The sequence below is a fragment of the Dermacentor silvarum genome, chromosome 7 (genome assembly GCF_013339745.2).
Source record: "Dermacentor silvarum isolate Dsil-2018 chromosome 7, BIME_Dsil_1.4, whole genome shotgun sequence".
Lineage (NCBI taxonomy): Eukaryota > Metazoa > Arthropoda > Arachnida > Ixodida > Ixodidae > Dermacentor > Dermacentor silvarum.
Genome location: NC_051160.1, coordinates 61,291,438 through 61,512,241, shown reverse-complemented (window position 1 = coordinate 61,512,241; position 220,804 = coordinate 61,291,438). Strand labels below are relative to the sequence as shown.

Below are 220,804 nucleotides of genomic sequence, written 5' to 3'. Positions count from 1 at the left end.
CCAGAGATAAACCGCGACGTCTACTAGAACTGTTCTATACGGTGTTCAAAATTAAGTTTTACGGAATGTTTACAAATCGCCTGTGGAGGTACCATAATTATTATCGTTGAGCTGGGCTATTCGATGAGCGCACATTAGTAACACGATAAATCGAAACACATATTCAACTAATGAACAAAAAAATCACTAATTACCTTCTTAGTTGATTACTTTACGACACATATTGCAGTTTACGAATTGTAGCCGGTGAGCTTGTCAAGCGTATCCCCTTGGAATGAATTTCCAGAAAACGACACAGTTTGGAGATATGCGCCATCAAATCGCCGTAAAAAAGCGCTGTTGTTCCACTTACTTTTTACCAAAATGCCGTTTTATACATTGAAGCACAAAAGTAACTGGAACGCCCATGTATTTCGTCCTACACTTTGGGAATAATGTCTCGAAACTGGTGTCATCCTGAAAATCCATTTCAGTGGATGCGTCTTGCACACTCACCGCTTACAATTCGTAAATTGCAATGTTTGTCGTAAAGAAATTAACTAAGAAGTTCATTAGCCAATTTTCGTTATTATTTGAATATGTGTTTCGATTTCTCGTGCTACTAATGTCCGCCTCTTTGAATAACCCAGCTCAACGCTGAGAATTATGCTACCTGCCACAGGCGATTTTAAAAACTTCGGTAAAACTAAAATGAACACCCTGTATATAGAGTCTGTTATAGTTTCTCTGCGCTGCAAGACTATTTAGAAAACACTGATGTCCTGGCCACACAGTATTACAACGTAAAATTTTCGCAGGCGGGGCTTTCGACTGTGTGTACGAAAAGCCTAAACACATCGTATTCATCCTTTCGAGTATAGCGCACGCTGAATTGTAAATAATTCACGGTGGATTTCCTTAAAAAAAAAGACAGAACAAAATTCGACACGTCAACCTGTGCCAATCTCTTTTTCGCTTTCTACACCTATTTCGAGCGCATTGTATGCACGTGTTCTGCGCCGTTACGCTCGCCAATTTAACTAAGTTGGAGCAGTAAGACAGGAACAGCGAGACGGGAGCTAAGTGGGAACTCATAAGCAGAAAGAGAGCAGATATGGAGAATCTCGAGGCGTCGCATTAGCCTGATGAGGACGCTCTTCGTGGCTCCGTTTCAGGTAAAATTGACTGAAATTAGTGATAATGTGGCCACTTAGCTCAGAACTTTCTCCAGCTCAGTCACGCCTTCGTGGGAGAAACGTTTCTTCCCAAGTAACGGCTCTTGTGACGGGCGGTGTCGGTTTTTCTCCTATCGGCAATGCTTCGTAACGATAGCACGGTGATTTTCTGATTTTCCGAAGAGTAAAGCAAAAGGCTGTAGTTGTCCGCCATATTTCTCATCGAAGGCTGGCCGTATTTTTGTAGTTTATGCGCCCGCGCTGCAGTGAGGTCTTTTCCGCCACGCGCCACGTATGCCGTATTATATTGGTGCTCGTAGCAGACCATGAAATCTGCGGCTCATCGTTTTTTACTCGGCGAGTTTTGCGTTTTTCTACTGCGTGCAATCGTTAACCGAGAGCAGCATTATAGCAATATTTGATGATAAAATCGTGACACGGATGTCATGCACTGCAGATGCGTTTCTGTCACGTTGCCACGCCAAAACTCATATCTTTGAACCATGCAGTTCCTTCTTGCTGCATATTTACCTGGTAGCCCTCCTGAACTTCTGGGGATACAGTTCTGATAGGCAGACAATTCTGATTTTCGTCATTTCTTAAAAACTTTTACTGAGCTAGTTAATACAGGGCCACGATGTAAAAATAGCGTTCAGGACTAATGCAACGTACAATTATTGACAAGCTTACAACACATTGCACAAAAGTACGTCGCTATATTCTTTTTCTTTAACTACAGCAACGTAAATGAAAACAATATGGTTTAGAGACACGTCCCCTGCTCTTTTCTACGTGTCTTGTCCCTTGTTATAGGCTGTGCGCTTTGCTTATTTCGCCACGGTTATGACTCGCTCTCTTCAAGTATGCTTCTCCCCAATCACGAGCGCAATTTAGGAAGCATGCTTTACAGGTAGCATGCATGCTAACGCGCCAGTGTTGGTAACTTAACAAGAGAGTCACTAAAGTTAGAGAGTCTTAATGCGATTATCATTCTTAGGAATCTTCACGCACTTTCCGGGACGTTTGTATGTTTGTTACTGTGTCTCTGACAGTTCTCCCGCCAACTTAGGTCACTATAGGTCACTGGGTAGTCTATGGTCTAATGGTTAAAGCATCGGGCTGCTTTGCTGAGGGAACCGTATTCGAAACCAACCGCTGGGCCAGATTGGCTCACTGAGTATATCTCTCTGGGTATCCCGCTCTTCCATGGCAAAAAAAAAGATCCTTCAAAATTTCTCCGGTGCTGGACGGAACCAAACCCGCGTCATATGCATTCAGACACGCGCCACGCGCGGGCATCACGGATTCACCGGTATACGGCACAGCGTGTACAGGGGGGCGAGAGGAGAGAGGAGCCCTGATACATACACGCCTAACACATGACGCGTTTCAGCGGTGGTAATACGGTGCCCCCCCCCCCCCTCTCCTAAAAAGACCGTTACCAACCCTACCTGCTTCTACTTATTCTGCTTCGATTTTTTAAATGACTACTTCACTTATTTCATCTATGCTAACAAAAATGCGCGCTTTACAGCACATGTCAATTCTGATTGTTTGACAGAAACACTGTAAAGCGTGCTTTATGGTTTGCACAACAGCTATTAGGTGAAGCCTTCTTCCAAAAGAAATGACCAAAAAGTAAATAAAAGTCCACTGAAAGCGCACGTTTAAGCACATCATTTCGATGAATTATTTATGTTTCTTCTTGAAATATAAATTTTCACTCCTCGTGTCTCAGTACTGTTTTAGGCCTCCTGCCCATCGAATTATTGTTGCCATAGTGAACGGTGCGATAAGAAACGTTTGTGTTAGTGGACTGGTTGTATAATGAGTATATAGACCATCTTATGTCCACATTTTGAGTTTTTTTTTCTTTCTATTATGCCCAAGCCTGTGCATGTTTGATAAATATCGTTGTTACCGCTTGTTGTGTTATTGTGGGGGTAGCTGCCCCATCAAGCTGCTCACGATAGCAGTTTTCTGTGGCCCCATCTGTCCTTGTATTTTTCAAGAAAAAAAAAGATCGATGATTGAGTCATGATGATGATCGCCTAAATACCCGAGACATTATACGCATATTGCCTCTACATTAGATAATATTAAACGAAAGGTATTCAATCAGTGCATTCTACGAGTACTAACCTATGGAGCTGAATGTCAAAGATAACAATGAGGCTTGAGAACAAGCTCATAGGCATTGCGTTCAGATGGAGGAAGCCGGCGCTATACGTTGAAAAACGAAATGATGGCTGTGTGATGAAGAAGATCGGCACCCCCTTTGCAGCTGCATAATTGCGTAATTATATAACAGTGTTTACATGATTACAGACTAATAGGAAGAAGTGGAGTTGAACATGTGATATAAAGCGCTGAGCAGATGACCAGTGTTCTAATACAGTAACAGAACTGGCGGCGCCAAAGGAAGGTAAACACAGTCGAGGACGGCAAACGATTAAATTGGGTGACGAGATCAGGATATTTTCAGCTATAAGCTAAAGTTAGCCGACTCAAGGTGGGCATAATAGTAAATCGCAGAGAGAAGCCTTCGTGCTGCAGTGGACATAAGGCAGGTTGATTATTATTATTATTATTATTATTATTATTATTATTATTATTATTATTATTATTATTATTATTATTATTATTATTATTATTATTATTATTATTATTATTATTATTATTATTATTATTATTATTATAAAGCCTAAATTTCACGCTTCACCAACCAACACCACCTACATAACAGCACCAAAACATAATAAAAGGCCCCGCGCTATTTCTGGGACGCCATCTTGGAAGACCAACGCACCCACTGAAGCCCACGCTTCTGAACAAAATATTGCCGTGTTAAGTGACGCCCTTGTCTATGAAGAGATGTTGCGCAGACATTTTCCAGCCTCGGGGAGCTGACGTTTATTGTGTAGTCAAGTACTGTATCTGAAGTTATTAGTTTGACTTAGCGAAAAATAAAACGCCGGAGCGTTTCGAAACTTTTGTGTTTCTTCATACTAAAAACAGTGACATCTCGCCATGGACAAAAAAAAACAACCGCTGAAGGGACTAGAATGGTTCTCATAACGTCCCACTCTATTGTTATCGTTGCCGCTCCGACAAGGCGGTATCTGCGCATGCGCGGCGTCACTGTGCACGCAGTTAGCGCCTGGCATGAGCGATAACGATAGTGGTAACGCTGTGCTGAAACTCTCTAATAAGAAAGAGAACTCTCTTTGGGCCTTAGGTGGCTTCCTTTCTTAGCATGTTAACTCTAGCCGAGTATCTCCAGTGTCCTTTTGTTAATTTCGCCATCTTACCGAGTTGAAAAGCCGCGTGGTCTCGGAATATATTTTTTTTCCTCTCCTTGGGACTTTAGCTTACCCTCGGTAGTTGTTCGCGAGACTAAATTGCGGAGAAAACGTTGAAACGGGAAGCTTTTTTATAAGTTGAACGCAAATACATTTTTGTGAAGTCAGAAGGTAACAGTGAGGCGAAATGTTGTAAGTCAATTTCCTGGCACGGTGATGCGAAGAAGGCAGGCTTGCAATCTACATTGTCAAGTTTCCATACTCTGGGTTTCTAAGAGCAACAGGCTGCATAAGCCAGCTAATCCGTAAAATGAAAGGTGAGCAGAAATGTATATAAGATTACGTGTTTAATCCAGGCTCTGGAAGTAATGCGCAAATGGAGCATGGAATCTTTCGCGATGTTTCATAAACTTTTGAACTGTGCCAAAGCTGACTGATTGCCTGTTTTTATTTGAAAGCCGATAACTGCGTATGCATCGAGTGGTCTTAGAATTAAGATATGTCTTCTGACAACGTATCGCAAATAATGTTATATATATATATAAGGATGTTTATTGGACGGCACTTGAAGCAGCGCACGGGCGACAGACCAAAAAGCGCAGCACGGACTCTCAGCACGAGCGGCGCTCGAGAGCCGAAGAAAACGACCCACTAGAAGGTACTGGAGAAGGCGACCCACTTCAAGCCGCTGGAGCGGAGGACTCACTTCAGAGTTCCAACGCTTTGCTACAATATATATATATATATATATATATATATATATATATATATATATATATATATATATATAGTTGATTTTGACTTAGTCCGTTTGTAATGATATATTGGATTTTCTGTGGTGTGTTAAAACTTGTGCTTGCATTTCGTAGTCGTCGCTCAACAAGTGAGTACCTGCATTGGTCCAGGTAAACTGCTGCGGTGGGCCTTCACATGGCTGTCCGACTTCGATTTTGTATTTCTGTTCATCGTTTTCTGCCAAGTAATACTGTTAATCAGAATAACTGTGATGAATTTTTTTTAATTGTATATGCTACATAAACCGATATACGGTTATCGGGGGCAAACAAAAACAAATGGTGGAATAAGAAGCTAGCAAACAACGGTAGAAACGAGAAAACAAAACTGACGCTATACTGTTGTTCCACGTGTCTCCTTGTCTTAGTGCTCGATCACGTTGTGGTAACTATGACTCGGCCTGACTAAACCGCCATGGCCGTCAGTGGCGCTGGCTAACACTTCCAGAGCTTGATCTATAGTACGCATGCGCAAGTACCCTAGAAAGCGGACGGGGGAGACATCCGCCGCCGTAGCTCACTTGGTAGGGCATCGCACGCAGGTAACGCGCAAGAAGCGGGTCCAACTCCCACCGGTGACAAGGTGTCTTTTCATCCACTTTCATTTCCGTGTTTCGTGTTATTTCTGCCCTTCTATTAAAAGAACATCTAGTTCGCCCGTGCTTTCGCTGGCTTGAATCTCTGTCGGCTGGACGAAAATTCGAGCACCTAGGTGGCGCTCGGTTCTTCTCGCTCGACCTTATTAAGGTCTGATAGAGGCCGTCAAATAAATTTTGATATATAAACCTCCCGTAGTGCTTGACAACATCATCGCAGTCAGCAGAGGCTATTTCACTGCCCTGCGTGCTTCGAAAGTGCGTTTGTGACACGACACCCTAGTAATTCATCTCGACGGCCCAAGAAGTCGAGCTCACTCAGCACTATGCAGCGTTGCGCTGCTGAGCTCGAGGTAGCGGGTTCAATCCTGGCCGCGCTGGCCGCATTCCGATGGCGGTGGAATGGAAAAAAACGCACGTGTACTGTGCTTTAGGTGCGTGTTTTAATGAAGAATTCCAGGTCGTCAAAATTAATCCGGAGACATCCACCACGGCATGCCTCATAATCAGATCGCGGTTCTGGCACGTAAAATCCCTGAATTTGTTTTTTATGTTAGCCGAGATACACACACACATATATATATATATATATATATATATATATATATATATATATATAGAGAGAGAGAGAGAGAGAGAGAGAGAGAGAGAGAGAGAGAATGCTAAATGAAAGGCAGGGAGTCTAACCAGGACTGAGCCTGGTTGTCTACCCTGCACTGGGGGAAGGGATAAGGGGAGAGAAAGATTAGGAGATGAAGAGAAAGTCTCCTGTGGATATCATTGACGAGGTAATAGTTTTCTGCTTTATATCACTGACAGAGACACGGTCCTGATCACAGACGGTCACTCAATCCGGTAGTGTTAAAAAATCGCAGCAGCGCTTTTGTGGCCTTTTGTAGCTGCGATATGCGAGGCCGTGGTCCCAAGAACTTGTTCAAGGTGAACGGTTTTTTATCCAACTGATTTAGAGCTGTGCAGAGGTCATGTCTTTCGTTTTCCAAAGATGGACAGTAGGTGTTCTATAGTCTCATCGACACCGCAGGCATTGCGCTCGGCGCTATCAGCCATTGCAAGCAAACACGGTATATGCATTGGTGAATGCAACGCCCAAGCGTAAGCGGCACAGCATTGTTTCCTCACTTCATGGAAGCCCAGGTAACAGCCGCAGTTGCATAGATGGGTCGAGAGAATGCAATCGATGCTGGGTAAATTTAGGTGTGTGTGCTACTTCTCCAAAGTCATACGCATGCGCTAGCTTGCTTAAGTGTTGGGCTGCGTCAGTCCTCGATGAAGGTACAGGAACAAGGTTTACTCCATTGTGGGCTTTCCTAGCAGCTTCGTCGGCGAGGTCATTGGCGGGGATACCGCAAGCCAGTTTATATAAATACATTATAACCGTTGCAGTATTTGCTGTGTTGGTGAAAAGTGAAGCGCAAGTATAATGTAAACGGCAGTCGCACATCGATGACGCCTCAAAAATGTAACGTCACTGTAGTGACATTTCCTAGAAAGCAAATATCGTTTGACTGTGCAACTTCGTGCCCAATATAGTGGTGCATCAAGTCCAATCTGAAATTTTCAGCAAAATATTTTACCATTATCTGTCGTAGGAAGCGCGAACATGTAATTGTCACCTTCCTCTTCCTTTATACGCTTGTTCGCCTTACGTGCACCATGGAGCGAAAATTATCAAGCCTAATATAAAGAAAAGGTTGGCGCTGTAAAGCGACTTCCTCAATATGAGTTCAAAATCTGTGTTGTTTACGTTCAGGGAACTCTAAGATAATCTCCACACCTAGACGCATCTATGGCGGCAGTACATCTTCGCACGTCTCTGCAGATAAACACAAAAATATTATCACATTATCGATTCCCTACGAGGTTAATAAATATCTAAGCATAAACTGAAGAAAAAAACGAAAACTTCGAAACAGTCCCTCAGGACCTCAATAAAAGTTCATTGTCTGTCTGTCTGTCGAAACATACTTCATTGCGATTGATTATACGCACAACCGGGAACCGCGTAATGCTTCGTGCGCCAAGTTGACATTTTATTTATAACACTTATCAGAAGTTGATCAAGATGTGTGTTTGTTTCATTTGGAGCTTCAGAAAGCGCTGTGCCACTGAAATACAATTGTATATAAGCAAATACTTGAGCATTTCTTTGTTTAGGCGCGTATCTCTATATATTCCCCTTTTTTAACTGAGATGAAAACATTGTTTTTCACTGAAAACAGCATTTCCCGCCTGCTTATAAGGCCAGGTATCGCATTTCTGAATGAGGGCGAGTTGTGAGCTACACGCGTGGCAGTCTCATCACTTACCTTCAACTGAACTGAGATATATTGCCATTAAACTGCAATGTGTCGAGCAAGGGCATGAAGGCCACATGCTCTACAGAGAACACAAATCGTAATGCTTAAGACGTGATTCTCGCCCCGGCGTGTAAATTAAAACCTCGCATGCACTCCTTGACACGTTATATTTTCAGTTCGAACGCTTCTGAATGTAAAATAAGAGAGGCAGGACTGAATATACAGTAAAGCTCACCTAGCGCCTTCAGAGAATGTATCAGTCGGGTTCACCGAGACGTTAACTAAGCAGAACCACTTAGTTTACGCCTCAGTGTCTAACCAATATATTTCCAATGCAGCAGATGTGTGAAGTAGCGTGCTGCGGCTCACCTGTCTGAGGGAAGGGGTGAACGCTCCGAGTTTGTCAAAACTCGTTCGCTAGCGCCGTGGCCGCCTCTGGTCGATGGCTTCGCAGAGTGCAGAAGACGGCGGGAGCACGCGACAGTACGTTGCACGCGGTGCAAAGACGATTCACCGGCGGTGAGGAACGGAGAAGTCCTTGGCCGAGCCGGCGATGTCGACTCGTGGCGAGTCGCGGTCAGACGGCACCGCGCTACGGATTAGCGAAGCTGTGTCTTACGCCGCACGCGCTCTGGCTACCACCACTGTGCCGGGACTAGCTGCAACACCTTTTTTCGAATTCCAGCTCGCACGCCGAACACATGAGCGCAGCACATGAGCGGCGAGCAGTGAAATGAACTCTACACGCTCTCCTTGTCGGTTAGGGAAGCTCGTTCGACTGATGTCTCTGATGCCAAGTTCGAGCTTGCATACGTGGCAGTGAGTGACGAGGCAGCAGCGTCCATGGTCGCTGCGCGTCTTCAACAAAAGCGCGATGCCGACTGGCCGCCGCTTCCATTGCTGGCTACCGGCGCGCGCGCGCGCGCGCCCATCGAAAAAAAAAAAAGGAGGGGAAGAACGAAGTCCTTTCCCCTCGACACTTCCCTTTCCCGCTTCCCCATTCCCCTCGTTCATCTGCTCGTCGCTCATCCGCTCCCGTCCGACGTGCTTCCCTCCCTCGCCGCCAGCTCGCGGAGGCGCGCCACTTAAGATTCCAGATTTCTGATCCCGCTCTTCCCTGCGCACCCTCGGCTTTCCCACCGCGCACTCCTCTACATCCCTCAAATTCGCTCGTTCCCGCCGGCGCTCGGGAAGAACGGGAAGCAGAGCGCGACGGCCGCCGTCGAACGCGGAGGATGAAGGAGGGCGTCCTGTGAACTGATGGGAGTGTGCGCGGCGACGTCACTTCCGCCTCTCCTCTACAGCTGGCGAGGCTGGCCGATTGGTCGATCCCGAGTCCCGGAGGGCGTTACTGCCTCGCATCGATCGGCGACCGGCGAGAGGCGTGTCAGCCGGCCGCCGCCAGCAGCGGCAGCAGCAGCACCACCGGCAGTTCATCGCAGTCGGCGTGCATCTCTCACACGGGTTCTTATACCATCCGCTTGGCTCTGAGGGCCGGCAGTCGCCTGACGTCAAGTGAAGTGAACACAGCAGTGGCCTACTACTGTCGGGCAGTATTGTAGCGACTTCCACAAACACAATAAACTTTTCTTTTGGTGTTCTGTAAGTTATTTCTTTTATCTATAATGTTTTAATTATTTTCTTCGTGTGTTTTCTTGCTCGTAAATCAACTTGGAACAGTCATCACTGCGCATACGCATTTATGCTAGTACTTGCACTAAATGCCGTAGATAAATCGCCGTTAGTTTCGACAGGAAGCAGCAGAAGTAGCGCCTCGCCGCGGGACCACTTGTAACTCTGGGACGTTTGGCCGGCTTGCTGGTTTCGCCAGCGATGAGGTGTCCCGTTTTCAACAACGTTGAATCGCAACCATGTTTGTTTTTGTTTTTTTGAGAAAAACTGGAAAGGACGGGCTGAACCCAAAACAGAATCACAGAGAAATCAAACTAAGGAAACGCGCACTATAATCTGAGCCACCAGAGGCGCGATATGTGCGAAGAACAAGGCGCACACGAGTACAAACATGCGTTCGGTAGTGGAACAATCGCTGTCTCTATAACAAGCTTCTGCGGCATCAAAAACGAATGACTAGACAAAATAGAGAGGGCGAAATTGAGGTTAAACCCGAAAGCGGGCACCGCGTGTGCGCCGACGGAGAGCGGCGGTCGCTGTTCCCTTATTATCGAGTCGCCGGCGCCTTATTATGCCGCCTGGCCTGCCTCTCTCTCCCTCGCTCTCGGAGCGCGCCTGGTGTCACGCGCCCTCCGCCGGAGCGCCAGATCCGCGTTGGTTTGGCAGCGCACGGCGCGGCCTTTCCGGATCGGAACTGCCGGCGGCGATATCTCGTTAATTCGCTTGCCTCGGACTGCAAATAATTAATTGCGGAGCGCCTCGGGGCTTCCGGAAAAAGAAAGTAGAGACTGAACAAAGAGAGGGAAGGCGGGAAAAGAGAGCCATGTTCCGGGTTCACGCGCGAAAGGTTGGCGCCCAGGGCGGCCAATTGGGACCAATCCCGGTAACGAACTCTGTGCCCGTATATCCAGAGAAGAAGAGGGCATGGGGGGGGGGGGGGGGGGGGGAGTCAACCACCCCCCCCCCCTTTCACCATCTCCCTGCAGGCCAGCAAGGATACGGCACGAGGTCGCTTGCTTTCTTGGGCGCAGACACAACTTTTCCGGCGTCATTTCAGACGTCCGCGTAGCGCTGCGTGATTATGGCGCCGCGTGGCGGGCACCGGAGCTATCGCATCGGTGAGAACGACGCCTATGTTTAAAGCTATGTTTAAAGTGACACTAAAGAGTAATATTAATTTAAGCTTGTGGGTTGGTAAATTATGCCGAATTTAAAATTCTGGAATACCAAAAATGTCAGTCTTAGTGCGAGCAGCGGCTCGGCAAGCGAGAAAACTCGCAAGAAAGACAGTTAACGACACCACCTTGGAGTTACCGCACTAGCTCCTTGTGGCGTCATAGATTAGTTTAGAGTATTGTAAAGACCCCTTCACCAGTGCAAAGTGATTCGAAAAGCGAAACTATTTGTCTAATCGAATAAGCATACTTAAAAAGCATCTTTCGAATATTGAATCAACTACCGAATATTTCCAATTTCTAAGCAAATGGAAGTATAACGATTGCATGGAATCCCTTTGGCAAAGAAAAAAATATAGACTTATTTACGTTGGTACATCTAATTGGGTGTTAACAACTGGCCATATCAAGTCAACTGAGAAGCTTGTAAATGAGATATAGCATAAATGCGATCGTACTTGGTTCCCCATAACATTGTCAGTAACAAAATGCATAAAGATACTGCAAGTCACCAAATGCACGGAGACTGTCGTGCTCGTTTATTGAGATAAGTTTAATACTGCAGCCCCGCAAGTCGTCCTAAAGGAATCCAAATGTAGCTGTACACTGGCCAAATAATATAACGTCTTGTATAAATCGAGACAGCTAATTCGTAGGCTGCTTAATAAGTGACATGATTATTTAAAGACTTGAAGCCATTGTGCAGAAGTGATCTCCTCCATCCGTTCACTCAGGAACTAATACGTCTGCGCAACAACCGCGGTTCTCACGCAGTAGTACAGAACAGTCTCCGCTAGCATCGGTCTTTCTCACTGTAGACTGCAAATGTAGACTTTTTTTTTTCTCACTGTAGACTAGAGAGAGAAAAAAGACACTGAGCGCTTGTTCTAGCGTATCTATACGTGTACGCGTATATAGAAACGTGAAGTTACGGCGCGTTTCTAACACCTACATTGAAAGTTTCATTTCTCTGGCATAGAGCGAATACAGACAACACGTTGCGTTTGTACCGACCTCGTTTTCAACGCTGCGGTCATTGCGCTGGTGCTTGTATAATGAAGCGAGCACGCCTTAAACAAAATACAGACAAGCACGAGCACGACCTCGTTACTGAAGACCAAATTCTTACAAACAAATTTTTTATACAGCTGAATGCACAGATAAACAGACGCACGATGCCTAGTATCAGTGCTATAGTGTAGGTGTAACGTTGAAAAACAAGAGCCATATTTTGTAACGATTCTTTCTATTTCCCATACTATTTAGAGCACAGCTCTTAGGCGCCCGTTCCTGCGGCGAGCGTCGGCGTCGTCAGTGTCCCTCGTAACCGAGCGAACGAGCACAGCGAAGGATGAAAGAGCGAACGCGGAGCGCGGATGAAAGATGGCGATAGCGAAGAGAGTGCGAGAAGAAAAGCGGAGGAGGAGGGTATGGCGAAAGCGTGACAATAAAAGCGGAGTGCCGCGCAAGATGGGGCGACGCTGGCTATGAGATGGCGCCAGAGTAGCGCGCGTCGTCTGTTCACCGATGACGCCACCGATTTCATATATGTAAACAAAGCGCAGAGCGCTGCATGAGTTGAGGTCTGTCTGCGGCGGCTGATGTGAATCGCGCCCACGCGTCACCCATGCGCTGCCTCTCGCGATCTCCCGATTATCGAGGCAGTCGCCCCACACTTCGCTCCGTTTGCAACGTGCCGCACGAGACAGATAGTCCGCGCCAGCCATTATATCGCTAACTCAAAACACGTACACAGCTGCGCTCAAATTTCGCGTTAGGGAATATCGTAATCGTCGCTGAATTTTTTACCTTTCGTCAATGGCTGGCAGACCGCCAAACTATATGTTATCGTTGATATCAGCCACTCGTTGCGATTGGTAATAAGACAAGAATAGAATCAGTGAAAAAGAATTTGATGCGGGCGTCTATCTTTAGGTGTGTTGGCTCCTATAACAATTAACTGGCCGCACAGTTTGAATCTGCACTTTTCCGCAACATATCGAGAATACTTGCTTTCACAAACATTAAAACAACTGCCTACCATCCTGCGTCTAACGGCATGATCGAACGTTTTCATTAACAGTTAAATGCCACCTTCACGTTTTCTTACAAGAGGATTCTGTGGACAGAGCGGCTTACTCTCGTTCTCCTGGGCCTCCGGAGTGCCCTGAAGAGCGACTTGCAGGGATCCGCGGCTGAGCTTGTTTTCGGGAGAACACTCCGGGCACCTTGTGAGTTCTTCGGAGCGAATTGATCACAAGATCCATTGACTTCGCCGACTATGCGCAAGTCGGCTTCGAGCAATGATGGACGCCACCGTTCAGCCACCTGTTTGCTCAATTCGTCGGACAACATTTGTCAGCCCACACCTAATAGTGACTGCACACACGTTTTCTTACTCCGCGAAGCTGTTCCGAAGCAGTTCCGCTACAACCGTCTTAAAACGGCCCCTTAAAGGTCCTAAGCCGCACACCAAACACTTCACCATTCTGATCAACGGGCAGGAGGACACCATGTACATTGACCGTCTTAAACCGGCTCCTCCGGACAACGATCCGCGAAACACACACATGATCGTCAACGCCTTCAAACGTGTGCCTCGGTATCCTCAGGGTTTCCTCGTTAGGGGGGCACCCTGTAGTGAGCGCCTATACAAGTTTTATTTACGGATTTAGAGTTAGTTTAGGACATAGTTTCGCGCGGCGCGATTTTGCGTCAAGACACGTACGCGCTTGTAAAATTGTGTCACAATGCCACTTCAAGATAACACTGACACGCAGGCTGGTCCCTTCTATGCTTATAGGGGGCTTCATGCTCGCGATAACAGCAGCGAGCGCGCCGCCCCCAAGAAACTTCCGGTCACGTGCCTTATCAGTCTTCTACGTTTTAATGCATGGTTGCTTCTTTTCCAGTTCGACTTCGCAGCTACGTCAGAGGGCAAAACCGGAAGCCGTGCAGGGCCTATGTTTGTAAACAGTGAAAGGGTCTATAGTGATGGCCCGTTGATAAGCCGCTATGAGTTGTGGCTGACGTCCTCTAGGAAAGCTGCGCACTTTTAGCCGGAAGCGCATCGAAAACCATGAACCATGCTTTAAAGTGATGATCGTGCTAACATCAGGAGGTGGAAACTCTGTATGCCTAGTATTAGCCGTGTCCAATACGTCAAGCTAGAATTGCTTCATAAGCTCCCTTTATAGGGAGCCAGAGTTGCGCCACCGCTTTCCGCGCGCCACTCGCGCCACCTCCAACGATTCTAGCGCCGCTATTTGCCGAGCGCCATCACGTGGTCAAAACTGGCTTCACTGCGTTGCGGAGAAGCCAGCATTTCGCATGCGACGCCAACACTCCGCAGGAACTGGCCGACCAAGCGCAATTGACAACAGCATTGTTATTATTCTTGTTGCTGCTACTCGATGCTGCTCGGCGAAAGATATGTGTTACACTCATACATTGCAAACAATGTACGAAATCATGCAATCCCCTCGCGTCATTTACCTAGATCGTATTTACTTTCGCGCTTTACACACACGGAATGTGGGAAGTGACAGAAACTGTTTTTGGAATATGCGCATCCACGTCTTTCAGATGTCGCGAGCCGTGATCACATGCATGCCTAATAAAAGTTTTAGCGAATCTAGCATAAATCATAGCATTATATTTGACGCTTTGCGTTTAAATTGGAAAGGTTCACAGACGTTGCCACCATGCGCCGCTGTAAGCGTTCATCAGCGTGCGTTGTTCTGAGTGCGAGCGTTCCTACGCGCTGGAAGAAACGCGGTTTAAATCAGCACGCGAAGCGAATGGTGCAGATTTTATCTGTAGGACGTGTGTGCTAGGGTCGCGGCTAGACCGCCTAGAGCAAGACAAGGATAAGTTAGCTAAGCGGGTTGGAAAGCTAGAAAAGGAACTTCAAATCGAGCAGAAGCAGAGGAAGGAGGCAGAAGAAAAGCTAGCTAACGCAGAAATCCAGCTGAGCGCCACCATTCTGCAAAGCAATGATGAACGCATCGAGGCGAGCACCGCGAACGGAGCTGGCTCCGATGCGAGTGCAGAGACAGCCGAACCCGCCACGCCGGTAAGCAGTCGCGCAAACGTCAGTGATAGGCACGAAGGGGATACCACTGACGCGGCCGGGGAAGAAAACAAAGCCAAGGGCAAGAATAAGAAAGGAGGGGAGGGCATTGTGACTTCGGGGGCAGCTTTCGGCGGTGAGGGGGAAGGAAAGCGTCGAGTTGTCTTTGTTGGGGATTCCAACATGCGTAAAGTAGAACCGGCGATAGCAGAGAGGGTAGGGGCAGACGAACGAGTCCAGGTTAGCGCGCTTCCGGGAAAGCCGATTAGAGAGGTGATCGCGAAGGTCAAGGAACGCATGTGGTGATGATGATGATGATGATGATGATTTATTGGCATCCCCTTTGAAACGGGGCGGCGACAAATAGTCACCTAGCCTGCTTGATTTAATCAGGTATACTATACATGTTCTTTATCTAGCATTTTTGTATACCTATCATTATTTTTCTTTTTCAAAAATTTTCCTTGTACCGCTGCCTATGATTTTAAGAGATCAGGTCGCATCCATCTTTTCCCTACTTTTTTTCCACCAGTACTCTAATCGTCTCTTGCTGATCTCTACGGCTGATCTGTTTATGTTTCCTTCCACTTTAAACCCAAGCGCTTCTGGGAGTTGCACGTTACCTACGGTTCTCGCTGGGTGGATCCCGTCGCATTCCATCAGGATGTGCTGAGTGGTTTCTGGATCTTTACTGCAGCATACACATGTCTCATCTAGTTCCGAATATTTGTTCCGATATGTTTTCGTCCTTAGGCAACCGGCTCGAGCCTCAAATAGCAAGGCACTGCCCTTTGTGTTATCGTACAGATTTTCCCTTCTAATTTCTTTCTTCTCATTCTTGTAAATCTCCATTGTCCTTTTCGTTTCCATTCTTTGCATCCAATTCACGGTCTCTATTTCTCTCACTTTCTTTCTGATGACCCCTGGTTGTCTATTTACAGTTTCGATTATCCTGTATTTGGTTGCCAACTTCCTTGACCTCTTCCTCCATTCTGTGTCCACGCTTTTCATGTAGAGATACTTGTGCACTTTAGCCGCCCATTTATTTTCATCCATGTTCCTGAGCCTTTCTTCAAAACTAATTTTGCTTTGTGCTTCTCTGACTTCAAAAGAGGCCCAACCCATGTCTCCATGCACTGCCTCATTTGTCGTATTACCGTGTGCTCCCAAAGCCAACCGGCCTACTGATCTTTGGTTAACTTCCAAACCCGCCAATATATCCGATTTTAAGCATATAATGGCATTTGCGAATGTTAGCGCTGGCACCATTACTCCTTTCCAGATTCCACGCACCACCTCATACTTATTGTGGCCCCACAGTGCTCTGTGTTTCATTAATGCTGCATTCCGCTTCCCCTTTATTTTCAGATTATCTTGGTGGTTGCTTGAGTAATTCTTTCCTTCGTTTATGTGTACGCCGAGGTACTTATATTGCTTCACTATGGGTATTACTTGCTGTTGAATTGACACCACGAAGTTACTCGTGTGCTCATTAAAGATCATAATCCCTGATTTCTCTGTGCTAAACTTAAGGCCTAGATTTGTCGCTGCGTTCCCACAGATATTCGCAAGTATCTGTAAATCTTTTTTATTGTCCGCTAGTAGCACAATGTCGTCTGCGTACATCAGTCCAGGGATCTTCTGTTGCACCATTTGTCCATTACGCATGTAGGATAAATCAAAACCTAATTCGCTGTGGGACACAATGGAGGAGAGACACCTAGTGGTGATAATGGGCGGAGTGATTGACGTACTGAACGGACGAGGAGCAGGAATCACAAAGCAAATAGCCAAAGGGGTCACCGACCTGCGGAATGTTTCAAAAGAAGTACAAATCGCGGTGTGCACGGTGCCAGAGGTTGAAAGGCAGGGTTATAAAATTGAAAGGGCAGTTCTTGCAGTAAACAGGGAAATTTGGACTCTTGCTAAAGCAATGAATTTTACGGTCATTGACATCAACCGTGAAGTGCGCCGAGCAGGCCGCGAAGGCGCTTTTGTGCGTGACGGGATACATTTTAGTGAAAGTGTAGCAACACCGGTCGGAAATCGATTCGCGGCACGAGCTGTAGCTTTTTTAGGCGGGCCCCAGGCAATCAGGAAGCAGGATTAAGTATTGAACATAGCGAAACACCACTAAGGGGCAGAATTAGGCGACCAGGAGTCAGGAAAAGACGCAGAAAGGATAAGAATAGAGAAGGTAAAATTTGCTACATTAACATGCAGGGTGGTCGTAAGCAGGAAAAATGGCTGGAAATTCAAACGCAACTGAATGATGAAGCGATTAGTGTGTACGCCTTGACCGAAACGCATCTACGAGATTTGGAGCAGCCGCCTGTTATTGACAACTTTGTATGGGAAGGGTGCAACAGAATGACCGGGTCAAGGAAATGCGGAGGCGTAGGCGTACTAATTAGGCGAGGTCTGAAGTGGCGAAGGGTAAACGAGACATGTAAAGAGCATTTATGGATTAGTGGTACATGGCAAGGTAAAAAGACGTGGCTGGGAGTAGCTTACCTGTGGACAGGTAGTGATAGCAGGGAAAAAAATAAGGAATTGGTCGATTGCATTAGAAGCGATATTAATGAGTTCAGTAACTCGGGCCAGGTGATATTAGTGGGAGATATGAACGCGCACGTGGACGATTTAGACGGATATACTGATTACAACGGCTCTCTAGTGCTGGATTTGTGTGATGAACAGAACCTTATAGTAGTTAACAGGGAGAATAAGTGTCATGGACAGGTAACGTGGCAATGCGGAAACAGGCAGTCATGTATCGACTACGCCTTAGTCTCAGAAATGGTCTACGAACAACTGGACCAAATGATAATAGACGAAAATGGAAAAAATAGCCTGGGAAGCGATCATAGACGTTTAGCATTAAAGTTTGGGAGAGATACCAGCGCAGAACATGAACCAATAGCCTCAGAGTTTTTAAAAATGAATGACGAGCAAATAACAGAGATCGCAAACAACATAGAGAAGAAAATTGAGGCTTTTCCTACAGCAGTCTGGGAATATAAAGAACTGGTGGAGGTTATGCAGCATGAAATAAGGCGGACACGGCAATACAATTGTTGGATTGGAAAGAGGAAACCACGTAAGTGGTGGAACAAGGAAATTAAACAAGCTATAGAAGAGCGTAAAGAGGCATCTAGGGTTCATCGAGAAGCCAAAAAGTTGGGATTACAAGAAGAAGAGGTGCTCCTTAGATGGAATACATACCGAGAAAAGAAAAGGGTCGCGAGTGAGCTCGTGCAAGAGAAAATTAAATGCGCAAGTGAACGTTGGGTGCATAACATTCACAAAAGAGACAAAGGCGCCCCAAAAAGATTCTGGAACCATATAAAAGCACTCGGAGCTCCAACTAGAAACTCGCAAACGGCTATAAGGGATGAAGACGGTAACATCTATGAAGGCGATGATGCGCTGCGGTATATCAAAGACGTTATCAGGCATAACTTCGGTACGAGAAAAAGCGTAGTTCAGACAACAGATCCAGCAACAACAGAGAGGCCTGAGAGATCAAAATTCAGCATAGAAAGCTTTTATTGGAAAAAGGCAGCAGAAAATGTCCCTAACAACACGGCAGCAGGACCCGATGAAATCCCAATACAGCTAATCAAAAACCTCGGTCCAAAAAGCAAGGCACTGCTGACTAATGCCATAGAGCAAGTGATTAGAACAAAGAATATTCCCGTTGGATGGCGTGAAAGCAAGATGAATCTTATCTACAAAGGCAAAGGAGATAAGGATAAGACGAGCTCGTACAGGCCAGTTACAGTAACGTCGGTGATATATAGAATGGCAATGCAAGCCATAAAATTAGAACTGTCGAAGTGGGTGGAGGAAAACGGTGTATTGGGGGAACTACAGAATGGGTTCAGGCCAGGCAGACGCTTAGAAGACAATATGTTTGTACTAACTCAGTGCATAGAGATTTCAGTAGCTCAGAAAAGACCTTTATGGATAGCATTTCTAGATATTAAAGGAGCTTATGACAACGTAGACAGGGAATTGTTGTGGGATATTCTTCAATACGAAGGCATAGATGACGATTTCGTGGAGCTGCTGAGGGAGATATATCGAGACAACCAAGTACAAGTGGCATGGGAAGGCCGAAAAGGAAATGAAATGGTGGGAATTCACCAAGGATTGAAGCAAGGATGCCCTCTGTCACCATTGTTGTTCACGCTTTACGTCAAGGGCATAGAAAGACGACTGGAAAACAGCGAATTAGGTTTTGATTTATCCTACATGCGTAATGGACAAATGGTGCAACAGAAGATCCCTGGACTGATGTACGCAGACGACATTGTGCTACTAGCGGACAATAAAAAAGATTTACAGATACTTGCGAATATCTGTGGGAACGCAGCGACAAATCTAGGCCTTAAGTTTAGCACAGAGAAATCAGGGATTATGATCTTTAATGAGCACACGAGTAACTTCGTGGTGTCAATTCAACAGCAAGTAATACCCATAGTGAAGCAATATAAGTACCTCGGCGTACACATAAACGAAGGAAAGAATTACTCAAGCAATCACCAAGATAATCTGAAAATAAAGGGGAAGCGGAATGCAGCATTAATGAAACACAGAGCACTGTGGGGCCACAATAAGTATGAGGTGGTGCGTGGAATCTGGAAAGGAGTAATGGTGCCAGCGCTAACATTCGCAAATGCCATTATATGCTTAAAATCGGATATATTGGCGGGTTTGGAAGTTAACCAAAGATCAGTAGGCCGGCTGGTTTTGGGAGCACACGGTAATACGACAAATGAGGCAGTGCATGGAGACATGGGTTGGGCCTCTTTTGAAGTCAGAGAAGCACAAAGCAAAATTAGTTTTGAAGAAAGGCTCAGGAACATGGATGAAAATAAATGGGCGGCTAAAGTGCACAAGTATCTCTACATGAAAAGCGTGGACACAGAATGGAGGAAGAGGTCAAGGAAGTTGGCAACCAAGTACAGGATAATCGAAACTGTAAATAGACAACCAGGGGTCATCAGAAAGAAAGTGAGAGAAATAGAGACCGTGAATTGGATGCAAAGAATGGAAACGAAAAGGACAATGGAGATTTACAAGAATGAGAAGAAAGAAATTAGAAGGGAAAATCTGTACGATAACACAAAGGGCAGTGCCTTGCTATTTGAGGCTCGAGCCGGTTGCCTAAGGACGAAAACATATCGGAACAAATATTCGGAATTAGATGAGACATGTGTATGCTGCAGTAAAGATCCAGAGACCACTCAGCACATCCTAATGGAATGCGACGGGATCCACCCAGCGAGAACCGTAGGTAACGTGCAACTCCCAGAAGCGCTTGGGTTTAAAGTGGAAGGAAACATAAACAGATCAGCCGTAGAGATCAGCAAGAGACGATTAGAGTACTGGTGGAAAAAAAGTAGGGAAAAGATGGATGCGACCTGATCTCTTAAAATCATAGGCAGCGGTACAAGGTAAATTTTCGAAAAAAAAATAATGATAGGTATACAAAAATGCAAGATAAAGAACATGTATAGTATACCTGATTAAATCAAGCAGGCTAGGTGACTATTTGTCGCCGCCCCGTTTCAAAGGGGATGCCAATAAATCATCATCATCATCATCATCACATGCTGCACTTTCAGTAAACATTAGATAATAAGGCGCGCAAGCGTAATATCCAGGTTCGTAATCATGAGTTGAGTGATCGACTTGTACTCGCAAAATAATAAATAATGAAAACAAAGGGAAAAAAGAAAGCACGGCTCATACTCGTACGGGGCATAGCTTCATTCTTTTAGTAACGTTTTGAACACTGACGAACCACCTAACACATGCCGCGCCTTGAAGCAGGACCTGGATTTCCAAGATCTTGTGCATCTATTGTTTCACTAATGACTTCAACGTCTGCAGGGCAGCCCTCTTGCTCATCTTTGGGTGGGTTTTTTTTTTTTTTTTTTTTTGCTTTTTGTGAAGAACTAAATTTTAGAAAAAAACAAACAAACAACAATGCAAGGCTGGCAGCATGTGCGTTAATTCGTGGCGATAGAGAATCATTGCAGCTCACTGCATTGTCTTGAGACACAGCAATGAATTAACGCAAGCATCAGCTCGTTTCTCAACAAACATCAGCGTAGGTGGGCAAAAAATATTATTGAAACACTAAGCAAGAATAAAGTGAAGGCAAGCTCATCGACCTTACTGTACGTTAAACTAAAATTTCACCAAGCAGAGGCAAAAAGCTGCTCCAGTTCGTTTATGGTTTCCGCGACTACGCTTACCTGTCGTCCTTGAGGAATCGAATGAACCTATAGCGTACATCACAGAGCCGCACAAGTGTTGTAATTCCCCGACATGGCCATCTGGTCATCTGATTCGAGCACGTCTGCCTCAGTCGTTTCTTCACACCTCGCAAATTTCCGAAGTTTCCCATGGTCGGTCTTTCAGTGAAAGTGGAAATTGTCGGCAAAGCCAAGGAAAACAGCCAAGCAAAAAAAAATTATTTAAGAAAAACAGTCGTGGCAGTGCGCAGGACTTTCCACCGATGATTGATGGCGGGCTACCACTGTTTATTAAAATATTGTCGTTGGCTTCAGGGGCTCTGAACGGCTGTGGCGCTTTACTGCAGTGCATGGTGCCGCAGGTACAATTCTCGGTCATAGTGGACGTACTCCTACGGGTGCATGTTTAAGAACACCGGACGGCTAAAAATAATCCGTAACCTTCCATTACAGCACCCTTCACAGCCCTCAGCTTGACACGTTAAACATCGACAATCATTATCCAATGTAGCCATTTAATGATGGAAAAGCAAACATGTTGATCCGCACCAGCCACGGCTCAAAACGGCCGTTTTCCATCCTGGCGATTAACGATGCATTTGTGCATATGTCCCTGGTCAGCGGACGCAGGAAGGAAATTCCGGTAATTATCCGTGGTTGTTCATCATGCTATTGTCGTGACATTTGACGAAACACGTCAGCCATTGCAGAATCACCGAGCACGCGCGGTTAAGTCCCTAAACAAAGTCGCTGTCGGATAGCAGAAGCGAAAGTCGTTTCACCGGAACCGGAAATGGGCACACCGCTTCCTGTCGCTCTCGGCTCTTAGTGACGGACGTAGTTGAGTGCATTACGTACGCATAAAGAACGTGCTCCAACGATCCTCGCGTGTCAAAAAACTATTGAATGAGCGGGTCTCCAAAGCAGATCTTGCTCCTGAAAGCACACACGGGGTCCCCGCTTCTTGCTACGGATGTAAGTGCCCCAATGATGCAGCACTGTCACGTAACGAACGTAGCCACGCAAACAGTGCTCCACTGAGGCCACGTAATGCCATTGCGATATCGACGAAAGTCTGCTCCGCAAAATGGACAGGTAACGTAAGCGGCGCAGGTCCCCGGAAGGTGGCATGGTTCATGAACAAAATTCGATACTTATTCTTGAAAGCGTTTCCTTTCAGCCGCTCTCGTATAGTTTCAAATGTCGTAGTCCGAAACGACCCTCCGCCAAGATGGAGTTATCGTGAGTGTGCATGCGTGCGTGCCTTCTTCCATGCACCCCATCGAAAAGACCATCGCGGCCGGAAATCAAATCCGCGACGTCGGGAACACCTCATTAGTAATTAGGTCAGTATAACTTCCGAATTCCTTCTACAATATGCGGGAAATTTGCCCTATCCACTGGCTATACAGGGTGTCCCAACTATCATGCACCAAGATTTAGAAATATGCAAATGCCACGTAGCTGAACAGAATCAAGGTAATGTTGTTTGCCGTCGCTTGGAGATACTCAGATTATTTTTGTATTCTGCATAATTCCATAATTAGTCTGAATTAATTATCAACTTCTCAAATATTATATTTAGCTTAAACTTGTCAATGGGGAACTTGTAGAGCAACATGAGAAACTCCCGATATTTCTTTCTGTTGCTCAATGCGTGCTGCGTAAAAGTCTTTTTTTGGGAGCGTGAAAGAAGCCCGCGAATACACGCAAAGTGCCTCGAGCGGCCAGTAGAGCGGAAATTTTGCATGTATAACACAAAAAATACGAAATACAAAAAGTGCCGCACTGCTAGTTGCGCGGCATTTTTTGTAATGGCATGTATGTATGTATGTATGTATGTATGTATGTATGTATGTATGCATGCATGCATGTATGTATGTGTGTATGTATGTATGTATGTATGTATGTATGTATGTATGTATGTATGTATGTATGTATGTATGTATGTATATACGGGTCTCAGTAACATTGCTGTTATTGCAAGATAGAGAACTGAGAGACATAGTATTCGTACGTACTTGGAAACACAGGACGGATGAGAGGAATGGACACAGAGGTAAGCTGGAGATGAGAGCCCAGTGTACTGAAAACGCGCCGTAACAAGATAAAGTGCTCGGCATAAGAGGGAAAAATTTGGAGGACGCTTAAGCTTCGCCTTTAAGAGTGGTACGCGATAGCATTCAAAGATCCCTGGCTGCTTATTAGGCTTCCCGGCAACTGCAGTTTTCTTTTTTCTCCAACTGGCGGCTGCCGGGGAGGCGAGCGCCATCTGGATAATAATTCTGCAAGGAGTAAACCGTGGCGCGCCGTTGTATCAGTGGCAGAAATGCTGGGAAAGTGGCTTGTGTTTGAGTTTTCGCGTAAGAGAATTACGTTTTCTCGTATATTCAAATTTCAATCCGACGCTATCATATCTGTGGGTTGTGGTTACGTCGTACGTTGCAATTTTTCTGACGCATTTTGCTTTGAAAATTTTGATTAGTACTCCATCGCCTCTGCGCCACGCGGAGAGTCTGCGTGGTCGGGATGGATCGGGATGATTTTAACACGAACGTGTTTTCTGCCGGGGTCCACCAAGACTTCACTGACGTATTTCCGTCACGGAAATACGTCAGCTTACAATGTACACGAACATAATACAAAGAAAGAAACCAGAAGAAAAAGTTCCACAAACATGGAAAATTTGGAAATCGAACCCACGACCTCTCGGTCCGCGACGATAGATCGCCAAGCGTTTAACCCATTGCGCCACAAACGCATTTGCAGAGAGCTACACAGACGCGCCTTATATATCTAACACTCCTCCGTGTACCCGCGCTCTTGCTCGGGGCGGTGCCGCCGCCTACGAGCAGAAAAGAGAAGTACTGCACTATGACACTAACGCGCACCGACAGTGAGCGCTTCGGTGGTCTCAGCACTACGACGCCTCGATGCCAGCATTCGAAGGGACGCTGGCATCAAGAAGCACTACCAACGCCACCTAGGTGGCGTTCACCGTACTCAGCACAGCGGAGCGTGGCCTCCGCAATTAGCTCTGAAAATGTTTCTGAAGTTGATCGCGGAGGCTGCAATTACGACGCGCTGTACGCGCTGATTTGACTCGGTGACGATTCAGTTACGTGCTTTGTCTTGCGCGTTGTATTAGTGTGTCAGTTACGTGCTTCGTCTTTCGCGTTGTGCTAGCGTGTGCAGCGTAGTGCAGCTTCCATATGCACGACGGTTGCTCATGGTCATCGACGTTGGTAGTCGTGATGGAGGAGACGTGCCACCAGGCGTCAGCGTGGGTGCATCAACGCCTAAGGGCGCTTTAGCCACAAAACACCAATAGACATTATATATCAATGTGCAATAAACATTACACTACTTCTGTGAAGACACGTTTCACTTTCGTGTTCTATACCGATTCCTATATAAGAGGGATCAACCACATTTTTTCCGCCACGGACGCCGGTGCTTACGCCGACAATGACACCAACGCCGGATTTTCTGCGACACGGGGCCCATAACGCTGTCCCGTTAGAACTCCGTGAAACTATACAGGCCTTTCCCTCTGGTGTGTAGCACTTATGAGCTAGCAATCAAGCTATTCCTGCAACGGCACGCTCTAAATTCTTAGAAAGGGACACAAAATAAAAAAAGTTCTCGTCATTAGTTGTGTCCGAACAGGAAACCCCTTTGCTACCCCCATATCCCACCGCTGGTACTACGCTGCTACCATCGCCGCGGGCACAGGAACGCCTTTCATTGTCTTTTCTTTCGTAGTTCACTTTCATTGCATAATCTTACTTTCGTAGTTTACAAAATTGGTTTAACGGGCCACATTATATATGTAACGTCTCCAAATATGAAGTTCCTTATTTTTTGTCTTTGCAAATTAAACTTGAAAAGTTCCCAAGGACCAGCCAATTAACCACAGAACATTCTGCACCGTCTTATTTTCCTCTCCAGTCCCCGAGGGCTCACGATCGTATGATTGCCAGATCGGAGGGTAAGATGAAGAAATACGCACCGCATACCCACGTCAACGGGGTGCCCAGTGGGCAACGGTTGCCCCCGTCACCAAGTTCCCTGCCGTCGTGTAATCCCCGTGTATGTGTTGTCGAGGTGAGGGTTTGATCCGGACTGATGCATCTGACGGGTCGGATAACTACAAATTTGATCGTGTTACCGATCAAATTGTGCGTGTGTGTGTGTGTGTGTGTGTGTGTGTGTGTGTGCGTGCGTGCGTGCGTGCGTGCGCGTGTGTGTGTGTGTGTGTGTGTGTGTGTGTGTGTGTGTGTGTGTGTGTGTGTGTGTGTGTGTGTGTGTGTGCGTGCGTGCGTGCGTGCGTGCGTGCGTGCGTGCGTGCGTGCGTGCGTGCGTGCGTGCGTGCGTGCGTGCGTGCGTGCGTGCGTGCGAGATAAGCTCATATCCAAATCTGCAATTTCCTGCTTCTCTACCCTTCAGTAATGCTCTGTTACCATCAATGCAAGTAAAAAAATGATGAAAGTCAAAGACAATGTCTTCCTGAGTAAGTTGGGGTGAGATTGGGGCGCAGTCACTGCGCACGGCACTCTATCGCGTCACCCCCTCGCGTGAGGAGCGTCGGACTGCTTGAACTATTTTACTGTGCTGTCTTCGGGATCGGCCCGCACTTTTAGACTGCACAGATACACGGGAACGAGCCACATTTTTTAGACTAAATGTGCTACCTTCGGCATATGCCCACGTTTTTAGACTGCACCATGTCCGCGATCGGCCTACAAAAGAGGCTAGAAACACACGCAGTTACTTACACAAAATTGTAAGTAACTCGATAAGAAGGACATTGGCTTTACCGAATAGCACTGTGAAGTGACACGGAGCTTACACTAATACACACTTTTAAACCCTAGCTGGGGAACCTCGATAGATCGGTTTTTTCTAAGCTCGTTACGGAAAACGTTTTATACAATCACCCGATAAGGTACCGCGTTAAAATCAGAGAAAGGTCACATATAAAGGCATTATAAGCGGACGCGTGGAACGCGCAGCAAAGAAAAGAATACGCGATAGAAACACCAGCGCATACGGTCTGTTTCATGTTTGCAACAGCTCGCGGTCACGTATGCACGAACACGAACGCATCGCGCAACCGAAGCTCGCCGTAGGCGCGCGGCGGCGCGCTCTCCCTATTGAGATTTTAATGAGGCGAAAGAGAGCAAATCTATGCGCGATCATACGGATTTTCGCGCGGGTCCTTTCGGGGCCGCCAGCGACGTGCCACAGCACGCCGCATCATTGAGCTCGCATTTCCATCTTCACTAATGCTGCTTACGCAGTGCCCTCAACACCCCCCCCCCCCTCCCCCAACCAACCCCGCCAAACACTCCTATCCCCCCCTCAAATACCCCTCTCTTCCATAGCGCTCAGTTCACCCACTGGAACCGGCGCAGGGATGATTGCCGCAGCATTCCGCCCGAGTGTTATGGGAAAAATAACGGCGCGGACGCATTCGATCAACCTTTGTGTAGACGCAGCGGGAACCGCAGAGAAGAGGCGGGGGGGGGGGGGGGGGGGGGCGTGCACAAGAAGGTTCACGCGGCACCGAGGGGTGCGTGCGGGAGGTCGGAGGGAATACAGGGGATATGAATGTAAGTGCTAACGAGCGACACGCCGAGCTCGCGCACGATTTGCATCGAATACATGGAGAGGAGGGGAACGCTGTGGGCGGCCGGCGTGTGATGTCAGAGGAAAACGAGCACGCGGCAAGTAGCCAGGAACGCTGCAACCTCCCTATTTGCGTTTCGTTTCCCTTCCTTTTTTTTTTCATTGCGTTCAGGCATCAGGCTCAGGCCTCTATGTAAATGAGCGCGCGAACGAGAAGCGAGTTATGTGCGTGTTGTTTCAATACTACGATCTTATAGTTGGCGAGCAACAACGAGCTCGACCGCGACGTATATATGTGTACGTAAATTGGTAATATAATACGGAGGCGCCGGAGTTCGAATAATAGAAGATAACGCAAGTTTACCGAGCTTTCTGTGTAAACCCTACGGTGAGAAAACTGTGAAGCACGACAAATTCCACAAGTTTAAAAAATAATTATCCTTCCATCATTGTTCTGCATTGGCAGTATGCCAGCCCTTTGCTAATTTTTATAGCGCTTACACTCCTGACAGTCGTGTTTCTTTTTATTGCGATAGCAATTATATGCACACTCCAAGCGGATTTCTGCCATCGGCGTCGCCGCCGTCGTCGCCATGAGGTTTCGTATAATGTCCAAGGGCGATAACATCGTCGCCGTGCACCGTATGCTGTATATGCGCGAGTGAAAGCGTGCAAGGGACGCGTGCTTTCACGGAGAGCGAACGTACGGCGGAGAGCAAACGCGATGTCTTCCGTCGTGCGAAAGGCCGTGGGGGGATGGGAGGGAGGGAGGGGAGGCGACGTTTAGCTGCGGCACCAAATGCGTATCTTGCGACCGGGCCACGGTGTAAAGCCCCAACCACAGGCATGCGTCGGCACGCTGCCGCGCGCGCCGACAAGCGAACGCGCCGCTTCGCGTCGGCTGGAGGAAAAGGGCGCGCAACCACAGGATACTAGCTCTGACGCGTGCCGGCGCTCGCTTCTCGGCTGCGGTGCACTGTTGCTTGACCATTTTGTCTTCAACCGTCCAAGTGCGGCCTAAAACAGCCTTCTGTAAACTGAGCTTGAAACAATAAGTCAGTGATCTGTATGCTATTTTAGATATAAAAAAAACACGTTTGATGAATGAATGTACGCCGGCCACAACGGTTTCCTTGAACATAACTGCACAAGCTATCGACATCAGCGATTGCGTTCGCGTTGTCGTCTGCAAGATCACTTTGCAAACACCTGCACGAGCATGGCATGTCACATCAATAGCTCTCGTACGATCTCTCTTTTTTTTTTTTTTTGTAGTTCGTTGCACAGCCAACTATGTAAGAATTACCTAAGAACTACGTAGGAACTACGCAAAGTATCAGTGAAAAATCTGTATTATAAATATAATTGTGCTTGTTGGTGCATGAATGAAACGCGTAAGTGGGTTCTGAGAAAATTAGCAAAAAAAAATAAATAAATAATTGAAACACTTGTGGCACTCACAAAGAGACATTTCGAACAGCCAAAATTTACCAGTTTCGTAGCTTGTCTCCTGATTCTTGTTTGTCTAATCTTTCCCATGGAACCTTTAATTTTTCTAGATTGTTTTGAAGCATCAACACCGCATCGGGAGGCCTTGCAGCACTTATTCGTACTCTTGAAGCACTTATTCAAATGTATGGGCAGCTCATTTGCATAATATGAAAAAAATATATGTAAACAGGTTATTTTTAAAATTTATACACTTCAAGTCCCCACAAAAAAAAAAAAACGGAAAGAAATACCAGTTTGTTTATTGTTTTCAGCCTACAATGATGTTTCGAATGAGAGACATTCAATTTGTTATGTGAGGCATGTAACAATTGCTGTGCCATATATTGCACAATACTGGACATGGCAGCCAACCATTATTAAACCCCAGAAGAAATTAATGGCACAATGCATATGATCAAGCAAACAGCGTTTTATTACACTTAATGGATGCTTTAAAAAACTGTCACACTATAATAATATTGCACAAAAGCTACTGAACTAAACTAATATACTAATACATATTTAAAGATCAATTTCATATTACAGTAACAATAACCAATCAATCAAATGTTTATTATAGGGCCCTGAAACAGCTAGAGGGCCTCTGACTGGTGCACTTAAAAAGCAATATGCGAGACAAAATGTACAGAGAACACAAATGTGGAAGACAAAACAATGCGAGATAGAGAAACATATAAGGGAAAAGAAAACAAGGAAGCGTAAACTGCAGTTAATCATACAACATGATTATCTACATATATACAATACATAGGAAATGAACTCTGAAATATGTCAATGCAGGCACAATTCTTATTATGTTTTTTGGAGTCGAGCCATATATAGGACAGTCTTTATTGGAACAAGGCCAGGCAGAGAATGAGGAATGTTACCTGGTATACTGTTGCAGCACGACAAATTGTGCAGCTTTGGGAAAGTATAATGCCACGGACCACCTTATACAGGAACGAAAAGGCATGATTTAATAAGTCTTGGATGAGTGACTAACAACTTCATTAATCGAAGGGGTGAGGTGTAAGGGAGTCTATAGGTGTGAGTTGAGGTACATTTGAGAGTGCTGGACTATGGTTGCCAGAATGGCAAAAGTGGTGTTGGAAGACAGATATCAATTTATTCTGGATGCATGCAGTGATGTCAGAATTAGATTTGCATGTTGTACCTCAATCTACAGAGACATACTCTAGTAGTGGAAGGCACACAGCAGCATACGATTTCAGAAACAGAACAGGTGAGTGGTCATCATGCAATATACGACACACAATTCCAAGAGAGTGAAGGGCACTTTGTGCATATTTAATGTGTGAACAGAAGCTTAGTGTTTTGTCGAAGTACACACCAAGATCTTTGATTTCATCGACACTGGACAGTGGAGCATCCCGAAGGGCGTATGAAAATTGTACATGGTATGTTTTGCGCGTGTAACTTAATGCCATAGTTTTGGAAGCATTTAAGAGTACATACCATTATTGTTTCTGCACCAGCTTGAGAGTGAGAAAATGTCTTTTTGGAGGTCAATTCAGTCGTGAACACTGTTGACAGTCTTAAATATCCTTAAGTCGTCTGCATACAAAGCCATGCTGTCCATGTTCAAAGCCATGCTGTCCAAAGCAGGGAATGCAATACTGATTCAAACACTTTTGACTCAATGCAGCAGATAGATATAGGCTGGTAGTTAGTAACTGCACTCGCAGCACCCGATTTGTGCACGGGCAATATCCATGCTACCTACCCAAGTGCTAAAAAATATGCTAGACTTTAGGGAACTATGGAAGATGCTTGCGACAACAGGGACGCTTCTATACGTCTTAAGCAATGTGGGAGGAATACCATCAACACCACAAGAAAGGGAAGGTTTGAGGCACTTCATACACTTGAAAACAAGGTCTTCATTGACTGATAGCATAAACACTGTGCCAGGCTGAGAAGGAAGGTTACTTGAAGCATCCTTTACACAATAGACACAACAGAAATGTTCTGCAAAGGCATCACCAGTGTTCCAAGACATCACCATTTTCATCAAGAAGACACCTCTTTGGTGCTCTCTTTAGAAGAATGACAGCGCACGAAGCTCCAAAAATATTTTGAATTATGTGTCATGCTGGCTTCAACACCATCAATGTGGTTGTAGGGATCATTATAACTATAATAATAACAACACAATAATAATAATAATAATAACCTTAGCAGTACCATGGCACTCTAGACAGCTCGCAAGGCTTTTTTTAAAAAGTAAGGCTCATGCCTGCACGCTAGAGCGTGATAGTCAGCCATCTAGAGCAGGAATTTGCTCTAGATGACGCGCTCGCTCACACACACACACACACACACACACACACACACACACACACACACACACACACACAACACGCTTGCTCACTTGCAGAACACATCACACGCACATACAAGCCAATAACTGGGAAGTCGACGGTGCACAATGCACAGGAGTGCCGTTTCACTACGGTCGCAAGGAATGGGAGTCCTAATGGAGAGAAAGCTCTGTATAAGAATGGAGTTGCGGCGTTGGACTGTACAGGTGTGATGGGGCTCAGGCTGTCCTGACGGCTTGTTCAGACGGACAGAACAAGAAATATAAGTGTTTCCAGAGAGCCACACAGCGCCCTGCAGAATAGACGGACAAGTGCAATTTTGCGCTGGTATTGCAGGGTGCGCCACTTAAGGGCTTAAAGGGCTTTGAGGTGATCCTTGTAGGCTGGCATGAGCTTGCGACGATCGAAAAGATGGGAGTAGAGGGTGTGCATTGCCCGGCGCTGAACAAGCTCAAGTTTGTCAGCGAGATGAGTTTGGTAAGGGGACTAAACTGATGAGCAGTACTCAAGCTGTGGTGGTACGAGAGAAGTGTAGAGTGCTCTGAAAACCTCAGGTCCCCAGGGAAGGGAGAGACAGGTCACAAATCCCAGAATGCGACGAGCCTAGTGACTTGTGCGGAAAAGTCGAGAGAAGGGCTGAATATTACACCCAGGGTGGGAAGGGTCCGAACGGTCTTCATGGGGGTGCCACTGAGGAAGTAGGTTGGGTGCACAGAGGTTGTGGTGTGGCTGATATGCATGGCAGCACTTATTTCAGTGCTAACACAAAGTTTGTTATTGTAGGCCCAGTCGTCCACCTTTACAAAATGTATTTATTTCAAGCGCATATGCTGCACTGCGTATTGGCATAATGTTGCAGTGCAAGTGTTAACTAGTGAATTAAACACATTCTGCGAAGATGCATTAGGAACTTGGTTTTGAGTTAATCTTTTTCCCGACTACAGTTTATAGTATCACAGCGAGATGCATTTTAGTGCAAGCTGAAGAGATTTGGGCAGCTTAAGCATACAGACTGCGAAATGCACTGATGACACCTTTACCCCTTCCCTGCAATGCATGCACTCACACCACCTGCTCTTTCCATAAACAAAACAAAGATATATCAAAAGCCAATTGCAGTTTCACTGACTCAGTACGTGCTGCTTGTCAATCAGGCATCGAAGCAATCCTGGTATACGCAGCAGCATGCATAAGGTCCTCCTTATGACGCAGGTCCTCCTATGCATTGCACACGGTGCACATAGTGCAAACAGATTTTTTTTTTTTCCAAGTGCTCAATTACAAGAACACATGACAGTGTTGTATCACGTTTCCTACAGTGTGTCAGCGTTCTTGAGCGCTGCACGAGCGATTTATCGCCAACTAGCCCATAAGACACCTGCACTTGAAAGAAGTGAGTGAAGGAGTACTGTGAACTTGTACTGAACTAGATTTCACACGCCGAATCGAAGAGTGCACTTTCAACTAAACGAATGGCATGGCTGAAGATGTACGCGTATTTCCCATTGCTCGGCTACTAGTGTCTTTCGCTTTAGCAAGTTATCTTTGCCGCTGGAAACAGCGCCGAGCTCGCCCGTTAAACCAGAGTCCCGAGACCACATAATTCACACACGAAACACGCCGCGGTTCACCACCTGAAGTTCCACACGGTTCATTTACACCACACCACACACAGCACGAAGTCAGGAGAGCCATATTTCAAATCACAGCAGCGCAAAACGTAACTGAAATTTCATTTCCTTCGGCAGAGTTTCTCAGCTGGGCTCGTTCACCGCCGGTCGAACTCGACGGACGCGCTAGGCCTACGCGTAATGTAAACAACATCGGCGGTAGACGAGTGCTGATTATCCAGACTTCGCACTTCGAAAGCAAGTTTCCATTCGTTTCGAGCACAAGAAAATATACATACAACAAGCACAGGCGTTGCCGCAATCGTCTGCAATCGTGATTAGGTTGGATGTTTTAGCAGACGATCGCACTGAGATCGGCGGAATCCAGCGGGCCGGCAGGTTGGGTTCGGCGGCGTCGTTCGAACGCGATACAAGTTCTCGTCGCACTTCCACCACCCACGGTCGTGGGTCGTGTCGGCCTAGTATCACAACACTGTCTTTCAGAAACACTGTCGCGCGCGTCGTGCGTCCGAAGCACTCGGACGATCGTTGGTGTCGGCGCCTTCGCATCGGCGGCCATCATCAGGCGTAGCAGCCAGAGGCTTCGCGGACTCTGATTGGTGGACGCCGGCGACGGTTTGCAGGCTCTGATTGGTGGACGCCGGCGTCGCGTCGGCTCGCGCCGCTGGTTTTCTGGCATCGGCAGCTGGCAAAATCTCCGCGCGCCGGCACGCGTCTCCCCGTTCGCGACTGACGCTTTTGACGCATTTGACGCATTTGCGCGTGCCGGCGCGTGGCGAAGCGTGCCTGTGGTTGGGCCTTTACGCGCTCGCTCCCAACTCCACGACGCGCACGATGAAGTATATACTGCATTACGGACGGTCGCGGATTTATCTGGGTCGAAATCTCGGCGGCGCGTCCAGCCAGCCATCAAGGAGTAGAAATTAGGCAGAAATGCGCGGGCCCGCGTGGGAAGACAGAAGGCAACTGCGCCAGAGTACAGAAGTACCACGCATGCGAAAGGGTTTTTTTTAAACGAGCGATGACCGCGGCTTTGCACACGAGCGAAACGTGAGGAACATAAAAGAGGACACTAAATTACGCTGAGGTGGAGGAAAGGGGGGGGGGGGGGGGGAGGGGACTACGGGTTTAATTTGACCGTCTGAGGCTCCTTAATGGGCACCCAACGCTTCGGTACACTGCCTTTATTAATTTTTTTTTTTTTTCATTCCGCCTTGTCGGAATGCGGCTACCGCAGACAGGAATCGAAACCACGACGATCGGCGGCAGAAGGCCGTATAGCACAACTGAACCACCGCGGGTGGTATATTCGCTGTTGTTATTATTATTATTATTATTATTATTATTATTATTATTATTATTAGTTAATTAGCGCAACCAAGCACCCAAGGCTGTATGTATACGGTGCGCGAGGGACATAACCTATATGGCTACAAGGGTTACAGGTTCGAAAGAATGAAAAGTTCGAATGGTGAAATTTCCGAATCGAATACGAATTTTCGGGATAGAATATATAACCTCCGACAACGAATATTTCCTCATTATGAAGCAAAGTGTATGTAAAATTAGTGCGGGGCGAAACAATGTGAAATGTAACATTAGTGCGGGGTCTGTCCCGTAAAAAAACGTCAGGCTTATTTAGATTATTTGATACACGCGTATACCACGCTATAGCTGTCTGCAATTGGACTGGACGTATACACTGTCAACTGAGGAGCCTGTACATAATAACTGTTTCCCGTTATCCGGCGCACCACGAAGCAGTGCCAATAATGAAACACGGGAATCGCATGTCGCCGGATGCGTGTATATAGATTGTGTACGTCGAAGGAGCGAAAGCCGCATCAGCGCAAATTCTTCGAAAGAAAGGCAAACACGGCGAGATTGTACAAACAGTAAATTGCTTTGTTCGAACTGCGAGAAAACGAACTCGGAAGCTGCCCTATAAGGCGACGCATCCTCACTGAATGACTGGAAATTATTGAGCAGGAGTTGGCCATTCCGTGCGCTTGCTCAGAAACTGCAGGCGCCCGAGTCGATTCGTCCCGGATATAGACACCCGCTCGTAACCGTCTTTCTCTCCCCGTAGACTCCAAAAAGTCTTATATCCCTTACATTCGAACGGGAACGTACGAATATTCGACAACTTGGAACAGCGCGATTCCAATACGAATTGAACAGCAACGACTATATTCGGTTCGTATTCGAAATTTTGATTATTCTTACGCCCCTAAAAGGAAACAACTAGGCGGATCAGTGTAGGCTAACTCACGAGCACGACGACACGTACACTGTAAAATAATTTACACCTTTAAAAGTTAATAAGGGTGTAACTTGGTGTAAGGGTGAGAGTTATGGACACATTTACACCCTTATCCACTCTCAAGGGTGTAAAAGTGTAAATTCAGACATTTGCACCGTTTTCAATTTTAAGTGTGAGTTACACATTTGCATCCTTATTCACTCCTAAGGGTGTTCAATTATTTTACAGAAACCCGGTCCACTCATTTCACGGGTGTGAGACGGAGCGCGCTATGGCGAGTGACACGCGTATAATGTAGTATATAACGTGGACGTGACAATAATGAACAGGAGTGAGCGACGGTTAACGCGAGGACGAACGCAAGTCAGTGACTGGCGATTTCGAAGTGGACGTATCACATCAACCTTAGTATGAACACAGGCGAGTGGACGCGATACACATGTATGCGAGCGAGTGCCAGTTAGCGACAATGACAGCGAGCATTAAGAATGCGAGTTGAGTGTTATTGGTGCGGGAAGGCGCGACGACTGGAAGAGATGCGCGTAAAGAAGCTGCAAGAGAAGAAGAGCGTGCGCATTATGAGTGCGCAGGTACAGTATGTGCGCCGAGACAAGACAGGGCCGCGGCAACCGGTCGCCGAAAGAGGCTGTAGTATAATGGAACCGACCATGGGAAGGTTCCGTTCTTGGACGCTTATTACATACACACTATCGCGGAGCAAGTACGTCTCACGATAAACATGCGCATATTTCGCGTTCTATTTCTTCTTTACTTCTTGGCGCGCCCGCGTTAAGCTTCAGACTCTCACGGGACAAGCAGCGCATTATAGACCCCCCTCTTCATCGAGCTCAATGTCGAAACGCTTCCGCGAAGTCAGGATATATGCGCCGCACGCCGAAAGTATATATACCTCCCCGTTTCCTGGGTATATATACATAATCGCGGCGACGCTGTGCGACATGTCGTGCACATGTACATACCTCCACGACGGTATTAGCTTTTCCCATATACACGCCTGGCAAGGCTTCAGGTAGGTAGAGGTAGTTTGCGTATATACCATGTAACGCGTTGCGCAGACCGTTCCAGGGCGACACTGTTCGCTTAGTCTATAGTGCGAGATAAGAGTTTGGTTTGGTTTAAACCAATGTAAGCGAACAGCCGAATCAACGCTTCGAGAAAGCTACTCGCTCTATGAAAGGAATGACACGCTTGACGGCGTATATTTGTTGCAGCGAAAATATTTAGGTACAGCGTTTGCTGTCTCATTGCGTAATTCCGTAAAGAACAGAGCCGTTAACCTGCCCATCTGCGCTGGTAGTAAAAGTATAGATAGCACGTGGCGCCTCAAAAAGCGATATTATATAGTTGGCGTTTTTCCTTTTTTTTTTTTTTGCAGACCAACCCTCTTGTCGGTTGCGCGAACGCACCCGTTCTTTTTTGTCGGCGTTAAACGTAAAACTCCCGACCACCAACCACGAAAAAGCCCGGACTGATGAGATGCTTAGATTCGAAGAAACGCGGTAAACACGCCGCCGCGCGGTGAATCCGATCGTGCGAAAAGGGCGAACGCCTTTTCCATTCTAATGCGTTTTCCACCTACAAAACGGCACTGGCGACCGGCACAGCTGCGGGACGTCTCTGAACCGACAGGACGCCTTCCGAACGCAAATTACTTCTTCGACCTTCGCCGCAGGAAACGTCAGGGCTTTTTCCGATGCAACCGTTTGCTATAGCAGCAAAAGTTCGGGGAATATGGTGACTGAATAGAGTCGAATCCGGATACGTCGAATCTGAAGGGGATCACAAAAAAAGTTCGATATATCGGTAATTCGATACATGAAATAAAATTTTGATAAAACATTTTTTTCAGGGGCATTTCACTGCTGTTCGTTATACACAATAATTCGTCATGTGTGGATTCGATATATCCGGCTTCGACTGTAGTTCACTGCAAGCATACCACTTAGAGAAGAAAACTGGGGAAAATGACAAAAGAAACAGCCCTGTCTACTACCCCCCCCCCCCCCCCCCCCCAAAAAAAAAAAAGACAAAGAAAATCTACACTCAATCTACATTAATATTTGACGAAGGTTTGCCATATGACAATGTGTTACAAAATCTTTCTCTTAGATTATGTCTGTGTTGTAAGACCTGTGCTGCATAAGAACTTAAGGAGTGTTCTTTCTTTTTTGCGGTCTGTTGTGTACCCAGTTGTCACACGGCTACAGAGACGTGGTACTGAAGAGGCCAGCTGGCACACGGAGGCGGGAGCGTTATATGGTAAGTCTATATATACGGACAAAGTGTGCATATTGAGCGGCCTGCATCTACTTCCGTCTCTGGAGAGGACCAGTTATGGGGCACGTTGCATCCGCCGGCACATTTCACACGCATACGCACAGGTGGAGTCGGCACGGGAACTTTCAAACAGCTTGCAATATTTTTTTATGTTTTACTTTTATTATTTTATGTTCTTTTTATTCTTACCTAGCTGTACCAAAATTTAAAAAAAGATAACCTGTGGCAGGTACCACGATTGAAACCCTTGAACCAGGTTACTCGACGAGAAATCAAAATGCATAATGGACTAATTAACAAAATTAAATAATTAACTTCTTAATCAATTACTCTTACGGCACGTATTGCAATTTACGAATACTACAGCCGGTAAATTCGCAAAGTTTCGAGATATTAATTGTCAAAGTGTGCGACGAAATATACATTGGCGCCCCAGTCGGAGCGGAGCACTTTTGTGCTCCGACGCATAAAACGGCGCTTCCTATGAAGAAGTGGCACAACTGTGCATCTTTAACGGAAGTTTGACGGCGCGTATCTTAAAACAGGTGCCATCCTCAGAATTCGTTCTAAGTAGATATGCCTTGCACGTTTACTAGCTAGAATTCGTAAAACCTTAATCAGTGAAAATGAGTTACTCAATTGTGCAGTTGATGTGGAAGTAATGTCCAGTTCACATCTCGAGTAATTTAGTTCAAAGGAGGGAATTCTGCTATCTGCCACAGGTGATTTTCTTTTTTTTTTTTAGTTAGGTGAAACTACAAAACAAAAGAGCACCTTTTTTTTTTTGTATGCCCCGATGAAGAACGGCCCACCGGTCGGAACTTGAAATTAATTATTACTCTGTTTACCTAGTAGCAACGCTCAAGTTCCTTATATATATATATATATATATATATATATATATATATATATATATTGAAAAATGCGCAATTGAAAATCGGTTGTGTGTGCATCGATCGTTTTATTGGGTTGTAACTGCAAGACGGTATATAAACAAGGGCACACACTTCGTTGTATTCTTTCATTTCCATTGTTTAATTCCCCACCACCGGAATAGCCCCGTTATGATAAAGTGAATGAATGAATGCAGCAATCCATCATTTACGCAACATTATGCATGCCGGTGGTCCGCATACAAAAAAAAAAAAAAAAAAGCAAAGGTTCAAAACTGGTGCCACCAGGTGGTTCTCGCAGGCACCAGCTGCATGCATGATTTTGGAAAAAGATTCGGAGAAAGGGCTGAGACGCACACAGCACACCCCGGCAAAAACAAATAACCGCGACGGCATATCAAAGGTAAATCACCGAGAAATTCCACACAAGATGCCATGTTGTTAATCAAACATAAATTGCTTTTAGCCAGTCCAAAGCACACTAGAGCTCTCTTGGGGTTGGATGTCGAAAAAGCTTTTGACAAAATTAAGCATAGAGCAATACTTCAGGTCATTTCTGAACTGGGATTAGGCAGAAAACTATATGAAGTGGTTAAAGCCTTTCTTGGCCATCGCTCAGCACACCTTAGATTCGGGGACATTAAATCAAAGAAGATAGATCTCGGTGACAGAGGTACGCCACAAGGGTCGGTCTTGTCACCTATGCTTTTCAACCTGGCGATGTCAAAAGTGGCAAAGGGATTGAAAGGGATAGAGGGCATTAACTTTACCATTTACGCAGACGATGTGACAATATGGAACGCTGCAGGAAGTATAGGACAGGCGGAAAGCAGACTTCAGGAGAGCATTTATGAGGTAGAGTCCATTTTAGAAGACATGGGACTGAAATGCTCTGCTGAGAAGTCTGAACTCCTAGTACTCAGTAACAGGAAAAGGGGTAGAAAACCGAGGGGATATGTTCCCGAGGAAGAACCCAGGTTAGTACTAACCACGAAGGCAGGCAAAACTATTAAGCAAGTCGAATCCATTAGAGTCTTAGGGTTATTCCTGGAGGCAAACGGGGCAAACGGAAAAACAATACAAAACATCACAAGCAAGACTGAGGAGGTAATAAGACTGCTAAGGAGAATCACTAACAGACACAGAGGGTTGGGAGAGGAGAGCACCATGAGGCTGGTCCATGCTTTCGCCTTGTGTCACTTCTCATATGTAGCAGGAATGCTTAGATGGACGCAGACAGAACTAAAGAAGTTGAACAGATTAATTAAAAGGCTTGTCAAAACAACAGTGGGATTGCCGGTTAGCACACCGGATGATAAATTAATAAAACTAGGGCTCCACAACACAATAGCCGAAATAATTGAAGCTCAGCAAATTGCCCACAGAGAGAGGCTTTCCGAAACAAGGTCAGGTAGAGCAATACTCGAAGAGCTAAGGTGGTACCCAAGCGAATCAGAAAATTCGGAAGACACAGTAGAACTAAAATATAGCGTAAGAGAGATCATCAAGACGACTCCTTTTCCCAGAAATATGCACCCGGTGCACAACCTGGAAAGAAGAAAGGCAAGGGCCAAAGCTCTCCTGCAGGAGATAGAACAGGACAGAGAACATGCGGCTTTTGTAGATGCTGCATGGGTCAGAGGAAAGAAAGCCTTTACGGCAGTAGTAGTAGATGCAGATGGACTCACTCGGGATGCTATTACAATCATGACTAAAGAAGCGACAGTGGCAGAACAAGTAGCGATAGCATTGGCTTTAAGGAATAATAAGTGGACGCGAATTTACAGTGACTCTAAGATGGCTATTAGACATTTTACCAAAGGCTTTGTAACCAAAAGGGCTGCCCAGCTGATCGGTGAGATGGACAGCCAAGGGATCGAAATCCGCTGGTTTCCTGCACACATGGGGTCTGTCGATCCATCTCGGAGGAATTTGAACGAGGTGGCTAACGCAGCTGCACGAGGACTTACTATCCGTGCACTACGCGACCAGGACCCCAATAATATGCTGGAGGAGAACAGGGACCGATTACTTACATATAATGAAGTCACGAAGCATTATTACATGAACAGAAGGGAATTCCCAGTGCCACATGCTAAGCTCAATAGAGCTCAAGCGGTGACTCTGAGATTGTTACAGACAAGAACTTACCCTAGTCCAAACTTTATTAACAAGTTATATCCAGAAAGAGAGGTACCAATCAATTGCGAGAAGTGTAATGGCATCATTACTCTGGATCATATGCTTTGGCAATGTCCTGTGGCTTTCACAGACTGCGACAAGGAAAGAGACTGGTGGCGGCGAGTGCTTCACAGTGGAGTGCTTTTAGATCAAGTACAGGCCGTCCAGAAGGCCCACGACACGGCGGTAAGGTTAAACCTTACTGTCCCGACGTGGGAGCCGCCTGCGTCATCCTAAGGGTTGATCTTCAGGACCCGAATAAAGTTTATCATACCATACCATACCGAGAAATTCACGGCCACAAGTTAAAAAAGAAAAAAACGAACAAAGTTCTCATTTTGCTCGATTCGGAATGGCGTTTCGAACATTCTGTATACACACATGGATGACCTCGCATCAGATCCGCTTCGGAAGGCGGTCATCCGCGGCAGGTCCAGAAATGCCGTTTTGTTAAGAATTGACATTTCTTAACAAAGCGTCGTTTTATGCATTGGAGCACAAAATTAACTGGAACGCATATGCATTTCTCCGCAATGTTCGGCAAAGGTCATCTCGAAACTGGTGTCAGCCCGAGAATTCGACCCAAGTGGGTCCGACCGCCTCGCGAACTCCACGGCCCCAATTTGTAAATTGCACTATGAGCCATAACGTAATTGGTTAAAAACTTATTTAGTGCATTTTCGTTAATTAATCAATTATGCATTTCAATTTCTTGTGCAAGTAACGTGCGCCTCTTCGAGTAGACCGACTTACGAACTTGAATTGCCGCTATCTGCCACTGGCAACCTTTCAATTTTTTTTTTAAGCGTTCACTGAAACATCCCATATAAGAACGCGTCACAAAGATGCCGAGCCCCATCCCCACGGGCGACGCTTTCGAGTGAGAAGTCCGCAAACGCGATCAACGTTGGCAAAGACGGTCACGTACAGCGTGTTATACATACGAACGGAACACATATGCTCGAGCTTACGTTCGGGGACAACGCCCTTACCCCTTCGAGGCGGTAACACACACGACTTCCGCGCGGTACTGAGACACACACTACACGGAGAAGGCAATGCATGCCTCGCCCGGCCTGCGCGGAACACAAATTACCGTTTCCCACGCGCGCGAGACACGTACTTACGCACACGCGTAAGACACACGGACTGGCATATCGTTGACCCAGCTCGGAGCAGCGCATGCACGGGCGCCGTGTGTGCGTGTGTATATACTTACGCGTAATTAGGCTTGCCCCGAGAGCGGCGCGGTTTATACCGAGTCCTCTTTGCTGTGGGTCAAGCGAGGAGCGGTGTGTACATGCAGACCAAGTCGCGCGTACACACACGTAGGCGAATACGCGGCGCGATGCGAAGTTCACGCGTTCCTTGTGACGGGGTCATTCGTTCGACGCGCGGCTTCTTTATGCGAGAACTGTTATGTTTGTTTGTTTTTTAATTGCGTCGACCACCCGGCAGGAAAGAAAAACAAAAGTACCGTTAGGACCCGGATAAGAGTCATGCTAATTATTATTATTATTATATTATTATTATTATTATTATTATTATTATTATTATTATTATTATTCGGTTTGAAAAACATATACAGTCGAACCCGGATATATCGAACCTACAAACAACGAGTTATTGTGTATAACGAACAGCAGTAAATACCCTCCTTGAAAACGCTCCCTCCCTGATAGATTATATTTGGATCATCAAAACAGTGATGCGTTCATTTAGGAATACCATCGATCCCTTAACAGCAGCCACAGTTGTGCCTGTAGTCACCACCAGCCCAGCGCGTTCTCCATTCGCCGGCGGGAAGCCAGCGACGCACAGGGGCAGACCTTTTCAGAGAGAGAGAGAGAAAAAAAAAAGAAGGAAAAAAAAAGAAAATGGTGATACGTCATCGAGGCGAGGCCCCGCCCCTGCACGGATTTGTTGCGAAAACAGTCGCGTACCCGTGATAACCTGGAGTATAGAAGGGGAGAGCTCGCGTCGCCGCAGCCATAGTTGAGGCCGCAGTATGGATGGTGAGAAGTCGGCCGGCCTGAAGGAGGCCAGGGATCGCCGTAGAAATGAAGTGAAGAGGAGACAGGCGCTGAAGAGACTCAAGAGGAGCGTGCCGAACGGTTTGGCCAAACGCCGTGAAGCGTATGCCGCCAGACGGGCTCGCTTAGTCTAGTGGGAAACCACTAAGTTAATAAATAACACCATGTCTGACTACAAGCGAAGCCCTAAGTGCAGCCGGGGGTCTGTAGCTATGTCGCTATCTCGACTATAGGTTTAACCAGAGCTAAACCACGGCCAATTTTATTGTAAATTTCCAAGCAATCATACTTTTCTAAACATAGGCGATGAGTCTCCGCGCACAATGCATAATCGTCGCGCATTGTTGCAACGGCGATAGTGGTTTTGGCAAGCCGCAAATGTTCTTAATTGGTATCGGAATGTTTTGTTGGAAATGATCAACCTGAACAGTCAGAAAGCCGCCTGAAGCCAGGAGGACTATCCATGTGCTAACCACTGCTATAGTGTACTAGAATATTCCACTGCTCCCATGCCAGCACGTGTTCTTGCGGCTCCCGCAGATATATAGATATCAACGAACTTCTCTTTAGCACTTTTGTAGAAAAAATATGAGTAGAGGGGCTCATGACTTTATCTTGATGGCCTGACAATCTTTTTCACACGCGCATTCCGTTTTTTTTGTGACCGCAGATGGAAAAGTTATTTTTTTTTCCCTCTCTTTAGTTCTTCCTACTCGAAATGAACGCGCTGAGGTCGGGAATCACCCCCTCGACCTCGTGTTCAACCAGCAGTGCATCACGTCTGCATTGAGCAACAGCGGCGGATGTAGAATATATCGATAAGGCTTACGTAATCAACAAGCTACGAGAGCCATTCACGGTCCCGTCGATCGCCACCGCTTCCTGTCATTAACGCTCATCTCCACCCGATCTGTGCATCGATACATGAATTTAGGGGTGAGCGAATATTCGGTCTTCGAATCGAATACCTTTCGAATACTTCGAAATGTGAACTGCACCCAATTAAACATAAAACTGTAGAAAGAAGTACGGTAAATTTTCACCCCCGCAGGCATAGCGCAGACATAAAACATGAGAACTTGCGTAGTGGAGCAGGCTATACGTCGCTTAGGTATAGCCATCCTTTACAGTGTATACAGCAATATTATTCGCACTGTCTGAAGGGTCATGTGCATGCGAAGAAACTTCTTGTTTGCTCCTATTTCTCCATTTGTGCTTTTAATAAACAACGCTTGATAACGTACTATGCAAATGACAGAAACTCGTTTTAACTTCAAGAATACTAGGTTGTGAACATCGTTTTATAATAAATGTGACGATCGATGATCGCTCATTATTGGAAAACTATGCTATATTCGATTCGATTCGCTTCTTGCACCACTCGATTCGGTCTCAAAAATCACTATTCGCACACCCCTAGTAACATAATGCCCGCTCAGACATTAGCCCCTCGCCTCCACCACAAGGTAAACCCTCACCCAAACAATTTCTTTTAAAAAGCGCGCGCCTCTCTGACTGCTTTTTAGTTTAGTACTTTTTCCTCTTAAACAGATTCTTAGAAGTTCTTACATGCGACCCAACACCGCGGTTTCTTCTTTTGTTAGCGACAAGAAAACAAAATAATATTAAGAGCAGCACTGTCCATCTAGAACAAGTAGTAACAAGTGGACACATTTTCACGAGAAATTACGGCTCTGTCCATAGAAGTCACGCTACAAACTTAGCAGGGCAGATAAAGGGATTTGTCCCCACTGATTTAAAACACGCCAGGGAGAAAAGTATAGTGTCTATACCAGGCATTTTATTCCACCAACTTTCCATCATGCCACAATGTGGCTTGATCTGGAGTAAAGTGGATAATCATCGCTGACGCATTCCCCAGGCACAGTAAAAACTGAAGCAGCACTAAAGAGAAACCCTAAATCAGCCAATAATGGTGAAGTGCGAACAGCTGATTTCGCGTTAGCGGTTGACTATTGCCAGGACCGAACGTGAAGGCAATGGAACTTCCATTTCTTTGTTGAATTTGGCGCCGAAACCTAGGTGCGACGTCATAAACTTAAGTATATACCTCGGTTCCTTTAAGCTTTGTGGCGGCAGTAAAAAGTTCTCAAGACTCGCCAAGTCCAGTCATTGGCTCGTTTTACGGAGTTGAAGTAAGGACGTGAGTTAAAGACCGATGTACACTCTATGTTCGCGTTTAAGGGTGCAAATTATTTTACAGTAGGGTCCATCTTTACTGACGAAAAAAAAAAAAGTTAGCTAGGTCAGAACCGACGGCGCCAAAGTCTGACGTCACGGCTGGCTAGTGCGGGAACTTCACGTTGGAGTCGCCACCATGTAAGTATTTCTCGCTTGCGTATTTTTCTGGCTTATTATCACCAAGCCTTCCCTCTTCCGGTGTGAGTGGCTTTATTTGGTATTGTAGATGGGCGGTTAACTAATACAGCTCCATACTTATTTTCTGTTGAGCATATCCCATAAAAGCGGAGGCCTCCGCAGGACGAGAAAGAAAGAATAAGCAAATAGAAAGAAAAGACAAAGCAACGCGTATACGGGGTGTTTTATGTTATCGTGAACAAAATTTTTATAAGTCACCCATGGTATGTAGCCCAATTCTACTTCTCGAACGAGATCATGCACTCCGAGGCAAACAATATTTGCACGAATTATCAAAATAAACATTTCACTAATTCACAAGTTGCAGTTAATTAACATTTAAACTAATTACTTTAATGCCCATACTGAAATTTACGAATTGTAGCTGGTGACATCTGAAGTCGTATCCACTTAGAACGAAGTACGTGCAGGACACGAGGTTTTAGATGTGCGTTCGCAAACGCCGTTTGCAAAACGGCGTTTTGGTTAACAAATAAGTAAATGAAACACTGCATTTTTACCCCACGTTTAACTGCGCTATATATATATATATATATATATATATATATATATATATATATATATATGTGTGTGTGTGTGTGTGTGTGTGTGTGTGTGTGTGTGTGTGTGTGTGTGTGTGTGTGTGTGTGTGTGTGTGTGTGTGTGTGTCAGCATTGAGGAGGAAAGCCGCAGCCCTTGGCTAACGCATGTGCGCCGCAGTTCGCGCGTGGACTGTGAACACATATATAGATATGTATACCGACAAGGCCGCGCGCGCTGTACTTTGCCTTCCGCAAGGTCCATTCCATTCGCCTGGACTTTACGACATACAATCCAGGAGGTGCATTACACTTCGCTATAAGCTACGAAGTGCGCGACGGACGGGGTGCACAGAAGGGGAACGAAAGACCGAACACTTTGAACTCGAGAAATGTATCCAGTATAGCGCACGACGAAACACAAGGACAATGTACACAATCAAAAGACATAGCGCTCTGCGCCGTGTGGATCCCACAGACAAAGACGTCATCAGGGGCCGCGTCTCCATCCCAACTGCGGCCACCAGACTCGCTCAACTGGATTCACGAACCACATTTCCGTTTTTTTTTTTTTAATTTATGCGAAAAAAAAAAACATTAAGCCGAAGGAAGAACTAACGTTTAAAAAATGTACTCCAGGGAGAAGCTCTGGTGCAGGAAGTCCCGGCCATTTTCCGCACGACAGCGGAACTATACACAACGAGGAACTGGCGCAACGCGAGTCACAAAGATGCAACGAGAATCGAATGCACTCGCAAACACATCCGCGGCTGCGCTTTACGGTCGCTTCGACGCACGCAGCCAACAACCTGGAATAGTAATAATAAAAAGAAACTAGGTCAACACGCCCAAAGCCAGCGAGCCTCGCATACTTGCACCCGCGTTTCCGTAGCGCGCATTCTATAGCGAACATACTTCCTTTCGTGGAGCGATAAACGCCCCGACCCGACACCGGCCGGGACTCGAAGGTCGCGATAAGCCCCGGTCGCGGTATCTAGCTGCGAGCTTCTCGGGACAAAGGAAGGCACGTTCAGCTACACGACTGCGCACGGAAGCACGTGTGCCGCCAGAGAAAGTGACAAGTGTGTCACTCGGCCAAGATAACACCGCTGACCGTTTAGCTAGTATACGGCAACTAAACGAAACAAGATACAGTCGAACCCGGGTATACCGAACCCACATATAACGAATCACTCTGTATAACGAACAGCAGTAAAACCCCCTTTGAAACTTCTTGTATAACATTGTTACGTTTTATATATATCCAAATAACTACATATCGAACTTTTTTTGTGTTCCCCGTCAGATTCGATATGTCCGTGTTCGACTGTAGTGAACCTGCAGCAACGACCCCACAGGGGGTGGGGGAGGGGAGAAGGCTGCCACTTGTATTTCGTTGGCTCTCAGCTTTCGCCGTTCCTATCAGCGTCATATCGTGTTCCCGTTGATGCGCTTCCGGAGTATACCTGTTGCTTCGCTATTATACTGTTGCAGCAGCTTTTGGCAAGACGGGCCAGCCCACCGGGGTATCGATCAGAAAGATGATAGTACGCGAGCCACGACGGTCGTCACGACAATCGCGATCAACCTGAGAGCTACAGGTGGCGTGTGAACCGGCGCCGGATGTTATAGCCACGCGGTTATCCAACACCACCTATAGGCACAGCACAAAGCCTGTTCACTCCGATCCATTACGTCATGGGGATGTTCCCGAGTATAAGCAGCGGCGATTTCGACGTCACCGCTGTCGTCACACGCCAGGCTTGGCAACGGAAATGTCGGCCCAGGCAGCATGACGTCAAGGATCGGAGTGAACAGGCCTTGTGGTATGTTGAGCTATCCGATTCGACAAAGACGAATGACCGCGCCGCAGAGCGCAGGGGCCCGTGCACTCTGCCATTATGACGTCATATAGGCCCGAAATTTCCACTGCCTAATAAGCCGGGCGTGACGAAAGCGGTGACGTCGAAATCACGCGGGTAGAAGCCGCACTGGGCCAGGTAGCATGACGTCACTGATCGGAACGCACAGCCCTTGTGCCATCAGGTGGCGCTGGCTGCAGCCGCTGTGGCTCCTGCAGGTTTTTTTTTTTTTTTTTTTTTTTTCGCGCAAGCCCGGCTTTTCAAGTGCGTCGTCGCTGCTGGTATATATACATTGTCGCCGTCACGTGAAAGTCGGGAGTTCTAGCACACCATCAATACAGTACCACAATTAACCGACCCCGCAACAACAAGAACCCGGGTCATGCGAAGCGTCGTTGGTGCAGCGTGATCTAGGGTTCAGCGTTGTCGGGAGAAAAAAAAAAAATAGAAAAATGGCGGGGGGGGGGGGGGGGTATAGATTAAGCGGAAAGTATAGTTCCAGTTTTTCCCGTAGTGTGTATTGCTTAGAGTTTAACACGCCTTAGTGATGAACCCACTAGCCCAATTTAATTCCATTCGGGCGTTTTCCTCACTATTTCTGCAGCGTGTTCAACGCTGGGTTCTTCCCATGGCATCCGATGTTCGGTGGCGGACGCCATGTCTCTCCAAATGAAGTTTCACGCTATATCTAACCACCAGAAGGCAAATATAGCGCTGCAGTCGTTTTGCAACCATGGGGAATCGTGGTACTAGATGGAGTTTTTTTTTTTTTTTTTCGCGAGATGTGACATGGATTAATTCGTTGAGAGAAGCACACTGCATAAAGCGTATCTTGAAGCGCTGTGAAAAGACCAGTCAAAGGCTGCGACACTGGTATACGAAGTTTTCTGCCGGCTATACACATCAGCGGTATAGCGGACAACAAGATCGGATGTTTTGCATTTGGGGTCTACCGAGCTTGACCGCTGAAAAAGAGTAACGCCGCGTTATGCCAGACCGCTATAGCCTCTGGCAAGTAGCCTCTCGAGTAATAAGCTCATCGCCCCGTTATTCGCACCGCGCAGCCTACCCATCATACAAACGACCGGCCTATTCCAAGAATGTATCACAAGGACACCCCCAGTATATGTCCCGAAAATACTCGCGCGCTAGTGAGAAAAAGTTTGGTCGTAACTGGAGAGGTAGCCGAGCGAAACGACTGGCATGACACTGCAGGTTAAATATTCGATAAGGTATGAAATGAAGTAGAAGAATAAAACCACGCACTCACACAGAAAGAAAGAAAGAAACAAACTCGGAACTGTAGGCAACAGTGAGTACGTGAAACGAACAACAAAGTGGAAAGTGGAGTGGCACCTGATAAAGAAAAAAAAAAAATTCATCCCTGTCCTCCTGACAGCAGTATAGTGCACATCCAATTTGACAATATCAAATACATAAAGAAAATAGTTCATTAATTTTTAAAAATGCATCAAGTGATAGCTTAGAAACTAACCTAATTAACTTTTCACGTGAAAAACTACACGTTCACTATACAGAGTAAACGCGACACCGGCAAAAAAAATCGAGCACAGCCGCGTGGCGCAGCCCGTACACCGCCGACCGACAAGCAACGCGCGCCGCATATCCGCCGCGCTTCCTTATCGCCGGGACCTGGGTGCGAACGACTACGACGGGGGTAGGGGGAAGAACTAACTGCATGAGGACCGGGGGACGTCTCGGCAAAAAGAAAAAAAGAAAAGGAAGGCCAAGCGCGCGAGAGGAAAACGTAACGGAGAGATAAAAAACGGACCCTCTCTCTCCGCGCAAGCACAGCAGCTCGTCTCACCAGATCGCGCAACTGCGAGCTGACTTTCTACCACATAGGTTCCTACGCCCGCGGCCTTATGGCTTGTAAACAGCGGACGTATTATACGCGTGCCGACGGAGGAAGCCATCGGAGGAGAAAAGGGCGGCCGGGGCGCGGCTAACAGCACAACCCCACCCCGGCCCCAACCCTGTGTTCCGTCCGCCTTGCTCTCTCGGGAAGTACACTTCAGAAGAACTGTTGGGGCTACAGGTGGTGGTCGGACATGTGGACTGGAAGAAAACTGTATCATAGCGAGAATACATTTTTATTCGCGCTAAGTTTTCCTGTCAACTAAGGGGGAGGTATCTGTTTATTTTACAGTATACTTCGACGATTGCCACCCTTTGGACATGCTTGTAAAGTGAGGGGTAGGGGGCGAGAGTGCGTAAAGAGGAAGCTGGCGAAAATTGATCACAAAATGTAACGTTGGTGGGCGCGAGGAACCGCTCAAACAGAATCGTCAAAGAGGCAGAAGTTAGAGCACAAAGCCAGATAAAAAAAAAAAAAAAGGGGGGGGGGGGGGGACAAACTACAGCAAGAAGGAAACGCGAGGATTGTTTTTTTTTTTTTTTTGCCACTACAAACCTTGCAAATAAAACCAAATCAAGGCGGTCAACTGCGAAAGCAGGTAAACATTTTTTTTTTTTTTTTAATGGCGGAGGAGGGCCAATGGCACCGACAAATTCGCGCGGTTAGCCGTCCCAAGAACAACAACACGGATAAAACGAGAGATGCCGCCGCATACATTTTGAACGGCTCTGCAGCATGTGATAGCGCGCATCCGAAAAACGGTATATATTGCATTTTCTGCATTGCAGCCCACTTGAAAGGCGAGCGTCAAGGCCGGGAGACAAACCCGCGACCTCGTTGTCGGCACCATGCAGAACGCCCTGCCTAAACAAACACGCTCACCTATACAGACTGCAAAGTAAGCATCGACAGAAACTGCATGCGCTCGAAGAACAAAACCAAATAAATAAATTAAAAAAAGGACCGCGGAGGCAGCGCAATGATCATCGGGATGAGTCTGCGAAGAGAATTAACATACACTAAGACAACTATACGTTTATTACGCCCATCAGATTAGTTACGCGGTTAAGGTGAACGTGAAACACTCGAGCACCGAAAAGCGCGCCTTCCCACGCTATCGCCCCGATCTATTATTATTATTTTTTTTTTCGTCTTTTCCCAGAGCTTCTTGCGAGCGGGTCGCGGAAGACCTCCACGGGAGACGATCGCTTTTTACGCGGCTATACCTTGGAGACGCGCTGGTTCGTTTCTCGCGGCCTCCCAGCGACCAATGCAGATTCCTCTCGCGAACGCACGCACGTGCCTCCTGCAGAGTGAGACCGCTCGAACGAGATATATAGACGACACGCAAGAGACAAGAAAAAAGGGAGGGAGGACGTCGAACGCAGTATGTCGCCGCCGCCTGGGCAAGAAGCCAGGGACAAGGTAACGAAAAAGAAAAGAAATAAAAACGGCAATCATAATAAGAAGACGACACGCAACAAGAAGGGGGGGGGGGGGGGGGGACTAATAGAACGGCACGCCAGCCAACGGCGTTACGCAAAACGATGGTCAATGCTATACAGACAGCGCGGCTGACCTGAAGGGTTCTGCGGCGTATAATGTAGGAGGCTGTGCGAATAGAGTCGGACTCGGACATATATCGAATCTGAAGGGATCCACAAGAAAGTTCGATATAATAGGTAATTCTATATATAAAATTTAAAAAAAATGTACAGAAATGTTCCGAGGGCATCTTACGGCTGTTCCATATACACACTAATTCGTTATAGTATGTGGGTTCGATATATCCGGGTTCGACTGCGTACATACATACCGTCGCGGGAAACAATGCGACACGGTGCCGGTCGAATTAGCGCGCAGAGGGCCAACGGTCGGGTCTCGTATACATTCCACGTCCATTCCTTGCGCATTAAAGGGGGGGGGAGGGGTGGGAGGGAGTAAACATTCGCCCTGCCGCCCACAGACAAAGCTCTTTCGGTACAGGCGCTCGAGGAATTTCGCCCTCGAGACCGCGCAGTTTCAAACATGCAGGCCGATCGATACACGTTCTGCTCTTGTATATATATATATATATATATATATATATATATATATATATATACAGCTGCGTATATCTGATGCGCGGATTCAAGTGACGTCACGCCGGAGGAAGCAACCTCGCGACCTTGTTATGTAACAATCGTTTTGCTACCGCCGAGAGGTCTGATCGCACGCAAACCATATATGCAACGCCGCAATTAAAACGACCAAACGTGAAGAAGCCAACTATATACAGAGCGCTCCCCTTACAGGCTTAATTACGCTTAAAACATGAGCTCATAACGAGTCTCCGCAGTCGCGGCAAGTCTATACGGATACACACACCGACCAATGATGAAAGCATGCTGAGCACGAGATCGCGGGATCAAATCCCGGTCGCGGCGGCCGCATTTGGATGGAGGCGAAATGCAAAAACGCCCGTGTGCTTGCGTTGTAGTGCACGTTAAAGAACCCCAGGTGGGCAAAATTAATCCGGAGCCCTCCACTACGGCGTGCCCCATAATCAGAGGTGGTCTTGGCACATAAAACCCCAGAAAGAAGAAGAATTAAGAACCAATGATGAAAGGGACTTCGCGTCCTATACAATAATGACTGTAATGACGGTGTGACAGGCCCGGACATGTAATATGTGCCACCGTCCCCATATACATGCATCATGGAAGGCAACGGGCTGGCCGAGAGGGGGCGTACACGGTCCGGCCTGGTTACGACACAGCACGATCTCGTCGCTCCCGCAGAGCGAGCCACGCGAGGCGATCAATGATGACGACGCGGTGTAAAGCATGACGGTGATTAGCGGCGAAGGGGTGTCGATGGTGGGTGTACATTATATTATATCGCTGCGGACCACAGCTTCAGAAACGCCGATATGTCCCCCGTATATATATGCAATCATCGTCATCGTGATGGTATATTTTATATCCGCTGCGGGTCGAGGGCCTCTTCCAATCTCCAATTACAGCTGCCTCGCGTGCGACTCGTTCGAATGACAGCGAATTTCTCACCGCAACACAGAATAATCATCCGCCACCAGCGAGTAGAGCATTTCACCTGCCTTTGCACGCGTTCTAGTATATACGCTAGTCTATTAGACCGCCGGTTATCTGTTCCAACACCCATCACGTGACTATATACTGAACTGCTTTTCTTCCTTTACATACTAAACATTTTAACGTCCTTATGGGTGTATAAATGACACTGGATTTCTCCCATGGCTACAGCACCCTTACCCTAAAGATATATAGGACGTACTGAATCACTGATAGACACAAAAATAACGTTTTATTATTTTTTTATTTTTTGTCGACATTTTGTCACAATTGTATAAAGACGATGATAGCTGCCACAGGCGACGCGAAAACTGCATGAAATAAGCTTTCATATCTGTGGCTATCACACGCTTGTGTCCACATTGTGTCGGTGCGATCCAACTTGTCATTATTATTAGTCCTTCGTGTGCGTGTGCGCGCGCGTGTGTGCGTATGTGTAAGGTATTATACGCAGTTTTCAAAACTACGACTGCACTACAATCGCGGGTACAGTTTGAGCTCGCTGTCGTGTACAATATAAAAATGTTGATAGCCCTAAAGGTAAGGGTGAGAGCCACGGGACAAACTGGCCACCTTTAAGGGTGTAAAACCTCGCCCCTCGGCAAACCGCTATCTCGTTGTTTGACGGACCACCGATTGGTTATACCCGTTCTACGCATATCACGCGACCTGCTGCCCAAAAACCCGTTTCTTGACCTCAACTACATACGCGTTTACGAATACCATATACCACGATCAATACATACATATGCGTATATACCTTTCGCGGGAGCTCTCAGCAGGCTTGAACGCGCCGAGCACGAACCGCCGGAGCGCGCTGCCGGTCCTTCGGTGAGGCACGACGGAGGCGTAGGCCACCTCTCCGTACTCGGACTCGTCCTCATCCAGACAATACGGCCGCCGTTCGCGCCGACGATCTTGTCGCATCTTCGCGCTCACACTTCCCGCATGACAAACCACGAACAAAAAACAACAACCAAAAAGACGCAGCTTTGATTACACGAAATCACCACCATCCACAGGAGACGCGACCATTCGCAGAGAGAAACGTGTAAGGACTGAAAAAACAGAAACCATCGCCGGGTATGCGGTTTCGAGCGCAATACACGAACAGATCGTTGCCCAGAGTGTCGCTGTCAGACAAGAAAAAAAAATAATAATAATAGATAAACAGATATGGACATATTAACGAAAGACGGACGAGGTGGCGGAAACGAAGCAGGTATAATTACGGCGGCTCGGCGTGGAAAAAAAAAGAAAAAAAAAAGCGACGAGTGATTACGTGCGACCGGAAAAAAAAAACAATAACAAGAAACTGAATGAACAAAGCAAAACAAAAATGCACGGTGCGATACGTAAAAGCATGTAATAACGGCTGCGCGTCGCATTCTGCGCGAGAACACGGGGTATACGAGACGCCACTAAGGTTAACGCGGATGATAAGCGGTATAACGCGCGGATGATAAGAAACAATATCTACACGCACAGGGGGCGCATATATAATTATCACAAGCTCTGTTTAATGAAAACTATATATATATATATATATATATAGTGAAAAAATAGTAAGAAGGTGCCGGCCGAGAAGGTGCACCGCTTATAAGAAATGTTCCAAGCGCTACATCGCCTGAACAGCGTGACACACTGGTACACATTGCACGTCCACTTAGCCGCCGCAGACGATGTGAGCGTCTGTTCCTTTTTTCTTATTTCGCACATGCGCACGTGCGCATCTGCCCGACACCACGGATGAGTTAACAACTGCAATAACGCCAGTGCGTATGTTAACACGTGATACGACTCATCGACTTCCTCAAAGCCGCCGCGTTAAAATCACATACGCACTGATCTGCGCAGCTGACGTCATCGGCTGCGCGCTCAAGTTGTGCTCTGCACGACCTTCGAAATCGTGCGGTGCAGACGGAACCGTACGAAGAACGCCAACGAGCGCGCCCTTTAATTACAGGCTTGTGTCGACAACCTTTACGACCTTTATCGCCGGCAGAGGCTACAATCGCGCGGCCTGTGCCCCTCCCCCCCTTTCCCTCACAGCCCGAGCTGCCTGCGTCGCTGTCTCGCCTATCCCTTTCCCTCAAGAACCACTTATCTCGCGTTGCAACGCCGGTCACCTGTGTGTCACTGGGAAGCCCCCAATGCAAGTCGGCGAGAGAGAGAGACTGCTCAAAAAATACAACGTAAAGAGAAATACTAAAATCCGTTCACGTCGGTAAAGTATTCCTTCGAAACTCTTATTTTCGTTTCTCGAGCTCGGTAAAACGCCGATTACTAGGAGAGAAAATATGAAGTTCGAAGTTCATTTTTTTTTTAACTTCGAGCCGAGACCCTAACACCATTATACACACACACACAAATATAGTGTTATATTATAAACTGACCATCGTGGCTAAGTAAAAAGTTATCAAACTTAGTTATAGTTCCGTCACTGGTTCGTTTGCCGCGCGACTGGCCCCTCGAGGCACTTTGCGTGTATTCGCGGACTTGCACGCTCTGAAAAAACACTTATATGTAGCACGTATTGAGCAACAGAAAGCTGTACGGGGAGCTTTTCATGTTGCTCTACAATTTCCTCATTGACACTTTCCATCTCCATATTTGATAAGTTGATTAATTAATTAAGACTAATTATCTACTTAGGCGGATTGCAAATAAAATAATCTGAGTATCTCCAAGCGGCGGCAAATATTACCTTGGTTCTGTCCAGCTACATGGCATTTGCACATTTTGAGATCTTGGAGCATGATAGCTGGGACACTAACATAAATATATAAGGACCATCACGGCGACGCCAGATATTCTCCGGCAATGTCCATATAATTGCTACTCCAATAAAGGAATATTACCTAGGCCAGTCAAACTTTATTGACGTTCGCGGCAAGATGGTACAGGAACTTTAAGGCGGTGTAGCCATCCGCAATTCGTTGATGCGTATTTTCTGGTTTACCAACCCTCCTGTTGCAATAACAGTGACGTTTAAGTATTGTAGAAACGTAACTCACCGTAATACATCTCGACATATTTTTTTCTCTTTAGTGTCCCGTTAACTTTGACCACCTGGAGTCTGATTAAAACCCGTGACCTGTGCTCGACACCAGGCCTACTGCCACTTCCTTTTACAAATCGAAAAAGAGGAGGAGATGGGGGAGGCGGTTTGACACAGTATAATAATTTTGCAAGCAAGGATCCGACAAAACATTACGGCATACGCTAGTTACAAAAAGCATTTGCGAAAAAAGCCCGGCGATCATTTATCCACGGGCGTCCATTCAAACATCACCGCGCATACGCTTGACGAAGGTCGTCGCTTTCGCTACGTCCGTCATTTCGCCGCTTCTCCCTTCGCTAAAGCGGGTGACTTTATTGCGCACGCGCCAACAAAGGCGGAAGGGGGGGCACGATATGTCGTGCCGCGTCGTATAATCGCTCAAAGCCCCCCCACACACACACTACGCTGGGAGCGCGCACACACAAAACACTCTCGACTCACGCCATGTCAGTCACAAGTGAGTGCGCGTGCCTAAAGAAAACAAACATTCGAGGAAGAAAAAAAAAAAAAACACCCTCGCGAAGTCACGCCCCAGATACACCTGCTCAGTGGCCTATTTAAAAAAGAATGAGTCGGCTTTGGGGAAAAAAAATCGCAGGCGGATGTGAAAGTGAAAAGATCGCGTGCTCTCAGCTTAACGACAAATGGTCAAATCTCTTAAAAAAAAAAAAAAAAAAAAAGTGCAACAAAGAAGGCCAACGTTACCATCGGGACACGAACGAAATGACGAATGAAATTAAGAAATCCACGCAAGGAGCTGGCGAGAAAATGCTTCGCCGAAGAAAACTAATCGATGAAACGGGGTGAAAGTTAAAAAGAAACAGTCGGCACTTTCGAGGGGTGGAAAGATGGGCGGGGTCGCGGTAATAATGCCAGCTGGTGATTGCGGCTACTAGAACTTTTTTTCCTTTTTCTTTTCTCTCTCTCTCTCTCTCTCTCAAGAAAGATCGGTCTCTCTCGTTTTGCCGGACTGCTCTGGACACGCCGATGAGTCGACTCACCCTACCGCATCCTGGATTAGTCAATCGACTTCGCCGGCCCGAATGACGTCACGCCTGAGCTAGACGTCACACGAATGATCGAACGAGACCAACAAAACATGTTAAAAGGTATCGCACGTGGGCGCCCTCTCTGCTGGTTTCAAGCCCCCCGGGTAGCGCTGCTCTTTTTCAAGGAAAGCAACGGTGCTTTCTAAAAGCAACCAAAGGCAAGGAACTGAAACTTTCCCAAGTCACTGTAACAGCTCAGCGGAAGAAACTCGTTCAGTGCACGCAAAAACATTTCTTTATGGATCACGAGTGCCTGAGAAGTAGCTGTCATGAGACAAGAATCACCGCACACGATTGATAGCTGAAGCATGTATTCATTCATTAGTTAGTCCTCCATTTCTCTAACAAAGGATGAGTGCACACACTTGAATCATATGTAACTACACGTGTATGATGCTCTTGTAGTGAGTCTTGTTTGCTTTTGAACGTAATCCAACTCGCTCAACTCTCTCTCTCTCTTCTAAGGAGCGGTTGTTGCGTCTACCTTCACGAGATTTTCGCGTCGCAAATGCGCTTGCGCGGTGACACTTAGCTTAAGCTAAATTAACCTACGCGAACACTACAACGCTACGACTTGCAGACGTATACACCGCAACGAAAACCAACCGCTTCCATTCAAACCAACAGTTCAAAGTTGCGTCGTTTCGAAGGGCATGGCGCTCCGTGTTACGTAAACCGTTCGAGCCGGACAATGACTACCAAAACACAGCTCAAGCCAGACCAACGCCAATGCGAGAAGGCGGGTTTGCCAAGCCGTAGCTGGAAAACAATAGACGGAGCACAGGGAGCAACGGAGGATGGCCTGTCAGCTAGGTCAAACGAGGGCTTTGGAAACTGCAAGCGGGTCCGGCGTTACTACGGGGGCAACCCGCTTGCTAGCGAGCTGTCAAAAAAGACGCAGCTAAACAACTCCCGTTGCCGAGCGTGGCAGTTCAATAACCCGCTACCTCGAGATGTAAAAGAAAGCAGCAGTCCGGCGTCCTTCGGATTCAACCGTTGCTCCGGCGTTCGGACTGCTCACCAGTAGGAAAAAAAAAAAAAAAAAAAAAAAAAAAAAAAAAAAAAAAAACATTGGACGAAATTTTTTCGAACGTCCGCGACAAGTCGAGAAAATGTTCCCGTAAGACGTCTGTTTCATAATTCGGGTGTGCACTGGAAGGTTTGCGAGACGCTTTCTTCGGTCGCGCACAAAAACGGCACGCGAGCTAGCCGCATTTTTAAAGTCGCGCGTCGACGGTGAATGACCACACGCGCGAGTTGTCGGAGCATCATCCTTGCCTGTGTTCGAACTTCGAACTCTCCGGACATGACAGAAACAGCCACGGCAGCAGCGTTTGCCGTGAAAACCGGCGACTCGGGCGTTTAGAGAAAAGCCGCACGGACGACGTCGGCGTCGCACGAAAGCGCGTGAAAGCGACGACAACACGGCGTGCAAGCCGGGGGTCGACGGCTTCACAGACCGTGATGCGAAGCGGAAACCGCCTGGGCGACTGAAAGCGAGAGAACACTAGAGGAGCGGCGTCCTCCGAACCGCGTTAACACACAACATACAAAATGTTTACCTCATGTTTCCGTTTTCTCCGTTCCGTGCGGCCGCACTGGCGTCGCCGATGGGTCATTTAAGCGTCCAGCGTCCTGCCGGGGGGTAAATCCGAACGGTCACTTCTCGGCGGGTCACTCCGGTACGCGCACAAATTTTTTTTCTTCCCGAATCCTTCGGCGGATCGCCGCTCACCGCTCGCACAAAACTTCAAGAGTCGCTCGCCGCCATGTTGATAACAACAACTGAGGCACGCCGGGTAATCTTGCTATCTGTTACTTTTCTTTTGTTACCTTTTTATCACGGCGAAGACCTTTTAACGTCTCTGTTACCTAACTCCCTGTACAAACACTCCAACATAATGGTACAATACATAACCTAAAATTAATCTTCTTACAAGCGATTGCGTTACCTATGAGCAGAAACATAAATAACTTATTGCATTATTTTAAATAACGTTATACTGTCTTTGTTTATTTTCTTGCTACTAGATGGCGCGTGCATTTGTAAATGCCAAAAATGTTGTGCGTAAAACGGTGGTTATTTGAAGCTGAGTTGTGCAACTAACAGCTTTGCAGACTTAGGTTGGTGACACACGGGAAAACACTCGCTGATCGAACTTCGTGCGTGTCTCTGACGTTTTATCCACAGCCAAAATTTGCGTGAGAAAATCCTTAAGCAAAAAAATCGCATTGAGTCGCGCGGTCGAATGGCAAGCGGCCTAATTTTTGAGACTTAAAAGGCACGAAAAAGCTTCGCACCACAAATACCAGGCGGAGCCACTTTCTTCGCCGTCGTCCATGATGCATTCGCAACGTCACGCAGCCTGCGGTTGATGTGTGTGTGTGTGTCGTGTGCGAAAGGAAGACGGCGGCGGTGCCAAAAAAAGTTGTCAATCTCGAAGTTCGGATGCCCGCTTAAGTTAAGAGACTAACGTCGCGATCATGACTTTCATCACGTCGTGGGAGGAATTCTCGAAAGCCTGCCGAGAGGCTCTACCTCGCCGATCCAATGAAGGTGAGAAGGAAAGAAGTAAATGCCCGCAAGCCGGTACATGCGGCATGGTCGGTGTGTGTCTGGCAAATTGCTAGCTTTCGCAGATTATGAACGATCCTACAACGAAACGCTCTTTCAAGAGCACGAGAAAGTTCGCTCTGCACGTCCTGCACGTCTTCATTAGCGCAAGCGAAGCCTGCACGCGCTCGCTCCAGATGGTGTGCGTCCCAAATCGACATTCCAGAGTGCAGAGCAATTTGTGTACACGTGTTACAATTGCAGTTACGATCTTTCTCTTCATCCTCTGCAGGTTAGGTTCACCGTAAAATACAGGCACTGCGATGGCAAGCTCCAAGTCAAAGTAACAGACAATCAAGTGGTACGTGAAGCCGTCGACAATCTCGTTTTAAAACGTTGCCAGCGCTCTCCAAGTCGTGAGCGCCAGTATTAAATACCCTAAACGGGCTTACTATATGGAACATGTTTTGAGACAACGGTGGGTTTATGAAATGTCCGGAATTTTGATGCCCATGCTAAAGGTGTGCAGCCGTAACGCAGCGAAAGCGGAGTTTCATTACGTCAAATAGTTGACGTCAGCATACTTTTGAAAATTACCACTTTCATCTAGCTCCCGTGCAATGTTCGCACTTGGGTCCAGAGAATTTGATCATTGCACTGCTCGATTAGTACGTTATGAAAGTGTATAGCAAGCTTGTAATGTGCATCTCGATATTGTGAAACTCTCAGAGCTCAGCGCTCGAACGCTTTAGACATGAATGTATTATACATCTGTGCATTGTTAGTTGTATTAGAGAAATTGCCTGCTTCCCCTCGTTCAAAACAAGGACTCGAACGAAGGGTTGTCAACCATGGTTGTGGACAACTATACGAGGCCGCCCTCAAATCACCAAGTGAGATGAAGTTGGTTGGCAGCTGCTATGTATTCTGTGGATGAGGTCAGCAATTTGCGCCTGAACCACATGTAAAAAGTCAAGTGGCCAATTTGCGACGTTTTTCTACAGCTGGTCAAGTGCATGTATCTACTCCTCGTGAACGAACAAGTTGGGCTGTATTTACTAGACTTTTTTCTGAAGTAAAGGTTTCAAAATATGTCCACATTTATGTGTAGCATAAGTGATACGAAGCTTTGATGCAGCACGTTTTGAAGATGAAACCTCCTGCTGAACATTTCGTTTCATAAAATGTGTAACTTGCTGTATCACGGCTTTGAAGCACCTGTATTAGACGAATTGGAACAACTTTACATAGGTTTATGCACAGGAAATATGAAAATGAAATACATTCTCATTGAAGCTCAATGAGGTTGCCGGCGAGCGGTGAAATTTGAGGCGAGGTATGTTGAAAACGCATAAGCCTCACGAGATGAGTTTGAGCGAAGTCGTCAAGTCTCACGAGGTTGCTTGGCCACGCTTCGTTATGATCGATTTCCACTGATCAAAAGTAGTGATGAGGCAACTAATAGAAATCTTTTTTTTCCCCCTACAGTGCCTTCAATATTTGACAGAACATTCTCAAGACGTCAAGAGGATAGAAAAGTTAACCAACCTGCTGATGAGGCATATGGCGTCGAAGGAACGATGACTGCGCAGCCTTCGTCCATGCTTTGCGCGCCTTGTACATTCTTCATACCTACGGACTGTCATTTCCGGGAGACCTTGTTAAGTCTTTGTGGAAGTGGCTGTGGCGCTTGTTACGGGGTGATGGCAGTTTCTCACTCGACTCTCTACATTGAATACCGTTATTGATTTGAGCACGAGTGGTTTGTGCTCGTTCATTCTTTTAAGTGAGCAACGTGTGAAACCACTGTAAATAGCGCTGTCCAGTTGCACCGTTCTTGGAAGAACTGTTGACGAGTATGGTGTACTGCTGCTTTCTAGCGAAGGTCCTTCGTGGGCCAAATGCCTTGCTCGAATCGAGCATTTCCAGGTTTGCTTGAAAGGCTGTTGACATGTCCGGGTAGAGGTAACAGAACTTGCTGGCCAGAAAAGCCAGAAGAAACGGTCATGAAAGATGAATTAGGCACCAGCAAAGCTTAGCTGACCTTGTGTGCTGCAGCTTGTGCATAGCAAGCACCTTTTGTGAACTTGCCGGTTCTAAAAATGCATTGCTTCGAATCAAGCACGTCAGGAATTGTTCAGGAAGCAAATGTACTGGCCAGCGAAAGGACCAGAGAAAACAGTCTTTGTAAATCATAGATGCCACAGCAGCAAAGTTTGCCACGACTTGCATGCAATGACCTCTACGATTAGCTTGTTTATAAGTTTTGCAAAAAAAAAAAAAAACACGTGGGGGAAGAAGGCCTTGCTTGCTTGACACAAGATTACTCAGGTGATTACACAAGCTGTTGACTTGTCACTAGAGCAGAGGTGCTGACTGGCCAAAATTGGCAGATGCGGTGGTCTTGCGCGACAGACGGACCACAAGGTGGTGAAGTGTGTCACAGTGTGTGCTAAGGCTTCTGGGATATATTGTAGCTTGTTCAAAGAAAACATCTCTCCAATTGAATGAGGCTTGACTGACTGGACAGTGAAGTGTTGATGCGCTCTTATGCATTTGCCTCAAGTTGATAACCCAAGCGAGTTGTTTCTAAAACAACCGCAATGCTTAATCTCTGCAGCTCTATTAAGGATCAAACACCTTAAAGAAATGTGTTTCCAGTACACTTGCCTAGCTTTTTTTCATTTTTTCCATAAAAGTCCGTGCTGCCCAAATTGGTTGCGTGTTTCGTGTCACTGACATCACTCGTTTTAATTGAATAAAACAGTGTATGAAGCCTCACATGGCAGGGTTGTCCCCGTCTCATGTGAAACTCGCACAATACTGGCTGGAAATGTTGAAAAGCCATTTATTTTCTTGTTAGGAAACACTTTTTTTTTTACAGACGCTGGTGAGCGCAATGTTTGCTGCACGACCACATTTTGAAAAACAGCTCAAGATTTTGGTTGTTCCAACAAGCAACCCGCACACGCTCCCATACCACACGTTACGTTGTACAAAAGGCACACTATGTATATAATGTAGGCCCCTCCCAAACTGTAACTGCAGGCAGACTTCATTCCTACTTCAGCCAGCAACAGATTGTTCACTGAAGCTCACTTCTGTACAACAAAGTACCAAGCTCACACCCCTTGTCCCCCCATTTTTATGTCCAGAAGGTTTCAAAGTTGTGAAATTACATAGCAAATGCACATCACCCATTTAGAGAGCAATGAGGCGAGCCACTAGCACCTCATCTACCAGTGACATTCTCTACGTGTTTAAGATTCATATTTTTTTTTTTTTTTGAATAGCTTGTTTAGTGCCAACAAACAAGGACAGAAAGGGAGACAACACTGCAATAGCACATTGTGGCATCGCCCTTTCTGTCCTTGTCTGCTGGCTCTAAACATACTATCCAAGTAAGTTTACCAACATGCCCAACAAGAGGCAGTGCTAAAATTCTTTTTCTTTCTTTTTTTTTTTGTTCAGGCTCTTAAAATGGTACCAACGCAATTTTTGTTGTGCTTTATTATATTTTGATGGATGGTGCACGGCCCGTTAATTACAGTACAAAGCTTTAGTTCCTCGAGAATGCAACAAGGTTCATTGCACCATCTTTTGACTCGGCCAGTTTAACATGCATGCCAAGCACAGTGCTTGAAGCGGGGTTCCTCATTTGGTGATGTATTGTGACCGCATTCTAATTTTTTACAGGTTAACAAGAGAGTCTAGCTTTGAACCTAAAGCACTCCAGCGTTTGGTGTTCATTTGAAATGCATCACATTAAAAAAAAATATGATTGATTTGTTGAGCATGTTTGAGAAATTGAGACCTTATACCTGTACAATTGTGGATTTCAAAAACAAGACAACTTTTGCGTCAGTACCATTTTACGACTTTCCAGTAGGGAGTTGTAGATTTTCGTACTCAAAGTTAAGGGACGCATACCACTGCATTTATAAAAAAGATACCCCAAAGGAGTACAAAAAAAATGCCAAGCAGGGCGTGGTGCTTTGCGTACACAAAATCTAAAACTCCCTAGTAGCTTCAGTGAGGAAGACTAAGGCTACTAGGTTACAGATGACTATTTTCTTGTGTATTTTGTGTTGTGGTGCTTTCTTAGGCAAAAATCCGTCTACGTTTTTCAAACAAGGCAAGACAACAGGTGGTTGTGATGCTGAGTATGCATCTACATTCTAACAACGTTGGAACAATTTTTTCTGGCTACGAGGGCTGAAGTAGATACATTGCACCACTGCTGAGTTTCGTCTATTTCCTAAGCAATTTCTAATGAAAAATTTGAAAACAAGGGTTTCTTAGTTGCTAATATGTGCAATTATTATTATAAATAAGTCAGCGTAAGAGTTCACAGCAAAATTTTACCAACAGAAGCTCTGGTGTTGCCATCATAGTTCAAACTAATGGTGGTAGTTGATGGTACATGGATTTGTCTAATCTGCGATTGTGGCTGCAGACGTTCTTGTGGCTCTTTTATGCTTTATCTCCAAATTCCCTCGCAATAATTTTCTAAACCGATCAAAGAAAGTTGTTTTCACGCATGCATAATCACAGGTTGTATCCAAATTGCATCCCATGATGACGGCTCCCTTGGAGCGACAGAAGCTAATCTCGAAGGCGATGCTTCTTTGTACTGCAGATGCAAAAAGACATTGCAGGAGCCAAAAACGCGTCATTGCCACCATGTTTTGAACATTACCTAAAGCAAATTGTTGCATCCATATAGTCGGATACAACTTAAGTCTGCAGTGAAGCCCCACCCACGCCCTCATAAGCGCCAGCCACTGTTCCTCTGCGAGGGGCTGCAAATAGTTCGTACTTCAAACTTTCCCCGTTACCTAAATAAGGCGGTAACCACAAAAATAAAATCATAAGCGCGTAAATTTAGACGTTTTCACTCGTCTATTATAGTGGAACGTACAAAGTACGGCGCCATTTTGAAAAGGTCTCCTGACGATTTTGTTTGCTTCTGTGATTGGCTGGCGAAGTAACACAACCCCGCGTGGGCCGTGTGCCTTTGTTGCCAACTGCTGTTTTTTTAAGTTGTATCCTGCTATAGCACAATATTTTGCTGATCAATTTGCAATGTCACAAGGCCGTCTGAAGCCAGAAAGACAAATTTAGGCAAATCCACATACTACTGGCTGAGCTACCATGCTGCAGCACCCACAGATATTATTGTCAAAGTTCGCCCTTGTAATTTTTAAAGGGAACTGACCATAAGCACTATTATATTTACAGTTAAGTCGGGTTTTAGCACATGTAGGTGTTAGCACGTTTTACGCACATCTCGAAAATAAAATGGCGTCTGCGTATCCTGCTGCTTGTCGACAACTTGCCTTGATGATGACTGACAGTTTTTAATGGCACAAGGGCATCGTTGGCCAAAGAGCACCTCGACTGTCTGTGTTTATGGTCTCCCATGAATTCGCGACGGCTCGCAGTTGAAAAACAACTCGCCTTGTCTCAAACTCGAGACAAACTTCAGCAAGCAATGGCTGTCAACCGGGTGAAATAAATGGTGTGCAACATTTATGTCAATTTGAGGCTGCCTCCGGAGAGAAAAAAGAAGCCAAGCAAGATCAGAGAAATTAAAAGCAGCATCAAGGTCTGCGAGATCACTTGGCACAGTGGTACATTGCTTCACCGTCATAGCCAGAAAAAGTTGTTTGCAAACAGTACACTAATTCCTCTATTTCTGCCTTGTCACCACAATAAAAAAAAGCGCCAACCCCACTTTTACTTGTGCTTATTCACAAATTTTGGCCAAGCACCTCCTGGGTATTTCACAGAAATTTCGCAGAAACCAGTTTTCCGTGCTGGACTTCAATGCTGAATTGTGCAGACGCAGTTGGAAGCCAAGGTTTGGTTGCCACAAAATGCACCTGTTGCTGACAAGCCTTGCAGCAAGACCGTCCTGAATATAGTTTTTCGCGCCCGCTTTGTTCGCCACGCAGATTTAATCACTGGTTCACCTGTGGTCGTTTCTTGCAGGAACAAAACAGATTAAATTGCACTGTGGCTACCACTCTACACAAGACGGCAAAGAGCACAAACATCCACTGTATCGAAAAGCGTGGTCGAAGAATAACACACTTCAGAAAGGTTTCACCAAAGAGAACCTTCAGCACCAGTAGTAAAAAGAAATGCACAGCTACACCTAGCCAAGCAATCCTGCAGGGGACACAAAAATTGCGGGACACTAAAATTGTGCCAGTTATAAGTGCGACGCATTTCCATAACAATTCATTTTGTGTGTCTTTAAATAAGGCAGCGCATTGTTGCTTCTCTGTGGTTAAGGATTTCTACAGTTTATGTGCACAACGTCCGACGAGATAAAAAAAAAAGCCTGTGCCAGTTAAAATTGTTTTTTGAATTGTGGTTGCCAGCCATAAACTACAATTTTTATGTTTTGCTCGAGTTCTTTGGATAATGTGTAAAGCTTCTCGGCAGCTAAATGCAGTGCAAGACAGAATGGCACTGTGTGCAATGTTCACACTGTTGCACATCAATTTCCACGTTATTGTACTGCAACAGGACATGCATGTGCCAGTTAGTTCATCCATACACAATTACTGAGGCAACAAAAACGCTGAAATGTTACAAATCGCAGTACTGTGCTTACTTTAAATGAGGCACGTGCATTTCAGTGTTATGTGCAGCAGATTTCACTGGATCTCTACACAGTATCATAACCTCACCATAATGAAGCTGAAGAGGGAGCCGAAATTACTTCTGTATATCCATTTGTAATAAATTTATGCTTTGTTAAAATCAGACTTCAAATACATGGGCCACTAAAGGAACATTGAAGGGAATTAGGATTACTTGGTTATATCAATAATTTCGTTAAAGGCCCCCTCACCAGGTCCGGCCATCTTGAGCTGGCAAGCGCAGTGCAGACAATGTGCGCTAGTCAGGTGTTCTTGTGCACAGCGTGCAAAGTCGCGCGATGCACGAAACAAGACAAGTTCAACAGCTGGCGTGCGGGATCGTCAGCGGAAGTGCGCCATGCAGAAAAAAAGCCAGAGGAAAAAAAAGGTGGGGCCTGTGACGCATTCATCACGCAATCCTCCGGCTTCGGTGTGGGAGAATGCAGGGAAGGAATTTCGCTTGCCGAGGCTACACGGGGCAAGTGGAGAGACTGTCTATGTTGGCGGCGACGCTCGCCTCCCGAAATCATGGGTTCGCGGCACTTCAAATATTTCTAGCTCCGCTATTAATGAAGCAATATGAAAAATTATTGCGGTACAACACTCAGGGGCATGTAACAACTTGCAGTATATAACCAAAATTTGCCATGTGGCCTGGTGAGGGGCCCTTTAAGAGATTGGGCTGTAGATGCGCACTTGGAAACGTGAACTGACCAGCCAGACTTTGGCGACAGTGGCATAGAAAACTCCCTATAGTAACTGCAGTTTAACAGGGTAACCAAAGAACGAAAAGGCAATTTTGCGAGAGGTTCACAATTTCATAGCTTTTATTTACAATCCAGCCAACAGTAGCTGTAAAGAAAAAGTCATGCTCAGAGTAAAAAAAAACAAAAAAGAAATAGAGTCCACGTGTAAAGGCTTCTGCTTGTTTATGCATGCACAGAATTACTTGCGTGTGTGTGTCTTCATAACTAAATGGCAGTAGGTTCTTCAAGGAACTTTGAAGTGGCTCTTACTAGTGCTGTTAGATTATCAGAATTGATCAAGCACTTGGTCATGACTGTTGGAGCTATGCACGTCTTGTTGCTGGCATGCAAGTTTGCTGCGGAAATTTAGATTCACCTCCAAATGTGTTCACTTTGGGGAACTTCATGATTTGCATGGCGTGCGATGTTAACGATTAGGTGGTTTACATCACAACTTTCGCATCGTGACTGGATGCTTATTGCAAACAAGCTGCAACGCCGGAGTGAATATCAGGAGGGGACAAGGGTAGGTTAAAGAAATTCCTTGTTTAATGACATCACAAATTTTAATTATTGTATTGCACACGTAGCAATATACTGCTCAGACAGTCATGACCACACCTCACAGTTAACACCTTGCAAAGAAAACCGAAAACCACTCCAAGGTCCCTTCAAGTCTGAAGAAAATAAACAAAGCTAGCTAAAAAAAAAAAAAAAAACATTCCCAACAGCAGTCTCGCCATCTAAACTGTGGCACGTACAGAGATCAAAATAAATGTAAGCTCTCCAGTGATCTTTTCTAAGACCACCGTTGACTGCTAGAATGAAACAGAAGCTCGCACACCAGATGGTGTTGCCGTGCATCGAGTCTGCCACTTCCTCTAAAGCATCGATGGTGACCTACTTGCCTTCTGTTCTGGCAGGTGTTCCTTTGCACAAAAGTACCAGGTGTCTCGCAAGGCATGTGACCAGATGCTGCCATCACAATGATCAAATAGCCCGTGCAAAGGTGACCGTGTGAAAGGACTATAACTAGAACAGAAGGCGAACCAGCACTGCGAGTCAACTAGCTTCACGAGCTGCCTCATAAATTGCACACAAAGGCAATGATGCCTACAGGCATTGTAAAATGATGCCCAGAGGCATCAGAGGCATTGTTAGATTAATTTGTATATCGTGGAGCTAGTAACGAGTGTAATGCAAAGTCACTGGTACACAAGCGATTGACGCTGTGTCACCGATCGTCAAGAGACTGGCTCAAAGCACGGCCCCCAGAATCCCTTGATGCTGCCACTTGCCTTCGCATTCCCAGTAAAAAATTGAGCACACACACACAAGAAAAAAAAAACAAAAAAACAATGTTGCATGTGCATTTGAAAAAAAAAAATGGGAAAAGTAGGACACACACACACACATGCAACAAAAAAATAAACCGAAGCTTCGGACACACATCATCTGAGCATGGCTTTCATTTCTCTGTTTCACAATTGCCTACACAGAGGCACCAGAGAGCGCTTTAAAAACAATTGAAACATTACATTAAAAAACTAGCAGCGGGGGGAGGCTTTGATATCAAAAGGCGACGACCGACGAGGAAGGCAGAACGTATTTACAGGCTCCTCGTGTCGCCAAGAGAATACACCGTCCCAGCGCCGCTGTCTCCGGCCGCAACTCCTATCTTGATGCTGTGGAGTAAACAGAAGCATACAAGGAACACTGTAGTCCAATGCTGTGCATCGATAATACTTGTATCACAGGGTTTCCAACACACAATGACACTTTCAAAGACCCTTTCGGTGTCTACGACTGTGCATGCCAAGTTTTTCCTCCCGAGTAGAGTACATACTCAGTAGATTACACTTGTAATGAAAAATCTAGCATTGCGCTTGAATTTTAATGCAGTAGTACATGGGTTCGCAAAGTGGGTTCCCTGGAACCCTGGGGTTCCGCAGGCCCCTGCTCCGGGTTCTAGAAGCCACTGATAAATTTTCCGTGGCCCCGTGCTCGCCAAGTGGCTAAAATGGCGAACACGAGGTGCGCTCGATCCACAGAAACTTCATTACCCATGCCTGAGTGTCAAAAAGCACATCACAGCGCGTAACGGCAACGCGTGAACTGTGCAATAAATCTGCAAGCAGCTTGTAGCCACCTAACCTCCGAAAACGGGCAGCGTGCCTAAGCTTTCACACTTGAATCTCGGAGGCCGTAACTTACCAACATGCGCATTTCTCCCTGTTTGTGGATAGGGTAGGTGCTGATGATGTGCGCACTGGTGTATACGTCGGAGGAATAAAAAAATTAATGTGCGGAGCACCACAAATGCACGCCGCGAAAGAGCAAAAATGGCGCTAGCGTCCAAAACTGAAGCGGCGCAGTCCGCATCGCCATGGTCCTCAGCGGCAATTGGACGCGATACGTGACTGACAGCAAGGCCAGAACGTTTTGTGCCCAATTGTGCCCTCAAAGCCTTACTCTTGCGTTAATCGCCGCGCGTTACACCGTGTTGTGAACAGAGGAAGAAGCCCACTATAATCACGCGCACGGGCCAGGGATACGGGGTTCATTAAAGTAGTCGCACTGAACAAACGTAACTGGCAGATGTGCAGTCGCTTCGTTCCTTACATTATGGTGCCGTGAAACCCGGGAAGGAGACTTCCGTCCGCACAACCGACCATGGACCGACTACACCATTCGAAGCGCCGCTACCCGTGTCATCACCGCCGCAACCGAAGCCTTGCAAGAAACCGAACCGACGCATACCGACTTGCAAGTGCTCCTGAACAAATAGATGACAAAGACCATGGCCTCGTTGAAATCAACGCCAAAATAGACGAGCTGGTGATCGACAATGACGAATACGAAGCCGAATTCACCGAGTCCCTCGAATACCACGAGATGATTCGTCACGCCATCAGCCGGGTTCGTTTTCGCCTTCATTCCCGATCACTACCGACTGCCGCCAGCCCTTTGCCAGGACCGCAGGCAGTGCATCCAGTCTGTACAACCGGTAAACAGGCGAACGTCAGCGCAAACGCCAGACCACCGACATTGTGCATATAGCAACCGAAGCTCCTGACAGAGGGGAGGGTACAGCGTCAGCTCATCCTGAACAATGAGAAGGCGAGCGCCTACACGAGCCCTCACATCACGACCAGAACTGACGACAAATTCGACTTGCCCGAAAACGAAACGCTGCCCGAAAAGCTGCCGAAAACCGAAATGCGCAAGCTGTTGAACCTCGACAAAGTAGATCAGATACAAAACAGCGAATCGAATCGCCATCGCTCTTGCTCCTCGCATGACCGCCACCGTAGAGTGGAGACTGACCATCACCGGCAAAGCTAGTGCTCGAAACCGTAGCCCCGAGACCAGGATATGCACAGCGTCGACGACCCGATCCTACATGACAGCGCCGACGTCTTCCACCAGAGGGCTCACATTCATCGACCGACCGCGCTATTTCCCGCCAACTACACCGCAGAGTCCGCCAGATATGCCTGACGACTACAAGCTTGACAACATCCAAAAACGATGAAACGTGTGCAACTCCACTGGTACTATCATGACCTACCGTATACCACTGCGCCGATATACCAGCGGACGCTATCGTGGCACCTACATCAAGAACAAGATGGACATGGACAACCTGCTCTTCATGTGCAAGTCCAAGGAGACAATGAAAGAAACTCTTCTGACAACTCCTCTGGTAATCTGCGCGCCGCCACGTAAAGTCTGGGCTTCTGTTCCAGCCTGGTGGGACGCCAGCAGCAACCGCTACCGCCGCCAATGCAACAGGGTGTTGACCCGAGAGCTACGACGCGAGTGGCAATGAGTTGAGCCAATTCAACAGTCGACAGCTGGAGAACTTCGCGAACAAGAACGGTGCAACTTCAAAGAAGTTTAGAAGACGACGTGACGCCGTTGTCATCATCAATCATCTCGTTCGTTTCTCGCGGGTGGCAGTGTGTTGTGAACAGAGGAAGAAGGCGCACTATAATCACGCGCACGGGCCAGAGAAACGGGGTTCATTAAAGTAGTCGCACTGAACAAACGTAACCGGCGGATGTGCAGTCGCTTCATTCCTTACAACCATGTTGGAGGCTAGCACATGCCTTCACAACTGCGCAGTCGCCATCCACGATCGCATCGATAGCGACCGCGGTTTCGTCCGCACTTGTTGCAGCAAATGGTAGTTTCGTTTTGACTTGGTGCGTGCGTAGGCCGCCTGCCTTCTGAACCGCAAGGTCGCCGTCCATGATCGCGTCGATAACGGCCGCGGTTTCGTCCGCAGCGGTTGCGGCAAGCAGTAGTTTCGCTTTGACTCCGTGCAAAGCTGTCAAAGATGAAGAGCACCGGCTACATCGCGATGGACGGACGATTTGTTGGCGACCAGCTCACTAGCGAAAAAATAATCGGGATGTGCGCATGGTAGTGAAAAGCATGTCTCAGATGAAGACGCGTGCCGTGGCCGCGCTGCGAAGGATGTCGTGAGGCCTTCGCCTCATCATGAGATGACGAGAATTTCAGCTTCCGCACTGATCTTGTGCAAAATAGAAACAAGATTTGCCGATTCATTCAGTAAATAAAAGCATGTTGACATAGTAAGCATTCATTTATTGTTGTCTTGATACCCTGGGTAATTCGACATTCGGTTAATTTTAATTCGGTTAATTTGGGGGGGGGGGGGGGGAGTTCCTTGGCGCTTTATGGAGCCTAGCAGGGTTCCCTGGAAAGGACATGCTTGAGAACCCCTGCAGTAGTATATGAAGATGAAAGTCTGGGTGGTGGTTGGCTGCACTCCATTATATGCACTCTTCTGTGCTTTATTTTTTTCTAATTGTGCATCAAGTTGGGAAGCCATAACGCATTGCCCATCGTTTGAAACAAGATTTGTTCCTGTGCCTCAACTCAGGTGCGTGCGGAGTCTAGATTTGTTTAGATAATAAAACGTACTCATAAATTCTAAATCTAACACTCCACTGTTATCTCCTTTGAATGATGCTAATAATGTGAGGAACCCGCACAATTTTCAGTGGACAGAGTTGATGATATTCCATAAACTTTCCACATTTTCCCCGACTATGTTAGCAGTTCCTTGATGCACTGGTGGAAGAAAGAAAATATGCTGGCTCATAATGCACTTTGTCGTGGTACCCATAATGCTTAACAATAGGTCCAAGTTCACCAGCTCTCACAAGCCACATGGCCTACAGCTACACATAGGTTGTATAGCAAATCAATAAACATTATCCGTCGCCACTGCGTCACGACAGTTTCTCGTGGTCCACGTTGCGTGCAGAAGTTCTAAACAGGCTCTTTTCAAATGGCCATAGTGTTGGAACTCACCGGCGGCTAGGGCTGAAGCAGACGCCGTGGCTGCGGCTCCTGTCGACTTGGGTGGCAGGCGCTGCCGCCACTTCTGAATGTCCTCGCGCCGCGCGTCGGGCTGAATCTGGTTGCGCACGCCACCGAGCACTGTCGAAGTCGCCTCGGTGGCAACGATGATGCCTGCAGCCATGGTGGGCGGAATCTGTCGCAGCAGCCCCCCGACGGCCCCGCTGACCCCCTTCTGGCGGTGCTCCTGCGAAGCCGCTTTCACCAACGTGCGTGCCGTGTCTCCCAGTCCCTGCAAGATAGGACGCAAGAGGAATGGGGGAGAGAGAAAAGGAATCAGTTAAGGCACATTCACACAATGGACAGGAGCAGGAATTTTCGCAGCACATAGCCTGCGTCATCACAACTTACTACCCTCGCCGAGTCCAGCTTTCTCCACTCGCAGGCCGGATGGAAAATGCAGACCAATATTTGCATCCATCCGTTTAGCTCTCATCTGTCTAGTCTAGTCAGCGACATGTCTGCCAACATAAGCTGCACTGGTCTGACTCACTGGGCTAGCTACCTGGTGCGGAATCATGTTTGTGACCGCGTGGGGGTGTCTACATTGTTGGCAACATGCCTGCAATAGTCTGATTGCGCAGACCGTATGAACTCGCACCATGAGCGAGGTGCAGATAAGAACATCTCTCGTACCAGAGTGAATACAGCAAGTGTCGAGGCTACAACAGGTGCCAAGTTTCAGCCAAGTTTCGGATGCGAGGAAGTAGTTGCCATGGAGCCGCTGTCATCGGTTGTTCCAGAACGGGCGACACCTTTACTTTGACCATTTGTTCCAGAATGGGCTGCTAGAGTGTCAGCAGATAGAGACAACGAAAAACGGTGGCACTCACCTCTGTAACCACTTGGTAGGCATTGTTGACCCCTTCTCGAATGTCGACAGGCAAGTTGTTGGGGACGGCACGGTGGCGCCGGTTGTGAGATTCCACAAGCATGCTGGGGCCTGGTGACAGCATGTCATACGCCAGCTCGGCAACACCCTGCAAAGATCATGCAAGTCAATCACCGAGCGGTATCGACAGAGCTGCCATGGCACCGACCTCAAGGACTACCACATGTCACCGGGCTGATGGCCTTACGTAACATCCCTTGTCACACAGCACCCGCCAATGGCCTTTTAAGCCAAGGCAGGCCATTTGCCGAAGTATCAAATTTGAAAGGTTCCTTTGGTGTAACGCGATAAGTGCTTTCAGAAATAAGTACATTTGCTGCTCGTTGTGTTCTTTCATCCTCGTGAAAGCAAGAGTTTCTCCCAATGCATCTGGAAGAAACTTTTTGGAACAGAAATATCTGTTTCAGAGCAGTCGGAAGTGGGTAAACGTTCATCCTAGAGCAACCAGAGGCAGAGAAGCGTACCGTATTTATTCAAATACAAGGCAAGGTTCTTTTCCCGGAATCCTTAGCCTCGAATCATGCCTGGCCTAATAGGCGAGGGTGATAGATTCAGTTACTGCCATTTCAACATGGCGGCAGCAGCGCCACATATCTGCCAATCCAAATCTTAGATGGCAGCACAAATTGTAGCAAGAAGCATTGGCAGGTGATGCAGTACCGTATTTTTTCACATGTACCCGCCAAGAGAATTTATGAAATTTAAAGGCGGGGTGCAGATTATATGCAAATTTTGCCTTGAGGGGCGGCTTTACAGGAGCGGGAATTTCAGTTTATGGTGTCACTTTATGGCAGCATGGTGCGTGCTGTCATAAACCCACGAGTTTCTCGGCAAGCTTTGCAGTTGAAGAAAAACTTTGCCCACGTCCAGGGATCGAACACGGAACCAACGCCTTTGCCGGGCAGTTGCTCTATTATCTGAGCTAACCAGGGGGCTACCATATCACAGAGAAAGGCCGAATTAATTGACAACACAAAGTACAGGGACACTGAAATATGGAATATCAGTTCTGCAAAGTGTTTACAGGGTTTCCTCCATAGCCTCTTGCTACTCTTGAACAGATGGCAATTGACTACTTCCATAAAACTTCCTTCACCTTGTATATTTCTGAAGAACTCATTTGCCTTAATTGCAACATTTTGTTCACATCTGCGTGAAAACCATGAGCTTTTATTTTTTTTTTTCCTCTAGCGTAATCAAGGATGCGTGACACATGAGTAAGCACACGAGTAGGCACTACCCTACCAGCAAGACTTGTTGGCACTGACCTGCACGGTCTGGACGAGCTTGTTCGTGAGCTCGAGGCAGGCCATAGCAGTCGAGATGGTGAAGGAGTTGGCTCCCCGCTGCAGGCCTCGCACAATGCGGCCGTCTCGTCGGTACTGTTCCACGGGCATCCACACCAGGTCCCGCAGGCCGCTGACTGTGTGGGTCAGGTGGGCACAGCATTTTAGTCCAGGCAAGGTTGCCAAATACAGCTTTTCAGATACCCAGTTCAGTTCAATTCAAAATAACTAGTGCAGAACATCAGGACAGGAAAACAAACAGTGCTGCCCTGCCTGTTTATATCTGTCCACTCCTTTCGCACTTGTTACCATAGAACCTCTGATTATGATCCTGTTTCGTAGGATTTCCCAGTGCCAATGTTTGTGATCGATAACACAGACAATGACCCAATACAGTTACGCTACTCTTTTACTGGTTAATAACTTATAACACTCCCAAAATTACAATAATTTGGCACTAATGTTCAGTACGATCGTATGGTATGTTTTTCGGTGGCTAAATCTCTCAGGAACAAAAAAAGGCACAAGGCACACGCAATCCAGAGCAGTAGGCACCCGTCACGGCAAAATTTCCTGCCATACTCCCCCGCCCATGTCATGTGAAAATGCCTGTACAGACTCCGTTTCCTCTTCCGGTACCAGCAAATCTCTAGGTCGCCGCACGTTGCAGTCAAAGCTATTGGCAAACTTTACTGCGATAAGCATCTTCACCTATCCGTTTCAAAGTGCGTGTGGCGTGGGAAGCGTACAGCATGCTTTTGACAGCCGATAACCCAAACGTGCCGCTGTACTCTGTTGCAGGTGGCACTTAGTGAATGTCATGTTTCACTCTGGCGGCATCCAATTCCAGCGTTGCTCACCAGCTCGATTTCATTTCTATTTCCCACGAGGTCTTAAAACGACAAAGCGTGTCTCGACCTGCTCTAACATCAATTCTCGCCGAGTGCGTTAAAACGTGCCACCAAAATACCCTGCCCAAAGAAGCTGCTGACAGAGGCAGAGTTCGAGGAGTGCAAACATAAGCTTGCGGAAGCAGCAAGAAAGGCAACGTGTGTCTCGGGCCGGCGCGTGTCGGCGCTTTGCACTGCCCACGACTCAACGCTTCACATTATGATGTCAACTTCATCTGAGTCTGCCAAATTTCCCGGTTATTACGTTTTCTTAATATGTTTATCCTTTTATGTTTCCAAAACGTATAAATGAAGCTCTCCTGTATTTCCGAAGTGTGAATCTAGATCAACAAGACGAACTTTAAATCCCGAATGACCACTTTTGGTGATGTCGCTTTTAACGCATGCAAGTTAGCAATTTAGGAAATTCTGTTGGCTATTTGCCCTGCGAAACCGCTTTCCAATGAAAAGCTCTTATCCACAAACTAAACCGAGGTCCCAGGCCTGTTCAAGAGCACTGTTCATGTCAGAGTTACGATCCATTGCACCCATCAAATGCCGCGTAATGACCACTGTGTGCATAGCTGAAGTGTTTGGCGTAATTAGTACAAGCGGCTTAACTAAAGAATGTCAACAGCACAGTAAAAATGGCTTGCAGCTTCAACCTTGTCACAATAGGACAGGATTCAGAGTAACAGGCCTGCAATTTTGAAGATAACAACAACAACAAAAAAGACATCAACCGAAACTGCCTTGACTTTTAAAGCCAAACTTCTCTAACCCCATCCAAGATTTCACCATCAGGGCTGCAATAGCAACTGCCACTTGTCTGTCTGTGTGTTGCAGAAGCGTGCTTTGTGTCAACACAGGCTGACAACAAGGCATGTGTCACTCACAAAGCTGCACGAACGAGTGCATGGGACCCACTCCGCCGAGCACGCTGGGCACCTGGTTCTTCTTGATGTCATTGAGCCACTCGTTGATCGCAAAGGCGACCAGCTTGTCGAAGCCCAGCAACCTGCAATCAATTAAGAAACAAAATGACCCAGCAACTACAATTGGCATCAGAGGGGAGGGTAAAGTAGCAGACTGACATAGTACAGTCAAACCACAATATAACGAACCTCGATTTAACTAAATTCGCAATGTAACAAACAATTTTTATTTCCTCATCTCAGTCCTCTTGAATTAACGAAATTCTCGATATAACGAAGTTTTTTGATGCAAGTACAACTTCGTTATATCGAGGTTTGACTGTAGGTGAAATATGTTTCAAGAAAAGGGGGAAAGGGGGGTAAAGTGGTCAAAAGCATTCAGTTCCCTAAAAAAAATTTGGGGGGGAATGCTGGTGCTACCATCATTCATCTACCATGAAAATGATGAGTAGTACATGATTTCGTTTCATCCTTGTACTTGTAGCTTGTAACGTTCCTATAAGTGGTGCGAACCCACTTATAGCGATCCCAGACTTGACGATCTATTGTTTATAATGACCACATTTCAGTGCACTTGCGATTTTTACCCCCTACATATTGAAACTGCATCCAGATACCGTATTTTCTCGCATATAACCTGCACTGAAAAATGTAAAAAGTTGCTTAAAAAGTTAGGGTGCGGGTTATCTGGAAAGAGAGGGGGTGGGGGTCGGCTTCACGGCAACGTGCGGCCTACCGTGCAGAGTCCGCGTTGTCCGCATGCCTATCGACATCGACGTGTGTTAAGCCAATAAGAGGCCAACACAGGTTATAGCCAGATCCACATCCATAGTCTGGTTAGATGCTTTTCGCACGCTTTTCGCATGAGTCAGGTGCCGTTTCTTGTAAGCCCAGTTTGCACAGTTGGCCAGCCTTGTTTAGGCATCACGAGTGTGTCTCGGCGGCAGTCTTTTACAGTGCAACAGAAACTGAAGATCGTAGCCGCTGCTGAAGAAATCGGCAACAGAGCTGCTGCGAGATGGTTCCAAAGACGATTACGTCTTTGAGAGCGGCGATGAAGCCTCGGATGGCAGCAGTGAATCGGATGACATCATTGACAGTGTTGCGGCAGTCATTTTGAAATAAATTTGTTTTGAAAACGAAACGATGACTGCACGTAGCTGTAACTTCCTAGTACTCATTTTTTTCGGATACGCGTGCGGGTTATACGCGAGGTTATTTTTTTGTTTTTCGTGGAGTTCTAAGTTAGGGGTGCGGGTTATATGCAAGGGCGGGTTATATACGCGCGAAAATACGGTAAATGAACATTTTTTACAGCGCCTTACTGTTACGATGAACGCTTCAAACACGATCGCAGTAAAACACGGTCACGGTGCTCATGATTTGTGCTGCAACATCGAGTGATATATGTATAATGTCTAAGTAAAACAAGGCTGGTATTTGCTCTTGGCATCAGTACGCTGTCACGCACAGATTGCTTCTTTCATTGTTTTTTTTATAATGTCTTGCACCAGCCATATTCTTCAAGTGGCTGTGTAGGTGCTTTCGAAGTATGCCAGACGTTCCTTTAGAGGGTTCTCGCACGGAGTCTGCATTCTCTAAGCTTAACAAAACTCGCTGAAGAATTTAAAATTCTCAGTCAATACTGCAGCTGTATGCTTTTGCAAAATGCAGGAAATGCGATGAAACTAAATTGTCAAAGGACAGAATTAATTGCCGCCTGAAGGGTTTCATTCTGACCCCCTGAGATTTCTTTACAGTGAGCCTAAATCTAAGTACTGTAAGAGTTCTTGCATTTCGACCCCATTAGAAAGCATCCACCATGGCCAGGACCCATGCCCTCGTAACCAGCAGACAGCCATAGTCAGACCTTGGCGGGTAAGGAATGTCAGCCAGCGGCCACAAGCTTACGCGTCACCATGTTTTTGCTCATGCTAGGGAGAAGAGATGGGGGATGGCTAAAGAACAGCTTACCCCTGCCTTGTTTGTAGCTTTTTCAGGGTGATCTCTAGGCAGTTCAGTTGACCCAGGCCCATCAACAGGCCTGCCAGTGCTCCCTGAAGAAAAAGAACAATGTCGGTAGGCACCCAGAAAGGAACTTTGCAAACAAGCAAGAAGAACAACTTTTATTATAGAGTTCCAAGAATGCTTACATTATATCAAAATAACTCGACAGCTTTACTGACACTTTCAGCAACAATGGAGCACAATTTAGCAAAAATTGAGCAACTTGTATGTCTCAGCTTAGCAACATGCTCAAAAAAAAAAAAAGATGGCAACACTGTACAGTCAACGTCCGATTTTTTTTTTTTAGTACTAAAAATCTGAAACGTCCCCAAAAAAATAAATGCATGCCTTTTTCTCTCCCGAAAAGCTTAAATCACCACAGGTACATCCGAAATAGCTCTGAAGGTCTTGTAATGTGACAGGAGAAGGTGAGTACACGCATGTATAACTAAGGAACAATTGCACTTTCCTGCTCTTAAGTGGAAACCACATGCATATGATATTCATGTGACAAGCGACGGGACAGGACAGGCACACCCTGTCGCATTGTTGCGTCGTGTCGCGGAGCAACCAACGCGACATTGCGAGAAATTCAAGTAGCAACAGATTTATGTTGCGTGAATAAATGCTATCGTGCACTCGTCAAGAAGCCTCAAACGTACCAAGAGGTCAACGTTTTATCCAGATCTAGCTTTAATACGCTATCATCCCAAGTGGAAATCTGTCCCATGCCATCAGCGCAAAATGACATGGCACCATCTGGTGAGTAAAACTTAAAACACTTTCACGGCTTTCAGTGGCATCTCAGGCCTAACAACATCAAAATAAACAACCAATCTGAATAATGACAAGAGAGCACCAATACCTTGTCCTCAGTTTGAGATGGGACAAAGCAATGACTCATTTTACTATTTATTTATTTCTTCCATGGCAGAGAACAAGTTTCAAGAGCAAATTCAGATCGAAGCGGGTGGACCAGGGTGCGCAATCACGGACCCCAGCAGATGTCACTATGCTGATTTCCGGGCGATAAACGATATTTTCTGGCTGGCCAAAAACTGGCGACGCGACAAGCGACAGCGACGTATTGCCCTCCGCGATGGCAAAACCTGTCGCTTGTCGCTCAAAAATTGCGTGCATGTGATTGCGCCTTTAGTGCACTTTACCGCATAACACTGCTGTATTGAGGCAAAGCGGACTTTCGGAACCGGCATTATGCAACGCGCTATGCTTTCCCAGCTTCGATACCATTGGCAAGGATTACAAAGGCGGAGACAGTGCCATTGTTCACAGCGGCGAATTTTTTCAATGAAAAACATGGCACTGAACAGCGAGAAGCTTGGTAGTAAACGTCAACGCAGGTAGGTCTAGCGTTGCCACGGTGGTGGCTACGGCTGCCAACGGATCTGCGTGCGAGAGCGCGTGCTCAAGGCGGTGAGATAATCAAAATGGTGGCAGTAGTGACTTCGATACCTCCGTTTCGGACCTGCGGTCATGGCAAGAAGTCAGGAAAATCGGACGGCAAAGAGTTGTTGCGTCCGAAATTAAAGACGTTCTTACACATTGACTCTATGGCGCATTCGGCGACGCCATGAAGGCGTCCGTATTGGGTGTGTCCGAAAAATCGGTCGTCTAGAAAATCAGTCGTTGACTGTGCATGGGCGTGAGAGGCTTGCGTTGGCTGGTGTTGAGCGAGGCATGGCTGCACAGCTAGTGCGGCTAGCTGTGCAGTATGGCTGCACAGCTAGTGCGTTCTTAAAATAAAATCTTCATAAAGGTTTTCGTTCACTGGTATTACATCATTCAATGTAGCTTACTCAACTGCTGTGCATGGCCAAGCGATGAAAAGCAAGAACAGATGACAAACTGCTGCAACGCAAGCGTGGACCATGTCGTCTGTCCAACTTTAACAGCCCGCCAATACCTTTTATGTTTCATATAACTGTACATCCAAGCACAAGTCCTCATGATTAAATAACACACGTTGTGCGATATTAAAGGTAAGACTCTTGACGTGTGGTTGTAATAAATGAACCACTGTGACTGTGAATCACTGTGGTGCTAGCTAGGTACGCTTTCAAGGTGTCCTGGCTTTCCCAGAACGCTGTCAATCCGAAGTCACCATATCCCGGAATTCCCATGCATACATCAGTGTCGCAGTGCCAGTTTTCCCTCTAGGTAGTGTGCGAGAAACTGACCTACACACACGACTGCCCATCATGGAGGCCATGCATCAAGGCATGTGTTTCATCACTACGCTGAGAGTGGCACTGCACAGTTAATGTATTGAACAGCAAAATTTTTATGCATGCATGCTAGAGCACTTCCCTGTTTGCTGTGGAAAACTGCCTCATGCAACCTCCTATTATATTCAGAACCATTAACCAGATTATAATGCGAGATATTCCAGATAGAATCCTGTGTGTTTTAAATAAACAACAAATTAGACATTTGTGGATACATTATATTTGTGGACGTGGGATACACACATGAACACTGCCTGTTAAAGCAGCTCACACTCACCTGTTCCATGAGAACCCTCTTGCCGTGGTAATCTATCCGAATGGGGACGTCTGGTGTGAACACAAACGACCTGTAACAAGAGGGAGCACCTATGAACACCACGTGCAACTGCTAAATGAACCCCAACCTGGCCCCAAGCAGCACAGATTAGTGCATAACCAATGGAAGCAACAAATGCAATAAGGACCACTATTAGAGCAGAATGTGTACATGCCAGCCAAGCAAGTTGTAGTTGTTTTACTTCCTGTAAAACAACTGACGTTTCCCAAAATGTCACGTCTAGGCACATGAAACTTACTTAAGCATATGTAGTACAAAGACACAACTTTCCTGTGGAACAAACAGCAAGCATTTGCATGCAAAAAGCCATCCTATTCGATGCAACAATTAAAAATACTGATTTAAAAAATGTGCAGACTTGCACTGTGTAGAACCAGCGTAGAACTCCTGCAATCCCGTGCAGTCTTGCAACCATACACAATGCCTCAAGGGCAACATGACGAGGGAAAGAGGTGTCTTGTCAATATGAGGCAAGATTGTTTCATAATGGCCTGGATCATTATGAAAAATCAGCGAGAGAACAGCAATTAAAGCACCAAGTTTGACAACACAACCATTGTGCGGGATAAGTATAATTTCAGATTCTTGCAGATATATGTGCCCCGTGCGAGTAAACACAGCACATTGTTGGTTTCTTTTTGTTTTTCCTTTCTGGCATTTCCAAAAGAGAGGCGACTCTCAACTTGCCTTATGTACATTGGCATAGGGATAGAATTGGAACTTGAGCTCGTTGGCGAGACGATGCGCTCAGGTGGGTAGGGCTCGTCATTTGCGAAGGCCACGTGTCGCCCAGGGTCGGCTGACGTCAGGCTGTTCGCTGCGCTAGCAGACGCATGCCTGACTTCTGCAGCTGTGGGGAGAGAATTGAGATAGTAGCAGAGATCGATTTTGACAAAATTAAATGAATCAACACTCCACAAGGAAAGTGGTGCAATGAAAGTACATCTAAACCTGTGACACAAGAAATCCTAACTTTGGCAGGGCAGCAATGGCCTTGCAAAGGGCCATTGCTGGCATTGATTGATTAATTGATTGGTGTGTAGTTTTTATTGGCGCAAGGGCCAGAGATGGCCAAAGAGCGCCATGGAACTGCGTGGACAAAGCGTGCTTGTCAAAACAGTTGCCGAAAAGCAGCGTGTCAACGTGATGCTTGTGATAACAGCAGACGGCTGGAAGCGGCTGCCAGCATTCATTGCTGGCATTCAGAACATTCAGAGCTTGCAGCTTCTACACGCAATACTAGCTTCTGCACAAAATTACATTTTGTGGCCGGGACCAATACTTGCATTGCATGGTGCACATAAACTTGCTGCAAGCTGGGCCTGAGCTTCGAATAAATCGGTTATTCAAACAAATTCCTACTTTAACTTACGGTTACGGATTTTTGCACAACTTCAATATTTCATTGGCTTGTTTTAAATACTTTGGTTAAATACTTTGTTTTAAAATTCCTTCTTGCACTGCCATCCACTAGCATCCTGGTCAACTCGGATGGTACGGCAAACACCTGCCTGGTGCGTTCCACCTCCATCAGGAAGTGACCACTGTGACCAAGAATCAAACCTGCCAGCTCATGTTTCATAGCAGACCGTAATTGTCACCAATGGCAGTCTCCTCACCTCTTGCTGTCGCAAACTCCGGAGAATCAGCTCGTGGCGAGGTTGGAGAGACCGGTGGGTTTGAGCCCAAGCCTGTGAAGAACTGAACCAGGAACAGCACAGCATCCTGCACGATGAAAACAAGAACGTGTGCACAACTTGCGTAGTTATCGTCCGCTAGTCACCCGGAAAGTCGTCAATGCGCTGCTTTTTACTATTAACCAGGGTGGGGGGTCCATACCTGGTCAGCGTTGATCCTCAGTGGCTTGACCGACACTCTTATTTGGCACTCCTCAGTGCACGGAGCCTTGAGGTCAGGTCTGACACGTACGCACTTGACGCTCACCTGCAGAGTTATTTTTCCCGCATTCGAGAGTGTCATACAAACATACTCAAAAGAAAAACTGTCGAAAGAGCTGTCGAAAGGGTAGCTTCACGGCAAACAAAAGCACACTGCAGTGAAGCCGCATCTAAACAAATGTGAACTTTGTGTATGACTTCCTTGCACATCTAGAGGGAAGAACACCACGTGAAGCTCCATGGAAAGCGGTGAAGTCTACTACGTCTAACTAAACTGCGCATTACTCGGGTCTTTAGAGGGAAAGCTACAAGGTTCAGTTTCATGGCAACAATTACTTGGTTTAAAGGGCCCTGAAATACTTTCTGAACAGAAAAAAACGCTGTCAATCGGTATGTGAGGCTCCTATGAACCTGTGACCCAAAGGTTATTTCACTGCATGCAGCAGGAAATTTACAATTACAGTCAAAAACTGGAAAAAATCACTTGCTCTCTCTTTCGCAATGTCGTCAGCAGCTGCGTTCTGCGAGCAGGTATGCGGGACCAACAGATTTTGGCAGATTTCATGATCGCTATGCGCAGTAATACTATAATTGCTAATTTTGAATTAAATGAAAAATACACGTCTGCAATCTCAAAAAAAAAAGAAAGAAAAGAAAAAGCATTTCATCGTTGCACTTCCTGTCTACGGATGACAGTTGCACCTAGCTGCATCTGCTGTATGTGACCTCAGATTTCCCAGGCATGCTGCATAACATAGACACCATGGCTGCCACGGGGTGTCGCGACGAGCACTCTCGCTGGCGAGACAACTCTGAGAACCACGTACTTCGAATGGTTTCTGTAAGTGACGTTGCTCCATGTGCTTGAGAGGCCATTTCGCGTCGCAAAAGCCCCACACACAACTGACTGAACCGGAAGTGGTGTCGTAATGCAGTAAAGAAATAATAGCTTCCAGCACGCTAGTAGAGATGAAAGGAGAGAAAGCCGTGGATTGGTGCGATAACTACCTCTATCTCCGCTCATACTTGAAGGATTAGAAGAAGTTTTGCAAGAGCAGATTCGTGAGGCAACGTCTTTAAATAGTGGGGCCATTCTATGATTAGTAAGAAAAGTATTTTTAGCGACACCTTCAAGTGCAGCTTTACGGCAGAAAACGTCACATTTGACGAAGTCGCATCTAAATGAACTGTGTTACTTGCTCCTTCATTTCTTATGCATTCCCCAAAATTTTGGTGAGGGTGGTATTTACAAGAACACAGTAAAATGGAAAAGGATTTTGATGTTCAGTAAGAAACTTCCAACGTGGGGCTTCGTGCAGTCAAGCTTCTCAACTGCCTTTAATGTGTAGAAAACTGCACACAGATGAGACGAGACACAGGTGAGAGGAGTGGCAATACTGACCATGTTGGCATGGGACTGCCGTGGCTTAGCCTCCGAGGCGTACTGATAGAGGAACTTGTTGATGCGCGACGAGGCCAGCCGGTCACACACTTCGACATCCTGGATGAGCAGGACCTGGCGCGACGCGTAGTACGTGCCCTCCGGGTACACCTCGTGTTGGAATCGGATCTGGAAGCGCAGGACGCAAGAGCCGTACCCGACGTGAACGATCTGGTGAAATCCGATCATTCAAGCAAAATTTACGTTAACATGCCGTGCTCTCACTGCAACTGTAGGCAGAAGCCTACATGGTATCCTTCAAATATGGCCAAACTTGAGGGTCACTTAAGGGCATCTTTAGTATGGTGCACTGTAGTGCACCACACCTAGTGACCCAAGCTTGCATCAAAGAGGTTCATTGAAGACCAGCAGAGACCGAATGGCACATACACAGTGCTCCAAGTCGGCGTCAAAGAGTTTCTTCAATTCTTCAAACAGCGGTGCCTACCCTGTCCCGCATCTACAGTAACCCATGTCGGCGTGAAAGAGCTTTGTTGAAGAGAGGCAAGTATGTACACACTGACATACTCAGTGACCCAAGTTGATCCGATGTTGGTTTCAAACCCTGTTACCTCAGCACAGCAGCCCAATGAGCTAATCATTCGACCACAGACTACCCAGGGACCCGGGTAGGCGGGAAAACGGTTAGATGCAAATATACATAGATTCAAACAGATAGATAGCCCCTAAAAAGTGCATGAAGTGCCCTAAGAATGCTAACGCAGTAATAAATGAATGAATAAATAAATACACAAATAAATAAATAAAAGACTGAGGAACACAGCCAAGGTTGCGAGAGGAGGGGCAGAGAAGGCTTGACCTTGTAGCAGGAGGAAAATGCAGAGGAAAGGAGAACACAGCAAAGATCAAAGAAGTGAAAACAAGGCCCATCGAAGAGAAAGCGGCAAAGCGTGCTGGAGAACAAAATGTAGGCCAGGAAGCTCGGGCAGGGATGAGGGACGAGCAAGCAATACAGCAGAGCAGAAAGAATGTGATCAAGAAAAAGGAACCCGTGCAAAAGTGGGCCAAGTCCACAAGACTGAGGGGAACGCTCATCGCAAAATTCATCGCTGAAAATGACAAGTTGAGGAAACAGTGCCCAGCAATGTTACAGGCAACGCTTGCACTTGCATAATTAAATGCAAAACGGCATTTAATTATTGACATTGCCAACACGCTATAAGGAGACATAACTGGGGAATGAGCAACAAATTCCAATAGCTGGGGTTAGGAAGCTCATTACTTGAGAGAAGGGCACCGCATAGTGTGCCGCGTCCTTCTCTGGTCACCAGAAAAATCCCGAAAATCTCTGGCGATCCTTACAATCCTCGCAAATGCAGCTTGCATGGGGATGGAAAAGGTGACACTGCTGATGCAGCAGAAGCAGAGGATCACACGCAGAAAGCATCGCAAATGTAATCGCACGCAGTGATGTACCAGCAGGCGTGGTCAATCAAGAACACAGCCCCGGATGCAGCAACTATGAGTGGTTTTTGCTCAAACACCTTGTTCATGTGCAGTTCCATGAGCACGTCCTCACGTCTGCCAGGACCGCCCTTTTGAGCCCTTCGGTGCCGGGGAGTCTGCGGTGGGGACTGCGGCTTGAACGGCAGCAACTCGATGGCTGGCGGACCATCCCTGCTGTAGCTCGCATTGCCGATAACGGGCTCCAGCACAACATTTGCGTAGCTGAAACCGACAGAGCGACATGCTGCACAGGAGGTAAGGGGGTAATGATGATGATGATGGTAGTAATGAAAACCTTGAAAGGAAACTGAGGACAACGAACGATGGAAAGGTTTCATCGATTGATCGGTTGGTGCCCCCTCAACTGAGGTCCCAAAATGTGCAAGGAAAGCTTTCTTGCTAAATAATTAGAACACCAATGCATTTCGCAGCAAGTGCCCAGATCAGCATCAAGAAATGAGTGCTACAGTGATTAATTTAAACTGTGATTAATGATTTGATATCCGCCATAGCAAATGTCTCTATCGCATTGTTTTTAAGAATAACTAAGTCTTGGTTGAAAGTCTTGGTTGAAATACTACTGGAAAAAAGGAAGAAGCCTAGTGCAGAGAGCAACGACCATTCGAGCTAGAATCGTGAGAACTGACTGATCAAGTATGATGTCCTATAATCAATCCTATTACGTATGATTTCCCGGCACCAACGTTCACTATTGAGAACACAAAAAATGACCCAATACAGTTATGCTTTTTTTGTTTTTTTTTTACCGATTCATACTGTCACGTAGTAGTGACGGTGAAGAAAACAGTCGTAAAACTGTGTATGACGAAACTGATTCTTTATTGGGTGAACCTGTGCCCACAAAAGCAAGCTACACTCAACGGACAACGATAGCGGCGAACACAGTCGGCGATCGTCGAAATCTGATCAGCGGCGAAACGCGTCAGATTTTATACACGAGCCATCGAAAATTTGAGAGTAATCTCTGGTGCCCGCGTGTCTTCCAGAAAGTACTAGACTATTCGTGTCGCCCATACAATCAGATTACATAAGTGTCGGTGACAACAGACAACGGATAGAAGCATTGATAACGTTTGAGAAACTTCTGATACAGGCAGGCATGTCCTGCACCGAGTGATAACGTTTAACATTTGCTAGCCGGTGAAAAGCGGTCACCGGCGAAAGATAAACGAATTACATGTGTCAATATGTTCCCCAAAAAACATGACCTTTAGCACCAAAGTTCAGTACATCACCAAACTGCGATTGCACGACACATTTTCCAGCTCCTAGGTCATGTAAACAAGGAAAGGTGCGAGGCACATGCGATCGAGAACAGTAGCCATTCACCACAGTAACTTCCCAGCAATACTTGCCCACCTGTCTCACATGAAAATGTCGGCACGCACTGTTTCCTAATACGGTACTAGCAAATCTCCTCCCGGGTTGTCGTACATAGCATTCACAGCTATTGCCACCAACCCTATTGCGATAAGCATCTTCATTTATCTGTTTCACAGCACGTGGGGTGTAATGCTGTTGAAAGTGTACTGCACTCTTTTAAGAGGCGATAACCCAAACATGCCGTCGTTCTGCAGGTGGCACGAAGTGAACGTCACATTTGGTTCTGGAAGCATTGTAAGCACCATATTCTGCCACCACCCACCAGCTTGATTTTGTTTCAGTTTCCCATCGCTCTCTTACAACACTACACAATAGAAAAGCGACGTGGGTCTTGTGCCGTAAAAATTAGTGCCAAGTGGGGCACATCAAAACTTTCCGTCAAAATGCCCTGCTCAGCAAAGCAGCTGGCCCAGGCCATAAGATACTGTGGAAGCACCCAGTATTACCAGTTCCAAAACTTCAGAATTCTGAAAATTATATCTTAAGCAGCCACCCCCTCCAAAGCACCAACATGCTTCACCGCAGTACTTCGCGTATGCTCTACCACGTAACACTGCTATATTGAGGCGAAGCTGACTATCGAGGACCGGCATTGTGCAACTCGCAGTGCTTGTTTCAATGAAAAGCACAGCACCGAACAGCAAGAAACTTGACAGCAAACGTCGAAGTAGCTAGGCCTAGCTTTGCCACGGTGATGGCTACAGCTGCGAGTGGAGCGGATCTGCATGCGAGAGCGCCAGTTCGAGGCAGCAAGATAATAAAAATGGTGGTGGCTTCGATTAATGCCGTTTCGGACCTACGGTTATGGCAAAAAACTGTCAGCCCTTCCACTGGGGTGGAGATGGAAGACCAGCGAAGCTGTACTATGGTGGGAATTATGTATTTCCAATTATGACTATTAAGATGTGATGGTGTAATTGGTTATTAGAAATATTAAAGAATGAGAAATATATATGTCCGGTGGTTTTCATTCATTTAGTGACCGCAGGGGCTATGGCCTTATGGTTGCTACGGTACACCGCCATAGGGTGTACGGCAAAGGTTGGCATATTCTTCATAAACATGTCACCAACACCGCGCGCATTTGGTGCGAACGCGGACAAAACGCCGCCGCCGTCGATAACAGTTCTGCGCATTGCTGGTGCTGCTACATGTCCAAGTTTATACAGCTCCTCAGAATTTTGAGAATGACAGCCCATAAACAAATGTCATGAAACAAAACACCGTCAGCGCATGCCTTTTATGTTAAATCTTCACACACTGAAATATTAGAAGTGCGAAACAAAATGCCCGGTCGCAAGATACGCATTTGGTGCTGCAGCTAAACGTCCCCTCCCCTTCCTCCCTCCCGTCCCCCCCACGGCATTTCGCATGATGGAAGAAGTCGCATTTGTTCTCCGCCGTGCGTTCGCTCCTCGTGAAAGCGCGCGTCCCTCACGCGCTGTCACTCGCACACACAGCATACGGCCAATGAGAGTTTTTTTTCTACACGCAGACACGACCATCGGAGACTGAGCCCTTAACACCTTCGTTGTAAAATTCCGGAAAATCCATCCGGATGGCAAACGTTTTTGTGGCCGAAATTTGAGACGTTCTTATACATTGACTATGGGGTACGCGGCGGTGCCACAAAGTTATCCGAATTATCGAGCAGGTCCGGAAAATCGGCCGTCCGGAAAATCAGTCATTAACTCTAATGCAGAGTGACAATTCGTTGGCCGCTATGTTGGTTTTTACTGCTTTGACTGGACAAGCGCCCATATCAAATTAAACCAATTTTGAGTGAAAGTGGGGTGGGCGCTTCTGTGGTATGTTATGGTAGATGTCAAAATCTGCCAAATTTTTCTTGCGACTTTGGATTGTACTTCTTCTCAGTTAGCACATTCTTCGTTGCGTTTTCCAAAATGTATGAATGAGGTTCTATTGTGCCCTGTGAAATAATATGGCTATGAAAGCCATAGACAACAGCAGGAACCAAGAGACCAAGGAACCACAAAAAGTGAACATAACTGCAATTACCAGAAAAGTGTGAAAAGTGTACCAGAAAAGAAAAGGTGAGGAAATTGACAGAAGCAGGATGGATGTGGAAGTTGTAGTGCAGGGGTGATTGGAGTACACTCTGAAACGTATCTCTGTATCTTAATCCCACAGAGGACATCGTGCAGCCGATAACTGGATGAGGACCATTATTTGAAGGGACATTGAAGACAAATATTAACCCCTTCCGTGCCTTGGACGAGCTGGGTACGTCCATGCATTTCTGGTAAAAACGGTCAAGGACAAGCTCAGCTCGTTCACGGTACTTTTCACTTTCTGGCAATGCCATGGACGAGCTTAGCTTTGCCTTGGTGCTTTGCCGTGATTTTGGTAGATGGAAGCACACAATCCGTGGTCAGCGCAGACAGAAGCAAATTTTTTGAGGAAGTAAAACATGTTGGCAACAGGGGTCTGAATACAATTTGGCCATTTTTGGTGAAAATTCATGATAATAGTGTGGCACAGAAAGGGTTAATTTAAGCCGGATTAGTAAACTTACTGCAGCAGCAAAATGGCCGTTCCTTACCACAAGAATGAATGGAAAAAATGAAAGCAGGGCGGCAACGCTGCCCTGAAGTTCCCACACCAACTCGTTGTGAAGAATAAATTTTGAAATTTTCGACTCTGAAAGATAGACTACAGTGGACCCTCGTTGATATGATTCTGCATAATACCTTTTTTGGGATAATACATTTCTTTTTCTTTTCACGTTAATACAATTCGGTTGGATAATACGATTTTCGGATGACAAGCTTTATTTTACGGTTCCCGTGAAGATCGTATCAATGAGATTCCACTGTATATTAAATTATGAAGAAACCAAACAAAAATGGAAGCTTGGCCTTCATTTTGCCCCACCAGTAATCACCCTTTTATCTTTGAAGTCAATAAAAATTTGTTTTTGAAAGGATTTTTTTGAACAGTCTAAATTGATTAGTGTTATCCTTTACTTAAACATTGTTTCTGGATCTCAAGGTTACTTCAAAAACAATGCATGCCTTTTGGAAACAGCGAACCAACATGAGCCAAATCATGGTGATGATCATGATGATAACGACAGTAGTGACAATGATAATTACAGCACACCCTAGCAAAAGGTTTGATGCAGTGACTGCTTCTTGCACACTTTGCAATGTTTAAGTCGATATTCTGCATGAACAGTGTGTTTGCTGGCTTACAGCAGTACCAAAATCATTCTCACTTTAGTAACAATTGCGGTGGTTTATAAAACAATTCATGGCTTGATTTACCTTCATAGGTATCAAGGTTTAACTTGTGTGCAAAAGAAAGCGTGGTACAGTCGAACCTTGATTTAACGAGCACGGCTATAGCAAAGTAAATTTTTAAAACTTGTCACTGATCTTAGCGTGTAAAAATTCTCAGACGTCACAAATGTATTTTGCAAGGAAATTGCATTATGTCAGATGCGATCTCCTCATTACGGTGTTCGACTGTGTAGAACACCGTAATGAGGAACACTAGCCCAGAACTAGAATACTAGACTAGACACTAGAACACTAACACTAACCCATTATACCTAGTGGCATGGGCTGGGGTAATTTGGTTTACTTTTTTATTTTTAAGCCCACCACACTATATGTGCAGAACACTGTTTGCAAGCAAGCAGTCGGACAACCAATGCTGTGTGCAGGACGTACCATTCTTCTGTTCCGTCGTCCCAGTGACCAGTGCTTTTCTCGGCAGGCCTGGATGCGTCTGAGTGGGAGGAGAAGATAACGCAAAATGTCAACTGCTGTCATGCGCTTGTTCTCTTTATTTAGTAACAATTTATGGCTAACCTTCAGGTATGACTCAGTAAGGGAATTGACTTAAGGTGAATCCCACTGATTGATCTAGGGCATGGGTTCTCAAAGTGGGTTCCGCGGAACCCTGGGGTTCTGCCGGCCCCTGCTCGGGGTTCCGCGAGCCACTGATAAATTTTCCGTGGTCCCGCGCTAACCAAGTGGCTAAAACGGTGAAAATGAGGTGCGCTCGATCTACAGAACCTCCGTTCCTCACGCCCGAGTGTCCAAAAGCACTCACAGCGCGTAACGGCAAAGCGCGAACTGAGTAATAAATTTGCAAGCCGCTTGTAGCTACCCAACCTCCGAAAACGGGCATTACGCCTAAGCTTTCGCACTTAAATCTCGGAGGCCGTAATTTACCAATATGCGCATTTCTGCCGTTTGTAGATAGCGTAGGTGCCGATTGCGTGCGCACTGACGTATACGTTGGAGGAATAAAAAAAAATGAAGGAAAAAAATGCGCGGAGCATCGCAAATACACGCCGCAGAAGAGCAAGAACGGCGCTAGCGTCCAACCGAAACGAAGCGGCGCAGTCCGCATCGCCATGGTCCTCAGTGGCAAGCGTGCGCGGCACGTGATTGACAGCAATGCCGGAGCGCTTCGTGCCTAATTGCACCCTTAAGCCTTTATTCTTGCGTTTATCGCCGCGCGTAACACTGCGTTGGCGGCATGCCGCGTGCCTTCATAAGTGCGTAGTTGCCATCCATGATCGCATCGATAACCATCGCAGTTTCGTCCACAGCAGTTGAGGCAAACAGTAGTTTCGTTTTCACTCGGTGCGCGCGTCGGCTGCGTGCCTTCACAAATGCGTAGTCACGAACCATGGTAGCGTTGACAGCGACCGCGGTTTCGTCCGCACTTCTTGCAGCGAACGGTAGTTTCCTTTTGACTTGGTGCGTACGTCGGCTGCCTGCCTTCTGAACCGCAAGGTCGCCGTTCATGATCGCGACGATAGAGGCCGCGGTTTCGTGTGCAGCGGTTGCGGCAAGCAGTAGTTTTAAGGCTGTCGAAGATTAAGAGCCCCGGCTACATCGCGATGGGTGGGCAATTTGTTAGCGAGCAGCTGACTGGCGAAAAAATAATCGGGATGTACGCGCGCAAGGCCTTCGCCGCTGCTAGCGCAAATCAGTCATGAGATGACGAGAATTTCAGCTTCTGCACTGGTCTTGTGCTAAATAAATATGAACAGAATTTGCTGATTCATTGAGTAAATAAAAGCGTGTTGATGTAGTTAAGCATTTGTTTATTGTTTTCTTGATACCCTCGATAATTCGACATTTGGTTAATTAGGACATTTTAATTCGGTTAACTGGTGGGGGGGGGGTTCCTTGGCGTATCATGGAGCTTATCAGGGTTCCCTGGAACGAACATGCTTGAGAACCCCTGATCTAGAGAAAGTCCTTTTGCACAGCAGCTAATTTGTTTCCCACTGGTTGATTTGGAGCATCTTCATGCTTTCCCACTGGTCATTTCAGATGAAACATATATTCCAAAACTACATGACATTGGGATAGTAAAAAATCAAATTCTGCGGTTTACCATGTGAAGACCAAGATATAATTATGAGCCATGCTGTAGTGGGAGAACTCTGGATTAATTAATGGGATTAATTAATGGAGCCTGGGGTGCTTTACCGTGCGCATAAGGCAAGGTACAAGGGCGTTTCTGCAGCGGCAAGGATTACGTAGATCCTGCGACCTCGGGCTTAGCGGCGCAACGTCAAAGCAACTATGCCACCATAGCAAGTGTTGGGCTAGTAGGCGATCATTACAATAACAGAATGTGTTGAGCGCGAACAAAATACCACAAAGGAGACATAACAATGGAGCCAGTTGTAGTAATGCTCTGTTAGTCTGTGGCATTGTGACTGTGCTCAACATGTTTGATCGTGATTTCGGTTCATCAATCTTCTCATCAGTGAATTGCTTTTTTTTCTTTCTATGCCTACTTTTTTTCTTTTTATGTTGTTGGGGCACAGACTCAACTGGAACTATCTTCCAATTACACACAACAACTTCTGCGATTCAGCACGAAACACTGAATTTCCCTTAGTGCAGATCTGGATTCCCATAATCCGAGCATGTCACAAGCACTCAGTGTAAGGTGCTATCACCGGTGATGAAAAGTTGGGAACCAACCTTCCTTGGATAATTTCACCATTAAATCGTAACAAGGACAAGTGCGCATGCAAGACTGTCAATGCTGCAAAAATTCACTCTGAGAAACACCAGTGAACCAGTAGTAAGTCATAGTGAAACAAAGTGCTGTTGCTTCTTCATACATGTGCTTTGAACCTTGATGCAAGTTTGTGAGCAATAGCATGCACACAGCTACAGCAGAGAAAAGAGTGTTGTAGTAGCACAGTCAATGCCAAGCAAAAGTGATAAGCTCACCTTACTTACATTTTGCAGACCGAAATGTTACTCTCCCTGGAATTTAGACCCCACGCGTACAGCCGGCGTTCTACTTTAGTCACCCTCTGTTCATGCTTTGTTCCGTTATATTCACCAATGCAACTTGTGAAAACGAGGAGTAATGATAAGCGAGAGCTTAAATCACCAAGAATAACCACTATGTCAGCTGGCCATGCTTAGAGCTTGCAAATATTTCAAGGACTAACCAGAGCTATAAACAATGACACATTACACACTTGGATAACGTTACAACTTCCTCGAACATGTTGGAGCAATTGACTACACTACAGACAATGACTGTAAAATGTAATCAGCAGTAAGAAAAAAAAAAAAGCTAGCAATGCACAGCAAGCAGTGATTTTTAAAAATTTTTCATAACTGCAGCTAACAGCTGCCTTCTAGTCCACCAATGGCAGCAAGCACAAATGGCGCAGCAGAGGAGGCAACCACTCACTGGGAGTGATGCCGCTCTCGAAGTCGCAGCCGCCGTACATGTGCCAGACCAGGGTCATCTCCCGCAGCGTGTACTTCTGGACGGCCTCGGGAAAGTTGCGCGGAGCTCGCAGCTGGTCGGTGTTGCGAGCAGCAGTCGAGAAGTAGTTCTCGTGCACCTCGAGCGGCTCCGAGACAAGCACGCGAATCTGGGGTTCGCCACTGCGAGGCTGCGAAAAGAAGACATGCGAAGCCCGTTGGCTGCTTCGTCGCACTTACCTAGACCAGCAAACATGGACAGACTTTTAAAAGGGCCTCGAGCATTCTCTCCCTAAGCTATAGGTTCCTGAAGCAATAGCAAAGGTAAAAATAAAGCTAAACATACAAATCAGTGCTTTCAAGGGATGCCACAGCTAAACAATTGATACATTATGATAGAAAAGGTACCATATTTTTCTGCGTATAACCCCACACACATAATTACAACATTGTGTAGACAGACAAAAAAAAAAATACAAATCCACACAGAGATACAATGCAGTCCACTTATCACGGTATCAAGAAGAACGAAAAATCCCATAGTTATAACTGATCACCGCTATATCTGGACTGCCAAAAAAAAAAAAAAACTGCCAAATACAGTCAACGTCCCATTTTTCGTACTCCCTAGGGGCCGAGAAAACGTCCGAAAAGTCGGGCAGTCCGAAAAAACGAATGCATGCCTTTTACTGCCCCCAAGGGCTCAAATTGCCACAGGCACGTCCAAAATAGCTATAAAGGCCTGTCAGTACACTTATTAGGCCTATTGTAATTCGTTCTGTGCTAAAAGGTGACGGGCGCATGCATGTATAATTAAGGAATACATACTGTGTCCCGTGACAATTGCCCCTTCCCACTCCTAATATGCTTCACCGGAATACTTTGCGTATGCTTAACTGCGTAACACTGCTGTATTGAGGCGAAGCTCACTTTTGTGAACCGGCATTATGCAGCGCGTCGTGCTTTCCGTGTTTGCAAGACAATGGCGAGGATTACAGAGGCGGAGTTGGTGCCATTGCTAACTGCGGCGAATTTTTTCAACGAGAAACACGGCACCGAACAGCAAAAAGCATGGTAGCGAACGTTGCAATGGCTAGGCCTAGCGTTGCCAAGGTGGTGGCTACGTCTGCCAGTGGATCTGCGTGTGAAAGCGCCGGTTCGAATCAAAATGGCAGCGTTGGTGGCTTTGATTAATGTCGTTTCAGACCTGCGGTCATGGCAAAAAGTCTGTAAAATCAAACGTAGAAGATTTTTGGCGTCCTAAATGTCAGACATTTTTATACATTGACTCTATACGGGGTACGTGGCGATGCCACGAAGGCATCCAATTTATCGGGCATGTCTGGAAAATCGGGCATCCGGAAAATCGGTCGTTGACTGTATATCTTTGTAGTCGCGAAATCAAATTTACCACTTGCAATAAGATATTGACGTTGTAGAAAGTAAGCTGTGAAGAATAAAACGTTTATTTATACCTCTAAATAGTGCCTGAATTGTTTGGCTTTCACAAAAGTTTTGGATTCACAACACCATGTGCATTGTGTCCAGCTGCTGCGCGAACACTGGCGGCAATAACTTAGCATGCATGAAATCGATGAGCGACTCAATCGATGAAATTGCACTTTGGTTGAACATCGGGGTCGGTGTCAAAGAAGGACCATTGTCAATCTCGTCGTCACTGCCGCTACTGTCGTCGCCTCCGTCGTACAACGCCGCCGTCTGTCACGACAATGATCGCTACGTCGTAGATCTCTTCGCAGAACGAGGAAGCATTATCTGCACTCAAAAACTCTTCCATCGAAGCACCACCTATTTCATTGTCCGTAGCGATGTGCTCCCAGAGTTCGGCAATGTCAGTGGCTTCCACAGTGTTGGTTTCGCCCATTCGGGTTTTGTCCTGGGCTCCTGGCGCACAAAGCCCACCTTTTTCGTTGATCAGCATGGACACTGCTTCCAGCCTTCATGATCGTGGCGCTCCCAGTTTTCATAATCGTCGATACCATCGACTGCGCGAGCTCGTACTGTTTCTAGTCTTGCAAAATTTGCAGTTTCGTTACGAGACATGCAGCTTTGCGCTTTGTCGGCGCACCTCCCGTTCCGCGGCGCATTTGCACACTCGTTGAGAGAAAGAGAGAGAGAGAGAGACAGCTTACGTTTTTTTCCCCCCTCCCCTCTTCTTCTATGGACGCTCACACGACCGCCGGCGACGCGAAGCAGCTGGCGCCATCTTGTGCATGCTGCGCCAACTTCGGCAAAATCAGCGCGCGCGGGTGGGATGTGCCACGCGGTAATGGCGGCAGATACGAACTCGCGCAGGCAAACTTCTCGCCCTGTATCGGTTAGTGCAACTCAGGAATGCAAATTTCATGATTATTCTGCATAAAAAAACGCCGCGCAGAAGCAAAATATTGATCGTTATATTCGATATGTGGTGAATAACTGATCGTTATATATGGTTTTTTTTCTCATAGCCCTAATGCAGCATAAGTTGATACTGTTAAGTCGACTCATCGCTATAACCAATATATCGTTATATGTGGTATCGTTATAAGTGGACTGCACTGTAATTGCATACAATAAAACTCAAATTTCCTAGGAACCAAGTTTCCTAGGATACCAATCTTAACGCTAAACTTGTGTCACCCGGAACGCAGCGGTGCCCTTCAAGCTGATCGAACGCTTGTGCGTTTTTATTTTGGAACCACAAATAATGCGTGAATGCGTCCCGCATGTTCGTTACAATGCGCCGTTTGAACGGCCAATATCGTCATCCATCGGCAACAAGAGTTACCCAGAGTTGAACGAATGAATGGACAGGAGAGACAGACTAAGTCGACCCAATTTCAAGCACTCAACTGCTGTCACAGTAAAATTAAGCATGCAATATTCATCACAGTGCCCATTTGAAGGACCAACATGAATAAGGAAAACAACTCGTAACGCACTTACCAAAATTCCCACGCCAGGGTCATCTTCCAGGATGCAGAACTCCTCGTCGGAGCATGAAGATTCAATCGCCAACGTCCCGTTGGACTCCGCACAGCTTCGCGAGGATGTGGTGCTCATCCGGAGATTGTCAACTTCGTTTTCATGCATCACTGGCGAAAAATCGACATCCTGTCGCGCATTCCGCAGATTGTCGACATCGTAGCGGAACTCATCGTCGCACCTAGCATCCCGAAATGCGTCGTCACTGTCGTCCTCGTTTTCAGCTTGGATGAGAGAAGCCGGCGAATCATCCTCTGCGCAGGAATATAAAACAGCGTCCAGAGTTCTTTGAAAAGAATGCAAACAATGATAACAGTGCAGAACTTAACTTGGCTATTTGACGATTTTCTAAGCGGTAGATTACTGCTGCTTTTGTGAAGCTTTCTACCCATATCTAAATTTAACCATAGGTAAAATGCTTCTCATAAGATTACTCTGAGGTTTCTTTTTATATGTGCACCTTAATTCACAATCCAAAGTGCGCTGATAACCATTTTGACAGTGGGGGCTCTCACAGGTTCATTTAGCTCTCAAAGTGCTTCTATGTCCACCTAAGCATACACTGTGCTACTAGTCACCTTATACAACCTGCATAGCTGCTTCAGATGAACTGCACAGAGGTTTTTGGTAAATGTTCATTCAACGATTGCACAAATCAAAGCATTAAAAGTAGCAATAAAGATTTTAGTGAAATGTTACTGCAAAAGTAAGTCCTATATCTGGAAAACAATGCATGCGTGCTTTGTGTAAAGCCAGTTTGGAAAAAAAATGATCCCGAAGGACCATCGAAGAACCTTGAAGTCACCGTCAATGGCAGCAGCTGTTTCTCTGCCTGGCTTCAAGCTAAGCCTAGGGTTGCCATAACAACAAGCCACGAAATCAAAGTTGCTGCAGAAGTGGTGGAACTGCTACTGCTGGTGGTGGTAACACCAAAATTCTACTTTGGTAGCTCTTTAGAACTATTATGACCTGCCGAAAATGCGGAGGAAAAGCTCACCAGTGTTTGGACCTTGCGAACTTGATGAGGAGCTGCTAGACTCGCGCATGGCCTCGGCCACGAGGGTCTGGAAGTGGTCTGCCATCATCCCAGTGACACTGCCAAGATGCTCGACAAGGACGGGACCAGAGCCGCCACCACAAGAGCTTGGCTGAATGGCAGGAGGAGGTAATTATTTTGCATTGTGTGTATGTATCTGCGCATCATTGAAATAAGTTTTGTTGAAATCTGCAAATAAGTGAAGTTGTATGTAAGAAAGAAACTGCCATCTACCCACAAAGTAAAGTTCACAAAAGAAGCCATTCCGGCATTCTTGTGAAGTAAACTTTGCAACTTCGCCCGTCCTCGTCGCCCGCCTGCCCGCAAATTCGCGCTGGTCTGGGGAACCAGGAATGCTGTCTTTCTCGAGGCAATCGCTCTACCATCTGGGCTAACAAGGAGGTGTATCCTAACCCTTTCCCATGCATACACATTTCACAAAAGTCCCATTGTCACCAACCAAAATGGAACCAGCAGGGTGCTTGGCTTTTCTGCAGCATAGCAAAAAGCAATGGGCACAAGAATTCGTGACCAACTCTGATCTGCCACGAGCAGTGTTTGCGACACATTCAAGTTTATTCACGATCGCGTGACCATTTCATAACCACTGCTTGTGACATGTAAAAAAGTTAGTGTTTGTGAAATCACCAGGGTCGCTTCATGATGACCTCCGATGTTTCGCAAGCACACTGCTCGCGACACATCAGAGTTAGCCACAACATCTCGTGCCTACTGCTTTTTGCTAAGCTGTACAATACCCACACGCTTTGCCATTTGTACTTCAATCAGTGCCAAACAGTGTACTTCAAGCACAGCACACTCATTCACGCAGCAAAGCTGCAGGCAGAACAGCAGCAAAATTGGTCTGCCCACCTCAGAAGGGGGGCTCGGGTTGCCGACAAGGTCTCCGTCGCTCGCGAGGTACGTCAGCAGAGCCTGCAGTGCCTGGCAGGAGTCCACGCAAGTCCTCAAGTTGGTGATGTTGTTCGAGGCCTTCATCTTAATGGACACCCGCTAGGAATGGACAGAATGCCATTAGAAACACAAAAGATGCTGCGGGTTAGCTGCTGGGTTAGCTGGTCTATCACAGTGACTAGAACACTTGCACGTTTCCACAGACAGGTAGATCTCAATAGAATTACACCTTAATGCTATAAATACAGGAGCTTGCAACTAGTGAAAATCGTAGTGCATTTATGAAACTGTTAGCTAGCATTGTACGATCTGGAAACTCTTTTGCAGCTTGTAGCAATACGAGTTTTTATATTGTTATATACTGTAAAATTCAGCTTGCCCTTGTGGGGATGCGCGACTCTCACGCGTCCCCTGATGTTTTCCCCGCATGGCTCCTGTCTCCTGTAATCCAACTTTGCCGCGTAGCTTTACGGCGGCGGAGTTGCAGCGTATTACGAGAGATGGCGCTAGTGTTGCGCTGCTAACACCACCTGAGGGTGGGGGGGTTACACGGGCGCAAAAGGGAGAAGGCTGTTCCTCTTTGGGTTGGGGTTGCTGAGCGATGCGGACGTCCCGCGCACACGCCGATCCACGCTTCGCAAGACCGTCTCGTGTGGCTAAGAGCAGGGCACCGGTATGAACGAACACGGATCGTTCGAACACGCTACCGTTCGCGTGACCGTACACGTGAACGACTAGGCGATGGTGTCATAGGATGGGGCGAACATATTCGCTCGCTATCCGGTCGCGGTGAGTCGGACTTCCTTGATTTCTCGTGAGCCCATGTGAATGTTATACGAGTAGTAATTCGGCTAGCAGGCATTAGTGTATGAAAGGTGCAATAAATGCCCTTTGGATTGTTTGCACTACTGTGTTGTCGTTGCTTTGTCCCAAGAGCATGTGTGAGACCCCACCTCTTACGGTGGAAATGCGACAGAAAGTGAATAGCATGCATTAACTGACAGCTACACAATGTACTTCTAATACTTAACAGCCTAAGTGGCTAATAAATGCATTAAATTAAAAAACAACCGAGTTGGGGATTTGTCTCAACTACGTTTAATAAGAAACTACAGCTTAAGCGGGTACGGTTTAACGAGATTCCACTGTACTCGCATGCTGCTACAACAATGTGCCACGTGGTTTGCAAACCACTTCATAGTCCCACCACATGCTGGTGGATTTTGCTTACGCGAGTTGGTCCGCGAGAAGGTCCTAAAAACTGGGAAGATAAAAAGACAAATTCAAGGGAAACGCCATTTCACAGCGTTTTGCAACAACAGCACCAAAACATGCCTGGTTGTTTTCAGCTTGCTCACGCATTTCTACAACATGATGATTGTTCGAAGTCTTGGCAACAGTTGCCCATGCGTAACCAAAGTGCACCGTCTAACATCACAAATTTTTAAAAATTATCATGCATTTAAGGATGACATCACAACGCTGCAAGAATGAATTGTTGGCCATCTCCGTTGTTGTGCATGGCAGTACGCTGATAGCTTAACTCATCAGAGAGAGTAGGCACGCTCGCCGCAGTTTGCTGGCTGGTTGCCCACTAGCTCAAAAGACTACCTCTAAATGTGGCAGCAAGCACCATTGAATACTGATGCAACTAAACTATAGTGGCCTGCGACTGCCAACTTGCTACACTGAAGCCACAGTGTAAGACATACTCTTTAGGTGTGGACAGCGCACCTTGCAGGAAGGACTGATATGTCCTCTGTTTTGTAAAGGCACCACGAGATGACTCACCGTTCATAGGTCTATCACGTGAGAGGCAGCAATGCATTTCTATGGGGAATATCTGCGGTTCTGGTGTCATTTTCTGCATGCTCTTTTTTTGTGCATCGAATGAAATGACATGACTGTGTTGCTTCGTCAAACCTTTGTCATCTGCGCATGGTTCTGCCCGAAGTCACCGAAAGAACTGTTTTAGAAGCCACTAAAAAGAGCTATTCGAACGTATCCCGCGAGTAACCATTAGCACCCAGCCACTGACAAGCCAGAAAGATTCATGTCGGTCCTGTGCACGCTAAGCGAGCGAGCGGACTGTATGTCTGCCAGTTGTCATGATAACAAGACCATTTCCTTTCGTTCTACTTCTCAGTGGTATGTTGCACCAATTGTTCACTGGATGATGCTGCGATCATCAGTCTATTTAAAACCAGTGTGAATTGAGACATTATTTCGACGTGCTTGCGACAGCATTCGTTGCGACATGACCACACCTAAAGAGTGTATGTATAATATATATATATATATATATGTATGTATGTATATCTTACACCATGATCGAAGCTAAACTTCTGCAGCCAAGTTCACAAAGTCTTCATGTGTAACAGGTGTTTTCCATCGGCCAGCCACCTTTGCTAATGATACGTGTAACATCACAATTGGTTGACACCTGCTCTTACAAATACTTGTAAGAGCATGTAAGAGCATATATATATATATATATATATATACAGTAAAACCTCGATAATTCGAAGGTCGCTGGACCGCGAAAATTCTTCGAATTAAGCGGATTTTCGAATTAACCGAAATGAATAATAAAAAAAGAAAACAAGCAAGAACTTGCAGCAAAAAGAAATCACCTTTATTTTCCATGTCCGAGAAAAATTACTCAATGCAATTACCGATGCGGGATTACTTGGCGCGCTGGTTCGCCGCCCCTAGTGCCATGCTCTCCAGCTGGCTCAAAAAACGTAGCATACAAATATCACCCGCACTGCACTCAACAAAGTTGCGGACGATGTTCACGGAATCGATAACTGCCGCGAAAGCGGGCGTGGTGGTGCTCGACTCCAAAAATTTGGACTTGCTGGATATTCCGGACTTCAAAAATGCACCGTCAGGGTTCCCATTGAGTTCATGCATTTTCGCACCCAATTTTTCGGACGAATTGAGACCCCAAAGTTCGATTTTGCAGACTAAATCGCTCTTTCCGAGCCGCGCTACCCAATCTTGAAGGCCGCCATGTTGGATTTTGCACTGGCTTGGATTCCAGTGGCTCGCTGTGTAGCCTCCAAGATTGGAACGCGCGCTTTCATTAGAGAGCTAGCGCAATCCTCCAGTCTCGGAGGCCATGCCCGCTCTTCCTTGGCTGACAAAACGCTCCAGAGTACTGCTCTTTTTCTTTTTTTCTTAGTAATGCGCTCAGCACTATCGTTGTAACCATTAATTGTGGGATGTTTTTTTATTGCGACACCAATTATATGGACACTTCAAGCGGATTTTCGCCGTCGGCGTCGCCGCCCTGAGGTTCCATACAAAGTCCAAGGGCGATAATATCAGCGCCGCGCGCCCGCCGTATGTGCTCTTCTACTCTTCTAACTGCGTACTTAGTGCCGGAGCGGTTTCTCGCACGCACCGTATCTTAAAAGCGATCTCCAGACTGCTCTGACCTTTTGTATGCGATGTGCTCTCGCCGCTCAGTTTCCGTTGAAGCGCTAGACCGCACGAACCTTCGCGGCCGCGCTCGTTCGTGCGCGCTGACACCACGCTTGTTAATTCAGTGAGTTTTTTTTTTTTTTTTCTCTAACGTGGCCGGTACATGGCAGGTGTTCTAGGAGACCAATGTCTCGTGATCGGAGCTACTTCCTGTAACTTCGCGAGACGCTAAAAAAAAAAAAAAAATCAGCAACCAGGCTTGCTTACAGCGGCAGCACTCATGTACAATAACGGCTACGAGGAAAACAAGCAAAGATGGAAATGGAACGCCCGCACTCACCTGTCCTGGCATGTCAGTCGTACGGACGGAGATGTCAAACAAATCCGTGTCCGCCACACAAACGTAACCTAAGAGTAGAAAAGAGAACAAAGGACATTTAGCGAGAGAGCAAAAGGGGAAAAACTGAATAAAATGTTTTCAGCACCGCTGGAAATACAAGCGACAGGAATGAGAAGAAAGGGAACCGAGAGGCCCGATTTTTATTATCATATCATAAGAAGCCAACAAACAATGACACCAAGGACCACATAGGGGAAATTACTTGTACCTACTAATTGAATTAAAGAAATGATAAATTAATGGAAATGAAAACGGATGAAAAAACAACTGTCCGGAGGTGGGGAACGAACCCACGTCTTCGCATTACGCGTGCGATGCTCTCACCATTGAGCTACTGCGGAGCCGTTTTCCCATCCACTTTCTGGGGTATTTATGCTTTACAATTAGAATTAACCCTGGGAGTGTTAGCCAGCGCCACCACTCACAAACCTAGGGGCGGATGTGGAACATCCTTTCCGCCGCAGGCGTCACGAGCAGAAAGGATGTTCGTGATGTCGGATGTCGTGATGTCGGATGTCGTGACGCCTGCGGCAGAAAGGATGTTCCACATCCGCCCCTAGGTTTGTGAGTGATGACGCTGGCTAACACTCCCAGGGTTAATTGTAATTGTAAAACATAATAGTTTAGTTGATTTAGAACTTTCACCCCATTTCTTACATCTCCAGAATTGTAAAAAAAAATGTACAGTTGGAGAATAGATGAGGAATTTCAAATTCTTTAGCAAGTGTTGTCAAGTTTACAGAATGTGGACTCCCTGCGAAAACTCACAAGAACATCAGGTATGAAAACACGAACTATTTCATGTCTAGCAGGCTGTTAGCAGGATGTCATGTCCCCAATCATCTATCCAGCCACTTGAAAATTATGCCTGGTGCAACCCATCGTGAAAAATATTGAAAAAGTGAGTCTGCTCCATACAACGACATACTCGCACTGAGCAAAAATACCCAACCGTCTACCTTACCACTCGTTTTAATAGTTATTCAAACTTGCAGCACAATTCCAATCAGAAACGTTTCAAGATGTATGTGATACATTTTAAATATTATGTTCATAAATTGTTTTGTTGATGCACAATCTTTGCGTACACAGCCCCTGAAAGGTTTAATATATTGCGAGTTCATGCACGAAAAAGCAGGTTCTGCATTTGTCATCAGTGGCAACCTAACAAGACAGTTACGAATACACCCCTGTCCAGCTCAAAGGGAATCTGCGCAGATACGCTGGTCGATTACATTTGCTCACTTCCACGATGTCACAGCGGAGGCGAACTTTCAATATCAGTGCCTCTTGGAAATTATATTTTGGAGTGTGAAGGCCCAGAGGGCAGGTGTACATAATGCATTTTTGTCAACGGAGCATGTACTGCATTTCTAGGCTGTCGGCATGCAATACAGACTTTGGTCATCCACTACACTGATCATCAGAATCTTAGTGAGCGTGCATCTGTTTAGCCGCTGCTATCATTTCGTTAGTGCTTAATACAACCTTGAGTCAACTGCCGAGGCCAACTGCACTGATGTTTTAGCCAGTAGATTATCAGGGGGTGGGTGGGTTGCTTTGTACAGGCTGTTATTGTGCGTTAAGAGTACAATCTTATCCTCTTCTAATTTTTGGACCTTCACACTTTGTTCTTCTGCAAGAACAATTTGCCATAAAAGAAAATGAGAACAATAGCTGTGCGCTTCCTGCCACGGTTGCTATTCAGTTAGCTATGGAATAACCCTTAGAATAACCCTTAGGCATTGCTTGTGGCTGTGGTGATGTAGGGAAGCTTGTCTGGGATTGGTCTATTGGTGACACAGTGCAACACTGACCGATAAGACAGACACAGCGAAAAGCGGCGAACAATAAGAAGCGAAACCTTTGGAAGGCACAAGTTATTTACAGAGAAAAGTAATTAACAGCACAACGGTGATGTGACACTAATGACAACTGCCTACTTCAGTACAAGGATAATGGCACGACAACATCAACGAAGACTGTCGCAGCATGAAAACAATGTTGAAATATTTACACACTCAGAAAAGTACCTCAGATGCCTCAAAAAAACATAATAAAAATATGAACTGTGGAATGCAAGTCACCAAGGCCCATTATTACCGTTTCTTTCGAGTCACATTTCACGAGGAATAAATACTACTTATAGGCTGTAAAAACAAATCTTGCTCCCTAAAAACAAACCTGACAATACATATACGAAACCTGTTTTGCAAATACGTATACCCAAAAGATTGCTAGAATTTCATTATAGAGACAAGGCAATGCTATTTGCTATATTCTGCCACGACTAAAGTAAAGGAATACTAGTTCATACACAGTCATGACAATTCTATAGTGCATTCATTGTGTTTGCACAAATTGCATGTGTGTCTTGAGTCATTAGTCATATTTTTTTTATCGAGGGAAGGGGCAGGATAATGTTTAACAAGTGTTTCCTGTTCAACTACTTTTCAAAGCAACAGATTGCTCAGCTGGTTCATTTTCATCGGCACACATTTTATTCATAAAGGAGATCTCGCAAGTAATTTTTATACCATGTCACGAATAACGAGAGGCCGACACGCTTGTCGCAAACATTCACTTCATTAACACACTCCGCGGCTCTTCCCCAACACTGTCCACATGCTGTCCATCCTCGCACACTACACCAAACACATATCACGCCATCCGCGTCTTTCTTCCCCTCTCGATGCCACACTCGCGCCACCTGGCCCTCTTTCTGGCAACTACAGTCAACCGCGTGCACAGCCTCCAAGAACCATGCCTTGCCTCGCCTCACATGGCGCTCGTGGTCTATTTATGCCACCACTCTCTCCTCACAGCCATGCCGCCTGATGCTGTACCTTGCCTGTCTAAATCTCGCCAGCAGATACGCAATAAAATTTAACTGGGATAGCGAAAATTTCCACGCTACCATTGGCCAAGTCGGGCGGGTCATCCTTGGACACCTTGTCGGAGATGTAGAGGAAGACTTCCTCTGCGATGATTCTTCAGATAAGAAAAACAGACATTGGTGAACGAACTAAAAACATACGCACAAAAGTGGAGTAAAACAGACAACACAACATCACATTTAGGTTTGATTCTGAACATAAGCCGTTTGATGTTTCAGTCTGGTGCTAAGTGTATAGTAGCATCATGCACTGGAGATTATTCCCACCATCTCCGCTTTCACACACTGCATGTATTTAGAAACCAGAGCAGGTACAGGAAAATGGATGAAGTCGAACATTAGATCACAATCTCGCAAGCTAACCGCACATTCAACTGGTTCAAACGGCACTCCAAATGAGCTAGGGAAACTCTGCTCGAACATGTTTAGCTGTCCGTTAGGGCAATCGCGAACTGAAAGCAGAAACACGTCAGCACGGACATGGCTAACACACACGTGTGAGCACATTACTACTCCCCACAACTCATCTGGATCTTAGTCAATTGGATCTTAGTTGCACTTCCACCACAATGCTGAGAGTGTGTCCGAGTGGCCCCGAGCTTGAGCTCAGCACTCGGGATTAACCAGATGAGCAGTGCTTCAAGCACACGATTCCAGCTGCCCAAACGTAAGAGCGTGGTGCACCAGAAGGCTCCAAAGTGACCAGTCAATTTTAAATTGCACTCAATAAACAAGACAACTGCGAGACCACAGTGAGAAAGCTGCAAGGTTCCGAGAACTGGCGAGTGAATACAGTCCAGTTTTTCTCAATGCATGACAGTCCGTTCTTGATGGGTGACATTAGGTCGAGCACAGTGAAAAACTCGGCACCGAAAAGTCAAAAAGTCTCACCTGAGCTGTGAGGTGGTCGTGTTGGCAGTGATGTTGCTTGATATACTGAAGCTCTCCATCGACACTAGTGTCTGGTAAGGTATGTGCAAGGGCCTGCAACAAAACAAGAGGTGATAGGATGCTCAAGAGAGAGAGAGATATTCAACTTTAATGGTGCCAGTAATTCACGAGAGCGGACGCAGCCTCCCTCCGCCTAGCAGATAGGATGCTCAATCCACACATGTGCATGTGCATAGAAACTAAGAATGTGCACACATTCTTGCAAGCTTTATCTGGCCTAATTTTTCGGACTACGAGTATCCTTCATGATCACCCAGCACCACAAAAGGGCATGCTATCCTTGTTTATAATGAATTCATTCATTCACACACGCCGCACACTTGGCTATTTGTATTTGCTATAGCTGCCAATGCTGGTTAATTGCTGTTCGCCGGCACATTTGTGGACTAAGTCATCATGACACTGGAGATCTGTTACTTTAAAGCTCTTAACAATTAGTTCCAACAACAGCGCGCGCAACCGACGCCGACGTTGCGGCCGTCTGCTTGATGGCCATGCTCCTCGGCGTACGTCACAACCTTGAGCTTAAATGTAGCGTCGTACGTCATCAAGCACTTCCTCTCCATTGTGAACTCCCGACAGCTGACAAAGAAAAGATAGCGCTGGTGACTTGCGCATTGACATGGAGGAGTGAATCGTAGCTGCACCCCGGATGTCACAGGTCAAAACGGAGCTCTCACCATCTAGCAGCGACCCGTGAAACTATGCTGTGCAAAATATTAATTGATGCATGCAGCATCAAAGCACCGAAGCACCGAACGCAATTGCTTCTTTAGTTGATTCTCCCCCCCCCCCCCCCATATTTCGGCTATTAAGCGGGGGTGCAGCCCGTACACTGGTTTATACGGTATTAAATAAACACTACTCCTGCAATGATTTTCTGTCAATCTGTCGAAATTTCCTCCTGATGGTAATGGTAACCCATTTACGCCGTAGTACATATTTGTATATTGGTTGCATAAAGCTAAGTAAGGCTCCACACAAGCACACAGAACTCCATTTATCGCACACACGGAGGAGGCAGAAATCCCCAAGTCAAGTTCTTTTAATCCCCAATTTCAACAAAAAGTGCTCTGGTTTATATAAACTTAGATCCTAGAACATGACTGATTCATGGAGTTTTAGTGTTCCAAAGCAATGCTGAGGCTATGAGAGAACCCACAGTGGAGGGCTCCGAATTTTTTCTCGACCACCTGGGGTTCTTCGCTACCGCTACAATGTGACAATTTGTGGAATTCAATGCGAATAATGAAGCCACGTTATCAGCTACTTGACGAGAATAAGCAGGGCTTGAAAGCATTCAGTATGTCGGTAGCACCGCCCGACTGCTTTGAAACGACCCGTAAGGTATGCCACGAGAGAGCTACCACTCCAAAAACGTGCAAGGGCAAATATTCAGACCTGTAGTCAATGGCACAGCTGGAGAGGGTAAGGTGGAACTCGGTGACCACGCCGAGCGGCTGGTAGCCCTGAACTTCCTCGTCGACAACGTCGAAGAAGTCGAGGAATTGCTTGACCCAGCTGCGTCGTAGTGGAGCCATGCGGTGCCTTAGCGTGGTGTCACTAACACCCACTGCGACCTTGATTGTCTGCAGAAAGAGCAAACAAGTGTTAAAAGAAAGAAATCCTCAGAGGCACAGTATACAGAAACATTTTGTCTGTAAAAGAAGTACACATACATTTAAAAAGAGGAGCCAAACAGACTAGAGGTGCCGTAGCAGGAGGGGGGGTACTGGATTAATTTTGACCACCTGAGGTTCTTTAACGTGCACCTAAATATAAGTATCTACGAGCGTTCTTGCATTTGATCCCTAATCAAAATGCGACCACCGCGGCTGTGATCGAACACACAAACTTGAGCTCACCTGGCATTGCTAGTACAGTATTCTCTTCCGCCCAGATTTCGCTTTCATCAAAAATCTAAAAAGAACACGCCCTTGTGTGTATAAAACCATAATTACCCCTTTACTCTCAGTTGCAATAATTAACTGAATACTTGGACAATCATATCCCTTTAAAAAGGCACTCTGGAGCTCCTTTCAGGGTATCTTGCGAGGTGCTGGCATCAAGCCATTGTCCAAGAGATGTTGTGAAAAGCTAATGTCCCACCTTGACACCTTGCAATGGGTCTGCACGGGTTTCAATGACTAGCGAGAGCATGTCGGCAGCTTCCAGATCGGGGCTCAAAAAAGACGGCAGCTTCGTGGATGTCATGCCGTCACCGGACCTGTACAGGACGGGCAGCAGTGTCCGCTCCCAAATGGAGCACACTTGTCCTGAAACACACAAGAAAAAAGAAAAAGTGAGGTTACTGGGGAAGAGAGAGAGGCAGAGAGGTAAGCCAGAAGGACATCTGGTTTCAAAGTATGGGGTTTTATGTGCCAAAACAATGGTCTGATTATGAGGGACGCCATAGTGGGGGGGCTCCGGAATAATTTGGACCACCTGGAGTCCTTCAACGTGCACCTAAATCAAAGTACGTACATGGGTGTTTTAACATTTCACCAGAATCGAAATGCGGCCGCTGTGGCCGGGATTCGATCCCGGCGACAGCCCAAAACCATAGCCACTAAGCAGTGGGTGAATGTCCGGTTTGCTACCCTGCACTGGGGGACGAGGATATAGGGATGAAAAAGAGAGAGGGCACAGTTTCAGGTGCGCACCAAGTCTCCAAATTTTTGCAAAGACTTGTCGACTTGAGATACTGCAACAATACTTTCATGGCTTTCTGTGCCGTCGATAAGCACTGGCAATGGTCCAAGGAATTAATGATGAAAAATGGTGAAACACCAGAGGTTGCAACAACTAATTTCTTGGTGCTCGCTCCAGCTCGCTCAATTGTTGCTACATTAGGCCACGCACAGAATATGAGCACGTCGGATGACTGAGCAAGCCGGAGCGAGCCCCAAAATGTCTACGTGTTCTGCTCCCATATGACCACTTTCTACATCACGATGTCATGAAGTGTAGACTTCGTGGGATACAAAACTGGGTTTTAGAAAAGCTATTACAGTGAATTATTCAAAGTGCACTGAGGCTTTCCATTATTTTTGCTTGAATTTTAAGCTCTCGGACCTTAATTTAACCCCCCCCCCCCCCCCAGAAAAAAATTTCGTGCCATTACTTCCTAAACAAGCGTCAGCCCTTCCCCTACTGGAAAATGGGCGTAAGCGACGCAAAGCTTGTCCTGGGTGCACCTTGTGTTTGACGGTTATGTTTCTTGTGAGTAACTTGACCGTGACCAAGGGAAGGTCAGGTGATCTGCTCGGCATTGGCAGAGTGCCGCAGCTTCAGTGGCTCGCACCGTAGGATAGGCGCGTTGACGACACGCCCTTTCACGGGCGATCTCCTGTCAGCATGCGGCGAGAGCTGCCTGTTGTTCGGGGGTGTGCACAATGCACGGCCGTCCCATCGGTTTTCTGAGACTCAACTGAACGGAAACGAAGCGGGCGCAGTGCGTGCGAAACCCTTCCGGGCGGAAGCGAAATGGCTCTGATTAGCTATGCATGTGGCGTGAGTGGGCGCCTACCCAGCTGGCACCGTGCCTAATGACTCACGCTCCAGCGCCAGCGAGCCGCCACTGAAGCCGGAGCTTTAGCGTTACATCGCTGGCACAGGATAGCGTATACAAGCTTCGCTTGAAAAGATGCAAAGCCCACAAAAGTGTTTCCAATACACAAAAGTGATACACAAGAGTGAGAACAAGCGTAATACAGCGCTAGTACCACTCATGTTCCTGCCACCAAAGATGACATCACTGCACCTATTTTCACTGAGAACCCCTCAGTGTCGCATCGCCTGCCATCACCAGAGCTGAAGCAGACGATCCCTGCATTCTCACGCGGAAGTGGGCCATTGGTTTGAGGAAACGTCCTTACTTATTGGATTTGTGTAATTATTTTTAAAGGTACACAGAGTATTGTCCATGAGTATGCAATTAAAGATAAGCTTAATGGAAAGGCATGCTTCAAGCATTCCCAATGACGTAGCGTGGGTAGCCAATCAGATTGTTCGCTAGAGTGACATCACTCACCCATGCTATGTAGCCTAGGAAGAGGCGGTTGAAAATGCAAGGGAGTGGTGCCACTGCGATTGGTAGCGATGCACACCTTTAAAAACTTGTACAGGTGATCCTGGACATATCGAACTCGGATATATCGAATTATTGTCTATGTCAAACAGTTGTGAAACCCCCTCGAATATTCCATGCAAAAGTATGGCGATGTACAGTTGGCATCACACTTTTGATTAGAACGCGGGAACGGTGGCTGTCGGGGCACTCCGGAGCCAGCCAGCGACGTCTAACGGTGGTTGCTGGGCCCAAACGTGCCCAGCCCCTACCGTTAGACGTTGGACCCAGCAGCTAGCGTTAGACATCACTGGCTGCCTCCAGAGTACCCCGGAGGCCACTGTTCCCGAGCTCTACACAAGGGTGGCGCCGACTGTACTACGCGTACATTGAACTCCCGTTCACCGCCACATGCGATATATCGAATTCTGCACCCATGCAAGTGCGCTTCTAACGGCGACAATCACTTCTCGCATTGTCGGAAATTTTTAATGCCAACAAAGTTGAAAATGCACTGTTTTAGCAGGTGCTGTCCAAGAGATTGAATCTGAAGGGCAGTATATGAGCAGAGTTCCCTAAATTTTTGCTCGCTGCATATACGGATGGCTTGTGCGAAATGCGGCCATTCTTTATCGGCAAGAGCAGATCGTCGTGCACTCTGCTTCAAGAGCACTAAAGGCTTCCTGGTCTGATACACATTCCACAAGAAAGAGTGGATGACATTATCTTTCCATTGAGTGGCGTTGGGTATGGGATGCCAAACTGGAAATGCTGCGCCACCGGGTTTGTCTTCTTATAGACAAAGGCTTTTCACGAACGACATTTTAGGATTTCCTGAGCAGTTAAAACAAATGTGACTCCAGCCTCAACTTGGACGGACCTTTACATTCCAGTTTGCATTTAACACAACCACCGCATGCCACATCTGCACTTTGAGGAAAAACTCACTCAAACACTAGAATAGCAGATATTCGATTTGCGAATTGAATTATTTAAATGTTCAATAGTTGATTCGATGATATTCGAGTATTCGCACACCCCTAGGTTGTATACAATTATCAAAATCATTCCATGGTTTCTTAAGGCATATATAGGGCGCCAAATACTGTTTTTTTAGGCATGTATGAGCCCAATTAATAAGAACTTTCCCTGTGCACTTGAGGATAAATTACGGTTTTCTTAGGAACACAGCAGGTAAACCCCTATTTTGGGAAATTCATCTCCTTTTCTCGACAAAACAGCATGAGGCAAGTTGCGTAGGTTACAAGATTTGTCCGAAATTTAGTGAGACTAGACACCACGAGAAAAGCTGTGAAAGCAGTTTCAAACAAGCACCATCTCAAGATTCTTGGGGTTTCATGTTGCGGCTTTTTTACTGCGCATTAGTTTGCAGCAGAACAAGAATGCTCAACATTCCCCAATGCCAGCAGCGCACACTCGTACTTTGGAGTGTTCGGTGATCTAATGTCCTCTGGAATGGCAGAATATTCAACAGCAAGAACTTTTGACAGTTCTTTCAGTACAGAAAACCCGAAATTTTTGCCCGAGACAGATTAGTTTCGGACTATCAGCAACACGTCCACAAGGAATGGTGGTGAACCCTTACTAAATGCCCAAAACGAGCCCCACATTCCGGGCCACAGTTGCACCTGAGCATTTAAGTTTCTTGATGTCAGCCAAAAATGTGAAGTGAGCGCACAAGTGTATCGTCCCATAGAGCAGTTTGAGCCTTTCTTGCAGCGATGTTCTCGTCTGCTACAAGTCTGTTAATCACTGCTGTTATGCCGGCAAAGTATTCGTGGTTGTATTTGGCTGCCTACATCCAAGTTCCCCAGCAAGTGATAACAAAGAAAATAAGGCTAGGTCAAAAAGCAGTAAAAGGCCTTTTTAGACTGTAAATCCAGTACTATAGGCACCAACATTGAAATAGATAGGCACAATAAAAATGCCACTAAAATGTTTCTAGATCAACAGTTTGTGCTTATATGATAAATAGGCATATGAGGGTGTGAGTAAAAAAATAGGCATTTCACTTAATGTTTTAATAATCAATGCAAATTAGACTCCAAAAAGCCTAACATGTCATTTTGGCAGGGTGAATTTGATATCTCGAAATACAGACTACAGTAAAGTGACTACTCGTTCATTTTCATAGGCTACTAACTTTCTTTTTTTGTACAATACTTTTTGTGTGATTGTTCTACCCCATGGGTAGAGATATATGCGAGCAAATTGTTTTAACTTTCTTTGATGCAGAATGACATTTGGACTTTGTGGGGGGTTAAGCAAGCTCCATGGCCTCTACCTTGGTGATCAAGACTGGCTGTGCCCGCAGTGAAGATGACATAGTTGAGGTCTGGGTCGCCGTGGTGACTGCTGCTGACAAACAACTGCGCATCCTTGACAGAAACGCGCAGGTTGCCGTGGAACTTCGACATCACCTTGCCTTCTGCATCCTGCACGACAATACCGTGAAAAGGCCGTTCATTATGATTTCAGGAGGAATGCAAGAACAATTAGTAACAAAAAGGAAAGAACTACAAGCAGTGACAAGCCAAAAACGCAGAAGAGGTTCACATTGGAAAAATTTCTGGCACACATCTGGCTGGCACGCCAGGCACTCTAAAATTTAGAGGCTGTTAGTAGGAAAATTAGTTACCAGCCCTGCAACCTTGCGAAACGGAGAACGTACAGAGCTTATCTAACCAATTTAGACAAAGTGAAATTTTGTAGCAGTTAGCCTTTAAAGGAGAGACTAAAAATGTGACAGTCCATCTTTACTGATAAAAAATTAACAAGGTCATAGCAGAGACTATCAAAATCTATGACATCACGGCAGTTGGGCCATTATTTCGTACGATATCACGGCCCTCCACTATTTCGTTACCGCACCTATAGAAATCAATCAATGTTATTGAGTTTTTCTATGTGTTGTTAATCATTTCCATTGGAATTTTTCTACCAGCAACGCCATGCAGCGTACGAAATGACGAATGAACTGCAACTATTTGTCAGATTTGACAATTATTTTGCAGATTGGAGAGTCTGGAAATATAGAACTTCGACTGAAGGTATCGTCGAAGCTAGCATCTAGTGCTCCTAGCACTTCCTCAATAAAACAATGCAAAATTTGCGCTTTGGTCATTCAGCAACATAATTTCTAAATGACAGCAGCAGTGAAGACATGGAAGCTTCTTTTGGGTTGTCGAATTTTCCGATCCGACGTCTAGGCGGTTTTAACGATTTAACGATGTCTCAAACAACGGTAGGTGCTCATGAAGGCGTTTTATTTTGATAACTGTGTTCGACTAATATCAAGTGCAACTTAACTCACACATGAGAACGTAGTCAATTTCAGACCGACCTTCGACCGAAGCTTGACTAGCTGTCGGATCTCTTGCATTTGGAACACTACCTGTGCAAGTGCCCTTATTCATTACTGTACAATATTGTGCAACACTGCGCATTACTGTACAGGAACTGAACAAAGCATGTGGAGACTCCAGCGCCAGTTGAATGCACACTAGACCACCTTGTTTGCACAGAAAAGCTGATCAAATGCAATAACCAGGTACGAGGATGCTTCATGCTCCCTGACTTGACAGCCACTGCTTTGCAAACCTAAAGGAATGCACTAAAAAAAAAAGAGAGAGAACCAGGTGCCCGCTGCAATGAGTAAAAACAAATGCTCCCTGTACAATAGGAACTTGCCCGTTCTCACATTTGCAAAGCTACTGCTTTCCTGCATAGCATGGCAATCACTACGGCTAGTATTGACGCCAACAAATCTAAATTTTTAATTTTTTGCATGATCTGACTTACTAAAGTTGGGAACTAGGAGCCAGGTGCATGTTTTGTATATTTCAGATTTTTTTTTACTCTCAGTATTTATGCTAAAAATGGAAAATCATTACTTCCATTCATGTTGCTTGAGGTGCTTCTGTTAAGTTTCGTGTAAGAATTCTCCCACTGTGCGAGCATTTACTACTGCTTTACATCCATTCAAAACACCAGTGATCAGGCTACAATTTTATGTATCGTGGTATATGTTGCAACTACCAAGTCTCGAAATAAAACATTAAAACATAAAAGCACCAAACGATAGCGCATTTCTATCCGTAATGAAAGAGTTAACTGTGATGACAAAGGTGGTACTATGACGCAATTTTGACACAAATACGTAATACACAATGTCTTTTGCTATTCTTTTTTAACAAGAGCAGTAAAAGCACTACAGGCATTCCTGATACTATAATGTTTAGAAAAAATTTGCAAAATCAATGCAGGCTTTAAAACAGCTGCAATTTTTATACATTTTCAAAATTTCTCATGGCAGTTAAGGGGTTAAGCACCAAACCAAACAATCTTAGGCAACAACACTCACCCTCAGCGGTGTCTTGAGAGTTGCAAGCCCCCTCAGTGATGTGGATGTTGATGACGAGCTGAGTCTGCCAACTTCGACAGGGCACGACCCTTGATTGAAGATGCGAGCGGTCAAGACGGACTGTTGATCGCCTCTGGTTGTCGTACACCGAGTGGAACATTGATGGTGCATCATCAGACTCATTGTCCTGACTCTGCAAAAAATAAACAATGGCATCAATGACAATAGGGGGAAAAAAAAAACTATGGGGTCTGCACTGCCATTCATCGCCGCCATCCTCTAAAACAGAAAGTGATTGATTAGTGATGATCAAACACTTAAAAATGTATTATTTATGTAGTTTTGCCTCATTTCAATGATAATGTTCACATTATATCTTCAAATTATTGCCATTTTTATTTATATATTTTATTATTTATTTATTAATTTATTCATTATTTTTTAAATTTATTATTATAACTACCATTACCATTATTCATTTATTTTGTTCTTCACCTTGCATTCTTAGGGTTGCAATTGATTAGAGCTACAAAGCCCAATGTTACATTCAAGGAAGAGTTCTGTAGCTGAAAATATCAAACAACAAAACATTCAAGCTAGATGCGCAAGTTACACCCTGAAGCAGCAAGATACAACAATTGCACACCACGAAAGGCTATGCATTCAAAAGCGTCAAAGAACAAGGCACAATTACTAAGCAAAGCTACACAAGTCCACGCGCGAAAGCTCTACGAGCCGTGTGTCGTAAGTGGCCCACATGTCCCAAGAGCTCAACAATAGACAGAACAGTGAAACCCACGAGTCGTTTCCGTTCAAGTACGATTACGCATTTAAAAACCCACTTCAAGAGGCACAACTCCCTGCCACTTCTCGACTCACCAAGCATGTTCCCCGACCGGCACATGTGAAACTCCTGGAACACCGAGCTTTGCTGGGCAAGATGGCCGGGGACCCGTATCTCGGGAAAGAAGGCAGCACCATCGCCGCCAGGGGCAACGAGCGAGGAGTCTCCGCTTGCCCTGAGCCTAGCGATGACCGGTTCCCACAGGACTAAGTCCATGGTGAGCCTGAAAGGACGAGTGGTTAGGTCAGCCAGCTTTTGTTACAGACAAGTAGCGCCTATGTGACACCAAGACATCTCCCTGGCAGGGCTAAATTTCAACACGCAGCAACTTTTCGTAGTATGACCACACTAATTCTGTTACAGTGCAATCTCAATATAATGAATTTCAGGGGAATGTGGCAAATTGTTCATTATTCTGAAAGGTCATTCTAAGCGACACTTGTCTGGGCGGAGGATGCGCTCTCAAAACCTGATGCGTCATCATCTCCGCAACAGAAAAAAAAAAAAAAAGTCCCCCATCTGTGTTTTTCACCTCCGGCACCATTTCAGGTTTTCCGAACCCATGCACCTTGTCGTCTGCTAGCCTACTGTTCCGGCTGTCATGATGGATATGCTGGAAATTAAAGAACCCCCAGATTTCGGAATATTAAATCGTAGTACTGAGATGATAACATGACACAGAAACTGAACAATGATCGTTCTTCTGAAAAGTTCGGTATTCTATAGTTTGCAGTACTGAAATATTTTTACTTTGAAACTGTCAGCAGGGAATTTCTGAAAAGTTTGTTGACACAGTGTTCATAGTAATGAGGTTTTACTGTACTGACGCAGTAGCACATTTAGTGGCGACAGCTCTTAAGAATGAGAGCTGTCAACTATTTCTGCTTGCTCTAGGAACCTGCAAGGTAATATCTGCTGCTGGAACGTTCGAACCTCAAAATAATAGTCTGAAGCTTAACCCTCTGGGTGCCGGGTGTTTCTCCAAAGTGCAACAAATTCAATTTCTGTCTAATTAATACATTAGCAGGCTTAAAGATTAATAAGCTATTTAACAAAAATTAGGACATCATTCATTCATCAGAAGACATGGCCTCTTTGTTGTTGTCACAGTCCCTTGAAGACACCTCATAATCAACATTGAAGTTCTTGAATTTTTGCATCGTTCCAAAAAATGTGCATGCTTATTGTGCTGCCCCATTAAGTTGGAAAATGAGAGCTGCAAGCAACATTGACAGTCAATGAGCTTTGCTTTCATCAGTCATATACATACAGAACCTACCGTAAAATTTTTTTAGCCAGCTAACCAGAGTAAATTATGCAACCAGTTCTCCCATTCATGATTTTCTGGGCCCGGTCAGGGGTGTGCATTGATGGCCAGATGAGCATACTTGGGCACGGCAGTTCGAGGGTTAACGAAGTTTCTCACTGAAATTATGGCTTCGTTATATTGGGCTTGATTAATTATATTGGGCCTGCTTAATTTGTGGTGTACGCTATCAGTATCACCATCACATTTCCTTAACTCAGTGAAGGCCTGAACAATAAACACTACCTCTTGTAGCAATAGCTGAGCATGTTCTCTCCTTATTGAATCCTTTGATACCCATGTTTAGCCATCGACTACGCAATTGACTGCATAGTCGATTGCGTAGTCGAGGCACCCGCTTGCACCGCCACCTCACCGGTTGTAAATGAGTTCGTAGAACCGCTTGTCAGGCATGGTCACCTCCAGCGACGGCAGCAGGAACTCCAGCTGAATGCGGCAAGTTGCTGGCCGTCTTGTCAATGAAGGAGCGAAGTGTCGCCTTGTCACCGGGCTGCACCAACTGTGAAGCGAGAAGGAGAGCAAAAGCGCAACGATTCGCCACGCTTTTTCTGCACGCGTTGCAGTGAGCCTACTGCTGGACCGCGGGTTGGTTTCAGCGACACAAAATAACGACAACCTTTATTAGAGTTTTAGCATTAACACGTTTGCAGAAGGCCAGGTTACTGGTGCCATGGACAGCTGTGGCAATGTTGGCAGCCACATCTTGCAACGCTTTGTTCAATCCCACTGCGTGAGAAATTATTTTGCTATATGGGTGCTCTCGCCAGAGAAATAAAAAAACAACACTTACTTTATGGTAACGAATATGTCGCTACCGAATTGCCTAACCTCAATGCACAAAAAGGCATTTTATTTAAAAAAAGTGGAACAGTGCATTTTCACCGCAAGTTTGACAGCGCTTATGGGAACTGCTGCTAGTTTCAAATTTCGCTCCAAGTGAACAGGCTTTGTGACATCACTGGCTTCAATTCTGATATATTGCACTATGTGCACAAAAGTAATTAGTTAATAATTAGTGAAATTTCATCAGATAGTAAACTATGCATTTCAATTTCCAGTGTAATAATGTCCACCCCTGAGTAATCCAGCTCAATGACCAGGTTTGTGCCTATGCCGCAGGCAATTTTTAAAATTCTGTTAACAATTAAAAAGATACACCCAGTATAGGGAACCAGCACTGAGAAGGAGGCTCTATGAGAAGCTTGTGCACTCCTACATTCTTTAATTTCTTACTACATTTTCGTTTTTTCTACGTTCTTATTTGAGCATGATTGGGCCAAGTGAAGTGAGACAGTGTAAATGAGGCTCTAGATGAGCAGTGAATTTGCTTACGTGAAATCGAACCATATCCTACTAAAAACATTCCTCTGTCCTCTAGTCTTTGCGTTACGGCGCTGCCGTTGGCATGCAAATTTCCTACTAAAAACATTCCTCTGTCCTCTAGTCTGTGTGTTACGGCGCTGCTGTTGGCACGCAAATTTTCAGTGCTGGTCGCCTATAGCCACAGCGAGATCTACCTGTTCGACAAACAAAACAGAAATGTTCTTAGGAAGTTTATAGCAATCCCCAATGACCATTTTAGGAACCCAAAAATTACTAGAGGGAACACATGAAAATGATGGTTAGCACATCCATGGATTTGCCTAAACCTGGCAGTCCTTCCGACTTTGAGCTGCTTTGTGGCTTTGCAAGTCGATCGCTTTCCACAATGCAGTGCTTTATAAATTCAGAAATTTGCCGTGGTTATGCCTGTGCGCACTGTCTTAATGCCTTCAGCGCTTAGAAAAGTGGGATTGCATTAAAACTTGGGTCGATAGAGGCAGATAAAGCATATAGACGAAGCCACAAGAACGTGTGAAGTCACGAGCAGGATTAGACAAATCCATGCCCTACGCCCATCTTTGCTATGGTAGCAGAACCATGGCTGTGCCAGGGTGCCCTCTGGTGACTCTGCCAGAAAACTATGGGCTGGACGACTATTACCTTGTCACTCTCGGCGTTTTCCTGGGCCTCCTGTCGCTGCTGTTGCTCCTGCAGCCGCGTCGTGCGCGGAGGGCTGATCTCGTTGTTGTCATAGCAGAGGCAGTGGACGGTGAAGGGTGAGCCCGCGTCTTTCTGCTGAGTCATCCGCAGCGTCTCAAACATCGTGGATGGCAGCAAGCTCTCCTCGCACAGTTCCGTCTCCAGCGGCGAAGGTTCGTTGCTGGGACTGATGGAGATCTTCAGGCTGCAATGGTGGGGACGCAGGAATAACCGTAGCAAGTTAGGCGACGACTCGTCAATCGGTTTTACAGAGATGCTAGACAAAAATGCCAAATTATAATCCTGTGATGTCCAAACAGTTCTACACCAAGGAAAATTACAGCAACCCGTTAACCTTTATTTCTGGCCATGGAAAGTATGCTTGTACAAATAAAGAACAATATTTAAGTTAAAACTTAATTAGTATAGTAAATCAATGAATGGTTTACTGAACTGTCCACAAAAATGCTCGCTCCACCATCTCATTAACACTACTGTAGAATGTGTGCCGAGATTCCAGGGCTTAAATCTGAGTTTTGAGTTATCAAGCTCAGCACAGCATATACAATACATCGGACATTACACAGTTAATATGCTTGCACAAATATAAATTTTTGGGTTGGAAGCGAAGTTGAAGCAAACAGTAATAGTATCACATAAATTCAAAATGGACAGTTCGAATGGTTGTGGAAGTTGCATAAACCCTTCACAACATAACTAAAAGTTGACAATTAACTAGAAGTAGAGGCGTGCAAATATAAATTTTTGGGTTGGAAGCGAACTTGAATCAAATAGTAATAGCGTCACATAAATTCAAAGTGAACAGTTCGAATGGTTGTGGAAGTTGCATAAACCCTTCACAACATAACTAAAAGTTGACAAATAACTAGAAGTAGAGGCCTTTACTTGAAAAAATGAAAGCAGTTTAATCCTGAATTACAACTAATTTCTGAAGTGCTGTTATTCAGATATCTCACGCAGAACTGCAAATTAAGCATATTTTAGAACGCCAGCTGTAAGTACAGAAAACTTTTTCACTTTTGCTCAGTGTTGTGGTTCACTCTACTTGAAATTCAGGACATTCGAGGCCATGGGGGTGTTTCACATTCACCCATAACACGGCCTTATGTGTGTCGCATGTCATTGCAATGTCCATGGCAATGTGATCTGTAAGCTGTGTAACTGGCAATGTGACATGAAAATCAAAACTGGAACTGTTGATTGCTCGTTTCTGCATTTATACTGGTTCATTTTGAATACCCTGAAAATTGCAAATCCTGAAATTTAAACCAGAGTGGATACCGAATAGCACAATATTGAAAAACGAATAGGCCTTGTTAATAAAATGACACTTTCGAAGCTCCGTTCATTGGCATAAGTCAGTCACGAATTGTGACCCTAAGAAAAGACCCTTTGCATAACTGTAAAGCCAGCTTTCCCATGAGGCAGTTTACTTAGCCAGTGGTGGCACAGTCATTTTTGCAATCAACACATATGAGCACGGTTTATTTGTCTGATGAAATGGAAGTTATAGACGTGGATCTCGTGATGAAACCATGTGCAAGAGACCTATGGTGGAGGTGTCTCACCGTCATCTGAACTATACGTATGACTGGTGCCATCATAAGTTGGGCAAGTGTGCAATGCAGAGAAGCACACTTGAGAAATAAATGGGGCTATTGCAAGCTACAAAAGGGAAGCACAAACAACTTGCCAACCACACTACTCTGCGCCACCAACTCAAGGCAGTGCAGAGAAAACTACAGGTTGTGCGAGTCAATCAGAAGCATGAACTGGCCGCACATTTTGGTGAAACGAGGAGAATTCGTTTGTTGGGTGCCCCGAACCAGTTCAGCATCCTTCCATTCAGCCAGCATCTCACACAAGTCAATTAGTGGCTGACAATAGAGTTTTGCCTTGTCCGTATACATAATAAGGGAGCTTTAGATTATGCATACCCAAGTTCGAGGAATGCAAACCACCAGGCATACAAAATAATGCGAAAAGGTACACAAAAGAGCCCCAAAGCTGCACATAAGAATGCATACAAAAGAGCGCAAGCAGGGTGTGGCACTTTGATTGCACAAAGGTTGCTTTGGGTATCCAAAGCTGTTTGTTTGCGTGCGCATACCTACCAACCCCAGACTGTTAAAAATACTACACGAGATGCCAATAGTAAAACTGCATAAAGTTTTATTGCTCAGACATCACGAGCACATCACATAGTGGCACGGCAAACTCATTACACCTTGGATGTTGAGGGCTGGGCTAGCTCTACAGCTGTTGCAGCTTTGGCCTTTCCAAGAAAGTCTGTCGAACAGCTGTTCATGGTACTTCCCCGAGTGAGGCTGACCACACCTCGCAACTAGCAAATGCTCCACTGCTTTTTTTTTTTTCGACAGAGGTAAGGAAATGAGTGCCTACCTCTTTAACCTTGCTAAAATCTTTTTCACACTCTGCATTGCCCATGCGGGAGTGTAAAGACACCGAACATAACTTTTGAAAGTTTGTCGTACTTAGAACTACCATCCACTTATCGTGCATCAGAGACCGCATACCATTTCTAATCAATTCACTCCTAAGTTACATCAGCAAGTACATCTTCCAACTGAAGACAGCTGAACTCTGCTTGAATGTCGTCCAGAGCAGATCTATACTTAGCCTCTCTTCAAGCGGTAGCAGCAGTCATTGAGCACTGCTGCCAATGATCATGATCATGCCAATGACCAAATGATCGTTGGCTTTGAATACAAGTCAACACATTCAGTGTTCTCAAAATGGCACCGCGAATAGGCAAGATGCAGTAGCTATAGCAACTCCATAAACCAACTCTCACTGCATGCATGCATTCTGAATACAGAACATGGAAAATCGTAACAATAAAGGTGTCAATACTGTACTCTTAAAAATGTGTGGAAAATCGGTCACTTTACGATGAAATCATAAAACTTGGTAGGTATGCGTACGCAACATCTAAAGCTCCCTATTAGCATTCACGGAATGCTGGGTTACTGGAAGCATACAGGTGAGCCGCCGGGTTGGTGGAGCCATCTTGTAACACAGTTTAACCAAAGGACACAGCTTTGGTTGCAGTGACTGGCCATATTCTGCTTATCTGCTGGTGTAAAGAGTCGGCAGCAATGCAATCAGCATGCAGTTCTTTTCAATTTACTTGCTTCGAGGAGAACACCCACGTAGCACAAACATTTCCCGTGTTATTGCACAAAGAGTCACAAAATGTCGCTACCAGCGTCATTACTGCCATTCACGTTTACCCTAATCCAGTCTTTTCGTAAAGAGTGGACCAGTTAAAACTCCCTAATGAATCAGCCCTTGCGGTTCTCTACTGGTTGGCTGACAACTGAGGCTTTTACTGCTGTGAATGGCTTTTGATAGAGGGAGCAGGAACCTTTCAATCAGTGTGCAAGGACACCCCACTCTCAATTCTCACAGAAAAGTAATGCACACATTTGCTTCCATCGTACCCAGAGCTTTTGAGTAGGCGCCCATACGACCTCGCAATAGTTCAGAGGGCATTATGGCTATGTGCGGGGCTATTGTTTAAAAAATGTATAGCAAAGCTAACAATCAAACGAGAAACTCTTACCTGGGCAAGTCAAAGTCCTCCTCTTTCACATTGGGATCTCGAAACACCCTTGCAAATGGCACTGGTTTTGAGAGCTGGGACTCTTTGTAGAACACTGCGAGAGATGAGAAACTATTGCTCAGAGCTGTACAACCAAAAAGGCTGAAATGCTAGGCCCTAGGCACATTTTTAAGCAGTAAAGTGAAACCCCTCTACAAGGAAACTGGCGGGACACTGAACATTTTGTCGAAGCGGAAACTTAATTGTTGTGAAACTAACACCACACTCGCCACCACATTTTCCAGACCTGCTCGATTATTTGAACTTGCACGTGACACTCCTCCTGCCCTACAGAAGCTATATAACAGCGACTGAAATTTCGGGTTCCGGATGGCAGTGTCGATCAATCTTGAGACTGACTCACACATACGGTGTCACAAACGTCGAGGCTGCAAACAAAGTTGTCAGCATTCAGGCTGTCACTCATGCCCTCAATTTGATTGTCGAGGCGATTTCTCTGCTTTCCAAATGCCGTACAGCAGCTGCAAAGACAGTTTTGTCCGCTCGGTGCCAAACAACAACTTTGGTTGCCGACAAAGCACACACACTAGCATTCCTACTGAGCATATCACACGTGCATATCACACTCTGGTGCATACACTGGTTTAGGTAGAATGTACAGTAAATGTCAAAGGTAAATCTACAATTCTTTCTTAAGGTACCAACGAATGCCAATGGTTTGCTTCCGCCTCGTCTCTTGCACGATTGAGACGAGACACCTGCAACGCTGTGGGCGGTGTTCCTTATTACGCCAGCATTCCGAGACGCCTTCAATGCGATGCCTTTCAGGCGAAGCTGGTACTTTTTTTCCCCCCTGCAGCATCATGTACACTTACGATGTGCCTCCTTGCAGTCTATAACCAGGTTAAGGTCCTCGTTCTCATCTGCAACGAGTGTCGTGGACAGCGTCGGCTCCAACAGCTCCACCGACAGGATGTCCGGCCTCAGGTTCTTTTCCCACCAAGCCTCGCGGAGCACTTCTTGCAGCGGCCGCACATCTGGAATAGGAAACCTGCCAACGGAAAATAATGAGAGACAACAAGTTCCCGACAGCACTGCAAAATTGATGCTGCCCAAAAGAATAACGCAGCTAACGTACACCTCCTCGTGAAATAACGGAAAACAGGTTAAATTGGTTATACAGCGGCAGCTCTGTACCAGTTTACGATGAACATGCATCTGCAAGAATTTTTTGAAATCATACTGTGATTGCAAGGTTACAGGCAGTTGATGCACTACACGGCCGCTACAGTTTGTCACCCAGCATCGCTACCGTCCCTACAGCCCCCTGCAGTGTTCAGTGCTGTCATGTATGCCAAAGATGATTGTCAAAGTATTTTGTGCACAATGAGCTTGTCTGTTGAAAATGAGTAAAATAATGGGAAGGAGGCTTGGGGACCCTTTAAGCAAGTCCAGAAGGAGACTTGGGTGCACTGTGCGTCATTTGCATTTTATGACAGCTGTATACAACTGCACATGTAGAAACAAGCCGCCATGATATTGAAAGAAATTTTTTTTTTCGAGTACAGCCTAACACACTTATAACAATACTGATATTATATATTGGATAAACAATGAGCAGCCGATGCACAGTCAACTTTTGTACATGTTCGACACTAAAATAAACTGCTAACTACAATGCTCCCATGCCACATTATTAGTTCTAACAATGAAATCTGGCTACTGGGTGTGCGCACCAAAAGAAAAAGTACGCGAAATCTTCGCAAGAAAACCAAGAGCCTCTTTGTCACACTCGCCTTTGTGCTGCGTGCCCTATATGGCACACCTTTACCGCATGGCATTCCCGGCCTCGCGCCTACCTATCCAGCCTCCCTTTTGCACCTTTCAGGGACATTGTAGGGGTGGAAGGCAAACCCCTTAGGATCTCCATAAGGCGTGCCATGCGGGGTGCCCAGCACAAAGGTGGTTTTTTTTCCGGGATCTCAAAGTTTTTATTGTTTCGGCGCAGACACCCAGTAGCCAGATTGAATTGTTATAGAATAATGCGGCTTGGGAACATTATGGTATGCACTTTATTTGACCATAGAACAAATAAATGCACGCACGCGCACACACACACACACACACACACACACACACACACACACACACACATTTATGGTGGCAATAGCTGCTCATTGTTACATTCGGGTATTGTAAAAATGGGCAAAAATGGGCAAACGGGCAAAATTAAGACAGGACTATCAACGTTCATATGATTAGCATTGAAGCAATGTAGCAACACTCTACGCGCCGCTCCGCTGCCATTCAGCAGTCACACGCAACTGCAAATCGCGCAATCATTGCCAATAGCGCCCACGCTTTTGTGGAAAGGCAAGACTGATGGTGCACACAAGTGACACTCAAGACTAGGTGACCCGACAAACCAGCAAGTAACCACATTCACCTATGAAGTTGCACCCTTGCCGTACGGAAATGAAGGGCAGTTGACAGGCAGAAATCCCCAAACTGAATTGTTACAACACAGCCTCAAACTGCCCGACTGCCCGGTGCTTATCCGTTTCTTCGGTGCAGCGCTGGCGCATGTATTCCAGAATTCACTCCAACTGAGCGGAACAGCTTCCACAGTCTTCGCAGCGTAGAAGTGGTGAGTGGCTTCTGCGCGTTGCTTCGGTGTGCTGATACCTGCATTCCAATTCCCGGGTACTAACCACCTTCTACGAGGGATGCACGGCTGGTGACACGGTGCGATGCTGCTTGCAGTATTTCTCCAGTGTCTGACAAGACTTGTTCTTGCTTAATTTTTTTTTCTCTTGTATCACTGGTAAATAAAGCTGAGAGTTCGGAAGCAAGCAAACCCCCTGGCTCCCACAACCTCGTTAAGCCGTCAATGTAAAGACAGCTCAACAGGACACAACTGAGAGACCAACAACGGCCCCATGGCATGGTAAGTTTGCAAAGGTGACGCTTTTATCCAGAGTGAAAAACCTGCTGTGAGAAAACTTGCAGCTGCAAATGTCAGTGGGCTCACCTTAAGTTGGCCTTGATGAAAGGGCTCCGTAACGTGATGCTGGTCCTGGCCACTGTGGGACTAGAACCCTGATTGTCTTGCTGAACATGGAGAGACGAGAAGAAGGAGGCAAGGATGTTAACACGCTTCACTTGGGAGAGCACAGATGCACCTTGACAAAGAGCTCATGTCCCAATAGTGATAGTTGCTAAAAACACCAAGGCAGAGAGCTTTGAGGAAAGGAAATTTAGCACAAGCACTTCATGTGTCCCAAGTCTCTCTTGTCTCCTTGTCTGTTACAATGAAACCTCGTTACTACGAACACCACAATAACGAACTATCAGAATAACAAACTTTTCAGAAATCCCTCGATGATTGCCGATAGGTTCAATGGTATGGTATGTTAAAACTTTATTACGGTCCCTCGGAACGCGCGTCAGCACGTAGCGGGCCGCTCCCACGTCGGTTCAATGCCGATAGGTTCAATGCAAAAATATTTCAGTATTACGAACTTCAGATTACCAAACTTTCCGAATAATGATCAATATTCAGTTTCCGTGTCATGCTAACAACGCCTCAGTACTAGGAATTAATATTCTTAAATCTGAGGATTCTTCGATTTCTGTGTATCTTTCACGGTAGCCGGAACAGTAGGCTAGCAGACGACAAGGCGCAGAAAGCGGACACTTCTTTTTTTTTTCCTATTGTGGAGGCGACATACATCAGGTTTTGCGAGCGCATGCGCCACCCAAACAAGTGTCGCCTAGCAACGAAGGTGCATCTCTTCTTCCTTTCACCCTTCTTTCTGCGCACACCTCTTTCTGTCGTGCCATCTTTCCAAACACCATCCCAACACAAAATCATCACCAGGTTTGCTTTTCATAGCTGTGTGTCACATGTACACTGCACACAATGCTGCATGGCATGAAAAATGTTTGCATACACCTAACAGTAATATCAAGATACAAAGGTCCAAGTATGGGTTTGACCTCCTGACAAGGACAAACCTTTTCTTCACCTGCAAAGCTACCTCTCGCAAGATACACAAATCACCTTGCACAGATTTCACAAACCCCAAGTGCTCAACACCTCAACCTGGTTAAGAAACAAGGGCCAGAAAAACTACCGTATTTTTCCAAACATAGGTCGACCACTTTTTTTTCTTCTAAAATGTTATCCAAAATGAGCTATTGACCTATGTTCGTGAACAAAGCTAGCAAAAGTTCTCCCGCTATACCCACCGTAAAAGCAGTCTAAAGATTATCTATGCTGGCTTTAAATACGGCATATCCAATACGCTCGATGGCACCGAGGACACCTGCAAAGCATCCGACGAGGATGCAGCTTGTTGCATCAACTAGAGCGATTTAGTAGCCAAGCTTATGGTAAATAAAGGTGTGTCATGTTCATTTCTTTTTTTTAAGCATATGGATCGACCTATATTCAAATTATAATTTTTTATTCTCAGCAAGTTCAATATTAGGGGTCAACCTAGCTTCGAGTAAATAGGGTATTTACATAATTATAATGGACACCTCTCGACTCTGCCTTTGTCCTTCTCACCGATGGCTTTGAAGAGCGGAAGGCATGGCACGACTTTAAGAAACGAGCAATGTTAAAAGTCAGCTTCACCGCAATACAACAGTGTTACTCGGTCAAGCATAAAGAATGCCTTGCAGTGAAGCATACCAAGAGAGATGAAAGGAGCCACTGTCACAGGACACAGTATGTGTTTCGTAATTACACACGCGCGCACCTGCCATCTCCTGTCACAGTACGAGAGTACTGGCAGATACTTCAGAGCTATTTTGGATGTGGCTGCGGAGATTTGAGCCCTTGAGGACAGTAAAGGGCATGCATTCTTTTTTTCTAACTGCCCGACTTTTCGGACGTTTTCGCCTTCCCTAGGGAGTCCGGCAAATTCGACTGACTGTACGGTGTATTCTGTGAATGGTGCAGACAGCAGATCACACGCTAGAGACAGCACCTCATGAGCCAGATGCGCACATTTGGAAGAGCCACTCACGTTGACCGACATGCTCCAGATGTCGTTTTTCTTCTCGCTGGTGGAAGAGAAATGTGGAGGAGGGTAGAGCAGCGCGTGGATGCGGTCCTCTAGGGACCTGTCCAGCTCGATCTGCGCTGGCAGCAGCTCCAAGCTGATGCCGGTCGTTTGGTCCCTGCCTGTCCGAGTCTGCACAGAGAACAACAGACACTCTTGGAACCGACCATGTTCAACACGAACAGTACCACCGAAAGAGACGCGAATCGAGTGAGGCATAAACCAAGCACAGAAATGACAAGGATGGGACCTTTCTTTAATCACCTTCACTTCATCCTCAGTAAACAAACTGTGTGTACATATGAGATCAGATATGATTTACAACTTGTTATATTAATTAACAGCATCTGCTTGCTTTCCTAGTAGGCTGATGTGGCTTTATTAACTTCATTACTCGTTTTCTCCAGAGCCACCAATGTAGCCTCCTCCTCCTATTTTTTTTCTTTTACTATGTGTGAACCTTCTGTGAATTTATAGTACACACAAATTTCTCAGCGATTCCTTAGTGTTTTAATTCCTAAATCCACATTCCCTCATTTGGTATGTAGTCTCTCAACTCAATGTCTCGTGTGGGCTTTAAGACTCCGGAGGACAGTTCATTGCCACTGTGTACCAAAACTGTATCCTATTGGCGGCCTCTTTTTAACTAGTCGTTGACATCTTGCTAATGCCAGAAAACAGTACAAGCCACCATTTTTTTTTTCTGTGTGTGTGTGTGGCTGGCAAAACGAAATCTGATTTGGTTTTAAACTTGGTTTAGCTAATGTTGATTTCACTGCAAGCTCCACCCCAATACCTTTTGTTGACCAACTTCGTTGAATAACAGCTTAACCAGCACATTCATTTCACATCCTTTTTGCAACAATAAGTACAACACTTAGCTCCAGAACAGTTCCTCGGAGTTTTCATTGACAATTCAATTTAAAAACAAAAAACAAGAAAAAAAAAACCTAGCAGTAATGATGAATTTGGCATTTTGTGGCCCAAGGGAAAGGTATGGCCAAAGAGCAGCAGGCCAATGTTAACGAGTTGAGTGAGTGGCCAGTAACTAAACAACCACAATACTACCTGAAAATATGCTGACATCAGTGTAGTGCTTCTGCCCAAAACTGTTTACTGAACGCTTGATTTCGAATAACATAGGCAGCTCAGGTATTTTATCATAAAAAGGTAGATTAGGAAAACATGACAATAAAAAGAGGGATGCTGAATGAATAAGGAATGCAAAGAAAGAATTATAAGCTGCAGCGTTCAAAGTAAAATTAAGACAACAGAGTGAAAACTGTGCAAAGTTCATGCATAAATTGCTTACTTTCCTGATGGGCTGCAGATAAGGACACAAAAGTTGAAAAATTTAAGCCAGCAGGTGATCTGCATCCCACAATGCACAAACAAAAGCAACAAAACAAGTCTTGTGAACTTACATAGGTCCAGCGAGTGCTCTAATAAGAAAGAGAAAAATAAAAGAAGCCTGCAAGCTTTGTTTTAGGAAAATGCCAACAAAGATTTTGCAAAAGCGTCAATAGCAAGAACAAAAAAAAAAGAGAAACAAAGAAAGCAGTAGGGTACCTGTGGTGTTATCTTTGGGTATTCGTACTTTAGCCTCAGAAAGGGCTCCGCCTCGGAAGGCTTCTTCTTGGTGTCTTCACTTTCGAAGTAGGAGAGAATCTGAAATAAATGTACGAAATGATAAGCGATGAAGTGACACTGGAATATAGTTCTATCATCCACTTCAAAGGGATACACCTTGTTAGGATTGCAGCAATGAGTGGCAGCTCAATTTACATGATAACCTTTGCTGACTAATCTTTTATTAATAGACATCCGGCTAGAGTATCATACCGGTCACTTTCTTGGCTTTATTCATCTTTAGTATTTTCTTTTAGGTAAGCACTACCTTACATCGTTTAAGTACAGTTAAGCCTCAATAAACAGAACTTCAATATAACGAAATTTCACTAGCGCCGCGAAGGAATACAGAGACGAAAAGTGGAAACTTCAGCGGACAAAGATTGTCAAATGACTGAATTACCAGCGGCTGCTTGCGAACACACCTCTCAAGTCGTGCGCCCCATGACGAAGAGTGACCAACGAAGGAGAGCAGGGTCATGTTGCGTATGCAGTCCAAGTGCGATAAGATCCTATTGCGCCCCACGCTCTCTATGCTTTGGGTGCAAATGACAGCTTGCAAGGGTAAGCCAAGAAGGATGGTGGCTTGACGCGAGCGCAGTGTTCTCGCGCGAGCAAGGGGGAAAGGGGGGGGGGGGGTGTAAGGCAGGTTGGTGCGGGTCTTTTTTTTTTTGGCGTGGAAAATTTTCTGGCCTCTTCGTATAAGAAAAATCAAACAGCGACTGTACTTATTTGCATAGAAGGTCGAATTTCAATGTAACGAAATTTCGACATAACGAAGCAAAGTGCCAAGGAATGTGCAAATATCAAAATTTTCGAATACGAATAGAATACGACTACTTAGCTTTGAATATCAAATTATGGTATGCACGATGCGTTTATTAGCAAGTTGGGTTAATTTCTTAAGTAGGAAGATTGCAATTACATTGTCAACGTTAAAAAATATGTACTAGAAAGTCGTTATACTAAAACATTGCGTATTTGGCTCACGTTAACTTGGAAAATTTGAGTAATTCCCACTAGCTGTCCTCCCACTCGCCAGCCTGTGCCTTCTTACATCGCATCAAATGCCCGTAACCTTGGAGGCATTTGACCCTGTGCCAGTCGTCACTCATCGCACTTGCTGTCAAGCAATAAGCTCAGAATTGGGGGCGGTGCTGTGAGAAAAAAAAAGGGAAAAAAAGTGCACCCTCACTGTTTGCAAACCCGAGCCCCTTTCTACTGAGGCTGGCTTTCCCGCAAAGTTTCGACATTTAGTGGCTAAGTATGCTTTACAGGCGAAATCTCGCTAGCAGCACGAAATCACCACAAAGTTCAGCACGAAATCACGCCAATAATTCTTAAATTAAATAGAAACAAAAGGTAAGAACTGTGTTTGCACCCACACTGCCAACAATATGTTGAATTTGATTCGAATATTTGTATCCAACCGAATATTCTCACCATTTTTTATTATCTATTTTTCGAATCGAATACGAATATAAAAAATATATTATTCGAGAATATTCAAACTGTTCGAATATTTGCACAGCCCCACTATTTTACTGACTTCGTTATACAGAGGTGCTACTGTACTAGCAGCTATTCCTTTCGTAATGTAGCACAGCAGCCATTAACTCTTTCCATACCGTGCCCATTGGGCATGGTTAGCCCTCTATCGAAGGCGTGAAACGCCGCTTTCGAGACCTTCCGCGCCGCTCACGGACATACCGCGCTATCGGACATGAAGGAGGAGGACTATATTTTAGTTTTCTAAGCAGTTATCTTTTTTCCCACGAGGCAGTGATTTTTAAACGCGCTCCGAAGTTTTGCGATCGTCAAAGGAGAACGAAAAAATAGCCGCCCACTATCGATGGCTTGAAACAGCGCTTTCGAGATCTTCCGCGCCGCTCATGGACACGCTGCGCTATCGGATGTGAAAGAGGAGAAACTATATTTTTGTTTTCAAAGCAGTTCGTTTTTTTTTTCCGCCAAGCAGGTGATTTTTCAACACGCTCCGAAGTTTCGCGATCGTCAAAGCATAACGCAAAAATGTCCGGCTCCGAGAACGGCGCGTGCGCTTCGGGAGATCGCAGATATCGCGATTCCGCTGCCTCTGCAGCTGATCTTATTGATACATCGAATAGCAGCGAATCAGAGGATGCGGACTTTGAGTCTGAAAGCGACGACGACGTAAACCAGCCCGGAACATCGGCGGCCGCAGCTCGGCACGCCCAACTGTAGTTCTTGCAGTTAAATTTTTGTAGCGGAATACCTGTTCAACGAAATTTTTAAATTTTTTCGGAGATAGTGCCTAATAGACAGCAATACATTTTCTATATCTCATAATTTTCATAACATCTTTTTTTCTTAGTAGATACCCAAGCGTGTCTTTACAAACTATGTTCAATTTTATCGCACAATCTTGATTTTAACAATTTATATCTTTTTATGACATACATCTTGTTAATAAAACTTTCATGTGTGAAAAGTGCATTCATTTTGCTTTCTGTTTATGTATTACATTAAACATTGAGTGCAGTAGTTCCTTCAGAAAAAAAAAAACATCTGCCGTAACATACAAAAAACACCTATTTTCCCCATGGTAGGAAAAGAGTTAACAACATTCCTTGGTCTTTAGTTAGTTACCACTTCCTGCTGTGATGCCTTTTGTTTGTTTATTAGCCATAGGCAAAATGAAAGGTATAGGCTAAATTTGAGCCAGCTTTTCCAAGGCAGTTAAAAAATTGACTTTACGCCTTTTCCTATATATGACACAGACACGCATACCAAGTCAGCCTAGAAAAACCTCGAGATAATGAAGTAAATAAAGAAATTGGGTACAAGAAACCTACTTATTCTATGTGACTACGCTTTCACTGAAGATGAAAGGGCTTTCAGTGGAAGCAAGTTTGTGGGACCATTCCCTTACCTATAACATCAGCAAAAAGCTATAAGAGTGCAGTTTTTGAAGTCAACCGGACTGAGCAACGTGCATACGCAGATCCAAATTAGTATGCACCTTCACTGTGCATGATCTCTTTCATTTCCCCCTCTCCCCCCTTTTCCCCTGACCCCAGTGGAGGACAGCCAAGCAGGCTCAGTGCTATGCGAATAGTTAACTTCCCTACCTGCACTTTATCTCTCTCATTCCCAAGGTCATAATTGCTTGAATAATCAGAGCCCATTTGTATGAGCACTCGTCGACTATTCAGTAGGGGCATGCAAATACTCGAATATGCGATTTCAAATCGAATAGTGAACGTTCAAATCACTTCTTTGACAAATTTATTATCTAGTATCTTAAATACTCGGTCTTTCGAATATTCGGTGTATTCGCTGCATGACCCGGCCGTGGTCGGTGCTTGATGCATGCAGCATTCCCACAGTACGCAACGTCTATTGGTACAAGGTTCGACCAGGTGAACCGCACTGATTGAAACTATTAATGCTACGCGGATGGAAGGAACAACAAAAGCAGCGCATATGGAAAGCATGGAAGCATGAGCGAAGATCTGGCCGATTAGCCACCAGAAGGCACACTGATCGTATCGGACAAGCAAGTTCAATGTTCCCTTTCAGTCAGAGCTCCTGCTGTGACTGAAATTCGGAAGGACAAACTGTTGGGCTAATCTGATTAGTCTTTCATATATGATGAGAGGAATTAGGGCAAGAAAAATGACGCACACACAGCCCTGAGAATTAAGGAGACATCAAGTAGTTGGTTGTACACATTTGGGTGGGCACAGCGCTAAGGATGCGGATAAAGGTAAAGGCACATTGATAATGACACGGTTCAAGACCAACACAAGCACTCGTGTTTGTCTCCCCTTCCTGTGCGTGCGCCCTCTTATTTTTATTGTGTGGGCCAATTCCTCTGCAATCAATCAATAAAATCTTTATCAAACATCAGATTCAGCAATACTGGTACTCCTATGCTAAACTCGTGGAAAGAGGGCCACGCTTTGGCAATCGGATTTCAGGGGCTCCCGGCAATCACTATGCAACACTCATCAAAGGTAAGGAAAATGCTTGGGATACAACCATAGATAAAGTGATGCTACGTACATCAGTGACATCAGCGTCTTGTAGCGACGCATTCTCCCCTTCGACGTTCGACCTACGGCTGAACAGGCACTCGGCCACCTCCATCTCCACCACGGAGAGCTGGAAGCCGAGTGACCACTGTGACGACGACGACCTCTGCGTGCCTTCTAGCGTCACGGGTGTTCCATTAATCCTGCAACAAAGGCGCACGCAACAACAGTGGATGTTAGGTCAAGCCTCAGAGTGCTCATCTTTGTAAAGAGCTTTCTCTGCCTCACGAGTTCTCAAAATGGGCTCCAAGGGAGACCTGGATGGCTTACCTTCCGTGTACAGGGAGTGCGCAACTGTGACAGCACTTCTGTACCTCTCGCTTTTAACTTGTCGAAAGCACGCGTGGCAATTTCTTCCATTGTATAAAACTAGCCCGCAGCACAATAACATGCAGGACAGTGGTAATTAGACATTGTTCTGCACTAGACTAGGCCGACGGTGAGCACCTAGAACTAATGACTGGAACTTGATTAAACTATTCATAGAGTGCTAATAAAAAGCTCTGGATTCCCGCGCCAAATGGACGATCTGATTACGAGGCATGGCATAGTGGGGGACGCCACATTAATTTTGACCACCTAGGGGTCTTGAATGTGCACCTAAAGCTATATACACGAGCAGTTTTTGCATTCCATTCCCTTTGAAATGTGGACGCCACGGCTGGGATTGAGAACCTGCAACTCCGAGCTTAGCAGTGCAGCACCACAGCCGCTAAGATAGCACAGTGGGCTACTAATGCACATCAATTTAACAGCCTTCTTTGGTACCCCTTTATTAAAATGAAAGATTGGCACCAGGCTTCCCTCCAGGTGGCAGCGCAAGACACTCCGAACACCACTCACCACAGATGATCTGACCGACAGATCTTGGGTAAGAGGCTGTGAACAGCCTTGAGCTCCCGCAGGTTCTGTCCCGCGAGGGCCCGGAAGAAGGTCTCGGCCTGCGAGTGCATCATGGCCACCGTCTTGGGTGACAGACAGGACGCCGGATTGGGGACCCGGCGCCAGTTGCCGCTTGTGACACCCGCAACATCGTCGTGGAGGATAACGACGCACACTGCGCTGCAGTGCACCCGGAAGTGGGTTGACTCCATGAGCACGTCGTCGAGATAACCTTGAGACGATCGCCCTGCGATGCATTTGCATATATGACAAAGTGCACCCCGAATTAGACAGGAAGCTAGGTCTTTGCAGGATGTGGCGCGTCATTGTCACTCTAATCACCAAGTTTTGCAAACAGGTGCATGCACCCAGCGGGACTTGCCTGTATGAACAATCGTCTTCCTTTCCTGTGCTGTTCGCACAAAGACGCGTGCAATCTCTTCACTCGCTACACGATCCATTACCCCCCGCCCTTTTAAAGATGGTATAAAAAGGTCAAACTAAGGGGTGATTGAAGACCATCTCTGAGAGGTTTAACTCTCACAAGCTTTCAGAGGAACTCTCTAGCAGAACTGTCCCTCCTACCATAATTGTACTGCATTTATTGCACTTTTCCAGTCTCTATGCCTTTAACCATTTTCCCGGGCCTTGTCAATAAAGAAGAAGACATTTTAAACTTTCCGTTGGGCAAAATCAAACCTGCGCTACATGGGCTCTTCAACACGGCAGCCACACGCTTTAGCACGCTGCGCCACCAATGCACAGGTCATGTGCTGCTGCTCAATGAAGAAAAGAAATGCACGAATGCACTGGGTATGTGCTGCACTGTAATGAACCTCTTTCCCGCCAATTTCAGTGTGCCACAGGGGTATGTGCTGTCCTTTAATAAAAGGACATGCCAGCTATTGCATATCAGAGGCTACACACGAATTTCGCGGCATCGCCGCTAGATGGTGCAGAGTGCCCAGAGGGAAGCATTAACTGGTCAGCAGTCGAGATAAGCAAGAATGTTTAGGTTTTCGGTGGAGAAAATGAAAGGAAGAGATTGATAGTACTGGATTCATTACAGGCATAGGTAACTGTGCAATGTAGATATAGAAGCTTTGAGCAAGAGAGAAAGGACCAAAGAGAGATAGGGAAAATGCTAGACAACTATGCATAAAGTTAATGCTCCATAAGCTCAGGCAGGCAAGGTCTGCTTGCAACCGCTCAGGTTCGAACAGGATGCCAATAAATCATCATCATTGAAGGGCGAGAGAGAAGCCCAGCAGCACTGCATGCGTCATGCACAACGCGTTTCCCAGCGTCCGCACGCACCGGTGCACCGTTAGACGACACAGCGTCTGCATACGAAAACGAGAGGCGTCTGGCTGCAGAGCAGGCCCAATAAATGAAGCGTTACAGTGGGAAATATGGTGTGTTGGTACATTGCTTACTTGCTAATTGCATTAACATGGACATTCATCATAAGATGGGTTCTGCGCTTTTTTTTTTTTAGAGGCATTGTTAGTACGCAAAAATCTTGCCCAACTGTTAGTAACAAACTATGTTTGCGTGCAAAAGAACTCGTCAGCACACGACTGATTTGAAACCTCTGAATGCTTGAGGAGCGACCAAAACATGCCCACAATACACGTCGTGTAGAATTAGGATGGTCGGTCGAGCAAGTGTCACGCAAGTCAAGCAAAATATAGACTCCTACTCACTTTTTCCTTTTGACCTCTTTCTTGGCTTCGAGTCTGGCCAAAGAAAAGGAAAAAAGAAAACCAGAAATGTAGCTGACACACACAGAGGTGGTTAGGTTCGCACGAAGGAGATGGAAAGAGGTTAGTAGAGAGAGCTTCACAATGCATTACGAGGACATTAGGGGCAACCATAAGAGGCAACTTACTACCAAGAACATTCTGTACATTTGTTTGCATTCTTCTGGATGTAAATAAGTGTGTGTTGTGTGCTTTACAACAATGATCATCATCAATAGTTTGTGTGTTTTCTCCTTTACGCTGTATACTACATTCCAGAGACCTCACTGGAAAGGAGCAGGACCCAACGTGTGCTTTGTCACCTAAATGCAGCACCTAGCTCTCAACTTCGTCGATATGTGGCGCTGTAATCCCAGACTTGGGAACAGACAACTCTCCCAGCCTGAACGCTGTTTAAGTTGTGCAACAGGGTAATTTCCAGACACCTTTTAGAATCTAAGACAATTTAAACAAGCACTTCTCGGGCATTTTACAAGCACTTTTAATGACGCATATATAGCACATGCGGTGGAAGTAGTGAACGGCTGAATGCGTCAGCCAACCTAATTTTTGAGACCAGCAACTACAGCCCATTACTTGAGCTCCCAACTAAAACCACATACTGGAAACATGAAGGTGCACAAATTTCACATAACCTTGCATCCACAAGTTGTGGTTGTAATGTACGAAATAGTTAATCCTGTAGAAAGCGTTGCAGGTATAAAACAACTGCACTGAGAAATGCACGAGACTGAGGCTACCACACTGCTAGCATAGCTTGCACAGCGTTGCCAGGCAAGTGCATAACAGAGTATAGTGCAACACCACCACCTAGAGTACAACCATACCAGCAAGCTTTTTTAAAGACTCACAGGAACTGTGGATGCTACTTGTTACAGAGGAGTCCATGTCCGAGGAGGCAACACTGCCACTCTCGTAGAAGGCACGCTGATTCGTCATCGGCATGTACTCGTCCTCCGGCTCAGAGAGGCAGACTGCCAAGGCAAGAAAGAGAGAGAAAGGAGTTTTACAGAGCATGTATAAGGCCTTCATAATCGCCATCAGCCTATAAATTGATCTCCACTGCAGGGCAAAGGCCTGTGCCAGCAATTTCCAATTACTAGGCATGCGCTAATGTTCGAAATTTTCCCATATTACGCTACTCTATATTTACTTCAACTTGAATTTCAGTATTCGAAACCAATGAAAACGGTTAAAGCTTGATATAACGAAGTCAGGTAAAATTGGCAATTTGCTTTGTTATATCAAAATTACATTATCTTGAAATTAAGAGATTTCATGCAGATAAGTATAGCCATTGATATACAGTGGAATCTCGTTGATACGATTCTGCATGATACGTTTTCTTGGGATAATACATTTCTTTTTCTTTTCCCAATAGTACGATTCGGTTGGATAATTCGATTTTCGGATGATACGCTTTATTTTCCGGTTCCCGTGAAGATCGTATCAACGAGATTCCATTGTTATTTTTTGTACACAGAAGGGGCCCACAATGTTTTCCGAATTATTGGGCAATCAGAAAAAGCAAATTTGAATGAGAAAAAAGTACATGTTGAATTTGAGAGTCTGCGACAAAAGGTAGGGATTCATGCCGTATCGACAATGTATTCACATCAGCAGGTACAAAGCAAAGCCACTCTTTTGTATTTACTGATAGTAGTCGCCCGCAGTGGGACGACGCTATCATGAAGATGCACTGGCAGCAGGAAGTGAATGCTTCGTCTGCCTCTCGCTCGATTCGATGAGTCTTCGAAACTCGAGATTACGCAACCTCCAGTACTAAATTTGGGGGAAGAAAGCGCGCATGATGCAATGTCATCTCTAAACACCCCCTCTTTGCACATGTGGCAGATTACCTCTATAACAGGGTGCCCGGGCTGTGTGTGTGCTCAGCCACACTGACAGCCATGCGAAGCCATGGCCGTGCTAGAACATACTAACCGAACCCTCGTTCTTTCTAAAGACAGTCTCAATTCGCGGACGCACGAATCGTCTATGTCTTATAGTAATGTCTTCAGCCAGCTGCCCCGTTCACCACCTCTTCGACAACGCCGATGACCAAGAACTTTGCCCTAAAGGTGGTTTCACGGCAGAGCTGGTGCAAAACCACACCTCAAGGCGAAATTTGCCCTGCCGTAAAGGCACACCTGAAGCAATGACAAGAATCGGATTCACATGTAACCCGCACCCCAATTGTGGCATTGAAGTAAAAAAAAAATTAATCAGTGCATTTACAAAAGAAACAGGTAGACAGAAAGAATCATGCTGAATTTGCGCAACACAGCAACCCAAGCAACAATTTTTTTTTTTCTTATTACAGCAGCCAGTACTACAGTGAAACCTCATTACTACGAACACCACATTAACAAACTTTTCAGATTAACAAGCTTTTCAGAAATTCCCTTTGAATGCTTATCCAGTAAAACCTCGTTAATTTGGATTTCACGGGACCGAAAAAAATGTCCGAATTAACCGAATGCGAATTATCGAGGGTATCCAGAAAACAATAAGCAAATGCTTACAACGTCAACACACTTTTATTTAGTGAATGAATGAGCAAACCATGTTGGTATTTTGCACAAAAGCAGTGCGGAAGCTGCAATTCTGATCTCAGTGACTCATTGGCTCTCACAACGGCGATCGAGACCGTGTGACTTCCTTCCCAGCATGGCCGTGGCACGCGCCTTCATATACGGCACGCTTTGCACTATCGTGCGCACATCCCGATTATTTTTTCGCCAGTGAGCTGATCGCCAACAGATCGTCCGTCCATCACGATGTAGCCGGTGCTCTTCATCCTCGACAGGTTTGCACAGAGTTGAAACGAGACAACTGTTTGTCGCAACCGCTGCGGAGGAAACTGTGGCCGCTATCGACGCGATTACAAAAGACGTACTTGCGGTGCTGAATGCCCGCGAATGACGCGCGCAATGAATCAGAACGGAACTACCATTCGCTGTAACAACTGCGGACGAAACCATGGTCGCTATCGATGCGATCATGGATGGTGACTATGCATTTTTTAGGCACACAGCCGACGCACGTACCGAGTCAAAACGAAACTACTGTCTGCCGCAGCCACTGCAGAAGAAACCGCGCGGCCAACGCGGTGTTATGCGCGGCGGTAAACGCAAGAAAAGGCTTTAATGGCACAAATAGGCACGATGCGTTCCGGCGTTGCTGTCATTCACGTACAGTTTCCGCTGATGACTATGGTGATGCGGACTCTGCCGCTTCGTTTCGGTTGGATGCTAGCACCGTTTTTGCGCTTTTGCATTGCACATCTGCGGCGCTCCTCGCTCGCCAAGCTCCGAAAGTTGCCCGAATTAACCCACGTGCAGCCAAATACGCCCGAATTAACGAGAGTTTGATTGCATTGAATAATTCATACATCTGCCGGGATCAGAAGACGAGTACGAATTATCCGATTTTTCGAATTAACGAGGTTTTACTGAAGATTCAAAGTAAAAATAGTTCTGTACAGAAAACTTCTAAATCCTGAACTTTTCAGAATAACAACCTTTTGTTAGTTCCTATGTCATGTTAATGGTGCCCTCAGTTGTATGAATTATTATTCCAAAATCTGGGGATTCTTAAATTCCAATGTATCCTTAACGGCAGCCGGAACAGTAGTCTAGCAGACAAGGCGCAGAAAGCACACACGGCAGCAAATGGGTTTGATAAACCTGAGACAGCGCCCGAGGAGGAAAATGCAGGAGGGTACATTTCTTTTTTTTCTATTGCAGAGGCGACGACGCATCAGGTTTCGCGAGCCCATGCTCCGCCAAGACCAAGTGTCACCTAGCAACGGAGGCGCGACTCTTCCTCCTTTTGCGCTTCTTTCTGCGGCCGTACCAGCTAAGCACGCAGAGGAATGTGACCTCCATGCTCACAGGGATGCCACACGGTTGCAATTTCCGGACCGTGTCGTTTACATGCGCTTCCACTTTCGAATAGTTGAGGTGTCTGCCTCGAACGAGAAACGAGACAGTTGCGGTGTTCACAGCAAGGAATGTTAAACAAGAAAACTAAGGTCTAGGGTTTTGCATGCCAAAACCATGATTTGATTATGAGGCACTCCGTAGTGAGGGACTCAGGATTAATTTTGACCACCTGGGGTTCTTTACCGGGCACCCAATGCACGGTACACGGGTGTTTTCCCATTTCAAGCAAGGAATGTCGAAAACAAACAAAAAGGAACACTGTGCTTTGGGAGGCGACATGGAGCATCCTCTTTGTCAGTCGCTTTCTTGGCATCAGCGTCTCTTTTGCAAGCATCATTCTTAATTTATGGGTCTTCCGTGATGCATGGCGGCAGAATCTATAGCAACAGCGCGGGCTGAGAGCCAACAGCGACGTTTTTGTGGTTGGCTCATAGCGATAATTGATAAACTAACAGGTTAATGGGCAAAATAGTTAGTTTTGGGGCTTTTGCTTACCAACCTTTCAGAATAACAAACAATTTGCCGCAGTTCCATGAAGTTCGTTATATTGCGATTTCACTGTATTAAGCTACAAGAGGGAACACTTATGAACAAATAGAGTAACATAAAGCTCCTAAATCGTGTGATCGCCACAGCGAAGCAACGTCACTCGATGCCACTTTCGACGCAAGACTGATTGCAGCGCAGGTGCTTCCAGTGGCCCTCATACACAATATGGTGGCACACCTGACCATCGTTATACCAAAGCTGAAGGTAGAGCCCTTAATTACACAGCGAGAAGTGGAGGCACTGATCTTTCGAAACACCGTGCATCATGCAGGTTGGCACAGCTAGGCGTGGTTTCCAAGACTGATCTCCGAGGCCACGCTTCACTTTGCCACTTCACCACACTACGCGATGCCCACTAGTGAGAGCAAGAAGCGCAATGGTGAGCCGCTGGTCTGCTCACCTGACGAACTCGTAGACCAGCCCATGTTCGCACCTAGGGACCGCGAGGGCCGGGGCTTCTGGTTCAGGAGCTGCCGCTGGAGGTCCTGCTCGACTATCGTGTAGTGGTGTGGCTCCATTGGTGTGCACTTGTAGTGCCGTTCTTTCAGACTGCCGGAGAGGTCATCATTCCCAGAGGCTGTCCAAGCGAGGGCGGGAAGGGAAGAAAGTTCAGCATCCAGGTGCACTTACAATCAGGGCTACAAATTCCCACATACGAGTCCTTTATGTCTTTCCTTCAGAATCCATTTGCATCACAAATCAAACCGTGGGGTTTAACGTCCCAATCGAGCATGCTGAATATGAAGGACGCCGTTAAGGAAGGCTCCGGATTTTTCATTTTGCCACTATTGGAAATTGGAACATCGCAATTGGGAGTTGAACCCATGAACTCACGGCCAGCAGCAGAAAGCCGTCAGCCAGAGAGTCACCGTGACGAATCTCGCTGATTGCCATCATCGGAAAGAAGATCTCTTCCAGAGAGGTCTAGTTACCTCCAACACCACAAAGGTAAATATTTTTCAAGCCAATAGCTTTCTTTGCCGCTTTTGCCCATTTTCGTGGTCTGTGGTCGGAGGTTGGACTTTCACCGCCGAAGCAAAGGTACCGATGCAAAGGACACATGTTCTTGCGCAACAGAGTTGTAGGGCACATTCATCGTGAAACACTAACTATTTAGCTCTTTGAGACGCACTTGCAGCCTACATGATCTAACACTAGATAGGCGCTGGCTAAAGCTTCTGTTCTCTACAGAATTGCCTACTGAAACAAAAAAACGCTGGCTAAAATCCTCACTGCTACAAATATACACCATTAAGGGCATCATTCCTTTCAAAACGCAAATAGCTTTCTAGAAGCATTTGGTTATTTGCTTACATTCACAATTATCGCTGATGGCTTTCTGCACAACTTTCTTTTTTCTTTACGTTGAGATCAGTAGCTACGCCTCCAAATCGTGTACAATTTAATATCCTGCAGTATCCGACGATTAATTATGTACTTCTTTATTACGAGTCATTTTTGGTTCTGAATCAACAGGAGTGCCGAGGCTGTCGTGATGTCGCGGGGCACTTGGTAAAACTGCAGCATCCAGTGCGCAACACAAACCGCCGACATATGCGGGGCCACATTCACAGTGCCACAAGCTTACCAACCAGAATATTTACTAATGCTGCACATTCACAGCAATTGAAGACTACAAAAAAAAAAGGGCAGTTGCATTATCAACAACAAACTCACTGGGGCTACCAAAAAAAAGAAAAGAAAAAACATCGCATACAACACAAGCAACAAACTCACTGGGGCTTGTGAATCCCTTGGCTATTTGAAGGAGCAGGTGAACCTGCCTCGGGCGCAGAAAGAAGGCAAGTTGACCCAGACTGAACTCGATGTCAACCTAAGAAAAAAGAAAAGGCAAGTGTCAGCGATTCTCCTGGCTCTGATGTCATTTACTGCGACATCAGTTATTTGCCTGACTAGTACTACCAACAGCGCCAATTTCGCGAGAAACTCCTGCAATTCTGTACCGAGCCACTCAACTGTATGCAACAGCGATAACAACGGCGGCAGCGTGACAGTGGTGGCAATGACGATGAAAGCGTGATGAGAGCATTTTATTAATTGACATTCAAAACAAATTGATGAGCTGACTTTACAAGAGGAACACTCTGGCGACTTATTTTGTAAGAATTGTCTGAAACTGACGGCATTTCTTATCAGTCCCAGTGAGTGGACAACATTAGCATATCGGGACTGCAGCTTGATGCAGGGAATGATGAAGGGCAGAAATGAAAAATTAAGAGGATTATTAGAAATTATGCCCCCTGTGCTATTAATGACTGCTGTCTGTAAAGACAGACAGCAGTCATTAATAGCATAGGGCTCTTTGACAACCGAAGTTGTGAAGAAGCCAGGGTTAGTGAACACCACAGTGGTTTATTCAGACATTGCTAGGTAATATGACATGTCCAGCTGGTTCAAAACGTGATTCTGCATGTGACTGACTTTGCTTTGCCACTTACTAGAAGCACCTAGACATCTGGAATTCACAGTGAGTGATTGGATGTAATGATGATTAATGGGTTTTAATGGTGCAAGGGCCAGTTCTGGCCTAAGAGCAGTGATTGGGTGTAAGCCCCCTGAATAAATTAAAGGGAGTGACATTCCTCCTCTCTAGGACTTCATGCACATGTATTCGTAACAAAAATTTCGCTACTATGAGACGGGACCTTAGTAAGCGCATTCACTGCTTGTTCCGAGGTTTCCAAAAGAGCTGCTCAGAACGGGTTAGAAAAAAAAATTTCTACATTTGTTTAAGTGCGACTGCAGCTGAGTAAATCGAGAATGTATTTTGCCAGCACTCACGCCAGAGCCCTCGAGCGCCTCGTCCTGCTTGAGCTGCAGCTTTATCTCCTGCTGGCCCGTTAGTCGACAGATGGGGATGGGCTCCACAAGGGGTGGCGGGGGGGCTTCCTGGTGGGGAGGGGCAAGTGGCGGTGAGGCTCCAGCACACCCCAACAGCATTTCCTGGGGCTCCTGCAGGCAGCGACCATCATACCATCAATAACAATCCCCATGCTGTCCACAGTAAAAATAAAACACTGACTTGACTGATCAACACCAACAGAAACATAGCTATTTATGAACTTCTTTAAAAGTTGGTCCTTGCTGACGAGTTCAAGACGGGGATCATGTATGCGCTCAGATAATGAGCGAAACCATGTGTATCACAATGAAGCATTGAAGCAATCCACAGTCGCTCGGCGTGTTTCCACAATTTTAAACTACTATCACAAGGGTCATGCAATGTTCCAATTCTGGCCACAATCAGAGACAGTTATGTAGACAGCTAAGAAGACAGCTTCAAGCACAAGTGATGAAATGCACCTGGAACTGTCTGGAAGACGTCTCAATAACATGATGCCACTTCTTGGCAACAAGAGATTCCCTGCGGGTGCGACCTATGAAAAACATGGCACAGCTTAGATAAGTGCATGGAAAAAGCTCGACTATGTTTTTTTTCATTTGTCTTCAATGTGTTCACAGTGCGCACATACTTAAGAAGAGGGGTCTGCTAATGATTATTGCCACTTTCTTTTCCAGCCCCACTAGAAGTTGATTATCTACACACTCGTTAAACAAGCATCACACACCTACACAGCATGGCACTTTTTTTCCGTGACTCCAAGGAAAATTTTCGCATTGCATACAAGCTGACTTTATCGTGAAGCCATACTGCACTTCGAACAGACAGCAACAGTGACAGCCCCGACAGAACATGCAAAACAAGATTGCTTCAAGAGATTTGCAACATTTTGATAACTGCTTTCAGAATTGTCAAAGCTTGGTCAATTGTGCAAGGTTTAGTTTACAAAGATTTGAACGTTGTCATATGCAGTGATTTGAGTGGGTTAGAATATGCTTGGGCCTTTTCTTTTTCATACTGCTGCGAGTTGGAGGTGCAGATTAAGTGCAGAGATGGGTTATAATGGTGTAGAGTTATTTCAGAGGCTGTGCAGAACTATAGTCGGGTAGACTTTTAGAAGGCCGCAACATTTGCCCTTCAAAGGCACATGCACACGAGCTTCCACCAATGGGCTCGCACACTTTAGACTAACAAAATGAACCGGACAGCTGGCGACCCCGTCAACGGAGAACATGGCTCCCTATGCTTCGAACTGGGCCTTGTCACATCAGCTGTGTGCGTCTGCCCCTTCTCAGAGTGAATTCCCAAACTGTTTGTGGTGGTCTATTATGCTGGACGGCAGAAAGTCAGGTGGGATGATGAGGTTAGGAAATTCGCAGGCGCAAGTTGGAATACGCTAGCGCAAGACAGGGGTAATTGGAGATCGCAGGGAGAGGCCTTCGTCCTGCAGTGGACATAAATATAGGCTGATGATGATGATGATGATGATTATGCTGGAAATATTATTGCGAGCTTATGATGCAGTGATCTGGCAAAGAAAGATTCCAGCGAGCATCGGTAACGCTTCGTTACGCTTCGTCTGAAAACAGGATCCCGTGGCAACACACCACTGCAAACAACAACCTGCATACTTGTTCCATGGTGTTTTGTCTTGCTCCAAAGGGGATTAAACCAGTGACTGCACTTTATAAACACATGCCCACGGCCGTCGACCTTGCGCCGTAGCAGACGACACAGAGCGTTGTAGAAGGCACAGGGTTTTGTAGCGTTAGCTACACTGGCCTAGCCAAGCCCATTTCGCGCGGCACATCAAGAGCTGTGCTGCGCATGCGCAAGGATCAGTGATGTCACACGGCTTGCGCACCACCGGAGCCACCGGAGCCGGCACCTCTCGCGCACTCCGCCGCCGCCGCCGCGCGACTCACCGCCGCCGGTCTGCGCATTCCAGAGGAGTGATGTCGTAGCCGTGGTAGACGCACTGGCGCCGGCGCGCGCTCGCTGTGCAGTCGCCGTCTGACACTGCGCTGGAGCCGCTGCGCTTCTGACTGACGTTTGCCAGTGTGGTATAGCCATGGAGAAGGAGAGCGCAAATGCTGCTCAACAGCGCAGAAGAACGGAGAAGCTTGACTCATCGGATCCCGAAGTAGTTGCCTGGCAATTAGCGGTTGAGCGTAGGAGACAACCAGGAAAGCTAAGAATAATCAGCTGAACCTTTGCTAATGCTACGTATATCCTGGCATAGCCGAGCTAAGCCACTGCAACTTTTTTTTTTCTATCTCGATCCAGCATGTGCTGCAGCATTCCTATCACGAGACCTCTACCAAACAAGTCATCAAGTCTTATTTTACGGAGAAATATACGTTTTAGAAGAACATTTTTTTGAGCGGGACTATTTCTTTAGTCAGGGAGGCAATCGGCTGCCGCACTTCGGTCATCTCTCCTGCCTTCTTAAGTTGCACCCAACTATAGGTGCAGTATTTTTCAGAGGCGGAGGTTCATATTAGCGAAGTGTGTACGAACAGACAATAACGCACTTTTTGTATTAAAGCTTGTCACTTACATTACTCTCTGCAGGCAACTTTGCAAGCACCTCAGATGGGTTCCTTGACAACGAGAACTCGTCCGTGAAGAGGCTTGTTCCATTGAGGATTATCCTCTTGGTAGAGACCGAGAAGCGCTCCCGAACCCGCTGGGCTATCCGCTCGCCAGCAATCTCGCCAACCTCGGCCGACTCTTCGTCGAAGTAGTCCATACTGCACAGAAGGAAAAGGTGGACGCAAGACCAACCAACTGCTTCAGAAAGTGGCACGATGATGTTACGAGCAAAGGTACTGCATTCCCCGTTTTATACAAATTTCAAAAAAGTGAAAGGATTTTTGTTGAACCTTTATAGTTTGAGCCCAGACAACAAAATCTTGGCTATCACTTTGTTTTTTCACTTGGAATAAGGAAATTTCACATTTTTTCGTTTTATCACTCCGATGCCCCAAGTAGGGGCTTTACACGAGGGGTTGGGTTACGGTCAAATGCAGATGTGTATGGAGCAAGGCAACACAAAATAGCATCTGCAAGAGTAAAGAAAACCTTACAATTAGGGTAACAAGTACAAGTAACAGCTTACAGTGGAGCATAGTGACAACTACGCCTTAACAAAATCCAGATTTCTTTGTCATTTTTTTTTCTACGAACACTTTTAGATTTTGCTTCCAGAAACCAGATCAATGACCGCATCACAGGTTCAGAGCAGTACATATTCACAAGCAGTATCACCGGCCTGGCACCAAGCATGCTTTCTTAAGACATTAACTGTAGATACCCACTGCCACATGGCTCTTGCGCGAGTATTTTCACACCCCATTAGTGCCACTGCAGCCAATTTAACATACCATTTATGAACCCACTAAGTGTTAAAGTGCCCCTTGCAACTTCTGCTGGTTTAACAGCTTACGAAGCAGAAAACACTGCTGTAAACTGTAATGCAACTTTTTGGCAACTGTGTTCATCTTAACATGAGGTAACCCTTCCTTCTTACTTGTGGCAAGTCGTGTGTGTATTACAAGTGCCTTACTACTATTGCTATTCGTTGCAATATGTAACCAGTAAATGCACAAATATCCTAAGCAGTAAAATGAAATGAGAATTTGCGCCTGACCTGTAAGGCAACCTTAAACAACGGGGCACTGTCACTCATTTACCCACCACATTGACTTACCAGAAAGGCACACACCTTAATTGGACACTGTACACATTCTTTATCAGTATGTATGTTTTTATCAGCAGTAATATTCTAGCAGCACCAGCTAGACCATCCTCTCCCTACTCCTATTGCCGTTTGGCGGGATGTGGTATGGTCTGCTCAGGTGTGCTTCCGCATACCCATATGTGCTAGAGCTGGTGCTATGTGCTACAAGCTGGTCGACCGAGCAAGAGGAGAAGCTAAAGCCATTGAACTTCTGGAGTGAGAAGACCACCTACTGTAGAGTGAAGGAGCTGCCCACACAGCATGCTTTCACTCGCATGCTGTTCTGCATGAGGTTTGTTCTCTCTTTCCTCCCTTCTAAAGAACTTACCACCTCTGACCCACCACCAACCCAACAATTTCTTCACTAAAATAACTATGAAGACCAGGGGCCGCAACACACAGCAGAACTTCAATAGCAACTTTCCCGTTCCTTAAATGTTTCCTTTTTCAAAAGGCGTAGCAGCTATGAAAAAGCACTCACGATGCAATGCGCAGCTCTAGCGCAATGCCTTGCTTTGAAGAGGGCTCGGGAAAATGGTCTACCCTGATGATGGTGTTGGTCAGCTTCACCTTGATCCGGCAGAACACTATTGAAAAGAAGCAGAACAGCAACATCATTAAGGTGATGCTCGTTAAACACATCCTCGGGCACAAAAAAAAAAAAAAGAGTGTGCTGTGACAGCCACAACTTGAGGTCTCGCAAAGCTCGACTGGCCCACACAATTAAGATTCAGACTTGCCAACCCTACTCAAAAAGAGTATGTACAGACAAAGTTTCTCTAATTTCTGTTTATTGAATAGCTGTCAAACCAGTAATTCTCTACGGAGCCTCAATTCTCCGAGAGGGCAACAAATAATTCATTACCATATGTGGTATTATTTACTCAATTGTAACAAGAGTTTTTTTTCTCACAATTTACACTGCTTGAGCACGAGCTTCGTATTACATTAAAACAGCAAAATTGACCATTCTAAATCCCGTGTTTTTTTTGTTTTTTTTTTGCGTTACATTGGTAAGCTGTACCGTTACGTTTCGATCCAATTCCCACAGATAAGTCGACCAAAGTCAAAGCTTGTTTTTGGTCGGAATCAACACCATTTTTACTGTGCTTGTGACTGGTGACGGTGCTGCAGTACCCTGTGGCCTTTCACGCTTTGACTCCATTCATTTGCAACATTGCGGTGATGCAGCGTATTCGGAATGACGGCCACATCGATAGACGAGCAAATTCGATGGCCGAGAAGCTGGGAAACGCCAGCACGGCTCGGCATCTTGACACCAATGAGTTGACAATTTGCAGATGGCGGGACAAGCAGAAGGCCCTCTTTAAATGCGAGGCTGGTCGGAAGGGCTCTGTGGAACGTGAAGTGGCCTGGTACTCTCCCCGAATGAAATGGTTGTGCGATCTTTTAAGAAGTACTTATTCTCAAACGAGCTTGACGGCACAGAAGATGACCCGACTCCCCAGCAATCACTTCGAAGTAGAGATCCATTACCCAACCTATGCAAAGCAGCAAGGCAGTGGCCGAGATCTTCCATCCAACCTGACGCACAAGGGCCATTCATGGCCAAAGAGAGCCAAGAGAGTGTTTGAAAGCTTGTCTATGGCAATATGTACAGGGTCGTTCAATAAGGTACACTAGATTTGTGTTCAAAGCCGGTAATTTTCTTTGTGTGTGCTTGTAATGAGGAAAAGTTTCATGAGCAGGATTCTTCAACAGAACAACATAACAAATAGCAGTGAGTGAGGTTCTGACTCGCTCATTTGCAGGCATTGTGGTTCCAGCACAGATGAGGCGTTCCCTTTCATATTGGGCGAGGGTATACATGACAATTTAATGTTAGTACGATCAGACCCATTTATAACAAAGGCAACAGTTCCACAACAACTGGCCATTATATCAGTAGTTAGTTATATATGGACTCACCCTTAAAAGCGCTGAAAAATTAACCACACTAAAGCTGGCGTCTGCAGTTACAATTCAGCAGCACTTTGGTCTGAAAGCCAAATTTTTAGTGTTATTTCTGCTCTAGGTGCGCAGCTGCAAATTTACGTTAGGAACATCCATCTAACAAACAAAATGCAACGGCGTATGGCTCTTTCAGGACTGCACTTGGTTCCGATCACCTGTCATTTAAAAAATGCGAGTGCGGCCGCCATTTTTTGTTCGAGAGCTCGCGATATATTTTACTACCAGCGGGACATGACTGTATTCTGCACAACAGAGCGAACCGTTCTAGTTGGCCGCAAGCGCAAACTTCTGAAACTACCGCGGCATGCCGCCATTCTGCGAAGGTCCCAGACATCATGGTCTCACCATTACGACTGCATGTCACCCACACGAGTCGTAAAATTATGCTGTCTATGTCGCTTCGGGTGAAAATAAGGCGATGCTCGAAAGGTAAAATGCCACCGTGAACCGTTATCGGCAATCGGCAACACGTAAACGGAGTGCCGCCGAACTGTCATCTCCCAATAATGGCATAGTAACCGCCGATCCTTTGAGTGGTGGCAGCGCTTGGTGCAGCATTCCCGCCAACTCGGGGCAAGTGAATATCGACAGTAACGACAGCAATGCTTGAGCGGCCGTTGATCCCATGGCGAAAGGACAAATGGCCATTCCAAATCCTTGAAATAGGTGTAATGCATGCGATGTTGCACAGACAATTGCGAAAAAACTAAAGTGTCACTGTCCCGGCATCCAATATCACACCGGCACACGCACTAAGTGCATGCGCCGCGCTAGGCTGTTCATGCTGTACCATGGCTATGCCTGTACGCTTCCTCCCTGGAGGAGTGCCTTCAAAGTGAGTGAATATGGAGTAACCTTCTTGCGGCTTCCGAAATCAGCACACGCAGCTGCTGCTCGATCATCATAATGACTGTATCCCGTCCTGTAGGACTACAGCAAGGTGCGCGCTGCCATGCTTTGGTTCTTCGCGTGCATCCCTCTTTTCACAGTGACCGGGTTCAAAGCGTTTGTTGTAACAGTACGACGATTTAAAACATGTTTGTTATATCTGGAGGCAGTTTCAACAGGCAGGGTCAAAAAATCGTAAATGCACTGAAATGTGGCCATTATAAAAAAGATCATTATATCTGGGATCGTTATAAATAGGCACTTAACATGGCTGTGAATGGGCCTAAAATCAGTTGCTGTAAGAGTAGTGTATGAAAGGTATGGCAATGATGGGTATGCTAGGAACATAAATGACAATTTATGTAAAAATCAGCAATTAAAGTAAAAATAGGAACTGCGATTGAAATGAAACTCAGATTGGGACAAATTTTAAAGAAAGTATGGCTTGAATTGCAACTGTTTCTTGGCTTCTTACGATACGACTAATAAATATCGGACAGAAAGGAAACATCGGTTTCCTTTGTGGGGATGCGTGACTCTCACCCGTCCCCTGATGTTTTCCCAGCATGGCTCCCATCTCCTGTAATTCGGCTTCGCCGCGTAGCTTTACGGCGGCGGAGTTGCGGCGCATTGCGAGAGATGGCGCTAGTGTCACACTGCTAACGCCAACTAATGGCGGGGTGACTTGGGCGGAAAAGGAAGAAGGCGCTGGTCTCTTGGCTTGGGGGTCGGCAAGCAGCACGCACGTACTATTCGCGTATGCACCGGCCCGCTTTGCGGAACCGTCCCGAGAAGGCTTAGGAGCAGGACACCGGTATGGACAAACACGGATCGTTCAACTCGCCACCATTCGCGTGACTGTACACATGAACGACTAGGCGATAGTGGCATAGCATGGGGCGAACATATTCGCTTGCTATCCGGTCGCGGTGAGTCGGACTTCCTTGATTTGTCGCGCACCCATGTGAATGTTCTACGGGTAGTAATTTGGCTAGCGTGCATTAGTGTGTGAAAGGTGCAATAAATGCCCCTTTGGATTGTTTGCACTACTGCGTTGTCGTTCCTTTGTCCCAAGAGCACGCGTGAGATCCCACACCTTTCTTCTCGTTAGCTGCCTCAAGAGGCATTCGTAGCTCTAAAGCATGCTACACGTTAATCTATTATGACAACTACACCACCGGATGAGGTGTTAGTGTCGTCACAGTCGTCACGAAAAATGGTGCATGGCCGGAGAATGTGTGTGTAGGTTTCGAAAGAGTCTCTTAAACACACACCACTTTTGGATTGAGTTTATGTAGGAGTTATCCAATTAGTGATCAGTTTAGGGAGAGAAGTTGATGCCATAAAGCCTTATTTAATTTCAGCAGCGATGCCAGCCGCCCACAACTCAGCTCAACAAAGGGACGCTGCAAGACTTAAGAGGAAAACATGAGTCAGTTGTACACAGCTGCTATAACCTAATACAGTCGAACCTCGATATAACGAAGTTGTACTTGCAGCTTTATGAAAACTTCATTAAATGATTTCGTAAATTCGAGGTTTGAAAGTTTCAGCAGTAAAAACAACTTCACAAATTCCTAGAGCATTTCTGGTGGATAGTATCTTGTTAGTAAGCTAGGGGCGTGCAAATATTCGAAACTTTCAAATAACAAATTGAATAGTATCATATTCGATTCAGTCTTCAAATCAAATAGTCACAATTCGTAAATGCGAATAATTTTCCAATACTTTTCGAACATTTCAGAATTATACGATTCGATTAGCCTCTGGCACTATTCGATTCTGTCTCAAAAATTACTATTCGCACACCTCTATAGTAAGCACTTATAAACAAATCGTAAGGCACCAGCGCGTGAGCACCATGAGGTGCTCAGCGCATGAGCACCAGCGCGTGCTGTGCAGATCACGCCGAGAGCAATGCATCGACTTGGCTCGCAGCGTCCAAGATTTGCGTGCGTTGCGTCATGAGGCACCGTAAACCACACCTAGTGCCCGAAGCCGGTGCCTACAAATTAAAAACAAACATGTAAAAAGATACAGATATTCATCCTGAGCAAAAAAGAGAAAAACATGAGTTCATTGATGGCGATAACAGAGAGACAACTACCCGAAGTAAGGTTCGTAGTTCTATCGGTGTCACGCACGCTCAGGCAAACATTAACAGATCTCACTCGATGACCACAAGTTCGTTGTCACAACGCGAGCGAGTGCTTCACAGCGTGTCTCGGAAACTTGAGATTACGTGACCGCCAACACTAGACGCAAGGGAACCCAATGTGTACCAAGGCACGAACTGTTTTCTCGGCCACCGCGTTCCGGCGCATGCACTTCGACAACGTTTTTACCACTTGGACTTTAAATGCCGAAGAATGTTTGAAATAACATTGGCCTTGGCAGACATTTTTACAGTTTTTTTACTAGATTTACTAGCCATACAGGCTCCAAGTACATGCTTGAAATGGACGAAAGCTTTGTTAAATCGAAACTGTGTCCCGAAATGACTTCATTAAATCATGAGAAAAAATTAATGCTTTTCAATGAAACGAAGATCGGGAAATGAAAATAGTTTGTTACATTGTGAATTGAGTTAAATCGAGGTTCGTTATATCGAAGTTTGACTTTACATCATACTCGAGGATGGATGTACTAAACAGGATAACCCAAGCCACCTTGGAAAAAGAAATTTAGGAAGGAAGGAGATGACAAAACAGACCGAAAGCTTGATAATAAAGTAAAAAGATCGAGGAGAGGGCTAAGAACAGGCAAAAACAGAATTTCCACGGGTGAGTCCGTTAAGGAGTGCCGTCTTCGGGAAGCCAAGGCCAAAGGTGTGTGTGTTGAGTCCGTCAAGGGGCCTTGCGAAATCCAAGCACTCAGCTCCCGTTTCAACTCCCAAGATCCTTTTTTTGCCACACACAACTACGTGCGGGAGGGTTCGACCCCCCCCCCCTGTGTGCTCAGGGTCCATAGTGTCGCAACACAAACACCTGCTGACACAGACGCCTCTGCGGGGTTCCACCCAACCCCCCCCCTGCCCCCTTTCTCTCTATTTCTTTCATGCCTTCGCTCACCAGTTTCGATGGCCTGAGCAAACTGCTCGAGGCCAGTAAAAGGTTCGGCAGCCGCGGGCGCCTCCTTCTCAGCGTCCAGGGGCTCCTGCTTCAGGTACTCCTCGGCCAGCTGCATGCTCGACATCATGCTGCCCCACATGGGTTCAAACATGGATGCTGCACATGGAGACAGGAAATAATGTCGTGAGACAGTGACCCCACATCAAAAAATTTGAAAAAAAGAACTAAAGAAAAACTACCGAGCAAGATAGACAATGTATATACAGCGGAATCTCGTTGATACAATCTTCACGGGAACCGGAAAATAACGCATATCCATCCGAAAATCATATCATCCAATGTATTATCTAACCAAATCGTATTATCGGAAAAAGAAAAAAAATGTATCATTCCAAAAAACGTATTGCACAGAATCGTATCAAAGAGGTTACACAGTAAATGCAGAACACTCATTTCAGGTGCTTCTTTTGGCTTGTAAGTACGCAAGTTGACACTGTATGAAATAACCAAGGTCCAACTCGCACAAGGTGGTGTGCAGCTTCATACTAGAAGGGTTTTTAAATAATGCAGAACATGTCTGCAGCATTTGCTTGCGCTTGCCAATGCACGAAGTTTAACAATTTAGAACCACAATAGCTAACTGAAAGCTTCATCCGAGACTCTGCAGATAGTGTGAATTATCGCGGTTTAGAAGGTTACCTCTGGCTCCCTGAGCAATGTATAGCATGCTCCACTATGTGACTGCTGTATAACTCCTTGCATTTCACGTCCTGTATGCACTCCACTATTACCAACAGTCGACCTTCGTTAATTCTACCCTGATGCGTCCAACGAAACTGCTCGAATTGAACAAAAGGCAGAAATACATCTAAACAAGCTGTTAATTCACTTGACAGTTTGTCTTTAAAGTTAGTTTCGCCGCATAACAGCCGCGTTAAAAGGTGAAGCATTCTAAGCAGGGTAAGGTGCCACTGCTACGGGACATAGCAGGTGCTCCTAAACTTACACACGCACATGCGCAGTCTCCGCCACAGTGCGTGCACCAAGACGCCTAATAAGTTTACTGGCAGACTATACTTTTTTCATCTTACGGCCTTCCTTTTCGCTAGCTTTCCCTAAACATAATGGTTTTTCTCAGCTTCTCTGGGCGCGTCCGTGCCTATAATTAAGGAATGCATAGTAAGCCCCATTAACGGTCTCATATATGAGACACGCATGGTGCATGAAACGAGTGCTCAAATCACTACGGTGACATCAGAAACAGTTCCGAAAGGCTGCCAGTATGCTTATATGTACTGTGACCGTCGCCGGTCACAGTATGCTTATGCGTACTGTGACCGGCGACGGTGCGTGTGTGCCTGTATATTTAAGAAACGCATACTATGTCCCGTGACAGTGGCCCCTTTCTATTGTTGGTATGCTTCACCGCGATTGCTTATGCTTCATCGCATAACACGGCTGTATTGCGGCGAAGCTGAGCTATCAAGTTCGAATTATCTGTCGAAGGCCAATTTTGAGATCAAAATAACAGAACGTTGGGCCATAGAAATGCATGGACGCCGGCTGGAAGCTTTGGTTGAAATCGAATTAACCGGAATCAAATTAACGAAAGTCTACTGTATATATGTACTGTGGCCCCCAGGATAAAATTTATTGCATACTTTTCACCAATTTTGTGTCTGATTGCGCACACTACAGAATTTAAACTATTACGACACTGGTCGATTCGTTATTCAAAAATTTTGCAGATTCTCACCGCCCCTAAAAAAAGTAAGGAGATGCTAAAACAGATGTCACGGTGATGGCCGTCCCCCTACCGTCTTCGATCCTTTCTTTGGGCTGTACGGTGAGCATGAGTCCGTCGAGCTCGACGACACTGTTGTCCGTGAGTGGCCTGGACCATGGTATGGCCACCTCAATGGACGAGATGTAGCCCTCCACGAAGCGGACGGGAAGGTTGAACTTCTCGCCCAACTCATTGAGGCCCTGAAAAATAAAAGAAGAAAAAAAGTTACAGTGATGTTTCACTTCGTGATGCGGGCGACACACAAGTGTATGAGTGCTATACCGCACACGACACTATTGGACCTCGGTGCGCCTAAACGCCTACACTGTCCGCATCGCAGATCGTATTCAAGACAGGGCTCGTGTGGGAGCGCCATACGCAGCAGCTGCCGAGTAGAACTCCCCCTTGTAAACATTCGCTGGCTAACTAAATTACAAACATGGTGTTAGCGCGCACAAGCAAACCCAAACACATCGCACTTGATGACCGCGGACACTCGCTGTCGAAACGCTGGCATGAGGAATCACGGCGGCAGCAGCAAGAGAAGTGACCTTTGTGCAGTCTATCGCTTCAATGCAAACAGAGGGGATGTTGAGAGGACGGCGTGAGAGGACATCACGAAGTACAGCCAAGCATCAAAGCATTAATAGCTCTTCTACAGGCAGTTTCGGTTTCGTTTTCCTGGAGTTTACTGCGCCGTGACGTCATGCCGACAGTGGTCACGTGGCAGGATACCGCGAGATTACGACGCTCACTGTAGCCTAGTCTCGCGCCTTCTATGGTGCCACTCGTGAGTGCCGATTAGAGTGTACTAGAATACGGTCGAGTGGGACGAGCGGCTGGGGCGGCGCATGCTTTGCAGTGAGGCGCCCGATGTGGAAAAATACTGTGGCGGCGCTGCTATTGAAGTGGATTGGGCCGCATCAAGGTTGCGCCGTTGGAAACTGCTGGCGATACAGCTCGGCAGGGTCATTCGTACCACTTTGCGCGCTGGTATTTGCATTCAGACCGCTCAAATGGTGTTCATAATTGCATATGACATGTACTTATACCTTAACAATAAATTCCTTGCTTTTTCTTCTTTATTTTTGTTTAATACCGCTCCATGATGCGCGTGCATTGCGGCCGCAGTGTCGGCTTTCATTCCAATATGTTATTGTACGGTTCCCTTTGGAGAACAAATATTTTTCTCTTTCTTCAAGCAGCATGTATCTCTCGTGTGTATTGTTGCGCATATAGTTTTCCATCAGTAGGTCTTGCGAAACGCAGACGAAGAAACATATGTAACCTTCCTGTTTGCATCAAACAAGTATACAGCATATCTGCCCCAACCGGCGCCTTGTACTCCGATTTACGGAAAGCATTATTATAGATAAAAAAAAGAGTAAACTGCAGCGCAACATTCCATTCAAGTTTCCGGCTTCCTCGCATAACAGAATGCGGAGTAATTGGTACGGGTTCATTTATTGCAGTCGGACCTTGAGCATCAAAAACGGTTTTATTTATCATTCTATATGCTAATCTTTGGTTGTAAGCCGTATGTGCATTTTTTTTTCCAGTCAATACTTCAAAAAAGAAAAAACGAAAGAAAGCCTACGCAGTAACCTAATCAGTGGCTATTTAGTGGATAAGGCGTTGCGCTGCTAAACTGGAGCTCGCGGGTTAAATCCACGTTGCGGAATTCGATAGGAATGAAATAGAAAAAGACTCCTGTACTTCTATTTAGGTGCACATTAAAGAACCCCAGGTGGTGAAAACTAAAGCTGGGTGCCCCATAATCATGGTTTTACCACGTAAAACCAAAGAATTTGTTTCAATTAAAAAAAAAAAAAGCATGTGGCTGCGTTCTTCGGCTTTTTTCTAGGGCTGCAAACAAAATAAATTATTGTCGAGTCTGATTTCCGAGAAAAACATGCCACGCTTATCTTATATTTTGTACATAAATGTAATGCTGTTCCCAAATGTATAACCACTGAACTCAGCAGCTTGTATATTATAAATGGCTGAGGCTGCTTTCAGTTATCCAGTGCGCTATCATAATGACCATAATGAAACAAAGGAACGGCATGCCTCACATACACGTAGAGATATGTGCAGATCTGTTGCATTCGTTGAAGAACATTAGTGTGGTACCACATGGGGCACCCAGTTTTAATGGGTTGCAAACAAGGCGAGGCTGTCAAAAAAAGTTTTCCTTGCCTGAATCAAGTTAGCAAATTTACAGGCTGCCCCCAAGTGGGACGTTTATACTGTGCCCCTGCGCAACAGCCACGACTCTCCGGCAGCACAATAATTCAGAATAACAGTCCTCACTTGCATCAATCACTCACCTTTCCTTTGAGACTTCAATGGTGCTGTTATGTGTTACATTCGAAGGGAAACGACTACTCGGCATCGTACAGTATATCAATAATACTTGCATATATATATACACACACAAGGTGGCTTTGCCTGCTATAAATATTATTTCTGTGAATGAGAGCTTTATGTGCAGTATTCACTAATAAGTGTGTTTGTTACTGCAAACATGTGCGCTTATTCCGGTTGGCAGTTCTCACTTTCTCAATTTGTGCATTTCGAATATTTGTTATTTTTTCTCTTACATATATATCGTGAATATATATGTCTATGTACCCTTAGTTTCTAATAACCTAGAAATACATTGGTCATTATTCACGCCACTCAGTTAATAAACCTGGTTTATTTCACTCTAATATTGTTTCCTTCGATCGTTGTCCCTGATCAATACCACCAACAAGAAGCTCGTGTAAAATGACAAGATATCAATAATAAAAGTTTCTTACGTAGCTTCATGTTGCAGAGATACCAGTTACGTGTAGAAGACAGTGGTAAAAACAGCAATTCACCTGGCTAAAACTACATTTGGTACCGGCCGTCAAAAGTCATGGGCGTATTAAAGCAACTAAAACATTTAAAAAAATGTACTGCAGAGACGTTCTGCAAGAAAAACTGGGCGTCCGCCAGGGTCCGCGTAGCCAACGCGCGCTCGCTAGCAGACGACACGCTTGACAACGACAGCAAAATTGAAGACGTCGCGTTGTATAATCCATGCCTCAAATATATATGTTTGGCAAAATGGTGTACACAAAAATTTGCAGTTGAAATAAAGCACTATTTTAAGAGCGTACTATGCGCAATCGGCCTCGGCGCCCGCAGCGAAAGTACGTTGAATATGACGCGGAGGGCGTCTCCGCCCCAATCCAGTTCGCTCGCAGCGCCCTCGCACAATTTTTCCACATGCAGAGGGAGAGCACATGGAGGTAATGGAGGAGTTTTTTTCCTTCCTCCATGGGAGAGCACCGCGCCGTTCGGTCCACTCGACCATTGTCTCGTACACTCTAGTGCCGATTGTAGCAACCGAGCGAGCCCGGAGAGTGTCAAAAACGTATAATAGCAATGTCCGGCTCCCACGTGACCACCTACTGCGTCACGTCACCACAGAATGGAAACGAAACCGAAACTAGCCGTAGCGAAGCTCCCAGAACCGCGATCTGATTATAGACACGCTGTAACAGGGTTAATTTCGACCACCTGGATTTCTTTACCGTGCAAAATGCACGGTGCACAAGCGGTTTTTGCGTTCTGCCTTTGTCGGAATGCTGCCGGGACCGAACGAGCGACCTCGTGCTCAGCAGCGCAACACCATATCCAATGAGCTACCGGGGCGAGTACCACCAAACCCTAAACGTTCGATAAGAAAATTTCATCGAGCGGCCCTGGCTACGCAATGTCGGCAAATTTTTATTTATCATGGAGTCACGACGATAACGTCGATGACGCCAGGTCCGGCATGTCGAGACCAGCCTTAGTATATTTTAAGCTATATCATCATGAAGGCAGGAAAGACTATCCTGGACTTACACCTGTCACCCTTTTTTGTAAGGTAAACCGAGTGCCCACCACTCCCTTCTCGAAGAATGCCTTTCCCATTTCAATGAACCAGATGGGGACCGAGGGGCCCGCGGTTATTGTTAGCCACAACCACATGAAGTGAACATTCGCCGCTCAGTTTCCGTTGAAGCGATAGACCGCACGTACCTTCGCCCGCTGCTTGCTGCCAGCGTTTTGACAGTCGTTGTCTGCAGTCATTCAGTGTGATCTATTCATGTTTGTTTGTGCGCGCTCACACCACGCTCAGTTAGTAATAGTCGGGCCACATTTTCCAACGCACGCTACACATGCAATGCTGCCCGGATCGGCAGTGCAGCGCTACAGGTGTGTCCCTTCGCACGCGCTGCCCACGGGAAGCGCTTCTCATGAACACCACCGTTTCACAGGCGCCTTCTCGTGGTCATCGAGTCTCTCTTCATGTCGGTCTACTTACGGCGCAGCACACCTGCTTACTTAATCAGCTCATGTTTACTACAATTCATATTGCTATCAAAGCCGCTCACCTTACTTCGCATGGCATTGCTGTGTTGCTATCGCATTCATTGCTTCGCCCTTAGGGCGAAACTGTGACATTTTAATTGAAGGGTTGAACTGATAATTGCTAACAGGAAACGGCAAGTGGGCAAAAACACAACTTGCCGCCAATCAAGCCTCCCACGCCTAGTGCTTGTGTCCTGGACTTACACCTGTATTGCGACACTGAACAGGCATTTATTTAATAATTATGGGAATTTATGTTTGAAAACTGCACTGTGGTTCTTCAATATGCACTCAAAGCACCGCGTTTCTGCTTATCGATTCTCGAAGCCATTCTCTCGAAGGTTGGCGAGACAAAAGTGGGGTATTCAGGGGTAAGGACATGAAGTAGCCGACTCCACGTGTGAGGAGCTGGTGGAAGAGGGCTTTGTACGATGGCCCGGCATAGTTCTGAAGGAAGAGGCAAGGCAGGAGACAGTAAAGCGCACTTCTGAGTATGCCAGTGACAAATGCCTTCAACACCCTTTTCTACCTGGCTTCTGACCGGTCTGCGCTCCTAGTTCGCGCAGGTTTGTGGACACGCTATAGCTGGAAGCCATAGGCCGGGGCAGTTATAAAGTCCCGAACATCTGGCAGATTGCCCGCTGACTTGTTCTATGTGTACCTGCAGTCACCGGAGATATGGATAAAATGGGAACATGACATCTGAATGCTACTACTGACTTGACAAGTTGTGACAGGGGGACTTGGCAAATGGAACGATCGTTGACAGACACCTTACAGGAGACAGAGGTCAGCAAGCTGAGGAGGTTAGCTTATATTACCCCTCCCCTAAGCTAAGGGGTCAGTGAGGTGGCGTAGTGGGCTCATTTCTAAGCCCTGCCTATTTATTAATGAACCTCAATTTATTCATAAATCAACACCCACTGCACGGAACTCGGGCGCTTCTCTCTCTCTCTCTTTCATTTCGCCCACGTCGAAATGCAGCCGCCGCGGTCGGGATTCGATCCCGCGTCCCTTCGAGCTTAGCAGCACAACGCCAATGACACTACGTCACCACGGCGGGTTGCGCCACATTTTCATGGGCGCACGTATTTGGAATAGTGACGTCACTGTTGAATAAACTTGGACGTCACTGTTGAATAAACTTGAACTCCAAAACAAAGAACTGTCGAGTTTGCAGGGTGTCATGCAGATCGTGCGGTGCAGGCAAAAACGAGCAAACGAAAAGTGCTCACGATGAATGCTGGCCCCCGCGGCAGCAAGGTGGATGACCTTTCCTAGCGCGCTAAGCACTCAGGCGCGCGCACATCCAAACACATGCTAGCACGCTGTAACCTTGTCCCCGTCCACATTACCTTCTTTGGAAACAGAATAAGATAGCCCTCCCCCCCCCCCCCCCCCCCATCCCCATTTTGTCCCCCTTGCTGGTTACAACCGCACGGAGGCACTGTCAAGCGCAGGCTGCTCCCCAACTTCACCGAAGGAACTCCCCTTCCAAGAGCGAAACCTGTTTTCCCCTTCTAAGTGGTTTCACGTTTCACGGGGGCAGCTGGGGTAGGTAAATAGCCCGTCTACCCTTTCGGAGAATACGCATACGACCATGCGCACGCACTTTCTCAACACTGGGCGCCTTCTGGTAAAAAAGAGATGATGCGCCAGTGAAGGCGACTCCGGTGAGGGTATGTCACGGTTCATACCAGAAATCAAGCGTCACAGCAAGCGCGTTGGGAGTAACGTCGGGCGCCAGTTATTTTTCCTTTGATGGGCAGTTGCAAGCAAATTGAAGGATGGCACAAAACAGGCATCTAAAATTAGTTGCATTATCCGACACATGTAGGATCACACACTGTTTGGTGAAAAAAAAAAAAAAAATACAGCCAACATGCGTACGTGTAATTATATAAAACAAGCCTAAAAGTGTATACGGGCCAAGGGAAATTTTGGAAAGTTTCAGAAATAACACGACAAAATGGCTAAGTGACGACGACATATTCCAACGGCGTAAGTGAAGCTTCTAAATTAAATTATGGGGTTTTACGTGCCAAAACCACGATCTGATTATGAGGGACGCCCGGAATAATTTGGACCAGCTGGGGTTCTTTAACGCGCACCTAAATCTAAGTACACGGGTGTTTTTCGCATTTCGCCCCCATCGAAATGCGGCCGCCGTGGCCGGGATTCGATCCCGCGACCTCGAGCTTAGCAGCAGCCCAGCAACACCGTAGCCACTAAGCAACCACGGCGGGTGTGAAGTTTCTGTTTGTATGCAAGAGGCAGCAGAGTGCACTGCGGGAAATCAACAGATGGAACTATAATTGACAGGTCCAACAACAAGAAGCTGTAATCTAACGCACCACAGAACAAAGAATGCGATTACATAACACTAGTATTTCCTGCCAAACGGCAAAGATGGACAACAGAGTGGAACAGCTGGTGAGGGCTGAATATCACACCGACTCAACAAATGTGAAAAAAAAAAAAGAAATGGTAAAACAAGTGAACTTGCAGCTAAAAGCGTGATGGGCGACAAAAATTATAAATAAGAAATGACATCTGCAAGGACGCATTCGAGCCCGATATTCACTCCGGCTACGCATCTACATCACACACCACCTGCCCGACAACTACCCCAACAGTTGCGCGGTGTCCGCATTCGGGCGGCTTCCGCTAAAAGACAAAGGAATTAGCGATTCACTGGTGATATCACTTGAGCAGCAGAAATGAAAGTGCTGTAGGCACGACTAGGCTGTGAACTACTTTCCTAACTCTATCAAGCATGTCAAGCGATACGCGGCCGAGATACCGAATATCCGACCGAACTCCGCAAGATTACGTATGAGAACTACAAACACAGCCACTAACGGTCAGCGAAGCTCGGATCGTTTTTTTATCTGCGCTAAAAGCAACGCGCCCTGCACAAAAGCGGCACAGTTGTTTCACCGCGCGCCGCACGCAAGAGGCGTGTAATGTCCGCAAAGCTCGGAGAAATGTACTACGTAAGTACACACGGGGAGATAAGACAAGAAGAAACGGCTTCCCTTGGCCTTCAGAACGAAAGTGGGTAGGAATGGTGAGGCCAGAATCAAATGAAAGAGAAATACTGTCACGAAAGTAGCAGCGCGCCGAGACTGCCTGGCTGATCAGCCTTGAACCACAGCCTCGGGTGACAACAACGCGTTGAAGCAGTGTTTTCCTCGCATTCACGTGGCTACGCAGTTTTGCCTCGCCAGCTGACAGCTACACAACCGACCGCGCCGTGTCCCGCTCGGTGGCGTTTAAAAGGGCGTTTTTTACACCACTCGTTGGCAAATGCTGCCCAGCGCAATCGACGCCCCATCAACAAACAACGGTCCTCACGCCGTCGAATCGAGCGTTTGAAAACAAACTAAGAAAAGAACGAGCGACAGTCCGTGTTGGTCGAGCGCGTATCGACCAAACGTGTCCGACGAGTTTTGGTGGGGCGGACGATTTGGCAATCGTTTATTGTTCCCCTCGGAGTCCAGACCCGCACCCCGTCACAGACTAGGGGGCAAAGTTACTTCCTCTGCCAGGTCCGGAAACGGACCCCCCGTGCACTACGAGCCGAGGACTTGACGACAAATGTTTGATCGCACGCCAAAGTCTCGAGTAGACAGTTTCCGAGAACAACGACAAAAAAGAGGTACGGTTGACTCTCTCAAGTGCGGGCACAGAGACCGCGTCTTTTGGGCACACGGGAACGCCGTTCAGTCGGGAATAGCACACAAAGAGGTTCAAAGAAGTCGGGGTGACCCCGAAACAACAGTTATTCACCTTGACATCGAGGCAGACGTTTGTAATTCGGCCCTTGCCTTTGTAGAGGTCCACCGAGAGTTGATCGAGGCTCAGCTTTTCTAGGAGAAAGGGGCCTCCGTAATGATGCAGCAGGTACCGGCAGGCCCGATTTTTGATGCCCTCTGACCAGCCAAACCACGGCATCGTGCTTCTCTCAACCTAGCATCGCTGCAGGACTACAACCAGGCACGATCAGCTGTGCTGAGAGTCCACATTCAGTAAACAACAACACGCCATTCCGCTGCTCATGACATCAGGGATTTTTTTCGTCAGGAGCACAAGACGAAAGCGACACCTAGCCTAGAGCTTCTAGTACGCTCTACCTAGCCAATGCACCTCAATCCATTGAACGCTAGCCGACAAGCCAAGTTCCAAATTGTCTAAAATTATGGCTGAGATTACGTAATTTACAATCGCTTTCGGCGCTTTTAGTACGCGCAAGCATAGGCTTTGAGATTTGTTATAATTACTTTGATACAACCAGGATATAACCGTCGCAAAGGGTGAACTGAGCATTCCCCATGAACCTATTAAATAAAAAACATTTTAATTATAGTTTCCTAAAATTAATTGCATTAATGTTTATAAAATTTGTTTTCAATGGGTTAAATATAACTTAACACAGTAAAATTTGGTCTCGACAGTTTCGCATTTTTGGAGCAGACGTCACGGGTGGGCAAGTTTGGGCTAGCCCATGAGCTAGCCGCGATCCTCGCGAAAGCGTGTAAATTAATGCGTTGAAAATTTGTACCCCCTTATGCGCGTCCTAATATTGCTGCCGCTACTACGCGGCTCAGAAATATTGCCTGAGGCGGCACTTGCTTTACTCATTCGCTGGACTTGATCACCGTTTCGGCGTTCTCAAAATCGCCGTTGTTGCTGGCCTGCCGCGGAGACGCTTTCAGACTGACGGCGTGATTCTGTGCGTCGGCTCGTTTGGCGTCGTTGTCTCTGGACTGGCTGAATCCTACAACATTATTCTCTCTTTCGTTTGTGCAACTGCAGCAGACTTCGCCCAATGGCGAACCACTTCCTCCCAGATCTCAAGCTTGTCCTGAAGGGCGCGGAACAAGTGGCAAAAGCCCTGTGCGAACACGGCGCCTCTGAGCTTCGACAGTCATGGCACAACTCGAGCGTCAGGACGGTGGCGAAAAAGGTGACCATGGACGTCGAAGATGTGGTCAGCAACGCCGTGGCGAATCCTCAGAAAGCTGGGGTGAGCGTGCTTTCGTTAACGATAACGAACCTCACTGTAAAAACATGGCTGAAGCCTATTCTCCTGGCCGCCGGGAGAATTTCTGAAACGAATTTCTCCCTACACTCACCTCCTATTGGCGCTCCGATGTACACGGTTATTCGAGAAACATATACAGTGCATAATAGCGCAGCAGAAGGAAGAAAGTTCCAGTACTTCATTCTTGACTAATTATTATACAGCATGTATACACATGTTTAGAAACCTGAACCCGGAAAACCGCGAATAACATTGATTGTTTCACATGGGGTACCTGAAACATGCATGCCCCATGACTTCAAAACTTGACCTTACATGAGACATACTGGCAAAAATAATAAATGTGAAACGCCTGCACTAATTCTTTGCAAAACAGGTCTTGCCAAAAAGTGACCCAAGACGTGCTCGATCAACACATTCGAAACTTCATGAGGTTTTTGGTTTAGGATTCTGAGGAGTAAACTTACCGTGGGTACTTCTGGACGTACGTGTCCTAACAGGATATTGCCAGTGCACAGTTGTTAACTCAGTAGGTTGCACAACTTTGCATGTTAACGTACTATTCAGAACAGACTTGTACATAACGAATTACTTGTAATTAATTACTTTTAATCAGTTACATTTTTTGGTAATTTTATAGTTTAACGATTACTTTGTTTACTTGGAAATGCTCCCTTTTATTCAATTACTTTTTTCAGTAACCGATTCCATGTAACCAGTTAGATTTTTGACGAAACAATCTCTGACAGACGACGCAGCTTTGATAACTTATATTTGGCGGGAAATACAGAGTCCAAAGAGATGAAGACATGTACATGGTTTGCCTCCTTCCCACAATTAACGTCCTGCAGCTGCAGGGATCACCTGAACATGGCAGGCTTGCAGATTTGCGCACCTCTCTTGTAGGTCCGACCACTGAGCTTTTCTCACATAATAAATTTCTCTCTCCTGGAAGCACTTATAGGTGGCTTTCATAGGTGATAAGAGCTGCTGCTGAATTCTCCTTCGCTTAGTGCAGTCGGTGACTTCTCTGATATAGAGAGGAGTTCCTGGCAGGTAAACTCATACATTGCTATCTGTTTGATATTACACGACTCATATACACCCACTTTTGTGATTGTAACACACGAACAGTATTTCTAGGGCTGAATAATATGTAGCATTATATTAAATTACATTACAGATTTGGACACCTTTTGAAGGAACGTCAACATTTGCTGGCGTCTATTACAATAAGTCGTTTAAGTCTTAATGGCTAACGAGTGAAGGGTGCCTAGAGGAGGTCTACGAGATGTTGGCTGACAAATTAAAATGGCGATGATTGATAGCGATGGCCACGTTGGACGATGATGCCAAGTAATCACTTAATAAGATTTGTCAGTTTTTCACTGGCCCTGTCGCGAACACCTTCCCCTAGCTCCAGCAACTAATGAAGCCCTGCGTTTCATAGAGAACCCAGACCCGAGCATCTCGGCATTGAGTAACCACAATCGTTTGAAAAAGGTGTTCGTATGTTACTACACAGCCCTTCTCTCCAGCACACATTGAGTGAGTTTTCAGTGTCGCTGAAGATGTGTTCACAAGAAAAAGAGGAAAGATTGCTGTATAGAATTTTGAAAAGGAATACTTAGTGAAGATAAACAACATGTGAAGGGCTGCCGAGAACGCATTGACCAGCTTATTCTATTTACTGTATTTGTGCAATGTTAATAAAAGTCGAAGGGAAAGTAACATTAAAGTAATAAATTACTTTTAGTCATTGTCCAGTTACTTTTGTAGGACAGTAATAAGTATTTGTAATCAATTTACGTTTTTAAAGAAGTAATTGTAATTGGTTACATTTCTTCTGTAACATGTACAATTATAATTCAGAACAGCTGTCGTTTACTGTGATTAGCTTGGTTGAGGTGTCCATTGTGTCAGTATAATTATTTAGGCAGTGAGCGCATGCCTTTATGAGCACTTGCATTGTGAACGCCGTGTATTGTTGCTATTATCACCTGAAATTTCCTCCAAATGCCAAGAGCACAGTACTTCTGATATGGTTGACAGGGCTTACATCCGCACCTCACTGGTAAAGTCCTTGTGCAGGTAGAGAAGAGAGACAGAAGAAGCTAGTACAAACAATTCATTTGTACAGGAGAAGGAAGAAGACACAGCCCATGTTGCCTTCGCAGTGAGAGAACATTTATGTCTAAGTAAAGACGAAGAGGTTCACTTGAGATGGATTAGATGGATTCCTCTGGCTAGCCACTATGTGCTTGGAAAAGGGTGACGGATGACAATGTGGTGGGAGATTGGTTTGGTAGGTGACCATGAGAACAGTGGGCAGAAATATGAATGTACTATTCTCACGGAATGGAACACGTCAATTTAGGTCTAACAGATATGTATACTTTGTTTTTTTTCGCCGTCTGTAGTTCAGGTTACATTGGCGTAGTTTTGGCCTTTATGATTAGATGAGAGTTTGTGCTGCCTTCAGCGACCAGATGCATTGCGAGTTGTGACATCACTCTCGAGTAAGTGAACTTATTGTGTGTTCCACTTTAAAATTTCCCTGTCACCTTTCATTCCACGAGTATATAGTACAAAGGGTTTAACAGCTCGGTTTGACATTTGAAGTTTAAGTCAGCGTTGCTTATGAAACATATTGTCTTCAAGTACTTCAGCACTACCTGTCGCAGCTTACACATACTTGTCTCTTCTTGCAGTTGGAAGCTGCAAAAGCCGTCTCTGAGACCGTGCAGAGGTTGTCCATGGTACCAGAGGGCATCAAGCAGTTTTCGGTGCACGCGATCCAGCATTCACGGCATCAAGATGCTCACACAGTGGATGCGTCTAAGACGTCGTCCTGGGATGGCTTACAAGACGAAACCCATCTCGGCTACACGCCCAGCACCAGTTCCAGAGGTCTCTGCAGCCTACACTAAGCATGGCGTCAATGCGGCAGCTGGCACTGTGCTAGAAATCCCCACGGTGTACAACCAGCATGTTGGCAGCGCTGACACAATGCCCGGTCCAACCACGAGAGGCGATGCTTCGTCAACACTGGACAGACCCATTTCGCCGGTGAAGCCAAGTGTAACAACAGAACAAAAGCCAGGTGCCCAGGTAATACAGCAGCGACCCGTCTTTTCTGAAAGCGCACCGATGAAACAACATTTCGTGACCCCAAGTCATAAACCAATGGTGAGTCTGTGTATGTACGTATAAAAGAATGCGCTGCTCTCGAGAATAATTTGAATCAAATACGAATCCTGCCAAACCCGTGCACTGTTAGAATCAGTTTAAGCAAAACATTTATGTTCCCTCTCCAGATACGACCCAATGACATCATCACTTGCACCAACCAATCGGCACGTGTTACTAGCTCTCCTCCTGCTTTCCTCCTCTCGGTGCCACCCCCTTCTCACTGCTCACACCCTCCTCTCCACAGTCTAGCGGCCACCACCAATCGCCGTATCGAAACCTGTTTGATGCCACAAGGAAGTCTTCTGGCAGATAAGTTATGCGAAAGCCCACAAGGTGGAGGACGGTTCATAAAAAGGAAAAATTGCCATCCACCCAACTGTAGCATGCAACTGTAGGACAAAGCTTCCTTTGTAGCGTCGTGCTACAGTTGGATGCTACAGTCGGGAAGATGGCAAGTTTTCTTTTCACGAAAGAAAGCTTCCCTTTAAAAGCAAGCCTCACAGTAACCCACTCCGAATGCTGACCACAGCATCAGAACCTGCCCGATTCCACAAGGAAATTATCGCTTTAAAATAAGTTAGGAGGGTGTGTGTCACTTGTAATGAGTCGAGACAACGATTGTGATTCTTCATGGCCGTGTATTGTGCAAAGGAATTGATCATCAGTATTGCATTTCCTGTAACATGCATCGGCAAATTCTTGGGCATGAGCTATAGTCTGAATTGTCACTTTGAACACGAAGTTCCTCTGTGATGGAAAAACAGCATCACTGCATCAAGCGCAGTGCACCTCTGCTACAGCTGATTGGATTAATCTTGAAGCCGTGGTGATAAGTTGCCATTGTTACAACTTCACAATATATGCCCTGTAAGAGTGTTAATTTGCACATTATTATTTTGCTTTGTGACTCTATTAGAACTCACGATTTCTCTTGCAGCTGACTGAGCACTCCAAGGCCTCAAAAGTGCCTGCTTCGAGAGTCGGAAGGCTAATTTCATACGGAGGTAACAACTTACGTATATAGTTTCCTGGCACACCGATTGTTGCGTAAGTTTAAACAGATGCACCTTACGTGGCTTTTCTGGCTAAACCACTGTAGTCGAATCTTGTTATGACTAAGTAATTTTTGTGCATCTGACTCAGATGCAGGTTGTGACGTGGTACTGGCACAAAAATACCATCGGTATATCCTTCACTTGCTATAATTGTGAATGCTTGTATTTCCCCCCAAAAAAATAATGTCTCAGTCCGACCTGTGCAAAAGAAATGCAAGTGTGATGCCTCCTAAAGGCCAGAAAAGGGTCTCTTGCAATAATAATAATAGTAATGATAATAATAATTTTATTTCTATTCAGACAGTGATGGGGGGAGAGAGAGAAAAACCTTGAAATGGCTTGACTAGCTCACCCCTCCCCAGAAAAAAGAACGCACATATACATACATCTTCATTTTTTTTTTTTTTTGTACTTAGCGAACAGTGGTTAGTGTACGCCACATTGAGTATTGAAATAAGCAAGAGTAGTTAATAACATGTCTAGGAAGTATGATACAAAAATGAAACATGCTTTTTACGGGCTGAAATCGCCACAGGCACTTTCGAAATAGCTCTGAAGGCCTGCCAGTACACTTGTTAGCCGTATCGGTGCTTGTGCTGTGACAGGAGATGGCGGGGGCACGAGTGTATAATTAAAGAAAACATACTGTGTCCCGTGACAATTGACCCCTTCCCACTCTTGGTATGCTTCACTGCAATACATTGAGTATGCTAGACCGCGTAACACTGCTGTATTGCGGCGAAGCTGTATTTTGGGAACCTGCATTGTGCAACACTTGACCCTTGCTGTACTTTCCGCACTTCGAAGCCGTCCGCGAGAATGACAAAGGCAAAATCGGCGCCATTTAATAATTTCAATTAAAGACACAGCACCGAACAGCAGGAAGCTTGGTATCGAACGTTGAAGCAGCTATGCCTAGCATTGCCGCGGTGCCTACGGCTGCCAGCGGATCGGCATGGTTCGACGCTGCGAGATGATAAAAATAGTTGTGTTGGCAGCTTCGCTTAATGCCATTTAGTACCTGCGGTCACAACAAAAGTCCGAAAAATTGGACTGGCGAAAGGGTATCAGCATTCCGAAATTTCAGACGTCCTTATGCATTGGCTATTTGGGTTACGTGGCCATGCTGCAAAGGCGTCCAAATTATCCGGCATGTCCGAAAAATTGGGCGTCCAAAAAATCGGTCGTTGACGTATTCGCTTATCTTCCCCCCGTCCTCCATGCAACCAGGTCTTGCTGCTGGACTGGGCCTAGGGGCGCTCGCGGAAGTGACCCGACGAACCCTGGGCATGACGGATTCAAAGACGGACATCGGCTCGGCGGTGTTAAACTGCTGACAACCCGTTCCTGACCCAAGCCAACATCAGCCGCATTGTGGATACGCTCTGCAAGGTCCGCGGAGCCGCGCTCAAGATTGGTCAGATCCTCAGTATTCAAGGTGGGTGCTTCACGTCTGGACTTCCCAACTGCTATTCTGATACTGTTCAATATTCCACCATAGCATTATCGAATTTTGCAGTATTGGCATTTTTGAGTTATTCGGAAAAGGCCAAGCCACCCTATCAGCCAATCAGAGCTGACAGTATGGCGGAACTTGACAGTGTCCAGGATAGCATTCCTGTCCTGAAAGCTTTGGTCTTGCAAAATCCACAAACTGCTAACAGTTAAGTATGGTTGATAAGTTTCACGAGCCACTATGCGGCATCTTCACGAAAGACTGTACTTATTTATTTAACTATAGTATACTGTACAGCAAACTGCGCAGTCAAAAAAAAAATGAGAAATGGCCAGGAAACCACGATGTCCCTGCCCCCAAGTAATAGTGAGCACAAAATCAGCAGACTTCAGTGATTCCTCCAGCTCGAAACTCGTTTACGCAGACAGCAGCAGGCACTCACAACCAAGGGCACCAGCATCTTCTCAAGAACAGCTTCTGCATTGCAATGCATGCAATATCGTCTTCGTCTCCTACAGCAGGAGTTCTCAAGCATGTTAGTTCCAGGGAACCCTGCTAAGCTTCATGAAGCGCCAAGGACCCCCCCCCCCCTGAATTAACCGAATTAAAATGCCCTAATTAACCGAATGTCGAATTATCGAGGGTATCAAGAAAACAATAAACAAATACTTAACTACGTCAACACGCTTTTATTTACTCAATGAATCAGCAAATCCTGTTTATATTTAGCACAAGACCAGTGCGGAAGCTGAAATTCTCGTCATCTCATGACTGATTAGCGCTAGCAGCGGCGAAGGCCTCGCGCGCGTACATCCCGATTATTTTTTCAACTAATTTCAACTTCTTTCAACCGGCTACATCCCGTCCATTGCGATGTAGCCGGTGCTCTTAATCTTCGACAGCTTTACACTGAGTCAAAGTAAAACTACTGCTTGCCGCAACCGCTGCGGACGAAACCGCGGCCGCTATCGACGCGATCATGGACGGCGACCTTGTGGTTCAGAAGGTAGGCGGCCGACGCACGTACCAAGTCAAAACGAAACTACCGTTCGCTGCAAGAAGTGCAGATGAAACTGCGGTCGCTATCGATGCTACCATGGTTGGCGACTACACAGTTATGAAGGCACGCAGCCATGCCACGCAGCTGACACGCGCACCAAGTGAAAACGAAACTACTGGTAGGAGGTGTTACGCGCGGCGATAAACACAAGAATAAAGTCTTTAAGGGCACAATTAGGCACGAAACGCTCCGGCGTTGCTGTCAATCACGTGCCGCGCATGATTGCCGCTGAGGACCATGGCGATGCGGACTGTGCCGCTTCGTTTCGGTTGGACGCTAATGCAGTTTTTGCTCTTCTGCGGCACGTATTTGCGATGCTCCGCGCATTTTTTTTTTTTTCATTTTTTTTATTCCTCCAACGTATACGTCAGCACGCACGCAATTGGCACCTACGCTATGTATGTTGCACGTACAGTCACACAAACAGTTCAATTCACAGTTATAGGGAACACCACACTAGTAATAAAGCTGATACAACTGGAACATTTCTTGTTTTGTTTTTGTTTTTTCAAAAAAAAAGGTGGCTGATGTAATCAAGTAGACATACATTTATATACATAAAAAATTAGGATGTGGTTCTTTATGCCCTGTCTCAGTGATAATCAAAGGCAGAACACTAACTGTGTTTCCTTTAACAGTGTACCATACTGTACATTGTGTTACACTGTACTGTTGAAATTTGTATATTTGTGCAAGTTGCTTCTACTACATTCTCTTTCTCTTTTTTAGATAATACGCTGGTCAGTCCTCAAATCCAGGCAATATTTGAGCGTGTCAGACACTCCGCAGACTTCATGCCTGAGTGGCAAATGGAGGTGAGGCCAAAGGTCAACAATCATGGGATCGCCAAGTCTCGCGCTGCTTCCGCTATGTTGTAATTGACTGCAAGTTTCTACCGCAACTGCCTCATAAAGCCTTTTTTTCGGCGCTCTCTTCCAAAACAGGCAGTCAAACATTTTTTCCCATGTTGTTTGCATAGATATAAGCATTTAGATAGACAACTAACTACCTTTATAACATAGGCCTTATTGTAATCCTCAATGCAAGGCTTTGTCGGGAACCTTAGTATCCCTCGAATACGTAAACATTTTTTGCCAAAGTAAGACAAAGCTTCTCTCAAAGAAATCATTGAAACTACTTTAGGAGCATCAACTTGATCTCCCAACTACCTAAAGTTTTGGCCCTCAAATTAGGTGTGGGTGCCAACATTCTTGCCCCTGTGCCCAAACTGCAACAAACCTTCAGTCGTTCTCCATCAAAATAACCATCGAGTGGAATAATCTGCCTATAAGCGCTATCCTTCAGATCAACCCTTCTTACTTTGAGTTGCCTTTGAGTCATTTTTTTTGTTTAGTGCCCTTCGTTTCCGAACTTCGTCCCAAAGTGAATTCTCTAAAGAACGAGTTTAATGAGTATGTTCTGGAACGAAACCCCGAGAACAGCACTCATTTACTGGCCTATTGGCAGGCCTACACCGCCCGCTACTTTGACCCAGCCATCGCAGCACTGACGTTGCTCTGCATTGTGAACAATACATAGTTGTTACGGTGAGAGGCCGTTTTCCAGCCAAGGTACATTCAAAGTGCTGTCTGACAGGTTTACAATGGACACAGAGATTATCAAAATGCAAAGAATAATGTACGTCATCAAGGGTTTGTAATTACAAGCATCACACCTCTTGGGAAGCATATCTGTGTGCACTATTGATCGTGCTTTCTTCCCTTTGGTAAAACAAGTGTGCGGGGAACGAATTAAGCAAGAAATTGCCAAGCATGCCTCTATTTGTTTTTGTTTGCGTGGTTTGTTTAAGCAGTGCTAATAATGCCTGCCAATGAAGATTTGCATAATTAAGTTCATTACATCACTTGCAGAGCAGCTCCCTTTGTCATTACACGCTCCTGTGAGTGATTTCACTTGTTTAAATAAAACAGGTGTGTTCAAAAGGAGACCATTGCTCGTGTTAATTGTTTGTAAAAGTTACCAGGCAAAATCCCGAATTTCGGGTTGTCAGAAAACAGAAATGCCCGATTTCTTCTCTGTTTCCCTCTTTAAAAGTAACACCCGATTTTCACTACCCGAATTAATAAATATTTTAAAAACTTGGAAATGAAGGAACCTACATGCACTTAATTTGTGTTCTCACCCGTCTCTCAATTAAACACTTTCTACAGGTTCCTTGAGGTATGTTGAATAAATAAATAATAATTGGCTCATGGTACTGATTTCCATCAACACCGAATTGACTTTGTTGTCAGGCTTGTGACTCAGGGGAAAGAAATGCAAGCAAGAACAAAAAGAAGTATATTTGTGCAAACATTCACTGAACTGATGTGCACAATCCTTCTTGCCCCCCCCCCCCCCCCTTCCTTCTTTTTCAGAGGGTGATGGTGCAAGAATTGGGATCTGAATGGGAATCAAAAGTGGCATCGTTCGAGCGCAAGCCGTTTGCGGCAGCCTCTATCGGCCAAGTTCATCATGCCACTCTGCATGATGGAAGGGCAGTGGCAGTAAAAATTCAGGTGTGGTTTTTGTTTTCTCTTCCTCTCTCTCTCTCGATCACCTTGACTATAGGCTGTGCCATGATGAACGAGTGTGTTCTTGTCTGAGCAATGAAGCTCAGCATCATTATAACTTGGTTAGTCCTTGAGACTCAATGAAGACGACCTCAAAATGCTAGGTTTACTCACGACTGCTGCTCATTTTCAGTGTAATAATTTGTCATTATAAACAGCCTTATATACAGTAAACCCTCGTGAACTCGAACTCTGATATCTCGAATTATCGGATAAGTCGAATTTTTTTTCCCTGGCACGGTGGACCCCAGGTGGTCAAAATTGATCCGGAGCCCTCCAGTACGGCGTGCCTCATAATCAGAACTGGTTTTGGCACGTAAAACCCCAGAATCAGTCAATTTTCCCTGGCACGGTGTCAACTCCGTGGGTTTTTCACCCCTTATCTCGAAACGCCACTGCGCCGAACTCCGGATATCTCGAAACCTAGTCTGCGAAACTGCTGAAAAAAAGAAGTGCCAAAACATTTTTTTTTGTACTTTTTTGTGCAGTTGTGATATCGCCAAAAAGTTAAACCAGGGCCGGTATTTTGTAGCAATGTTTTTTCCAATGCTAGTGCCTTTTCGTGCTTTTTGTGCTTAGTCATCGGTCAGAGCGACGGTTCGTTCACGTTATCAGCGGGATCAGCCGGTCGCGAGCGATGGATAATAAGACTTGTAGCGATGGCTTATCTGGTGCAGTTCATTTTCATGCTTTGTCAGTGGTCAGAACGACGCTCTGTGGAGGTTATCCTCGGTCGAAAACTCCGGGAACCGAGCACGTTCGCGAGATTTTTAGCTCGACTCGGTTTTGAACACGGTGTCAACATGCATCTGCGTTTGCGGCTTATATGAGCGAGGTTCGTCATTGCCCGTATACGACCGCCGTGTCGGTGGCTGAGTCGCACATAATATCGCAAAAATGATCTACTAAAGTACCGCTCCTGTTACATTGAGCTTTTGTGAGGAAGCCAGCGGTTACCGGTGCCGTATTGGAAAGGTGCCATGTTTGCTTTACGCAGTGGTTATGCTTATATTTTCGTGAATTCAGCTATCTCGAAACTCCGCTTATCTCAAAATTTTTTCCAGTTTTTACTACTTCGAGTTAACGGGGTATTACTGTAATTGTAAAATAACGGTATTATGAACAGTGAAATCTCTACGCGATGTTTGCTCACACATACAAACTAAACACAGTTTTAAGAAATTCGACGATTATGCGAGTGACCAGTTGAAATGGTTACCTTTCTTGATCTGAAACTGTGATTGACAGTAAAAATGACATACAGCGCGAAGGACAGAGACTAAAAGAGACGACACGCACTGCGCTGTGGACAGGTTGTGTCGTCTTTTGTGTACGTCGTTTTACCATGAATTACCGTTTTACCATGAATTCAGTGTGTATGTCGTTTTTACCATGAATTACCAACTAGCCCAAGCACCCACCCTCTTTCGCGTCATTTGGCTCTTTTTCTTCGTCTTCTTCTGTACGTCATTTTTACCATGAATTACCAACAAGCCCAAGCAACCACCCTTGTGATTGACAACTTACTTTCGCCGTGTTTCTTTGCCAGTTTATTCATATATAAATTTGTCACTTTGTTTCACCGTCAAAAGGAGAAATGAATGCCCCCAAACTAAGGTGAGCTGTTTGCTTGCAGTATCCCGGTGTCGCCAAAGGAATCAACAGCGATATCAACAACCTCATGGCCATACTCAAGTACTGGGACATAATCCCAAGAGGTGAGAAAACGCACTTGATGGTACTACTATAGCAGTGTTAAAGTGGCCCTGAAACACTTTTGAACATAGAAGAAAACAATGCCGCTCTGTGAATATATGAGCCAGATATTATTTCACTGCATGCAGTAGGAAATTTGCATGTCAAAAGCAGTGAAAAATCGCTTGCTCTCGCTTCCACAATGACGTCGTGCAGCATCACTGCAAGCAGCTGGACCGACATCAGCTATTGGCTGATTTCGTGGTCATGAACACATTCTCAGTAATATAATTATTGCTCATTTGAGTTAAATAAATTAAAAATGTATATGTCTGCGATCTCAAAAAGACAGAAAAGACATTTCGTCTTTGCCCTGCCAGCCTAACATGGCAGTCGTGCATTGCTGCATTTGCTGCGCGTGGCTTCCAAAATGAAAAGTGTAGCGTACACACCACGGCCACCATGGGGTGCCGCCTGAAGCCGTCTAGTGTTCAACCTAGCTTGCCGTCTCTGCTCTGCAGCTTGCAGCACGCTAGTGGAAATGTAAGGAAACAGAACACCACTGATCGGTTCGATTACTACGTCTAACTTCACTTGTGCTTGAAGTATTCAAAGAATCTTTCGAGCAGAAGATTCGTGAGGCGAGGTAAATTAATAGTGATGTCATTCTACGATTAGTTAGAGAAGTGTTTCAGGGCCTCTTTAAGGTTGCATTTTAGTCATCATCATAATTTATATCCACCGTAGGACAAGGTCTCTCTCAGCATTCTCGTGAAGCACCCATTGGCTTGTGTCAGCTGACTGCATCCCGTGCCCCGAAATTTCCTGGCCACTTTGCGCCACGGAATTTCTCTGCTATCTTAAGCTGCATTTCCCTTCTTTTGGCATAGACTGTGTTTGTTATGCTATGTTCAGATTGCAGTTGTAGGACATCTGCAGGACAGTTGCAGTACACTGGGCGTCAGTATCGCTACAATCGTTAATACTGCTGGTCGTTCACATTGGCCAATGTGTGCATTGCGTATATTATGCACGCCCAACCAAATTCGAGGTGACAAGTCAATGTGTGGGCAGTCAGGGAGGTCACAAAAGAAAACGCAATCACGGTTAAACCTCGACATAACGAAGTCGGTAAAATCAGCAATTTTCTTCGTTGCATCGAAATTTTGTTATATTGAAATTTGACCTTTTATGTGTAAGTACAGTTGCCGATGGATTTTTGTTACACAGAAGGGGCCGCAATATTTTCCGAATTATTGGGCAATTGGAAAAAGCAAATTTGAATGGTAAAAAAAGTTCATTTAGTTGAACTTGAGAGTCGCCGACGAATGATACGGTTTCATGCCGTGTCTACAATATCTTTACATCAGCCGTACGAAGTGAAGCCAGCCATGCTTTTCCGTCCACACCGCCCCTGTGGCTGATGGTGTCGCCCGCGGTGGGACGAGGCTGTCATGAAAAGCACCTGCAGCGGGGAGCGCATGCTTCGTCTGCCTCTCATTTCAACGCGTCTCTGAAACTCGAGATTGCACAACCTCCAGTACTAAACACGCTGGAAGACATCATACATGGTGCCACATCATCTCAGCACACCCACTCTTTGCACACGCGGCTGATTATTTCTAAATCGGGGCGCACGGGCTGCACATGCGCTCAGCCATGTGCTGCCACAGCCGTGCAAGAAAAGGAGACGCGCGCCAGCCTGCCCCCCGCTTCCTCTCCTCTCGCGTGCTTGATCCGTTACCGCGAGCTCGCTCCCCTTCCCTACGTTCCCCTTGCTCACGTGGGAAGATGGTGCTGATCAAGCCACCATCCTTCTCGGCTCATCCTTGCACGCTTTCACTCGCACACAAAGCATACAACGCGTGGGGCATGATATATAGGATCTCATCGTACTTGGACATTGTATGGAACATTACGCGGCTACGCTTCAGCAGTCGCTCTTGGTCTTGCGGTGCGCTATTTGAGAGGTCCGTTTGCAAGCAGCCGCTTCTGATTCAACCATTTGACCATCTGTGTCTGTGGAAGCTTTTATTTATTCACTATATTCTCTCGCAACGGCAGTGAACTTTCGTTATATTGAAATCGTGTGTGAACACACTTCATTATACTTTCTAAGCACAGTGGAACCTCGTTCGTACGTTTTGGAAAAGAGCGCGAGAAAAAACTTACTAACCGAGAAAACGTCTCATCAGAAGTCACTAAAAAAGTTGAGTCTCAACTGTTGACATCTACGTAAAGCAAAGCATTGCGTAAATTCTTGCATCACGAGGCACGCATTGTCATTGTTGCAGCTTTGGTAAACTTACGTTTGCGCTTCGCGAATTCGGCCTGGGCCAGCACCTTCTTCGAGCAGAGCACTTTAGAGTCTTGACGTGACCACTCAGCGCGAATCGTTGCGCCGCACGTCGAGCGGGTAGGGCCCAAGTGACCCGAGAATCACGTCCCTAACTGGAGATTGCTGGGAGAGGACTTCGCCCTGTAGTAGACATAAATGAGACTGATGATGATGGCATCATCTTTTGTTCCCTCACTCGTTGTGCTGTACTTACTTCCTTTCAAGTTTCTTTGTTGTCCTCAAAATTTCATTCTCCTGCCAGCACATTAGCACGGTAGTAGTATTGGCATAGTATTGTTAACCTAACAGAGCATTGTAGTGCTATGTGCACTTAAGATCAGTGTTCGCAAATGGCTCCTCATCGAGTGTCCTCGTATTGCTGCAGGCATGTACATTGACAATGTTGTATCCGTGGCCCGCCGGGAACTCGCCTGGGAAGTAGACTACCTGCGGGAGGCCGAGTGTGCCAAGAAGTTCAAGTATGTGCGCTACTCGTACTTGTGTTTTTTTTTTGCCACGTTTTCCAACTTTTTCCTCAGAGGGACGAAGAACAAGGAAATTGCAGATTGTCTTATGGCTTTTTCGAATCTGCTTTGTCCACAGGAAACTGGTGGCGCCGTATCCCGAGTACTATGTCCCAGATGTCATCGACGAATTGTCAACAGCCCAGGTGTACACAATGGAGCTCATCACGGGGACCCCTGTAGACAAGCTCGTCGATGCTTCGCAGGAACTGAGGAACAGGGCAAGTTATCGACTTGCCCGTTCTTTTATCTCCTGTGTTAACAAAGCATAAGAAACATTTGAGGCCGTACCTCCTTACTGTGCTAGTGAATTTAGTGAAACGATTCCTGTTGTATTTTCTGATGACATTCAAATAGCTCTAATATTAGCTAGCCACGCACACTTCTATACTGTGTCTCACGTATGTTGGTAGCAAAGTTACAGCTGGCATCATCAAATCAAAGCCAGCATAACGTAAAACTATTCCAATCTGTTTTTATTCCAAATCCGCCATTAGCCCTCCATGATGGGTCAGAACAGTTCGAATCCAGCCCATATGGACGGATGCCATGCCCAAATGGGCAGATCCCGAGCCACTTTGACCTATCACGGAGGGCTAATGGCGGATTTCAAATAAAAACAGATTAGAATAGCCTTACATTACACCGGCCCAGAAGTGTGACTTCGTGACTGCATTGTGCCCCTTCACCATGGAACATCATCTGCTCTCGCAAACACACAACGCGGCATGAAACATTTCTGTCGACAGCAAACTTGGCCCCATCGTCTCAGCCAATTCAATGCAAGGAATGTGAAACGATACGTTTGTGTCTAATTTTCCCCCTTTTTTTTGCAAATTTCTGAGCAGTTGATTATGCCAGTGCTATGCATATCTATGGCACTTCAGCCGGCAATGCAGGCAGATTTTTCCATTTACCCTAAAACGCATTCTAAAGCTATCAGCTTCGAGGCTTTCTCACTTTGTCTTGTAGCAGGGACAAGTGAGCAGGAAGCATTGAGGAGTGGATGCTGCACTTATCACGATGACACTTGTGTTTTGCAGCGGTGTTCAGGAAATGAACGTGTTATTAAAAGTGTTCGTGGTAGCATTCGAAAAATGCTCTGACTAGCAAAAGAAAAAAGCTTTTTTTTTTTTTGCCAGTGGGTATAATTAAACCATATGCAGGAAAAACACCAATACACACAGCTGATGCATGTGGCAGTATTTTCCTGATTCCAGCATACCCCCAAATGAATCACGCACCCACTTTCAATATGTCCAAAGTAGAACACTAATGTGGAAATGACATTAAAACTCCTGCACAGTGTAAAAATCTAACGTACACCCAATTTTTCAAGCAAGAAAAAAGGGCAAGGGTCTAATATATGCTCGTAATATATACTCGTCCAGCAGCTTGTGGCCCAATTTGCTCAAAAAAAAAAGCGTGTGTTAGAATCTGGTAAATACTGTAAAGACATTGTGAGCTATGGTTATTGCTTGAAGATCTTCCTCAGGCAGGCCGAAAATGGGCATTATTGACGGAAGATGATGTGTGTTCAATGCATTCACTGAGACGTTGCCCCTAAAGAGATCGCTATTGAGACCATTGTATGGGGCAGGTGCATGCGTGCTGATTGGTGAAGTTCGAATTATCCGGCGAACGCCAATCTTAGATCAAAATAGCAAAAGTTTGGGCCCGTAGAAATACATAGGTGCCGGGCTGGAATCGAATTAACCGAAAAATCGAATCAGCCAGAGTCAAATTAACAGAAGTCTAATATATTCCTGGTCCCAGCTGGCGCCCAGGCATTTGTATGGGCCCAAACTTTCTATGGCATGAATAGCCAATAGAATGAAAAATGAGCAGTACCTTGGAGATTATAGTCAGAACTATTTTGTAGCACAGTCCCAAATGCCAAGCAGAGGCTTGTAGCCTTGGTTACGCTGCTAAGAAATTGTGAGAGAGACCATGGCAAACATGGAAATGACATGTCTGTGCACGTAGTCACAGTACAGTCGAGCCTTGTCATAACAAAGCCACACTTGACACGAAAATACCTTCGTTATACCAATATTCGTTATTAACATTATTCATTAAATGCTGATATTGGTAAGAAACAGCTTAGATCTATATTCGATGATTTGGTATATTCACGCTTGTTGTAGCGGAGTTTAACTGTAGCACATTGACAAAGGTGATGTGGCTTCTTTGGCTGGCAGTGCAGTATGACCGGAACCATGTAATGTCCGCTTGCATGAACTTCGTGTCCTCCAGGGCTCTCCTCAAATCCACTCTGAACTCATGTGGTTGGTTCTTGGGCTGCACAACACTTACGCTTTGGATCAGTGCTCCGATGCATCTGTTCTATTTCACTAGGCAGTATTATCATCTGGAGTAATGTACTACATATAAAGATGGCGAGACAACTCGCTCCGTTGAAGTATGTCTCTCTCTCTCTCTCTCTGTCTTTGGCTGGAGAGAAGGTGACAGCCAAGGGTGTGTTTGCCATGCGTCAACAAATATGAGATAAATTAAGTCTCCACCTTGCTCCAAAATATGAACAGGTTTGTATAAATTGGGACACGCGTGATGGGTTGGGTCACTTCTCTCTTCACAGGTCTGTTACAGCCTGCTGAAGTTGTGCCTGCTGGAGCTGTACGACTTCAACTTCATGCAGACGGACCCCAACTGGTCAAACTTCTTCTACAACGGCGACACTGACCAGGCAAGCAGTTCCCGCTACTGATATTGAGGCCTTACATTTATGTGAATGTTAATTAGTAATAGAGAGTTATAGCTCGGCGGGTTTACGAGCCAGCGGAACGAGCGGGTGAGCGGAGAGGGCAGCGAAGCGCCACACGATAGGAAGAGCTTTAGCTCAGCGATCCCTCGCTCAGTTGAACTGAGTGCTTTGCTGCGCCACCTATCGAACAAGGTTGGAGTTAGCGTCAGCTCACGGCCAAGCGCTCGCTTCGGGTTCCCGATTGCGGTCATCCACTTCAAATCGTCGCCAAAAGGCCTCGTTGCTGAAACCTCTCGCAGTATACAGAGGTCCTCTTCAGTGGTGAAACACATCTGAGGCTTTCTCGCCTGCAGGCGAGCCAGCGCCGCGTTCGAATACAATGCCGACGACATGGGGCTGTTCGCGCGGGTGGTCGCCATGTTTGTTTTGCAAGAACGCTGGTCTGCTGCGCGCGCTCCGCTGGCGAGAGGGAACCAGTCGAGCAAAGGGCCCGCTCTGTAAACACGCTGGCCGCGCCAGCATACCGCACATGCGCAGTGGCATCTCCGCTCGCCCGCTAGGCCCGCTAGCCCATAAACCCGCTGAGCTATAACTTTCTATTGTGTCGGTGTTAAAAAAAAGCTTATTAAAAGTGACGACTGCAGACGGGAGTTCTCTCAAGCCACCTTCGTGCGTAAGGCTTAGGCTTGGCGGCCAACTTTGTATTGCTCACCTTGTACGGCCAGGGTTCAGTGGTACCAGGACAACCAGAGACACAACACACTGTTGAATAACAAGCGGGACAACTTGTGTTGCTACCAGAGGACTCGCTTGGAAGCAGGCTAGTTACGATCGAGACATTTGCTGGGGTCGTGCGGCGAACAAAGGCAGGGCGTGACAAAGAATAGAAATGTGATGTTTACCTGCGGTCTTTCCTTCGTCGTGGCTTGCAGTCTTCTCTTCTCCGGCGCTCGCCAGCCTTGCTGATTTTGATGCCCCTGCCTTGTTCTTGGTTCGGTCTAATCGGCACAGGGCTCCGCGACCATGTGACGGTCTATGTTTGCAACCTGTTTGTAAGAGGGTTGTGCCACCTGCAAGGAAAGCCATGCGACTCCCAGCACGGGAAGAGAGGAAGAAGGTGTCTGCTCTCCTCGCTTCTGTAGTGCACTAGGAGCGCGGGAAAATATGAACCTTCAGAATTCCCACATGACCCGTTCTTCATTCCTGCTCTGACCCTTATCCAGCACCACCTTGGTAGTATAGAAGGCAAATATTGAATGGAAAGGAGACGCACACTTTACTTTGTGTTGCGTCATCGTATGGCCAGCCAGGCATCTGTCGCAGACCGAAGCAGAAGGAAGTGGAGGCAAGCAAATACGGGCGGGAAAGAGAGATTCTTTATTCCAGCTAATGCTTTTACGTCTCTGCTAGGGGACGTGCCGCAGCATGCGTGTGCAGATATTGTCGCTAGACTAAGTGTGATTATAATCAGCTAGCATTGGCATGCTCCACATGAGTACCATTGCATGGTTACAACAACCGAAACTAGAGGGCATGACATAACACTTTATGTTCTCAGTAATGCCGTAAACGTGATAGAAGTTCAGTCTTTGCACTAGGCCTAGTAATGACGACCTTATAGAGTTGTGTCCAGCAATTCTTGTGAGGAATTCGCGATGATCCGCAGAAGTGCCGACACGTAAACTGTGTGTGCAGATCATGCTCCTCGACTTCGGTGCGTGCCGTGAATTTGAAAAGAGCTTTGTGGACAAGTACATGCGGGTGATCAAGGCCGCAGCCGACTGCGATGAAGCCAAGGTGCTGGCATATTCCAAAGATCTCGGCTTCCTCACCGGCTACGAGGCCAAGGTAAGAGCTTGTAGTCCATGTAAAAACAAACAAAAACAAAGATCCTGTGGTTTCGTTTTGAAGTCTGTTGGTATGCGCGCGAAAAAATCCGCCAGTACCCATCTCACGACCAATGTCGACATTACTGTGGTTAGCATTGAAGCAAAGTGTCAACACACTGTACTGCAACCCTCCGTATATATGCGGTGTGTGTGCAGCCCGGGTGCTCTGTCGCGCTTCCCTCTTGACTCACTGCGCCACTAGCGCCGCCGCAGCGTGGTGCACAAGTGAATATACAGTCAAACCTCGATATAACAAGTTGTACTTGCAGCAAAAAACTTCGTTATATTGAGAATTTCGTTATATCGAGGTTTTGTTAATTCAATACAACTAAGATGGGGAAGTAAAAATAGTTCGTTACATCGCGAATTTCGTTATATCAAGGTTCATTATAGCGAGGTTTGACTGTGTATTCAGACAAGATTGTCTGAATATTTATGGCATGGGTTCGACCACCACCACCACGGGCCCACCACTGAAAAAATTTAAATAATTTTTTGTCTTTTGAAGAGCACCACACATGCAGTGCATGTACATACCCAATGACCTAAGTTGGCATGGAACAGGTTTATTGAAGAACGGCACATACCTTGTGGCACATAATCAATGGCACGTGACCACTGACCCAAATTGACATCAAAGAGGTTCATTGAAGTGTGGCACATACTTAGTTTGACATACACAGTGATTGAAGTTGGGGTGAACAAAGTTCATTGAAGAGCGGCACATAAGTATTGGCACATACCCAGTAACACAAGTTGGCATGAAACAGGTTAAATGATGAGCGTCACATGTGCAATGTCACATACCCGTGACTCAAGTAGGTCGTCTGATCAGTGGTTTTGAACGTGGGCCCCTCATCACAGCAAAATCGATGCTCTAACCGCTAGACGATGCACTACCCAGTGAACCAGTGAGCCAAGTTGGGGGGAAAACGGTTAAGACACCGATAGACTGACTGGCAGACAGACAGACAGACAGTCAGTCCCTGGAAAATGCATGAAGCATCCTAATAACAGTCAAACCTCGATACAACCAACTCAATTTAACAAAATTCGCAATGTAACAAACTACATTTATTTCCCCCTCTTAGTTTTGTTAAATTAACGAAACCTCGATATAACAAAGTTTTCGCTGCAAGTACAACTTCGTTATATCGAGGTTTGACTGTAATGCAAATTGCATTAAAAGGCAGCACTTAAATGCTTGGCACTTGGAACCAATTGTGATCGAGCACGTGCAGTTTGCTTTTCAAATGGCTCGGCTAGACTAAGGTTGTGGCAGTGATAAGACATTTAAGTTGAACTGAACTCACTCACATACGTAGGATATTGAGGCAGTTTCCAAGTCATTTAAAGTGCAATTACCTATATAGTAGCTCCCGCATCTTTGAATTATATCATGTGAAAGAGCAGCCTTTGGAACTTAAAGAAAGTTCAAAACCATTCAGAGTGGTGTAATCACGTGCCCATTGACATCAAATCTGCCAGGGGTTGTACAATCACAAAGTATTGAGTATTCCAGTTCTAGTTGTTTTTCAGGTGAAATTGCTATTGCACTCCAAGTTTATTGCAATTTTCGAAGTGCCGGCACAAGCACCCCACAGCTGGCACCATAAGTTTTGTCCTTGTGCACATACAAATTACACAAAAGTGTAGCTTCAATGCCACAAAGTGTGGCATTGAAAAGACACAGTGATGCTGCCGTCACGTTCAGTGCAGGAAAATGGAAAGCTTTTGCAAACTTTACTAGTATGCACTTTCGCAGAATTGTTACAGGTGAAATGTTTCCAGAAGTTACATGCCAAAGATTATTCTTCAAAGCAGCAAGCTGCAAACAAGCGTCGTCTGCTCTTTTTCCTGCATTATGTGTCGGCACGCCTTTTTGTTTACAAACGTACATATTGCTGTTAACAAAATAATGGAATACCAGAGATGCAGATGGAAGCACTAGCTTCAGTGACGACCTGACTTAGAAAGTGCTTCCAAAAGTTATGCGGCAACCGTTATCGTTTGAAGCAGTAAACAGCGAAGTAGTATCATCTGCCCTTTTTCGCCTGCACCATGGGTCTGCATAAACCTTTGTTGACAAACATGCTATTTCTCTAATAATATCGCTACATAGGAAATAATGGAATACCAGTGTTGTAGATAGGAGCATTAGCGCTTGTGAGAAGATAGTTCACATTCAAACCTCGATATAACGATCTCGATTTAACAAAATTTGCGATGTAACGAACTATTTTTATTTCCCCCCCTTAGTTTTGTTAAATTAACAAAACCTCGATATAACAAAGTTTTTCGCTGCAAGTACAACTTCATTACATCGAGTTTTGACTGTATATGGTTCAACACGTGCAGGTGATGCAGAAGGCGCACGTCGACGCGGTCATGATCCTGGGCGAAGCGTTCTCCAGGGACGGTCCCTTCGACTTCGGGATGCAGAACACGACACGCCGGATACAGAACCTGGTGCCCGTGATGCTGCAGCACCGGCTGACGCCACCACCCGAAGAGACATACTCATTGCATCGGAAGCTCTCCGGAATATTCCTGCTCTGCGCCAAGTTGCGCGCCAACATTAACTGCAAGAAAATGTTCGACGAGACCTATGCTCGATACCGATTCGAGAGCTGATGCATCGTACATAGGCAGTTGGCAGTGCAGGTCGATGGTACTAGTGTAGCATAAGGAGCAGTCCCCTTAAGGCTCAGGTCCGCGTTCACGGACTTCAATTACTGGACCATTGGAATGTTGTGACAAGACATGCCACCCATGCAGTTGTGATAGCACGATTATTTGCCGCTAATGACCTTGCGGGTGCCTCAATAGACCCTTTTCCTTAATCTCAAGTACGCTTCACTGCAATGCACATTCAGTCAAGTAATGACTGCACTGGTCATGGTTTAAATGAAGGCGAGGTACGTCGCTAGCTGCATATGCTGGGGCCATACGTGCCGTTTGCAAAAATGGCGTATGCTGCCATTAGCGGGAAAGCTAATTTTATAATTAAGAAGCTAGTCCATTACAATTGCTCTTTAGCTAAACAATGGCACCTGCCTCCCCTAAGACATCTGCATTCAAAGCTCTGAAATGAAGCGGAGTTTGCAGCGAAGTCTTAACACTGTTTTGTAGCTACGGCACAGTCAGATTTTGCTATGTGGACAGTCACACCAATATGCGTGTGGTAATCCCCCGAAGCAACCAAACATTGCGTTCTGAACACGATGCTGTTGATAAGTAGGTACACCCGGTGATTGAAACAATCGTCTTAGATACGTAGTATCCTTTGAAAACTACTAGGGCATTAAGTTTGAAAGCTTGTCGCAAGCATGAGAAGCTGAAACTTTTGGCAGCTGTGCCACATTTAATCAAAGTGCAGCAATCTCGAATGCAATACTGTTTGCAATTGCAGTTTTCACTTGCTCAGTACTTCGACTTGCTTGGGAAGCATTGTGGCATCGGCAACTAAAAATACCAAGAGGGCAGCGAGAATGATGCCAAATAATTTGCAAACAGTTTGTGCCATCTTTGCTTTACACAGTGTAGGCCATATCCACATCTGGACTTTTCCCGAGAGCAGCATTACTTACTGACTGGTGTAGTCAGTGCACCTCTGCGACATTCTTTGGCAATATTAAAGCTACAACTTCATAATTAGGTTCTTCTTGCATCTACTCAAAAGTACTGGACAAGAGTAGCATTTCTGAAGCAATTCCTTGTGAGAGAAATCGCCAAGGGCCACTGCAGAGCTACAATGATCACTTCAGTTAACTGGCAGCTCTGCCCTCACCACAGCTAAATCAAGGAGGAACATTCAGTCGAGGTGCATTTGTGAACACAATAGCTTGCTTTGCAGTCTACACAACACTCTTTTGCTCTTTTCAAAGAACAAAGAGTGCCGATTGTTGAAGCGAAAAAATTTGTGTCACTTGGCGCAAGTGATTTTCACGTACTCAGCAGTGTAAAGAATTAGCACAAATACTACTTACGCGGAGAGCTAGCAATGGTGACTAGCATTACAATCTCCAGGGAAACAATACACCGGTGTTTGTTTTTTTTTTAGCTACATGTTCCTGCTTGTAGAGAGAGTTGTAGGAGGTGTTGAACATATTGTTGTATGAACAACTGTTGCAATAAAAAGAGAAAAGCCACACTGTAGGTTTTGTGTTCCTTATCAAATTTTTTATTCACTTCCTTCTCACCACTGCCTGCCCAAAGGCACCGCAAGTTTCTTTGGACGTCGGGATTCAAACTTTGCAATTCTCCAACCAGTCCTAGCAACAGCATTTGCCGAACCAGTTAAAAAACATGTTCTTCGTGGGAATGTTGAAATAACTTAGAAGACAATGATGCGGAAACCATTACACAGGGCAGAAATCGCGCGCTACTTTTTGTCACCGACCCTGTCTTAATTTAACCCCGCCAGCAGAGTTATTTTGTGAGCGTGGGACACTTGAGTAGCAATGTTTATTTCCCACGCTTAGCCAACCAGTTATACAATCTGTCGAAGATCCAGCACAATTGTGCATCACCAAATAGTCAAATGGCACTGTGCGAACATATGTAATATATACCATAGAGCTTCATACAATGACTACACAGATGAAATCTCCATGACCAACTGTTTTCTGAAACTGCCAGACTATGTTCAACCATCACAGGAATGATCAGAAGCATGCAGCTTTTCACACAGTTGGCTTGAAATGTGTACTTGTTACCCTGAAATTCAGCTGATCCCTGCAAGAGAGCACCTCTATGCTCTCAATTTGTTTTACTTAACGTTTGCATTGCACTTAGAAGTGCTTGCCTCTGTATCGAGGTGGTCAAAATTAATCCGGAGCCCTCCACTACGGCGTGCCTCATAATCAGAACTGGTTTTGGCACGTAAAACCCCACAAAGAAGAAGAAGCCTCTGTATGGAGATTGTGAAAAAAAAAAAAAAAAATTACGTGGTCCTTTACAATGTCAGCCCCAATGCAGAAAACAGGCGTCGGCCACGACAGACTTTCGTAGCTGTGAAAATCTCACCTTTCACGTTTACTTTATTAACAACGCTCAAATATCTTCCGCAGCATGCTTTTTTTTTTATCAGAGTATTTTCCTCACCCGATAAACTATTTTAGAAGCGTTTAATTGATAGTCGCTAAGATTATTTCGTACTTCCATTTCCTGAACACTACTTGAACACTGTCTCGGAGTTCATCTTTTACTATAGCTCTGCGCCTGTAATAGAGCTCATTTTTGGGCTGACAGTATTAATGAAATTAAATGGCAGCAGCCGTGTACAGCCCCCCCCCCCCATGCACTCCCCCCTTTTCATTCCCTCCTTTGTCTCATTCACTTCTCCCTCTAACCTCACTGTGGTCAACTGCTAGCAATGCCACATGTGGAAACCACTACCCACCCGCTGCCTAACCTCGCATTGCCTAACCTAACCAGAACATTTCCAGCCAAGTCATTAAAAATAGAGTTTCCTACAATGATGACTAGAGGGAACTCTGGCACAGTGATCGTTCAGCCACCAGGGGAATGATGGAACATGGATTTGTCTTGTGACTTCAAACGTTCTTACGGCTTTGTCTATTATGCTTTATCTGCCTTCACTGGCCTAAATTTCGAAGCTATCTATACTTTTTTTTAATACAGAAGGCAATAAGACTGCAAAAACGCATAACAGCTGCTAAGTGCAGCAGCTCCGCTTGTCCATGCGTCCGTGGCGCAATGGTCTCAATATCGGACTTCCGTGCTAGAGCGGACTTCCGTGCAAATATCGGACTTCCGTGCAAAAATTGTTTGACGGCAGGATTCGAACGCAGGGCGCGTTCGAATCCTGCCGTCAAACAATTTTAATAATGTTTCCTTAATTATATATAACGCAGTATTTCTTGAAAATGATCAGTTTAAAAAGCTGTGAAGCCATTTATAAAGCTGGAAAAACAAAGTTTTTGGCTAACTCATGTACTAACCATTATTCCCATGCTGGCCGAACTGCCCTGCTTGCAGCTTCTGTCGACACTTGCGCCACAGTTCCCTCTAGTTAATTGTACGAAACTCTGATGAAAATATGCATACCTTCCATCATCGCTGCATTCGTCGGAGCAACCGCAGCGCCAGGCTACTGCACTTGTAGCACCATTTGTATGAAACCCTACGGTAAATCGAGCGTTTTTACAACACAAATCGAAGCAGGTGCAACGTACGACGACAAGTTCTTACAAGAGGTGCACATAACAATGAGCAATCTGCATTGGAAAAGGTAAAAAAAAAAAGCGTAAATTTACAAAAGTCCAGTAACAAAACTAAGATGTGTTCAAAAATGAAAACTTAACGAGTGCAAGTGTAGTGACAATTACAGCGGCTAAACGATTCCCGGTTGTCATTGACTGCGCCACTCAATAAAAAGTGTCCATTCGAGTGGGCTGTTTCGAGTACTGTCGATCACTTTTGGGGTTCAGCACTCTTGAAAGGACAGCCTGCTACAGCAGAGCACAACGTTTACAGTCGAGCCTCATCACAAAGTCGCATGTGACGCAATAATATTTCGTTATATCCACCATTCGTTACAAGCGCACCCATTGGTGTCAGCGTAAAAAAAATTGCCATTAGGTCTGTGCGAAAGAATGCCAAGCACGGGCCAAGCTCTGACGGGCCATCGAAGGGTCTCCTTTCAATTTAGACAGACTTTGGTGGCTTGCCGTGCAGATACAAATCATGAGAACAAAACTAAATTGGAAACTTGCTTTACACTGCCAGGCTATCCGTGTGGTCACACAGGATTGGAACGTTGGCTTGGCCAGCATTGGGCCGGCCAAGCCAAACCATGGTCAAAACATGCACTCGTGTCCGGAACGTACCGTTTCAAGTCGCTCTTGCCAACTATGTTTGACATCCTCGTCAGCAAAACATATACGTTGAGCTGCTGAGTGAACGAATATCTGCTTTGTTGTAAAAAATGCTATCTCATATCCCACTTTCTCGGTTTTATTATAGAAGTAAAATATTAGCCAAAATAAAGCACGGCTAACCAAATTTTAGATTTACTTTGTTATATTTTAAAATTAATTATATCTACACTCTTTATATCAAAGTACGACTGTACTACCACATTTTATTCCACAGGTACTCTGTCGCACTTCATTGGTATTCAAGTGCTCATAGCAGCTTAAGAGAAAGCTTTTTTATATTTCTGTTGCAGACAGAGTTGTAAGCTTCGTGCCTCAATTTTGTTGAAATTTACAAATTTTCTGCAGTCTCCTTAAGAAAATCGGAGGTTCTAAATCACAATTCTGATTCAAACTTCAGCAGAATATAAGCTTTCTCAAGTGTGAAAATTTCATTCATATCGGTTTGGGCATTTGTGCATTTCACCCTTAGCATTTGAATAGGAAAATCTGAGTTGGCCCCCATTAACCCTTCCTCCAAAGTCTTACATTAAAGCCTACAGAATAGCCTTTAACTAATCGACAACTGCATTAGGAGCCATATTGGTATACCTCTTTCTAATTAAATACACAAATGTTGAACTTACGCAAAATAGACACTCGGGTTAAAAGTGAATTACTTTCTCTCCCTAGTTTATGCTGCAGAAAAGTTTATCAATCACCTGTGCTGTTAACTGTGAAAACTGCGGCACGTTTGACAACAGGTTCAGTAGAACAGTCTGCGATTCAACTCTTCCGCAACAGTGCAATGCCATGCTTCTCAAGAGTTACTTTTTCTTTTTTTTTTGCTTTTAGCGCAATCGGTTAGAGTAATCTTAATATTATTAACAATTCATAAAAGGGAACATCTTCATTCCTACAACACTGTGCTCAAGGGCCTACCAGCTTCCCTAAAACTCCGTATTTTGTAACAGCCGCTGGTTCTGAAAGCGCAAACTTTCGCACAACTCACTGGTCACCTAGTTCGATGAGCATTTTATCTTTTCAAAAATTGACATATCATCCAAGATTCACTTTGTTTGAAACGGACTGGCCAAGGTCACCTCTCCCGTCTCTTTTACAACAGTCATGCCTTGCTCTAAACAGAACGCACTTTCGTGTGTCTCGGTGGTTATTCCCCCTCGCGAGTTTCTTGCCCTCCTCAAACCCGACGCATACCATGCGCTATGAGTGAGCAAAAATGAAAAACCCCTTAGAAAAAACAAAAATTTACAAAGTAGTGTAAAAACGGACTACAAGCGAAAAGCGCGCGTGCAAACTACGCGGTGCTTTCCACTACAGTTCTTCGTCGAGGTCTATGTCGCCGCCATCGGTGCAGTCGCCCTCGGGCAGGAAGTTTCCGAGTACCAGGTCGGCGGGGCGCACGAAACCGCCGTACTTGGGGGGGCACTCGAAGTACCGCTTCCCCGCGACGCTGCCGTCGTTCTTGCCCAACGGAAGGTCATACCGGACGCCGACCCAGACGCCCGGCTTGAAGTCGACCTCGCCGACGTAGGCGACAGTCCCACGCCGCCTTGGCTGGCCAGCGATGCCAACCACTTCGCAACGATTCCCAACGTGAATGACCTGCGCAGAAAGGGAAGCGTTTCCAATGCAAACATAAAAATTGAGTGTAGAAGCAACTGAAGATGGCTGTCAAGGCAGCTTTGTGCTCTTTTATGAAAGGGAAAATTGTCATCCATCGAGCTTTGCAGCAAGTCATAAAGGAAACCAACCCGTATGGCTTTCCTTTGTATCTGCGCTACAAATCGGTGCGTGACAATGTTCCCTTTCACAAGTTTCCCACACCTCGTGAAACTGATTTGCCATATTCAGTGTCCCTGCGCTTCAAGATGTCAATGAATTCAGCCTCGCTCTGCAATGTGCCAGCCTCCTGCTTAGCTGAGATGGTACAGTGCCTGCCCCAGGAAGGCGTTTGTCCAGGGTGTAATTTTCCTGGACCAGAATTAATTTTTTCTCCAATTCTACAATTCAACTTCAGGCGTCGTGACACGTTGATGCATCCCATTCATCCAATCACTGTGGCTGCCACATAAAAACCGAGCCAGAAGGAACTGCACCCAGCACTTTTGCTTACTGTTTTTTTGTTTTTTTTATGGGCAATGTCATCATAACTAGCCTTTTTGCCACACAACATCAGCATATATTTCTCTTTGCCATGATGTCACAATCACGTCAACAACAACAGGGTAAGCTTGCATGAAAGTTTAACAACGAAAAGAAGTTGGCACCCAAACCACAGCACTGGCAAGTCGCTGTGTGTCGCCACAGATTTCAAAGTATCTTCTAATATTTGGGTCATTTTGGCCCAATAAGTTCTTAAAACATGCTACTTATCATCTTTGGCTCTTTTGGAATACAATGTATGTCGTCCATCATTACTGACAAAAACTTATAACTAGGACCAATCAATCGCCGTCACGGAGAGCTGGTGTGGGTGACATCACACCGTACATCTTTCGTTCTTGCGCCTTTTATGTCTTACCGAGCCTCCTCTCTGAGTGGCCTTTTTTTTTTCTTGGTATTGCAGAAGGGTCATTTACTAATGCAGCTCAACTTCTTTTCCTCTTTAGTGTCCCTTTAATACCGTCGTTATTAAACGTTCCCTAGAAGGCTGCAATTCGGTACCTAGGCTATAGGCACTGGGAGTCCCCAACTTCGCACAGCCGTCCCCAGCTCGGCACCCACTTCCTCAGTTCGTTCGTGCGGTATCTAGAATGCTAAATGCCGCGGGGACGTTCGACTATCTTGCGTCCCCTGATGTTGTTTTCCTTACAAGGCTCTCACATCTCCTGCACTCCAGCCTCCTCCTGTAACACGTGCTACGCTGGTAGTTGGCTTAGTTCCAGAGTAGTACGAAAATGGTGCTAGTGTTTCGATGCTAGCACAGCCTGACGACATTGGATACTTCGACGCATGAGAAACTAGCTTCCTCCTCTTAGGGGGGTACCTCGTGGCCTGCGGACTCGCCACAAGCTCGAGAATGCGCTCTGCGCGAATTACCTGCAGAGGCCTTCCTAATCACTCGAACGTGTCTCTGTTCACAAGACTGCACCCAAAGACATTGGTGTCCAGCATGGGGTGAAAGTATTTGTTAGGTATCTTTACGTCTTGAGTAGGAACTTCGTTGTTCTTGGAGCGCTTGAGACCCTACGATGCGCACTCTCTGCCAATATAAAAAGTATTTGAGTTGAAATCTGGCAATTTTCCTTGTGTGCGCTTGTAACGAAGAAAAGTTCCATGAGCAGGATTCTTCAACAGGAGAACAACATAACAGACAGCGGTAAGCGACGTTTTGACTTGTATGTTTGCAAGAACAGCTATTTGAACAGAGTGTTTCATTTCATATTGGCGGCGGATGTACGAGACTCTTTCTGCTAAACCACTGGCTCACTTGCACTAGACTTTTGCACAGAGGTGGCATTTAACAGTGGATACATTTTTAATACCAAGTTCAGGTGCATTACAGCCTGTACCTTTTGCTTACAGTGTTGCCTAGATGAAGGTCTAAATTTGGTGGAACGGAAACGCAGTGTCGTTTGGCATTGTTAGGGTGAACCCATAGACTACAGGTGAAATACGGCACTGCAGACATGGTCAGTGACTTATCAGAGTAAAAATATCGCCCTTTCTGCTCACCTTGGTGGTCGAATTAGCATGCGTTCTGTAGGAGGAGTCTGAATCTTTAAACGGCACACTTTGAGGTGTTCGAAATTTCGGTTGTCCTTATACATTAAGTCTATGGGGCCAGCTTGCGGGTACCGCCAAGCTGTCCGAATAATCTGGCCTGTTCGACTTATCGGCTGGTAACTAATTTATGGTTCAGACATGAAACACAGTTCAATCATCCTACCTGGCAAAGCTGCAATGAGTTTACCTAGCAAGACCCTGGCAAGCAGTGTACAAATATGCAAGGCAAATCTTGTGAAATCCCCAAACTGATTACAAGAAAATCCAGAAAGGTCTCGGAAAGGAAGCTATCCCCGATTTCCCTTTTAAGCTTCTTTTCCCTGTTTGTCCGTAACTTCTATTCAAGCAATAGAGAAACTAGTCACCTTAATTATTTCCTTCTGTTTGCGCGCTTTCTCTTCTTCCAACTTGCGGGCCCTTTCCTGTGCATCCTCGTTGTAACGGCCGAGCCCGTTCTTCTGCAGGAACGCTCGTGCCGTGTTGTTGAGTCGATTGTAGGCCTCTTCGGAAAGCTGCACCTGTGGACGGAAAAATTGTAATTCTGGGGTATAATTTGGCAATACCATGATCCCATTACTGCCATTACACCTTTAATGACAGCACTGCAATTGCAATCTGTTCTTTCGTGCGGTGGCTTATTTTTTGTGACACATTTGGCAGTGCGGTACATTACCAGTATGCTTCTAGAATACCAAAAGTGCAGTAACCATCGAAGATGATCGGCAACGTAAGTGAATAGCCGAACACTTACTTCCAGAAAGCTATTTGCTTTATTAACCTTGCAGCGACGGCACATATAAATACTCGAAAGAAATGTTCCATTTCTATCTAATGTGCAAAGCACATCGAGAGCAAGAATAATCAATGAAAAGAAAAAATAATTTGCGGAAGCTTTTTCAGCAATAGGGGCAGAAAACTGCAAGTGGGCTCCACCCCGAGCCACCTAAGGTTTTGTTTGGAATTAGCACAGACAGCTGTCATCATATGTGCACCATAGGTGTACACTGCATTTGGGGTGTTTTGGCACAAACCATCACGCGCGTGACACCACTGCAGCTGGAAATGTCCCATTGGTCTCTCTCCTCTGACCGCGCTTTCAAAAGAAAGCGGGTCACGTGCCAGACTTCTTCTACCTCATCCCATGTTCCTGCTCTAAACCAACAAATAATGCTTGCTGCCTGTCATTCAGTGTTGGCTGAAGACATTTAGACAAAAGCTTTGCGCTCAATACCATAATTCGGCAAGCAACATTCATCAATGAAGGCTTAATTAAACTCCAACGGGACGAACGAAATTAGTCTAATACAAGAGGCAGAAAAAACAAAACACACAGCTGAATAATGTGGCAGTATTTGCATAGACTCGAACACATCCCCAAATCGAACATGCACTTGCTTTTTATGGGTTCAAAAATAAAGAACATTGTGGGGTTTTACATGCCAAAACCACGATCTGATCATGAAGCACGCCGTAGTGGTCGGGCGCCGGAATAATTTGGACCACCTTGGGTTCTTTAACGTGTACCTAAATCTAAGTAGACGGGTATTTTTCGCATTTTGCCCCCATAGAAATGCAGCCGCCATGGTTGGGATTTGAACCCGCAACCTCGTGTGTAGCAGCACAACACCACAGCCACTAAGCAACCACGGCGAGTAAGAAAACTAACGTTCTTTAACGTTCTTAAACTCACATTAGCGCTCTGGAACAAATTAGAAATCGAATGCGCACTCAATTTTCATGCAGGAAAAACGTAGCATGCCTCCCGATTCTGGCAATAAGAAACAGATGAAACCAGCAAACTTTACCTTCACAGAATGTAAATTTACTGTATTTACTCGCATAATGAATGCACTTTTTTTTCCCGAAAAATATGTGCAAAATTGGGGGGTGCGTTCATTATGCGGGGTAACATTTTAAAGAATTTTTTTTCTGCGGCCACCTCAAAAAGTCGCAGTTTCGCCCGAAAGGCGAACCATCGATTGTGATAGCAAATGCGTACACAGCTACACGAAGTAAGGATAATAGTTTTATCGGCTGTATAAACTTGCAAACATTCGCTAACTATGTAAATTAACAAGCATGGTGTCAGCGCGCACAGGCAAACATGAACACATGGCACTCGATGACCACGGACACTCGCTGTCAAAACGTTGGGTATGAGGAAGCGCAGCAGCAACAGCGAGCGAAATGACCTTCGTGCCGTGTTTCACTTCAACACAAACTGAGCGGTGAGAACGGAGCATGCACAAATGTATAAACCGCCGTCGCACTGCTCGATTCAGCCCCCGACGCAGATTACTTTCAAGATAGGGTGAGCGCGGCCGCGCAATGCGCAGTTGCTGCCCCCCCCCCTCCCTCCCCTTCCCCTGGCCGCCAGACGCTCGACAGAATACGGCGTGTTTACTCCCTGTTTTCCTCCCTCAAACGCGGGAGATTGAGGTGCGATCGTCGGCGCTGACGGCAATCATGTGCCTGGAGTGTCCATATAGTTGCTATTGCGATAAAAGTAAAAGACACATGGTACGATTCGGCGTCCGATACAGCGTCCAATATTGTACCCACCGGACGCTATATCAGACACCGAATCGTACCGTGTGTCTCCTACTTCACGGCAGCAAGTTCAGGGTGCGTTCATTATGCGAGGAAAAGAAAAAACACACTTCTTGATTGGAAAAGTGGGGGGTGCATTCATTATGCAAGTAAATACGGCATTTACTTGACGTTCATCGTCATCGCTTTCAGGCCAGCACTTAATTGCTGTCTACGAAAAATCACAACACGCCCTGTATACAGTTCATAGCATTTTTGATAATCTGCGTTTATCAAATAGCTCTGCAGCAATCACTAACAGGATGGCAATCTACACCTAGACTAACCACTTCGCTAGTTCGTCCTGCGATGCATGCAATGCTCCAGAACACCAAGAACATGCGACGCAAGAAGTCATCGCTCACGTCAAATAACTTATCGTTTGAATGTGCTTTCATAATCAGACTGAAAGTGGCATGTCGCCGTCATCATGCTATGCGAGAACTCGTTCTGTCGCCGTCTATGGTCGCCATCTTCTGATCGGTGGTGTACGCTTGCAGCTGCTGGTGCATGCATGGCTCTCATGCAGTTTTCTGCGCAAGACACTTCTAGGGCGTTTTTTTACAAAGAAATTAGTCCTCGATGATCGGAGCCACTTCACCGTTTTCAATATTCACGCTGAGAGAAATGACAAAGAAAAAGAGGACAAACTTGCCAAGGTTAGTTTTGTAAAACGTAAAACAAATGTGTTCCCTGCGGCCCCGCGTTCGTTTGGAAGACTGAAAGTTGCGGTGCTTTCTCACTTACGACGCTGAGGGCCGTTTTTCACGAGCGCCCCCTGGACAGCGCTGGCTTCCCATAACAGATGTAGGTTACAGAACTGTGATACCTGTTTTCGGTGCAATGCTACAGATTTGAAAACTTTGTGTTTCAATTTTCTTTTAAACTTGCCAATTTTCTGGAATTTTTGTAAAAGGTTCCAGGCCCTAAATAAAAATTCTGCTTTTTAGACTCGCTAGAATTTGACTTTCTCCCTCAAATGCGACAAATTTCATTCAAATCATTCCTGCAGTTGTCTCAAAGCATTTCTGGGCTTTACATATATTTGAACAGGGAAATTGGAATTGGTCCCAAACTAAAGCTTCCTCTGAAAGACCAAACTTATATTCAGTACAGTGTGCACTTCTTTACACGGAAAAACAGAAATGAAAGCAATTGCTGCCTTGAAAAATTTCATGCTGCTATACTATGAGGAACGTAAGCAGTGCACGTCACTACAACATGATTCAACACAAATAATTCAAACTCGAGGAAGAAAAATCCTTCATCAAAGATGCAGCACCAACCTTAGGTACATTTGAGAGGTCCTTAAATTCGTCGTTGTTCATAAGCGGATCGGAAACGTGCAGTATGAGGCCGTCGCAGATGGGGTACGCACTGAGACATGCATCATCATCGTCTGTCAGGGTCTTGATGACGTTTGCATCTCCCGAGTCACGCAGCTCCAGCCTCATGGAGCTGGCAGATGCACCTATCAAAGGAAAAGGCAAAAAACTTGTCAAAATATAGTCAAACCGCATTAGAGCGCGCTGGGGAGGAATGCGGAATAACTAGCATATTTACTACCCGTGCAAAGGCCCACTTTTTTTTGGTACAGTGTGCAGGCATTATACAGGGCAAGCGTATGGCAACTCACTGAAGCCTTGAAGTGGACCCAGACTGCTATGCAGGATAACGCAACCAATGGCAGCCAACTATGAATGCCTTTAAAACAGTCGGCCTCGTCGCTTCCGCTGCCCTCATCATTCGATGAGCTCGCCTCATAAGCGCCCTCCCGAAGCTGGTCGTCCTCCATGCTGTCCGTTTCTGTTAGAGATTCCCATCACCTTGCGGGGAATTTGGACGCGTGGTGTGTGGTTTCATTCGAGGCCGCCATCTAGATGGCGGCCTTGAATGAAACCACATAAACAACATACCTACATACAGCTACATACAACATACAGACATCGAGCAAAAACACACAACCAGCTACTACCTTATCACTCATTTTACTAAAACACATGTTTTCCAAAATTGAAGCACCATTCCAATCATAAGTGTTTCAAGATACATGTGACACATTTTAAATATCATTACTTTCATCAGTGCTTTTGCTGTTGATGCACTATCTTGGTGTATATAATTGTGTACACAGCGTCTGAAAGGGTCAATGCTCTCTCTGGGGGTCTTCTCGTGATTGATCGTAGTCATCCACTCAGAATACCAGCACCAAAATTCCACTATGAAAGGTCGGCAGACATGTCATGCAGCTGCAGCACAGTCGCCATTCCTTCAGGAATTACGGGCAAGTCTGTACAAGAGTAACTACTGCCACCTAGAGGGAATTAACTAGCATGCGGGTATGCGCATTACGCATCGTGAAACTTTTTTTCCTGCAAGTTTTGCGCTCCAAAGTAGTGGTGTGGGCCCTATACAAGCACAGACTTTACACTAGAAAATATGTTGCACACTAAATGGTAGTATGCACTAAAAAAATTCAATTCTGGGGTATTACGTTCCAAAATCATGATCTCATCATAAGGCACGCCGTAGTAGGAAACTCCGGGCTAATTCTGACCATTCGGCGTTCTTTAACGTGTGCCTAAATCTAACTACACGAGCATCTTTGCATTCCGCCCTCGTCAAAATGCAGTCACCGCAGCCAGGGTCGAGCCCGTAGCAGCAGAACACCATAGACACTGAGGTTCATTGTCTTCATCATAGTCACCTACTGGACTGCCAAGTGTGCCCTAAGAGCAACTGAAATTTCCATCTCTGCACGTGCACTGCCACCAATAAAAAAAAAAAAAGTAATACCACAGTAAATGTTAGCTAAAGTAACACTGCTTCCCCCCCCCCCCCCCCTAGGAAAAGATGTTTCTGACGTTTCGCACTAAGTGTCCTGCACCAAGTGGCCTTTGGAAACAGTAGTAGAGAGAGCTGTGGTATAGCACACGGTGCATGGACACAGAGCTTTCCCCAGTGTGAGTGCATGTTTCTACAACGATATATAGTACTGAACAATGTACTGAACACCAGTGCCACTTTCTCGAAACAAAGCATCTGCAGCCATGTTATGAAAATGATCCCAGTTGCATGTTTCTCGTGCAGCGCGTGGCTTACTAAGTGCACGCCATCTTTGCGGCGAGACACTTGCTGTGCGCAGGCAGGGTTGCTGGCAGACTGTGACCGCGTTTCATGCAAGCGTCTTCGAGTGGCAATAGATTTCCGAGGGGTGCGGAATGCAAGAGTGCCCGCTTTTCCTGCTTTAGGTGCTCGTTAAAAAAGAACCCAAATGGTCAGAATTTCTAGTCTGTGGCCCTCCGCCACGGCGTAACTCTTGACCCCAGTCAGCTGCGTCGGAATATTATACCCCGTGAATCAATAAACCAAATCAATCGGCTATACCTGTTTAAAGGAACACAACAAATGAGGTACACTATCAGTTGAAACTGGCGAAGTATTCTTACAAAAATCTACTTTCGTTCACTCAGTGCAGCAGGTTTGATTACCATTAGCGAAAATGAATACCAAGCTTTCCTTTTTTAGAGTTTTGCACCAAAACCCCAGCGGCAGTATATTAAAATTATGTCACGGATTTTGAGATATTTCATAGTACTTGGGCCATTTTGGGGCAAACGATTGTTCTCGGAGTTTTGTTAGGTATTTGGTTCCTTTCAAATGCAATGTAGTCACTAATAGACAATTAATTTAGACCCAAGTAGCCACTCAGAATTCGTGACCTCACAGTGAACTAATGTGGGAACTTCAGCGTGGCCTAATTACCAGTCTTTTCGGAATTACCTACCTAGCCTCCTCTCATGGTAATAGTGGCTTTCTTAATAGTATTGCAGAAGGGCAATATACTAATGAAGCTCCATTTAATAGTGCTCATTAGTGTGCCTCTAAATTGTCAGAAAAAGAAATAGATAAACAGGAAGAGGCAAGTCTGTGATGAGACCTACACTCAGATGCAGAATGTGACATGAAAAAATGTGCAGTTGCTAAACTTGTCTTGGTTATAAACACAACATCTACACTTCACTCTCAATTGCGTTGAGCTATACAGGGAATACGGATAGATGATACCAACAAAGAATCTAGCTACATTAAGTGAATTCCCGTGTGAGAGGGATTTCAGCATCTCTTAGCATCTCTTCACACTGCCTTGACTGGTTGATTGATTGGATTCAATGTCCTAAAGTAGCACAGGGCTACTCTAGAAGAAACACAAGTTTCGAAACAGGGATTGACTAGTCTATTCTTTCCTTTGCTTGATTTGATTGTGTCACTAACTACAAATCAAGCCCCTCAGTTTACCCCAGGGGCATAGCCAGGGAGGGCATAATTTTCCTTTTCCGTTTCGAAAAAACAAAACAAAAAACATATAACTTCCCCTGTGCTTTTCGTGGCTTCATTTGGTTGTTACTACCCGAATAAACAGTTTTTAATGCCAACAGCCTTTACAGAGATCCCAAATTGGTCTTCACGTAATGCCATCAGTTGGTTAGTCTGTCGTTTCTGACACCAAAAATCCAATCCAGACCATAAAATAAGAGTGCTGCTTCTTGGACGACTTGCAATTGCATACTGCAGCGGGTTCCCTTGTTTTTTCTTTTATTTTTGGTGAGAGTGCTCCCACTGGTTACCGTATTTCCCGGTCTATAAGTCGCACCTTTGTATAAGACGCACCCCCCCTCAATACGGCAGTTTTCCAGAAAAAAAAAAAAATGTATATAAGTCGCACCGGTGTATAAGACGCACCTGTTGGTTCGGTACGCGATTTAAAAAAATTAGTGACGCTTCACTCCGTGAATGCGGGTCACGCGCAAGCGTATGGGTGCCATATATTTTCTATATAATTGCGACAGCAATGATTCTGACACTCCAGGTGCATTTTTGCCATCGTGGTTGCCGCGATGCTCCGTATAAAGTCCAAGGACGATAACATCGTCCCCGTGCGACGTATGCTGTATGTGCGAGTGTAAACGTGCGACGATGAGCCAAATCGCGCACTAGGGAGGAAAGCGGGAAGGCAGCGCGGGCAGCTTGTACTCTGGTAGCAACTGCGTAGTTTGCACAGCGGTACGCGCAGTATCTTGACAGTGATTTGCAGATGCGAACTACTTCGGGGTCGGCCTGCCACCGCTGGCATTGCTGCTCTATCCTTCCCGCACAGTGCTCGGGAACTCGATCACGAGAAGAACCCGGTACATCGATAACTGCACACAGAACCCGTAGCAATTAAATCAACCAGTGCGCTTCGCGTGGGCATAACATGAAATCCGATTTTGACGGCAGTTTTTCTAGAAAAAAAAAAGACACACATAAGTCGCACCGTTCTATAAGACGCACCGACGAAAAATTCTGAAAAAAAAAAAAATGTGTCTTATACACCAGAAAATACAGTAATCGGTGTGCCTTACTTTGTCTTAAAGGCACGCTCCACCACAGCATAAAATACTATCTTTCTGCATAATTTGAGCAAGACGAGAACAGCAGTAAGCATAAAATCTTTTTTTTTATGATTTTGAGGGAAAACACAGATATCTATCTTTATTCAATCCTGCCTTCCTTTAAGAACACAATGCCATCTGTGATGGGAGTAGGGATGGAATGGCCACTCGTTAGACAAAAGCAGGGTAGACTCACCTGTGAGGAGTTCCAGCTTCTGTTTGAGCTCCCGAATTGTGTTGGTGACAGGAAACTTGCGCTCCGAGAAGAGTTGGCTCCCTTCGGTCCTGATGACCAGCTTGACAAAGGCTGGCGCAGCATCACCTCTCTCGCACATGGTGAATGTTGTATGTTGCCCGGACTGCCTGAAAAAGGTTGCAAAATTAATAAAAATAAGATTACAAAACATTTGATGCAGACAATGTGTATTCTGTACCTGCCATAAATGCCGTGCCAAAGCACCAAGATATTTGCCATATTCTCCTAAGAGCAGGAGTGCTACTTGTATTACCACATTTTGTACAGCACTTACGTTAGCATATGCTAAGTAGTGTGCCAGAACATTACTTAGAGGAGAACTGACATGACCTGTCAACATGACATTTGATTTTGTACGTTAAAGAAAAAGTCCTGGACCTTGAAACCTCGGAAAAAGACATTGACAAGCCCCAGGGCACCCCAAATAATTTACTACAGCAGCTTGTCTACAAACGAGTTTCGTTTCCTGGCAGGCACATGTGTCAAGACTTCATGACACAGAAGGCGGTCACATGGGTGCAGAACTGTGACGCATTAGCACATGCTCTAACTCGCTCAGTCATCTGTTATGTGCTACTCGATGCACAGCCCGATGTAGGTCATTCATTTAATTTTAAAAAGTTGAAACTGTCATGACAGTGCTTTAAGTTTCATGACGTTTATCTGGCCACTCACATATGCTATGCCGATGTCCGAAATGAACAGTCCCATCAAACTGGTAAGACTTAAGTGCCAGGCTAGTGGTGCAAAGCCACAAACAGCCGAGCGAGTGGATGGATGAAAACAGAGATAACTTTTGATGACTTTAAAGTCAAGGAAGTCATTCCATGCTTCACAGGTGCCACCTTTGCTCTAGCTGTGATGTCACTTTTTTTTTTTTTTTTCATTTGCTTGCTTCAGGATAATAAAAGCACAACAGAACAGGAGGTACTGCCAGTTATAACAAATATTGCTAACCATTAATTCAGCGTAAAAACACAACAGAAGTTCTTCCTAACAGAAGTTATCACCAGATATGAAACTATTAACCCACTTCAAACACACAACAGATGTTCAAGCTAACAGAACTTATCGCCAGGCATGGCAAGTACTGCTAACTATTAGGTTAGTCTGAAACAGGCAAGACCTATGTGCTCAATGACATCAGCATTGCTTTTGCAAATTTAAGATTTAGATAGCTTTCTACAATTCAGGCTACAAATCTTGGTTAATATCTTGCAAATTTAGATTAGAGCTTTCTACAATTCAGGCTACGGATCTTGGTTAATACAAGTGCTGCCTTAAAGGGGCCATGACCATGGTCATCCAACTATTCTCAGTTTATCATTGTAACTGTGAGTAAAGGGGCCAATACAGTTATATATATCTATATAAAAATGGGGCTCTCCGCGTTAACAAGACTTTCACTTTGAGATCGCTGCCTTTAAACCCCTACCACTGAAAGTAACCACTACTCTGGCAAGTTCTGCGCAATGCCAACAAGTGTGGGGCCCACTGCAGCATCGTTGCACAGTGCCCGGTTTCTTTCACTTGCGCGAGAAAAAGCATAAACCAGAGAATGTCTGCAGAAAGCATCTCAGTCAGACCACCGAGACTGCACACGAGGAAATGAAATCCTGCATCTACTACGTGCATTAGAACACGCTTAATTTCGTCACCCATCAGTGTTGCCAGACTGCCGCATGGTACACATTTTCTACTGCACCAAATGTGCTCAAATTTTGCCCTGCTGCTGACGGATGTGTACGGTTTACCAGTGCAATGCATAAGTTCTAAAATTTGTTGACGTGGCCCCTTTAAGCAAGTCGTAAGGACATATGAAAATTGTGTGCACAATACTTCAAGAGATAGTGTAATCATATTACACATTAGTTTGCAGACCAACGCTGGTATTCATTTATTCCCTGGTGCCTCTTCCCTGAAATTCAATCTGACTTTGCAATTAGTGATAGTATCATCAACACAAGACTAGTGGAAATAAATATGGCTTGTACACAATGACAGAAAACAACTTTCTGATTTCTTGCTACATTTTATCTTGTTTTATTCGAACTTGACTAATGTCAAAGGTCAATGCCACCTGTGTACTACTTAAATATCTAAGGAACAAACACATCATTCGTCCTGTTTCTATAATTATGTTTTCAGCCTTCCACTACAAAGCTGAAGCCATTATAATACCTGGTCAATCTTAGATAAGGTAACTGTCTCTCAAACAATTGCATACAGTCAACATGTCATTTTGATCAAGTTTCATACGACACAGAAATACCTTCATTAAATTGTATATTCGTGACATGCGAATATCGACAAGAAATCTTTCAGATTTACTTTGTTATACCCAACAATTCATTATATCCCTGTTCCCTATACGGAGGTCCAACTGTAGTAGATGAATTATTTCAAAACCATAATGACTTAATTCATAGGAACTTTTGCTTTTCCACACACACGCACACATGCACAGAAAAAAAAAAGGAGAAGCATGTTACAGCTCAAGAATGCTCCAGATACCTAGCAGTGGTGTATGTAACTCGTGTATCTAAATTTACACCTTGTGCAGCATAGCCCAAAAGTAGCACAGGTGAATGCTCATGTCAGCAAACGGTGCCAGAGAATGCGAGGGAGAAGCTAGGACACCGAGACAATCACAGGCACTCTGAACCAACTACCTAGCCCAACAGTATGTTTTGCTCATATCAGTTCCTTTGTACTGCATCAAGGCTTCATTTGCCAGCAAACACTTCAGCGACATGCTCAAATTGAGGAACAGTACAGGCCCTATTGTGCCCCTAAACGGCGGCCATGGCAACTCTGACTACCCACACAGAGAGGTCACCAATTAGGACCTTAACCATTTCACATACACCTTGGGTCATCCATTCATAGCCGTCACAAACACTTTTTCGACAAGCATAGTCCTTGTATGAATTCGCTAGTTTCTGGTTGAAAGTATCCCACGAGCCGGGCTTGTGCTGTCTCGGAGGAATTTCAGGCACATAATTTTAAAAGTTAAATTGTAGGTTTACTGAAACTGCGCAGTCGGTAGTGAGGGACGCCGTAGTGGGCTGCTCCGGATTAATTTTGACCACCTGGGGTTCCTTTAACGTGCACCTAAATCCAAGTATATGAGCGTTCAACTACAAAATGTCTGAATATTGTCACGGTACAATTCCTCAAGAGGAGCGTCGATGAAGAAGATGTTTTTGATCTGGCGCGCTCTCACCCATATGGTTCAGCGCTTTATCGCCTTGTAAATATATTGTAAATATGTTTTCCTGTTGTGCCTGCCTCCTCGTAACATTTTGGTGGAAGTGCTGGGGGTCTAAGGCAAGACGGAGCTCCGCAGCGGCCGCCAAGTCGCCACGCTCGGCATGTCTACTGGCGGTGGAACTGCGTCACCGGCGGCCGCCATGCCAGCCGTCATCCTGGCTCCACCCAATCATGTGAATTCAGCGTAACTTATCACGTTAGCTGTACGGCCCGCAACGAAACCGGTCATGTGACTTAGGGGTTATACTGGGCGTAAGAAACATAAATAAGCATATACAAAATTTGTATGCCAAGCATTCTCCCACACTGAACAGATCCACAAAGCCCTGCAAACAGAATGATTCGCAACAATCTACATGCCCTTATCATCATCATCAGATATGTAAAGCAAAAAAAAAAAAAAGTTCTAGCTGCCAACCTACTTTGGCATTTATCACACTATCGCCAGTACTTTATTTTTCGTCACACTAATTCAAGCCGCCTGCCCTATTTGCACAGAGTTTATAAACAGCCTAAGCACAAAGAACATCAAAAACGACAGGCAGTTTGCCGCTGCTTTTGCATTATGCTATCAAACACAGTACAGGACTACAGAGAGACGGCAGAACTTCAGTCGACACGCTAGTTTAACTGATAGGGTCATTCACGTCACACTGTCCCACTGATAACGCCAATCGCAGCACTTGCAACACAAACTCAATTAAATAGCGGCGCCTTCTTGCTTCGCGGTCAGCGCGCCGCACGAAGATGACAACGCGACTTGCTCGGAGACGCCGAGCAATTACGTAGGTGTGGTCGCTTCGGCGGCGCCTTATAAGGCAGTTTCGCGTGTACGACGAAAGGGCGCACGTAACGTCAAAGTCACGCCGCTTTAGCGACGGACGCAGCTGACGCTTACAACGAAGTCGTGCTTCGCGCACGCTCGAGATTGGGCAGTGTTTCAAGCGCGGATGACAAAGACATACACGAACGACGACTCGGACCAACGACACCGCCAGCAATCATGCAATCAAGGAAACGTTGGCAGCGGTTCAGAGACCGGTAGTTCGAGAGACATGTGCTATAATTAGAAGCCATAAAAGCGTCGTCAATACGAAAAGGAAGGAAGGAAGGCCCGCGGCACGTTGAAATACGCAAATAAAGAAGCGGCACAGGTGATAGATTTGACGATGTCCGCACCTAAAAGCGTCGATCAATTTAGGCCGACACACGCGAGACACATCAAACCCGAGAAAGCACTGGAAATGAAAAGGCCAGCAGGCTTCGAGGCTTCAGATTTGCTGGTTTTTCGACCTGGAACGCCGGTCAAAAACCTTTCGTAAATCGAACTGTGTAACGAAGGTGAGTTGACATCGCGGGCCTCCTCCGCAGAGGCTTTAAAGGGACTTATGTCACGTTTCACTGCTACGCGGCACGTTTTTCTGGGTAGACTGTCGGTGAGTAGTTAGGTTAAGAGACTGTTCTGACACTTACCCGTGAGATTTAAGGGCCCGGGATAACGCCGTTGATCCTCGGAAACTTTACTTTCAGTCGAGTCTGCGAGGCAAAACTGATTCACGTCGTTGAGAAAAGGGCCACCGCTTACGCACAGTCTTGCACAGACGCTAGGGAAAACCGGAACAAAACAAAACGACAAGCAAGCAAAATGCGCAAGTAAACTATGCCAAATTTGTGACTTTTAATTTAATAAAAATGTAGGCTACACTTCTTTACAGTAAATAACATAAACTGCATTTAATAAAAGGAAAGCTTTTACAACGCGTTATTGTGTTAAGGGCTGTTTCGATCCAATTCGATCCAGAAAGCAAGACCAGATTGCAAGATGGCGGCTGCCATGGCCGCAAACTTTGTCGTCTGCAAGTCCTTCGCGCGACATTCGGCGCTGGTACGCGACACGGCGTGCAAATGCATGAAATCGACGAAAGCGACAAAGAGCCCGGCCACTGCTTCGGAAAGCGATGCCAGCGTGCGAACAACTAAGAAGTCTGCGAGCGCCGCGAAAGCGGTCAAGAAATTCAACTTCGAAAACTTCTCTCTGTACGGGCCCGTGCTCAAGTCGACGAAGGGTACTAAGCTCGACAAAGGGCTTCGGCTGAGCTACCTGGACGAACGCGCTCCTCGGCGCATGAAAGTCTCGAGGTTGGCCTGCGAAGAGCGTGAAACGGTGAGGATTGTCAGGGCGGGCGAGCGCGTTTACAGGACCCAGTTGGAGGCCGAACTGCTAGACGCTTTGACTGCGACCGCCGACGACGAAGCGGCGCGGCTAGCAGCTGCGAGCGAAGATGCCGAACAGAGGGTCAACGTCAGCGTTCCGACGAAGAGCTTCGACCTCGAGGCGACGCTTAACTTTCCTCTGCTCAACTTCCTCCGAGACGGCGTGCCTGACGACGAGAGCGACGGACCCGCCAGCGGCGAAGAACTTGTGGCAACGACGGTGCAAGACGCGGCGCAGGAACCTCGCAGAACAACCAGGTACCCCAGCGTAACGACCATACTGAGGGATACCATGGACGAGCAGTCAAGGCTCCGACTGGAGCAGTGGAAACAGAAGATGGTGGCCGAAATGGGCGAGGAAGATTTCAGGAAGTACCAGGAATGTAAGGGCGTACGGAATGCGATATTGCGCGCCTCGTTTATTCGTGGGCTACGCAAGGCCTGGTTTGCACGGACAGACCAGAGTTTTGCGGCGTTTTATTTGACCGGTATAAGTGCAACGATAGGGTGTCCCAAAATTAGGAACTGTCACCGCATAGAATGTTGCCATTTTTTTTTTAAGTGTTGTTTATATTGCATGAGAAGAAAGGGAACCGAGGGGCCCGATTTTTATTAACCATGTCATAAAAATCCAACAAAGACACCAAGGACAACATAGGGGAAATTACTTGTACTTGCCAATCGAATTTATACCATAAGAAGCTAACAAACAGAGACGCCAAGGATTGACATACTGCATGTCAGTCATGTCATATTGTAGTGCAGTCACGTCTTCCGTGAGTTAATTGTTTTATCAGTTCGCGGTTTTTCATTTTTCTCATTCGCAGCGATACTCAGCCAGGGCAAGTCACTGCATGTCAACATCCGTGACCTGCTCAGCGGGACGCCAAAGGAGGAAATCGTGGTGCAGCCTGAAAATGAGGGTCACTGGCGAAGCCTCAAATCTTTTTGGCCCGAAGTCGGCAAGGTGGTTCATCTGGAAAGCGCTGTCTGCCATCCGCACTTACAGTATCGCGGAATCCTCGACTGCGTAGGCCATGTGCCGGTGCGTCTTTTGCCACCACTCGTCGCTTGCTGATGTATTGGCAAGAAACATTTAAGATTTGCATCATTATATCCATTTTCGTTAAATTGAGGTTGGACTGTACTACTTGCAAAACCATAATTAAAGTATCTCATTGAGACCAGTGTCATGCGAGGTTTTAGCCTTTGGTGTAGTGCAGGACACATAGGTGACACTATAGTCCATGGTCCAAGCACTATGTGCCGTAAATTAAGACATGATCCCTGAAGCATATTCAACTTAGACATTAGCTAGGGCAGCCTTTTGCAATGTGACAAAAATTGCTGGAGCAGTTTAAGTGAGCTCTGTTCAGACTGATAAAGTGCCGACGCACAGGATCATGCCTGTCAAGGCCACGGGGCATGTGGTACTGACATGTTGGTCTGTAACTGTGAATAGATCCATACTGCTTGGTTCTTCAGTTCAAATCTCCCACGACAAAACAGGGTAACAAGTGTGCAGACCCTGCTCTGCACCGCCAACCTCGAAATTTTCTCTGTGCTGGCCTGGGCATTATCTAGCGTAGCTTGACATTGGGCTAGTTGGCGAAATATTTTATTAAGCAGTTTTAATAGGTAGGTTCAGTATGTTCTTATCAAGGAAAACCCATAAAAATTGGCCAAACTGCATATTTTTATAAAGTAAAGCATAATTATTTTGTTGTAATATCCGTAGTTCGCTGCAATTTACCAACTATAAACAGAAACAGCCAGCAAGCTGAGGAGACGGGCATTTCTGCAGAAAGAGTGTATTACCTTTTTTGCACAAATTTCTCGTCTCTCCTCAGTTCCCCTGGATCATCAAAGGTAGTGGTTATATCATGACAGATTTCAGTGAACGCTAGTTATGCAGGCCAGGAAATGTGGTAAGGTTAGAAGAAGAGCTGTATTAATGAGCACTGCACATATTAAGCGTTGTATAGCCTTATCAGTATTAACCTTTTGCATGCTTTTGGTGCTCTGATGCAGCATCCTCGTGCTTAATGCATTTTTGTAATTTTTTCAATCAATGCATTTTGCAGGAATGAGCTTGTGCTGATTGACTGGAAGACGTCCAAGAAGCCGAAGCCACGGTTGTCAGATACCTACGACAATCCATTGCAAGTGGCAGCCTACGTTGGTGCACTCAACTACGATGACAGCTACAAAATTCAGGTGAAAAGGCTCTCTCTGCCTCCAAAATTAAGGTTGAATTTGCCTACCTTTACAACCCAGATTTATGCGGCGTATACTAATGTATAGTATTTTCTCTGTGAAGTCAGGCTTCAGTGTTGTCGAGACGAGTATTGCGAGGTGTTGCAGAAGCCACTATTGTCTATTGTCTTATAGTGTGTCCGAGTGTGCATGCAACCCAATGCAGTATGTGTTTCCGTTCAGTCAGCCAGCCTTTTGTAGCACATACTTGGTTCGGCTGTTGAGAATGGCTTATGGGGACCTGCTATGTTGCATGGCATGACAGTCTGGAACCAGTCACTGTTTTGCATTTCTGGAGAAAGGTGGCACCACTTAATCGCCTAGGTGGCACCATCTGTTGGCTCTTGCTCGTACCGACTGCGGCCTTCGCTTACTTCGCTCTCCGATTACTTGTGCAGAAGTAGCATTGCAGCACTAAACTTCTCAGGTTCATACAGGTTAACTAAATATAAAGTCTTGTTGATGTAGATTCAATGTTCCGTCCTTGTTTTCCAGAGCTCAGCTTTGTCTTTTTTTCATGTCTTGGTGCTTTAAATGCTAGAGCACTTAAAGCATTTAAATGCAAGAGCATTTCTTTGCCTACCCACCTGCCATGGTGACGTAGTGGATATGGCATTGCGCTACTAAGCCAGAGGGCGTGGGATCAAATCCCAGCCATGGCGACCGCATTTATATGGGGTGAAATGCAAGAATGCCCGTGTGCTGTGCATTGGGTGCACATTAAAGAACTCCAGGTAGTTAACATTAATCCAGAGCCCCTCACTACGGCGTGCCTCATAATCATATTGTGGTTTTGGCACCTAAAACCCCAGAATTCATTTTATTTGCCTACCCCTACTCACCTTGCTAAATATGGGTTCCTGGCTTCTCGGCAAGGTAAGTCAACAAGCAACGTCATCAACAAGTCCTTGTGTACTTCGTGCACCGTGAATCGCGTGCACATTAAAGAACACCGGGTGGTCAAAATTAATCCAGAGTCCCCCACTACGCCGTGCCTTATAATCAGATCATGGTATTGGCACATGAAACCCCAGAACTTTAATGATGTCTTCATTCGAATGTACTCGCATTGACGACATTCACAGTCGCCAACAGATGGGTTCTACCACAATTTTTTCTTATGAATGGCCTGAGTGGTACCAGCTACCCTCAAGTTTGTTCATGCTGTTTCATATTAGACATAGTTTTAAGCAGCCCATTATTTCAGTCATCCATATAGCACCTATTGTCTGCAAATTTTTGCTTGTTCCATCATGAAATGTCTCACGAAAAGGGAACCTTGATGTGTAAATAAATATAGTGCATACACTTGCAGTGTATGCCTGTCATACTGTAATCGGTCACCCTTATAGGCTACCAATCTGTTTTATTTAACTCAGTCTATTACTGCACTTGATGCTGGACAAAATGCAAAGAGCTGACATAAAAAGCTCGTCTTACTGCAGCTATATGGGATCCCCACATTGCACGCTTTAACACTTTAATAAACTTTTCAACAACACACTTCACACGATGTGAATACAGTATTTGTATTAGGTTAGGGAGAGACGGTGAGACATAGGTATATTAGGCCAGCTGACTGCGTTGTACCACGCAGTTCTGCATCAGAATGAACTTGCGGCACTTTTAGTTTCTACTGCTAGCATCATCATTAGCACTGAACCCCTTGCTTTGTTTTCTGCTTGCTACAAACCCAGGTTCGAGATGCCATGATCGTGATCGCTTACGAAGACGGCAGTCCATGCCATGTTCATCACCTGGGACCTGCACTTTGCCAGAGGCACTGGCAAAGATGGCTGCAGAGGCTACGCACCTACTGGAATCAGCTGCACCAGGGCACAGTGATGTTTGGATAATAGATTAAGAACATTTTGTGTACGTTTTATACTGTCATGGACTGACCACTTGAACAATACAGCCGTGCAATCCTCCAGTATTTGCCTTGGAGCTGTTATGAACAGAAGGCACCAGACTTCAGCAGCGCCATACAACTTTCTGAGGAAAAAAAAAAAAGAAATGGTGTTTGCACATACACAAACAGTTAATTTTACTATGGAACAAACAATGCTCTTATGAAAATTAAAGGTATGTTAACATGTAGCAGTGAGTTGATGTGGTGTTCGACATATGAAGTGCACTGCCGTGTCAAGATTCGCCACCTTTGGATAGTTAGTGGCAATGGATACCGCATCCTTGTGAATGGTAAATTGTTGGGACAGACTGAAATGAACTAGAGTTAAATCCATATGTATGATGATGTAGGACTTAATTGATATGAAATTTGCTAATAAGTCTAACCTCGTTAAGTTGTGATTTTGTCTATGTGAAAGAAACACAAGAATGATGCCTCCGACGTGCTAGCTAAGGGTCTCCTGCGCACTTCTGTGGCACAGGAGCAACAACAAATTACATACACGAGCTTTGTACCATCACCAATACGCAACCATACGATCGGCGTTATCACGTAGGTGACTGCAGTTCAACCAAACTAAAGCCACTGGCCGAAACCCGCATGTGATCTCGTGCTCGATTGCCCATGAGGTACTAATACGAAAATATGAGGTACTAATACGAAACAAGCTGTCGCACTTCCTGCGACAGCTTGTTGCCAGTTGCTCTGCCGCAAGCAAATTTTTGTCGCAGTCATACTGCCTAGGCTGCTAAGCCTAACCAATGCTGTCTGCACGGCAGTTGGCAGCGCCAAACTTGAGGTTTCATGCCGAGTTCACAGCTGTTCATTTGTTCACAGCTGCCGTTTGCAGCATGGTACACGTCTATCAAGAGGCACACCGTGCGGCACCTGAAATTTCAGTTGCCATTATGCATGGGTTCTATGGACAGGTAGCGCAGTGCCTTGAGGAAGTCTAAATAAGCATGCAGGTAAAAAAAACTGTCAGCGATTGTAGTTGGCATTTTTGCTACTAGAATACGTATGTGTACTTTGAGCCAGTGCACATGCCAACAAATTTTCTTCACCATAACCAATATGCTGTGTCAGATCAGGTATTTTCGGTTTCGTACTATAACAGGAGAATACTCTATTGAAATAAAGCATGACCAACTGAATTTTATAATTATATCCGATAATTCGGTATATTCAGGTTTGACCTATGCAATTTCTCACATTCTCACTCTGGTATTCTTACACCTTGCCCTAGTACAGTAAAAGCTCGATGATACGATCGTGGCTAATACGAATTTTCGGATGATACGAATTTTTCTGTGGTCCCGGCCGAGCCCCATTACTTTGCAACGTGCTAGAGAACGGTTGTTACGAATCGATTTTCAGCCTGCGTCGGTTGATACGAATAAACGCCACCCCACCGACGGCCGCGAAAGAGAACAGCGCGCAGTCACGCGCTTTCTCTCCTTGTCTTTTGGTGCGGAGGCGCGGCGCCGGACAGCGCGGACTCCGCGACTGGGCGCGAAGAGTTTGAAGCGGTGGCGCTTTTGGTGCTTTTGTACTTTTCCTCCTTTTCTGCGAGCCGTCAGATGGAGTGGCTGCTGAGCTTCGGGCCGCGTTCTTCGTGTTTGCGCCATTTTGCCTAGTCGCAGCGAGCTATGTCTCGCAAGCGGAAAGCACTCTCCTTTAAGAGAAATTAGACATTCTTCGAAAGGTCGATGAGGATCCCAAGACGAAGCGGACGGAGTTGGCTAAGGAGCTAGGCCTCGCAACGTCAACACTGAGCACAATTCTTGCACAGCGAGACTATCATGAAAAACGTGCTTTCGTTCAACGTCAACGCGAAGCAAGCGAATTCGAACACGCTTATTTCGAACATACCGCGCACCGACAATGCTCTTAGCAGCGCGCCAAATCACGCGGCGGCGCCTCCGACCGGCATTGCTCCGACACCGCCACAGAGCAAAAGCTCAGGAGAGACCCCTCAATGCCGCGCGCGAAGGAACGGGGGAAAAAGAAAAAAAAAAAGAACCCGCCGCGGAAATTTCCTTCTCTCTCAAATTACAAGGTCGCCGTTTCTGCATCGCGCCGGAACAAGCGTGTACGTGCCGACCTAGAGTGTTCTAGACAACCGTATTCTAGCACACACTAGTGCCGACGTCTCAGCCACGCGGATAAAATGGCAGTGAACCCTTCTCCTCTATTTTCTAGTCACATGTTGACCTTGCACGCTGCGGCAGCAGCGCAGAGGGAAGCAGCGGCGGAGGCACAGTCGTGCCAACGAAACTGCCACGCCCGCAAACGCTCGCCTCCCGATAACGGCAGAAAACGAAACTTCAGGGGGTATAAGCTGGCGCCAGCACGGCGGCGGGCGCGCACGGAGTCGAAGGTGAGAGAGCTACGAGGGAGTTGAGAGGGAGGGCGAGGGGAGCCACCGAAGCGGCGGAGTTGACGCGGCCAAATCCGCTTTCCTGCCGCCCTCCTCCCTCACCTTCGACGGTCTCCGCGCGCACCCGTGTGCCGGCGACGCCCGCTCGCTCCCTGAAGCTTCGTTTTCTGTCGTTATCGGGAAGCGACCGTTAGCCGGCGCGGGCAGTTTCGTGGCCCGCGCTTGCTATGCGCTTGCGCGCCGCGATATTTCACGACTCGCACCGTTCGTGCATCGTGCTATAGTGCACGAATACTTCAAAAATACGTCCTTTTAATTCGAACTAATTTTCGGGCCCCTTCGAGTTCGAATTATCGAGATTCGACAGTAGTTTTAATTGTGTTTCGATGATACGAATTTCGGCTAATACGAATATTTTTCGTGACCCCGTGAGATTCGTATCATCGAGCTTTTACTGTAATCGCACCTTGATCATTTCTGAAAGGCACAGAGAGAGCCATGCACCCTTCTGCTTAAATGGCCACCATTCTTCAATAATAGTTGGTGATTCCTTAAGCGGAAAGCATTGTAGCAAGGTACTCAACATTTACTGAAAAATACTGGAGCAGAGCAGGAGCGTAGGTGGGGGGGGGGCACATCAGGCATATGCCTCTGCTGTGCAGTTTTCTCTGCACAGCAGCCGAATGCTCTACTGATTAGACCATGGACTACTCAGTGACCCCAAGTTGGCGGGAAAACGATTAGAGACAGACACTGGAAAGTGTGTTAAGTATCCCAAGAATGCTAATTGCATTAATAGCTCTCTGTCTAGTTTAATTACCTCTGCAATACAAGATGGTGCCATCAATGTGACTGCCGACATACCATAAATATCTCTGGTAATCTGACATTCTGTGAAGGGCAGTATGTATGAGGACAAGTTAATAAAGCCTGTTCATATACGTATTCTTATTTATGAGATACCGCAGACGTGAATGGCAGTAGTACTGCTTCTAGCGACATCCTCTGAGACCTTGCTCAACTGTATTAGTGTGTGCATGATGCTTTCTAGTCGAAGTAGAATACAGTAGGATCTCATTCATACATTTTGGGAAAAAATGCTAGAACAACGCATACTAACCGAGGAAACGTACGATCCGAACTAAAAAAAATTGGACAGACTCAACTGTAGTTGACATCTATATACGAGGGAAGTTCCGAAAGTAAGAAGAAGAAGAACGTAAGCTTTATTATCAAATCGATAAGATTTGAGTCCGGCGTATTTTTAGTGGGTCTGGGCACCCGCCGCGTAAGTTTCGTCATTTTTTTTAAAGAGAACATGGTACACCAGGGGAGGCAAACAATCGCCACGAGAATACACGCCCGTTGCTGGTTCAACGACGGAAGGCGCGTCAGCGGAGAACGAATGATGCATGCGCAGAGCGCCGAAGAAGAGAGAGTAGCAGCAGACCGGTGTGCCCGAGCTTAGCAGAGAACAAATCACAATGGCAGACAGACGTGTGCTGACAACGTGGTCGCCAATGGAAGTGAGTGCGGTTATCCTGTATGAATGGGCACGTTGGACTGGTGCGTCCGTTATCCATGAACGCCTACAGATCGTGTATGGTGAAGAGGTCATGTCTCGTCAAATGCCGAGGTGGAGCAGGCTGTGCGACAATTCCTCGCATCGCAGGGCCACTGAGTTTTACCAGAGTGGTTTCTTCAAACTGATTGCACGTTACGACAAATGTCTCAATGTCGGTGGTGACTATGTGGAAAAATAGTGCAAGGTGTATAGTTCATAATGCAATGGTGTATTTTGTTTTGGCAATATTCATGCGAAAATAAATGACGAAACTTACTTTTAGGATGTCCCTCATACATAATAAGAAGCAGTACACGAATTGTTGTGCACAAGACGCCGATGCGCGTCAAGCTGGAATGTCTTTGGCGGCCCCAGCACAGGAAGGTTTAATGCTGATAGCAATTGTATGGGCACTCCAGGTGAATTTCTGCTGTTGCCGTTGCTTTGAGGTTCCGTATAAAGTCCACATGCGATAAAAAATCGGGGTATCTTGGCACTAGTGGCGCAAGGCTAAAGACACAGCGGAGCTGATCGGTTCCTAGCTGATCCTGGCTATATAAAGTGATGCTAAGTTATACGAAGTAATGCCAAGTGATGCTAAGTTATAAGAAGTGTATATGCATTTCATCGTGGTCCTTGGCATCGGGGAACGCCTCGCGAAGCACTTGCAGTCCGAGCACATGTAGGGAAAGTGGGTGAAAGCTATGCACAGTGTACGGGCGCCAATGCGCACAAGAAACCTGCATACATCTTTAATATACTAGTTGCCTTTTCCTTTTATTTTAACACATCAAACTACTTTTCTATTGCACGTCGTGCGACACATATAAAGCAAAAAGTTATAAGGTACAATGGCGTGCTCGTGGTAGTATTATCTCACGCCAAGAATGTGAACTGCCTTAAGCATTGTCGTTGCCTTCCAGTTGTACATATTATATAAAGGGTGTTTTTTGAAGTGTGCTGTAATAAAGACTGTCCTTACTAGTCTGTTTAACTAAAACGTAGATGTGCCGTGTACGGCGCTCAGACGCGCTATTTGTCTCTGGCTGCTGAGGCCAAAGTTTATTAAAAGAAGTTAATTAATTTCACGTCACCAAGGGTTGCGGGAAATGTGGTCTGTCGGCTGGTCTTTTGCCATTTTGTGCCCTAGATTTAACACGCCAATTTAGCTGGCGGCGGCAAGTACCCTTACAAAGGCTGTCGTCACCCTAAAACAGCATTGCATGTAGGCTCTCTATCACGGACACCGCGAGCGTTCGGCGCTAATGCGGGGAAACGGAGAAGCGCGGATGGCGTCGGCAGCACGTCTGTGCGTTGCCTCGTTGGTGCTGCTACAATTTCTCTCTCTCTCTCGCTCTCATTTTCTCTTTCCCTCTCTCTCATTTTGTCTCTCCCGAGCATAGCGCGCAACGCTCCGCGAGGTGGTTGCTAGGCAACGCAGTGGCAGGCGGCACACATTACGGCCGCGCTGCGCGCCGTACGCTCTATGCGAGAGTGAAAGCATGCGAGGGTGAGCCGGCACTCGCGGCTCAGCCTCCAACTGCACGCAAGCGAACGAAGCGGGAAGACTACCAACGGCACTACGCCCCGCGCGCTGTAAAACAGATATACGCGAAGATGCTTATCACAATAGAGTTGGCGGCGATAGCTGTAAATGCGACGACCACGTAGAAGATTTGCTGGTACTGGAATGAGGAACTGAGTGCGCGCCGCCGTTGAAGCTGCCGTGGAAGGCAGTTATATTTTGTTCTCGATCGCGCGCGCCTCGCGCATTTTCTTTACATGCATGGGATCTAGCGGTTGGGAAACGCGTATCATATGATCGCAGTTTGGCGATGTACTGAACGTTGGCGCCGAAAGTCGTGTTTTCATGAACGTATGAACCAGTAAAAAAGTTGTCGCAGTTTCACCTGAAAGGCGAAGCATCAATTGCGATAGCAAATTTGAAGAGAGCTATACGGAGTAATGATAGCAGCTTTATCAGCTGTATAAACTTGGACATGCAGCAGCACCATCAACACGCAGAACTGTTGTCGACGCCGCCGGCGTTTTGTCCGCGTTCGCTCAAAATGCGTGCGGCGTTGGTGACTGTTGCCAGAGCCTCTGATATAAATAGGCACTTGGTGCCGTAGCTAAACGTCGCCTCCCTTCCCTGCCCCTCCCCCCCCCTCCCCCACAGCCTTTCGCGCGTCGGAAGAAGGTACGTTTACTCTACATATATGGTGATTGTAGAGGAGGAAAGAGACGCCTACTTCTGCAGCCCTTAAGGGAGCACAGCGCAGAACGCGCGTTTGTTCTCCGCCGTGCGTTCACTCCCCGTGAAAGCGCGCGTCCCTCGCGCCCTTTCACTCGCACATACAGCGTTCGGCGGTGCGCGGCGACGATTTCATCTCCATTGACGTCATACGGAACCTCACGGCGACGGCGACGCCGACGGCAGAAATCTGCTTTTGAGTCTCCATATAATTGCTATGCGTAGGATGGATAACCGGTGGACCATTAGGGTTACAGAATGGATACCAAGAGAAGGGAAGCGCAGTCGAGGACGGCAGAAAGTCAGGTGGGATGATGAGGTTAGGAAATTCGCAGGCGCAAGTTGGAATACGCTAGCGCAAGACAGGGGTAATTGGAGATCGCAGGGAGAGGCCTTCGTCCTGCAGTGGACATAAATATAGGCTGATGATGATGATGATGATAATTGCTATCGCAATAAAAATAAGCGTCTCTATTGGGTCATTTTTAACAACGGAGCTGTTCTTAGTCGAGCGTGCGCCGCCGATGACGGCGCCGTCACGCAGAAGCAGAGCCAGAGAGGTCATGTGACCCGCTCGCTGGGAGGAGAGGAGCCGACCAATCGGAGCGCGCGCCGGGGAGGAGGAGAGGCGCTTGGCGCCGCGCTGGCCGCGCGCTCTTCGCACGATGTACGCCGCTCGGCGTCCGCTTGGCTCGCGGTAAAGACCGCAAAAGAGTTCATAGTTGATTCGTTAACATCGTTTGAATCAGAGTACTGCAGAAGCTCGAAAACAAGTTAAGGACCGCACAAAGAGCGATGGAACGAAATATCTTAGGAGTAACGTTAAGAGACAGGAAGAGAGCGGTGTGGATCAGAGAACAAACGGGGGTAGACGATATTCTTGTTGATATTAAGCGGAAGAAATGGAGCTGGGCAGGCCATGTTGTGCGTAGGATGGATAACCGGTGGACCATTAGGGTTACAGAATGGATACCAAGAGAAGGGAAGCGCAGTCGAGGACGGCAGAAAGTCAGGTGGGATGATGAGGTTAGGAAATTCGCAGGCGCAAGTTGGAATACGCTAGCACAAGACAGGGGTAATTGGAGATCGCAGGGAGAGGCCTTCGTCCTGCAGTGGACATAAATATAGGCTGATGATGATGATGACTGCAGAAGCACTCCATTCATCCTCGTTGGGGACTTCAACGTGGATATAAGTAAGGAATCTTGGCTAATCGAAAAAAAAAATCGAAAAGAAGAAACATACGCGACAATCGCAGAAACAGAACGACCACAGCTCCGCTGTTTCGACAGATTTCACTTCGTGGAACTGGCTGCATTTTTTTGTTCTCGATCGCGAACGTTGGCGCCGGAAAATCGTATGTAACGGCATCGTATCAACGAGGTTACTACTACAGCAACTATACATTAATGACAATATTGCTGTCAACTCATTTACGCCAGCTGGTAAACAGCGCATGCAAATCGTAGATTTTGAGAATGCGCGGACTTAAAAACACTACACGAAAAAACAAGGCGGACACACAGGCTTGCAGGACAAAGCAGTTTTTCCTGCAAACCTGTGTTGTCCGCCTTTCATCGTGTAGTGCATTAAGTTAGGTTATTCTCAATATTAACATGAACCAACTAGTTCCATTTATTGCTGTGCAATCGTAGGTTCGCGCACCACCAGCCTCGCTACCCGCACGTGCGTCCCTTCATTTCGCACACTAATGCGTACACAGGCAGACCAAAACCCTAATGCCTGCAATGCACTACTGAGCCTGCGTGTACAAGGTGAACAAAATTGGTCAAGAAGACTTTGCCAACTTTGAAGTGCCTAGAGATTTCTCATAGCTTGTGTCACTATCCATCACAGTCACCAAAAGAGTACCACAACACATATTTTCCAAAGTTATAGAAACTACAGCACATGCTTCTAGCACATAAGAGGATGACACTTGCCTAGTATGAAGGTTGGGAAACAATATTGTGCTAATTTGAGCCAGTTGGTACATACTTGGGCGAAGAAAGTGCTTGTGCGTCTCCTCTTGTGTTCAAAAGTGCCGTTTCTTTGCTCAAGTGGGGAAAACTTGTAAGATACTTTAAATTGATAATGAAAGTGTTTTAAAATGCCAGATCTAGCATCGGCAATGTCACAATATCATGGTCTGATGACACTGCTGTTTTTCTGCTGGCTGTACTTGTGTGGCAACATCAGCAATCACAGGAATGGAGGGTGCGTGCACCACCTGGGTACCCAAAATTGGTTTGTAGAGACAGATATTACAGTAAATTTAGTTAGGTGTAGAGTTCGATGGGCTTGGGAAAAAAAATGACAAAAAATGCCATGTCAATACAAAAGGCTTTAAGTCGTCAACCATGATGGCCAGCTAGCCCTCTTTCAAGCCTCAGTGTCCAAGCATGCTTGGCAGGACTGCATGGTTGCACCCGTTGCTAAGACAATAGAAGAGCAATTTCTGCTTCGAAAACGTTGTAGATTTGAAATGAGGGAGATTAGTACATTTGAAATGAAATTAAAAAAAAGTGCAATAAAGCTCAATTTTTTTTTTATTGTGGTAGCTTCTCTCCGCAATTGCTTGCACAATCAAGCAAACCTAGCTCATTCACTTGCATGGAGCTAGGTTTGCTTGAACGTTTCAACACTCTGGACAGTCGTACAGAAACAATTAACTGCAGAAATACACTTTAGCACAAGCTTCTCTTAAACTAATCTTACCGTTACCACAATAGCTCTATTTCAACACTGTTAAATTGCCACTCGGTATTGTGTGCAGAATTACCGCGGTACACACGATCCCAAAAGGGATCTAACAAGTGGCTCCAAGGTAATGTCCATTTTATAAAAATGCGAGTTAGAGGGCTCTTTAACCACTACGAGGTCGAAATTTTGTCATGCACAGTACAGTGGCAGCTGTGTACCAGCTACAAGAATTATTTCGCAGTGACGCTGTACTAAAAAAGTTGCAGGCATTTGATGAACAATACGACTGCCATGGTTTCTTGCCCACCTCTGCTACCCTCCTCCCAAGCGTTCTCTCTTTATGGCATACTACCCTCACCAACTACATGCAGTGCCACGAAAGCTACTAAAGTTGCACGACAAAGCTACGTGTCCCAACAGCCAATCGGCAACAAGAACCTGAAGGTGGGCTCCTCCACATTCAGACTCTGATCACCCTTGGTGCAATGCCGACTAAACAGAAGCTCCACGGAAGGATAAGCGATGCGCAATGGGCAAGCCACCCTCCCACTCTCCTCGAACACACAGGCGGCTCATCGCGTTGGCACTGTCGTCCTTGGTCAGTTCAATTAGCGGCCTTTACACTGGTAGTATCAAGCGCATGACCCTGCTGGCATAAACACGTGAAGAAGAGACCGGAAAGGCCTAGAAAAGATAATGGGATTGGTTCTGGAATGTGTAGCTTTCCTTTGGAGTGTAGAGCTGCCATGTTTGGCAAAGATGAATGTCGCAGCATTTTGTAGATGATGCATGTTCACTTAAAATTTGCTCGAAATTTCAGAGGTGGTTTGGGGCACTTTAAGGGCTCAAAAGTGTGTTTGCTATGCTATGTCCATCTGTTCTTTCTGTCGCAGTGTTGCCATCGTAATCATAAAAAAAGTCATGCCAATAAAAAAAAATAATGCCCAGCACTACTCTTGTCTTTCGGACTCCAACTGTTGCCCCCGTGGCAATATGCAGTTGGGAGGCGAACACACTAACCTGTACGTTATCACCCAGTTTTGGCACTTGATAATTTGTGTAGGGTTTTCCATCCTGCACAGAGTGGTGGAAATTTGTGCACATATTTCGGAGGCAACAAGTCAATACTGTAGCAGACAAAGACGACAATGTGTGTACATAGCTATGAAGATGAATGTTTCTTCGGTCTAGTTGATGTGACGTTGCAAGCACACACAGTGCAAACAGACAGGATGGAACACAGACTATTACTATCGGCAGCATTCACACCGACGACTGACAGAGGTCCACAACTGCCGAGAGATGCTCACACTGGCAAGCGCAACCTGCCTGTTCCCACATCGAAATGTCTGGCGATTTCTACCATTCATATCTGCTTGCACAACCATGGCCACGTAAATTAACATCAACATACTTTGATGTCCTGCTCCTGTCGATTGGTTTAGCCAGTCCCGCAGCTCA

General features: G+C 45.8%; 6 protein-coding genes across 7 annotated transcripts in view; 3 read left to right on the top strand and 3 right to left on the bottom strand.

Moving 5' to 3' along the window:
- The window catches only part of LOC119458107 (protein enabled), a 162,353-nt gene extending 104,608 nt beyond the window's left edge, over positions 1 to 57,745 (bottom strand). The window contains exon 1 of the mRNA XM_037719928.2: positions 57,505 to 57,745. Coding sequence (XP_037575856.1) covers positions 57,505 to 57,509 — 5 coding nt within the window. The 5' untranslated portion in view covers positions 57,510 to 57,745. The remainder of the gene's footprint in view (positions 1 to 57,504) is intronic.
- Positions 57,746 to 58,079: 334 nt separating this feature from the next.
- Positions 58,080 to 61,277, top strand: LOC119458111 (signal recognition particle 9 kDa protein-like). The gene is given in 4 exon segments (XM_037719931.2): positions 58,080 to 58,456; positions 58,458 to 58,499; positions 58,789 to 58,857; positions 59,985 to 61,277. Coding segments are annotated over 4 exon segments (237 nt in total). The 5' UTR covers positions 58,080 to 58,426; the 3' UTR covers positions 60,081 to 61,277.
- Positions 61,278 to 65,958: 4,681 nt separating this feature from the next.
- On the bottom strand, positions 65,959 to 162,405 carry LOC119458907 (autophagy-related protein 2 homolog B-like). The gene is given in 46 exon segments (XM_049671501.1): positions 65,959 to 67,580; positions 71,242 to 71,521; positions 72,123 to 72,269; positions 73,450 to 73,604; positions 75,254 to 75,375; positions 77,267 to 77,349; positions 79,823 to 79,892; positions 80,570 to 80,732; positions 81,502 to 81,607; positions 81,722 to 81,826; positions 83,183 to 83,350; positions 84,727 to 84,910; positions 89,788 to 89,845; positions 92,804 to 93,011; positions 95,770 to 96,062; positions 96,806 to 96,956; positions 97,718 to 97,858; positions 101,529 to 101,596; positions 104,506 to 104,579; positions 105,376 to 105,468; positions 106,837 to 107,024; positions 107,545 to 107,711; positions 111,810 to 111,960; positions 113,889 to 113,918; positions 113,920 to 114,204; positions 114,598 to 114,955; positions 116,415 to 116,497; positions 116,499 to 116,558; positions 118,043 to 118,286; positions 121,689 to 121,782; positions 122,564 to 122,739; positions 124,720 to 124,799; positions 126,725 to 126,892; positions 128,330 to 128,428; positions 132,437 to 132,608; positions 133,309 to 133,594; positions 135,054 to 135,086; positions 135,962 to 136,084; positions 140,007 to 140,183; positions 141,344 to 141,440; positions 142,409 to 142,579; positions 145,030 to 145,222; positions 146,693 to 146,798; positions 152,145 to 152,300; positions 153,962 to 154,130; positions 162,115 to 162,405. Coding segments are annotated over 46 exon segments (6,711 nt in total). The 5' UTR covers positions 162,280 to 162,405; the 3' UTR covers positions 65,959 to 67,569.
- Positions 162,406 to 162,776: 371 nt separating this feature from the next.
- On the top strand, positions 162,777 to 185,769 carry LOC119458106 (atypical kinase COQ8B, mitochondrial-like). Its single transcript, XM_037719923.2, is given in 13 exon segments — positions 162,777 to 163,351; positions 166,081 to 166,558; positions 167,499 to 167,565; positions 168,847 to 168,944; positions 168,946 to 169,054; positions 170,862 to 170,947; positions 172,511 to 172,651; positions 174,342 to 174,423; positions 177,124 to 177,217; positions 177,342 to 177,483; positions 179,862 to 179,969; positions 181,683 to 181,835; positions 184,235 to 185,769. Coding segments are annotated over 13 exon segments (1,875 nt in total). The 5' UTR covers positions 162,777 to 163,310; the 3' UTR covers positions 184,511 to 185,769.
- Positions 185,770 to 186,030: 261 nt separating this feature from the next.
- Positions 186,031 to 205,686, bottom strand: LOC119458109 (tubulin-folding cofactor B). 2 transcript variants are annotated; one of them, XM_037719929.2, is made up of 5 exons: positions 205,534 to 205,686; positions 200,728 to 200,894; positions 196,383 to 196,567; positions 192,873 to 193,025; positions 186,031 to 190,383 (listed from the first exon to the last, which is right to left on the bottom strand). In XM_037719929.2, exons 2-5 carry the CDS (start codon positions 200,864 to 200,866, stop codon positions 190,093 to 190,095), a joined length of 768 nt encoding a protein of 255 aa, XP_037575857.1. In that variant the 5' UTR covers positions 200,867 to 200,894; positions 205,534 to 205,686; the 3' UTR covers positions 186,031 to 190,092. The 2 variants fall into 2 exon arrangements, with proteins under 2 accessions (XP_037575857.1, XP_049526714.1); XM_049670757.1 differs by having other exon boundaries at positions 200,728 to 200,890; positions 205,534 to 205,664.
- Positions 205,687 to 205,860: 174 nt separating this feature from the next.
- Positions 205,861 to 210,630, top strand: LOC119458112 (mitochondrial genome maintenance exonuclease 1). Its single transcript, XM_037719933.2, has 5 exons — positions 205,861 to 206,657; positions 207,102 to 207,304; positions 207,493 to 207,506; positions 208,359 to 208,491; positions 210,228 to 210,630. The coding sequence occupies exons 1-5, from the start codon at positions 205,883 to 205,885 to the stop codon at positions 210,384 to 210,386; spliced, it is 1,284 nt and encodes a 427-aa protein (XP_037575861.1). The 5' UTR covers positions 205,861 to 205,882; the 3' UTR covers positions 210,387 to 210,630.
- The last annotated feature ends 10,174 nt before the right edge of the window (positions 210,631 to 220,804 follow it).

Coding starts and splice junctions, on each gene's coding strand:
- LOC119458109 (XM_037719929.2), bottom strand. CDS start 200,866: ATGTGCGAGAGAGGTGATGCTGCGCCAGCCTTTGTCAAGCTGGTCATC. Junction 196,568..200,727: donor GAAGCTGGAACTCCTCACAG/GTGAGTCTACCC, acceptor TTCCTTTGATAG/GTGCATCTGCCAGCTCCATG. Junction 193,026..196,382: donor ACCTCTCAAATGTACCTAAG/GTTGGTGCTGCA, acceptor TTCCGTCCACAG/GTGCAGCTTTCCGAAGAGGC.
- LOC119458112 (XM_037719933.2), top strand. CDS start 205,883: ATGGCGGCTGCCATGGCCGCAAACTTTGTCGTCTGCAAGTCCTTCGCG. Junction 206,658..207,101: donor TTTCAGGAAGTACCAGGAAT/GTAAGGGCGTAC, acceptor TCTCATTCGCAG/CGATACTCAGCCAGGGCAAG. Junction 208,492..210,227: donor ATGACAGCTACAAAATTCAG/GTGAAAAGGCTC, acceptor CTACAAACCCAG/GTTCGAGATGCCATGATCGT.